This window comes from Manis javanica, chromosome 1, assembly GCF_040802235.1.
Source record: "Manis javanica isolate MJ-LG chromosome 1, MJ_LKY, whole genome shotgun sequence".
Taxonomy (NCBI): Eukaryota; Metazoa; Chordata; class Mammalia; order Pholidota; family Manidae; genus Manis; species Manis javanica.
The window spans coordinates 81,557,295-81,845,652 of record NC_133156.1 but is presented as its reverse complement, the minus strand read 5'-3'; the positions used below and the strand labels follow the sequence as shown (position 1 = coordinate 81,845,652).

The 288,358-nt window shown below is 37.4% G+C and overlaps 1 protein-coding gene and 2 long non-coding RNA genes across 26 annotated transcripts; all 3 read right to left on the bottom strand.

Annotated features, from left to right (window-relative positions):
• Positions 1 to 57,507: 57,507 nt before the first annotated feature.
• On the bottom strand, positions 57,508 to 78,088 carry LOC108393032 (uncharacterized). Of its 3 annotated transcripts, none has more exons than XR_001852174.3 (4): positions 77,614 to 78,088; positions 66,057 to 66,180; positions 64,153 to 64,202; positions 57,508 to 60,651 (listed from the first exon to the last, which is right to left on the bottom strand). It is a non-coding gene; the product is annotated as an uncharacterized lncRNA (long non-coding RNA). The 3 variants fall into 3 exon arrangements; XR_012130239.1 differs by lacking the exon at positions 77,614 to 78,088 and adding an exon at positions 68,251 to 68,354; XR_001852173.3 differs by lacking the exon at positions 77,614 to 78,088 and having other exon boundaries at positions 66,057 to 67,136.
• A 503-nt stretch (positions 78,089 to 78,591) lies between these two features.
• LOC108393031 (uncharacterized) lies at positions 78,592 to 85,422 on the bottom strand. 2 transcript variants are annotated; one of them, XR_001852171.3, is made up of 4 exons: positions 84,755 to 85,422; positions 84,353 to 84,539; positions 82,670 to 82,821; positions 78,592 to 82,222 (listed from the first exon to the last, which is right to left on the bottom strand). It is a non-coding gene; the product is annotated as an uncharacterized lncRNA (long non-coding RNA). The 2 variants fall into 2 exon arrangements; XR_001852172.3 differs by having other exon boundaries at positions 84,833 to 85,422.
• A 21,556-nt stretch (positions 85,423 to 106,978) lies between these two features.
• On the bottom strand, positions 106,979 to 267,946 carry MEF2C (myocyte enhancer factor 2C). 21 transcript variants are annotated; one of them, XM_037012031.2, is made up of 13 exons: positions 267,749 to 267,943; positions 251,911 to 251,997; positions 222,204 to 222,293; positions 196,831 to 197,026; positions 179,045 to 179,248; positions 147,774 to 147,917; positions 138,282 to 138,468; positions 136,347 to 136,394; positions 120,333 to 120,505; positions 118,786 to 118,809; positions 117,782 to 117,911; positions 117,044 to 117,179; positions 106,979 to 111,681 (listed from the first exon to the last, which is right to left on the bottom strand). In XM_037012031.2, the coding sequence occupies exons 4-13, from the start codon at positions 196,882 to 196,884 to the stop codon at positions 111,360 to 111,362; spliced, it is 1,422 nt and encodes a 473-aa protein (XP_036867926.1). In that variant the 5' UTR covers positions 196,885 to 197,026; positions 222,204 to 222,293; positions 251,911 to 251,997; positions 267,749 to 267,943; the 3' UTR covers positions 106,979 to 111,359. The 21 variants fall into 21 exon arrangements, with proteins under 21 accessions (XP_036867926.1, XP_036867927.1, XP_036867932.1 ...); XM_037012032.2 differs by having other exon boundaries at positions 196,831 to 197,023; XM_037012037.2 differs by lacking the exons at positions 147,774 to 147,917; positions 222,204 to 222,293 and adding an exon at positions 147,577 to 147,714 and having other exon boundaries at positions 267,749 to 267,946.
• Between the last annotated feature and the right edge of the window lie 20,412 nt (positions 267,947 to 288,358).

The window sequence follows — 288,358 nt, the reverse complement described above, 5'->3', positions numbered from 1 at the left end:
CACTTTTTCTAATCATTCAAGCTCAAATTCTCCATCTGTTAATTTTTCTTCTTCACACCCCATGTACAGTCAGGATCTCCAAGTGCTCTGGATGGTGGCCCCCAGTGAGCCAGGTATTTATTAGCTGCCCAGTATTCACCACCTCCCACAATGGCTTGCTTTGGCCAGTGGGACATTTGCAAGTGGAAAGCAACCAAAGTCATGAAGTACTTGCACTTGGGTCTTACACCCTTGAGATGCTCTCTCTCTTGGACCCTTGAGCCACCATGCAAAGAGGTACAGCTACTCTACCAGGGAGAGCTTGTAAAGAAAGATGTCCACCTGCTCTGGCCATCCAAATGAGGTGTGCTGGATATACAAGTGAGAAAGCCACCTTGCACACTCCAACACCAGCAGACACCAGGTGAAACAGAAGACAGTGAAGCCCAGCCCAGATAGTACAATTAAGACAAATAAAAACTTGTGATTATTTAAAGCAACCACAATTTTGGGTAGTTATTAAGTGGCAATAGATTAAAAGAAATGTTTTTTTTTATGAAGCCATCCTCAAAAACAACAGTTCCATAGGGTTTTCTATTCCTATTGAAAGCTTATTGCATCTCATATGTAGTTTTCTTGCTTCTTCATTATACAATGCATCACCTTGAACCATGGGATGTTTTTATATTTGTATGTTTTTTATTTTCTCCAACATGACTATAAGTATCTTACTTTGCAGATCTAGAACATCATAGTCCCAGTAATTACTTGCTAAAAGAAGAGAGGGAGGGAAGAAAGGTGGGGGTAAGGAGGCAAAAGAAGGAAGGAAAGCAATGAGTCAAGTCACACAACAAAAATGAACACGAGGCCATAGGCTGCTAGGGAGGAAGTGTACTGACATTTTTGCACACTGGGCAAAAACAAAAGGGAAATTCTGCATAGGTAACTCTGACTATGAAATATAGGTCAAGGCAAATGCTTGGAACATTTTCTATTTTGCTTATAAGATGATGGGCAATAAAACAGAAATAACTGTCTTATAGAAACCTTGTTATTATGTGCTGACATTACTTCTTTTTCAGTGCAAGCTTTTATAAGTGAAGAGAATGCCATCAATGTAAGCACTATCAATATATTTCCATATATATTTCACATACGTACTGGATTAAAGGAGACTGAGTTTGTGTGGAAGAGAAGTTACCACCAAAGTCTCACGTTAGGGATGTGGTGAGTGATTATAATTGATGACAGTTTTAGCACTGTAGTAATGAGAACAAGGTAGATTTTTACCATTTCCCACTCCCATCTTTATCACTAAAATAGATCCAGGGTATGCCATTTTCTCTTCTTATTAGTCTTTGTCATAAGAATATGGCATTGGAATGTTAATGCCTGAAAGAACCTGAAGAAAACAAAGTTTTACAGCATCAAGTCTCTGGTGTGTACTAGGGTTACTAAGAAAAAAAACATTCAAGCACTTCAGAAATTTGAGTGAAAACTGTCATGTATAATATTTTTAAAAACATTTTTAGAACAAGTCTTATTTGTAAAAAGGATTAAATGATAAATATTAAAATGATACCATTTTCAGTAACTCTTGGATTTCTCCTTTTGTTTTTCAAGAAAGGTTCTTTAATAGTAACATGAGTCAGATAACCCTCCCTTACAACGCTTTCTTAGGCTTCTGATCCTGTTAAACAAAAAGAGAAGTGGTTTGATCCTTTTTACTGCCTGTCTAAATTAGAATGGAAATAAATTTCAATCAAGTGGCTTGTCTAGAAACCATCTTGGTTACTCAGATTAATTAAGCTGAAACAGAGTAGATAAGATGTTCCCATGGGTTTCCTTTGTTTATCTGCTAAATTCATGAAGTCTTTATAAGTTATCTACTGGAGCAGCATTTTTAAAAATACAATACCATATAGAAGTTCCTTAGAGCAATGCCAAAGTACTGATTTAGACCCAGACTTGAAACCAAGCAGTCTTCCCACTCACTCCTCAGTACTAGTGGGAAGGCCAAATAACTTCCTTGAGCCTCAGTTTCCACATCTACAAAATAGGCATAATAATTGATTTTGGGAATGTGGGTATTAAAATAGGTAATGTGAGAACATGTTCCACAAAGTCTATTGCATTGATTCTCAAAGGCAGGGTCCTGAGCTGGCAGCATCAACATCTTCTGGGAATTTGTTGGAAATGACAGTTCTTAGGCCTCCCCCCAGATCTGCTGAATCAGAAACACTGAGGTGGGGGACTAGCAATCTCTGCTTTAACAAGCCCCACCCCACCCCCAAGTGATTCTGATGGGTGCTGACATTTGAGAAGAGCTGCTCTAAAGCATTTCCATTTACTGGTTTAGGCAAGGGGCTTAGGGACCAACTCAGGCCATCCGCGTCCTCACCTCTAAGTGGACTATTTAATTGTGCTTACCCCATAGAATTAATGTGACTATTAAATAAGATAGTATTTGCAAAGTGTTGAGAACAGTGCCAGGCAAATGCATACCTAAGAGTTAGCTATTATCCCATAATCCAAGCACTTAGGCCCTGGAAATACTGAGGGAATAGGATAGGCAAGATTCCTGTTCTCACTGACAAGATAGATTATATGAATAAACAAATAAACAAGCAATGTCATTTCAAACATTTCTGAAAGTGCTAAGAAGTGCTATAGATTTGGTAATAACAGAGACTGAATTGCAGGGGGGCTGATTAGGGAGATTCCTTTAGTTAGGATGAGAAGGAAAACCTTCCTAAGAAAATGACTTTCGAGCTGAGACCTGAATGAGGAGAAAGAGCCAGCCACACGGAAACCCAGGGGAAGAGCATCCAGGACATAGACATGCAAAGGCTGACAGGCATGAATGTGCTGCCCTGTTTAAGGAACAGAAAGGAAGACAACATCCAGAACAATAATGAGGCAGAAAGTGGAGGGTGACATGGCCCAAAACATGGGCAACGATTATGGCACCTGGTACCTTGCTGGAGATTTAAAGAGTGTGGGTTTCATTCTCAGGGTTATGGGAAACCTTTTGGAATGTTTTAAGTAAGAGAGTAACATAATTTGATTTTTAAAGACAATTTTGGCTTCTCTGTTGAAGATGAACTATGGAGTGGGCATAAGTTGGAGCATCAAGACAAGTTAAAAGGCTACTGCAAGTAACAGGCAAGAGATGATGGCGGCTGGACTGAGTTGTGGTGACAGAAGTGGACAGAGTTAGCTGTTGACTCTTGCTCATTTTGGAGGAAGAGTCGACAGGATTTACTGATGCATTGGATTTGGTCAGAGGAGGAAAAGGAAAAGCGTGGATGGGTCCATTACTAAATTACTAAATTTGCTGGGCCTGGCTCATGGGGACCTTTCAAATATCTAAAAATTTAGTCCTAAAACAAAAAAACAAACAAGCAATGCAAGGAGTATGTCAGCTCAAGTCCACCACTAGTTAATTGTGTGATCCTGAGCAAATCACTGGGTTCCTCAGTCCCCAGCTCAGGCATGAGGCAGGCTTTAAGGACTTCTTTACACTTGGGTAAGTAAAAAAGCCCACAAACTGCTCTTCCTAAAGTACCCAGTGAACTCCTACAAGTCAAATCCAGTGGCTGCTTTCCCAACTCTTGACCTCCATGCAGAATTTGCTGTGTTGAACCCTACATACTCTCCTGTCATGGCTTTCACCAATCCATTCTCCATGGTTTCCTTAATCTTAGACTGTGTCTTCTCTTTTTCTAGCCAGATTTATCTTTTCTCTTCCCAATCCCAACATGTTGTGATTTTGCAGGGCTCCTTGTTCTGCCCACTTCTCATCCTACATCCATAGCTCCACCTTCCTCGTAGGCTGATGATTCCCCAGATCTACAGACCCAGAACCATGCTTCCAAGGACTTGTTGGCTGTTCACTTACAGGAATTTCAAAGCCACTTCAACTCATTCATTTGTCTTCTTCCTGTTTACCTATTTTGGTAAATTGAACCAAGATTCATGCAGCCACTAAGATAATAATGATAAGAAAAAACTTCAAAATTAAAACAAACATCTACTTTGAATCCTCTAGAGTCTTCACCACAGTTAGTATGTTACTTCATTCTCTCTAAATTGTCATTGTTTTTGCCTTAGTTTAAACTGTCATCATTTCCCACCTGGACTATTGCAACAGTCTTTTACCTGCTCTGTCTCTGCAGTCTTTACATTGTCCCAGCCCTGCAATGTATTGTCACCCAGCTGGTACTATATCTTTTTCTTCAAAAAACTGTCCCACCATTCCATCAAACCAGCTGCTTCAGGAACATGGTAAGACCAGTGAATTTCCGGAGCAGGGGCTCATTGCTGCACTTCTTTTCATGTAAAATGAGTTTCTTGTTCTAAAATAGTGCTGTGTGGGATATCATGAGGTATAGGTGAATAAGGCATTCTGTAAGCCCACAGATGGTAGTTTTGGCAGAAGCATTGCATCTAGGGAAGGCAAATCTGTATCCAAAGTGTCTATCCCAGGAAGGACAAAATGCTGTCCCTTCCACAACAGAAGAAGTCTAATGTAATCAACCCACCACAGGTACCTGACTGATCACACCAGGAGGGAATGCTACCATGCTGGGGGTTCAGTACTGTTTCCTGCTGAAGAGAGCTGGGTGCTCAGTGGTGGGGGTAGCCAGCTCATTCTTGGTGAGTGAGAGTCCACGCTGCTGAAACCATGTATGACCTCCACTCTTGCCACCGTGATCACTTTGTTTACGAACCTACTGGAAGAAATGGGGTGGCTTGGAGAAAAGGACTGGCTGGTGTCCATAGAATGAGACATCCCATCCACTTAATTATTAAAATCCTCCTCTACGAAGCCGCTTGTTCATGAGCATTCACATGGGACACAAATATTTTCACTTTTTTAGCCCAGAAGGGTCTCTCCACATATTTCTTCCCCAAATTTCTTTCTCTCACCAATTTTCCATTGGTACACCTTCCAAGTCCCTGACCAACCAGCCAAACTTTTGACCATAGCCCTTGAATCAGTACATAATCACACGTCTGGCCTCCTTCTGAACAAATTCTACAGCCAGGTGCACTCCCTGAAGTTCCGCCTACTGGGAGGATTCCCTTCTCCTGTCCTCCAGGGCTGTCCCAGGAAGGGCCAGTAGTGCTGTAGCTGTCCCCTTTCAGGCAGAGCCCACTTATGCAGAGCTTTCTGCAAACCAGGCCTGAGTCTTTTCTTCCTCTTCCTATGGGTCATAGGGAACTCCCATGAGGCCATAGGTGTGTGCTGGAAGAGACCATGGGCTTTGGGCCACTTCTTCATGTAACACACTTGTGCCTTCAGGGACTGCCTGGGGCCTGATCCAATATACAGCATTCCATTTGATGATGGAGTGCTGTTGTGCATGCTCAACTTCATGGCTTGGTGGGTGAGATAACACACAGTTCATGATGTGCAGCTAGGGCCACATGGCAAGTTGGTAGCCCATGGTCAAGCATTCGGTCTCTAATAAGGCCCAGTAGCAGGCCAGGAGATGTGTCCCAAAAAGGGAGTAATTATATCTATGGAAGATGGTAGGGCTTTGCTCCACAAAATCTTAAAGCTCTGTGCTGCAATTCATCTATAGAGGCCTGCCCAAGACTCCAAACAGCAGCCCTTCTCCGCTGGTGCTTCAAGGTCCATTGCACTGGCCCAGTCATATGGCCCTGGAGGCAGAGCAGACTGCCCAGCAGCCTGGACCTGTTGGAAAGCCTTCCCTATTTTGGACTCCATTTAAAACCAGCAGTTTGTCAAGTCACTTAGTAAATGGGCTAGAGTAACATGCCCCAAATGAGGAAAAAGTTGCCTCTAAAATAAGGCCCAAAGAGGAAAAAAAGGAGTGCACTAGGATGGGGTGGAGAATAGGTTGCAGTACTGAATAAAGTAGGTAAGTGTATCATTCATGACAAGCTAGGTTATGCTAGAGTAACAAACAACCACCAAATCTCAGCACCTTTAAAAAAAGGTTTATTTCTGGCTCATGCAACATATACATTATAGGTTAGTGGGAACTCTGCCCACACCATCCTCACTCAGGGACCCAGACTTTAGAGACCCCATCATCTGAAAGGCTGGCAGTTGCAGGGATGTAGAGAAGGGAGCATTGTACACAGGAAAATCGTACATGGGCTCTTAAAAACATCCACCTGGAAGTAACAAATGTCACTTCTGCTCATGTTTCTTTGGCCAGAGAGAAGAATGCTCTGTCATATGCTCATGCCTAACTTCAAGAGAGAAAGGAAGTGTGATCTGCCTGGTGATAGAGGGGAACTTGATGTTGGTGAATGGTAGTGTTGTCTACCAGAGTGTTAGGTTGAGGAGATGAGAGATGGAAGAGCTAGAACAAGCAGAAATCTATGTGAAGAATATTCCAGGCAGGAGATAAAGCTAGTGAGAAAGCCCTGATGCTGAGCACACCTGGAGTATCTCAGAAACAGTGAAGAGGATCCCACAGCTGGAGTGGAGTGAGAGAGGGATAGTAGTAGGAGATGAGATCAGAGAGGTAGTGGGGCACAGGGGCCAGATCACAAGGAGGGAAGGAGGAGGGAGGCCAAGATAGTTACCAACAGATGGGTCTGTTTCCTCCGAGACTAAACAACCATCTACGTTGGTTTTAGTTTGAACCGATTTTAGTCTGAGCTCTCATCTCAGACCAGCATACCTGGAAGAAACACAAAATTAGTTTTACCATTTCAAAAGTGAGATGATAATCACACATACAGAATGATGTAAGACAAACTGACAATGTGTATGAAATTGCTTCAAAGATATAAAATATTATTGTGTATTCATTCATTTAAATCCATTTATGGAGCACCTTCTATGCATCAAGCAAACTGCTCAGGATAAAAAAATGAATAATAAACCGATGAATAATTACTGACCATTCATCATTTGAGAGAGTTTAGAGCAAAACGATTTCACAAGGCAATGAGCTACAACGCAATAAAACTAAAGAATGACAACATTGAAATAATCGAATTTTCCCAGATCTCACCTAAGAGGTAGGAAATATATTTAAGGGATAGTTTTCTACTTCCTCTTAATTTTTCCAAACCATACTCTTTACATAACACCCATTTTTGAGGAAGGTAAAGCTAAAATTAGTGTGCTGGAAAACATAATGCTCATAGAATTCATGGACTAGCTGGAGAGACATTTCTACAGATAAAGAAACTGTTTCTTGAGAAAATAATAAAGACTGAGGATCAGGGTTCTCTGATTCTCTATTTGCATTTATCACTCATAACATCTTGCTATTTTTCACTTCTCTGGAACTGGCCAGTGTACTGAGGTTTAATTAATGTCATTTCCATGATATTCTGTAATCTCCCAAATTAGCTATTTCCCAAATATTTGTTTTAAAATTATTATTAGAAGTATTATGAACTTCAAAGTGCATAAACAATTATGATCATCTGGGAGACAAAAAAAGACAAACTGGATTAATACACAATTCCATTCATTTTCACATCCTCCACCAATTACCTCATGTGTGTGTGCATCATGGGTCTCTTTAATATCTTTCTTTAATCATGTAGTTTCCCCTAAAAGTGAAGACAGCACAATGTACACTCTAGTAGACAAATCGCAGTATATTAGATTTCACCCTTGGCTTTCCATGAACAGTCTTAAAAGGTAACCTACAGTAACATCTTTCTTCAAATGTACTGGTTTGGAATACTATTAACAAAGGTAGGTAGAGGTAAAAGCACCCTTCTGTTAACTGGGGATGTTTTCCTAGTCTTATTGTTCATACTTTTAAATGGCTCAGTTTATAACATAAATGTCCCTGTTAATCTGTATATATTAATTTTTTAAAAAGAAAAACTGTCTAATTGCTCTCTTGGTCTGTTGATCATAGGACCATCTCTGGATGGAGATGTATTCTTGGCTTCCTGTGGTATCTCCCTGGGCCCTCACTGACAGTCTTTCCCTGCCCCAGAGTCAGTCCCTTCCCCCTGTCCTCCCAGCCCTACCTGTGAGCATGGATCTTAAGGGTTAGATAACAGAGGCATAGATATCCTTCCTCTTCAGAGGGCTGTGGCTAAAATGCTCCAAGGTCATGTCCTAAGGCACATTCTGATTATAACAAAACTATACAGTGCATTACCTAACTGTCATCTTAAGGGACACAGAGACACAAGTAGAAGTGCTAAATTGTACTACAGGTGATGCCTCTCAAGATTAAAACTAGTAATCTTTTAGATTTACATGATTTCTTAAAATTGACAGAGATTTTCCTGTGATTGTATATATGCTTCATAAGCACCTTGATCTATTATACCTTTTTAAAGATAAGGAACTGTAACTCATATAATTGAGGAGAGAGACCTCCTAATCCATGCTATCCACTAAGCTAAAACCCTTTAAAGTGGGAGGGAGGGAAATAGGAGGGCTAGGGAAGCAAAGCCAGGGCAGTTGGGAGGGAGAAAAGGGCAAAGTTGAGGTTGGCAAAATACATGTATCACCACTTCGCTCCAGATTTCCCTCCTATGAAGTTGTTGAAAAACACTTTCATATTTATCTTACTTAGAGGATTACTGTTTTCCTGCTGATTACCAATGTAAGATGGTAGAAAAGCTATTGTAAGTAAATTAGAAATCAAATGCCAATGCTGACAGGACTAATAAAACAAAGCAAATGATTTGGTCATTCTCTTGACCAACCCTAATTTTTGCCTTTTTGTAGAAATTCAGATGGGACTTTCCAGCATAGACAAACTTAACATGAAGTTCCCACAGTACTTTACTAATGCATGAATTATTCAAGCTGAATTTAAGGGGAAATTAAGAATTAGGGCTGCTTATTTAGATTGAAGACCACATTTCCACTTAATAAATGTAAAAAGCACAGTGACCGTGAAAACAAACAAAAATGCTGCAAGCCAAGGAAGAAACTGGCAGAGAGACCGCAAAAGTACACAAGATCCTTCATTTGTTTATCTATTCATTATTTTATTCTTTCAACAAAAGTTTATTGAATATTTACCAATGGCTAAGAACTGTGCTAGAGAAAAAGATAAGTAAGTCATGGCCTCTGAATGAAAAGCTCTCATCTGGTGAGATCTACACCATTTGGTGAATAAGTGAGTAGAGAACACAGCAAATGCTACACCAGAGTTATAAACCAAGTTTCACGCCTGCACAAGAGAATGGAGCCATGAACTCAATCTGAAGAGTATGAGGAAGACTTCTTGACGACAGGAAGATTTCAGCTGCATTCGGAAGTTTGCAGCAGGGACTATTTTAAGTGAATTTGCTTGGGGAATGTGAATGAATGGGTCTACAGCCAAGGATGGGGGAAAGGTAGGGTAGGAGTTTGTCTTTTCCTTGTAGAAGAAGAGGTGTGCCCTGGAAGAAGCTTGTCAAAGAATTCCTGTTGAGATCAGATCCAAACCCAGAAAGGGGAACAATAAGATGGAGGTACAGGCAGCTGAATGGATTAGGGAAGGGAAGTGTTCTGGAATAGAATTCACCACAAAGTGGAGATGATCTTGAGGCAGAAGGTGCCAACATCACACATGTACAAAAGTAAAAATTACAGAGCAATTACCTGGAATTGTAGGGCCCTAAACTACTAATTTAAGGTCTCCAGAGTTGTTATAAACTCAAGCTGAAATGCATAGCCCTATAAGAAGCTAAGCAATTCTTAAGATTTTTTTAAAGATGGCACCAAGCTTCCAGGAAGCTTCTCCCTGAAGGCCATTAGGGAATCTAGGGAGTACTGGCAGAAAACACCAGTGAAATATTCACTCTCCCATTTTTGGCCCTCCCTTTTTAATCCTGCATAAGCATTTAAAGAAAAATCATTTCATCCTTTCATTTAAAAATAGCATCACTAATTTTTTTACTGAAGTATATCACTGAAAAGAATATTACCTAATAAGTCCCTAAATGTTCCAAAATTGATCTTATAAAGCCCTGGAACCCCAGCATAGGTGATACTACAATTGTGGCAGATATAAAATGAATCTGGAATGTTAAGGAGGGAGGAAAGGGAAGTTTCTAAATATTTGGTGGAAAAAAAAGGTATTTTTAAACTTCTGAGTTTTAAGAAATAGATGTTTCTTTTTCAATTCTGTACTTTATCAGTTTTCGGAATAATGATTTGCATGAAGTTAAAAATATCATTATTAATGTCAGAGATTATAACATAGTTGATATTTTTAATTGGTTGTACTAATTTGCATATATATGTATAAAAGTATGTATTCGTTACTGTTGACATAACAATATCAAAGAATATTCTGGAAATAGTCATCAATCATCCACTACCCTAACAGAGTTTGGTGTTTTTTACAATTTTTTCTGACTTCCTTTTATAAGCATACTTGCAAAAATAGAATTTCTAAATATTTTAATGATCTTAACATCCGAAATAGTAAGATGGATGCTGAAAGAATCCCTTGAAAGAGAAAGTTGGGTAACCACTGACATGAAGTGAACCGAAAAACACTAGGTAATCTCAAAGCTAAAGAACAAGGCCTGAATAATCAGAAATAGCCAAAGGCCATGTTGGTGATTATGCTATTATAAAGGCTAGTTCTTTATAGTAGTTATATTTTAATACTTTGGAAACAGATCAAAAGCAGAGATCATAGTTGAAAGATCAGAGGTGAAGTAACAGGGAAAACATAATAATGAACTTTTACTTTAATCACTTAATACACAAGTTTAAGTCTGATTTTCTTTAAACAAAGGACTATTATTTGAAGAACACCAAAGACCTTGACAAAGAGATTATTTGAAGTTTAAGTTCTAAACTCTTTTAAAAGTTTAAAGTAATGTCAGAGACTCTGTAAAATATACCACCACTGTTGGGTACTCTGCAAAACTGAAATGAGGAGGACCCTTATTTTCAATACCTTTGAAAAGGAGATTCTACCTTTAGAAGAGTTCTCCAGAGTTCATAGGTTGGAAAACTGGCCTATTATAACTAGTTTTGCACCTGAAATTTTAATAATCCTGAGGATGACATGATGAACTTGATGAACCCTTACGGGCACCTCCACACCTGCATGCCTATGATGTCCTTTCCGAAATAAACCCTTGATGTACCACAAAGATCAGTTTGAAGTATCTGAGAATATCTTTTGGCATGTACTTGGCTAAAATAAATTTCTATTATAGGCTTTATAAATGGGATGATAATCTGTGCAATTGAATTTGGGGTCACTTGAGAGAGAAATATATATTAATTAATCTATTATGCAAAATATTTCTTAGGTAGTATCTTACTGTTCCAAAGCTGTACATAATGGTTAGAAGTTCATTTCCACTTAAATAATTTGAAAATATCACTGATCTAGGAACTTCTCTTTGGATTATTTAAAATCTCTTGCTTTTCTTAACAGAATATTGAAAAATATTTGATCTCCCAAAAAAGTCCTCAGTTGGATCATTTTCAGACATAAGGCTAAGCTGTATTTCAGGTGGAGGTAGCTATACTTTCTCAAAGAGGTATGTAACATGTTTACGCAAATATTCCTAGAAAAATCAAACACTTCACACAAGATTGAATGAGGAAAAGGAAATGTTTTATGCTAGTATGTATAGTGTAATCTCACTGAAAAGTTTGTATTCAACTTTATTATTGTCACGTTGTTTAGAGCAACTCTTAAGAGTTGCTTTAAAGATCTCTTACAGCTACTCATAGACAGATACGGCCTTGAGTGTGGTAGTGTGTGTGTATTGTAATTGGAAGCTGTAGCTATATCAGTAAATGGATAAAACATATGCTTCAGACACAGACATTTTTCAGAAGTATTATTAGTGAAAAGATATACTATCTAGCATTTACTTTAAAATCATATAATAAAAATGAATGTCATTAAACGCACTAACATTTAACTGATCCAATTATTTCTCTTACCATTAACAACTGTACATTAAAAAATTTTCTTCTTGGCACTCTGGGTAAAAAAGATGACCTATATTTGCATAAAGTACAATTTCTCAATTAAAACATAAATACTAAAATTATTAAGAAATGTTTACCAAATCCTTTGTTACATTTTCTAAATCAAAAAATAAGTTTCTGATGAGTGTTTTGGCTCAAATTAATAGGAAGTTAATTTATCTCAAGTCCCTAAAGCTGTTGACCTTTCATACAGCTACACATACAACAAATCTGAAGTCATAATACAGAAAAATAACAATTAACCATTCTCAAAACTTAACTTCTTGTCTTCCACCTCCCCAAACTACTCCTCCCAGTGCCCCCCATCTCAGAAAATGGCAAGTCCAAACTTACAATTATTTAATGCAAAATCTTAGAGTCATCCTAGGATCCTTTATTTTTCTCAGTTCTCCCAACTAGGCCATTAACAAAACAGCTCACCTCTAATTACACAATAGTTCCAGATCTCTGACCACTTATCACAACCTCAGTTGCTACCAGTTTGCTTCAAGTCATGGCCACCCCTTACTAGCAGCTTCCTAACTGGTCTCCCATCTCTGCTATTTGAGTCTCACTTACCTCTGCTGGTGAGCTGTACTTGGATCCCCAACTGATCAAAGTAGCTTCTGGTGTGTCCGTCCAAAAGAGGTTGCTTTGGGTCAAAAGGAGCTGCCTTTCCCAGGTTATGCCCCCTCCCTGATGATAGCTTGCACACAAAGACAGTAGACAGCGAAAACCTTGGCCCTTTGCCACAATTTGGGATAATTCTGAAAAGATCCAACTCAGCTCTCAGTCTTATAACGGGATTCCTTCTTCTCAGTCCTGCTCTGTCAATCCCATACAGATGTTCTTACCAAGATTATCTCCAATAAACATTCTTCATGCAAATCTTCATTTCAGGATCCTATTCTAGAGAACCCAACCCAATTTTAAAATTGAAGCCAATCCTCTGAAATTCTGTCACTGCTTTATCAACTAAGTTTATGTAATATTCTAAATCATTTATTATTTCAACAATCTTCTTGGCATCTTCACCAGGAGTAGATTCCATTTCAAGAAACCACTTCCTTTGCTCTTCCATAAGTGGCTCCTCCTCTGTTAGCATCTTCTTATGAGATTGCAGCAAGTTAGTACATCTTCAGGCTCCCCTTATAATTCTAGTCCTCTTGCTATTTCTGTCACTTCTGCAATAACTTCCTCCACTGAAGTCTTGAATCCCTCAAAGTCATCCACAAAGGCTGGAATCAATTTTTTCCTAACTCCTGTTGATGTTGAGATTTTTATCTTTTGCCATGAATCACCAATATTCTGAATGGCATCTAGGATGTTGAAGGTTTTCAATTTACTTTGCCCAGATTCATCAGGAGGAATCACTGTCTATGGCAGCTATAGCTTTACAAGATGTATTTCTTAAATAATAAGACTTGAAAGTTGAAATTACTTCTTTATGCATAGGCTTCAGAATGGATATTGTGTTCATAGGCATGAAAACAACATTAATCTTATTGTACATCTCCATCACTCTTGGGTGACCAAGTGCATTGTCAATATTTTGAAAGAAGTCTTTTTTCCTGAGCAGTAGGTCTCAACAATGGGCTTTGAAGATTCAGTAAATCATATTGTAGACATGCTTTGTTGTTCCATTTATAGAGCATAGGTAGAGTAGATTTAGCATAGCTCTGAAGGGCCCTAGCATTTTCAGAATGGTAAGTGAACAATTAAAGTTACCAGCTCCCTTAGCCCCTAACAAGAGTCAGCCTGATCTTTGAAACTTTAAAGCCAGGCATTGACTTCTCCTCTCTACCTATGAAAGTCCTAAAGGGCATTTTCTCCCAATAGAAGGCTGTTTCATCCACACTGATAATCTATTGTTTAGTGTAGCCACCTTCATGAATCATCATAGCTACATCTTCTGAATAACTTGTTTCACCTTGTACTTTTAGTTATGGAGACTTCTTTTCTTAAACCTCATGAACTAACCTCTGCTAGCTTCAAACTTTTCTCCTGCAACTTCCTCACTGCTCTCAGCCTTTACAAAATTAGAGTTTGGACCTTCTCTGTATTGAACTTTGGCTTAAGAGAATGTAGTGAATGTGTTTGATCTTCTATCCAGACCACTAAAACTTTCTCCATATCAGCAAGAATGCTATTTTGCTTTATCATTTGTGTGTTCAGTGGAATAGAACTTCTTATTTCCTATAAGAACTTTTCCTTCACATTCACAACTTGGCTGTTTGGCATAAGAGGCCTAACTTTTGACCTACCTCAGCTTCCAACAAGCCTTTCTCACTAAGTTTAATCACTTGCAACTTTTGATTTAACGTGAGAGATATGCAACTCTTCCTTTCTTGAACACCTAGAGGCCATTGCAGGGTTATTAATTGGCCTAACTTCAATATTGTTTGTTCAGGGAATAGGGGAGCCTAAGAAGAGAGAGAGACTTGTCAAAACCCATAGAACTTTAAAGCACAAAGAGTGAACCTTATTATATGCAAACTTTAAAAAATCATTTAAAAAGAATGCAGACTGTGGAAGAATAATCTAACTGGATTGCAAATGTACGAAATAACTTCACTGAAGAGGATAGATGTAAACGGTGCTGACCTAAGTAACTTTGGAAATGAGTGGAGTCTATAAGACTAAAGGCAAAAGAAATTGTATGTAAGAACTGTGCTCTAGCTGATAAAGTTATTGAAACCATTACACATGCAAAACTGGAATTGTAAAATTAACCAAATGGATGTCAAATCATAGAGGCCAGGTTTTTCACTGTCGGAATAGGAGATTACAGATAAACAGAGCAAGTAAGAATGATCCATGTACAAAATGGCTTAAAGACATCAATATGAATAAGAAGTATCTATGGACGTGTGCACATACATGGGTTAGCATATACACATATATATTCTTGCTTTTTCAGCTGAAAGGGCCTAGAGCAAAGACATCCCAATAGCAACAAGCATACCTAGTGCCCAGAACTTAGTTTCTAATATCATATCCCCAAAAAAGGAAGAATTCCTTGGAGAAATGACTGACTCTAGAACCCAGGTAGGAAATAAATGAGATGAGCCTGGGACATCTCTCAGTGCCAGAAAGTAAGAAAAGGTTACATGCACACACACACACACTGATGGGGATATGCAAAAGAGGCAAAGAGCCAAAGAACAGAGCCCAATGGCCAAAGCTGGAATAGTTTGAGCAAGAAAATAAAGTACTATTGAATTATATTTCATATAGGAATTGAGTAAATAAATAAATGAGGGATAATAGGCAAATCTCCCATGCAGAAAAATTCCAAATAGTTCATGTAGACATTCTGCCCTCAAAGAGGTAGGGCATAATTCCCCACTCCTTAAGCCTGGCATGTCCCCAGGCCCTACGATGCTGCTTCTCATGTAGTAAACATTGAGTTAGTATTTGTGCAGTGAAGAATGAATGTTTATTTCATTCCTCGAACTAAAGAGGAAACAGACAAGTACAACTCCCCAAAGAAAGACACTCAAAAGGGAAGAGCCAAGACGGTACGCAGAACCAGAGAAGCCTCATAATAGTGACTATCACCCACTTAAATATTCCAATCATTTAGAAAACCAGCTCTTCATAAAGCAGGGTTATTAATAAGGTTACTAATACCTCATCAGTTTCTTACAAATACAGAAAAATTAAGAGAGAAGATACACGGACGCAAAACAATCTGCAAAGCCCCAGCTCAGATCATAAAGACTACCAGTTGTGTCTGTACAGACCTTTCTGGAGGAACATAAAATGAAGAAAGTAATATTTTCCGTGGGAAAAACACAGGCTTTAGGAAGTGACCAGATTTATTGCTTAACTGTGGATTTGAGGGCAAACAGATTGATGGGAGAACTTGTACATGGAGTTTGTACTGAAGAGAACAGTAATGACAATATTTATGTTTTACTCCAAATATTTCAATAAATCTATTTCAGATTTTGGCCTCTAGCAGGCTTCTTAAAGTTTAAGGCTTAGTTCAACATCTTGCATCAGAATTGAAAAGGGTGGCTGAGAAAAACAGATTCCTGAACTTCACCCCTGACCTACTTAATCAGAATCACAGATGAAGAGGCGTGGCAATCTGATTTTTAACAAGTTCCCTAGGTGATTTTTATGTAAAATACTGGAGAACTACTGGCTGTAGTGAGCTGTGGTCAGCTGTCTAGCAGAAAACAAAATGCCTGTTTACATCAGACATATAAACTATATCATACGATCAGGATGTAATTCATGTCCTGGAAGAGATAAATAGCCAAACACCTTCTATAATTTTATGAGCATAGAAAAATAACTTAAAATAATAATAAAGGTTAACTTGAGGTTAATTTCAACTCCCAGATATAACAAAGGGCATTTTGCTTTAAATTTACATTGGAACTGAACCACTTTGATAAAAAGCAATTTTTACTAGATCTGACACATAAACCTTAAAATATTTAATTCTAGTTTCAAGTACTTTGAAATTCAACTACAAACTTGAATTAATCCATTCTTTCTTTGTGACCACATGTTTATTCCTTGACAAGTTTAATTCTAATAGCTTAATGGTTTAATTTTAGGGCATAGAGTCAGGTTGAGAAGGAAGTATGAATGAGATGTCTGTGTGCGTTATGATTGAGAACAGCACTCAGGGGACATACGGAAAACTGTTTCTAGAAAAAGTTCTAGTTACTCTTGGACATAGTTTCACTTTATGTTTTATATGCTTTTAGCAAGTAATGATATTACAAACAGTACTTGGGACATTAAAGTCATAAATGAAGTTTTTCATTCATTTAGGAATCAAAATATGTTTAATTCAGCTTGTAAGAATTATTAAATATATTTAATTCATAAAAGCTTATTCGCTGACCATGAAATCATTGAGTCTATTTACAATCAGGGTAGTTGAAGATTCAAGTTTATCTGAAGAGCACAAATTTTGGAGACCTGATTTTTGTTTCTGTTTTTATTTTGAAAACCAATCCCCACACAATTTCTGTAAGTAGGTGAGGATGAATATACCTTTCTTAACAAAGACACACTATAAATCATAAAAGCCCCCAAATCTCAGAGCAATTCATTCAATCATCTATCTGATATTTCAACAGAACATATACATAATCTCCATTTCCATGCTTTTTCTCAGCATTGAACATACTTTTCTCACAGTCAAAAGTATTGAAGTCCATAAAGAAGTTGTTCAGTGAACAATTTCTCTTAGTCTGGACCTCTGGCTACCCTGGAAGAAAAGCTTCCTGCTTCTTATCAACTCAGTAGAAGGTTTCCACTGGAAAGAAAGCACAGCTGAGAGCCATACAAAATTTTTTTTTAGCTAGCATTAAGCATTGATTCAATCAGCTTTATAACTTTTTTTGCTAATTAGAAAATTGCAGAGAACATGTAACTATTATCCACCCAGGATAGAGACCAAAGTCTATCTTTAGACTGAAGTGTAAGCTCTTTGAACTGTGGGGGACATGTCTTATTTATTGTTGAATTCAACAATACCTAACATAGCGCTACACAAGCAGCAGAGCTCAATAAATGTTTGTTGATTTTGGGTCATATAGTCCTTTAATAAATCATTATCCTTTCTATCTTCCTTGAAAATAATTTAAAAAGACACTGAAATTCTTTATAAGTAGCCCCCCCCCCACTAACTTTAAAAGACTCTTAGGGACCTTATATAAAATTTGCAAATAAAAAGTTATTCTTGTTTTATGTATTTGTTAACATGACATAAGAGTGATAAGTATTTAATTTCAGAACATTCTTCACTGAGCAAAATTTATTTTAAAGTTAGTCATAATTTGAGTCTAATTTGCTGAGATTGAAATATAGATTTGTAACTTTGATTAAATTCAACATTTCTAAGTGATTAGGTAAATAAAGTAGAAACTGCAATTTTTGCAAAAGGAATTATGACAAAGGAAAAGATTTTTGACCCAGTTCCTGGAGGCTAAAAGCAATATTGGAATTATTCCAAATATAATATCATGAAGGGATCCTGATTAGTATCTCTTAAATTAGTTGGCAATACTACATAAAAATGCTTCAGACAGTGGAAATGCAATAGTAGGTGCAAGCAGAGTATGCAAATATGAACTATAGGTAGCAAACATCTGGAATCAAGTTTATTTGCTCTTTGCAGAAACACTTCTATCTTTACAAAAATAAAATCTGAACATACAAGCAAGCAGACACCTATCTGAGGCACTAAGAGATAATGAAATTAATAAAAGGAGAACAGTTTAATAGTTCAGAGTTTGATAATAAAATTTTAGAAGTTTAATTTGATTTTTCTAAAAACTTGTTCTTTCATGTTAAAATCCTATTGCTTTTTCATTCTTCATTGTGTAAATGTAGCATATTCATATATAGGACTTTGCAGGCATCCATTGTAGATGCAAGCATAAACACCACCATTTTGTAGGACAATTTTGCTGGGCCTCTCAAATTTTCAAGTATACATTCCCTTTGTTCCACTTTAAGGCATTCATTAGTTTGCATGTGTGCATAATTATAGATGTGCCAAGAAGTTATCCATTGCAACATAGTTTATAACACTGAAGATCTAGAAATAACATATGCTATATATCCATCTATAGAGATACTATTAAATATCTGATGGGATGGACACAGGTATTTATTTTTATTATTTTATTCTCTACTCTTATCTGGATGTTGAATACTTTGAAATACAATCTTAAAAGGCATAAAGTAATACTATGTTATGTTATATTGACTCTCTGGAATTCCATGGTATCCTAAGAGAATGGTGTAAATCTATGTATATTAACTTGAAAACATATTAATGATAGACTGCTAAGCAAATCACAGAACATGTAGAGTATTATTTATTCACATGAATAGAAAGTTAAGCAAACTTTGTGCATAAAGGAGAAAATAAGGGGCTCTGGTAATGTGTCAATCCACATTTGTTCTAAAACTAATTCATTTGAGAAATTCACATGAAAATTTAGAATAAAATAATTGCAGTCAGATTTAGAAAATAAAATATATACTATTGCAACTTCTAAGATATGTGGAAATAGTATGAAGATGTGAATTAAAAATTCCATGTTATTACCAAATTGTGTTAAAATTACAACACAGATATAGTAATTGTTGATATAAATTGCACACAATGTATCTTTAAGGTGTTATTTATAAAACTAATAAATGAACCAATAGTTAATAAGCAACCATTAGATATAACTTATTTTGCTTAAGTTTAAAACTTTATTTCAATCAAACATAGTGGACACTGGACAAGAAAGTCCATTTGTAACTGAGAAGGTGTTAAAGTGCAATTTCAGACATGAGGATAACTTTCAAGCTTGGTTGATTTTTCATACATCTGATTGATAGGTGACAGTTTTAACCTACATTTTACTTCTCAGGGACCTCCTTAATGGCAGGATCATGTCCTCATCATACACCTGCCTCCACCTGGCTCAGAGTCTGATACACAGAAGCACTCAATACTTCAGTGAATGGATATTTTCCTGTTTTTAGTTGAAATTTGTATCTTCTCATACAAATCCATTTAAAAGGATATTGATCCAAAATCTTATAATATTCCCTTGTAAGTGAACACTGATCTTAACCTGAAAGTTTTAAATTCTGAGTCTGAAGTTACATCTCCTTTGGCTAATCCAGGATAAAGGACCTCATCTCATACTAACGATGCTGCCATCCTGTGCTCTATTCTCTGGCCACACTCGCCTTCTTCCCTGTCCCTTGCACATACCAAGCTCCTTACCACAGTAGGGCCATTTCACTTGTTTTCCCTGCTCTCAGATGGCTATTATTTATTCAGGCCTGAACACAAAGTTCACATCCTCAAAGAAATTACCAGCCAATTTAAAGTAGCTCTCTTTATTCCCAGCTCAGCGCTGTCCTTTCCACTCCTCCTTTCTACATCACCCTGTCTTACTATCTTCAAAGCCATTATCCATTACCTGAAACTACCTTGTTCATTTGTTTCCTTTTGTATTGACTCCTTCACCTTGTCCCTGATTCTCCGTGGAGGTAAGTTCTGTAGAAGCAGGGCCGTCCCTGTATACTTTGCCCTTGAATCCTCCATGACCAGAAATAGTACTGTACTCATAGAAGGCATTCAAATTTGAATTTGAATTCAAAGTTGAAGATGCACACAGTAAATATGAAAGAGCAAGGGCATGTCTCCACTAAGCCCCTTCTTGGTTCCTGAATTGTTCCTGGCATCGTAGATGCCTGACATTTCCAAAGGAGGTACCTCAGTTCCTCTAGAATCACTGAACCAACAATCGGACCATAGCATACAATTTCATCAGTTTCCTCATTCGCAAAACAGTAAACTAATATGCACCTACTTCAGAAGGTTGTCGTGAAAATTAAATAAAAGCCACAAGTCCATGCTGATATGTGGATTCAGAGGATTCAGTTTTCTCACTCACTGGCAAACTGCCTGATTTCAGTGTATACCACGAGAAGGAACCAACAGTACTCCCAACTACAAACCTCTGGATGTGGCTAGTAGAGCCAAACCTGTGCTGCCTGTCGAGAAGTATCCGACAAAACAGGCAGTAAGTTTTCTTTAACACATGATCTCTTGTATACACACCTGGCCTGGTGAACAGTGTTGGCTTTGATTTAAGGAAAGCTGGGGAATCTCCTCAATCAGGAAAATAGAGGTGGTTCATAAGGATGAGACTGGAAAGCACACAAAACTACTTGAGTAATTCTACTTCCAACTGCAAAAATCGCTCTACCCATGCCACAGACTGAGTTTCTACCACCAAATGAAACAACGCATATTGAGCAGTCGATATGATTTTGCCTTTTAAAATAACTAACTGTCCAAGATCATTCAAATGAAAGAATGATCAGATAAGATCTTTTATATTTGCACTATGTAGGCACATCTGTAACTTTATAGCTAAAAACTATGTCGGAAAAACATTTTGATCTTGGCGATGTCAAATGTGCCATCAAAATGAAGTAGCAAATAGGAAATGGTATTTATAGGAAAATGGTAGACCAGGTTAAAGAGGTGATTTGGTATCGTATGGCCTAGACAAAATGAATGTCAAGATAGTGTATCCTGATAGTGTCTAATAGAAAAAATTGATGCTTGTGCTCTGAAATTCCACAGCCAAAATTGAGTAGTTCATTTTAATTTTCAGAGGAATTTGGTGAACAAATGACTAGATATCCACCAAACCTTGGTACTAATGAAAAATACAGTGCATTCTGAGAATATCAATATATAGTTTGCCTGAAGGTATCCCAAAGGAAACATTCAGTTATTGAGGTTTAAACTACGTTAGCCCCAGAATAATAAAATTCTTGAATTGCAGGCATTTGCAAGAACAGCAAAGGGGTTAAAGACATTTTATATTTTATCAAAGCTCTAAAACTGCTGTGCAGAGTTTTTATGCATTTCATATTTTTTCCTTGCTGCTTCTGCATGCAAAAGCTTTCACCAGTTCCTCAGAGCATTGCTTCACTGTTTGGACCTTCTTAATTTGCTCTTCAAATAAAATATCCTCAGTCCCACTTCTACCTAGATTCCACAGGTTCACACGGTCACTGAAGGTTGGGTTGTGGGAACTGGGAGCATATCTAGAAGAACAGATAAATTTGTCACAATGTTTCAGTATTGTAGTTAGATGCCAAACTGTTGGAGTTGTTTGTTTCTGTTTTGTTTTGGAAAAATAAGTACTTTTTTTAGTCAAGCCACATGTGGCTTTAATTTTCATCATGAATCTTATTTTGTATAATGACTTAAGAAATGGAAAATTCTTTATTTTTTAAAATGCAGAAAATGTCAAGATACAAATATAAAGGCTAAGACTGGATCTGCAGGAAGAGAAAACTGAACTGAAGACTGGAAAATCAGCAACTCAATTTGGACTAAATCTGGAGGTCAATTCAGAGAATTATTTAATTTGACCCTAGCAGTCCACATTTATTAGTTAATTCTTCAGCATTTGTATTTTTTTCTTTTTATTGAGGCATAGATGACATACAATATTTATTAGTTTCAGGTGTACAACATAGTGATTGAACAATTACATATATTACCAAATGCTTACCACAATAAATATTTACCACCTGTCCCCATACAAAGTGATTACAATATGATTGACTATATTCCCTATGTTGTGCTTTTCATCCCCCTGGATTATTATTTTTTATAACTTGAAGTCTGTACCTCTTAATCACATTCTCCTATTTCTCCAGTTTCCCCAACCCTCACCCTTCTGACAATTACCAGTTTGTTCTCTGTATTTATGATTCTATTTCTGCTTTGTTTATTCATTTGTTTTGTTTTCTTAGATTCCACATATATGGCTAGTATAAAAAAGACACGAATAACTAGTGTTGGGGAGGATATGGAGAAAAGGGAACCCCCCTACACTGTTGGTGGGAATGTAAAATGGTGCAGCTACTATGGAAAACAGTTGGAGGTTCCTTAAAAAATTAAAAACAGAAATACCATACAACTCAGTAATTCCACTTCTCAGTATTTACCCAAAGAAAACAGAAACACTAATTTGAAAAGATACATGCACCGCTATGTTTATTGCAGCTTTATTTATAATAGCCAAGATAGGGAAGCAATCCAAGTGTCCATTGATAGACAAATGGATAAAGGATACACACACACACAGGAGTATTACTCAGCCATAAAAAACAAGAATGAAATCTTGCCATTCATGATGATATAGATGGACCTAGAGGGTATTATGCTAAGTGAAATAAGCCAGACAAAGACAAACAGCATATTTCACTTACATGCAGAATCAATATTTGTTTAATAACCATGAACTAAAGTCTTTCCTAGGGAAGTAAACAAATATTTTGGAAATAAATCTGACAAGGTGGTTTAGTATATGCAACATGCTACATTTCCCTTCTTTTACCAAGTTATAAAACTATCTATAGTCAAAGGGATAACAGAAGTCAAGCATTTGTCAAAAAACTAATTACACAAGCAATGCTAAATTCAGCACAGTAGTATTCAGAAACAGTATCAATTTAAGAAAATTAATTTTCTTCTAATTAAAAAGTATTTGAGGATACTAACAAATAAATTTTTGTCATCTGCAAATATTTGTTGTAGCATTGGTTATGAGAAAGACCATTTCAAAAGATGTTTACAAAGTTAGCTTCATAATCATCTTCTAGTAATCACTTACACTCTTATGATCTATCAAGTCACAAACAGAAACAGGATTGCTACATTCAGAATTTATCACTAAGAAACAATTTGTTGTAATTTTTGTTGGTGGTGTAGTTCTAAGCCATTTATCCCAATCTCTTACTTTTTCATTCTTATAAAATGTTCCAGTTAGATTGTATTATCAAAATTCTTGACACTTTCAAAACAAAATTTTAATTCATTTTTAAGCAAAGAAAAAAAATAGCATATGGCACATTTAGCTATGGACTCTGACCACACACAAAAAAAAGAATGTTTTAATTCCAGAGATTGAGTTCAACTATTCCAAGTATCGTTTGCAGTATACTGAACTGGACAGACGATGAGTTGAATGTCAGTCCTTTGTGTTAGTCATTTAGCTTTGACCCAGAGTTGAATACATGTAATGATCTGTTCATCAAACATCACTGAAAATGAAAATGCCTCTCCACCTTAATCCCTTCATGAGACAAAAGGTAGACTAATCTATACTCCAAGATGTTCATTGCAGGAATGTTCTCAGAAAGATTACAGAAGCTTTTTTTTATGGACCACAAATTCTTAGAACAATGTCCTCCTACTGCTGGGTTGAAATAGTGAATCTTGGCAAGTGCTCTAAACCTAAGTAGCAGAAAAATATTTGCTATCCTCTGGTATATTTCATCAATAACTCATGATCAGTAAATAGATATGAAGAGTGAACTTCTAAGATAGACATCCCTCATGTGAACATGGTGCTGTACTTTATAACCTATAATAATGAAAAATAGCACAAAATTCCCAGTCCTAACAACTACTACAGTTCATGTGAAAATCTTACTTGACTTTGATTCCATCCACTCTAACTTAGTAATTATTATTAATGAAACAAAATATGACAATTTCTTTGACATTTTCAAAAAGAAATGCACTAAATATGAAAGAAAATTAAAAATTAATTGACAAGATACTGTAATTACCATCCAAACATGCAAGCTTTAACAGACTATCCAGTTTCTGAATGATTTCTTTATTGTGTAATAACTTGTTATTTTACTTGGTCCTTTGGGCTACATCAATCCATTTTTCTCCCAGGAAAATATATGATAAATTGAAGTTCATCAGTATTATAAGACATCAAGAATGAAAAAATATAAAAATGAAGCCAAAGTAAACTTTAAGATATAAATTTGAATTTGTAAGACAATGTCTACTATTGACATATTTAAAGACAAAGTATTAAATCTACATTTTTATAGAATATGTAAAACTTAATACTAAAGATATATAACATTTCATGAGTATTTACTGCATTTCATAGTACTAGATGGAATACTATTTGTTTATGAAGTTGTTGCTTCCCACCAAATTCATGAATGTTACCTAGTATATATTGATGGGGAGGCTGTGTGTGGTGGACAGAACCCGCCTTTGGGAGCAAGCCCATCAGTGCTGGATGTGACGCTTTCTAGCTGTGATAATGGGGAAGCTGCTTTGTTCCTAGGAGGTTATTGTGTGGATTAAATAAGACTACATGTGCAAAACACTTGGTTCAGAATTGGCTTTTAGTAATCAAGAATGGCTCTCTTTTCTGTAATTCTTTCCTTATGATGTATAGATATTTGTTCTATATTTTAGATATTCATAACTGATAACAGAATTGGTGATTTAGAAGGAGACCTAGTTATTTGAACACTGCCTTGCATGCCTCAGAGAGTGCCACAATCCGTGCATGTACCTGGCCATGTCTATCAAAGATAAATATGTTTTTCAGAGCATGTATGTTTACTCACTGGAGAAATAAGAAGATATGAAGACCAACAGCTACATGTAAGAGAATGAAACTGGATCATTGTCTAACCCCATACACAAAAGTAAATTCAAAATGGATCAAAGACCTGAATGTAAGTCAGGAAACCATAAAACTCTTAGAAAAAAACATAGGTAAAAATCTCTTGGACATAAACATGAGTGACTTCTTCATGAACATATCTCCCCAGGCAAGGGAAACAAAGGCAAAAATGAACAAGTGGGACTATATCAAGCTGAAAAGCTTCTGTACAGCAAAGGACACCATCAATAGAACAAAAAGGTACCCTACAGTATGGGAGAATACACTCATAAATGAAAGATCCAATAAAGGGTTGACATCCAAAATATATGAAGAGCTCACACACCTCAACAAACAAAAAGCAAATAATCCAATTAAAAAATGGGCAGAGGAGCTGAACAGACAGTTCTCCAAAGAAGAGATTCAGATAGCTGACACATGAAAACATGTTCCACATCGCTTGTCATCAGAGAAATGCAAATTAAAAGCACAATGAGATATCACCTCACACCAGTAAGGATCACCACCATCCAAAAGACAAACAACAAATGTTGGTGAGGTTGTAGAGAAAGGGGAACCCTCCTACACTGCTCGTGGGAATGTAAATTAGTTCAGCCATTGTGGAAATCAATTTGGAGGTTCCTCAAAAAGCTCAAAATAGAACTACCATTTGACCCAGGAATTCCACTTCTAGGAATTTACCCTAAGAATACAGCAGCCCAGTTTGAAAAAGACATATGCTCCCCTATGTTTATCACAGCACTATTTACAATAGCCAAGAAATGGAAGCAATCTAAGTGTCCCTTAGTAGATGAATGGATAAAGAAGATGTGGTACATATACACAATGGAATATTATTCAGCCATAAGAAAACAAATCCTACCATTTGCAACAACATGGATGGAACTAGAGGGTATTATGCTCAGTGAAATAAGCCAGGCAGAGAAAGACAAGTACCAAATGATTTCACTCATATGTGGAGTATAAGAACAAAGAAAAACTGAAGGAACAAAACAGCAGCAGAATCACAGAATCCAAGAATGGACTAACAGTTACCAAAGGGAAAGGGACTGGGGAGGATGGGTGGAAAGGGGGGGATAAGGGGGTGGGGAAGAAAGGGGGCATTATGATTAGCATGTATAATATGGGGGGAGGCACGGGGAGGGATGTGCAACACAGAGAAGACAAGTAGTGACTCTACAGCATCTTACTATGCTGATGGACAGTATTTGTTGGGGGGACTTGGTGAAGGAGGGAGCCTAGTAAACATAATGTTCCTCATGTAATTGTAGATTAATGACACCAAAATTTAAAAAATTTTTAAATTTTAAAAATTAAAAAATTGAAAAATCCATGCAAAGCACCTGTACAATATACAATTGCTGACCAATAAATTATGACTCTTAACAACAACTAAAAAAGATATTAAGACCAACTTGCTAGTAATTTTAGAATTGATGCTTTCGTTTCTATCATTTTAAGTTTTTCTAAATGGTTAACTCATTTATTTTTAAAAACCCTATAAAAATTCAATGAGAAAACAAAGTATTATGATTTCAATAATATCTAGAAAACATTTTCATCTAATTTAATACTATTTTAAGCTGTTATGATAGTTAAGTAAAATGTATTGAACAATTCAGTTGTCTAAACCAAAATCATTTTAGAATTCAATATTTGACATAAAACTCAAATATAAGTAATACTCTTAACAGAAATGTAGGTAGTGTTTCAACTAAACCAATCTAAAAGCAAGTAACACTCAGATCCAAAAATTTAGTGAACTCTAGATCAGTCTTATTTATTTACTACAAAAGTTCCTGGCTAGAACACTAAATTCAGAATAACTTTGTGGATGAAGTTCTCAGTGTTTGCTTATTTTAAAAAGAAATAATGATAGATTTCTTCTTAACTTTCAGAGCCCCAACTGTTTTTGCCCCAGCAATATTTTTCTAGTCTTTAAAATGCTCTGTGGAATATAGAACAAGGTTAAAGGCAGCACTGTGTCTTTGAGGCCTTCCTTGGGCAAAAGAAGAAATATAAAAATTTTAGTTTTATATATTATGGCCTGAAGAAAAGCTACCAGCTAAAACACCACCTTTAACATGGTTTCTATTTCTGAGTAGTTTATCAACCAACCCCGCCTTTGTTCTTTGGTCTAAAAACTGGTATGGGATTCTCTCTCAGTTATTTTAAATGTTTTCTGGCTCTTTGGGCCTCATTAGAAAGTCTCTCAATACGACTAACCTTTTCTCCCTCTCATTGTAAAACAGCAAATGAATGCTTAGTCAAGTTGTGGAAGGAACAGCACAACTGGCTATTTTATATATGTTTGAAATACAAGCACAACTTTTAGGGTATGTGTATTTTCAAACCATTAGCTTAAAAACAGCAGTCTTTCTCATTAAATAATAGGCTTGGTCATAATGATAGAGATACTCATTATTCACAATGTGCCCTAAGCCTGGACTGTGGTTAGAGAGAATGCACAGGCTGCAGTTGGTTTAAAAGTACAAACTTTATGCTTTATGATCTTAACATTCTGCTTCCTACCAGGATCCAAAACAAAATCTGGTTCAAGGGTCAAGATTCTAATGACTAGGAACTTCAGACCCTCAAGGGAGTTCCAAGTTGTTATGCCTTCACTTTTATCACTATTCTATCTATATTATAGGCTAAAAATAGTTAAAAAGAAAAACAATAGAATGACTGATTAAGTTTCCATGAAGTTACAGAACTTTTCATTTTAGACATGATTTATTTCACTGATTCCATTGTTCTGATTTTGGATTTCTTTGTTTATTTGTTGGTTGGTTGATTTCATCCAATCCAAATTACCCATCCATTCAGCCCAAATACCCAGAAAGATTTCTAAGAAAAACAAATTGGTATTCATTCATTTTCAATATTTGACCTAAGTATTATATTAGCACTTAATACCCTTCACCAATCCAAACCCTTGGATGTGTTCAGAATCTAATGTTAATGTGTTGGTGCACTATCTGAGAAACCACTCATTTTCTCCTAAAATATTCTGTCACTACATACTGGTAACCAGAACTATTTAATTTACTTACAACTAAATGAGTATTAATACCTATGTGTTTGTCTTGAGCATTTCATTTGGACACTATTATTTACGCATTGGCCTGTAACAATTTGGACAAAAATATTAGTTAATATTTTAGAAACCAAGATCACAATCCAAGAGATACCCAGGCTGTGTCAGTTGGATTCCAGTCAGGAAACAGAAACTATACCAGTTACTATATGAGAAGAGAAAATTTAATATGAAGACCTGTTAAGGATCAACAAATGTCCTGGAATTATTAGATATCCATAGATAAAAAAAAAACTTTGATTGATGCCTGACACTACATACAAACATTAAAACAACATGGATCATAGACCTAAATATAAAATCTAAAACTGTAAAAATTCTAGAGGAAAATGTTTATGACAAGGTAAGGCAAAGATTTCTTAGGTAAAAAACATGATCCCTACAAGAAAAAACTGATAAACTGGGCTTCATCAAAGTTAGACTTCTACTCTTCAAAAGATACATTAAGAGAACGCAAATAAAAGCCACAAACTAGGAGAAAAATATTTTCAAAGTATGTATCTGATAAAGCACTTGGATCCAGAATATACAAGTGAAAAATCAAAACTCATTAATAATAAAAATCAACAATCCAATTTTTAAGAATTGGTAAAAGGTCTGAATAGTCACCTTTATCAAAGAAGATATATGAATGGCAAACAAGTACATGCAAAGGGAAATCTCTAAGATGATGGATCTGTTCATTATCTTGATTGTGATGAGAGTTTAGCTAATCATTAGGAAACTGCAAAGGAAAACCACAGTGATACTACTACCCTCCTATTACAATGACTAAAATTTAAAAGACTGCTCATACTAAGTGTTCTAAGGATGTGGAGCAAAACTCTCATACACCTATGGTGAGAATAAATAATAGTACAACTTTTTAGAAAGTGCTGTAAATCTCTTAAAAATTTAAACACACAATTAACCATATAATCCAGTCATTCTGCTCAGAGATTTACCCAAGAGAAATGAAAGCATACGTCCATACAAAGAACTGATACAAATAGTCATGGCAGCTTCATTACAGTTGTCAAAAACTGGAAATAATCCATCAATAAGTGAATGGATGAACAAATTCTGGCATATTCATATACTGCATTACTACTTAGGAATAAAAAGAACTGAACTATCTATGAATTCAACAACATAGATGAATTGCAAGATAATTCTGATGAGTCAAAAAAGCCAGGACAAAAAAATCATATATTGTGTGATCAAATTTATGTAAAATTCAGAGAGTACCTGGGTATATAGGCAATGGGGGAGACAGAGCCAAAAGGGAGAAAGGGTACATTCATTTTCTTGAATGCGATTGTGTCAACACTGCCCAAAGGGGCAAGAAAAGCATGTCTGGAATTTGGGGGATTCTCTGGGCACTTCTTAGGACTTCCAATTCCAGTAGTAAAAGTGAAAAACTATGACTAGAAAAGGGCAGGGTTCAGACCCATCACAAATGAATGTTTGGTTTATCCTGGCAGGTAAAGGACTTGGACCAGCTGAGGCCTGGTTGAGGGAAGGCAAAGGAAACAGAAATGTGTAATGGAAGACGGAATTTATAAGTATCAGTTATGATCTCATGACCAGTTATAGAAATTAAGACAGTATCAGCTCTGCACATTTTTTTCCCTGCTTGTTCTGTACAAAACACACACACACACAGCTCCAAGGGGTAATTGTACCCTTTAGTAATTTGGGATTAATCAGTCTAACCTCTTGCATCAGTGGAAGAAGACCAAAATATCCAGGTGACATGCTAATTCAATGGAACCATGTGGCTGTGGCTTCCCAGGTGGAAATATTCTTTCCTTGGGAAACAAGAATGACTGTTGTCCTTATAAGAATTGATTAGGACACAGACATACACAGAAGAAAGACCATGGGAAGGCACAGGGGGAAGACAGTTATTTACAAGCCAAGCAGAAAGACTTCAAAATAAACCAAACCTGGTGATGTCTTGATTTTGGACTCTAGCCTTCAGGACTGTAAGGAAATAAATTTCTGCTAGGTAAGCCCCCCCAGTCTGTGTTAATTTGTTATGACAGCCCTAGCAAACTAATACAATGAACTTCTACCTATATCTCAACTCAGACAAATGAACAGCTTGAAATTCTGCCCACTGGGAGGATTATCCTTCATTAAATACCTCTGTACGTCAAAACAATCTAATTACTACTATGTCTCTGCTAACTATTACAGTAAATGTGCCCAACTTAGTTTTGGAAATTGAGTGCTGCCATTTAACTTGCAGAGCTATTCAAGGCTGCAGATGCTCCCCTCATACTGTACTCCTCTAAGCCTCTGTAAAGTGAGTGTTCTCCGGGCTGCCTCAGATGCAATTAGGAATGGTCATGTACGACACATATGATAAATCTACTCTAAAATTCTTACCTCCCAAGCCTTTGGCTTCTACTATTTCAAAGAATTTCTAGTTGCCTCCTTATCATAAATAGGCCACCACTGAGTCTAACTTTCAGTCAACCAAACAACTGCTAGAGTCACTCCAAGCTGCACACACTAATGCATTAAATTTAGAATATTTAGTAAGTACACCCATATCTGTAAATGTGGTCCAACCCAATGTTCTATTACATCTTCCTTGGTCCAACACCCTTAGAATTCACTCCCTCATGTATTTGCCAGATTTCTGCCAATATAAATTAGCAAACTTTTGCAATTCTTTTGGCCTATAAGCTATTTCTTCCTGGGTGAGACTGTACCTTGGAGCATACTGGGTACTGTAGACCCAGTAATGGGTCTATGAAGAATGGATGGGCTAAGTCTTGATGAGAATGGGCATTCGTTTACAAGGTAGCTGCTCTGGCTAAGACAATTACAGGGCTTCCAAGCAAGGGAGAGCCAGTCTTCTCCCAGACAAGCTGTTTCCATGGGCAATGCCTCCATTCCAACTTTCAGAGTCTCATTCCTTCCCAAATGCCCTAACTTTCATGATTTGGTGAGTCTGTAAATTCATGTTATAACTTGGTAATCTTCACAATTAAGTTTCATATTTAATTTTCAATTATATTGGTATTGTTGCTACAAGAAATAAGAGATTGCTTTAAGGCTGTCATACAAGCTCTCAGGTTCTCTGACCATGCTATGAACTAAGAGTAAAAAACTTCTCAATTTTCTTTCTTTAAATATTCCAATTCATTCAAAAGAATCCATCCTACATTAAGGTTCTTTTATTGATTAATACAGCCATAATGGTCAAGGGTGGTAACCACTTAGTCTCCCAAGGTACTTCTTTCCGAAGGTACTTTATCACAACTAATTAGATGTGATAATTTGATTAATTGTGAAGCTACAAACATCCCATGGATTACTTGTATTTCATAATCTATCGGCACAGAGCTCAGCATTTCATTCACATCCAAGGACATGCCCCAAAGCCCATCTTTGTAAACCAATCCCCAAGTCCCATTTTTGTAAAATGTCTTGATAATTATCTACTTTATTTTTACTTTACTTAATATTTATCCAAATTATTTTCTAATCTGTAAAATGTGATTGAAACCAATGATTTTATTGGAAAGGGTGACCAATAATGAGTTTTGAAAGTATTTTCAAATATGATAAACTCTCACATAATCACTAAAAAAGTATCTTCCTTCATGAGTAAATCTATTCAAGTGATTGGGAACATTTAGATAATAAATCTAATGCTTATTTGAGACCAACAATTGTATGATGCATCTCAAGGAATTTGTAGGTAGCTAAGCCACAGACTGACTCATTTCTGATTTCATATGTATTAAAGGCACATTATAGATACTGAACTAAATTCCTTAGCAAAAAGAGAATGTTTTCCTTTCAGCTGTGATTTTGCATGAATTCTTTTTGAATGCCCTAAATGTATATCTGTTTCAGAGAAAACAGAAGCACCTATAATCCTTTCCCTAGTTATTACATTACATTACACCAACAAGTTTTTTTTTTTCCTTCTCCATAATTTCTTATGGAACTTGGGGAGGAGAAAGGGAATTATCTAGAATTCCATTTTTATTAAATAGTAAGTTGGCATAGATCAATACAGGAAAATTTAGTTCTAGAACTACATTTCTTGAGCACAAAGTGAGGTTGCAAGACAGGTGAATGCTTTTTTAATTTCAACAATGTTCATTAGGAAGACAACTCTAATCAATATGTAAATTTTGTCATCAGAGCTATATATTGGGTAGGTCCACTTGCCTAAGGGTTACAGATGTCATAGCATCAACAAAATATTTCATAGAATATGACTCAAGCATGTAAATAAGTAATGATAAATTGAGTTGCACAGTTTTTTTGGTCTGACTTAATTTCACCATCACTATAGCATAGGTTTAGAATTACTGGTATAGGGCCTGTCTATATTGACTTTAATCAAAAGTTGTACTATTTCTTCAAGGATTTCTTTGAGAAATTATGAGCTGAGAAATCAAATCACAACAGGAATTACTGTATAATAATAATCTTCAGAAGTGGACAGTTTTCTATGAACTGATTCATCATGTGAGATTTGAGAAATTTAATTGAACAATGATTGCAATTAAAATTGAAGTATAATTCTTAGTTAAAATCAATCTCCATTTGTAATACTTTTTTCTTTGTAGCATTCACTGCTTAAATAATTTTTCTTTGTGATTTGTACATATACTCTAAAATGTTATGTAAAAATTTAATTAAAGTAGGTATTTTGTGAATTATAAGCCTTTCATATATTTAGAAGTGATTTTTAGAGATTCTTGATGGAGTATTATTATTCAGTAGTTAAAATGACAATATATTTCACATTTAAATACTGTCACACATTAAAAAGGGTTAAATAACTAAAATAAAAAACAATCTGTGATATCCTTGAAACATATTTTACCTCTATAAGTACTGTTAAAACAATACAAATCAGTCTCATTCTTACAAAGAAATGCTTCTCTAAGAAAATGTTATTTTAAAAACAGAAGACAACTATTGTTTATAGGTAACTAACTTTAAAGTTGAGTTAGGATACTCTGAAAATCAAAAAATAAACTTTCTGACATACTAAAATATTATATATAAAAGGTTTGTGACATTACGACAAAAATTAACTTACTTTTCAATTATAACAACAGCAAAAATTCAAGAATTAGCAAATGTCTGTAAAACTTTTTAAACTTAGATGTGAACATTTCTACTTGTGGCATTGTTAGTTCATAAAACTTCTATCATTAGGGTTTAATTGAATCTTATCATTGGCTCTACCATCACTGTCCCACAGTGAACCAGACCCACCATAAGATAATGTGCTTCCCAAGCTTTCCCCTACTGATTACCTGGAATTCCAGTTAAAAACCTTCCTAGAGGGGTCTAAAAGATGGTGGTGTGAGAGGAGAGACAGAGGCTTCCTCCTAAAACTGGATACAATTACAAAATTTAATTGGCACAACTAATCCTGAGAGAGCAACAGGAAAGAGGACTGCGGCAGACTGCACACACCTGGAGAAAAGAGCAGACCTCAGCGAACGGGGTAACGTACCAGAGCTGTAGCTCCGTGGGACCCAAACCCCTCCCCCACCCCAGCTCACTGGCGGGAGGAAGACAAACAGAGCAGGGAGGGAGTGGAAGGCTTGGGACTGCTGAATACCTAGCTCCAGAGATCTGCTCTGGGAGCACAAACCTACATTTCATGGTGCTTTCATGAGACTCACATGACTACCGGGTTGGAAAGTTAATACAGGCAGAGTTCCTGGGGACACTGGAATTCTGGCTGCTTGTGGAAAGCAGGTATCCATATCCAGCTGCTCTGGGACAAAAACAGACCTGTGTGACTGGCCCACTAGTTCAGGCAGTGGAGACAGGCACAGCAGCCAGGAGGCGGGGAACAGCTCTTTCCTCCCCTCAGGCACCAGTACCGTTTCCCTGCGACCCCCAACATTGCTTCAGGGGCTGAGCAGTTCCAGAAACTACAGCTTTTGGACACTAGAGGGCACCATATACAAACATGAAACGCCAAAGGAACCTTGTCCAGAGTAAAATTATTAATACAACTCCTGAAAAAGATTTAAATGATATGGACCTCATGACTCTTCCTGAAAGGAAGTTCAAAATAAAAATCATCAACATTCTAATGGAGGTATAGAACAACATCCAAGAACTCAGGAATGAATTCAGGCCATAGACCCAATTGTTGAAGAGCACGATGGAGGGTATAAAAAGCAGGGTGGATATGGTGGAGGAGACAATAAATGAAATAGAAACTAGAGAAGAGGAATACAAAGCAGCTGAGGCACAGAGAGAAAAAAGGATCTCTAAAAATGAAAGAATATTGAGAGAACTGTGTGACCAATCCAAGCGGAACAATACTTACATTATAGGGATACCAGAAGAAGAAGAGAGAGAGAAAGGGATAGAAAGTGTCTTTGAGGAGGTAGTTGCTGAAAATTTCACCAGTCTGGGGAAGGAGATAGTCTGTCAGGCCATGGAGATCCACAGATCTCCCAACACAAGGGACCCAAAGAAGACAACACCAAGACACATAGTAATTAAAATGGGAAAGATCAAGGATAAGGACAGACTGTTAAAAGCAGCCAGAGGCAGAAATAAGATCATATACAAAGGAAAGCCCATCAGGCTAACATCAGACTTCTCAGCAGAAACCTTACAGGCCACAAGGGAGTGGCATGATGTATTTAATGCCATGAAGCAGAAGGGCCTGGAACCAAGATTACTTTATCCAGCAAGATTATCATTTAAGTTTGAAGGAGGGATTAAACAATTTCCAGATAAGCAAAAGCTGAGAGAGTTTACCTCCCACAAACCACCTCTGCAGTCTGCTTTAGAGGGACTGCTATAGATGGAAGTGTTCCTAGGGTTGGATAGCTGTCACCAGAGGTAGTAAAACCACAGTAGGGAGGGTGGAGCAGCTGATTGTGAGGCAAATGCAAAATTAAATTGACTATCCCCAAAGTCAATCAAGGGATAGACAAAAAGTACAGAATTTGATACCTAATATATAAAGAATGAAGGAGGAAGAAAAAGGAGGAGAAATAGAAAAGAACCTTTAGATTGTGTTTGTAACAGCATACTAAGTGAGTTAAGTTAGACTCTTAGATAGTAAGGAAAGTAACCTGGAACCTTTGGTAACCACCAATCTAAAGCCTGAAATGGTAATAAATACATACCTATCGATAATCACCCTAAATGTAAATGGACTGAATGCACCAATCAAAAGACATAGAGTCACTGAATGGATAAAAAAACAAGACCCATCTATATGCTGCTTACAAGAGACTCACTTCAAACCCAAAGACATGCACAGACTAAAAGTCAAGGGATGGAAAAAGATATTTCATGCAAGCAATAGGGAGAAAAAGGCAGGTGTTGCAGTACTAGTATCAGACAAAATAGACTTCAAAACAAAGAACGTAACAAGAGATAAAGAACGACATTACATAATGATAAAGGGCTCAGTCCAACAAGAGGATATAACCATTATAAATATATATGCACCCAACACAAGAGCACCAGCATATGTGAAACAAATGCTAACAGAACTAAAGGAGGAAATAGAATGCAATGCCTTCATTTTAGGAGACTTCACCACACCACTCACTCCAAAGGACAGATCCACCAGACAGAAAATAAGTAAGGACACAGAGGCACTGAACAACACACTAGAACAGATGGACCTAATAGACATCTACAGAACTCTACACCCCAAAGCAACAGGATACACATTCTTCTCAAGTGCACATGAAACATTCTCCAGAATAGACCACATACTAGGCCACAAAAAGAGCCTCAGTAAATTCAGAAAGATTGAAATTCGACCAACCAGCTTTTCAGACCATAAAGGTATAAAACTAGAAATAAATTGTACAAAGAAAGCAAAAAGGCTCACAAACACATGGAGGCTTAACAACACGCTCATAAATAGTCAATGGATCAATGACCAAATTAAAATGGAGATCCAGCAACATATGGAAATAAATGACAACAACAACACAAAGCCCCAACTTCGGTGGGACGCAGCGAAAGCAGTCTTAAGAGGAATGTATACAGCGATCCAGGCATATTTAAAGAAGGAAGACAAACCCAAATGAATAGTCTAAAGTCACAATTATCAAAATTGGAAAAAGAAGAACAAATGAGGCCTAATGTCAGCAGATGGAGGGACATAATAAAAGAAGAGAAGAAATAAACAAAATTGAAAAGAATAAAACCATAGAAAAAAGCAATGAAACCAAGAGCTGGTTCTTTGAGAAAATAAACAAAATAGATAAGCCTCTAGCCAGACTTATTAAGAGAAAAAGAGAATCAACACATATCAACAGAATCAGAAATGAGAAAGGTAACATCACGACAGACCCAACAGAAATACAAAGAATTATTAGAGACTCCTATGAAAACCTATATGCTAAGAAGCTGGAAACCTGGAAGAAATGAACAACTTCCTAGAAAAATACAACCTTCCAAGACTGACCAAGGAAGTAACACAAAATCTAAACAAACCAATTACCAGCAGAGAAATTGAAGTGGTAATTAAAAAACTACCCAAGAAAAAAAACCCAGCCCAGATGGATTTACCTCAGAATTTTATCAGACATACAGAGAAGATATAATGCCCATTCTCCTTAAAGTTTTCCAAAAAGTAGAAGAGGAGGGAATACTCCCAAACTCATTCTATGAAGCCAAAATCACCCTAATACCAAAACCAGGCAAAAACCCCACCAAAAAAGAAAGTTACAGACCAATATACCTGATGAACGTTGATGCAAAAATACTCAATAAAATATTAGCAAACCAAATTCAAAAATATATCAAAAGGATCACACACCATGACCAAGTGGGATTCATCCCAGGGATGCAAGGATGGTACAACATTCGAAAATCCATCAACATCATCCACCACACAAACAAAAGGAAAGACAAAAACCACATGATCATCTCCATAGATGCTGAAAGAGCATTCAACAAAATTCAACATCCATTCATGATAAAAACTCTCAGCAAAATGGGTATAGAGGGCAAGTACTTCAACATAATAAAGGCCATATATGAAAAACCCACAGCCAACATCATAGTTAACAGCAAGAAGCTGAAAGCTTTTCCTCTCAGATCAGGAACAAAACAGGGATGCCTACTCTCCCCACTGTTATTTAACATAGTGCTGGAGGTTCTAGCCATGGCAATTAGACAAAACAAAGAAATACAAGGAATCCAGATTGATAAAGAAGAAGTTAAACTGTCACTATTTGCAGATGACATGATATTGCACATAAAAAAACCCTAAAGACTCTACTCCAAAACTACTAGAACTGATATTGGAATACAGCAAAGTTGCAGGATACAAAATTAACACACAGAAATCTGTGGCTTTCCTATACACTAAGAATGAGCCAATAGAAAGAGAAATCAGGAAAACAATTCCATTCACAATTGCATCAAAAAGAATAAAATACCTAGGAATAAACCTAATCAAAGAAGTGAAAGACCTATACCCTGAAAACTACAAGACAGTCTTAAGAGAAATTAAAGAGGACACTAACAAATGGAAACTCATCCCATGCTCTTGGCTAGGAAGAATTAATATAGTCAAAATGGCCATCCTGCCCAAATTAATATACAGATTTGATGCAATCCCTATCAAATTACCAGCAACATTCTTCAACAAACTGGAACAAATAGTTCAAAAATTCATATGGAAACACCAAAGACCCTGAATAGCCAAAGCAATCCTGAGAAAAAAGAATAAAGTGGGGGGGATCTCCTTCCCCAACTTCAAGCTCTACTACAAAGCCATAGTAATCAAGACAATTTGGTACTGGCACAAGAACAGAGCCACAGAACAGTGGAACAGATTAGAGACTCCAGACATTAACCCAAACTTATATGGTCAATTAATATTCAATAAAGGAGCCATGGACATACAATGGGGAAATGACAGTCTCTTCAACAGATGGTGCTGGCAAAACTGGACAGCTACATGTAAGAGAATGAAACTGGATCACTGTCTAACCCCGTACACAAAAGTAAATTCAAAATGGATCAAAGACCTGAATGTAAGTCAGGAAACCATAAAACTCTTAGAAAAAAACATAAGCAAAAATCTCTTGGACATAAACATGAGCGACTTCTTCATGAACATATTTCCCCAGGCAAGGAAAACAAAAGCAAAAATGAACAGGTGGGACTATATCAAGCTGAAAAGCTTCTGTACAGCAAAGGACACCATCAAAAGAACAAAAAGTTACCTACAGTATGGGAGAATATATTCATAAATGTCAGATCCGATAAAGGCTTGACATCCAAAATATATAAAGAGCTAATGCACCTTAACAAACAAAAAGCAAATAATCCAATTAAAAAGTGAGCAGAGGAGCTGAACAGACAGTTCTCCAATGAAGAAATTCAGATGGCCAACAGACACATGAAAAGATGCTTCACATCACTAGTTATCAGAGAAATGCAAATTAAAACCACAATGAGATATCACCTCACACCAGTAAGGATATCTACCATCCGAAAGGCAAACAACAACAAATGTTGGTGAGGTTGTACGAAAGGAGAACCCTCCTACACTACTGGTGGGAATGTAAATTAGTTCAACCATTGTGGAAAGCAGTATGGAGGTTCCTCAAAAAGCTCAAAATAGACTTACCATTTGACCCAGGAATTCCACTTCTAGGAATTTACCCTAAGAATGAAGCAGCCCAGTTTGTAAAAGACAGATGTACCCCTATGTTTATTGCAGTACTATTTACAATAGCCAAGAAATGGAAGCAACCTAAGTGTCCCTCAGTAGATGAATGGATAAAGAAGATGTGGTACATATACACAATGGAATATTATTCAGCCATAAGAAGAAAACAAATCCTACAATTTGCAACAACATGGATGGAGCTAGAGGGTATTATGCTCAATGAAATAAGCCAAGTGGAAAAAGACAAATACCAAATGATTTCACTCATATGTGGAGAATAAGAACAAAGGAAAAACTGAAGGAACAAGACAGCAGCAGAATCACAGAACCCAAGAATGGACTAGCAGTTACCAAAGGGAAAGAGACTGGGGAGAATGGGAGGGTGGGGAAGGATAAGGGCGGGGAAGAAGAAGGGGGATATTATGATTAGCATGTATAATGTGGGGGTTGGGGGAAAGGGGAGGGCTGTGCAACACAGAGAAGACAAGTAGTGATTCTACAACATCTTGCTATGATGATGGACAGTGACTGTGATGGGGTTTGTGGGGGGGGACTTGGGGTAGGGGAGAGCCTAGTAAACATAATGTTCTTCATGTAATTGTAGATTAATGATAACAAAAAAACTGAAGGAAAAAGAAAATTCAGGGGTCTATGACCTTTGATGAGAAATAAAAATTTTTATGTAAAAATTTTAAAAAATAAAAAAATAAACCTCCCTAATAGGTTACTATAAGAATTTAATGAGTTAGCATTTATAAAACACATAGAACAATGAGTGAATGCTTGTTAAATGAAACAATTTTCCTTCCTTTGACCCTCATTGGTTTTTAAAAAATGAGACACTAAACCCTATCAGTCACTTTCACTTCAGGAATTAGTTTCTTCCAATTCTGTCCCAGAGCAAAAATTAATAGGGTAAAATCAGAGATGACAACAAAGAATTGAGTATCTTCAAGGAGGACTAAGAATGTGGGAAGAGATAACAACTGTGAAGGTAACTGGCTCAGAACAAAGGGGATCTGTTACTAAAATATAAGTTCTGTCCCTTAGTTCACAGTTTTTCCCACTATCAATTTGCCTTCCATGCAGTTAGGCAATGTCACACTGAAGCAACACAACCTGTTCAATTCTTCTGCAGAGCATGCAGAACCACAAATTTATCTGTGCTTAAATGCAGAGGCTTAAAGGAAAAAAATGTTAGCATATATTTGATTAAAGCAACACTTGAGTGCCAAGTGTGGGTTATGTTCATTTTAACTTTCTTTTGATCATCAAAGACACCCCTCCTCACACATTTAGGCATAAGACATAGTAAAATTGTCACTCATTTAACATTAGAGTTAATGTGTTTGTATGGTGATAATATTATATATGGTAGACGTAATCCCAGTGCATAATTTTGTTCCATGAAATTAAAGATAAAATTTGACAAATTTATAGGCAACAAAAGTAAAAATAAACATGTGGGACTATATCAAACTAAAAAGGTGTACAGGAAAGGTAACAATCAACAAAATTAAAGGCAACCTACAGAATAGGAGAAAATATTTAAAACCATATAGCTGATAAGGGGTTAAAATAACCAGACTACATAAGGAACTCATATAAATCAAAGGCAAAAAATTTAATAAACCAGTTTAAAGTGGGCCAAGAACCTGAATAGGCATCCTTCCAAAGAAGACATACAAATGGCCAACAGGTACATAAAGAGGTGCTCACTATCACTAGTCATCAGTGAAATGTAAATCAAAACCACCAGGAGGTATCATGTCCCACCCGTATGGGTGGCTATTAGAAAGATAAGAGATAACAAGTGTTGGTGAGGATTTGGAGAAAAGTGAACCTTTATGCACTGTTGGTGGGGATGTAATTGGTGCAGCCATTATGGAAAACAGCATGGAGATTCCACAAAAAGTTAAAAAAAGAAATATCATATGATCCAGCAATCCCGCTTCTAGGTATCAATCCAAAAGAAATGAAATCAGGATCTCAGAAGAGTTATCTGCACCCCTGTGTTCACTGCAGCATCATTCAGAACAGTCAAGGTGTGGAAACAATCCAAGCATCTGTCGACAGATGAATGGATAGAGAAAATGTGGTATATATATGCAATGGAATATTATCAATATAAGAAGGAAATCCTGCCAATACAACAAACATGGATGAATCTTGAGGGCATTTTTCTAAAGGAAATAAGCCAGACACAAATACTGTATGATCTCACCTATGTGTGGAATCTAAAAAAGTCAAACTCATAGAACCAGAGAGCAGAACAGTGGTTGTCAGGGCTTGGGGGTGGGAAAAATCAGGGAATATTGGTCAAAAAGGACAAACTTTTGGCTTTACGATGAATAAGTTCTGGGAATCTAATATATACCCTGGTGACTACAGTTAATAACACCGTATTACATACTTGAAGTTTGCTAAGAGAATGGATCTTAAGTGTTCTCACCACACACACACACACACACACACACACACACACACAGACAGACACACACACACACGGTAACTATGTGAGGATATAAATACAGTAATTAACTTGATTATGGTAATTATTTCATGGTATATGTATATATTAAATCATCACATTGTATACCTTAAATATATACAATTTTCATTTGTCCATTATATCTCAAAAAGCTGGAATAAAATTTCACACATAAAAACGAGTAGTGTTTGTTAAGAAATTCAAATACCAAAATAATCATAAATGTAGATTTAATTTCTGAACACATAAAATTTGAAGCAGCAAGTGTCTATTTATAAATTATACCTACATAATACCGTAGTAACTGAACCCAAGATGAAATATTCTATTCAGTTTTAAATAATTAGGTTTTTCTCCCCCATCAAGTGGCCTCTGGTTTTCTCCTGTAAATGACCCGATATTTTGGTAATTAATGAATTCAAAGTGCTGAGGTTTTACTGACTTGAGTCTTTTCTTAATTATTGTGATAGATAAATCATAATATTCTCTAACAAGTTTTTGTTTGTTTAAATATAAGTATGTCCTGACCCTGATTTTCTATCTGTTCACTTTTCCTTTTATCCCTTCTTTCCTTTACTTGCTTTAAGTAACCTCCCACCCCCTTCTCTGAAAGATGAGACTAACATAAATTATAAACTTTCCAGAAGGTTTAAGTGAGAAAATGTATGTAAAGCATCACCACCCTGTCAAACAAAAGAGGATTTCTTTTCTCCACCACCTGTCTTTCCTTGTCAGTTCTAGAACAGTGAAAGTAATCGTAATGGATGAAAAACAAATGTTTGCTCACATCCTTGGTTTGCTCCTCAATTAGGCACTGGTTAACAATGTATTTTCTCTTCAAAGTTTTCTTTACAATATGCTATTGAGAAAACCAAACACATTTGTTTACTCACTTACCTAACTGCATAATGCTCCATCTCCACTCCATCCCGGGATGCTTCATGGAGGCACTGTTCTGAGATTTCCCCTTGGCAGCCACCGCTTCTCCAGGATGACAACCAGAAGGACTAGCTTTAGAGCTAGAGAGAAGACTTGACAGTTTCACAGAATGTCTAAGTGTAACTTAAACTCTGATGGAAGGACAAACAATAAGAATTCAGGGGATTTGGGCAGAATAGACACATCAGTTACTCATCTGTCTGCTGATGGAAGGACTGACTGGCCTACAAGGCCTCAGCTGCGCTGTGCTTGCCGGAGTCTGGCGTCCGCTGCATAGAGGTTAGGGATGGGGCAGCGTCTTCTGATTCCAACAGAACATTCTGTCCTGAAGCTTTTAACTGATGCGTTAAGTGTTTAAAAGTTGACAAGAAGGTTATTAATGATGGTTTAAGCTAAAATTTAGAGATTATCTAATTTGAAGGGAGTAGAGAACCACTAATTATCTTGGCACTTTGAAAGTGGGTCAAGTAAACGTGGTTGCAAGGAAAAATAGTTTACAACTAAACCATAATTGTGAACTCCCTGTATTCGCAACAATGTTTGTGAAATCCCTCAAAGGATAAACAACTTCTGGAGGGACACTGCCCATGACTTCCCCTTAAGTCTCTGAAACATGAGTTTCAGAAAGAACAAACAATATGCTGTTTTCACCAAAGATGATATCAGTAATTCCTTGATACTTGATGATTTAGGGTTAAATCCAATCTTTGCATACATTTGACACTGTATTTTAGAGAAAGTAGTGAAGTAATAGAAAAATGCCCCCAAGTCCAATATAATTTGAGGAACTTCCACATAAACAAAATAAGCACAATTTTAATTTTAAAAGTTTTCAAACCTCAAGAAATTGCTAGTGACCTCTGGGAAGTGAAACTCAGGGGACTGGGAGCCTACTTTTTACCATATATCTCTGTGCAACTTCTTACTTTTTTAAAGCTTGTGTATATGAGTTCCTATTTTAAAGAATTAGTTAAAATTGTTAAACAACAGATTTAAGTCTGAATGTGAATTCCCCAAATTATATTGAGCAAACATCATTACAAAACATCAATATTTCTCAAAACTATGATGTAGGCAATTAAGAAATGCCTTGAAAATAAAAATTTTACTTTATAACTTCAACAAGTTACCACTTTTAGAACTCTATAATACACTGAAATAGAAACATCACTAGATCACTAGATGTGGAAAAGAATTGTCAATCTTTGTTGTCAATCTCTATAAAAATGAATTGTAGTTACTAATAAGAAATTAAAATAATGAATTAAAATGGCTCAAGCCCTCATTTTTTTGCTTATTACTATGCTAATGGTCAGCCTAAAATTTCTTAGCCCCAGTTACAATCACTACTCTTAAATAACTCTATTGCCCGGTTAATACATATGATGGCACTTCAAAAATATAAATTTCTACACACATGCCTCATGTTATTGTTTTATTGAACATTTAATCACAAAGCATCTCAAAAATTTTCACAAAAATATCATTTTCATTTTTAAAAACCCTTTTAAAAAGTGGACTCTAAAGTTCATAGGCACAATATACAGGAAAGAGACTATTTCCTTTAGCTTTTCCTTTGAATTTGGATGCATAACTATTCAAGTGAAGTATGCAGTCAAAGAGTCATCTTCATGTATAATGTTTTGCTCTCTACCTTTCTGTCTTATGGCACTGAATGGAGAATCAAGTAGGTCAAGATTTATATTGCTATTAAACCCAAATAGGTTTGTTAATATTATGTAAACTGACAAACAAGTATGTATACCCCTTTATAGACTTAAATAATATAATCATTATGCTTTCATGTATTAAGGTGTCATTTTGAACATTGCCTCTTCAAGTAAGGCTTGACTGACAGCCCAGTCTAAAGTAGGCCCCGTTACCCTGTTTTATTTATCTTAGCCCTTCTAGCTATCTGGTATTTTCTTTTATTTACTTGTTTATTGACTATGCCACCTCTTTAAAAGGTAGATTCCATAATCAGAACCAAAATCAACAGGACCAAGAGCAGTGTCAGACATGTAAGCCCTCAGTAAATATTTACTGAAAGAAAGAGTAAGATTACATTGTTCTAAAAGATATCTCTATGAACTTGAGCATATATTGGATAACTTGGTAATCATTTTTAATTAAATATTTATGAAGCATTAGTTAAATTCCAATTACTCCTAGAATTATAAGAACACTCTTGAATTCCCTTTCTTCTCCCTTTCTTTCTTTCTTTCCATATTTCAATGTAACATATTCTTAAATGCAGCAAACTGTAGACATTTTGGAGAGCACTCTACTTATTTCAATAACTGAACAAGTGAGAAACAAGTAAAATCTAAGTTGCCTTGAAAAGGGAATTATTGAGGGTGACACTGTTCCCAGATATGGACTAATCCATGGGTGACACCTGTTTACTCCTTCTAACAATTTCAGAAGGGTACCTAGGCTTGCTGTTCTCCACTCTCTGGATTCTTTCTTTGGCAAACTACATATTTCATGACTTTAATCCAATTACAAATCTCTGTTGATGCCCTTCCAAATAGAATCACATGGCTTTATCTGTCTATACAGCTATCTAAGATGCAAACTCAACACTTTTTAAATGAGGCAGTCATTTTTCTTTCCCATACTGCTTTCTCATTCTAGTCACAAAGACCACTGAAGTCACTAAGACTTTTGAGTCAAGAAATCTATGTTCTTTTAAAATGTCTCTAAATACTTCTCCTCTTCCCCATTTCCCATTTCCCATTTCATCATCTTCTTGGATTGTCACAACAACCTCCAACTGGTTTCTTCCCTATTTCCGTACCAGGACCATTTGGCCTACTTGAGTATTGATGACGGTGAGCTATTCTTTACACTTCTTTCCTCATTTTGTTCATCTGGTCAGTTTTACCTCATAAATGCCTCCCTGTTTTGCCCCTTGCCAGTCTCACTAAGCCACCCGAGGCCCAACATTCATCATCTCTTAACTATCATCTCGGCTTCATGACTGGTTTCCCTCACCTACTCTTGTCTTCCTCCAATCGTTAATGCAGTCAGAATCACCTTTGAAAAATGTAAATCCCAACATGCCTCTCCCCTGCTTAAAATCATTCAGTGGCTTTTCATCACACTTAGGTCAAAGACCAAAACCGTATAGAATCTGCATGATCTGATCCTCCTGCCTCTCCAACTGCATCTCAGACCATCCTGTTTGTGTACTTCTATAGTCAAGTCACACTGATCTTGAAGTTCCTCAAACCTGGCAGACTTCCCCCTGCCCAAGAGCTTGGACATGTGTTGTCTCCTGTGACCAAAAAGTACTGCCTACCTTCCCTCCCCGCCACCATCCCTTTTCTTAGTCACATCCACACCTCCTTATGTTCATGTCAAACATTACTTATTCAGTGAAGGTTCTCTAACAGCCCCCACTCCCAGAGACTAGTTACACTTTCTCATGATAACCTGTACTTCCCCTTTTGAGAACTAATTGTACCCATAATTAAATAGCCACTTGTGTAATTAGTTATTTAAAGTCTGGCATTCCTGGTAGAATACAATTTCATGAGGTTGGGCCAGAATTGAATTTGGTTCACTACTCTTCTCCCAGTGCTTGGCACAGAACTTTGCACATAGTAGATGCTCAATAAATATTTGTTGAAAATATCAAAGAAGAAACCCAGAGTGACTATCTGTAAGTTCCATCATCATGTCTGTCTCTAATGGCCAATTTTCAAGAGTATAAATAATCTGGGCTTATCCCACCTGTCCACACATATTAATCACCATTACTGGATATGAAGCTCTTCTCCCTTCTCACTCTCAAAAACATGCTTTGTTCACTCATGCATCCAGGTCATCATCAATCATTTGGTTTTCCTGGCCAAGAATGTTCCTCCTTCTGTCTTAATTCTATAACCCTTTCAAAGCTCAAATTCAAAGCTGCAAATATTACTTTCTTTACTAATCCTCCCTCAGCTGTTCACTGATTTATCTTTACTTCATATTCCTGTAATATTAATAGGTATCCTACAATTAAATATTATCTTATATTATTTACTAGTTTTTCATATTTATTAATGTAGTCTCCTCAACCAGATCTTAGGTTTCTTAAAGTCAGCATCATTTCTTATACTTTTCTTTAGTGTCATTTCTTACTTTTTCTAAGTCCTCTTCCAAAGCTTTCCATCTCTATATTTCTCAAGCCTATATTCTCAAACATATAAAGAGCCCCTGGCACTGTATACTCTTATAAGGTATTCGATAAGTACTTTCTGGCTAATAGATTTTCTATTGGCCTCATATGTAGCTTTACCTTTAATGTAGTGAAGAGTATAGCCACTTATATAGCAGAGGCTACTTTTCTGATTAAAAAACCAGAAGCATAAAAGTAACCCAGATAAAACACGTAAAATGAATTCACTGTTTTGCTTTATGATGAAGTATGTTGACATCAGTTTGGATCCAGATTTTAACAGATTTCAGAATCAGTCAGGATATTCAAGTCAGATGATTTAAGACTATGATATCTCCCAGAATATCTTTATGATTTAAGACTATGATATCTCCCAGAATATCTTTTGGAGCCTTTTTGCACCAACACAGAATTCACTTTAGCTTCCAAAAATGTATCCATAGAATAAATAGTACCTTAATAATCTGAAAGAGTTAATGGAGTTAATCAAATGTTAACCCAACTCCCAAATCAAGAATATATTCCACAGTGGCACACAAATAGGAAAGGGCTGCCCCTTCTTTGATGATGCTTTTCTGGCTATCTGCTCTTGTGAATATGTTTGTTGTTTATGAACTCAATAATCTGCTGTTGGTTATTTTCTAAGAAATTTAGAATCATATTGGGGGGAACATAATAAGGCCCCAATAATCATTTCATTGATTTGAACTTCCCACCTTACATTTATTTTGAACCCACTTTACGTAAAGGTGTGAAAAGCAAATTTTCCCTGTTTATACCAAAATATATATTCCAATCTCTGCTTAAAAATATAATCAATGATTAAATTCTTGGATTTACAACTCTTGGATTACAAATAAGACACTGAGATAGGTTAATTTTTAAGACACAGGAGCACTGTTTAGGAACATTAACTATATCTTTATTCATAATTCCCTAATATAAGAAAACTAATAGACCTTTCAACAATGGTCCTCACTTAGTCAAGAAGAAGGTTAGGTCCCAGGGAGACACTGATCCATATATTTCTTCAACCATTTAATTAAAATTGTAAGCATTTCAGGCCACTTATAAGCAGCATGCTTTTATGAATTAGGTATTTTAATCAAGGTGAAATAAAAATATTAAAATTACTTGGAAAATATTTGTTTGGAATATGTTGTTAAAATTTAGTATTCTAGGATTCAATTCCCATTTGTCCAGTTAACTTGTCTGTTCTAAAAACCACTGATTATTCCCTATATCAAGGATAGGATCTCAAATGTATATGCAATTCTCCCACAAATGGACTTCAAAATCTAGGTTAGAACATTGCTTGAAGTCATCACTCACCCCCAAATCAAACAATGGTCTTACTCTACCTAGGAAGGATATTTTAACAAAGCTGGGCAGCTGCAGGAGGTCTCCCATGTAGGGGAAACTAGTCTATCTATCTGAAACAATTTCTTAGATCCATAGGGCAACAGCCATCTCAGAACGATCAAGCTCACATTTAAATTTATTCATTCTTTACCAACTAATAATCAGTGAACATCTACTACATGTCCAACACTGTTCTAGGAGCAGGATATTCAGCAGTGAACAAGACAGGAAAGTTCCCTACTCTACAAACCTTTTATTCTGAGTGTTTATGCAGAGAGAAAGGGCAGTGAGCATAATAAACAAATAAAAAACAATACTGATTACAAAGAGGATAAGAAGTTGAAGTAAAAAAATTTTCAAATTAAAGAACAAGCCATACAAAGGCACATCAGAAGCACCCTTTTCCTTCACATGGACTGCATACATACATAGGTATTATTTAACTAGATAGATAGGCAACACAGATATAGATTCATATGTACATACTTACTCTACACAATCTAAGACCAAACAGTCCATGGTATTCCCTGACCCACAGTGAACAAAGGAAGCAGCATCACATTTTCAAAATAATAGATTACTCATAAAAGTAAAATTTTATATGTTTAATAAGTAGGTAATATTTTATTATAAGTGCCTTATAAGCCAATTACTAAAGATGTTTAAAAGAACCAGTAAAATGTTCTAAACAAACTTTAAAAATATTTGTTCACCAGTTTCACTTGAGAATATATATATATAACTATTCACTCATCTGCCCTGAATTTTAATTATCCCAACTAAATTTCCTGTATAAATACATATAAAGCAAAACATTCCAGTGAGTATAATTACTTATAATAAACAGCAAATTTTACGTAAATGGCCTATTCATGTTTTCTATATGGTTTATATACCTTCTAACATGTATTTAGAATTACCTATTTTTTTTTTACCAATTGTCTACTCACACAAATGTAGTGGATAAATATAAACTTCTAAAAAGTAATTTATTACTGTTAGATTAAATATCACTTTGCATTCCAAAAAAGAATGTTATATTTCAAAATGCACAAGGAAAGCCCACTTTTATTGTCAGTGCATCCATACACATTTGTGTATATTGGTTCATAAACACACCACTGTATTAAAAAAATACACTCTCTTAAAGACATTTAATTGGCAGGAACGCTTTTTAAGAAGCATACAATTAATTTGTAATCATGGCATGTGTGTAGACTAGAGAATTAATGAAAAGCAACGCATCTTAAACTAACAGGTTTTTAAAGTTATCAGTTTGATTTTTCAAGAAATCATGTCATTTATTTTCAAAATGTAATGATAGCAACACTTTCTAGAGTCTATCAATTGTATTTAGAATAAGATACTCATAACTTTCAAATACTGCTTCTACTAGTCATCACTTGTCATTAAATGTAACTGTATATTAGAGAGCTTTCTAATAATAGCCTTTAATTAAACCAAGGACTGTTAGAGGGTTTCCATTGCCCTTTGAAGTTCTTAATTATTACTTGTATCCAGCCTTTTATGGTACACTTAAGGTTAAATTAAATAATTTAAATATACCTTGAAGAGAAATATGAAGACTTTTGCCGGTTTTAATTAAATCTCTGAATTTCAGGATTTGAAAATAGTAACACATGTTCTGATTTTTTTCGTGGCCGATGGTAAAATGCTCGCTATATTAAACAACAACAAAAAAAAGGTAGCTTTTTATGGGACTAATCGCTAAGCAGATGCATGTAAATGAGCTATTTTCTATGCATGGCTTCCAAAAGTGCTAATTAAATAGTTGGTATTCAAGGCTATGCTCGCTCATTGTTTAGTGACACACAAATCCAGCGATGTGTGCCAGCAGACATTTTAAGTTGAATGTTTTCTCCTCTACGGCCTTTGTCATGAAATGGTGGCACCATGATGAGAACACTAGTGTAAGCAAAACATTGAAATATGCTTTAATAATGTTTTAACCATGTAGTGACACTAGTCTAGTTTTCTAATGAATTTTTAATTTCTTTTTTCTTATAAGGGTGGTATGACTTATCGCTGATGCATATTAAATCATATACATGAGTCATTTTCTCTAAATTTGCATAAAATGGCTAAATGCTAATGCACCAAATGGAGCTTACTATATGTGGTACAGCAAATATTCCCTTGAAGATTTTCTGCAATCAATCTCCTGTATTTCATTAGCAACCAGATAAGGTGTGGTCTGCAGAATAAAAAAGAAAAGTGGGTAGCTCATGAACTTAGGAGGCTTCAGTTGATTTCTACATTGATGATTCTGCAATTAGAATTTATGTAGGTAAAACACACACGTGCTTCTTTTAAAGGCACAGTGCAACAAGAGTTCTGAATATAGCCTTGCAATATTAAACAATGAAAAGGAACCATTTGATCACTGTGATTTTCTATAGCTATAAATAAACGAAGGAGAACCATACTTTAAATTTAGTATCACTTGAGTATATAACACTTACTGGAATTTTATAACTGAAGATTACAATTTCCTTAAAATGTTTATAAAAGAAGTTTAAAAAATACCCATGGGTGCAATGTTTTTATTTACTACCTTTTCCTTTTTTCCTTGTCAAGTAATGGTGAAGAATTTTCTACACTGACGTTTAACATTTAACCATGGTTTCCTGTCACCAAAATACCCTTACTGAACTGAGATTAAGATCACATGCCATGAAAACTGCATCAGAGTGATAGTATTATTGGGCAAACCAAAGATGTTTCCTTGCTAGATGAACTTACTGCTTACTCACTCTACTTGTCAATCTTTTTCTCTTCTCTCCATATTTTCACCATCTGGAATATTTTTTAATCTGGTACAGAAAAAATTGGGGAAGGGGATGGCTATTTAAAAATAAATGTATGCTTTACCCTACAGTTATTTTGAATTAGTCTTGGTAAATAATTAAGGAATGCATAATATATTATTTAGATGCCATGGTCTTAAGAATTTGAGTGGTATTTCAAGTACAATTATAGTCATTTATTTATCAGTAGAAAATTTACATAATCACACTTCAAAATCCAGTGGACTGGAGAGATAGCAGAAAGACACCCATGCCTCTGGTAATGACTCTGAGCATTAGATTAAGTTAATAATGTATTGATGCACATGATATTCTAATATCTAGCACTACAGTATTTGATCACTTAAAATGAAAAAAGCATAAATATTTTTGTCTTTTCAAACTGCATTTTATACAGAAAGGCCCTTTATAGTATAAAATCCACTTTGAAAAATCAAAACTGAATTAGACAATCTCTAATAAAATACAGCTAGTTAAGATTAACTTAAATAAAGGCAAATTTCTATTTCTATTGGCTGAGAAAATAATTTTGTTTTAATAACAAATATTAGTTAACCAAAAATATTGGTCACTTCATATATTTTAAATTGACAATATAGACCTTAAGCCTGAAGTCCAGAAAAATGACAGAAATTCAAGGCCTCTCTGTAATCAGTGTACGAAGCATACAAATGGAGGGATAACCTATTGGAAGGTAACACACTTTCTGTAATTCAGTCATGCTATGGATTCTGCCTAAGCAGAGTCCATATGAGACAAATTTGGAAGAAATACATGCAGTATTTGTACTATGCTGTTTGAATCACTGGAGTTCCATGTCATATCTGCAAACTCAGATTTTAGACTATAACTGAGCATGAGTCTTCAGTTTGAAAAATCTAAGCTACCCAGCAATTTCTAGCTTTATATGGGGACAGCTAAACTTTTTATTTTTTATATTAATCTAAGTGCCTGCAAATTGTCACAGGAGTTACTTTATAAACAGTGAAATATAAATCCATCAATTAATTCCTGTTTCCTTGCTGTCTAGGTATTTTCATTGCTAGAATCACTCAAGAGGCATATTCTACAAACTCTAAAGATGAAGACCTACCATATTATTTTTATTCCATTCTTTTCAAACCCACTTGCCATGAATTAGTCATGGTGATAAATTCATATTTAAAGTTCCTAAACAGTTTTTAAGCTATCCCAGACTGTTCAATATCATCAACTTCATATTCCTATCAGCCAAAACTGACTTAACCTTGTACGTAGATGATATATTTCAAGAATAATTCAACACATTAAAGTAATACACATTGAGCAGCTACTATGGACAAACTATTAGCTTTCTAAAAATAAGGGCTGAAATCCATTACCTGAGGTCCTCTCAAGACTTGATGCAACAGTTTCAGGTAACTTCATAATTCCCACTGAATTAAAAATAAGAACTAAGTACATTTCTATTATTATTATATAAGAAATATATCCCTGACAGGAAGGAAGTCCATGGATTCTGAATTTCAATGATATTTAATCTATTATTGTCTGCATGAAGGCAGTACCGCCAAATAAATGATAGGACCATTTTTTTCATTAGACCAGGGTTGATAAATATGTAAATTACTTATGTTTGAGATATTAATTCAGTGAAATTATTTCTTAATCATACGTGCTAGAAATTCTCCCACTCCAGTAAATTTCACTCATCTATATATGTATATGTATAGTTATAATATTTTTTCCTTTTGTTTCCCAAAAAGACAAAGAGTTAAGAGACATCCTAGGTAATATTCTGTAAATCATTTTTTGTTGACTGACTCAGAGAAAGTGTTTATTATTTGTTTTTGCACACATCCTCTTTCCCAAGTGGTCCATTTACAGGTTTTCACCAATTATTAAAGAGATTAGCATCTATAGTTATTTCCAATCTTTCTCTACCAATTAATGGTACAAGGAATAAACACATGCACCTTGTCAAGTTTGAATTTAAACTATGAAAAAAATATCCGAGAGCCAATTTGCTGTTAAAATTCTCCCGATAGCTTGTTTTACCAGGGCCAGTGACTATTAAAAAAACTCAGAGAATACAAGAAATCCGTCAGGCAGATACTCAGTGACAGAACCAAATGAATACTGTTCGGTAAGTATTTTAATAACGCAGCGTTTTCGAAGCATTTTCCCAAGATTATTTCTAACCGGCCTTGTCTTATAGTCGCAAACTCCCTTAAAACAGTAATCAGCTTGAAACCAGTTGAGCAAGCCTACGACAGGAAGTTGTTAATAATATGCTTCCAAGTTCTCCTGTAATACTGATATTAATTACTTTTGTAAAAGAAGAACTTGAATGTCCTTTGTCATGCAAATTGATCAGTAGCAAAAATCCATCACCTTTGGAATTCCACCACCTCACTTGAACTTGCAGCAGACTTTGGTACACCCTTTGATTAATGGAACCAAGCTTGTTTGAACAAGTCTCCGAGTGCCTTTCAGTGTCACCAAAGCACAGCCCGTGGGCTGTGGCGCGTCAGTGTACACTAGGAAGCCTGGGCCCTCGTCCTGGTGCTCGTGGCCACTCAGTAGCTCGTGGCCACTCAGCCCGCAACCTCTCAAGACAGGTGACCATCTCCTGAAGGGAGGGCCAGGGCTGTGCCCCCTGTTTCCTCCCTCCTAGAGCTCCTCCTCCTTCCCTGACTCACCCGAGGGCCGCAGAGCTGGACCTTTGCCGGGCCATGTGGATTTAGCCGGGTTAGAATTAAGATGGTATCATTAGCTGCGCACAGCGTGACTTCCCACTAATCCTTTCTGCAACTTACAACAAGTTTAAATGTCCATGCATGATGTTATTAACTGGCTTTAGTAAGTGCTTAAGACCCAGATTTCTTTTTAAAGTAATCTCTGAACAAGTTCTACTGTATCCACCCAACAAGGAGATTACTATTTCCAGCAAATTTGATAGGGGAAGATGCTCTCTGAGTCCCTAATGGGCAATAGGGTTAGAGATGGAAGTCGATCCAGGGGAGAGCCCAGAGCGGACTGGGTTCACCAGCCCCGGCTCGGATTCACGAAACTTCTTCCTCCCTTAAGACCTTCCCCGTCGTAGGGGGTGCGGAGGCAACAGGGCCTCTCCGTTAGCAGCTTTTCACTAAGTGAAAAAAATGGGGCCGGCCGGGGTGGGGGTGCACAATATCTTTATCAATAACACTGATCATACCAAGGGAAGAATTCTGGGCAGAACTAGAGTGTCAGCAAAAGAAAACACCTTAATCACAAATTTCCTGCTCGCTTGCAGAAGGGGCCCTGGGAAAGGGCGGCGGCCGCGAGATGCCTGCCTCCAAGAGACGTCCTGGCGTGACTGAACCCCGAAGCCACCCCTATCCACAAACCCAAATTAGGGATTCCTAAGCAATCGTAGTCCCGACCTGGCGCAAAGGCAGGACCGAGGTCTCTGGTGAGGGAACGAAGGGTGATAAATCAAAAAACATAGAGCAGCCCTTGTGCACGAAGGTACAGGAAGGCCGGCGGCCCCACTCAGAGGGGTCCCGGGCAGCCCGAGCCCAAGCAGTCTCCAAGTGGTGTAGGGCGGGTTCCTGAATTCGAGCTCGCGCGAACTTGGGAGGCAGTCCACCCCGCTGGCCCGACCGCTGCGCGCTCCCGGCAGCTCCAACGCACGCCAGCGCCGGGAGCGCGCGCGCCGGCGCACCAGCTCGGGCAGTCCGGGCAGCCCGTCTCCCAGGAAACACCAATCAGACGCCCTCTTTCAGGAAAGGGCCGCGAGCAGCCGCAGCTGCTGTAGGGCTAGGGCTGTTGGCGGTCACCGGGAGGCGTCGTACTGCCCCGCGGCGGGTCGGCCGCCTTCGCCGCTGCCACTGCCTACCCTAGCCACTTCCGCAGCCAGTCACAAAGTCGTGTGTCTCCTCGGTGCACCGCCCACGCCCAGCACCTTGCAATGCGGCTGCTAAACCTGGCTATTTTTAGATCTCAAGAATAGGTTGTGCGGGAGCTCAGTTGAAACCCAGTCAATCCACCAAACACAATGATGTGCTTCTCTTTGAACAAATATGGCTCAGAACTCCGTATTTCCCTGCATAAAGTCGATTATCTTCACTTTTTAAAGTCCTACACCCCTGTGGTCTGGCAGTTGGCTCCAAAGCAGAAAGCCACATGCTACCACCTCAACGATGGTCATCACCTTTCTAAGGAAGTGAACTCACTCTTATGGCCCTGATTGAGGGCAGGCAGATATTCCTTAGCAGTAATCATAATCATACACTTTTCATTTCCATTCATCATCTTTAGAATTCCACAGTAAAGCCAGCAATTCCCAGAAGGGGTGAAATGGGTTCTCTAAAGAGATCAGAATGAAGGTTTCTGCTGATTTCTGTACTAGGTTAACTTGTGCTAAGAAACCAATGAACAACAAAATAAGATAACGAAGCCATCCATTAAAATCTGGAGACACTGAAAAACTACCTTACATGCTCCATCTCTGTAGGACTTGTTTAACTGTCTCCAAGTACTAGTGTTAAAACAACTGACCCAGTATTAAAGGTGACTTTTTACTCAGTAACTTCTAAAGGACACCTTGTCTCATTTGCTCATCTCACAACGTCCACCCCCAGCACCCATCCAAATGCAGCAGCATATTATGGTGTGTTTTACTTATTCTAATTAAGAAAAAGCTAAGTCACAGTTTGACAAAGTGGGAAAAGGATATGAATATTCTTAAGCCACAAAGGCATTTTCAGAGGTGCAGATACATAGGAAAAAACTAAGTATACAGATAGTCATACACTCTCTTTCATACATTTTCCAATCACACTGGAAAATAATACCTTTGACTTCATCTCTACATTTTTTAAAAGTCGAAATTCTTGAAATGCTCAACTGTCTTGAACTGTTTATATGTGTAGTCTATGAATAGAACATTTACAAACTTGATGTGTACTCATCCTTGTCTCCTTTTAAGTGGTTTCTTAATTTTCATCAGACTATACAAAATCAAATTAGAATTTCATGTTTTTCCAACTAAGAAAATCATCTTAATTTTAAAAATAAACACAGAGCACTAGTAGTAGAAATTTAGTGTTTAAGAAGACTTAAAGAAAAGCCACTTCGGAGAAATAACTCACTTTGAATGTAAATAATGCATTATCACATTACTATGCGTATTAGTGGTAACTTCACTAAGGGGCTGGTGAACATATCCATTTCATATCCTGCAAGGAAATTGTGGAAATATTCATATCTTTTTTATTTTTTTACCTCTACCCAATTTTCATTTCTGTTGTTTTGAATTTTCTGTATGACTTTTTAGGTCATATCCTTTATAATTCTATTATTGATGACTTTTCATTGTTAATTTTCTGGCATAAAGTAGGGCAAGGAAAATAAGTTGGTTATAGCTTTATATTTATTTTTACATGTGTCATTTTATCGGCCTATTTCTAAGTATTTCATGAAAAGATTCTAGATGTCAAAATCTGCAGTTAACGTTCCTGTTCAGAAATACACAAAATAATACCTTTGAGGTTGGCAACTCAGATGTATTATTCAGCAAAACAGCAATTACTCATTGTTTTGCACTTCCATGTTAAGAACTATGCGACACTTGGTGACACAACAACAAAATTGCAAAGTCAATTATATTTAAAGTAGACATCCTAATAAAACATACACAACCAACTCCTTTTTCTCTTTTTGAGCTGTTTTGTTTCCTTTCTCTGTTTACAGTCAAATAGATTATGTGAACATGAAACCTAAGTATAGTAACTTGATTCATACACATCATGAAAAAAGTTAGAAAATGGGGATGGGGACAATATAAAGGGAGGGGTACTCCTGAGGGCACCAGAATCCACCTAGGAAGGTACCAGAACATTGCATATTTTTGGAAAAGTACATCAACGATGTTCTTTTGCAATGTCAATCATAGTGGCAACTTTGAAAGGGCAGTGTCTGCCAAAATTTAAAGCAACAGTTAACCCAGATTCATACTAATAATTCTAAGCAGAACTAAAGCAATAAAACCCAAGTAGTGTCTCTTTGTATTTAAAAAGGGAGGGTTTCAGGTGGAACTAGTTGTTTGTCTATTCTATTTTAATTGCACAAGAAGCACTTTTGTAACTTGAACTTCCCAGTAATGAATTCCACTTCTCAACCCAGCCTGCAGCCTGAATTGAAGTTCCCATCAGAAAATTAAAATGTTGGTCTGGATAAAATAACTTCTAAATGAACTATTTCTTTTCGTTTCTTTTTGTGTTTTCTGCAATGTAGCCCCTCGCAATGATATTAGTTCTAGTGTGGGAAAATATTATAATTGAGATCTGGTAAGTTATTTGCAGACTTCAAGTTTTTCTTTACACTGTGCTGACATTTAGTACAGCCCTGGTGAGGAAAACAATACTACCATTCATAGCTCTAGACGTAGATTTCAATCGACTTAAGCGGGCACAATGAAACTTGGTCATTCACTGGTTACCCATATTGTGTTCTCAAATTTTCTCTCAGCAAAAGTATAATGACTCAGTATTGTATGGTTGCATAGACAAGGGCTCGGAACAAGAGACACTAGTTTTGTCTGACGGTGTGAGAAAGTCGTGAAGGGATCTTTTCTTCCAGATGGTGTTAAATTCAGCTGCCTTTTTAACATTGGCCTTGCACAGCAATCTGCTGCTCCCATTTCACAAAGACTGCACTTGGTTCCCACTAGTTAACATGCATGCTCACGCAACCTGCAACTTCACTCCAACTGTTTTACAATGCACTGGTATGCTAAATAAACTTGATCCGGTTTCTGCCAATGTTAAAACTAGCTTTCAAAGAACTACTTAACTGATATTTACACTTTTGACTTAAATGTACATTCCTTCAGAATATTTCGGATTTCAAGAAATATCACCTTTTTATAAGGTCATTGTAGAGATTACCCCAGGACACCCATCAGACCCATGCTCTGACACAATACCTCTCTTTAACATACACAAATAAAACAAAATGTCAGAAGTTTGATGTGTAATAGAAAAAAGAAAAATTAGGACATGTTGCAGCAAGAGCAGTGAAGAGCAAAAAATAAAATGAAAATAATAACATTGAAATGTATTTTTATTGATCGATAAGTCATGTAACATTAGTATGATACAAAGCAAGTTTGATATGACAATGGCAAACAGAGAATTATAATATTGTTTATTTTCCTTAGATGTTGTATTTAACACATTTACATAAAAGACCAAGATGTAGGCAAAAGCTTCAGTAATTTGACTCCATTGAGTGCTTTCAGTAAACAATAGGTTTCCCCAGCAAACATCTTATTGCCTTAATTGAACCTCCTTGAGAAAGAAAACCACACACTTTGTAATGTAAATGTAATTGTAGTAGACAATGATCTAGGTAAATAGCACCCCTGGACATGAAGTAAATGAAAGGAATACAGGCACTTAACAATGAAAGGTTGTTTGCACAAACAGTGCTTCAAATGTAAATAAACAAGGGTCTTCTCAACGGTCACTACCGTAGTAAAACTTTGGCACGTGTTCAGCAGCCATATTGAGAATTTACGTTAATAAAGTCTCTCAGAGATTCTAACGGAAGTTAACAGTGGTTTTACAGGCTTCTCCAGGATGAAGTATTACAAGGACTTAGAGCAACAAAGGAAAATGTAATGCTTTTGAAGAAAAACTGTGTATTTGGGATCTGGGATTGTCAGTAATCTAAGCCACATGGAAGTAACAGGCCACTTGGGACATTTCCTATTGCAATATTTGTATTTATGTTTAAATGGTTATACATATTTTTGCTTGGTGACACATGGAAAATATAAGAACTTTTACAAAAAGAGTACAATAGGATCACCAAAATGCCAAAGTTTCTGTTAAGCAGAGTCATTTTTAGGTTAAATAGAAATGACTGTTTAGACTGCATCTCGCTGGGACAGTACCAAAACAACCTTTTACCATGTTGTTATTGCAATAAACTTTCTATAGGTTGATGATTTTATAGCTTTACTTTCCAGTGTTTGTCCACTAGCATAACTAGGCTAAATTCTTAGATCTATCATGTTAAGAGGTAAACAGCCTAATGAAGCGATAACAATGTCTATTATATAGAAATATGTATTTTTAAATATAACGCACCTAAAACAAAAGCCAAAAGGTGGTCTCAAGGCCAAAAGTACAGACTGAGAATTTGACAGGAGGAGCAGGCAGGAATGGGATTTCCTTAGAACTGCTCTTGACTAGCTTTCCTTAAATATTGAAAATCTCAACCAAAGAAGAAAGCCAAACTTAATTACGGCCAGATTAAACATTAGTTATAAAATTAACAGAAACAGACAGTATGCAGCAGCTACAGACCATTTGGTGCTGCCATTTGGGAGCCTGCAGATGGCTGTGGGTGGGAAATGCCTCTACTTTCTTAAGCGATGGAGATGAGTATGGTGTGTGCACTTCATGTTTTTTTTCATACCCCCACCCCCCAAACAGGGCTGTCTGTCATAGGCTGCCGGCCCGCTTTACCACTTGCCCCCGAGCGTGGGAATCGGAGCGTCCTGCCGTTCACATCTCCTGCATTCCGTTTATCGGAATCAATTAGGCAAGACAGACCCTCAGATTCCCCACCCCCTTTCCATTTTTGTCAGGTCTATATACGTCCTAATTATTTCAGTTTGGGATGCCAGAGCTGTTTCCTGGATAGACCTGATCATCCTTAAACAAAAAGAGAGGAGGCGCACACGTGGGTTGTTGCGTAAATGTCACTTTCATTTCCAATGCTAGGCGCAGAGTAAGACAGAACATTTTTTTAACACTTTGACAAGAGGGGAGGCGATCTCGTCTCCATCATGTCTTTCTGCTTCAGTAGCTTCCTCAAGGAAACCCTCTTGGAACAGAGAAGCATCTGTCCTTCTATTTTGAATAGAAGAATAAAAATCAGCCTTTGCTTTTATTTATTTTTTTAAATTTTTATTTGTTGGCGTTTTTCCCTGCTAGCTCTATGTCCTCATAGGTCTATTGACCTTCCAGTATAAACTTTTCTCAAAATCTAATTTCGTATACTTTGACGTACAACCCACTTGCAGTTCCCACGCATTATCTTCTAATTTTTCAAGGGAAGTGCCTCAGAAGGGAACAGCCTAAGTCTATGTACTATGGAATCATTTTTGAGCTAGCATCAAACACATCTATCTGCACAACAGCTCTCTAAGAAGAAGAAGAAACCAACTCATATATAAACTTCTGCATTAAAGTAGGACAAACTGCACATGCATCTTTACTCATTAGCACAATGCAATAATCCTTTGCAGCTGTAATAAGCCCTCACAAAGTATCTGGCATCTTTATGTTTTGGCATAAATGTATTACTTAACTTCCTCTAATCCCACCTTCAATCATAAGGAAAAACAAAAACAAAAGCAAAGTTAGATTCAGTAAGTATTCCTGACCTTTCTGGTTTTTAGTGTCTCTTGGTTGAAGTCTTTCACTCACACGCTCTCCGGCGATCTTGAAGGAGTTTTTACTTTCGGTTATCTAGCTTTATGAAGACCAATACACTCATACAGCTAGATAACCAAAGATAACAACTCACTTCCCTCATACGCCTCTGTCTTCCTCAGGCCAGACTCCACATCCCGATCTTTTCTGGCAGTACGTTAGAGTAGTCCTCCAGGGTACTTGCCGTGCATAAGATGCATCCTTGTATATAAATATGACCTGGTTTCTGTTTGTGTGTGCGGCTAAAACATCCAAACGAGATCTGTTGCTTTCAAAGTTTATTCCGAACTTTTTTTTTCTTTCAGCAAGTAATCTCCGGCAGCGTTAGCCAACAATTCATCTATTAATATCAGAAAATAAAACCAGCTATTATGGTGCAGCAAGCGGTAAAGAGTGAGCAGCAGCGTCCGTCCCTTCACAGGCCTCTATTTGCATTGTAAATTGCTTCATTCTCACGCAAGACTCTTTAGCCTCCCTCTATAGAGATGTATAAAGCCAACGGCAATTTCCAACGCAGGTTAAGGAGGAAGGAAAAAAATCCCATTCTATAGAAGAAGTGACAGCTGATTCAAGGATCTCTCCCGATCCTTTGGGGTTAGGCACCATGAGCTTTTCACCGAGCGGTGGCAGCTTGATTGCACATATCTTGTGTGTGTGTGTTTTTGGGGGAAGATCCTCGATTTCCCAGGGCGTCTAGGCTGGGAAGGAGAAGATGCCTTCTTGCTGGCGTGCTGCCCCCGGTCTGAAAGAAGGAGAAAAGGGCCATCATTGGAGGGGCTTTCACTGCCAAAATGTGGACCAGCCCGGCAAGGTCAAAGGTTCGGGACCGCGGGAGACCAAGGTAATGATGATGTCATGAGAAATCTCAAGTACACCGTTATTGATATGCATCAGTGATCAGCCAACTGCCCCACGCCTGCTGCCTGGGCAGCGGCGGCGGCGGCACTGCAACAAGCCCTATTTTCTCAATCAACATCTCTTCTGCTAGTACTACCGACTGCTCCTGGAAAAGCAACCTGCGGCCTTTTACCTCCTCGGTGCTAGTGTAGATCGCTCTAATATCCAAAGACTGGAAGAAATCTCTCTCTAAGGACAGATAAAAGCATTTCAGATCTGGGGAATGTCTGGCTGCATTTCTCTTCTGGCAGATTGCATGGGCAGACAGATGGAAGGCACTTTGCTACTGCTTAAAGCAGGGCCTTGCTTTCTGGGGCTGGGAATCAGATCTGTATTAGGCAGTGAGTCCATGTGTGATTACATTGACAATTTGCTCTGGTGGTGTGTTTTTAATGGCTTCACAACTCAGGCATACTTTGTATCTATGTGCCATGGCGATAGGGCATTGTATTATGTTCTATAAGTTCAAACCGAATGCTCTAAACATGTCGACTTCACTCCGGTTTTTAAAAAAATTAACCTATTGAGGGTGTGCTCCTTAGAATGTAGCACAGGTAAACACTGAAGCAATAGTTTCTAATGTTGAACACAACTCTGCTGTAATAAAAATGCAGAGACTTTGTTTATAGTTTCATACACAAGGACAAAATGTACTACTCTTCCTTATGAAATTGTTTAGAAAGTATTGTTACTTATTGTATTATGAAAAAGAGAGCTACAACACCTGGATGTTAAGAGCTTAACTATCCCCACCTTCCTCTTACCTACCCCCACCTTTCTTCTATCTAGAAGGGAATATTGTTTTATTAAATTATTAGTCTCATTCCTTTTCTTAGGACTTTTCAAAGTGAATATGATCACTTAAAAGAGGTCTTTTCTTCTTCTCCTTTGTAACGGGTAATCTATGTCTAATACATCTACAGTATGTACAGTTCAAATGCTCAGATGCTCCTCAGCAGAACATCTACAGGTAGAGTCCACAAAAGTTGCATATTCATCATGGGTGAACTTCACAGACTGTTTCCCAAAATTATAAGCTATGTTTGGTGGTGTTACTATTCTTCTAAATATATGCTACAAGCAAATGTCATAAATCTTTGTATTTATTTCACACATCACTAGCTTATCCCAACATTATCATTTCTATAGGTGACTATTTTCCCCAATAACAAAGAACACTTTCAGAATTAACATGCACTCTTTCATTAATTCAGTTTATTCATTTAAGACATGAGTATATGTTTACCAAGTTATATGTAGAGCACACATGTAAATCATATAGAAAGACTGACAAGAAAACCAGAATTGCTCAGAAAAGCCCTCAATTAAGAGTTCAAACATCAATATTACACCAATTAAAGATAAAGTTTAGTAGAGATGCCAATGCTTCCCTAGATTATTTTATTAATTTCCTTTTTTGGTGACCATTCTTGTCCTGATTATTTATAAAAGACTAAGATACAGAAATCACTCATCTATATTTCTTATCAACTTCTGGCACAAGAAGTATGATCAGAAATGGCTGCATTGGATTATACATAAAATATATATGCAAACTACAAAGTAATTCAGAGAACACACTCTTCCTTCTTGAACTATAAGGTCACAACATAAAGTATTGGATAAGAAGAGAACACATCACTGAGACATATGCCACTTTTGACATCATGTAAAACCCTAATGAGCTTTGCTGCCTTGGAAGATTGAGAGTATTTTGGCCTTGCTTTCCAAGACCTAGAAGCAGAATCATTAGTGATTTGGCATGTACTACATAAAGCAAGCATATGATCAGATGAAATCAATTCCTTAAGTCAAAACCCCAAGAAATACCAGATATTTTTAGATTTCCCTTTTTGCTTTATATATATCTGGGTGAGGGTTGGTAAAAATAGAGCAGTATGATGCATGTAAGTCTTATGTGTATCACTCCTATATTTGTGTGAATTTGCAAATTAATGTGGCTATATTTCCACACTCAACAATTAAATGCATTTTCAGAACCCAAGTAACTATCAGGAAAGCCAAGACACAGAACATTTGAGATGCTTCTATAGTTAGAACCTCCAGAAGATACTGTCTTAAAATAGCATCTTCTAAGGCAATGCCACATACTCATATCAGCTGACTCCTGGACTGGCTCCCATGCCTGTCACATATACCACAGATTCACTATGAGAGCTCCCAAGAGTGAAAATAACCAACATAATGATTATGAGTAGTCTATTTGTTATGTAGTAGTCTATTTAATAGAACCAATTAAATATTTTACCTCTCCATCATTTTTCAACGTAGAGACATAAAAAATACATACCAAGGCTTAATACTGAGTATCTGATTATTCTGAATATTGCCAAGGTCTGTGGTTTAGCAATACAACCAATATATTGTGGTTTCTTACATACATTTCAAGAACTGCATTATTGTGTCGAATATGAGACAAGAACAAGTTGAAACAATCGTATTACTCTAAAGATTCCTAGCATTGTCTGCCATATATTGTTATGAGCAACTATTGACACTTACATGTTTTTAGTTCAGATATTTTTGTTTTTCAAGAAGTATTTAGCCAAGTTAGAGAATATTCTTTTTGAAATCTACATATTAAAGAACATATTGAATTCAGAAGGCTTGCCTGCTCATTCTCTAATAAATTCCTATTAATGACCAATAGATTAAGACGTGATTGTCATGCTTGTTTTCTAATCTTTTTATAGGTCTCCAGATGGCTGAAACATGAATTGAAACATCCTGATTTTCTTAGGAATAAACAATCTGTTTAAATTAAAAAAGGAAAAGTTATGATTTTCCACATTTTTGGATGAGAATTTGTCTGTTCCATAAATGCAAAAAACATTTTGCCACTACTATTCACCTCTCTGAATTTTATTCACACTACTGCAAAATATATAAAGAACTGACCTAACACTAAAATCCCTCTTTAATATTGAGCTTGTATGATTCTCGGGCATGTAAACCACAGTCTACTAATACAGGCAAGACTACCATTTTCTACATAAAAGCCATTTAATTGACAGCGATGTGTATAGTTCAGGCAAGGTACTTGACTGGCTTACTTTCTAGTCAAAGTATCCTATTATTTCCTTTGTATCCAAGTTTCACTTTTATAGGCAGTTACAGATTGTTTGCATTATCCTTGATGTGTAATATACAAAGACTACCTGCAGGAAAAAAATTGCACATGTGAAAACAGATTTTTCTGGAATTGCATCTATTGCCATGAACTGGGATATATGCAATACACTGCAGGCCTTCCACCTAGTAAAAATACTCTATTTTGATTTTTTAACATCATTTTGATTTTATCAAATGTAAATTTTAAAATTACCTTTGGTTGGTTGGATTGTCTATTCATTTTATGCTTCTTTGTAGTCTCTTCTGAAAAACAGTCAAGAAAACAAATGATTAGAGGGTTAATATACTGCAAATATATATGTGATCATGCCTAGAATTGGCTTTATTTAAGATACAGCAATTACTATGAGTCTTCAAAATGCCAAGAGATTCCAGAAAACCCAGTACCATGTATCCTGGGCCTCAGCACCCACAGGGTTAAATATGCTAATTTGCATTTAAATAGAGACATGCATGATAATAGGAATGCAAAATATGAAGAATCTGGAGGGGTTTGGGAAATTAATTTTTCTTTCTTCTTTTCTTTTATTTTTAGCTTGCAAGGAAGAGAGACTTTTAAGAAACATTAAGGATTTGAACATTGTAACCTGCCATATAAAAGAGAAGAGAGTTCTTACGTGTAAGAATTTTAAGACTGGAACAGTCATCTTTTCTAAATGTTTAAGGGACTGAATTTCCAGGCCTTTCAAACAATGGGAATCCCTGAATAAATATCTAATCCATTAAAAAGATGCAAATAGTTTACTGTAAGGCCACAGCACGGTGAGATGTGCTTTCATATCTATGGCTCCTGATTGGCTATTTCCTTCAGTAAATCAATGAATAATGTAAAACCTGATTGCTGTAAAGTGGTGGATTTTTTTATTCTCTTCCCCCATCCCCCACGACTCAATATTCAAGAATTCTTACACTCCCAAAAATAGCTTTTCTTTTATCGTTTTTTTTTTTTAATGCTTATCGTTATTTTGGAGTGGCGGGGTGGGGCTATTGGTTTTGCAAAATGAAAGTACTGCTCTGGTTTTATTATGCTGATTATGGGAGCTTGTTTCTGAAGACAGCGTCCTAATTAGTGGTGTCAAGGTGGGGAGGGAGGGTGGCGGGCAGAGGTAGGCACCAGGAGAGGGAGGAAACTGGAAGCCACCCAGCCATTCTGGGCCCAAGGCAGCCACAGCTCCAAAAGAGCTCCGGCCGTGGCCGTGACTTGACAGGGCCTCCTGTCTAACTTCCATCAATTCCACTGCTTACCTGACCCCACAAGACTGTCCCCATTCAAGCACGGCGGGTACACATTTGCAAGAGAAAACGCGCAGACTCTAATGCAAATCTACTGCCTGGTTCCCACTGCCCAGGGTTCCCTCAGAAAATTCCAGGCCACGGAACGAAGGTCTCGCCTCCCTCAGCGGGGTCGGGGCTCCAAGCAAACAGCAGATACTTGGCTCTGCTCGGATGCCAGAAGCTTCTGAAGCTAAAACGTACCAGATCCCACAATGAACCACTATGGTTGCACTTGATGAATCCGAACTTGGGATAACCTTGTGAAACGGCCTCTCGCCTCCCAAAATCCAAACGGAAAAAATAAAAAGGAAGTGGAAATCCAAGTCTAGTTAGCTACTGCACATAACTTTGTACCGGCATCCAATCAGCCCCTCACTTCATTGCCAGGTAATTGCAACTTTGAGATGGTTAAAAGATTTAAAATGCGAATCCTGAATTCAGGAACGCAAAATACAATTGTATTTGGCTCCAGATTTAGGTGAGAAAAGTCTCAACACGAACAACACAAAATTACATTCATCATTCCCCGATACAACGCGAAATTTTCCTGGCATCTCTGCAATTGGGGGTGAGGCCACTGGATAATTAACAGTCCTGGCTCAGGCAACTCACGAGATCAACAGGTTTAGCATCCGAGCCACACAGTCAATTAGCTGAAGCAAAGCCCGGCCTGGCTCTCGGAGCGGCCGGCAACGGGGCTCTGTGGGTAACGGAGCACCGGCTCGCGGGCGAGGTGACGAGCGCCGGCGCGGGGCCGCAGCAGGCACTGCTGGCCCCTCGCCGCCGGCCGAGGTGCCGCCTGCGGGCCGCCAAGATACTCACTTGTTCTCCCTGCGTCAGGCAGTGTTGCCCCCAAATCCAGCTGGTCGGGAATCGAGGCACCGGCCAGAAGACAAGATCCACAGTAACAGGGCGGCTGCAGTACACAAACAGCTTCTTTCGGCGTCTCAAAAAAAGAAAAAAAAATTCAGCTCATCCCTCTCTTTAGCACATTTAAAACTGCCGCTCAATTCCACACAGTGATTCTTGCTTGATTGCGTCTAAAATAGTTTAAACGGGTCTTCCCTTCTGGGGTGAGAAATAAGGGGGCAAAAGCCCAAGGAGGAAAAAAAGCCAACTTTTACCCCCCGCGCCAGGCACTTGCTCTCTTAGCCTCGGAGTGGAGAGTGAAGTGGTGTGTGCGAGGCTCGGCAAGTTTTTGGGGGGGCTGTCCAAGGTCTAGTCCAGCCCCCTCTGCCGAGGAGGACGTGCTTAGAAACTCAACCAATTTCCCCACTGCTTTTGTTGCTGATGAACTGAAGCCCTATTGTTCATCCATTGCCACGGTCTTTTTCAGTCCCCACACTACGTTCTGCGTTGCCAGAGATAATGAATTTGCACCCAAACCTCTCATAGTCCCTTCCTGACAGACGGAACAAATTAGAAATGTCTCGTCTGAAGGAGGGCAGTGGCTACATTTTCCTATTGTAGGATGCAAAACACACATTTCTTTGGAAACTTCTTTTGCCTTTTCTACCTTTTATTTTATTCTCCCTCTTTTTCTTTTTTCTTTCAGGATTTTTTCCCTCTTGATTCTTTAGACTTTTTTTTCCCCAAAGAACCCGTCTTGTTTGTCCAATGCACCATTTTATGTAACTTGTGTATCTTTTTTACCTTCCTTCCTTCTTCCCTCTCCTTTCTTTTTTAAGGACTCCTTTCGCAATTTTATTTACAAACTTGGAGAATGACCTTTTGACTTGCATACTTTTTTTTTTATTTAAGAAAGGTCTTTTGGTTCAAGTCCCCTTACCTCACTACTCCCCCTTTTTGTTGTGGTCGTTAACTGTGTTTGGCTAAAGAGAAGCAATATATTATAAGGATTTTTATTCTTTAAACTTAACAGCTATTCAAAGGGCACCAGGGACGCGCCATAGGGGTTATCTATTTGATGGAGAAGAGAAAGCGAGTGTATGTGCGCGCGCTTGTGTGTGTTAAACAGGGAGAGGCAGAGCGATGGGGGGGGAGTGTGCAGAAAGAGAAGGGTGGGGGCTTTGAGAGGAAGGTGGGCTTCCTGTAGCGCGAGCGGGGAGGCTGTCAGCGGTGTAGGCGCGAAAGGGAGGGTGCAAGAATCCTTCTCTCTCAGACGGCTTGCACCCCCAGGCCTATTCGCGCGCCCTGCCCGCCGCAGCTTGGGCGCGGGTGTCTGCGCGCGCGGGAGCTTGTACCGAGCGTGCGCGCGTGCGACCGGTGGCGGGAGGGAGGGGGGCGTAAAAATTCAGGCGAGGGGCCCGTATGTAAATGTAACCCGGGGGGAGCTGGGAGGAGGTAATGAGAGCCGCGGGCGCTCAGCCCCGCTGGCGGCCCCCAGCTTTCCCGCCAAGTGCAGCCGGAGGACAGACAGCCATGCGTGTCCTTGTCGGGAGGTCCCTAGCCCGCCGCGCGCGCCCGCCCCCACGCACACGCACACACTCCCCTCGCAGGCGTGGGGCCCTGTGGCCACGAGCATGTCAGGAAAACAAAGCTAGCGCTGCGAGGTGGAACGAAGAAACGTCAGCGTTGGCGGCCGAGGGCAGGACAGGGAAGCCGACACTGCGGCCTCCAGCGCCCCTTCCCTGCCAGCCTGCGGCTCTGCCCTCCGCCCCCGGCTCCGCTCGGCTTCGGCCCAGAAGAGGCCGCGGATCATTTCTTAGCTGCCTAGGAGAACCAGGAGAGCAGAGACGGGGGCGGATGTGCACAGGGAGGTGCCAGCGGCCCCCCGCCCGGTGCGCAGGCACGCACACGCTGGCGCGCTGGGCCGTGGAGGGAGGGAATCTGAAGGCCGCCCTGCTGAATAGCCGAGAGCCGTTACCTCCTCGCTGAGGCGGCTGAGCTCCTAGTGAAACCCACACCAGGCTCAATCCCGCAAGGCACCGCCCCGGGCTGCGGCCGCGGAATGGCTCGCACCTCAAGCTTTCTCCCCAGACAATGTAATCGGAAGGGCCTGGCTGTTCAGAGAGCCTTTTCTGCCTCCCCCCCGCCACCAGACGCCCCCCTCAACCTTCAAACGGGTGAAACTCGAACTCCAGCCTAGGAGCTCTGGCCTAGATGTTCCCGCAGATAAGTCCCAGAGGTAGCCGTGGAGAGACACCGATCTCTGTTTCATCTCGCTCGCAGCGCCTGCCTCGGTGCTCAGCAGCCCAAGCACCTCCCCAGCGCGCGCACACACACACACACACACACACACACACACACGACACGACACTCCCATCACACCAAAACGCACGCTAAGGGCTCGGCTGTTAATGAAGCCGACGCACATAATGAGTGCACAGGTAAATAGGTAACGAAACGAGAAGCCCCCACCAGCCGGCTGGGCGATTTACCTCTCCCTACTGGAAACACGTGTAGCCTATGTTTTAGGAGTGATTTGCTGTTGTCTGAGGTCTCCTCCTCTTCTGGTGGAGACAAGCAAAAAAAAAAAAAAAAAAAAAAAAATGTTCCATTGTCATAGTCTTCTCTTTGAAAGCTACCCAAGCATTGGTCTCAAACATTTGGGGATTTGGTTTGGTTTGTTATCTGTTGTTTTTGGTTTGTTGTTGTTTTTGAGTGTGTTGCTTTTCTGAGGGAAGCAAAAGAACATGTAGTTGGTGGGGTAGGAGGTGCAGGACAGGAGCCTGCATGTGCGGCCGAAGGCTGGCGAGGCTGGAAGTCGGGCGATGGAGATTGGAAGCGGCCGCTCTTCCTCCCCCAGGGTCGACAGGGCCCCCTTTTGCCCCCTCGGGCCTAGGCTTGGCCACTGTCGCTGCCGCCGCCCGCACTAGCGAGCTCCGCCGGCTGCCGCTCCGTGTTTTCCCCCATCCCGGCTTCACGTTCAAGGTTTAGCTGCGAGGTCACGTCCATTGACGTCAGCTCCCTGTCTCCCTCTACGTCCGGCTACATTTACATACATCAAGGAAATTAGGGCATTAAAAAAATATGCAAATCCTGCACGAAGAGGAGCCGGTGCATTCCTGGCGCGATCGCCTTTTATTGAAGCTTTTAATTAAAGGGGCCAGTTGGCGAGCCCCTGAAACAACCGACAAAACCCCCAAAAGAGAAAAATAAACGCTGTAGCCTTCTGGAACGGTTGTTTCGGCTCCTGTTCTCTGGGCGGCTGAGGACCGCCGGCTGCCCGGCTCGGAGAAGAACAGGTTAGAGGAGGCAGCTCCAGCCCATGCATAATCAGGGCTCCGCGGCGCCTCCATTCTTTCCTCCTCCTCTCCTCCTCCTCCTCCTCCACCTCTCATCCTCCTTCTCCTCCTCCTCCTCCTGCTCCCGCTCCTGTTGGTTCCAGCGTGTATTATTTTTAATACCGATGCATATGTAAAGCTATATTTGCATTTTTTAATTCGCGAAAAGTTCAGGTTGTATCGTTTTATTGATTCTCCCCTCCCCCTCTTTTTTTGTTTTTTGTTATCTTATTATGTCTGTCTGTCTTATCCCTTTCTGTCTGTTTTTATTTTTTGGCGAGTGTCTGCTGCTGTCTCTTGCTATATAATATGCACAATTGCCTCCTTGCATCTGTTTATTTAAGAATCCAAATATGCACCTCTGTCATGTATGTAATACCAGCTGTATAACCTCCTGGTTTGGTCATAAAAGAAAAGACACATTAAAATTTTTTTTCCTGACATAACCCCTTCATCAGCTGTAATGCCATCGCTCAAGGCTCAAAGTTTGATTGTCTAATTAACTTATTAGCAAACACAGTTCGGGCCATTGCATTTGAAACAATGTCTGTATAAAGGGAAGTGACTCCAAAGAATTATAAAGAATTTGTGTGCTGATTAAGTGAGAGGTGTGGCATTTACCTCACTATTGCTTTCTAGCATTTCTTACTGCAAAAAAAAAAAAAACTATTTTAAAATGTGTAGACACAGCAACGGACAGCCTTCTGCAAGGAAGACATTTTCAACCATGTTGTATGTTGTACCTTATCTACTGCATTCAAAATTAACTGAGTTTCATTTTTATCTTAACATGGCTGGAAACAAGGCACATTATCTTGATTGAAAAGCATCCTTAATTCCTGACTTTGTAATGAAAACAAATAAACAAAACGGTTGACTATATTAAGCCAGTTGATTTGCCCTAAAATAGACAGGCCTTGAGTTAGATTTCAAGCAATAGTTACCTGGTTTATGGGGTCGGTTTTCCTTCCTGGCAGTATATCTATTCAGCACAATGGCTTTTGAAAAATCTATATATATGAAGTCCACTTTTTAAATTCCCCCCAAGCTATCACTTTTAAAAGGCTGAATTTATAATTGCATAGCCACAAAGAACAGCAAGTGATGCACACATGCAGCTTATTCAATTAAACAAGTTCAAGTACATGCATAGGTAATTAGTTTTCTTATGAATGACTTACCTGCACAGATACTCAGGGCAAGACTCGGCCCTCCCCAGTGGCTTTCATGTATAAATATTAATATGTATTTTCCCCCATTTTAAACCTACAGCTGCATGCCATCTTTCATGTTGGACTATCCAGCATCCATTTTTAGCACCCTTAATTCTTACGGTATTTCTAGCCTTACCTCTGGCTGTAGTTTTTCCAAGCCCACATCAAAGTGCTCATATGATGTGTCACCCAATAAAAAGTGGTCAGATGGCTACACGAAAAATATTAAAAAACGGAAAACACTCATCCTTTAGGTTTGCCCTATACAGCAAGATTATGTTTCCTAAAGTACATTTTCAGAACGTTCTATGAATCAAAGGATTCCACAGTTGGTTGCAAAATTGAGGGTTTCTGGGAGGGCACCTGGATGAGTGAAACAATTCAGCAGGTTAAACATCTCTTCGAGTTTGGCAGCAATTCAATCGTGCGTGGCGGTTTGTTCTGCCTGGACTCTTGCACACACCTGCCCGCCTGTATGCAGGGATCAGAACAAACACACCGGCCACGTTGCAGGGCATATAGAGTGGCGATGCATGTATTTAGATGGTAGTAGCAAGGAATGTGTTCATGTACGGATGTCTCTGCATGCATGTGTGTACAGAGGCGTGTGTGTATGTGTGAGTGTGTGTGCGCGCGCGCGCGCACTGTGACAAGGGACATAGAGAGGTACACCTCTTATCTCTGATCTCTCTGTAATCTCCTTTTCTCTTTCTAATCTCCCTTATTGGTGCCTGGTGGTAACCTGAAGCATCTGAACCGTCACCGTCACTGCCGTGTGCACGCTGTAGCTTACCCCGGGGACCGGTGGCTTGGTGGCTCGCTGGTTCGGTGGGTGTTGTGGCGGAGGGTGGGTAGCGGCTTTGCTGCCGACGCCGCCGCGGGTCCCGGTGGTCTGTCCCAGCCTGGCAGCAGAGCGCGCGGTGCCAGAGCCCCCTCCCACCCCGCCCTCACCCCCATCCTCCCCTCCCCTCTCCTCTGCGCCTCCCCCCGTCTCCCCCCCACCCCGGCCCAGCATTACCATACCGAGGCCGAGTTTCTGCGAATCACAGCAGCAGCGGGCAACGTTTGAATAAGCCCCGCAACCTCGCGCAGACCCCAACTCCTGCACAGCAGCGTGCCCTGAACGAAAGGCCACCACTCCGGCCCGTCATCTGGCCGCGGCCGACACCTCCCCAAAGTGCCCTGGGCGCGTCCAGGAGAGAGGTGCTGGGCCTCCCATTTACTACTTTTATATTAACTTGACTGATGGGATCAGACAATAAATAGGGGGAGGCAGACGGAGAAATGACGGGTAGGGAGAGAAGAAGAGGGGAAAAGGAGAAAGGAGAGGAAAGAAGAGAGGCACTGTCGGTGGGGCTGCGAGGGGTGAGAGGAAGGCAGAGGCCGAGGAGGGGGAGAAAGTGGGAGAAAGAGTCCACAGGGTGTGTGAAAGAGGGGGTGAAGCAGGGAGGGTTTAGGGGAACGAGGGGAGGGGGAGAGAGACCCAAGTATCTGAATTTGGACTTTTCAAGCTAAAAATACCTTCTCACTGAACTTCACAACCTCCAATTAGACACGTGTTTCTCCCCCTCCCACGTCACCGAATGATTAATTTGCCTTCTCAATCAGAAATATAATTATTTAGAATTGTATAACAGACATAAGATTTAACGGAAAGGAGCCAATTTTGTGAAACATAGCGAAAGGCATGACATTTAATGATGCTGCCACTTCGCGTTAAAAAAAATTAAGGCTTGCTTTGAAGACTCAGGCACTTGCCAGCCTTGTCCTCCGAAATAGTGAGACCGAGGCCCAGAGTCAGAAACAAAATGTGTTCCGAAATATTCTGGACTTTAAGTGAGAATTTTTCTTTTCTTCCTGATATTTGACTGTCACGTTTTTCTTCTTCACGAATTGATTACGTTTACCAAAAAAGACAGATAAAGTGTAGGTCTTTTACAAAATTTACTGCAAAATGTCCCCACGTTTTAACTGAAGGTATGATTTTAAAACGTTAGTTTAAAAGCATAGCCAGTTCTGTTTTGCATACCAGCTCTTTCAATAACCTGAGGTTCTGAATTCAGCATTTTCAATGCCGGTCCCCCCACTCCTCACCCCCACCTTCAAATAGGAGCAGTGATTTCCTGCACAAAATAATCAGAATCATGATAAAATCTCCAATCACCTATAGGATGTACCCATTGTAAATGTCTCTCTCGTAATTTATAAGCCAAACCCCTTCCTTTTGAGAAACACACAAAAAGAACGCTTCTGATTAATAATCTCTTATGCAGCACACTGAGGCCGAAGGCAGGGAGCCGCAGGACCCCAGAGAAGGGCGCAGAATACTCAATACCTAGAATTTCAATACAAATTCCAAAGATATGCTAACTGCTAGGTTTCCGAAGGGGAAAAATACTTGGCAAGGAATGCTTTGGGGAAGACAAATACATCCAAATACTGACTCTTTCCTGGGCCGTGGGTGGGGGGCGGTCGCGATTACCCGGTATTTCTGCGTGCACACGTGTGTACAAGATGGTATGTAACTAGCCAAGCGGCCAGGCCCAGGTTTCTTTCTATTCTTTATCACATTTTCTTTTTATTTGGAGGCCAGAAATTGAAACCAGTTCACTCTCTGTGACTAGCTCCCACGAAGCGGGGCTTCAACCTCTTGTTTATTTTTAAAGCCAGTGTGGAACCCCGGTTGAATTTCCTGGCGCGGGATTTTACCAGGATACTCCCAGTGCCCGGGCGCTGCCCACAGCACGTGAAAAGAGACTGGAAGGGAAGCTCGTGACTTTGAGCCGCTCCGTCGGGGCCTCGCGTTTCGCCCCAACAGAGCCCTCTCTTCTTTGCCCAAAGGCGCTCCCTTAGGCCGGTCCGCGTCATTGCGATCGTGGCCATGTGAGCGAAGGGATGGTCTCGGGGGTGTGGGGGGTCCGCGGAAGCTCGCGTGGATCTGTGAACCCGCTCGGCGCGGAAGGCTGAACGGCGCCAGGGGCCAGCGCGGGGCTCCTGGCTCCAGCCAGTAGGGAAACAGCGACACCTACTGGCTGCATGGCACCGCGTTGGGGCCGTCGGGGCGGCCCCGGGTTGGGGCTGACAAGCTGTGTGGACTTGGGAGGCCTTAGCAACCGAGGCTGGGCCCGCCCCTCTAGGCCTCTCTTGCCCGGAGGAAGGCAAAGCCTCCCCTTCCAGAGACCCCTAGGGGTACTGTAGGATAGGACTGAACACTCTTGCGGGCACACTGCCCTCCAGCCAAAGGCTCGCTCTTCTGGGGGAACCACAGGGACCCTCAGATGCAGTTGGCCGCTGTCTCCTGGTTTTATGATACCCAGGAGGTTGGAGCCCTGACCTCTTCGGGGTTATGACCCAGGCCTCTTCTCCACCACCTCTATTTTAGTGCCGACTAAAGATGATATCTTTACAAATTAGGAACCGAGGAGAGTTCATTATCCTCCCTTAAGAGGGGAAACATGCGAACCAAAGACACAGATTCACAAGAAGTGGCCGGCGGCAGGCACACTGAGCGGCGAGTTCTCCTGCTAGCCAGCCCCGGGCATTTGAGCGCACCCCCACTGCCGCCGGGGATTGAGATTTGATAGCTTTTCTTAAGAATTATGATTTTCTTAATTACACCTTAAGTAAAGGCAAATTTGGAGTAGTGATGATATTTTCGAGACAGGTATCTATCTATATAGAGAGATCCTGCTAAATGTAAGTGTAAATGTTTCTCTTGTTGGCTTCTTGGGAAAGGTGGGAGAGGGTGCCAAGGGATGGCGAGGCACAAGGAAAACCTAGCACAATAAGGATGAAAAGAAACCAGTTTATGTATTCCAGATTTACTTTCTCTTATCAGTTTTTCTGTTCAAATAACCATGCCATTTGAAAAGAACATGTAGGTGGTTCCAGCAGTGGGTGAGGAATGAGGGATTTTAGTTTCCTCTTCTCCCCCAGATGCCTTCATTTTCTGTTAAGTTCTGAGGCTCACCTGGGCCAGAAAACCTGACTGAATGTGACTGGGGTGTTAACTTGCTTGAGTATTAAAATATATTCCTTCTTCTAGAAAGACAGGGATATTGAATTAATTTGATTCCTTGAGATTTTCCATTTAAAATACCACTCAACAAAAATTCCAAAATAAAAAAAACCCACTTTTTATTGTGAGTTCAAAATCATCTTAGAAATTACTTCCTTAGCTTGAGATACTGGTTAGAACTAGGATCTGAAGTGTTTTGAAGAAAAATGGGAGGGGTCTTTTTAGGGCTAAATTTTTGTTTGCATTCTCCACAATTGCAAAAGTGTTGCTAATTCTATTTTGTTTAAATAAAATTGGAATCTCTTAGTGCTCCTAAGACCAAGAGTTTTAGATCAAGTCTCCTCCTCTTTTTTTATTAAAAAAAATATATATATCTAAAAATGCTCAAGAAGCCTGCTCCTTAACTCAGTTTTGCAAGTAGTTCTTGGGTTTTTATTTTCTTGCAAGTGTATCTGAATGTGTTCTGATAATACATGTATTCTCAGGCCCTTAACAGTTTGTATGATGTACAAATCAACCTATATTACTAATAATGAATAAAACAGAGCTCTATACAAATGACATTTTCTCGATGAATCCTGCACCTCACTGCATATCAAAGTCAACTTTCTCTTTATAAAATGGAAATATTCATAGGAAAGGAAAATGATTTCAGAAAATTAAATTACACTAAGCACACAACAAGCACCTATCAACCAAACCCAGTTCAGAGATGTCTTTGGTTATTGAAAGAACCTTAAAAAATGCAGGAGTTGACATTTTCCCCTTTCTTAGGAAACATTAGATTTCTAGAATGTATATTTGTGATTAGAAAACCTTAGCTAGAATAAGTTCCACTGTTGATTGATATTCTGTGGTTTTATTGACTATGAAAATTGTTGACTTAATATTAAAGAAAATAGAAAAAAGAATTTAAATGTCAAAAATGATGGAATTTCTCTGTACACCTAGTCAACTCTAAAGCACAAGCATATTAAACACTAATTAAAGGACAGTTTCTTGAGTTAGAACAGAAAATTAGGCCAATGAAATTGTTTCTTATTCCACAAAAAATATGAATATATACATATTATTATATTATAGGTAATGTAATATAGACCCATGGTTGTTACTGTAATGTGTGTGAAGGGTGCAGACAAGCCTGCTTGTTTTGTTCAGGTCTTCCTGAATATATTTCTCTTTTAATTCCTCTTCTTTAGCAAGAAAATTAAGGAATGAGGAAAGGCTAAATTATCATTAGACTGTGTCTGTGTTCCTTTTGTCACACCTGCCCTTCCTCTGGCCTTGCCTTGGAGGCTGTGAATACTTCCTTTCCTGCTTGTTGAGGAGCATGAAGGATGGAAGGAATGGATGCAAGGACAAGAATATTGATCAGACAGGCGCATCATTGCATATGAAAACAAGATGGATACATTGAAATACCGTTAAATCCCAGCTAGGTGGTTATCTGGGGAGGGAAGACTTGTGTGTGGTAGCTGGCAGGCTAATGACATAAATCTCTTGGGGAGAGTGGAGAAGCTTCCTGCTTTTGGAGTGGCCTCCCTTTCAGCTGCAGTGAAATCCACAGGGCTTGATGACGTTTGGCTTCAGTGAGTAGAGCTGCAAGGACACCTGTGTGCATCTGGTTGGAGGCAGGTGTGTGTGTGTGTGTGTGTGTGTGTGTGTGTGTGTGTGTATGTGTGTGTGTGAATTTGTGTAGCTAAGGTCTAGGTGCTTAATCAAAAATTCATTTGCAAAAATACTGCTCCTAAAATTCTGCCATGTCATCAATTGGGGTCAGTCACCAAGGTCACTAACTTGCCCCAGGTTCACTTATGAACTGTGGCAACACTATTGCTTTTGATGGTAAGAATATGGCTTGTGTCATGTCTTTGGTTTTTTATGGTACTTCCTTAGAGGGTGGCAAGGCTCTAACCACCCACTCCTCCCTTCCTGATCCCCGCAAACAAAACCATTCTATCACTTGAGCCATCTGCCGCAGGTGTAATGGATGGCAGGGGGCCGACCTAACCACACTTCAGTCTCTTCTAGGTCGTCACCGCTCTGCACCAAACAAATGAGTCCTGTTTCGCCACTAGGGTGCCGAGGTCCCTGGCAGCATTCAGTGCTTAGAAACCAGAGCCAGCTGACAACACACGAAATACACAGGCACAGAGAAAACGCCAAGCCAACCCGCAACTCCCTTTGCTCCCTCCCTCTGCTCTCTGTACACATGGAGGACACGTACATAGCCTTTACGCGTTTTAAAGCCCTCGCGACTCTGAATTCTTGGTTACTTGTGTCGGCCTTCCGCATTGCACATAGCCCCTGGTGTGTGCATGTGTGTGTGCGTGTGTGCGCGCGCGCGTGTACGCGTGTGTTTAAAACGCTTATTGGTAGGTCAGCAGCAGCTGATCAGACATAGCAATCCAATAACCTTTTTGACTACTTAAATTTTTCGTTAAAGGTTTTTCTTTTTTTAAGGAAAATAGGAGAACTGTAAATTTTCTCAACTCTCGGGTTCCCAGTTTAGGTTCCAGGGAACGGCAGAGCAGGGCAATCCTCGCCAAGCCAAACTTTCCCTTTGGAAGGTTTGAGCTAGGCGCAAATTGTCACTTCACCACACAGCAGCTCATTTGCACGCGATTGTGTAAAAGGGGGGCAGTGGGAACGCGCAGCATAGGATGGAAAATCGAGTGGCTCTAAGCCCCCCATAATAGTTTGGAATCCTGGCAGGATACACAGGGTGTCCCAGGGCTAGAGTCCAGGGTTCAACCTTCCAGGCGCACAGCATCCTCTGGTGCCAGCCGTCAGGCTGAAGCCTTGCCGGCCGCCTCCCACCTCCGCCAGTCCGCTCGCACCCCACCCCATTTTCATCATTTGAACAGCCCTAGGTGATGGTACCCATTTCTCAGGCCTGGGTTTTGGGCAGAGGCTGGTTCCTGCCAGGAATCGAACTCTGCTGCCCCCAGAGTACTTACCCCAAGCGAGGACCTGGCAAATGGTGGCCCAGAAGCGTCAAGTTTCCATTCCCAGCCGTTGTGCCAGATTCCCCTCCTGCCTGCCGCTCCTCTCGGTAGGCTCGCGCCTCTCTCTCTCTCTCTCTCTCTCTCTCTCTCTCTCTCTCTCTCTCTCTCTCTCTCTCTCTCTTTCTCTGATTTCTTGTGACTTTTAGAGGCAAAAGCTTGCTTATTCAGAGAAGAGAGGGAGGGGAGAGGAAAGGAGAGAAAGGGAGGGGGAGGGGAGGGGAGAGAGAAGTAGAAGGGGGATGGAGGACGAAGAGGAGGTGGAGAATCAGAGGTAGTGAAGGCTTAGGTGGAGGAGGAGGAAGAGGAGGTGGAGGGATGGGAGGGGTAGGGTGGAGTAACCGAAGATGGGCTGGGACGGGACTGCGAGGAATAAATTGCTCCCCACCCAGCTGCAGTGCGACGCCCCCAGCGTCCCGGGGGAGCCGGTGCGTCAGATCGCGGCTGGCCTAGGCGGGGCAGTACAAAAGCGCCGCGGGACCCCCTTCGCGGGCTTCTGCCCAGGCAGACCGAGCGCTGGAGGCCGCCCCACTCTTGAGCTCGGACCGCGGAGAGCTCTCCTCCTCCCGGACAGTGGTAACTGTCTAGGGGCTCCAAGCTCCACGCAACTTTGATTTCATTCCCAGGCGCCTGTCCATCCTCGCCTGCGTCTCAGACAAGAGCTGGAAGCCCGCGCAGCCCCGCGCGTTCTCACCCGGCCGCCGGCGCCCACCTTAGCCATAGCCAGTGGTGCTAGTGCCGCTTACCCGGCAGTTTTCTCACCGCCCGCGCTCAGCCTTAGCCGCGCGTCTCAGTTCATTTAGGGCACTCCTTCAGCTTGTTTTTATGGAGGTGTGTGCGTGTGCGTGTGCATGTGCGTGTGCGTGTGCGTGTGCGTGTGTGTGTGTGTGTGTGTGTGTACCGCGCACACTCCAAGGTGAAATGTCGGCACGAAAAAGTAGCTTCGGTCTCCTGTAGCTTGGAGCCGATGACCAAGTCCGATCATATACAGTATTTGAGATTGTTACATTACGCAGCAAGGACCGAGGCGAGAGGTCACCCGGATCGTTTCAACTGAGTCTCTATACAGCAAGGGCCGTTTATTCTTATTATTAAATACGAAAATAAGCTCTACAAATAAAGAATAGTTTCAGAGAAAGGAGGTACATAGTAGTAATGGTCAGGAACCAAAAGTGATTGAAATGGTTTTCTTGAACAAGGGCATCCACGATGGGTAAAGGTGGAAGCCTCAGACCGGTAAAAAACAATTCATTACATGATGGGATTAAAAAATAGGAGCATGCTTTTCGGCATAGACGACCCATTAGTTCTCTATAAATGCGTTAGGCCAGCCCCATGGACAGATTACATGGCAGCTTTTAATGTACAAACACGGGGATACTACTACAGAGGGTGTGCACAAGAATTTATAGAACTCTGTGTACACATACATACTCATTTATAAAAAGTTTGAACTCCAGCACCCTAAAGTAATAAAAAAGTATGTTTTTCTCAAACAACTATCCTTATATATAATTTTCCTCTGCATTTCCTTGCTGACCTGTAGGTGCAACATTATACACAGTAGGTACCAGGATCGACATAATTCTGCTTACATTTACTGTGGATGGCATGTCAAAAAATGCCAGAGGGGGAAGGGAAATCTTGAGGGGTGGGGAGGTTTTATTAACAAGTATATTCTTTCACAACAGTTTAATTTAAATAATAGCAACGATGTCACAATAACCATCTTCCTTCTCCCACTCCAGTGAAACCACTGGATGGTTTGGTGAATAATGCATTTGTGTATTTACTTAAGGGATTATTATTGCTAAAGACTGACAGTCCTATCCTGTGGTATTAAAAAGCCTGTGAATATGAAATTGTTAAATATTTGGCTTGTTTTAGAACCTATACTTGCCAAGTCTTGTTCTAGAATAAGGATGCTAAAATGTTGTTAGGTTGTGCCCACCATAGTTTTGAAGGTAAATGGAACAAATCAGTTGTTATTTAAAAATTGTTAATTGTAGGCAAATAAAAGTATTTCTTTTCAGCAAAACAAGTCGGTGTGCAATCTATTAAATAAGAAACATCTTTTACCAATCCAAAGTGGAGTTTTAAACATTCTTGTGGAAGAGTGGTGATAGGAGAGGACAGAAGAAGCACGCAGAGCCCAGCCTGGCCTGCCCTGGGGGCTGCATGTGCCAGGAGTGCACACTACATGCATAACCACACCTCAGTCCTTGAGGTTGAGGCTCGGTTTCTGAGGATGATGACATGTTTAGAAGTGGTATTTGTATAAGGGCAATGTTCAGACTATAGTACAAAGGCATGAAGAAGACAGAACTCATTTTTCATTATTTAACAATTGCTTAATAATTAAACTTCTCTACTTATTGAATGCCATTTTAGAGGATTTGTTTTTCCTTTGGGCTATTAGGCAGTTTATTTCTAATGGGGCTTCAGAGCTGGGTTCTCTGGAGGAGAGGGAGGGAGCTCAATAAGGCACAGCTTTGAGGTACAGAACAATTCACATAAAATTAAGTATTTGACTATCTGATGGATAGAGGAGAACAAAAAAACTTTGGGTTATATTTAAGTATGGCTTAGCAGTTTGCAAAACTTTTTTATATTTTAAGCAGTCAACTTTATAAATTACATTCCTTTTTTCTTTCCTTTTAAATCATTTACAACCTCAGAGATTTTTTTTCTTCCTTACTAGCAAAATGCCCTCAAAGGCTTGAATTAGACAGCAAGAAACCACTGATGCTCCAATGATGTACCTTTCAAAGATTTGGGACCTTTTATGAGACTCAAGAAAAACCTCCAAATAGAAACTGGTTCAGTGGTGAATGAACTCAGGAGTTTGCTTTATCAATCCTTTAAGTACCACGTGATTAGACAGGAAAGGCCACTTGAACACACAGCCTGATTCTGGGCAAAATCATTTTTTGTCTTTTTAGCTAAAAATATAGTTACATTTCCAAGTTCCTCCCAGGAACAGATGGCTGCATGTCAGGTCTGGTTCCTACCCAGATCACCACAGGATCTTCAGCTGACACATGAGATCCAGAAAGTGGAATTCTTGAAGAAACTCCAGTGGGTTTCAAAAGGGGGGTGGGTGGGAAGGTGCTGCTTCCTGATACACATTTTTTTGTTTTTTTTGTTTTTGCTGAGATCTCCTGTGATGATAAGCAATGGTTTCCACAGCACCAAGGCAAGTAGGAGTTCACTAGTAAAGTTTTGGCCATGACATTTTAAGGGGGGCTAGTTTAAACTTTGTTAAATAATTTCCCCTGCATCTCCTACTCTTCTCCCTGCTTATCTTATCTTTTACCAGATTAAAAAAAAAACTTATTTGTAAGAACTCACTGCTGGGGTTGTGCTACAATTAACAGAGAGGTACACGGGCACTTCTGGTCATGTAAATAACCGTGTAAAGGGTCTGCCAGCTTCACCTGGAAGTTTTATGTCTGTAAATGAAAGCTGCTTCAGAGAGAGACACGTTTTTATTTGTGTAGCTGCAACTGGAGTCTTTATTAACTGTGAGTTTTCAGCTGAATTCGTCAGTCTGAATTAAGGAGTTGGGAGATATGCCCAGATCTTCTGGAAATAACCACTTGAACACCTAGCCTCTGGCCATGACGTCACAGTTACTGTCATGACTCTCTGAGCCTTTGCTTTTAACTTTTATATCATCTTTGATGACATGAATTAGTCCTTTCTCGACTAAACGGGGAGATGCAAATAGCCTTCGAGTTGGTCGCTTAGACCTTATTCCCTATTTTATTATTCAAAATTAAGCCCATTACCCACAATGGAGGATTTGGTTCTTTAAGGTTCAAACCCATCCTTAGGTCTGTAACGGTTCAAACCCAGCCCTTAGCGCGGAATTCCTTGAAGGCAACTAGTTGGTCTCCACAAGTATAGGCTGAAGGTTTAGAGACAGAGATGCTACTATTCCTAAATTTTCTTTCGTTTCTCCCAAATAAAATGGAGGGAGACAATACATGAAATCCTCCTCTACGGCTTACCAAAACTGGCAAAAGTTAAACATTTTAACTGGGCAAAAGTCCCCGTGGTCTTGTATCTTAGAAAGGGTCATGAACCGACCGTCTCTGGCTGATTTTGAGACTTTGAGACCTGTGCCAGCCCAGAGGGCTCTCAGGTAAAGCTACCAAGATGAAGGCGGGGTTCCATGTCGCCTGCAGAGGTCTTTTACCTAGAATCTCTGGCTATTGAGTCTTAATTCACACTTAGCCACATTAGCAGGGGGATTGGTAGGTTAATAAAAGGCAAATAATCATGGGGTGGGACCTTGTAGTTTCTACCAGAGGGACTCTGGCCAGAAAAGAGAGCGAATGTGGTCGGCCCCCTCCACGCCCCTGGCGCCTGGACTTTAGGCCACCCGCGGCCGCGGCGGAAGACCTCAGGTGAGCGACTCGGGGGTGGGGTGGGACTCTGGAGGTTTGTCCCAGGGCCCGCAGGCCTGTTCAAGTACCTCTCCACGATCTCTTTGACCTGGGCGGCCATCTCGCTTGGTATTTTCCTGCAAAACACACCTGCTGCCGCGGATCAGGTACACCTGACACCAGATGTAGTGAACAGAAAAAGAAAAGAGAAAACCCCACCCTCCTTAATTCCCTTTGGTAAGAGCCCGGGTTGCCAAATCGATTACATAATGCCAGCTCAAGCTGACACCTGTGCGGGCGCTAGAGCTGGGTCGGATTCTGGCAGCGGCTCAGGCCTGGAGCGCTGGCTCCGCGGCGCCAGGGCCAAAGGCCAAGGGGAAGAGGAACGAATTTCGGACTGGAGGGCAGCGCCTCGGACCGGGGACAAGGTGGGAGGGATGGATCCAGGAGGGGAGGCTTCAAGGGTGGTTCCCCAATACCTTGGGGACGGAAAAAATCAAAGCCTCGATTTCGAGATTTGAGAGTCCTCTCAGGGGACATCCGACACCCTTCGCCGCCCCAGGCTGGGGTGGGCTCCCTGGGGCGCCCCTTTCCGGCTTCTTTAAGGGCGGGCTACTCACCTGCTGCGCGGCCTCAGGGAGCTCTCGCTCTGGCCTTGGCCCTCCTCCTGGGTGCTATTGACTTCAACCTTGGAGGTACCCACGGCGTGCCCTGATATGATGCCCTTTGCCCCGAAGGTGGACAGTGGCTTCATTCACGATCATTGAACCACCTAAGAGAAGCCCAATCCTGCAATAAGGTCCCGGCAGGTATCTTTTGCCTGCAACTGAGCAGGTCGGGCAAATGGTGGGTTATTAACGCACTGAAGCCCGCCCAAAAGACTTGAATGTCTAGATCTTTGGGGTCTTCAAAATAATCCGTGAAAAAAGGCCAGTCCCCAAACTGCTAGGATATCCACCATCTCCAGCTTCCCGGCTAAGGCGAAGGACCTCGGACCGGGTACACTGCTCTTTCAGAACCCATATTAATGTTTCCAAGATTTTTCTCCAAAAGAGTTACGAGCTCCTCCGGTGACCTTTCCACCCGCCAAGACATCGTATCACTTGTCAGGTGGCTTACAAAGAACATGAACTTGGGACAGCACTGTTGGAACAAACCCAGGCTTCGTTTCATGCAGTTACTAGGGGTTTAATGGAGGCCCTGGAGAAATGACTCAGTCTCCCCAGTCCGTAGTGGAAAATACTTTTTAGACTTTGGTTGAAAAAAAAAAATAAAGCTAGATCTCAAGCTCAGTGTGGATCTTTAAAACAAAACAAAACAAAACAAAACAAAACAAAACAAAACAAACCACGCGCACTCAGCAAAAGGCAGGGACCTTCAGGGGACATTGCAGGCGCCCCCTTCCTCGCGTGTTAAGACCACCAGAGTCAATTTCTTGGCGTCCTTCTCCACCCCAGCCCCTTTTCCCCCTTGCCCAGACCAAATCCACAGGCACGAGAAACGTCGTCGTTTCTATTACTGTCCCGTACTAATTTCAAAGGCATCTGGGCATTTTTTTTTGTACTTCGCACCTTAATAAATATTCTCTCACATTCGTGTGCGCCTAGGAAGGTGTGGACCTGACCCCCTTTTCCCCGTGGCTACAGAGTTGGAGAAATCCGCCCCGAGGAGCAGTGTGCTGGAGGGACCAGAACGCGCTCCGTCCAGCCTCAGAAAGCTGGAGCTCAGAGCCGGGCCCCACCGAACCTGCGCTCGCAGAAAAAAAATGCTATCTTCACAGCAATTAGCAAGCCCCACAAACAGAAGTTAAAGCGCGATGGCACTATACCTTGCCCCGGGTTACTCAGGCGCCTGTCTCCCATTTTGGACATGCTGGAAGTGTTGTGTTTGGGGAGGTTTGCTTTGGCTGGGTTTGGGTTCCCTATATAAGCCCTGCTGGAGTACTGTTCGGAGGAACGCGCCTTGATGGACTCGGGAGTTAATTAACGCGCGGCTAATTTGAGCTCAGCGAGTGGGGGGCTGCCGGCCGTGCGGCAAGCCGCGAGGGGCCAGTGACCTCTAGTGGACACTAGGGGATATGCAGCTCTGGCGAGTCTGCACTCGGGGCTTCGTAGCCGAGAAATCATGCCTGCGCGGAAAACTGGTGTCTCCTCTGAAACCCGCAACAGAGAAGGACACGAGTCCCTAATCCAAGCGGGAAAGGGCCCTCAGCAAGTGATGTCGAGCAAGGGCATTAGCTCTTCTGATATATCTGAAATCTGAACCCAATGCGCTTTGAAAACACACACACAAATTCTTTTTACCGTTCTTTTTGGCGAGGGAGGGAGATGTTATGGAAAGGGTTGGCGAAGCGAGTTTCCAGACCTTCGGTTTCTGAACCTAGAGGAAAGCAGGGCCTTCAAAGTTCCGGGGGCCTTCAGCCAGTCAGGAAAAGGAGTCGAAATTTGCTTCTGTAAATGAAGTTCCTCGGTGCTGCTATGACCTGTTTTTCTTTAAAGAAAAAAGAAATAGAAGACAGCTTAGTTGGCTAACAAGAGGAAAGCAAGAGAACAAATGTGTGCAACAGCGCAGATGCCTCTGAGTTCACACCCCTCAGGCAAATAAAAAGACAACACTTCATAAATACTAATAACAAATACAAAAGATCCTTTTCACAAATAAAAATAAAGTCCAGGAGGATAAAACGACCTGCCCTCTTCCTTTACCAGTTAGCTGAACTAGTGCAGAAGTTGTTTTGAAAAAGATTGTCCCGGCACTGCGTGCGTCAAAAGCAAAACATGTACCATGGCAATTCAGACCGAAAACCCCTTTTTTGAATATATAGAATCCTGCATTTTATCTTCCCCCGTTTCGCACACCGCAGCAGAACGCCGAAGCTGGCGAGGCCCCAAAAAAATCCCACCGCCCGGCTCAGGGTTCCGCCGTCTGGCAGTGGCTGAGCTAAACTCCGCCGACCACAGGTCCGCCTGGGCGCTTCCTCCCGGGTCCTCCTGAGGGCATCTGAAGGTTTCGTAAGTCTCCTTTCCTCACAGGCACTCTTCCCCCGAGGACCGAAGCCCGAATTACGAGCAGCTCCGAGCGGGAACCCGGAGGTGATCCCCGCCCTGGGGGTGGCCTCTAGCCGGTCGCGGGCCCTCCCCCCTTTGTAACAGGCTGTTAGCCGGTGCTGGACTCTGTCCTTAAGGGCTGGGGAACCCAAGGCGTTTCTTCTCCCAAATCTCGAGCACAACCGGCGTGGTTCTGGTTTCACACCCGGACTGAGGATCCTCGCCTGCAGCGCAGTTGTAGGGTTGCGCCGATACGTATCACAGGAAGCGCAACTGGGGCCCTGTGTCTGGGGACCTCAGGGTCCTGGGGAGTCAGCGGGCCAGAGGGACAGAATAAAGTTTGGATCGCGGGGGTGAGAAGGGCTGAACTGGGCGCGGGGCGCAGGAGGAAGGCAATGTAATTTCGCCGAACTTTCCGCTCTCCTTTTTGCGCCTTCGGACATGTGCTGTAAAGTAAGTCGCAGAGGCCGGGAGGCTACATAGGGAGCAAGGCCTCGCGCCGCAGGGCTGTAGGCTGATTTCCGAGTGGACTGTGGGCACGTGTGTGTGTATGTGTGTGTGCGCGGGCGCGCGGGCGCGCGCGCGCGCGTGTGTGTAGGGGGCTTAGCTCCGCCGAGAGAGGGAGCTCCCTTTCCCTCCTTCCTCGGCCAGAGACGTTGAGGGGCCCCTGTGAATGGGACCGTCCGGAGTTGGAAGTCAGCCCCGGGATGTAGCAGTAGTTACCCGCCCCCTGTTCCCCGCCCCAGCAAGGCTGTCAAACCACTGGGCGGGGTGGAAGTTGGGGGGAAACTGCCCTCAGCAGGGCAAGGAATGAACGAGGAAAATGAACCCATGGGGACAGAAGATTTCAAAGAGCTCTATTTCATTGCAGACCAAAGAGGAAGAATTGAGAGCTGCTTAAGTGAAATAGGAGCATTTTAAGTTCCAAATATAAAATATGTTACAACAAAATACAACAATAAAATAATTTTAATAGGTAAGAGTGAATTGTAATAAAGATAATAGATTTTCATAGATATGAGCAAATTGTAATAGTTTAAGATATGATTTCATCGGTAAAATAACCAGGAAAGTAAACAATTTTCAATTTTAAAACACCAGACGTGACTCGCACAGCAATAGTGCACAGGGTAGTAGACGTTTTCCTTGACCTCCCCTCCACCGCGCCGCAGGAGTCCCCTATAACCCGAGGTGGAAAAACCCATCCACTTCGAAATCAAATAGAAGAAAACTTGGAGCTTCCCAGCAAGGATCGACTCGCGTTCCTGACCCTCTTGCTTGCTTGACTCTGTGCCTCCAGGAAATGGCGCGAAACACTCTTGACACCGCTTGGGTGTGCCGCGTACGTGGGGCCAGAGGCGGGGAGCTTACCTAGGTTCAAGTAGTCTTCAAAATCAGAGTCCTGCGTACAGACCCTTTTAAACTTGGTTACTTACCTTTGGCCACGTAGCAGCCCTTTTTGCCCTGTCGTCAGAGGCAAAGGGTGCGCTCGCCTCCCTGTAAGCTAGGACTTGCCCAGGGTAAACCCGAACCCACCAAGCCCCAGGGATCCCGTCTCAGGCCTGAGCGTGCCAGTTTCAGCTTTGTTGGTGGCGCTCATAGCAGCCTTCCTCAGCCAGCTTCTAAGTCGGCGCCGAGGAATACCGGCCCCACACTTGTCCTGGAGAATCAAAATAATGAGGTTCGGGAGTTCGGCGTGGTCCTAGCACCCAAGGTCACTCACTATCTCAGACCCTGGCATATCTCCCCTAGAGTAGGAGAGGCAGTGCACATTTCCTGGTTTACAATATCTAGCAACACGGCACTGCTGTTAAAGGGGTCACCCTCTTCTCACATGATTCATGTTCAGGTGTCCCGGGTAAGGTCTAGAAGAGACTGGATTTGAATAATGGGCCCTTAGAACCTCTGAGAACCTGGCTAGCCAGTGGCCACCATCTCCCTCCTCAACCCTCAATTCCCTCAGCCACTGGTGGGGGTGGAAAGACTCAAAAGTAGGGCAACTAACTCTCTGCTCCCCCACTATCGGGCGTCCTCCTCCTGGCCCGCTAGGAATCGGAGAGACTGTCTTTTGTAGTCTATCTGGGAAATTTGTAAAATAAATACATAAATAAATCTGTAGTCTGGGATAACAGGTAACCTGCGGCCCTTGAGAAGTTGTCGCAAGCTCTGGCGACCAAGGCCTGGCGAGCCCCGGGGCCAGGGAGCGAGTGGGCAGCCAGGGACCCGAGCCGCAGCAGCGCGGGAGCTCTGCGCAAGGGTGGTGGCTGGATCTTTCTGTCGGATGCCAGCTATTACATTTACTTCTTGGTTTTAGATTTTATGTGTGGAGCGATTTAGAAAATAAATTTGGACTATTTAAGCTGTCTTACATAAAAAGGGAACCTGAAAAGCCTAGCGCTCTGTGTTTTCTTTTCCCTATTTTTCTCTTTCTCAATTTGCCAACTTTTAGCGTCTGGGTGGAGGGTAGGGTAGTGGACCGACCAGAAGAAGGCGTGGGACCGGAAGTCTGAAAGTGAATTTTTCTCTACCTATTTTACCCTCACTGTGTGATTCCGTGTTAAACGAAGACCACGGCGATGATGAAAATCTGAGCAGTAATGTAAATCCATTTTGCTTATCCTCCGTGCACTTTGGGAAAACCTTGGGAATCAAATCGCATGAACTTAGATTTCTGTCCTGAAACTTTTGAATGAGAGATGAGGATTCCTCTTACCTCCTCCGCACTTCAGGAACGGCACCTTCTGAACCCCCGCGAGCCACGTAAGAATCGTCCTGAGAGCATTTCACCCCCATCCAGGCGCTGCCACCCGCACCAACCCTTCAACTTGGTCCTGTTCCATTCCCTCTACGTGCTTATTTCGAGCCCACCCCTGGAGTTGCTCTGGCAGAAGAATTTCGCTGTGAGGTTCAAAAACACATTTAGGAAGTCCCAGGGGAGGCTGCACTTTGGGCTGAACCTGGGGTAGAGGCGGACTTTGAAACTTGGGCGGGGCGCCGAGGACTCCGCAGTCCTGGGAACTGGGCACCTGGTTGAAGGGCACAGTGGGGCGGTTTCCCCGCGGAGGCGAGAGCCTGAAGGGCGCCGATCTGCCATCACCTTGAGCGTGCGAATCTCCTCTTGGCTTCAACCTTCCCATCTGCTATAGATGAACATTAAGGAGACTTACTCATTTTAAATAGATTTCCCCCCTACCCCATATATCTCTTGTCCCCACGCCCTGGCCAAAACATTGTTAATCTCCCCCCTCCCCCGCGCCGAGTTAATCTAAAAGAACCACAAAGCTATGCATAAGACATAATTTACCTGCCCATGTATTTCTGTTAATGGAAAAACTTTTTTTTAAACTTGATTTTTAGTTCTGTTGATCTAAAAATACAAGTATCTGGAAAAACTTAGGAGCTGAGTAATGCAGTTACCACTTACGTAATTTTAAAGCACTAGGACTTGAGCCGAATGCTTCATACAGTTTTCTTATGCTGTTTCACAACAACCATATAGAATAGTTTTTCCTTCTCTTTTCTTCCTCCCTTCCTCCTTTACTCCCAATTTGAAAATTGCAGGGTAGAGACATTAAATGGTTTTCACAAAGGTGCAGAACTGATGAGTGGCAGAGGCAGAGTTTAAGCACATCTACTGGTCCCCTAAGTGGAAGCTCTTATCTGAGGTCAGCAGGGTTTCCGGTCAGGCCACATCCCTGCAGTCCTCGCCAGTACCTTCCAGCCCTGGTTCCGGCTTGCCATTAAAAGGGAAAGCTGTGGGGAGCTAAGACGGAGTTAACTTCCAGTACAGGAAGCTTGAGCCCCTCTCACATTCCCACTCTAGTCAATGCTCCTGGTAAGGGGCAGTGCCAAACCCTGTGTGGTGTTAATTCTGGCTCTATCTCTTGGTCTTTTCCTCAGACCTCTGCCAGAAACTTAAACATTTTTCTCTCCTTGGTGGTGTATTTATAAAATTTGAGGTTAGAAGTGTGGATGTAACCGAATGATAAAAAGCGGGTAGTCAAGTACCAGGAATAAAGGTGAGAAAAATAGTAGTCCCTCAAAGGTTGTTGTAATAATGCCAATATACAGAGAAAATTGATATCTTCTGATATGCCAATTGGAGTACCGTTTCTGACTGTTGCAGATACTCAGCACTGTACATATAATCCCAAAGAAGGTCTTCTATGGTAGGTATTTTTAAAGATGTTGCTTTACAGTAGATTTACTATTAGGTTAACACTAAATTAAAACAGAGGATACCATAATATTAAAAATTAACATTTTAAAGCTAACATTGTGATGTATTTAGCACTGCAGCCACTTTTAAAATTCAGGAAAGCACAAAGTCGTTTAGGACACAATCATCAGTGGACACAAAGGACAAAAAATGTTCTTTTTTTATAGTTTCTTTTTTTTTGCAGCAAGGAAACACTTATAATTTTATGTAAAAAATACTCTAGAATCACTATTTAGGATGGCTGAAATTTTGAGTGCAAAACTTTGTCTCCATCAACCAAACTTAGCTTTGCTTTCTTTTTGTCTTTTAGGGTCTTGCTCTTTACCTTCCAAGTCAATGATTAGATCAAGTGATAAGATGAAACCATGATTTTTACCTAGACTCCAAATCCTAGGCCCGCAGTCCCTTCAAGCTTCCCAGTTCAGATGAAAATTCTAATCAAAATGTTTGGAGTGAATACCCTTGTTTTTGTTTTTGTTGTCTAACTTCAAGTGATGGCTTCATAGTTTTCCTACAAAGGCTCATTTTTCTAAGGCTGGCCTGTCTTTATGCTTAAACTCATCAGTGCAATTATGGAGAATGACCATTAGAGAAAAAACTGGACTTGCATCTCTGGACCATAAGACTGTTGAGCAAAAAAAAATGCCAAAGACAGAATTAGAATTTAGAGAGTCTAGAAGACCAATTTCTAACTCTTAGACATTAACTGTAAAAGAACATTCAATAACAATTTAAATTATTGGGCTTGTGTTGGAAATAAGACTATGTTAAAACCATATTCACCTTTTTCTCCCTATTACACTTTCTTCATAGCCTTTACAATTGCTGTTCCCTATGCCTGGAACCCTTCCCCGAGAAATTAACATGACTGCATCCTTCTCATTGCTTGTTCAGAGAGCATTCCCAGGCAAAACCCTCCACCCCATTAGTCTTTCTCTGCCACATTCATATTTTTTACCTAGACTCCATAATATTCTGAAAGAGCTTTGTTTCTATATTTGCCTACCTTTTTTTTCTTTGTCTACCTCTCTTAGAATATAAACTCCAGCAGTCATCACCCTTATTCTCCACATGACAGGTACTTAGTAAATATTGAATAAATGACTAAAGATGTTTATCTATAATGTGGATCATCTTTTGGGTGTCTCTATCATTAGCTACTCTTCATTCTGATGTCCACAAAAAGATGCCTGTTCTGATTTACTTTTTGCATAATACTGTAAATTCCTCACCAAAAACTAAGATGAGGGATGGGGTGGGAGACAGAACCTAGTTTAGAAATGAATGCAGAGGAGTAGCTAATTGGAAAGAATAGTTGCAATATATGTGCCCTGTCTCCAGAAGTCAGTTTTCTAAAGGGAAGAGACCATGTTGCATATAGATTATAGAAAATAGAATATACTAACCATTAGATACTTGCATTCATTTATTCATTAATTCAGCAAACCTCCATAGCATGGCTACTCCATGACATTTTTTGCTATGCATACAAAGATAGTGGATATGATTCCGTTTCAAAAGGTTAGAGCAGTACCAGGATAGTTGCCATCCTTCTGGGCAAAACCACAAAGTGAGGGGAAACTAAATGTAGTGCACCCTGTCCTTTCTCCATTTGCCTTACTTTTCCTCCCCTTCTTTTTAGCACCCTCTGATTTTGGTTTCCCTGTTCTGCAATCTTTTGTAGAAAAGTACATAACATTTCATTGTAAAGTGTGAAAGATTTACACTGGCTATCTCCTAGAGATACTTACATCAAATCTAACTAGAAAGTAAAGGAAAATATCTGTAATCATGGAATTTCCAAACCAGAAAGGAGAAGGTTGGATTATTTTTAAAGCCAGTGTCCTTGAAATCAAGCAACCTAGGATGCTGCTTACTTTGTGTATTCACAAACTTTGAGAATTTGATATTAAACAGCAAAAGGATTTTTCTGTGAGATCTAACATGTAAGAACTCCATGGATAGTTCTAAAACCTAGTAGAAGTTTCTTCAATGATTTTAACCTTAGTATGTCCTCTTCTTTTCCTTCCCTTTCTCCCTGTTCTTCCTCCCTCTTTTCTTGCTTCTCACCATCCTCTTCCTGACCATCCTCTTCCTCCTCCTTCATTCTTGCTCTCTCTTTCCTGGATATTCTGAAAATACAGGAAATGTTGTAAAAAAAATTTTTTTTTGACTTCTTTAGAAATGTTTAGCTTCCACTAAAACAAACAACCACAAAACAGCTAAACAAAGGGAAATAGTTGGCTACATATTTCTGTAACTTACCTTGAAGAAAGATATAGAGATTGAATAGCTGATTTTTACCAAGTTAATTTGTGCTCATTTAATTAAAACTGTCATATAGACTCTCCATTAAGGACAGTAATAGGTGTGGAAACTTGCCACTCAAATATATTTAAAATAATAACTTTGAGCCTTGTCTTGGTCCCTTTGGACCACTGTAATAAAATACCATAGACCAGGTGGCATAGAAACAACAGGAATTTATTCTCCCAGTTCTGGAGGCTGGAAATCCAAGATGAAGCCAGATTCTGTGAGGTGAGAGCCCACTTTCTGGTTCATGGACTGCTGTCTTGTCCCTATAACTTCACCAGGCAGAAGGCGCAAGGGATCTATCTCCCTGGAGTCTCTTTTATAAGGGCCCTAATCTAACTCATTAAAGTTCCATACTCATGACCTAATCACCTCCGGAAGACCCCACCTTCAGATTCCATCACATTGCAGATTTGGTCTCAACATATGAATTTTGGATGGACACACTTAGTTTATATCAGGCCTTTTCTCCTTGTCCTTAAGTAATAGCTCTTTTCTTTTGAGGATGATATCATAACACCTCTCATTGGAGAGTAACTTCTCTGTTCCATCCATGCCTTTGTTGATCTTAAAAAAAAAGATCTGGCAGCCTTGCCTCCTTGGCCTGTAGTTAGAAACAACAGCAGGGGCTGTCCTAAGCCTAAGGACTTGAATTATTCATTAGTCAAATGTAAATTACCATTTAGAGGCAGGTGACACACATGTTTTCTTGAACAATTATTATCACTAATCATCATTTTCCACAGTAATTTGTATGCTCTCATTATTAGCCCTTGATTTCTATGTAAATCCTTTTCATAAAACTGCCACAAATTGAAAGTTTTTTTATTGGCTCTCTTTACCTCTTGATATGTTTCTTGGCATTTTTGCACTCCTCATCTGGCACTTGATGGTTGGGTTTTCAGATTAGGCTGACTGTTGACATGCCCAGATAAAACATTCTTTCACAGAGCATATTGCATTTGTAGGGGAGACTACCTTCTTTCACCTTCTGCCATATTGTACCCATATTTTTTATGTCAATTGTCCAAACATTGACTCTCACGTTTTCCCCTTTCTGATTTTCATTGTGCACCATATTTGACACTTTAACTACTTTTACCAGTTGTCCATGCCTTGTCACAAAGACTGAAACTGACACAGGCTTTGCCTAAACAGTTGCCTTGAATAAGTGTATTTGCCATCCAGATTTCCCCTTCAGATCCTGTAGAACATCTTGGCTATTTTCCTATTTCTCTTTTATTACAGTTAATATGGGTCCCAGGATTCAACTACTTGAAAAAAACTATCATTCTTTGTCACATTTATTTCATATCTCCTAGTTTCAATTTTTAAATGGACATCAGAAAGAGTTCTTGAAATTAGCCAGTTCATGGCATCATGGGTCCCGTCTGGCTCATGAGGGAATAATGGAGATTTTCTTATAATTCCACTGGCTTGTAAAGCTCCACACTGATCTAACATACCTAAAATTCTTACCTTTGGAATGAACCTCATTACACTGGTTGGGGGAGGGGTAGGCACCTTGGAAAGGTCAACACATTATTTCCCAGCATTTACAAGTTAAGGGTTAATAGACTCAGGCCTTATCATTCAAGTCCTGGTTTCCTGGTTTACCAGCTGGGTGACTTTGTGACAAGTTGCTTAACCCACCTATGCCTCAATTTTTCCCACCTGTAAAAATGTTTAATGACTGTGCCTACCTCACAAGGTTGTTGTGAGGATTCAGTGAGTTAATAAATGTAAAGTACTTAGTGTCTGGCATATGGAAAGCTCTTGGGTAGGGCCAATTATTTATTATCATTATTATTATGGCATGAATCTGTTTCTTGAAACACAAGAGGATAGAGTCTTGGTAAAGTGGACACAGATATGTAGGTTTTTATCCTATGAGTCAGTATGAATGGCCTGAAGCACAGGCCTACGTAAGGATCTCCAAGAAAAAGTGTTGTGTGGCACCCTGACATCTTGGCTGCCAAGTGCTTTGTGCCTGGCCCTTCACAAGTGTTCAGGACAAGTATTCTGACTAAGTTGTCCCTTGATGCATTGCTTATTAAAGACTCAGAGGAGAGGAAGGTTTAATGAAGGGTTTAGTGACTTTTACCTAAAGGTACTTTGTGGCCTTATGAGAGCTATAGTTTTTCTTACTGCTTTCTGGAACCAATGCTATGATTACATATTACATATGGACACCTTCAGTTGATTTCCTATTATGAAAAATACTGTCCCAGTCTTGAGTTTTACCTCAAGGATGGTTACACCAAGCTCTTGCCTGTCAAATATTTTGTTCACTAAGCTTGTATTCTGGCTCATTGTTGAGTCTTGTCATTTTGGTCAGAAAATGTAACTACATTGTTACTACAGGGTCTTGCTGGTGTCTTTACACAAAATACTATTTTCTTAAACAAGGAAGAGAAGCAGCTGTAAGATAAGTGATAACAAGAGTATAACATGAGGGTTTTAACTTCAAGACTACCCAAACAGTGATTTGTGAGCACACACACACGCTTCAGAAATATAGGCAGAAGGAAAACACGGGATAATATTCCATATCGTTAAGGAACTTCCAGAAACACAAAACCTAGGGACTCACTATTACATCAACATAGAATAGTGTCACAATATCCAGCCTACCCCTCCTCCTTGTGACATTTCTGAGAAAGAAAAAGCAGCTCCTGCTGTTCACCCAGCACTGACAGAGAGACTCGGTGTGCCCAAAGCGAAGCACGTGTTAGCTGGGCTCAAATAACTTCTCTGCCTCCATTTGGCAAATTAATTTTTTTCTACATAAAATAAATACAACAGAAAAATGTGTCATTCCAGGAATGCAGTGTTTCACCAACCTGAAATCATTACCATCACAATTTAAAATTAAATTCTAGCATGCTGAATTTAAAAAAAAACCAGAAGAGGTATATAAACACATAATCAAAACAAGAAACGGCAACAACACAGACACTAATATACAGCAGCTTGTATTAGCTTTCATTAATTTACAGCTGGTAATCGGATACCTTTGTTTCTGGGAAGATGCTACTCACTTAACTGAAGTAGAAGAAAATCACTTGCATTTTGCACAGTGAAAAGCCTTAATTTTTGTGGCTATCATGTTTCCTTCCTTGCTTACCTCTATAGCATATATTTTATCTTTACCTAGAGATCTACTTATGCTGTAACTGATGTGTTACTACCACTGTCCCATACAAACTACTTGGTTCAGCTGGCAGAGGATGAGAGTAACCCAGCCAAGACATGTGGTTGGATTTCTGTCCAGTAGGGGCTGGTTGGCTGGCTTGGCTCTATGCCACAGCAGCAGATGATATTTTTAACTCTTCCTGACATTCTAGTTTCAAAATGCCTTGACAACAGGAGCTACCCTTTAAAAAAAGCATCCTATTTTCCAAAGCACTAAAATATGGTGTTGTGTACCTAGGATTTAAGAACTATTTGCTTAGCAAAGGGAAAACCAAAACAGCATCACAGCCCTCTCTCAGTCACGCCCTCTGGTCTCGAATGACTGAAGAGGTCATCTTGTCCATCCACATCCTCTCAATAAAGAAACAATAAGTCTAAGCAAGTTTGCATCCTCACTCACCTGAAACCTTTGTAAAGTTATCGCAAACTTTCCATCATGTTGGCCCTATTTCCTAAATATATGCGTTTTGTAATGGAAGGCAAAGAAGTGCATCAGCCCACTCTTCAAAAATTCTTAAAATTCACCATTCAAGGATGCTGATCTGTGGGAAAAAAATCTAAATGAACACATGACACCATGTAATTGCTTCTTCCTCTTATTCTTATTTAGGGTTCATATTTATGTGTAATAATCAGGTACAAAATGATGAGTTATAGTATCTGGTCTTTCAATTTAAGATTATTAAATATTCTAATTTGGTTTAAAGATTCTAACTTGCTTTGACTAGACTTATTTTAACCAACTTAAAGAACTCTGGCTTCTTTCTGCTTGTAGATGCCAGTTCTTGCTGGCATAATGGACTTCCATTATTAGGTAGAATTTTCTCAGACAAGTCCCCTGAGGGGTCTAGGTAAAATTAGATGTGACATACAGGGGACTAGGTTTGTAAATAGAATACCACCCTTGATATCTACATGATTTTGCTTAAGCACAAAGTGTTAGTAAGGAGGAACACTGTTTCTATGGATTTATTATTATGAGTGGAAGGATAATGTCTCACAAAACTATGTAACCCTTAAATACCTGTGTATAATTAAGCTTACTTGGAAATTCTGCATAAATTAACTAGGAATGGGGCATTTCTAGCCACTTAAATAATAGATATGAGAAATGATACTAACATAATATATCTGTAAGATTACAGGACTACAAATAAAATGGAAAAAACTGATAGTATTACAATTTTCAACTTAATTTCCTTTTATTTCTATGCATATAAAAATAAACACTATTATATTAGAAATTATTTGTTTTGAGCATCAGTGAAAATATTATGTTAGTGCACTCTTATTTAGTTGAATTTAAGTCCTTATATTCTGAGGCACTGTTAAAGCCAGAAAACATTATCATGTTTTAAAAATTATTTTTAAGTTTTGAGTATAAAATATTTCAAGTGTACAGAAAACATAGAAACAAAATAACAGAAATTCTTATAATCACCACCCACATTTGAAAGAGCTTACATTTTTGCTTAATCTTCCTTTTTTTAAAGGAGAGAAATAAGTTTTACATTAGCTATGCTTCCATCTTCTAATCCCCTTTCATCACCTTGCTTTCCAGAGGAAGCCACTCTCCCAAGGTTAGGTGTATTTTCCTGTGCATTTAAAAAAGTTTTTACTATATATTTATATATCCAGAAACTTGCCCTTTCTCCAAAATTTATGTTTTTAAGATTTTTCCCTGTTGATACATGCAAACTAACTGCCCATCAATAAAGAGAATGAAAAATTATTATTTATTCTTAGAGGAAATATTATCAGGAGTTAAAAAAATAAGCTAGATTTGAATGTATTGACATGTTAAGCTTATTTTTAACCAATGAAAAAAATCTCAAGTTATGGAATAATTTATATTACTCATACCATTCATTCCTTAATTCAATAAATACTTGTTGAGAGTTGATGCTATGTCAGGTACCATTTCTATCAGCTTAGGATGCTACAGTGAACAAAACAGATGCAGCCCCATTTTGGCTAGGATATCACCAGCAGGATACCAGTTGGGCCAGCCTATAGGTGCTGTTAAGAGAAAGAAAGATGTATCATACCTTGTAATGGTCAGAGTGGACTCCTACATTTTCAAATAGGTATATATAACCTCTCAGCTTTTTTTGATCATTATCCAAGAGTCAGCCAAAAGGAGAGGAAATCTTTCTGTGGGCAGCTACATTCAGAGACCAGAGTGTCTTAGTAACGTGAGGAGGTGAAGGTGAAGGTGGTGGAGTTAGAAATCTTTGATTTTTTAAAAGACTCTCCAATACCAAGTGTCTGTGAATGGTTGGGTGCAATATCCATTACATCCCTGACCTGTGGCCCATTGTTGAGTGACCTTTGAGACCCAGGGAATATATTTCTAGTAGGTAGTCTCGAAAGCTGAAAACATAACATAGCTTGATTTCATGGACTGCAGTAGTATGACCAAAGTCAGATGATTAGCCTGGAACAGCAACATCATAACCTGGAAAAGTGTCAGTAGTGGTAAGGCATCAGTGGGGGTCTCAAGAGGGTCTAAGATGTATCAGAGTCCATTTTCCAGGAACAGGAAGGACAATGCCTGTTGAAGTATAGTGGTTCTCCTCATTGGAAGAAAAATGGGCCAAATTTATCAGCAGTCACAGGTCTGGCATGCAGTGGTGGCATCTGTACCACAAATGTGTCATTCTTTAATTTGTGCCCTTTCCATGATGGAAGGCACGTTGCCATGTGTGATATGATGATAGATCCAGGTGACACTGGTGGCTGTTTGGAGAGTTCCAGCTTGATTCCAATTAGTCTGATTAGAAAATGAATCCTTACAAAGTCATCTACTTGAATGGACCAGATTATCTGATTGGCAGCCACAATTTGTTTCCACAGTTTGCTGCCCCAAAGTCTCTAGTCTCCCAAGTGCCAGACCAGATGCCAATAGATCAAGAGTCAGTAAAAGCATATCATATCTCATCTTTAGAACTATTGTCCAAGGCCAGGAAATAGTTTTCAGCTCAGCTCATTGCAGTGTCAGGTCCTTACCGTAGTCTCCCAGAGTTGTCACTGCAGCTGGATGGTACAGCCTCCCAGGGGATACCATCAGCTTTCAACTTCACCAAATCATCATTGGTCTAGGCCCAAAGGTGTTGGGAGAACTTTATGAAGATGGCCTCATTTTGCTATTGGTTTTGCTTCATGTGGTGGAGTGGCAGGTAAGAAGGTCTTCAAAGGGTAGCTGCCACTTTTCCGTGGAGAGCTGAAATGCTGCTAGGGCCTGTCTGGCTGCACTCTTAAATATGCCATTTCTATTTGACTAGTGAGGCCTGTTGGGCGTTCCTGCCTTGTTAGTCAATAAGTTAGAGCTGATCCACCCCAAAATGGGAAAGGCAGGCTGGAGGGTCACAAGGGTGCATTAGCTGACAGCGTCAGGCAGGAGGAGGTGGTGTCCTGGGATATGACCTCTCTGAGTACCTGGAGCCTTAAGTCTTGAATGCTGTAATTTCTTTCCTCTTCCTGGGATTTGATTGTTCTTGACCACCTTAAGGGGATGGTGCATGCAGAGATCACTGTATGGGTCTGCTCTGTCATCGATGGGACAGGGAAGTACAGGCAAATAAGATATCAACTCTAACTTAGACGCAGACATGGAGGCCACAGCAGGACATAGTATCAGCCTAAATACTCCATCATAAAATCACTTTTAGCTGAACTGTAAACCTTGCCCAAACCGTGCTTGTTCAATTCAGAAATGATTTTCCCTTATGGAACACAGGCCAAAGAGTCTGACACGTGTGTGTCAGAGGGCATAGAGACAGTCATGGGAGTTGCAGGCTGCTACTCCACTGGGGGTGCAGTTTAGGGGGCACAGAGGGCCTGTCCCATTCTCACTGGTGGAGCTGGTGAGATGAAACAGAACTGTCAGCCTTTTTATTCCTTGCCCTGGCTCTAGGGTTGATGTCTTAGTGCTGTTGCTGCTTCTTTCCCTGTGTGCCTTCAGCATCTGGAAAGTGCCTGCACCCAGAGGCCCCTTTCTTCCCCTGTGTATGCCACCTCATTTGGTCCTGTTACCTTTCAGTCACCTGCATCCGGTGCCTCATTATTATTGCCGGCCCAGTCTGGCTGTGGCAAAGACCAAGTTCATAAACATGTCTGGCTTTGCACAATCTGGCAAAGCTTTACATTTATTTTGCTTCTGAGAGACTTCTTGCTTAGGGCTTAAACAAACTTTTAATGTTTTCAGTTCACCCAAAGATCTACATCTCATAGCAAAGTTTCCTTGTTTGATGTCATTTATTTCAGCGTTAGGGGCTCCTGCACTCAGTAGCCACAACCACATTGCCTTTCATCAGCAGTTCTGGAGCTTGCTGCTCCACTGCTATCCCTTCTTCCACCCATTTGGAGCAGAGTGAGCATGCAACTAAGACACCATTTCTGGCTTGTTTCAATCCTGCCTTTCACTGCTTGGCTTCACTAGCCTCATTACTGGGTACAACAGTGGCCATCCTTATATCCTCCCCCATTTACCACTTGGACAAGTACAATAGCTACTGGATTCCAGGAGCCTTTTCATTGTCAAATGGAAACTGGGGGGCCCTTGTCTCCCTCTTTAAGTAGTATGTTTCTGTGCCATTCCATTCCCCTTGCCAAAACTTACAAGCTAGCAAATTAGCCTGTTACTGTTTCATGGATGCTGGCAGAAGACCTGAGATTCTTGGGTCTGAAGCAAAAGACTTCATTATGCATGGTACAGCAAGCAGCATGAGAATCAACATATTTGCACCAGTTACCCTGGTCCATGGTCATATGGCAGTGGTGTGCTGGGAGTAGGGGTGATGTGACCTACATGGATGGTTTGTGGGTTTGTGTTGTACCTAAGGAACACTGAGCTTGGAGAGTCCACCACATTTACAGCAGGTAGTAAAGAAGCCCACTCTTTGTCTCACAGAGAGTACCTCATTTCTCAGAGTTTCTTGCTGCAAACACAACCCTGGGAAATGGTCTGGGTAAAGAATAACCTGGTTTTACATTCCTGGCAAACCTAGCAAGATGTGTATCAATGGAGACATCCATGGAAGACTATATCCCAACAATTATTCTTCATAACAGTTTCATTTTCCAATATTTCTGAAAACATTTTAAATTAATTAAAAATGCATGATTAGTTTATATTTAGGAATGCTTTAATATTTAGTTTACTAGCCTAGTCATTAGTTCCAGGTAAGGAAAACATTCATTTACTATGCTCAGTTACTTCCTGACAACTTTTGGCTCCATTGGAATATATTTCTTTTTCCCTAAGATGTTGTGAATATGTATTTTATATAGTGTACTAAAACAGTCAAGTAAACACTGAGTGCCTCATTGATACACATATATACACATACACATATGTAATATATACAAATATAACTACATATAAAAACTACATATATACACAGTTATATGTATGTATGTATGTATGTATGTATATATATACACATATATATATAATTTTTCAAATCCTTCTATCTCTAAATGTAGATATTATTATTTCCATTTACAGATGAGGAAACCAAGCCAGAGAGGTTAAACAATTTTCCATACAACTCGTAATTGGCCAAGGGGAATCTCAAACACAGATTTGTTTGCTTCAAAGTCTGTAATCTTTGGAACATGCCATGCTGCTGCTTTACCAATGTTCGCAACACCATAAATGAGACCATGAAGATTATATTTCTTAACACATAATAAATGGCATCATATTCCTGTGACTTAAGATATTACTTATTACATAACAAAAATAGCACAAGACCAAGACTAGGGACTCTTTAAATCTATATGATAGTTTGTAATAAAATGCATATCGGTGGTTTTGTATTTCTGTGGGACCCTTGCTTGCTTACCTTTTTTACACATGTGCAATTTTATATCCTCTTCTTTAGTATGAAGAAACACTGCAAGGTAATACAAGAATCACTCTTTGATGCTACCAGGAAAACTAGAGCAGCAAACCAGGGGCCTTATAATTTAGGCCGATATACCTACATCACAGAATGAAGATCTTTAATGCTGTCCTGCTTGCTTTCCAACACTGACTAGCTGCATGGCTATGCATGGCTTTGTGATGGTGACAAAGGGGAATGAACAAAAGTCAAGGTGGGAAATATTTTGCTGTCATAGAATTTATATTCTGAGACAGATATCTGTGTAAACAAAATAGCCTATTTTCTGCTATTTTATTGTATCAATCTGATTCATGTTCATTAACTACATATAAATTATTTGTGTATGTATGTGTAGGTATGTGTGTGTAAATACTGAATTTTAAACAGTTATATACATGTATTTAGTTAAATGCATAAAAAGAAATAGTCCCTAATACTTTATGCAAATATTTAATATTTTGGGATCTTTTCTTAAAAATTAAGGAAAATATTCAATATCCCTAAAGCTTCATGGTACTTAAGCAGATAGGCCTTGCATCTAATTTCACTAAGTGCACCTCAAAATGCACCTGGGCCTCTTATTTTCATTTGTGTTGTCTTTTATTTAACCCTCAAGGGATTGGCAGAAGGTTGATCAATTTTTTTAGGAAAGTTGTTCAATATTACTGGTTGCATTGACTATCACTTTTGGTTCTGCACATATTGCAACTTTAAATAGTTTTCCCAAGAGGAAAACAAATGTTTTTTTTGGACAGTCTAGAGTCAGAAGTAAACATTTTACCTTTCTTACTCTCTTTTTCTTGTGAAGTTAAATGTTATATTGAGAAAGACTTGGTAAGAATATTGTATAAGACCCTCAATAGCAAAATAGCCATTTAATATTCTGGAATACATAACACCTTCAGCCTTGAAATAGTCCATTTATTTGATGTGCATTGTTACACTACACCACCAGTCTCAGTGTAATCATACTAATTTACCTCTCCACTTTAGCATTTGTGGTCATTGGTCAGGATTGAACTGAAGCTCACCTCCCTTTATGAACATCGTGAATATTTGTCCATGATATTGTGGGGGAGTATGTTTAGGGTAGTTAAAAGAATAAGTAATTTTGAGCAGCTTATCGTGATTTGAGTTGAGGCTAGATGGAAGTGTGAGGGTCATCTGTACTGATGAAGCAGGTCCTACTACATCTCAACAGGAAGCGCTGTGGAGTACCACCTCCTACAATTCTTATACAATATTCTGAATTTGAGATTTCTCCTCACACAAGCAATTTTTTAATCAGGGTAAAATTTATACAGAATGAAGTGTACAGCTTAAGCATAAAGTCAGATGAATTTGACAATGTATCCCAATCATGATATAGAACATTTCTATCACCCCAGAAAGTCCCTTTGTGCCCTTTCCAGTGTGTCCCCAACCCCCACAACCACTGTTTTGATGTTTATTACCATAGATGAATTCTGCCTGGTCTTAGGCTACATATAAATGGAATTATGCAGTGTGTTTTCGCTAAACAAAATCCTCACACACATTTTAATGTGTGGTGTAATAATAATTATCATCACAATTAGTATCAACATTGGTTACATTCTGGTTTATCTAATAACTAGTTGTATATAATTTTCTAAGTGCAGTAGTTCAGTGAATCCTGTCTTATATTTCCTGATTGTATATTTTACAGTAATTTTCTCTTCTATTCTCAGATTTTACAAAATGCATTATTAAAGGCAGGAAGAAAACTGGGCTTTACCAAGGCAGGTGAACACTGAAAGGTTATTTTATATGTTCTTACATTTTTGTCAGTATCTTTAAAGAGGATTTTGGAGAGGATGAACTGTTTAGAACAAGTACACCATTTTTCTGAGTTATTTCTTAATAATTGAACTCAAAGGAAAAAAATACCATCACTAACTCAGAGTTTGAGGAGAAATGAGGTAGAAAGTATTATCCTTTATTGTCAAGAGTGAAGTAGGGAATATGTTTTTTGATTTGGCCAAATAATTTCTTTGACATGTTTTAATGGTAGAATTTTGTGCATGCAAAGAACATAAACCAGGATAGTAAATGCAGAGGACAGGAAGCTAGGGAATCATGAACACATTACATTACTTTGAGTCTTCTATATCTTATTTAGAAATATAGCTGGTAAGCTAGAAACTAGCAGAAAATGACATACTGTCCATGCTATTCCAGATGACTGGTATGGACACAGAAGTTGGAGAGGAGGACATGTTTTCTGTATTCTAATACTATAGCTGGGTTGGTCACATGTGGGAACAGCGCACCATGGCAATGAGCAAGGTGGCTGTAAGTTCAAAAGAAATCCAGCCAAGATCCTAGATTTTGCAGTCTTAAAATTAGATAGTGCTATAGGATAAATAGATTCTTGATTCAACAGAGTAAATGAAATCTTACGGAATGAATTCTTAATTTCATTAAAAAAAAGAAGTTAAGTGGCTGGGAAAGTGGCAAAGAAAACCCAAACATTCTTAGAAAAGAATATTTGTGACTTAACTATGGGAAAGTGCTTGCTTTAGGAAGAGTTTTTGGCCAGCTAGTATAGTCAAAAGAGAAGCAAACTCATTATCTTAAAATTTTGCTCCTGCCATCCAGCTGAAGGCTTCTGTACCTGGACAATCCCAAAGGTAAGCCCACCAGTCCTGAGGTTTGCTCTCCGCACTGGTGTTTTGCAAAGGCGTCTTCAGTCATAAGAGAGCTTTCTATAAATCCTCTCTATGTGGCATTTACATTGGTTTAGAAAGCTTTTAAGTAATGCCTTTTCTTTTTTGAATAAGTAGCAGATTCATATAGTTCAATAATCAAAACAACATTAAAAAGCATGTGGCTTCCACCCTGCTCACCCCTTTTTCCAACCCTCATCACTTCCGTAACTGTTTTGTTCGTTTCTTCACGCCTCCCACATTCTTCCCTGACAGCACAGTACACACACTGGTACTGGATCCAAAGGGTGGCTCACCTCCCTGCGGCCTGGAGCTAAGCTGGCTGCTACAGATGGGACTGGAGGCTCTTCCTCAATCCTGAGTGGATCAACAGTGGAGGTGTGGTGAAGTTTGTGACCTGGCAAGGCTGCTGCTGAAACCAGAAACTACTCTGGGCCAGAAACTATGGATGTTTTCCTCCATGTTTTTCTAGCTTTTACTCAGGCAGAAGTTCCCCAGGAAAGAGACTGTGCCAGCAAGAGGAGAGGTTAAAGGAATAGCCTCACTTTTGGGGAAAGAGACATTTGTTCTCAGGAAATAAGGACAGTGGGGACTCAAGGGAACCATGGAGTGGGAAGTGAAAGTGGCTTTCCTCTTTCGTCACCATATCTTGCTGAGAAGTCAATCTGCAAAGCTAACATACAGGGAAAATGCCATAGCAATATGCAAACAAAATGGATAAAAGACTTTCTCGATTCAGGAAATGAAAACTCAGATGCTCTTTTCAGATAGTTTTTCTTTATCAAATTCAACGACTGTTTCATCCAGACTTTCAAACATCATTAAAATAAAAGAATCACATCCAAATTGGCCCTATGGGGCATCAATATAATCCCCTGGGCTTTAGTTCGGAAGGTTCCTATCTGTGGTTTGCTCCCTGAGGCCCTGAGCGGCCGTACACAGATTCAGGTATCACCAGCTTTTGAACAGCCTTTCCTTTGTCCTTGGCTCTGCTACTGCCTCATATCAGCTCACTTTTAATCACAAACATTGTCAAAGATTAGTTCACACTTGCTGCCTGAAATCTCACAGCATCTGCTAGCTAACCCCTGTGGTCCCCCCTTTCCCCCATCCCACACCGTTTCATGGGAATGAGTCTCAGGTATCGCCCAAGGCCTGCCCTTCCTCCCTCTGCTTCTTCTGTGATCCCCAGGAAAGCATTCGACACTGTTGACCACTTCCTTTTTCTGCCCTTGAACTCTCTCCCCTTGCTGGACAGCACTGATTCCTTCCAGCTCGGTGTGCCTTCTAGACTCCAAAGGGGACCTTCCTCCTCTGCCCAGCTGTCCTCCTTGGTGTTCCCTCCAGGCCTGCTTCCCTCTCCCTTCCCCGTCCCCTTGATGAACTCAGTCACCAGCATGGCTTCCATATCACCTCCTTGTTAGTAACATCCAAAACTTTATCTTTAGCATTAACTGGTATCCTGAGTTCAAGTCTATATTTACATTCTCTTATTCTGCTTGGATATAAGTCAAATTCAACATGCTGAAAACGGAATTAATTACTTTTCTCACAAAGCAGTAACCTCTTCATTTCTAATTTAGACATTCTTATGATCTTATTTAAAATTGCAAACTTCAACAATTCTTTATCCTATCTCTACCATTAACCTGATCATTGGCTGAATTTTGACAATTTTTACTCTTCTTAATCTTTCACTTGGTTGCTTAAACCCTAGACTTTTTAACTTGCAATTATATTGCCAGACTCCATTCAACTCTTCTAGTCTTGCCTCTTACTGCTCCTAAACTGTTGGTTCAAAACCTTGAGAGCTTCCCGGGTGAAATTTGAACCTGGCCTCCATACATGGAAGGAGGGAGAGACTGAAGAGGCAGACGGCTCCAGATTGGTAGGTGGCAGGTTTAATAATCAAGGGAACTTACACGAGGCTTGTCTTGGGTGGCTGCAAAAGGAGATCATCTCTGCACCCACCCACCAGAATCTTAAGTGCACATAGAGGCCTTAATGGGTTCAGTCATGTATACCATCCAGATGGTTTCAAGAACACGTTGCTCTCTTAAGGCTGCCTTGAAAGAGACTGTTGTGGGAATGGTGGGAAGACTGTACATTGCAAGGACGAAGGAGAGGTTGAGGAGCCTCCGATTGCCCAGATCCAACCAGTGGTTGTGTCCTCCCAATGACCTCCTCCAACACCTGCACATGGCTGTACAGCAAGTTGGTCCACCATTCCTGCAAATCTTTCCTCTCATTTTCCCATCTCTGTGCCTTTGTACCTACTATTTCCTCTTTGTAGCCCTTCATCCAGGACTGGAGTCAGAATTTGTGGGGCCTAGTCAAAATTGATAATGTCCTTTCTTAAAAAGCAGGAAAAATGTGCCATTAAAGGTACTAAAATTAAATCTTTTTTTTATCTCCCCCATTCATACATATATGCTATTGTCCTATCAAACTTCACTTACAAAGCACAAGCTCAAAAATAAAATGAAGACTATCAAGACAGTGACAGCGCAGCATGAAACTAAGTGTGGGGCCATGGGTAACTGCAGAGGTTGTATGCCCACTAATCAGCCCTGTCTTCATCCATTTGGGTCTTTCTGCATCTAACCCACCCTTCCAAAGATAAATCAAACGTTGCCTCCGCTGGACAGATTATGAAGTGTTCATGCTCAGGGGCCTCTGCCCTGTTTCAGAGATTGCCAAATGGGTCCCCTCCTGACACTTTGCAGAAGTTTCTGAGAACACTTTCTGTTTTAGTTAGTCTTTTCATCTCCTTTTAGTTTCTAAGTTTCTTAAGGGCAAGGGCTACATCTTCATTCACCCAAGAACCCACTGTATGAGTTAGACATAATAATTGCTTAATAAATGTTTGCTAAGCATGGTAAAGAGAACAAAGAGGAAAGTAGGGCTTATTTGAAGCTCCTGGCAGTGTGTCCCCAGGCTGCAGGAATCACTGCTAAGACAAAAGCCAAGTTCCCCAGACGCCTGGCCAGTGCCTTGTTTTCCTTTCCAGTCCCTAAATTAGTATTCACACTGGTCTTTTTTAAGACATTTCTTTTAGAAATTGTAAGTAAATTTTGGTAATTGGTATGTTTTATAGTTTCTAAAAATGTTTGAATTCACTAATTTTCTCAGATAGAAGCCTATATTTTCAACCCTTTTTTTGGTTAAGTAAACTGTTTTGATGAAGAAAAAAAAAAAGAAAGAAATCTGGAAATGCTTTCTACACCTTTCAGTTCAAAAAATAATTTAATTTACTGTATGGTAGTATCTTTTACGAGGACTTTTGTAAAATTCTGTGTATTTGAGCAAGTTGTCAAAGATCTTTATGGAGCTGTTTTGGTAAAGAAATAGAACCAGTGGACCTTGAACTTCCCACACTGGTTGAATACAAATATCACCCCCAAAAAGTGATCCAGTGCACACATCCCTGTCCCAAATATAAATATCCCTCTTTTTGAGTTGAAAACTGAGAAAGCTTTCTCATGCTTGTGTGAAAAGCTGCTTTTAAAAAACACAATAAAGTGGAATAAATTTAAACAGCAAAACATCATTAAAAAAATGCACCACAGACACTGCATCACTAAGAAAGCCAGTAACTTTACTGAATTGTCTGCAAAATACAAATTATACCTTATTTCCAGCAGGAGAAACTTTTGAAAATTCCCCACTTTTATTCACTACAGACAGCTGAATTAAGTCCCTTGAGATACACAGATGTGGTTTAACTTAGTTGTAACATCTTGTCATCTAGTGGCGACAAAGTCCAGCTTATGCCGCTGTGAGCCTCTATTTGAATATTTGTTGCAAATGCTTGTATGCCCTCATTTACAAGCTTTTTTAATGACTGTCTTTTAATGGAAACAACTCCCAGAAAAAAGAAAAAGAAAAAAAATGATACAGCAAACCATCTGAAGCAATCCAAGTCTCTGCTTACAGTGCCCCAGATCTACTTGCTCCTAGAGAACACCGGTTCTACCTTCAAACCACAACAGAATGTGCCACTTAGCTGACCTCTCTGAATTCAGCTGAGGTATGAATCAATTTGAGGTATGAATAGGGAAGGCAAAATACAATACCCGATCATGAAAGGTAACCAAAATGGACAAATTTAATGTAGAAGATATGTGGCTTGGATTGCTCCACATCTTTGGTAAAAACATATTAAGAAAAGCCTTTAATTACATCTGTAGTCTGAAGCACTCTAACAGACACCAGTATTCCATCAGTCTTCAAAAGATCTGTAGTGGCAGGAAATTAACGCCATAGAAGGGACGACACCACAGCAGATGGCACAAATGGGAGCAGATGAAGGATGCCGTGCTTAGGCAACAGCCTTTATTGGGGGTTCCAGTGGCTGCTCTTCTTTAAAAGGAAAAAAATTTTAAAAGATGTACAAAGCAATTACCCTCTGGAAAAACAAACAAAAGGATAAGAGGGCAAAAAAAATGCTCCAAGTAAAAGATGGGTACGTAAGAAAAAAAAATATGTAGAAGTGTGGAGAGGGCAGACATTCTTTTTAAGAGTGTATTGGAATTTCTTCTTTTAAATCTCATTTTAGTTAGCCTTAAAATGATCTGAGGATGACAGGTATTTTCATATTCATCATTACAAAATGCTAAATTCCACCTTTGGGAAAAAAATAAGCCATTTGACTAAAAAACACAATTTTCAAAAAGTTGAAATGAACAGCCTTCCACACACCAATGCAGACCACATACAGGTTGGGCAGCTTGCATATATTGCATCAGTGTTACCAGTATTTAAGCTTAATATTACCAAAAATCTTTTAAAATACGATTCGACATAACAATACTTGTAGCTGTGTAAAATGCTACTATGGTTCTTTTGCTTTCAATGAAGAATGTTGCCTACAGTGTTACTCTAGGATGGGTTATGTGAAATAATACTTCCTCAGGGCTCTGCCCTAAACTCCTGAATACAAAGGATTTACTGTGATAAAAACCCAAAACCATACTAGCTTTGCAAATACATAAATGGTAAATTACAGATAAGGTATAAGGGTTAAGATAGACATCGGTTGTTTACAGAAAGTGGCTCATCACAATCAAAATTGTGCTTCTCATTGAATCATCTTTAAAAAAATTCTCAAGATTATCCCTTCGCTATCTTGCCACCACTTTATAGGAGTTCAGCAGTGGGAACAAGAGATGACTGGCATCCATTTTCAAGTGATTCTGTTCTTTTCATGTTCTTATAAAACTATTGTCAGAACTGCTATAAATAGCCAAGGCTTCTGCTGGTACAATAGCTTACTTTATCTTCAGCATTAGAAATTTGCTTTTTCTTTGTTGCTGAGGCAAAGTGCAGGTAAAAAATTAATATGGCTATTTTTTCATATTTTCACATAATGACCCTTTCCCACCCACTGGTTTCTATTGATATTGATAAAATGTTTTGAAATGACAAAGAACATTTGTGATATGTTTGCATATTTCATACACATCAAGTTACAAGGATGGGTTGTAAGGATGGGATCAAGTCTATGGTGAGGAAAATTATTTTTTTTAGTATTTTTCCTCTAAGAATGTATGTGTGTATATTTTCAAGGATGATTTTCTGATTTTCCTTTGCATAAATGTTTCCTTTCATGTTCTATGGATACCTTGAGTAGTACTGGGATATATGAAATGGATGATACATATTTTTGTTTTGTTTTTAGTATATAAAATGTTAGTACAAGGCAGGCTAGCATCCTATATGGATACAATCAAAGGTGCATTATGGTCTAATTGTGGATTTCAGATCAAGTTAAGAAAAATATAGCCTAGTTAGTAAGGTCTCTTGGCTTTTGCCACCCAGCGGCAGCCTTCTACAATGAGAAACACATAGCAACTATGCAAGTAAAGGAAAAAAATGGATAAGAATGTCCTACACATGATATAGCAGTGTTGGTTTTACTGTCTATATCTTCTTTGCTGTGTATATCAATGCATATCATGGGAAATGAATCGACAGATCTTCACATTCCAAGAGAAGAAAAATCATTCCTAGACTGAAATTTCTTTTAAACAATATAGATTAACTTTTTTTTAAATGGCACTCACTTTTTAAAGGGTCTGAAAATTAATCCGTTATAGACGAATATTAGACAAGAGTCATTTCTTGAAAAAATTTAAAAAAAAGGGACATAGAGAGGTTCTTTAATGGGATTTCTTGAAATGGCTATTAAATCTCTTTATTGAAGAAAAAAATAGATGACATACATGCTTTATGCAGAAGTGACATTTGGGGGTCCTGACACACCGGGATTGTTCAACAGTCCTATATTGCTGACAAGATTGTTGAGGGTCAGTTAAAGTAATTAAAAACGGATGACGAAGCAACTATCCCTTTACCTGCTTCCTTCTTGGCTAGCACCCAGTCTTCCACATTTTTCTTCTGTGGGAATTCTGACCTTATGCATTGAGTAAACTACATATCACTTTATAGGGCCATATTTGCAGGACATGTGCCCCAATACAGCTTCTGTATTCTGGGTGTATTTCTAAATAGCTTATCGAATTCTAGGCCAAAAGTCAACCAGATAATTTAGGATACACACTTATTGTGTATTAGGGTTATGCAGTTACTGAATTCCATGGGGCATGGTAAAATGGTGAGGTCAGAAAGAGGCCCTGCATTTGGTAATAATGCAAAAACAAGCAAAAAAGAATAGCATGAAAGAAACTAATTAGTATATACAATGGATGTCAGTTGACCCAACAGATAGCAAATGTATTAAAAACAATTTAGGGTGTTGCAACGTGATATGTTCTAGTCCCACAGGTTTATCCTTTTGACAGCTGACCTTGAACTTATAAAATGTATGCAGAGTAAAAGAAAACAGAAAGAAAATAGTTACTCAAATGTGCAACTGCACAAATATACCCCCCTCCCGCTATTAAGATAACAAAACTTCTGCTATTACCATAATATTATATATATTAGAAAGCTATACACAAGCATGTTAATTTCACAGATTTTTTAAAAGATTCTTAATATTTTATATAATTAGAAATACACATTTCAAAAACAAAACTTCTACAAAGAGAAAACAGTTATCTTGGTTAGCAAAGCATGGAGTTCTTCATGGCTTAGGGTAGTGCTTTCTATACAAAAAGTCCTTTTTGGTTTTTTACAGGACTGTTTCAAACATTAGCGAAGCTATCAAGGGGGGAAAAAAACACATTTTGGCTTAAGTAAACTACAAAAAGCCACAAATGCTTTGCAAACTCTGTCTTACCTTTTATATGAAAATAAGCAAAATGTAATGTACATATTTTTATATTTTTATTTAATAAGAGATGCAGACCCAGATTTATTTATTTATTTAATTAAATACGTTAGCCCTCAAACTCCACATTTTAAAAAATAGGTATGGTCCTCTTTTAATGGTTTTTGATCCTTTTTAATGAGTGCCATACGCCAATGATATGCCTGCAGGTTTGTGAGCGCGTTCGTGGGATGTTAGGTGACCTGGCGTGTGCCTAACATTTAATACCAATGGCCACCCTTTTTGCCGGGTCTGTCCAAAACATCTATACATTTTTCTATATGTTGCATAACAGCTGCTCTCTCTTTCAGTAAAGATCTGCCGCTTTTGGCAAATGTTTCCTTTTGTCTATTTACATGTAAATAACGTTGAACCTGCAACATGACACTATCTATTGTAACATACATTTTGCAAAGGAGCACAACAGTGAAAAGAAGTTAGCCTTAAAATCTATTTTGTACAAGTGTTCTGTTGTACAACTCAAGTGCTAAGCTTATCTCAGCATTTCTGTTTATCTTTATACTGTATCACTGAGGCAATTTAAAAGTACTTTTACAAAACAGAGTACCTGACTTTTTTTTTTTCCACACACAGCACATATAATGCATATCGACCCCCCTTCCCCATTAAGGTATAGCACACACACACACTGCAAGAAAAAAAAAACTATTAAGTAATAATCTGATCATGTAGCCCATCCTTCAGAGAGTCGCATGCGCTTGACTGAGGGACTTTCCCTTTCGTCCGGCGAAGGTCTGGTGAGTCCAATGGGGGAGTGGAATTCGTTCCGGTGATCCTCTCGGTCGCTCCCGTCATACGAACTGCTACAGCTGCTCAAGCTGTCAACAGGAGATCTCCCCGCCTCGTGGCGCGTGTGTTGTGGGTATCTCGAAGGGGTGGTGGTACGGTCTCTAGGAGGAGAAACAGGTTCTGACTTGATGTTGAGGCTTTGAGTAGAAGGCAGGGAGAGATTTGGACTCTGAGATAAATGAGTGCTAGTGCAAGCTCTGTAGGAGGAAAGGAGACCCAGTTACAGATGGAGGAGGCCCGGAGCCCCCAGGAACTCACAATTATAGAAAACATCAGCTTAAAGACTTGCATAGACACCAGAGCATGCCAGAGGGGGGAAAACGTGCTTTGAAGCACTTAGGGACATCGCCTTCTTTACAGCGATTTAGGATGCCTTTGTAGAATTGCCCGGTATTAATTACAGTATTCAGCTGGTCTGGGCCTCAGGAATCATACCGCTAGTCTCTGACAGGCTCTCTAAACATCCAGGTTACTGGTTCAGAAAGATTTAACAAGACACGCCATTTAAAGCATTTTCTATGTCCAAGGACTTTCTCACTAGACTATTTCCAAAGTATGATCTAAGACTTATGATACTGTGTTTAGCTTTTGATATAGACTTCTTTGATTTACTAATGCTTGTATTTGAAAACTATTGTAAGAAGCTTGTTATGGATATAAATGTTTTCCTCAGTTTAATAAACACATACACATTAAGTCTTCAGAACAAGTGAAGAGAGCTCAAATTGCAAATGAATGGGATCCATAAAATGCTACATAGAACACTATCTGGTGGAAAGCTTGGGAGGGGGAAAAAAGGGGAGGTGGAAGGAGGTTGCAAATTGTCTGCAGAAATTTTAAGTAGCATCTTAAAAGCACTTAGACTCCCTACCCCACTGAAATTGGTAATTTGATTTTCTTCATTCTTTCTCAGTTACACAGGATGAATATACTATCTATTTTCCACATTTACCTCAACTTAATATTCCTAGTCTCTCCCTGCTGGGGCATTTAGCATACCACTTCTCTTATATTTACAATTGGCATTAGTTGAGGTTGCTCTAAAGAAGAATCTAGTGTGATTTAATTGTGTTTCTAACCCTTAATATTCATTTGTTCCGGGAGAGCAGCACTTGCCCTTCTTCCAAAGTGTGAGAGAATTTAGATACTTGAATTCTGGAGGGAAGAACACTAAGCCCTCAGGTGTCAACTTTGGATCGGGATAAACTAGGGTAACATTGCTGACATCACTTTAAAGATGTTTGTACTATTCTTACATCTGGCTGCACTGATATCCATGGCTAGAGTAAGCATTACTCACTCGTATTGTCAGGAGACTATATAAATCTCTTTTAGAGAGTAAGAGTCACCGTGAAGAATAATGTGCACAGACACACCCATTTTAAACAAAGGGAGGCAAGCCGACCTACTCCTCTAGGGAATTATGTTACTTTCTAATGGAGAGGATTAGTGGCATTAAAAATGTCATTATGAGCAGTGAGAAAATGAGTATTTATTTCAGAGGAGAAAGTGGAGTAACTTGCGGCTGGCTTTTTGGGAGATGCAATTCAGGCTCAAGATGTATAGAGAAATAAAATTAGTCAGAAATGAGTTTATCTTTGAGTGATGTTTTATACAAAAGCACCACCTACTGGCAAAAAATTACTTTCCGTCTCTTATTAATAGATGAACTAATGTCAAGAATAACATAAAGGAGAATTATTTGTTTCCCTAATAAGCCTTTTTTTCTCTGGCTTTTATGATCTTATAGAATCAAAGCAGTCTTAACATATATATCAAGATATCACATTGAGTGTGTATGATTTTTTAATCACCTGTCTATACTTGTAGTTATTTATCTGTAGTTATTATATAGTCTGTATTAGTATGCTAATTTTCTAAGAATTTTAATTAAATAATCTTTAAGTCAAGAAGATATTAAAATGGTGGGGAGACATGTGTATTTCAAAAGGATCCATAATGTAGACTATTTTATCTTGGTTCAGAGTTACTTAATGATTCATTTTGATGTCAGAGGAAATCATCTTTTGATTTCTGGAAGAAAGAATTTTCCTGGCTCTGGATAAGAAAGACTATTTCACTAAAATTTAATTAAATGCTTCTACTATGAATCACACAACTGTTTAATAATGAATGTCAATTAAGAGTCTGAAAATAAAGTGGCATATCAATAAATACTTTTGTCTGTCCTTAGACATTTAAATTGTGTTTTCACAGGCAGGGTGACATGGAAAATCAGAAAAATATTTGGTGAGTTGGGTGAGTATAAATCAGTTAATCTAGATAAATTAAGCAAAAAAAATTAAAATTCCATTTCTCTAATACTGCTTTTAGAAGCTGCATTATCTACTTATTTATTGTATCTGCCAGTGTCAACTGGCTTATATAGGTTTTGTTGCATCTCTTCCCCATCAACGATGTAACACTTCATATCATCCTGTGAATAAATAGCCTAGTCCCTAATTTTATCTTTTGGTGGCATTTCTTTTGACACTGAAAGCATATATGAAGAATTGAATAGTTATGGGGTCACTAAATGTACAGGAATGAAATGTGAGTAATATCTTGGATTCAGCTTCATTTTATGATAGTTATACATAGGATTCAAAACAGAATGAAATTTAATTGGCTAATCTGTTATTAAAGAAGTATTGCCTGTAAAAGCATTAAAAATCACTTCTCTGTATATATACTAGATTCAGATATAAGCATGTTGAGAAGGAAGTGTTTATAGACCCAGATAACTGTGAAATACTTCAGACTTGTGAGTGATAAAGATCTGGCTGGCAAGTTAGAAACCAGATATGCAATTTGCATATTATTAAGTCCTACTGCGAGTTTTCATCTACTACAGACACTTTCCAACGGGGACAACACCTACCCTTCCCATAATTGTTTAGAAATGAAACATAACTGGAGAGTTTTATTCAAATTTCCTTACTGTCTCTGCCTGAAAATTAGACTATCAAACTATATTTAGCCTAACCTTTTAAAAGTCATCTTCACTCAAAGTTTTCTCTTTTAGTATGTATTGTACACCCACATCAACAAAGATGATGTAGAGAAATGCTTCCAGAGAACGGGCTGCCTCTTTTTTAGGGGGTAGGAGAAAAACACCTAAAAATGTGAGGTCATTTTCTCAAATATTAGTATTCAAATGACTTCAACTAAACCTTGGTGACAAGTTCCTTCTGCTATCATCTCTGCTCCGTACATCAAATCAGTTTATGTCATCTATCTAACTTAGTTAAATATACTCAGATACTAGATAGTGTTAAAAGTATATTATTTCCCTGAACAAAATATGAAGAGCTTTTTAATTTTGAAAAAGAATTGTGGTGACCATTTGGCTGCTGGGAATATCCACTATGGTGGAGCTGAAATATAATTTACAGTATTTTGAACATCATTATCTATCCAAAAGAATGTGCACCCACCACACAAGAATATAAGACTACTTTGGCCTGGAAAAATATTGATGGATTAATTTACACTGTAAGGAATTAAGGAAGCTTGTATCATTTATTTTACATAAATATTACAACTTGGAATATTTTTTTCACAGGTTAACATTTAATTGTGTAGCCATCCATTTGAAAGAATGTCCTTTTGAAAAGCTACTCTGTGTGTGTGTGTGTGTGTGTGTGTGTGAGAGAGAGAGAGAGAGAGAGAAATAGGAAGGAAGGAAAGAATGAAGGTAGGTAGTTAGGTCCAAATTAGAAGGACTGGAAGGGGTGTCTTATCTATTTGAGGGATAAGGGAAGTGATTAAGTGCAATACAAACTCACAGAATAAATTCAGAGTCAAATTATGCACCATGAGAATCAGTGTTGAAAGAAACTGGAACTAAACAAAATGCTTCATACTTGGCTGTTGTAACACAGTTTCCCTTTAGTTTATCCTTTTCCTTTCTCATTTAATGAAGCCTCTATTAAGGGCAGCAGAAAATCAGTCTTCCCATGTAATACAGGAGAATTTAAAAATTATAGTATGGTTAAAAAATAAGTAAATGTCTTATATGTAAAATGCAAATTGTTAGGTGTGACTCAAAACAAAAGAAAGCTACGTTCAGAAAAAATAATATGGCTTTTGACAGTGATAATTTCTAAGGAAATTTAGTCCTCTAATGGATGAATTTTGTGAAAAATGAGAAGTAAATAGCTACCTTTATTTTTGCCAAGAAGCATGTCCAGTGGAGCTACAGCAGTGCTATGCCATGTGGTATATATTTTAGGACTGCTGGGATGGTAGATGTACTTAGTGATAATTACCTGAAAAAGTTATGGCAAGATATCTACTTGGATAGGTAAACATTTGTGAGAAAATTTAATGTCCTGAAAAGAGAAACTCTGTTGCTGATCAATACTTAATACCTCTTCAAGAAAGCAGAACGTCATGTGAATTTTACTATTTATATGATACATTTTTCAGCAATAGCAATTAGTAAATAGGATACATATAAGCAAATGGTGAATGGGTGAAGCTTCCACTACTGGAGCACTAATGTGTGTGAAATCATTTCCCCATGAATAGCTAATAGGGCAGGGGAGGGGCAAGAGAGAAGTTGTGGTATCAAACTGTGATTTTTATTCTAATCAGTGGGTAAGTCTTATTATCTCCCTAGAAATAAGAATACAGACCTCATTAACTATTCTAACCAAGTGGTTCAGCAGAAAAGTAAAAGCGCGACAGGCATATAGAATGTTTCTAAAATAGAAAACTCGTTTTCTTTAAATATTTTATGTCCTCCTAGTACTTTCTTCTTTTGAAGATTAATTAAAGTTTTGGAATTACTTGTTGAACTTAAAGGCAGGTCTTTGATTCATGTTTTAAACTTAAAAAAAAAAACCTATTTGTTTTACAGGTAGTGTGAATCATGAATTCAGGGCTTTTAAAAGGTTTGAACATTTCCATAGATAAATGATAGGAGTCATAAGGACATATCTCAAAACTACCACAAGGGGGCAGAAATACATATCTTCTGACTTTAGAAAACAGCAAAAATTATTTTTATACCCAAATTTAGGTAATTAGTACATGTATTTGCATACATATATATTTATTTTCATAGAATATCTATAAACACACAGTTATACTATGAGTATACTATAAATACATGAAATCTGTGTATTGATGGACTAATTGATCTTGTATTAGGTTAACATTAGTGTGAACTACATGGTTTATGCTAAGTGAGAAGGGTTCTCCAATATCTCAAAAACTTAAAGAACTTGAAACTATAAATGTCTCATTATGTCCTACACGAGCTATGTGAAAACTTAAACATTTACCACTGATAGAAGTGAAAACAAATGTAGTCCTTCCCAAAATAGGTTAATAATTCACCTGATTGTCACAGAGCTTCCCTCCACTTCAAGAATTAAGAAAGTAATATTTAAGCTACTTGAATGGTATTGATCTGACAATTACTTGCATATTTTGATAAAGTAGAATTTTACATCCCCTAATGGGACATTAGAGCACATTGTTTAGAGACTGCCATTTGTCATTTGAAAACGCATGCTCAAGGTTCATTGTGAGAGAAATAAAACTGCTTACCCCAGCTGACTGAGGGCAGACGGCGGCATGTTATGTAAATGCTGCTGTTGCCAGCCAGTTACTGACCCCAGGTGAAGGGCGCTGGCGGTGTTAAACCCAGACAGGGATGACAGGTCCGCGCTACTCAGAGAGTACTCTAGATCAAAGAGTGAAACAGTAAGGGAAAACAGTTAATTTGGAAACTGTAAAGTAGTGATTAAAATAAACATTTTCAAGTTTTAAAATAGTCCATTTGTATTATTTAATGATTGTCATAAAATGTTTATTTTTTTGGGGGAGGAGTTAAAACATCAGGGACAATTTTAAGAGAGAGAGATATACTATATATCAAAAAAATAAGTTTTCCATGAAAGCTTCAAAGTAGTATTGCTTGCAATTCTAGTTTATTAGAACTATTATTTTGGTATTATAAGATATACATATTTGATGATCTAGAAATGGTGTTGAAACAATCTTGAGAAAGTGAACTTTCCATTACATCAAAGAAATAACAGCTAGTGTTCCTTCAAATTGTTCTATTTTGAATTCAGGTTGGGTTAATAAAACTTCCAGTCACTTATGAAAGAAAAATGTGGCTATTCAGTGTCTTAGTGATCAATCGGTAATGGTATAGTCTCTGGATAACACAGGTACCAAATAAAGCTTCCTAACAGACTAAATAAAATGTAATATCTTTTTCATCTTGTTTTTTAATAAAAAGTATTTAATGTACTATTTGAACATGGCAAGGTTACTCACCGGTACCATATGTTGTTGAAATGGCTGATGGATATCCTCCCATCCCTTGTCCTGGTAAAGTAGGAGTTGCTACGGAAACCACTGGGGTAGCCAATGACTGAGCAGACTGGGAGTTATTTATCCTTTGATTCTTTTAAAGTAAGTAAAAAGACATTGATAGAATTTTTTAAAAAGTTAAAAATATTAAGATTTCAGTATTAGCTTTGCACATAAAGAGATAACTTGGTGCAAATCTCATGAAATTAATCATTTAACATGTGTCTCTATGAACTCTGCCAACCCTATCATTTACAATCCTTCAGGAGACCAGTTGTTGCCATAGCAACCCATTACATCAGTATCTCCTAGGCAACTGAACTAGTAACAAGTAGCATAGCTTTATTATGGGTAAAAACAGACTATGTTGAAAACTGATGAAATATGTATACTGTACTTCCATTGTTTCAGCTTTTATTCAAATGCAAATTTAAAAAAATTAAAATCAACCATGGTGGTTTTTCTGCTCAGTTTTATGTACAGCAGAACAGATGGGTAGAGTTTCATGCGATATTCTGACCAGCAGGTGGTGCTCTCATCACTTTTTTCAGATTCTTCCAAACTTGCCTCAAACTAGCAAAGCAGCTAAAGTGAATATTTAACTCCTTATAGCAAGGAAATTAAAGACTCAGATAAATTTAAAGATCATGAGACCTTAACTCTTAGAAAAATAAGTATATTCATGGTTTTAAATTTTGTGTGTGTATTAGAATGTTATTATAAAGTAAGTCCTAAATAAATGGTAAACAGCATTCACTTAAGAGGGGTTGAGACAGAAAAGTAAATAACCTGACATTCTTTTCACTTGCGAGTGATACTTGAAATTAATGGTATTTAAATATAATCAATGTTGACATACTATGTTAACTTTTGAAATCCTCCCTTTTGACTGGTGCTACCACTCCACCTAAAAGTCACTTTGGATTTCTCTTGCTGACCCGTTTCAGAGAAGCACTCGCAACACTTACCAAAAGCAGGTCGACATCCTCAGACTGAGAGCATGGGGAAGGAGTTTTATTAATTAGTGTCTGTAAATATTTATAATTGTGCAAAATCTTTTCAACAAAGGGAAAAGCATCTTCTGACAGACACAACCGTTTAAACAGTTTTAAAACCCAGACTCTAAAGATAACTCCTTACAAAGACATTCTTTGTTTCTCTTAATGAGCTGTTTGTCTCAACTGTGAAGACAATCTATCCAGTTTTCAGCACAGGTCAGTGTCTCAACATTCATTATTTCACCACCACATTTTGAAGAAAAAAGAAAAGAAGAAAAAAAGATTGTACTTTGAAACCCCACTTTCTGGAGGAGGGGAGAACTGCACCCAGCGGCCAATGAGAGACTTTACGACCCCTCACAGAATCCTGAGGAAGGTATCAGTTTTAAGGGACTTGGGATAAATCTGCTTTTAAAGACAGCCTGTCACGCATGGCCCACACTGGTTGGCTATGGCCCTGTGGGAGGTTTTATTTATTAGACCCAGTCTTTTCCGAAGGGAATGTTGCACATTACATGAATTTTTTTTGGTTGATATTCAAAATTAATCTGCACTGTGCCATAATAAACTAATCATCTTGCAGGACTGTTTTACCCTGAAGCTTGCTACCGAGCACAGAAAAAAAAAAATGAAATGTGTCTTCAGAATGATTTAAATTTGTCTACTAAATCTTGGTTTGAAATGTTCTCACTCTTAACCAAAGCTAATTTGGAGAACAGGGATGCACATCTCTTTGTGGTTGAATTTGGTCCCACAATATTATCTTCATCTTAGCCCTGCAGACCCAGGAGAAAAGGGAAAATGATAGAGTCTGGGGATATTATTTCTATTTCTATTTCTATTTCATATTCATTTATTTAGTTTTTTCTTACAAATGCTACAACTTTTTAAAAATGTAAAATATAACCTTTGTTCTCAATATGGATATGATTTTAAAACAATCTGCCTGCTTCTGAGGAAGCTATTGGCATGAAGCACATGTATGGAAAGATGAAGTAAGACAGTGCACAGGCATGCGATGCATCAGACATTATCACTTCGATATACCTAAGGAAAGAGGTGCCAATTAACAGGAGAATATTCCTTTAAAAATTACGGGACAGACTTTTCTTTGTCAGCACCTTGAGGACATAGATAGTTCAATACTGTAAAATATCTGTTATGAAATACCTCCTTCTGTGAGCTTGATTCTTCATGGGTCAAATCATATATCCCGTAAGTAGAGTAATAGATAATTTTCATCTAATTATGGATTGGAGGCCTTAAAGCAGAATGTTTTCTCTGTCTCAGAACACAAAACCTATAGTGGAGTTTACTGGATGTTTGTTTCTTTTTTCATGGAAGATGGAAGTGCGAACCAGTTACCAGAAATAATAATTAAAAACAAACAAGGCTACTGCAATAGTTTTGATGTGTTAATTTTCTGGGAGCATTTAAGTAATTCACCAAGTCAGACAAATACAAAAACAGCAAAACATATACAAAACATGATCAACATTTATTTAAAATGTAGTTACCACTGATGGCATCGTATTCTTGCTGCCTGGTGGAATAAGAACTCGGAGATCTGGTTTACGGTTATTCATCCCTAAATTCATGGGGGGAGGAGATTTTGCTTGCATATTCTTGTTCAAGTTACCAGGTGAGACCAGCAGACCTGGTGAGTTTCGGGGATTGCCATACCCGTTCCCTGTAAACAGAAGACAATGAAAGCACTCAGGAAGAAATTGGATTCAAGTATGTTTCTAGTGAATACACTACCTGGGATTAAGAACAAAAGCGTTGCAGGATAAGACACACTCTAACACACTGAGAGGTCACAGGATGCCTGGCCTAACCACAACATGAACAGTAACGCAGTCACTTACTTACTTAATATTCCTCTACAAGAAGGTTTAAAACTTTTAATGAAGAGAGCTAATGCACATCAACTTGCTCAAAAATCAGCATGTACTTTTCTTTTTCTGGTAGTGAACTTCGGGAAGAAAGTCAGACAGTTGTTCAGGGTCTAAGAAAGGCACAGAGTTGGTCCTGCACTTTAATTGATGAGCTTGGTGGTGGCAGAGGCCTAGCTGGCGTAACTCACTTTCAGTTACATGGTTGTGGTTTTATTTTGTGTGTCTGTGTGCCCTTAAATGAAGAAAGGGCATACCAGCAAGACTATGACTCCTAGGACGTGCAGGAGGAGTGGCCTCTTACCCCGATCACTGCTCAGTCCCCCTTTTCTTGAGTGATCTCTCCCTCTGGCTTTCCTCTGTCTGGTTTGCCCTCCTCACTAAGTTCATGCAGCACTCTGATGATTGGCTTTCCTACTCATGCCCAAATTTAAAAGGCAGGCCCTGTCCCAGGGACTGAAAGGAAGGCATTGAGGCCCAGGCCAAGTGCTGACTCACCCAGGCACAGGACTGGCCACCTACAGTGAACCCAAAAGGGCTTTCTTGGGTCTGTGCTGGTGAGCCCCCACTAACAGAAAATGGATGTCTGAAGATGACCATTTCTCATCATTCAAGATACACTGCTCCACGACAGAACTGCAGGCGGAGCTGAGGCAGCTGGAGCCGAGGCCCCGTCACCTGCTGTCCTCCACTGCCTCTGCTTGGAGAGCAAGAGAAGCCAACAACCTGATTCAACACCCTTGCTGGAAAACTAGACAGCCGTTTCCTGAAGCTCTCTACAGAGGAGAGCCAAACTTTGCTGTCATTATCACTACCACAAACAGTATTCATTCCCCCAGGAGGAACAATACCGTGTGCTATGCAATGAGGTACAGAGAAGACCCCAACCCTCAAAGGCCCTGCATTCCTTCATGGCATCCAATATACACACATGTAACATGTAGAATGTACAGACCCAGACAAGGCAGCCAGGGTAGGTGCCCACAGCGTCATTCAGGCACTGTTCCTGACTTCCCAGGAGGGAAGAGGTTATCCAATACAGTGATCTAAGAGGCATGAACTGCGAGTAAGAGATGCTGGGCTTGTGCAGGCCCTAGAAAAGGGTGGCGGTGGGAATTCAGAGAGCAGTTAGGGACACTGTGAGGAGCTGGCTGAAGGGGGCCCCTGAAGAGAAGAGTGCCAGAGATGTGCTGGGACACGGAGGCAGGGCTGAGGAGACCTCGGTCCAGGCTGACACATCTTGGGTTTAATGGTGGAGATGCGGGCCCGTGAGGGTCTCAGAGAAGAAGTGTAACCCCGCTTCTCAGTGGACAGAGACATCTGCTTGCATTGGGGTGGCCCGTTAGGAAGGCCTGGCGCCCTGGGAACCACTGCAATGGCCTGAGCCACTGCCACTGCTGTGGTGAGGAACTGGGAACACAAAGCATAGGCGTACTGCAGGAGATATTTATGGGAACATCTTTTCAATTAGAATATATTTGAGGCACACTGCATAGAGCACATTTGTTCTTCATATCCCATTCATTTACCTGTCTCATTTTATGCATGAATAAAAGACTGAATATATAACAAATAACTACAAGATTAAATCTTTCAATTGGATTATACATAATAGTCTTCAACTTACTGGAGGAAAAAACCCAAAATAAAACAAACACCCTCAAACTGTGTCAAGTACAGAGTAGCTGCTTAAGAAGCATTGATCGAGTATGAATATAAACTACTCTTCCATAGTAAAAATTCAAGAAAATCAATGAAATTCCCTAAACTCAGCTAAATATGTCAAAAGCCAACATTTTCTTTTACAGTTCACTTGGGCAGTTTTCTGAGGTTAAAAGCTATTCAAAGAAACAAAAACATTTACCTTTTATCACCAGGAGAAATACAAAGAATATGTTCACTTAGAAAAATGGTTGATAAAATAGAACACTCAGAGGAGTTTTATATTTACTGTGTCTTAACTAAATCATTCTTGTAACTCTGTTAAGGCTTTAGTTTTAAGTAACAGATTCTATTGGATAAAAAGGGAATGAGAAGACCAAGACAAACATTTGCCTCCTACTTCCCTGTCAGCCGAAGTTCAGACTGACGCATTGAATACATATGTCCCTTATCTATTAAGCTTGTGTGAGATCTGGTTTAAATAAACAATCAAATGAAAATTAGCTGGGTAATTTCAAAAGAAGTGGGGGAAAAAAAAGTCAGTTAAGCAGTGCAATGAAGCTTGAACACATCAGAAGAAACTACAGCCCTGGTTTGGTAGAAGCCGGCACTGGTTTGCATGGAGGAGTTATTTTGCTAAAGGGAAGTAAAACCGCTTTGTGAAATCTGTTGTCTGTGATATGACAAGCGTTGGGCCAGTGTGCGAAAATGGAAATGCTTCACGGAGGCTCCGAGAAAAGGTTTTTTTCTTTAAAAAAAAAACACATTTTCTAAAGTGAACTCTGTGAGAAATTCCAACAGAGCTTACATCTTTCTGCTCGCATTTAAAACAATGATTTGGGGCAGCAGCAGGGAAAAAAAAAGGTAAACAATATATCATAGTTTTTCATCCAATAAATGCCTTAAAAAAATTGATTTTAAAAGCATTCTATTTTTCTCTTGGAATATTTCCTGTTATTTGGAAATGATGCTGTTTTAGAAGATTAGTCACATATTTGAAGGTGTTTTCATAGTAAATGTAAAACATTTTGAACCACAATGACATTTCTTAAATTCATATTTTTAGAGCAGAAAGTTATTTTTAAGAACAAATAAAATCTGCCTTTTACCGGTGAATTTCTGCTGTTTTTTTTAGCATATCATGCCAGTTAGCATTTTGGAGCTGTATAATAACCACTTCTGTTTCCAGTCACCAACTTGTTACTCTTTTGGCATATTATAGATTTAGGAATGCAAGACTGTGGGTCCTAAACCAGTGATACAGAAACCTATCATTTGAAAATCAATGACGAATACATGTGTGTGGTTTACTGCTAAGAAGAGCCTGCATTTAAATCGGCTTGGAAACCGTGGCCTCCTCCTCACTCAGAGCCCTGTGGCCTGCGATGAGGCTGTTGTCCTAACTCCAGATAGATTCACCAAAGAGAACGGTCTCATTCAAAGTTAAGGTTGGGGAGATGGGAAACACTGCCTCTCCAAAATCTTCTAATATACAAATTCCACCTTCCTTTATGCTACATTCTGAAATTACTGTCTGCCTGGACAATTATCAATTTAGAAGTGACTGCATGCAGATGTCACATTCCCCTGACCACTTAAAAGCACAAAAATTATAAAGCATGAGTGAATGGATTTCCTGATTATAGATTATAAGAAAATGAAGAACAGACCAACTTCAGAGTCAGTTTGTTTTATAGGTTCATTTGATTAAAAATATTGTTTCACATAAAATAAAACAATTTAAGCATTCATGATATAATTTGTATAAAGGATAACAGAATCTATCTCGATTGGTTACACATTTCTAAACACTCATATTAAAAGTCGTGTAAATACACAGAACTTGAAATGTGGTATTAGAAGAAAAAAGTTTTCTCTCTTCAGCTGACTTGAAAACACTTGCTGCTTTTTTTCCCCTTCTTTTTATTGACTCCTATTTTAAGAAGCTGTAAATTCAAAGAACATATTCCTGGCTTAAGATGATGTGAGGAGGACATTTTGCCTTGTCTCACAGAGTTCAACTGAGCATGTAGCTCTCTTTGAGCCCAAGGTTCTGAAACTTTCTTATTTGGATGTTTAGACATTATGAGTCTTTTCACCTCATTTCTTTTTTCTTTTCTGGGACTTTCAATGATAAATAAGCATATAAAACTAGTAAACACAAAACAGAACTAGTCTCTATGGACCAGGGTTAATTTTTTCATTAGCAAATCTTTTCTTTCTTGTCTCTGAAATCATCATCTTTGACTATTCCTGTTACCTCTTCCAACTCCAAATCCAATCAGACACCCAATCTTGTTAATATTTCTTCAGAAATGCCTCTCTCTATCTCCACTGCCACCATCCTAGTTTAGCTTTCATTACCAATGCTTTTCCATAATGTACCAGCTGGGTCTATGGTCTCCAACTGGATTCTTCACCAGAACTGAGATGGGCTTCAGGAAGGTTGTGAGTTCTTTAAGGTGAAAACAAATTTTTAGGCATATGTATGATAATAAATCTATGTACGGTCCCAAGATTTTCTCTAAAAATCTTTCTAAAGGCTGCTTCCATCATGTTCCTTTTTCAGATCATATTTAACATTGTTGGCTCAACATCCTGTTTGGCTCTCAGAGCTGTGCACAGTCTGACCCACCCTATCTACCCAACCTAATTTCCAATGACCACAGCCAAGCTCATCCTCTGAATACACCTGAGTCTTTGCTCTAGCAGCTCAATAACCTGCAGTGTTTCCTCTCCAATTTCAGTCAAAATCCATTCTTATGGATCAGCTAATGCCCCAGCTCTTTGAAGATGCCTTTCAGACAACTTTAGCCCACTTTAAACTGACTCTCCTGTAAACTCCTGCTGCAATTAGAGGTAAGTAACACCATGCAGAGTACTAGTTATCTAAGTGTTTCAGATCCTCTCAAAGAAGATATACAGACTCTGCTGGAAAAATCAGGAATCATTCAGGAAAGGCACTAAAAGTTAAGCTACTGAGGGAATGTGAGATGAGAATTGAACATATGTTTAACTTGCTAACTTCAAATATTGAGGCTCTCTCCTCCTCTGTGCTACTTGAGACCATTTTCTATTTTAGATAATGATTTCACACTGATTACCCAAGTACACCATTAAGACAAACTGATTATCAACTACGTACTATTATAGTCAATAAATCATGCAAGTGCCGACCTACTAAGTGTGTTTTTATGAAGTTAACTGAAGTTCCTTTTCCACCTGTTGAACCTGTATTCATTTCACAGCGCATTACTTTAGCTAACTGCAAGTGGTAGAATCATTAAAGTAGAAATTTTACCTGATAAAAAAAAAACTCTGAGACACAGTATCTTTTCTTCTATATGGACAAGTGTTTACTATTACTCTATGCCAAGATGAATCTCAACAATAATTTACTGATACAGAACTTTCCACCAAAAGATGGGCTGCATGATAGGAAGAATGATGGAAGGGTGGCAATTAAGAGTGGGTAGGATTTTTTGGATGGTTCTGAGAGGAACTTCCGGAAAAGAAGGAATGCATCTCCAAGTCACATCTGTATCTGAGAAGGATGAGCGTTCCTGTGCGAAGGAAGTATCGGTCACTTTAGAGTGTGCAGTTTTCAGAAGTTGGTAAGGTTAAGCTTGGCTAACAGAAGCCTCTTAGATCATGTAACTTTATCCTGTAGACTCTATATTAAACTTTATACTACAGAAAATGTGCAGCCAAAATTAGTTTGTAAGTGGAAGTGAATTGTTAACTGTGTTAGGAAAAAAATAATAGAGGCAGGGGAAAGAACAGGTTAGAGGGTTAGACTGCTAGAGGGAGGCCAGTTAGGACACATCTGCCATAGAACACATGAGGACTGAGCTCTGACTGAGGTGGCAGAGATGGAAAGACGTGAAGGCAGATGGGAGTCCAGGACAAAGGAGGATAAAGTACTAAATCCAGGTTCTAGGGATGAGGTCTCCATTGGGGCCCTTCACCCAAACTGAGCCTTAGTTTCCTCAGTGCTAGGTGATGGCTTCGTTAGTGGGGGTGAAGCATGAAAATAATCTGAATCAGAGACACCCACAGGCTTGCCTGAGGCAGCCACACCCACGACTGTACAATAATATTAACAAGAGCAAACCCTTTATATAGTATTCTTAACCACTAACACTAACGACACCAGGCATGCACATTAAGTACACGAAAGGTACCAGGCACCTAACAACTGCTAAACAATTGTTTGCACTTATGCATAGATAGAAACACCTTGAACCCTCACAATGACAACCCTGTGAGCGACTTATAGTGTCCCTGTGATACACAATGAGACACGTGAAAAAAAGAGAGGCCCACCGACTTGCCCGGCGCCAGTGGTCCACAAATGGGGCCACGACGCGAACGAGCCGGCTGAGACGGGAGACCGCGCTCCGAACGACGGCACTGCCTGCTCCGAGAACCGGCCCTCCGCTCCGGAATTCTGGGCGTGCAGAGCAGGAGAGGAGGCGAGTGTCGCGTGGGGGCAGGGACCTGGGGGTGGGGGTGGGGCTCGAGGGACACGACGACCTGGCAGGCATAAATAGCAGCTCTGGATCAGAAGATGCTGAACGTATACAAAGAGGCACAGAATGGTGATGTTTCAAACCATATTTATGGTCTCCTTCTAAAGAAATAAATATTTACAAATAGGAAAAATTACTGGGTTTAGCTACACTAAATGTCAGAGCAGCTGTTTAACTTTCAAGGCACTGTTTTGAATGGAGATTAAGTACGCTTTAAAGGTAGATTCTGTAACATTTTGGTCAATAACTCCCCTGTAACAGATGAAGATGTTTATCCACCTACTGTCAATTTAAGAGAACAGTTTTCATCAGAACCACTTAACATGATAGTGAAATGCCCAGTATTTTATAGTATTTATCAGTTGTTGTTATCTGGAAAATAATTTTTAACATATAGGTGTGTAAAATTTACTGTTTAGTGATTTATTAATGGGATCTTATTTTGGGGAATTTGGAGCAAACTGCCACAGGAAAACATTATGTTGAATATACAGCTGAACCTCTGATACACTGATTTTCTGCTTTTACTTCAAAAGGCTTTACAAACTTATGTTTTTTTTCACCTTCATTGGAACAATTTTAAAAACATTTACAGTATACTGTGTTGTTAAACTAGAGCTGTCACAAGCATAATAATGCGCTCTACCATCAATTCGTTTTACATTTGACATTTGCAAGACTTTAAGATAAGTTAGTTTCTATTACCAGGACATTGTTCTGTGTCCCAAATAAACATGTCTTTTCATAGAAAATTACTTTAAATTGTATACAACAGACTTGCTCATATACCTCACTACTCTACTGGAAGCAACACACTTAAAATAGATTTTAGTGGAAAAATATATTATGATCTTCTAGACATCAGACCTATACTCACTTTGTCCTGAATGCCTGAAACCCTGTTTTAAGTTCTAGGAGCTCCAAGTTATTCAGCTGTTGTGAATCACAATTTTTTTTTTTTTTTAGGGGAAAGGAGAGCTTTTTCACAGGATTGCTCTAAGGGAAACAGCAACCACAAAACATTTGGAGGTCAGAAATCTGGGAATGATGAAGATTTCAATATGCTTACTATAAAATGGGGGCAAATCAGATTTCTGATTCTTATCCTGGTTAAGACTCCTGATTACATGTTTTTAAACATAAAATCAAGTCTCTATCTGGGGGTTTCTTAGGGAAATAATGTAATAATGCATAATGTTAGACTATGAAAAACTTCTGTGAAACCTCAGTGTCTTTCTGTGGTGTATTCTTAGAGAAATACCCCAAGAACACACCAAAGCCAAGACTATTCTCGGCTGTGCCAGTCAGAGGGCAGCAGACGCTCATGTCTACCTCGCTTGTCCTTGACGTTTCTTGGACTTGTTTTGCCTAGTATCTTTTGTGAAACTAACAGTCCATCTGCTAACTAGATAATGACCTTTAAACACTGAGTGCATGTAATAGGTTCTGGATTGTGAGATAGAAGAATTTTTACTTATTACTGTTTTTTTTTTACTTGTTTTTCCGAAGATTTAGAGTCCTTGTCAAAAAATAGGTTTGTGTTGGCAAACCACTATCTCATATGTCCTAACAGTCATGTGGGGCAGGTGTCATCATCCCAGTTTTTAACAGATGAGGAAACTGAGGTTCAGGGAGCTTCTGGAACTTGTAAGTGGGAGAGCTTTGATTTGAATCCAAAACACAAGCTGCTTCCACTACATTATTACAAAGGCCAGATGTTTCATATTTAGAATGCATCCTTGTATTTCTCTAAATAAAGGCACCATTTGCAAATAAGGAAGAAATTGACAATCTGATGTTTCCTGTGCACAAAGGCACTCAAAATATCATTCTACTTTGAGTTTTGATTTCTGAAGGGACAGTTTTTAATTGCACCATAAAAATGATATTGAGCTTTGCTATCTTAAAAAAGAAAATCCACTTAACAATGAATGATAGATTGATGACTCACTTAATTGTTCAGTTCTTGTGATTTTGGGGCTGTCTCTTTGTTAAAAATGAGGGGGTGTCTTCATTATTGACACAATCGCTCATTCTTTCAGTCATTTTTATAAACAAAAATATTGAGACAGTACAAATTAGAACGTGACAGAAGAGAAAGAATAATTACTTGCGGTTTTAACATTTACACAACTGCTGCAAATGCAGCAGAAGATGATAACATTCAAAGTGGAATAAGTGTGCTGCACTGCATGGTGCTACACTCCCATTCTGTCTCGGGTTTAGTAATTTATCCTCTTTATTCCCACCCCTGGGGTAGGGACTCTGGCAGACATCTCTGTGAAGCCTACTAGTGCACTGCTCAGTCACTGCACATTTTATACTGATTACTGTGACTATATTACACTGAACTGTACTTTTTGCTTAGGAAATCTAGAAGATAGACATTTATTAAGAAGCTAACATTTATTAATAGCTAACATTTATTAATAAGCACTTACTCTGGGGCAGAAACTGGGCTAGTGCTGCCTTGCATTCATTATCTTATTATTATTATTATTGCATTTAATTTTGACAACAATTCTGACAAATGAGAATTCACGGACTTTCTAAAGGCAATAATGTCACCCCCCAAATTACTTGTAAATCATGTATATTTTCCTTATTATCTGCAACTGGGATATTTTCCCAAATTACTGCTTGAGCAAAAATGTCACTCCATGATTTGATAGTTTTTTCTGAGTTACTTAATATTAAACTAAAGGTTCCTTTTTCATGATCATTATGTAAATTCATTTTATCATGTTTGAATATATAAATTGACTAGATTTAGATTTACTATTGCTACTATATTTTAATAACCGCTATGACTATAACTGGGCTTTTTACCTCCCTCACACCACAAATACAACATCATCAGCTTTTTACTGCAACTGGAGGTCATAACTGGAGTCTAAGGGTCAAGACAAAGGTTCAGTGAGATGATAAACAAGCTAATATTAAGTTCAGTTAAAACAACTGAAATGGAGTAATAATAAATAAACCTGGTGAGTACTTAGCACCTATCAACATATCTGTAGATAGAAACTGTTTATCCAGTTTTGGTATAAAAAGCTTCCTTTAGTTTAAAGAAAACTAAAAAATATCTTTGATTTGTTTTTCAAATATAAGACTATCATGACTATATACTCTTTGAATTGAAATTTAAGTGAAACACACTAAGTCTAACTATAGAATTTATGTGACTGGCAAAGGTTTGTCTAAAAACAGCAAATTATACTCTTGTCTGACAGCCTTGGAGCCCTGAAAAGTCCCCGATAGGTACAAAATTGATTTCCAAAAGAGGGTTTTTTTTAACCACATCCCTCCTTCAGCATCTGCTGTCTTTTGATGCACAATTTTGTATCACTGATGATTTTGAAAAGAGTTTTTCTTTTTGTATCATCTCCAAATAAAATCTTTGGTGATGCCAAAAACAAGGAAGAGAGAAACCAACAGCATATGAGGAAAAAAACTGCTAAGAGAAAAAGACAAATTTTGAGTAAAACTAGTGTTAAAGGAAGAAATATTAATTAACTGCTTAAATTCATATTTAAAATGATCAAATTTTATTATCAGACATACTCTTAGGTAGAATCAATGGGATATGAATGAAGAGACCAATTTTATATTGTCTTTAATAGGATATATAAATATATCTGATTTACTTACTGAATCGGATATATAAATATATTATAAATATATAAGTTATATATAACTATAATAGGGTATATAAAAGGATAGAGGTTAAAAAGGGTTTAATTTGTGAGGTCATAAATCAGGATATACAAAGGGCTCTTAAATCTGCTAAAACACTGTCCAGTAAGTTACTAACTTGAAATTTTGTTTTTCCCTCCAGAAATCAAACTCCTTAAAAAGTCAGTCTAACTAAAGGGATATAAAGTGGATTTTATGATATCCTGACTTAGCCTGTGCCATTCTTTTGCCTTCTCTTTGACCTGACTTTCCCACTTCAACATTGGTCCCTACAGAATGGTGTCAAGGTACTGTTTTATCTATAATTTTCTAAGCCCTGTATATGGGAAGTGGACAATGATTTTCTTGGCAGTGCCTTAGTATCACATGCTATAAATCATCCAACTAGAGAACTTGGTTTTTCTTTTTCCTTTAATAAATCTAGATAACCTTGGTTTGGGTTAAAAATATCACTGTTACTTAATTTCATAGATAATAACAAAAAAAAAGCTGTTGGATCATTATTTATGTTTTGGGTGAACTCCCAAGGTAAAACTGCAAATGAATTCAGTATTTTTATTCAGAACAATTCAAACTAACAGGATAATAAAGTCAATATCAAGAATCCAATTATTACCTTAGGTTTTTTTCACATGCTGCTTAATATTTTAAAAAGTAATATAAAATTATATTTTTATACTAATGAAAACAGCTTCTTTACCTGAGAGCAGCTAAATACTATCTTTCTCCCTTTCTGGAATATTGTAGTCTGAATTTGTGTTTTGTTTAGCAACAAAAATACAAACTTGTTAAAGCCAGTCCTTTTAAATAGAGTTTTTAGCACTTCACTAAAAACTCTATTGAGTAAGTATTGCAGAGAAGTCCTTTGGCTGATAGGAAATTCAGCCAAGAAATTTTTGCTAAGTATTCTCAAAAACAAATAAATGCAAAGCAGTGGTACTAGTAAAGAATAATTAAACATTATGTGACCTTTTTCTCTTCTCAGGTCATTTTATAATATGTTGAATTTTTCTTCTTCAATACTAAATGAACTACAAAAAAGTCATGTAAGTGAAGTGTTATGACTATATGATCATAAAACATTGTGTTGTGTTTTATTCCCACTGTGAGTACTAAGTTCAAAGGTTCAAAGTCAGAGCCCAAGGTCTTGCTGGATGAAGTCTTTTTGGAGTCTGGAAGCCAGGTCTCCTTATTCACTGCTCAGTGATTTATACACGGCAGTATATTGCCACCACCACGTCTCCATTCTTTAGCTGATATAAATTAAGCATTCCAGAAGTGACAATGCTTGACAACCACATGCATAAAGTAGTAAACAATTAACAATCAAAATAAGGAAACAGCTGTTAGTTTCTTTTTATATAAAATTATATCTAATTGACACAATAAATGCCAATTAAAATTATTAACCAATATACATAAATCTCGTTTGCCTTACTGTCAAATAGTTATGTAGATTATAAAATTCTCTTAAATTTTCAAAGATATATCTAAAGTTTTCTCTCTCTCTCTCTCTCAATTTTTTTTTCTTTCTTTTTTTTTTGTCTCAATCATGAATCAGTAAATCTTTGAGCACATTGGTAATTTCTACTCAATAAAAAGCAGCTATGTTATCAAAATGAAGACAAAAGATGCTAAAAGGATAGTGAATAATCCAACACAGGGCACTGCTATGCTGATGGTTATTTATATTAAATCTAATGACTATGAAAACTCAACTGAGTTTGATTTTACAATAATCAATAACTACTAAGATTAATGTGTTAAAAGCTAATGTGGAGATATGACAAAATGTATTCTAAAAGCAGTGACTTTTCAATTTTGGTTGTTGAGAAGAAAGGATTCTGTAGTGGCTGAATAACTGTCAACTGAAACCTAGAAATGTCACTATTACTAACGTATTATAATGACCTGCTGTACATTTCTCTTATACTGAGAATACAACCCCATCCTGATATTTCTTTTTTAACCACTTGTCTTCACATTTGAAATTACTTCAATTTAAATGATAAGAGGTTCCTTGCTGTGATGGTGTGAGATACCAATCCACATTTCATTTACTGCTTATATATATATATGAGTTCCTTAGGTTTTTCCTACTGTGTTAGAGAAATTAGCAAAACTTTATTGGTTATTGGCCAGTGATGCTCAGCCATTTAATTGACTGACTACTCAGTGTATACAGTGTATATACTGTATACAGATTAATTTATTCAGAAGAATACATTACTCTTGTGAATTATACATCAAGGATATATATTTTTGTATTTAAAATCACATTATTCTTTGAAGTATTTTTTCTTTTTTCTTTTTTCTACATCAACACTATTACAAATTTATGTCTAGAAGATCAAGTTTTCCTTTATGCAGCTAGCAAACATTTGCTGAGTAGCTGTCGTGTGCTGTCTCTTATGATTTGAGCTGGGAATACAAACTGATTAAGATACAGTTTGTCCACAGAGGGCTGAGTGTCCAGGAAAGAGATGAGTGCCCAGACATTGAAATTACAGTGCAATCAGGTAAGTGATGTGGGCACAGGCTGCCATGAGAGAACGCAGGAGAGGCACATAATTCCTCTTAGAAGAGTCAGGAAAGGATTTCCAGAATGGCTGAACTGAATTCTGAGAGGTAACAGGAATCCTCAGTCGCAGGACGCAGGAGAGGGGAAGGAGCCCTAGAAAAGCATACATGAAGGCAAGCAGCCTGGACACTGTGTGGCAGCACAGTGAAGTGCTTAGGAGCACAGCCTCTGGAGACAGACTGTGTGGGTTCCAACTTGGGCAGGTACTTTAATTCTCTGTGCCTCAGTCTCCTCATCTATACAAAGGGCATAAAATGAATATCATAAAATGAATATCCTTTAAAGGACTGTTATGAGAGTAAATGAGTTACTTTTTGTAAAGCACACACAGTAAGAACAATTTAAATGTTTGCTATTATTAGAGCCGGAGTGCAGGGTTCTTGATGGCAGTGGCAGAAGGTAAGAAGGTTTAAGACTGGAGAGTAGGGATGGACCAAAGATAAGAGGCTCATGGTTAATTCTGAAAGAGTTGGGAAGCCATTGTTGGATTTTAGGCACAATGAATGATGACCTACAAGCAGTTTAAGGCTGTGAGAAGGACTATCAGTCACGGGGAGACAAAAGTGCAACGTGAGCAGGGAGATGCATTAGGAGGGTCTGAAAACAGTCCTGGGGCGTTGTTATGAGCCCGAACTGGGGCAGTGGGATAGAAATGAAGACAGAGAGAGAGATTTAAGAAATGCCATGGAGGCAAAGTTGGTTAAAACTTGATAACTCAGTGGATGAGAGGAAGAAGGGGAGGTATGTACCTCAGAGACTGGATGGGGAAAATGCTATACTTTATGATCGAGCTGAGATGAAAAGGAGAATGCTTACCTCTTTGGTCTCTTGATATTTAAAAGCATACAATAAATGTTAATTCATTTCATTCCCTTATTACAAGTTGAGATGAGTTGATTTTGAAAAAAATTACTAAGACTAAAGAGTATTTAACTTAATTGCAGAGTCTTGCCACCTGGCCTCAGAGTTTCTAACTTTATCTAAGACCCTGAATTTCAATGACGATATTCAAAATTTGGAAGGTATCTTTTGGCCATTTTGCTTTAGTTTTCTTTTCTGAAAATGTAGAGACACTCTGGAGTGGCCTTTCCCCCTGGTGTTATGTGACTCTTTGGCATCAGCAGATATAGTCGGTTTCAACATATGTTCCCGGCCAGCAGGAGAAAGAAGAGGAAGATGTCTGGCCTGTGAGCAGGACATGACAGCCAAGCTCAAGACTAAGCAGCATCCGCAACAGGTGTTCTGTGGAACCAGAGTTAGAAAGGGCTCCTTCCTCTATTTTTAAAAAGTGGGAAAGTAACTCTGTCACAAGTGTATAGGAAACTATGAAAACTACATGCCAATGGCTACAAGTTGCAATGACCAAGATATGTTGTTCATTATCATCAGGGTAGAGCTATTGAATGTCTTTTTGTTTTCTTCTATTTTTGAAGTAGAAGATTCTCATGCCTCTGGCAGAGGTTCTGAAGTAGGGGGATGAATTTGCTAAGCTCTTAAGATTTTTTTTAGTTCAGTGACGGTACAGCCTATATGAGGCTCTATCTTGTATGCTTACAAGATTGAGTGTCTTCTCTGTCCCTGGAGGGCCATTAAGCTTAGTAGACTGTCAGGGGATTGACAATGACAGTATAAGTGAAAAACCAAACACTTATTTGCAATATGGAATTCTAAAACAGTCCAGCTACTAAGCAGTAACAAGAGGCCACTTCCATCAAAGTGAGTACCTCCTACCCCAACCCCACATTGTTTTTACTATTTCTGAGAACTTTGATCACCACTACTGGCAGATGCCATAAGAGCAAGCAAACTGGTGCACTGAGATAATGGATAAAATATTGTAACATCTAAGCAATTTTTCTTATATTACCTATTGCTTGGCCTTTGTGACAACACAATTCTTAGTCTCTACCATTCTCTCTAACCATAGTATTTGGCAGAGACTTGAATCCAAGAAATGCTGGTTTGGCTTTGATCTGGTTTTGTAATTTTAAGGTTATAAAGTCCAAAGTATTTTTTGAGGGAAAAAAATGAGCACTTCATTTCAATGTCCAGCAAAATAGTATATTGACTTTACTCATTAATCTCACTCTAACTTTTAAAAGATAGATAAAATAGAAAGCTAGTGCCATTGATTCTGTTTGTTAATTCACTGTATAGTTTCAAGACATTTTCTTCATCCCTCACTGAGTTAGTGAAGGGCCAACATGAGAAGTGAGAAATATTACCCCCAAATGGATATAGTCATAAAAATGTGTTTAAATACTAATTTTCTTTATCTTCTTTCCTATAATTAGCAGACTATTATATTTGACCCTGCAAAATAGTTTAATTAAGTTGTCCATGGATATTTCTATAAATTGGGATTTTTTTTGACATTTCAAACACAACCTTGTGTCATTCATGCCTGCCTCCTACTATTTTAAATGTATAGCATGTTTCACCTGCAGGAATTACCATGGTTACTTGTTATGCCAATAGCGAACTGCAGTCAGCATTAGAAGTATTGTATTGTCTTACCTCTGCATTGAAAATGATATCATTATGTCAGTAATCACAATCATGAGTTAATATGGAAACCTGGAGAAGTGTGACTATGAGACAATTGGCCACAGCAAGAGGTTCTTAAGAGCTAAAATGTTTTTAAGGGGATTTTTGGGGGTATACTATATTTATATTCTCTGAGCTCATTTTAATGCCAATTGTGGTTTGACTTTATTAACAATGTGTGGCATGGTTAATAGTCTCACTCCCTTTTTTTCTTTGTATTCTCCTGTACCAAGAAATGTACAGGAGTTCAGTACTTCTTTGAGTACAAAGTGATTCATGTTTAATGTAATATGATTAACAGAGAACTCAACTGGCAAGGCTTGCTAACGGTACTTCTGAGTTCACAGATGGTATCTAGGATTAAACTGACTTGATCACAGCCCTCAATTATGATTATGTTGATGAGTGAAAGTTTTACTAAGGGAAGTTCTAGTTAATAAACAATCTTCTAAGTTGCTATCTAATACTTAAACATGCTCTAGAATTTTGGGGGGCCATTTTTCCATGCCTCTCACAGACCTGTCAATTTTATTTGGTTCAAAAGATTTATTTCCTATAAATCACCCAGGAAAGAACCCTACAGGACATGTACACCACAGGACAGGAGGCTCCACTCACCCGCACTGGTGCCTGCACCGGATGTGAGGTCTCCACCCATCAGACCACCTATGGATTAAAGAGGAAGATCAACAGGAGAAAGGTGAAAAATGCCCACAGAATAACACACTTCACTTCCAGCAACCTCAAGATTTTGTCCCCTCCTAAGAGTCCTAGATTTGTAAAGATTGTTACCTAACATTATTACTAGATTATTACCTAAGTCACATGGCTGACATTTATTTTATTGTGATGTGCTGTGTTCAAACATGAAAATTACATTCAGTCACTGACATTTGGCTCAGTATTTTTTTCTAAGAAGGATTACATTTTAAAAAGCCAGAGTTTGAATGACCTCTGAATTTTTATTAGGAACATGTCCTTATTCATTGCTAACTTTAGAAAGTACATTAAAATTTGACAACATTTATATATGAGAGTTGGGATGTTTCAGTAAGATATTCAATATAGTAAGTACTTAGTTTTTAAGGAACAAGGTCTAGCCAAAAGAACAGAATTATCAGTAGATTATTTTCTAATTGTTTCTAAGTGATACTTCACGATTATTAGCTGGTTCTGGCTTTGGAATCAGAAGACAATGTTCATTGCATTTTAAGGGAATGTTTATTATTTCCAATCAAATAATATTTTGGAAATAAAGTATGAAATTTGTAAAAATAAATGAGCATAAGTTCATCAAATAAGAAATTCAACTGCATTTGAGTATGATCTGAAAGGAATACATATGACTGTTGAAAATTCTTATGAAAAATTTTAATTATATTCAAAAGTAGAGATAATGGCATAATGAAGTCCTTTATACACATCTCTAGACTCAAGATTCATCAAGTATTTTTTATTTGGCTGATTTTGATTGTATTTTGTGGATGAAGTTTCTGTACTAAACAGTAATATTAGTTTAGTTCTAATTGCAAGGCACATATCTTAACTATTCTAACAAAAATTCTTCTATGAATGAATTGATTTTAATAAAGTTATGTGTGCCTAAAAATTTCCTATGGAGGGCTTTTAAAAAATAAAATGTAAATATATAATGGTTTGCTGTATATAATTTAGAAACAACTATTTTTATGCTCCTTTTGGAAATATGCAGGAATCGTTTAGTTATATCAATACACATTTACTTAGTTCCTACTGTGAACTTGGCAAACCAAGACATTCTTCTCTTCAAGGTTCTTTAAATCCAGTGGGAAAAGAGACACATATTTAATTCAGTATATCACATTGTGTTTTGCTTGATCTGGGTATTAGGAATGGTTGAACTTTTCCCAATAAATAATTTCTTTCCTCTGGGAGGCTGAACTTTACAACAGTAAGGGTCTCCTAGAAGTGTACGACAAATTTATGGCAAGTGTTTATATTCTTATGCTGTACTGACTTTATTTCTGGCTCTTTGGTTTTTATTTCACATTTCTTATTAATTATGCTATCCTATCGCATTTCCTTTCTGCCTTAAGTCCTTTGTGGTATAAGTAAGTTACTGTATAAAATATATTTGTATAAATATAAAAAATTGGCCCCACCACCAAACAAACCTAAATGGGATAAATGCTATCAGAAAACACAAGGAAATATTTCACAGAAAAGGTAATATATGGCTAGGAGGAAAAAGGAGAATGGCATTTTAGGCAGGTAAAGAGCAGAAGTAAAAGGATGGAGACAGTATATTTGACGTTCTGAAAGTATATGGTAAAATATAGCCACATGAGGAGAGTGGTGACAGGCTGAACAGCTAAGCTGCAGATTATGAAAGATTTTGAAAGACAGGCTAATAGGGTTAGGCTTTATCATCTGGAAGACCTGACAAGGGGTGGGTACTAAACAATGAAGGAACATACAACACGTGGAGAACTGGAAAACTCAACACCTTGTAGATAAAATAGCCTTTTTGCCCAGAGTGATTCCTTCAATAATTTGTTAACATTGCATGCTTACCTGTGTTACCTGCACTTGGAGGTCGATGTGTTACACCAGGAGACATACTATTCCTCTGCAGAGAAGGGTGGGCCAGTGGCAAAAGGTTGGGGTTTCCCAGTGAGCTGACGGGGTTGCTATATACCAAACTGTTGTGGCTGGATACTGGGATGGAGACTGGCATCTCAAAGTTGGGAGGTGGAACAGCCTGTAGGAGCAGAAAAAAAAAGAAATTGGGTAAAAGGAAAATATAGAAACAGAGGCCCTTCAGTACAGAAAGCCTTTACTTTTCCAAGAAAAATGTCAAATTCCAAATTGCTTGGTGTCTAGAAGACCATTAAGAAGAGCTCTCAAGATGTTCAGATCATAAATTGGTTTCTTTAATGTTCTTAGAACTCTTTCTTTGCAACCAGAAAAAGTCTCACTTTTGTTTAAAACAAAGCCCCATTTCATTAGATTCCATTGTCTCTGAATTCCATTCTATTAAGTGATAATCGTTCATTTGTGATGTCTGAATCTGGTGGCAGAAATGACTGCAGGATCAAAGGTACATGAATATGATGACTTCACAGAGAAAAAGGAGGATTAAAATGCAAACCAGAGCCTTTCATTTAATTGCTTATTGAAGCATATTTATGCAGAAGTTTGGTGATATAAAATCTCCAGGCATGTGAATAGCACATATACTTTATTATTTTTAAAAGTCTGTCTTTTGAAAGTAACTCGAAAGGTAATAGACATTTTAAGATACAGGATTCAAGAGAGCACGTGTCATTCAATAATTCATATTTTAAAATGACAGTTCAGAATATATGTTACACTTCACACTTGAGGATATACTGACACCAGGAAATCCAAGACTTATATCTCAAATGAGAGAATTAGCAAATATTTTAGTGAACTGAAACTGTGGATATCTAATTAGAGTAATCAAGTCTCAATTATTGATTTTTTTGGTATTATTTTGGTAATGTAAGCAAAATCACACTGATTTTTCCATTTGCATTAACTAGATAATCATAGTTGTTAACTTTCTCTTTTTTCATTTTTAGTATTATAAATAAAAATACTATTTAATATATTGTCAGAGGACTCCTGGTATCAGAGCATACAGTATTCTTAAGAAATAATGGATATGGATGTCTGTGTGTATATCATATATATATATATATGATATACACACACATTATAGATGGTTTATATACAACATTGCCTCAGGGATTCTCAAATAAGCCATTGTGCAAATTTAAATGAATATGAGCATGTGGCTCAGGGTTATTTTTTTACTTTTTTTTCTGTACCCCTAACATCCGCTTTCTTTTACTGGTTGACTGGCTGGTCTGCATCATGTACGTGCTCTGTGAGCAGGTCTGTGTTTGTCCTGGTGATGATTGATCACAATACCATTCTCCATTTACGCTTTTGCTTCATTGTTCTTTATTTTTCCTATTTTTTTCTTTTCTTCCATGATCTGGCCATGCCAGTATTGATAAGAGCAAATGTTTCCTCTCTTTCCCATGTCTTTGATTCCTCATTGTTTTAGAGGGAAAAACAGTCATTCTTTATTAGGCTTTTGCTGTTGTAAGCAGGTAACAAAAAATAATTTTGGATAAACACATGATGTAACGAAATATAAATGTTTGATAAGACATCAAAGAATGAATATATCCTCAGATTTCCAGACCCTTTTTAAACAACAAAACATATTAGTGTATGCTATAAAATATCTGTTGAGTGAATGAAATATGGTATTCCTTTATTAAAAGCCCCCCCCCAAAAATGCTCTAGTATTTTCTAAGGAAACCAAAGAAATAACTGTGCTGGGTCTTTGCCATTTTGCCTTTGCCATTAGCCCTTGTAGAGCCCCTCTGCACCCCCTTCACTGCTCTGAGCCCGGGAGGCTGATCCTCCAGACTGCGCCGCCAGGCTCCCCTGCCCTCTGGCTTCAGCTGGGCCAGCGGAGGCACCACCGAAGTACAGAGCGTGGGAGAAGAGCCATTAGGGGATGTTTCTGCTGTAGCATCCTCCTGCTGGGCCGCGGGCTGGCAGAGGCTGCACTCCCCTCCTAGCGTGCCCCTCCCTGAGCCCTCTCTCCCACAGATGTTGATCTTGCTGGGCTCTGGGGGCTCTTCCCTCCTCTTGCTCCTTCAGCTCTTAGATGTGGTAACAGCTTCTAGGCTGTAAGCCCTGATGTACTTCACTGCTCGCGGGTTTCCCTCAACTCCACCCAGCTGTAAACAGTCCTTTTACTAAACTCTCTTCAGTGACCCTTTTGAGTTTGCCATGCTTCTCCCTGAAGCCATAACAACTCTCTAGATCTAGGATAGTGGTTCTCTACAGGGGTAGATGGTCTCCTTGGGGAGCATTTTGGAGATCTGTGGGACTATTTTTGGGTATCACCATGATTGGTGGGTAAGACTGGCATTTTCTGGATGGCTGGGCACTATGTTCTATATCCTATTATATATGGGACAATTCTATACAACCAAGAATTGTCTCTTACTCCATCTGACTTCCAAATGCCCCCACTGGATATTCTGATGTGTGAAAAAAAAGCCTGTTTATAATCTGTATTGGAACTAACTTTGTTTCTGCAAACACAAGGTATTTTTTATACACCAAAACCTAGATATTATTATACGCTAAATTGCCAGAAATGCAATTACTGTGTACTGTGTACATTAAGGGAATATTCTACTTTGTTTTGTATGGAACTATATTATAAATTGTTCACCATCTTGGAAAATCATGTCGTCAATGGCAGTTCTGCTCATGTGACTTGGGTGGTCAATACAGCACACTGGTTCTCTCTCACCTCCATTAAAATTTTTTCCTCCACTGCTTCACTAAAAATGTTCTTGTCAGAGTCATTAATAACTTTCAGGTTGCTAAATTCAATGGAAACCAGCCTCCACTTGGACACAGCTGACGACTCCTTCTTGATAAACTGCCCTTCCTCCCAAGGCCCTGAACTTGCTCTCCTATCTCACTGGTTGCTCGTTCTCAGCCTTTGCTGCTGACTCTTCTTCTCTTGTTCGCTGGCTCGCTGAGTGTAAGAGTACCACTGTCCCTTTCCTGCCTCCAGCTCAGACCTCTCTCCTGATTCCAGCCTTACAGATCCAATTACACCCTTAATATTTCTACTTGAATGTCTATTAGGCATCTCAAAACTATCTCCAATCTTTCACATTCATACCTTCTCTCATCTCCAGCTGATGATAGCTCAATGCTTTCAAATGCATACAATAAAATCCTTGGAGTCACCCACATCCAGTCTATCAGGAAATCCTACTGGCTTAATTTCCAAATATATTCAGTCTCCAACCACCTCTCACCTTCTAATGGCTACCACCCTGGCTTAGCATCATTGCCTCTTGCCTTGATCACTGCAGTAATCTCCTAACAGATTTAACTGCTTCGACCCCTGCCCTCTTTCTTTTTTTTTTTGCAACCTAGCAATCAGACCAATCTTTTAAAAGTACAAGTCAGATGCTGGCACTCTTCTACTCAAACCCTGCAAGAGCTCCACCTTACTCAGAATAAAGTAATCCCAACTGCTTCCGATGTTCCACGAAGCCCCAAAAGTTCCAGTCTTTGCCAGGCTCCATTATGTGATTTCCTATCGCCTTTGTCTGTTCCTCAGTTTCTCGTTTCCATGGTTAACTCCACCACTTCCTTGGAGCTTCTGCTCAAAATCTAGCCTTCTTAAGGAAGCCCAACCTAACCGCCCTATTCAGTCCTGCATCTTGCCCTGACCACCACCCAATCTCCTGAGCTCTTCCCCTTGCTTTTCTTTCTCTACTGTTAAAAAAAAATATTTCTTTTCCCCAGATACTCTTTTTTCATTAAGTATAGTTAATAATCAATATTATATTGGTTTCAGGTGTACAACATAGTGATTTGGCAATTATATACATTACAAAATGTTCACTATGACAAGTAACATCTGTCACTATTCAAGGATATTACAGTATTATTAACTATATCCCCTAAGCTGCACTTTTCTTCCCTTGACTTATTTATTTTATAATTGGAAGTTTGCACCTCTTAGTCCCTTTCACTATTTCATCCATCCCTCCCCTGTGAAAATCGCCAGTTGATTCTGTGTTTATGAGTCTATTTGTTTTGTTTGTTCATTTGTTTCTTAGATTCCACATGTAAGTGAAATCATATGATTTGTCTCTGACTTATCTCACACAGCTTATTACCATCTAGGTTCATGTATGTTGATGTGAATGGCAAGATTTCATTCTTTCTTACAGCTGAGTAAAATTCCATGGATTGAATATTTTTCTTCAAAAAGAACTTTTAGGAAAACACTGTACTAATACAAAAATAAAAACTTACAACTTACTGCATATTACTAACTGAGCAGGCACTGTACTATGTAACTTACATTCACATGATTACACTTTCACCATCCCTTAACTGCAAATATGATTCTTTAAAAATTTTTAAATTAATTTTTTTATTTTTTTGCTTTTTTATTGGACTATAATTGATATACAATACTATATTGGTTTCAGATATACCTAATAGTGATTTGATAATTATATACATTATTAAATGCTTGCCACAGTAAGCACAGTTACCCCGTTAACTATATCCAGATATGACAATATTATTGGTTATATTTTCTATGCTGTACTTCCATTCCTGGGAATTCTTCCCTTTTTACATTGGTGAGATAAGTAAGTGGCCCAAGGTCACCAAACTAGGAAGTGACTGAGCCTGTTGCTTTTGACACTAAATTACTATGTAACACAGTATAATTTTTTTGATAGAAGTAAAACATTGCTATCAAAAATCATATTGTGAAGTGAGTTTGGGCTGCATGTTAGTAGCTTATTATTTGAGAAACACAAAAACATAAACTGAATGGTTTGTCACAGAATGTGAGTGAGCATTCACGTTGGAGAGTGCTTTCTCTGATTGCTAACCGCCAGTTTGAGACTGAAGTGTTGGGAAAAAATAAACCTTAAAGACCCCACTCTTCCATATTTACTCAGATTTGGTATTTTAAAGCTATCTTTTGGTTACAAATGTTTTAATTTGTATTCACTATTAATACTTATAAATGCTTAACTATTATTAGGTACCTAAGGATCTGCTATTGAACTATTTCTTCCCTGAGTATTCTACAAAATAATGAGTGTGTCTCAGTAGAGAGCAAAAGCTATTTTCCCCCATGGGTGATTACAACACATCCAAAATAAAGAGGATTATTACTAATTATTTAATAAATCTGAACTGCCCTAATAATTCAGTGAAAATCTCTCTACTCTGCCCTTCCTCTGACCATCAGGCCCAAGAATTATTTGGTTTCCAGCATTTTGGACTGTGAACAACTTGATGATGATTATTAAAAAACTGTCTTGTGACTGGCTAAATGGCAGCCAGATGTAATGCTTCAGAGTATATTTCAAAAAATACACTAATATCCTTTGTACTCTGTCTTTTGCTTTGTTTCCTTATCTATATCAGGAACTGGCTAAATGATTTTGAAATCAAATAAGCTTAAAAATGACCACACGGAAAAGATATCTCAGAGAATCAGAAAGAACATCAGCCTTTCTATCAGAAACTTCAGCTGTAGTTCAGGTTGTATAATAAATTGCCATAACCAGGCAAGTCTATTTGGTGTCCCTTTACCTTACGTGGGACATGAAATGGTTGCATCTATAATAAAAACATTTTAGGGAATGCAAAGACTATATTAATGCATAAATGTTTACCAGAAATTGGCATTTTTTTTCTTGACTTTTCAAAATTAGGGAATGTAAAACATTTAAATTAAAAAACATTTTGTCTAAGAAATGAAAGCCAAGAAAATAGTTAAAAGCTCCAAACTTGTAAAGATGTCAGAGTCAGGCTTCAAATTTTAGAACATTCAAGACATGAAGGAAGAGGGAATTTCAGGTGAATAAATAAAATGCTGTAGGCAGGACTGGCTATACAATTTGCAGGGCCCAGGGCAAAATGAAAATGTGGGGCCCCTCATTAAAAAATTACTTAGAATGCCAAGATGGTGACAGCAGAACATTTAAGCAAGCATGGCTCTCTAAGAGCAGGGCTCTGTGGAACTGCACAGCTCACACACCCATGACACTGGGCCCGGCTTTAAGAGATAAAGGCATGATAGCTAAAGAGCATTTAGTTTCCGTTCCTGAACAAACTGATCATGGTTACTGACATGTGTCACCATGGTCAGAAAGGTACCTGAACTCTTATCCAACACCCTCTATTTTCCCAAACTTACCACACGGAAAAGTCCAATAAGGTAATTTTAATAGAACATTTTTAGTTAATAAGCTCTCTTTCATTTAAGGTGAATGAATGAACTGAATCTCTTTTTTTGGCCACTAATGACACCCTTCACTTTTGATCAACCATTATCACGCAGCTGAAAACTATCAGAGAAAAAGAAAAATCACACAGCTCCAAAGACTAGTGACTACCAATTGCTGATATCCAAATTTCCCAAGGCTGCTGGACACCTCTGGGCCATACTTGTTCATTCCCTCTCCATCTTCAATTTCTCACAAGGTCTGGCCTTTCATCATTCCCAGTCTCTTTCAAATACCTGCTCCCCTATGTCAGTATCCATAGAAGCTAAATCAATATGAAATACAGAGGTCATTAGGTGGTCACCCACTCAACTTCACTCTACTCACCTACCACCTTACCTACATATCCCTGGGTCCCTCTGCAACTCTATTCTGTTCAGTTGCCCCCCTCCTCCCCTTCCTGGAGGAGCTTTGCCATTTATCCCCACTGCACCTTTGTGCTGGAGCTTTTCTTGCAGTCAAGTATTCCTTGTGCATATAAATAGTCTCCAGGGCTTTCCTTTTAACTCCTTCCTGATCTTGGTTAACAGGATTATTTCTTTCTCTTCACAGTCCCTTGTCTGAAGAAAAGCTCTACTCGCTGTTTCCACTTCCCCCCTCCTGAACCAGTCTCGCCTCTGCCTCTCCTTCTTACAGCCCATTTCCTAATTCCCGGTTCCTCAAATGGAGGTGTTTTTTCTTGCTGGGAAGCCCAGCATGAACCATGGCAAACCCCGCATGAGGAAATGCTGGTCAACAAGATTCCAAACCATCCATGAATTATTTCATGTAATTGAGGAATATGGGCATAAATTAAATTGCACCAACAGGTGATTGCAGTATTAGATTTTCTATTTTAAAAGGGAAACTCTTCAAACTGGGTCTCTGAAATAGAAAAACAGTCTTGTAATGTTTTTTAAAGAGGTGGAGACACTCTCTACATACAAAGGGCAGAGTGTCCTTGCCCTGCTGTAAATGTTTTAGCAGCTGTGGAAACTTTCAACAAAATTTACTTTCAGCAACTGAGAGCGATGTGCGAAAACTGGGCTTTTCATCGTGGAGACGGAAGCACTTACTAAAGAGATGAAGACTGGGAGGCCCAGCTCGGAGCTGTGTAGCTCCCTCTCATAGCTCTGCCTATAAACTCTAATGTGGTTTTTCATCCCCTGCCACACACCACTGCGCCTCTTAAGAAATCATGTATCCTGATTTTGAACTCTTCACATGCCAGGATGAAATGCCGTGAAGGAATCCAGGTATGCATCACACCTCTTCCCACCAAGAGCATGTGGAAAATGATTCAGTGTGCAAACATGGGCATTCTCCCAGAACTGGGGGGTTAAAGCTCCTCACCCATTTGATGTGACTGCCGGAGAGCCATGAGCAGTATTACTTCCACTGCCCTTTTCCTAACTGTGCAAGAGACGCCTTCTATCTCAGACACTGAAGGGGCTTTACCTTAAAATCTCACATTCACAAACCTTCGTGCCCAGCAGCTCTAAACTCAAGCAGTAGATGGCAAGAGAAACTCAAGAAGAAAAATTGGCCCAGAGGAGCTGTTTTTTTCCCCTCCTTCTGGGCAAGATATAATCCAATGGGTATATCCTTTAAGAATTCTGAGGATAACAAGTATGCATGGCTGCATCTGACCGGAAGTATTTCACTTGAAGGCCCACTGTGGATGTGTGTGTAAGTACTTGGCATGTAGTATAAAACCTTTAAGAATTTCCAGCACTTAACTTTCCTTCATGATGCAGTATATTAATAAGTGACTGAACAAAAACTCTACTGCTGACATTCACTTAACAATGAGACTAGAAAGTTTCATATGCATACCTTTTATACATAAGTTTTATAGTATTTGGTTTAATCCAACATGGGCTCATTGTGCACCTACTATGTGTAAAAGCATTAATTTATCTTGTGAGGGCAGTGTTGCAGATTTGGCTGAGAGCTTTTGTTCCCAAATAACTGCACTTAAAATTGCTGAGGCACATTTTCAGTGGATCTCTCTCAATCTGGTTTAGGTTTAGGCTATTCTGCTAACTTTCAAAAAAAGGGACATTTTTGAGAAAGGAATGAATTACCTACCGAGGAGCTTATATACAATGAGGGTTCAGACACCAACATTAGTTATTCAGAAAGTATGTGAGCATTGAGATGCATCACTTTATGTCACAGAATTATCATCACTTGACTGATGACAGAATATAATAAAAGGCATGTGCTTTCCCCCTGTATATGTGGGTAAACAAAATAATACATGCAGAGTTATTTCTCTTAAATATCTGGCAAGGCATATGATTGATTGTTAGAAATTTTTTCAATTGGTTAAGACAGAATTTAGCCAAATGTTAAAGCATGGAAAATGTTGGTGTAGGCAAAGCAAATATTCTGATAAAGCTTTAAAATCACCCCAGCACACAAACATGTTGAAATCTTACCATTAGGTTTTCATGCAGTCTGTTTCCCTGCAGCGAGCATTAGCTTTAACCCTTCAGTGTGTTGCTGAGCTTCATGTTTAGGGAGAAAGGGCTGAGGCTTTATTCAGAAATAAGCTTTTATTTGGGTGATGGTCATCAGTGTGAGCGAGAGAACTGCAGTTCCACTTGTGTACCTGGTCTCAGTAAGAAGTTCATCTGTATTTGCTAGGAAAGACTCAAACCTGTTGAGGAGATTCTCATGTTTTACTGGTGCCTTGAGATTTGTGCGGACTGTGTTTAAGAGATTGTGTAAATTCAGGTTGTGTTGCACAGATCTTTCTCTTCCTCCTGTGAATGAACTTCTTGATGGCAACTCTTTCAGATTACATACTTTCAGCACCCCTTAGGGTTTGCTTTCTAAATGAACGGCTTGTGGGATGAGATGGCTATTTTATTGGTTTGACTTTTCCACTGCTTATGCTCGGTAGAGAAAGCCATCACTGCAAGGGTTAAGGTGTGTTACTGCAGCAGTTATCAGCAGACCAGCCATCTACCTTTGGTACTTACAGGAATTTTATGACTCTTGATCATATTATCAAATTCTTCATTAATTTTTTTGTATTTTTCTTCAGTGCGTGGGGTGAGTGCATAAGAGGAGTCGGGATCGGGGCTTTCACAGCCTTTGTTTTCTTTCTTGTTCAAGGCCTGCCAGGTTCAGAGAAATATCAAGAGTAAAAAAAATGAAGGGTGTTTCGAGTACTTACACACAATCTTTGCCTGCTGATCATTAGATCAATATCTTCGTTAATTTTCCTGTACTTGTCCTCAGACTCAGGGCTGTGACCTACTGAATCGTCTGCATCGGGGTCTGGGCTGTCACAGCCATTAAGGCCCTTCTTTCTCAACGTCTGAAATACATAATTTGGAGAGTTCAAACCTAGACAAAGGCTGCAAGAGACATTCAGGGGTGTTACAGAAGTTTAGGCTGTCCAAGATTTCAGGTGGTTATTACACATGCTATATTACATTAGGGTAAAAAAACCACTCAACCTGTAACTGGTTTCCATAGCACACTCATGACTTTACTTATTAAAAAATAAAAGGGAAATAGTCCTTTCACAATTAAATCCAGTCAATGAACAAACATGGTATGAGGGCTGAAGTTTCATGATACAGACACATACTTCAAATATCTAATGAGAGACAATTACAGAAGAATACAAATAAGGTGGCAAATTGCAACACTCTATCTTCCCACAGAAAAATCAGAGGTCAAGAACATTACACAACGATTTCAGATTCTGTGATCATGACAAAAGCAGAAATGATGGAAACAGATTCCTAGTTTGGGTCTAACATGATGGTCAGCACTAATGGTGTCCTGCCATCCCTTTGCATGCGCCCTTGACAGCAGAAGGCAGTAAGAGAAACCGGCTAACAGGCTCACGAAGCACCATTAAAAATGCTTAGACTATGTGATCATAAGGAGAATCACCTGTGTTTAGTCTAGTACGTTCTATATGTGTGAAAATTTGTATTGAAATTGATAATATGCAGAAGTTATCAGCCTAATCACAGGCTCAAAGAAAAGTCAAAATAGCTGAATTCAGGGCTTCGTGATCAGGAGCCGCGTGAGGAAACCAAGACACGGCAACCAGGCAGCCGCCTCAACAACTACGGGTTAACAGTAGCGCCTCCTGGTTCCAGGTGAGTGGGATCGCCCTGAGATTGTCTCCTGACACATGAAAGTGATAAGTTAATGCCTTATCTTGAACCTTCTGTCTCCTGAATGTGGGTTTGGTCTAGTCTCAGCTGTCACAGATGCGTAAATATCACGGTAACACTGTAATAGAAAAAGTATGAGTCAGGAGTCCTGAGTTTTACTTTCTTTCCTTTTTTTTTAACTGATGGTTATCAGTTTAATTGTACACATCTGATGTACAGAGATAATGTTATATTTTTTAGAGCTCATAAAACTTCTGATGAATCACAAGCTTGCCATGTTAATTTTTAAAGAGTAGTAACATTTCTGAATTTTCCAGGCACTACCAAAATTGTTTATAAAGAGCTGTGTACCTAAGTGTCTCTTATTCATTAGTGGAAAGTTAAGCAGAGCTCATCTTTATTAAAGACAGAATTCACATACAAATAAAGTGAAAGCTGTGACGTCAAGCTAAGGACTTCAAAGCTGAGATAACACTCCATCTTTAATTCATGCAATTGGGGAAAATAAATAAAACAACATGAGTTAAAAAGGGGGTGCCAGTCTTAAAAATTTTAACCTTTTGGCTCTTATCAATGTTTAACAAACAACATTATTCAAAATTAGTTTCTGAGGCACTGAGGATTTCCATTTAAAAATCTAACCAAGAAAGCTACCATTTTTAATACATCTAAGATACACTGTGGCTCTGTAAATATTTATTAATGTTATAGTGGTATAATATAACAAACATATGGTTACAGCTTATTACGTGGTAAAATGTTTGAATATTAAATGAATATTTTGACACAAGATGATAAAATATAAATTTACTATCTTGGGAAATTTATAATTGGTGGGGCCACCTGTCCCCCATTGTGGCTCTTCAGCCATCTTTTTCACCCAGAATAGTACTCCTAGAGGGTTCCTGCAGTAATACTACAAATGATACCACTGATGTTAGAATAATAATTTTAATTGCTCACTTAATTTCCTGTGTTTTAAATTATTTTGTTAGCATTATCTCCACACAGGACTCCAGGTGATAACTATTTATTGCATTATGATGTGTTTCTGCCTTGATCTTCACATCTTGAGCTTTTAAGAATAATTCGAGTATCTTGCATCATACTCTGCATATTTGCAGAAAAATTCACTTGTGTAGAGAAAAATATATAAGATCAAGAAAACATTACTGGAGATTTTTCAAAATTTATTCACCTATTATTTCTATAAGGCATATATATTTTCATTAGAATATTCTTATATAAACCTTTAATTTAAAGTCTTATTTAACATTAATTTATAATCTTATTAAACAGTAATTTTTCAATATGTACCTAAACCTTTTATCCAATAAATCTTGTTGTAAAAATTATAGTTGTTTTGACGTGTAGATTTTTGACAACAGAACGCAAGGGTTAGAAGAGGCCTATCAACTGTCATTACAATCCATCTGGCACATACATGTGTGCTAAATTTTCTTATAAAGCTTTCATGGGTAGATACCGTGTTTGGCTTATAAAATTCAAACATCAATTACACTTTCTTGAAAGATTGCCACAAATATTAACTCATTATCTCTCACAAGTCTTCCATGAATATTTTAGGGAAACCATAAGCCGGGTCTCAAACCAGAGTGGCCAAGCATGATGGCCCACACCTCCTGTCCCCTGGTGGGGGCAATATGGGGCCACCTTTCCTGTGCCCAGGCTTCCCTACACTGGGGAAGTGAGGGGTGCAGAACAGACCTGTCCCAGGCATATGCAACTATAGCAATGGAAACGTGGAAATAAATTAGGTAGAAATTTTACAAAGTCAGGCTGTGGGAAAATTTTGAGAATGAAAATATGGCTAACATATCAATACTTCTTAGACATCAAATTTTAGTCAGTGAGAATGCTTATTGGTCAATAAAACACATCAGTTTGTGGATTAAAAATCAATTAGATCAACAGCTCATTTTGAATCTGAAGAATTATAAAAACTATTGAGCAAACAAGGCAGGTGGCATGAAATCACAAAGGAAACGGCAGTGAGGTGGGTGGGAAACAGTGGTTCATTTTCTCCCAATAAATTCTTGTATCTGACTACATTATCCTACCACCAGTAAGATATTAATACCAGCAGCATTTAAGTAATGAAATATCTCTAACATTAAAAGGTACGGCACATTTTTGGTTTCAAGTTCAATTCTGTTATTTAAAAATGGAGCATTTTGGGATATATAAACATGAAACGCAAAAGCAAATTAATTCTGAGTTCCAAATTTCTATAATCACATAACTGGAACACTGAAAAAGTTCAAAAATATTATCTTTAGCTGAAAGCTTCAAGGACACATTTCTGCCAAGAACGAATGATTATGGTAAAATTATAAAGCTCTGAAAATCGAAGTGAAGGCACACACGTGAATACTATAGTGTCAAAGTGGAGCTGTAAAAGCAGTCTTATATTTATTATATTAAAAATCAACAGCTGTTTAATAACGACGAAAGAATTACTGTTAGATTCAGCCAAGTCTGTCTTTATCACAATAATAAATAGTCAGGATAAACTAAAGCAGTTACTAAATAGATAAGTAAGTATCATTCCTTCAGGGCTTTTTCTAATAAAATTAAAATCTCTGCCACTGGCCTTTGAAAGCTTCTCTAATCTTCTACAAATGTTACTGGTCAGGTAATGTAGGCACTTATATCATTCTTTTAAAGGGCTAGAAGTCCTGGATGTGTATATTCAATTTCTCTCAGCTGAGTATGTTTTGAAAAAGTTTATTCTGTATGTCAAGATGAGGCAAGAGATCTACCGAAACCACTAGCTTCTCTTGCTACATATCTAAAGCTACTCTTCCCTCAGAGAACTCTGAATCTTGAGTGAGTCTGTTCACTGAATTCAGCTTACCATGCAAGAGTGACACTTTTGGGGTAGCTCAATTGACTGCAGAGGCTTCTGGGATGTTTTCACAAGGCAGCAATTGTCAGGCAGTGAGCTGAGAACAGCCGTTTCTCAGAGAAGTAATGAGATTGACAGAAGGTGAAATACTCCAAGCAATAAATGGGAAAAAAGAGGCCAGACAGGTAATCCAAAACCACGTGGAATCTCCCCTCCCAGACATGTGGACATATGGACCCTGTGCTATTACATTTGTTCTTGGGAAAACTTGAAATACATATAAACTGACGATGATAGGTGACAGGTGCTTCAAAATTTCTGATGAAATAGATGTAGGGAACAGATCCTATTTCATTTTTGAAAGACATATAAGTGAAAAAAAATGCCACATGAACTCTCATTTCTTGTCTTAGGCATTATGTTATCAACTAGAAAATCCTATCTGTGTACAATGGTTAAAAACTGGTTTCCCCTTAATTATTTCTTGTTAGTGAAAAAGAAATAACTGAATATTGGCTTTTTCAATTAACTGAAAGCTATATATTTTATATTATTGTTATTTAAATAAAATTCAGCATTTCAGAGAGCCACCATCACAGATTAAAAGCTTCCAACCATCCAATTTCCTTCCATGTATGCAAGATTAGTCCTCAAAAATGTGTATTTGCATCATTTTTCTTTTTCTGTACCTACCTACTATACAGGAGAAATTTCAAATCCTCTTGTGAAAATCTCAAAATTCCTCATTAATTTTCCTTAAAATCCAAATAATCATTGTTTCTTGTACAGCTTGCATTACCTTTACTTTAGAGGATTGATGTGTCAAGAGCACACACAGGAATTATTTCTATTAGTTGGATGAATGCCGTGTTCACACAAAAGCCAAGAAAAAAAAAGACATTAACTTAGAAAAGGTAGTTTCCTTTTCTCGGATGCTAAATCATTTTTATGCTTGTCTCTCACAGCTTTATGAAGATAAGCGTCTGCTCTTAACAAGCTGAATGATCTTTAGAAAGTAGTAAATGCACATAGGAATAGGACGTGCAGTTGAAATGGATATTACCTCTACGTGAAGTTTCTCAGAGTATTTTGTAAATACCCTTCCATAGTGGTGTGTCCCTTCAGTCCTGGGAACTGGCGGCCCTATATAATTTACCCAATAACTGATTTCATTTAAAATATTTTCAGCAAACTATTATCAAAAGCCCATTACACACTAGAGACTGTTTTGTGCACTTCTTTTTTAGAGAAGCAGGCAATATACACTAAATATACAGTGAAACAACCTATAATACCATGGTTTTTTTTTTGTGTGTGTGTGATTTCTCGTATGGATTACTTAGGTTTGGGGGAAGATCAGGTGCTAAGAAATTTCTCCATAGGTTTTAGCAGTCAAATCTGTAAGCATTGTCTGCACTCTCTCTCCTTGTTCCACAGTTCTTCTTTGTTCTTAATATAGAAATGAAAAGACGCATTAAAATACTGCGAACTTAGTACAATCAGTAGGTAGACTTTAATTAGACAAGCAAATCATATCTAGTACAGAGTATAAAAAATTAAAATTTACCCCACATTATTCATTTGTGGTAAAAATTTAATAAAAAATGGAAAATATAAAACAACACTGTATTTCTCTAGGTTGTTAATGTTCATTCTAATCAGACATTAATTCCTACTGGGGAGAAGCTGGGAAGAGCTGGAGATTTTCATTCTGTTTGCTTTCATTCCTTTCCTCAAAAGATAATCTTAATATTGGAGTTCAAATTTTTTTCACTGAATAATTTTTCATCTTTAAATAATGGAAATAAAAGAGATTAAAGATTTGAAGACTTTTAATGTATAAAACATAAAGAAACATCCATCCACTGCCTCATAATAGCTACAAATAATTTCATATAAACATTCAGATGGTGACAGTTCCTAGAATTACTGGACGAGGCCACGAAGGATCATCCAGTCCACTCTCATCTATTCCAGAAAGGGAAGAATAATGGTGCCTAAGCCACTGGCCTCTCACACCTCATGTCCTTGCTCAGGCTGGGCTTCTGGAATGAGCCCACCAGTATCTGTTCCCGGATGTGGACAATCTTCCTCCAAGGCACATTCAACACACCGTTTCCTCTCCATAGGCTTCTTTGATTGCCAGGGACAGATGAACTTCTCCCTCATTCATGCACTCATTTATTGTGCACATTTTTCTATTAGATCCTTCATCACATTTATCATTTAGGTGTCTGTCTCCTTTACTAGCTCCTGAGGTAATTAACAAGAGACTTCCTTTATACATTTTTGAAGTTTCAATATAGAGCAGAGCCTGACACAGTGTAGGTGCTCAATAAACACTTGCTGAATGAACAGAACGCACATTTCCACTTCAATGTTAATATAAGCAAAGGTGCCATGACTGGATGGAAACAGTCTGCCTGGTTGGAGGCAGAAACTGTCTGTACGTTCCAGACTCCTGATCCATATGTACCAAGTGTTACTATGTGTCAGGTGTTGTCTGTGTCCTCTGGAGGCAAAGATGCATTTCTGAATATATGACTAAGATAATTTGTTTACATGTTTTTCTTTCAGATATGAACTCCTGGAGGTTAGGGAGTGGTCATTTTGTATCACCAGAGCTTAGCACAGGGCTTAGCACTCGGTAGAAACATAATCATTGTTTGTAGCATTAATGACAGACTGAATGGATGGACGAATGGAACAGGAAAGAACATTCAGATGCTACAGGGAGAAAGAGTTTCGGTGTATATTTTTGCAACCGTCATTTCTTATTTTGCCATTTCCTATTATGTTAAAACTCAGTTGCTATTTTAGTTTTTTTAAGTAACTTATAAATTGACTTTTTTGAAATGTACAGCTTTAAAGTTAAAAGCAGTGCATTACAAGCATAATTTGTACTATGTATGAGACTGATTACAACTCAGGAGATTTTTATCATTCAACATTTTAAAACTGGGTTACTGGTCTAAACATGGAGTGTCAGAAAACCTAAGCATTCATGAAATCTTTAAGAGAAAAAAGCCATAAGCATGCAATGTCAGTGAGAAACAGGAAGCAGGAAGGAGGGCATGGCATTCAGCATTAAGTTATAAAAAGGGGAATGGTGTTTTAAGCAGAATGCATAAGGTTAGAAGAGGAAAAACAAAACCTTAGAGGAAAGGGCATGGGGAACCTTGTGCGAGTGTGAGTCAGATGCTATTCATCTGAAATAAGCACATTTCAGAATGCTTGGGCAAGATTCATCTTTTTCCCCATTCTTGGAGGCTGGGATATGTTCTCCTGTCCTCCTGGGCTTTGACACTGGCCTTATTCTGAGCCAGCCTTAGCCTGGAGGATTCATGGAAAATCAGGGTAATTCTAGGGCCATTCAGACAACTCAAGCTTCCTGGGACAGGCTGAGGGTTTAGTGCTTTTATTAAGGTTCTTCCAGCGCACTTCTTCTGGAACCTGGCTTCAGCATGCATCATGGGGCTGGCCTAGAATGGGACTGAGATGGGGAAGTCTGGAACACTTAGCCATGAAATTCTCCCTGACATCCTGAACCCAGGAGAGATCGGAAGTAAAACACTAACAAGGGGCCATTTTAATGTCTCATGCCTGAAATGCATGCTAAAATAATGCAGTTCATTCTAATCTCTGTAAATCAAATTGAGAACACAAAGCTGGAATACAAAGGATTGAACTGTAGATGGGTTTGAGAAATAGATGATGTAGTGATTTCTTAAATAAGGAAGGGAAAGAAAAGACAACTGTAAATTGAACAAAGGTTGAGAAAGAGTGGAGAGGAGAAAAAATTAACAAAGATCTGGAAGCAGGATTTTTAAAAGTATAAAATATGAATGTTAAGTTCACCTACTAACCTTTATCGACTTTGGAATTTTACTTGTAAATAGGTTACAGGGATTAAAAAAATAGAACATCTGGGGCACTGATTCTTTAAAAATAACATACCGCAGCATCTTTTATAAACCACTAATGACTTACTTTAACAAAATAATTCATATTTTATCTTGAGTAATCAGATGTCAAATCATTATTTTTCTTTCCATGAAGGCTCTCATCTTGTTATAAATGCCTTTTTATTTAAGTTGGGTCAATGAATGATTAGGCATGTGATGTGGGAGTAGCCCACACTGCCTGTATTTATAAGTCAGCCCAGGACTACTGTTCCCAGTTACCACACTTCCTCACTTCTATAGGATTCCCATGGTTTCCACTAGTATGTCATTTATTTTCCCATTTGTTTTTTGATTCTCTTTCTTCATTCATCTTTCCTCTCCTAGCAAACGTCACAACTTAGTTCAAACTGGAAACCCAGAAATTACCCTTGACTCCATCATCTCCTGACTCAACTATCAACTATTTTTTATATTTGGTTTCCCATCCTTAGTTTATTTGTCTTCTGACCTCCACTTCCCAGTCAATTATCCTTCCTACCTTTGTCAGGGTCTCAATAAAAGGCAGATTTAATGGTAGCACTGTTCTCCGTACAAACCACGGCAGTTCATAAACTAACAGCCACACCCACCAGTGTTCACAGCAGGCTCTCCTGTCTCCTCAGTCTTATTTCCTCTCTTCTCCCCCAGAACTCAGCGTTTGTCAAGGGGGATCTTCTTACTGTTTCCCAAGTCAGGTGGGTCCTTGAATAACACTGGTTTGACATGTGTCATTCATTCCTTCCTGGAAGATCTTGTTACTCGTCCTCTCTGCTACACAGACCTCAGGCATCCTAGGACACCTATTGCCTTATGTCATCAGTGCCCCATGAAGCTTTTTCTTAACTCTCCTAGGCACTTAGGGATTCCTTTCTTTGTACTCCTACAGTCCTTGATTTTTTGTATTTTTTAAAATTACATGGGTTATACTATATTCTAATTCAGTTTTTAACATGTCTGTCTCACCGCTAGTGAGTTCTGCAAGGATCGGGTATCTCTGGTTCCTACCAGAAGGCCTGGTTAACATATGTAGTAGGCTCAATAAAGGTTCTCAGTAACTGTTCACTGGATAAAGGAATAGGCAAACAAACTTGACAGTCATACTGTCAAACAATGACAGACTAATTGAAGTGAGTTGGGTGGTCTCCTAAGATAACAGCATTATTCATTTGTTTTAATAAGATTATTAAGTCAAAATGCAAGGAACACCAGTTCTGGGAAGTTAAAGCAAGATCTATAATCATTTCATGACTGTGGCACAGGACATCCCTGTGGGAGCGGACTGAACAGTGGAGGTGACACAGACTGTTGTATATGATTTCTCTGTGTTTAGAACTGCTCAGAGTCCTGGACATGATGGTGTGTCCCTTTCCAGCCCCCGAGCCTCTTGTGGCTCCCGGTTCCCTAAGGGACCACCAGGAGGACACGCCAAGGACCCAAATTACTGCAGGAGATGCTTTTGTGCATCCCCTCCTCTATTTCGAGCCTTTCCCTCCAGAACAAGGGCATTGCCTTTGATGTAATTTAAAGGGTCTTTGTTAGCTGGAATCTGTAGTTTATTACTAGCTTATCTGAAAAGCAGAGCACTGGATAAGGCAACACAAAAGGATTTGAAGTTGGTCAACTCACTGACTTTGTGTACGACCACTCCATGCATACCTGAAAACTGTCTACAGGTACCCAAATCCTCATTTCTGTGACAGTCAGGGACCCTCACATGAAGGTTAAATTGCTTGCTTTCCTAACACCTGTCACCAACCCTGGGCCTTTGCCAGGTTGAAGAGAGGTATAGACCTCTAGCAGGCTTGACCTGGCCCCTTCTTTCCTGTGTTGGCTGCCGGCCTGATGGAGAAATGCTTTCTTTGCTGTCATTCTAGATAGTATCCTTTTCATGTCTTACATCACAGGACCAACATGCACCAAGGACAAATTTCAGCCTGGGTGTCACTGAAAATACTTTGCCAAGTTCTTTCCTATCCTTTAATTTATGAAATGGCAGAGAGAGAGAGAGAGAGAGAGAGAGAGAGAGAGAGAGAGAGAGAGAGAGAGAGAGAGAGCTTTCCAAAGACCAATTCTGGATGGGAACAGGTTTTATTTATGGAGTCAACTTCTTCCATGTAATAGCTGACATTCAGACCTTTTTTCCAATTGATTTACCTCTCCTCCCAATAAACCAGCCTACCTTCCAATGAGTGGCTATAAGCTATTCTATTTTGAAACTTTTCAATAGAAAATTTTTGATTTGCATTATTCTTTAGTGCTTGGACAGCCAGGATGGGAGAGGGGCTCTTGTACTCCACCTCCCAGACACTATAAACCTGTGAGCAGGCCCTGTGAAGAACACCAGCCCTGATGCTAATTCTTAGGGTTTTGCCTGAGCCTGTGACATGCCAGGCGCGAGACTGGTGTTAACAACTGTGTCAGCACGTGCTGCTCAGCACCCATGTAGTTTCAGCGTGTCTGAGTGGAAGGCAGGAGGACAGAGCAGTGCTGGGACTGCATGAGGACAACATGGGCACCAGAGCTACTGCAGCTGCCGAGAGAGGGAGGAGTCTTAATGTATTAGCACAGACTTCCCCAAGGGCAGAAACTCCATCTTCTCCTCCTCTGTCTACAGCAACTGGACTGTGCCCAGCACATGCATGATGCACAATAAAAACTGTTGTCAGTAAGAGACCACCGGGCTCCAAGGCTGCAGTGGCACAAGTTTTCTCAAGACAATCACAATGGGAGCTGAAGACACATGTGGAGCAACTGCCAGACTTGTACTCAGAGCACAGGCTGCTTCTGCCCCAACCAACCTCTCTCCCTCGCCCGCCATCTCCCAGCCTCATGCATGACCTTAAATTATAAAAGGAAAGAATCATGTGGGCTAGAGATTTACTGGAATCAGTGAGTCTCTCTTTTGTGCCTCTCCAGAACTTTGTGGTTTACATTTATTTCACAGTGTTGCTCTCTGTATTCTTGTTTTATCTTATTTTTTAAGACTATAGGATGCCTATAGACAAGAATGGATCTTTTGAGAGCTTTCTGTCCTTGGCAACTAGAGAAGTATCTGACAGTAGAATGCTGCCAAAAAATTGGTTGGCTTTTCTGCACAGGTCTCTGGAGGGGACTATATACTGCCAAGAAGAGTCTGATGACCTATAATAAGGAGGCTCAGAAAAATTAAGCAAAATCTAGTGTCGATCCAAGCTTTGCCTTTCCTTTAATGTGGAACCCTCTCTCTCTTCAGCTTTAGTAATGTTTATTAGGTCTGACAAAGGCTGGTGGCCTGGGTCTCTCTAGCTTTACCCTATAACTTGTCCCTTTCCATGTAAAAATCCCCTGGGACTTGGTAAATGCAGTACTAATTATTTTGATTTTGTTGCTTGATACATTAGAAACCTTCTGCTTAACAGAGAGTGCCCAAGATATAACAGGTTGGCTGGGCCAGATAAACCAGCAGAAGAAAGAACACTGTTATAGTAAGTGGTGGACTTTGTGTTCATTTGCCTTGGGTAGGCATCCAGTGGAAGAAAGTTTGTTACAACTGTACTTTCTTAGTAATCAAGGAGCTTCAGCTAAATAAGAGTTGCTTAAAAATAAAAGCGCTTCAAAATCCTCAGGCAGTGTGCTCAGTCTCAGCCTTCCTTCTGAGGCTTCTGCTGTATTTACAAAGCACACTGACATCACTTTACTTAAAAGAGCGCTCCCTGCAGTCCTCCACAGCTGTGCTCTCTGCAGGGCAGTTCCACACCAGCCTCAGTCTCCACACAACACTGAGCAACTTGAGGGCAGGGGCTGTACCTTTTATGTGGCTTTCCCTAGGACCAAGCAGAACACCTGGCCCTTAGAATTCCATAAATTAACGGGAATTCTAGCGTTCATTAATCAAAGGGCTTCTATGTACTTTCCTAACAATGTAATTATTTCCAGCTGGTACCAGAAACATACCCAAACAGAGTATCTATGGGACAGACATCAAAAGTGTCAGTAGCCTTTCGGAGTTAAGACCCTTTACTCAACTTTCCCTGGGGACTTGCCCTCTAGTTTCCTGGCTCATTTATTAATAGGGCTTGCTGTCTTCTGACTCACACTGTAGGTCCTGCTATTTTATACTATTAATACAAAGGGTCCTTTTTCATTAGTGTAGGCAATTATGAATTGAGTGTAATGCTTAGAAATAAATAGGACACAAGCCATCTACAAAGCAGATTCTGAAAATACCTAATATATATTCCATTATGTATGATCTTTCTTTCTAGATTAAACATTTTAAAATAAAATGCAATTTATAAGAAATATTTGGGAAAACCTAGTATTACAGCAAATGTTGATCAAGGCCCACTAAGACTAAGCAACCTTAGTATTTTATGTGCAGTTTAAATTTTCCTAGATTTGTTTCCAAATTAACTAATAATTAAAATCAAAATCATTTCAATTTATTTCCCTTATGCTATGAATGTTATACTTAGATGAATCCATGGTTCCAGAATCTTGGACCAATGCCTAGTTCACAAAATCACATTTGCCATGACTTCATATATTACACAGATGAGTAACATTATTAGATTTTGCATTCAGTTGCCTTGGGTTTCATACGATGCTACAAAAGCTAGAGAGCACTGACAGATGGAAAATGCAAAGGGATAGAGAGTAAATGTTTTATAAAAGGAACGACAAGAATGAGAAAGAGGATAGACAGATAGTGAGATGGATGATAGATAGATAGATATTGGGAAGGAAAGAAGGAGGGAGGGGAAAGGGAGCGAGATTTCCCTAGGACGGGAATGCAAATGAATGGGAGAGAGAAGCTGATGGTGTTGTGAAGGAGAGACGGAAATAATAATCCAGCGAGCCCATCAAGTTTTCCTTCAGTACACAAGCTGGCTGCTCTTTGCATGCGGGTTCAGCACTTTACGATCTAACTTAAAGCTTCACCACAGGCCGTTACAGGCCATTAGCAATCTTTCTCATCCTGACACCCATGCCTGGCAGTGGCTGGCACCTGTTACCTACCTCAGGGAGGTCAAGTGGCAGCTGCCAGCCCCGCAGACTGCTCTGGCCTCTATCTCAGATGGACTTCTCTGGGGAGTCTCTGTGGCCTTGGGCTTCCGGCCCCCATAGTGCTAGCTGCTTGCTTCTGTACTCGTGATGGCTTTAATCATTTCTGGCATTATCACTGAAAATGTACTACAACCTGGTTTTTAAGTTTGGCATTTCACTTTCCATAAATTAGGATTTCTCAGTGATTTTGTTATTTCAGTGAACTTACATTTTTCATTTGCACAATTTCTTCCATATTATTCATTAGGTAATTACAAAAACAACACATCTTCTATGGCACGAAAAGGAAATTAAACCAGTCTTCCTGCGCTATCAAAATATTAATTTTCCCCTTAGTAAATCTGTTCCTCAGCAGTAACACCTATCATTTATTGAGCATTTACTATGTGCCAGGGACTGAGACTATAGCTTTGCATGGATCTTTTAAAAAAATCCTCACAACCACTTTTCCCCTATGATCGACAATCTACAGATGAAGAAAAAGAGGTGTAAACTGTCCAATTACAAAAATTGCCTATGTCTATGTTTCCTTTGAACACTTACTCTCAGCTGAAATTGATGAAATGTTTGACAAATCCTATTTTTTCATAAAGGGCTATATTTGTAATAGAATTCATTTTCTGATGAGTAATCTTATCTAAAATGTTTTCCCTAATATTTTATTGTAATATCCACTCAATAGAGGGACAAGCAAGGCTCCTTCAATAATATTTAGGTTGTAGACACCTAGTTAAAATGAAGTGCAGGTTATTGAAAACCTGAGACAAAGAAAGGTTGCTTTATTTTTTTTGAATCCTACATTTTTAAGACTAACTGCACTAACGTTTAGGCTGTTTCTGTCTGGGTAAAATCAAGTGTAGGTTTGTTGCAATTATTAAAGTAATACTAGCAAGAACTTTTAAGTCTTTGTCAATGAGAAAAATAGTTTGCTTTTATATTTGCCAGTATCTATATTCTTTAGATTCACAAGCCAAGTACTCAGCTCTTCACTTTGAGTAGATAAGGGATGCCCAGGCTGGTAACTACGGGATGGCATTTTGCTGGGGCTGAGGGGTAGATTGGGGGGAAGAAGAGGCATGTATACTTTTAAGGAGAATCTGTTGTTTCTCTCTGGGTAAAGCCATGGGATCATGGAGAAATCTTGTACATAGGATAAAATTCTGCTTTTAAAACATGGGTACATAAGCTCTTCCCTTTCTTTTGTTTTCAAAATGATATAGATAATACTGTGTTGTTTTATAAGCCAGACGGGAGGAAAAGTAAAAGAAATGACTGTAAAAATTCCCAAGTTTTTTCAACAGTTACAAGGAAGAGAGGTGATCTTCTTAAGTGAAAATTTCCCTAAGTCCCAAGGAAAATGGGGAAACTGCAGGGCAGCTTCAAGAACCTCAGGACCTGGGTTTTTGCATCTTGTCAGAAAATCCATAGTATTAGAAAAAGCTGGGGGGAGGCCTGGCACAGACCTGACTCAGCAGAGAAATGCCACCCACAGTCACTCGGCTTCCGCAGTGGTTGAACTGCCCTGTTTTCTCTGGAGGTTTCCCAGCCAGGCCAATACACAAGACTCTCAGATGGGAAACTGGAGTTTTGTCATTGAAATTAAAGTTGAATAACATTTAAAAGAAGTTTACAGTTATGATACTTTGCTTTTCACATGGGTTTAAACTTTTTGTTGAATAAGTAATATTAACCACATATTAACTGCCTAATAGTTTAAAAGTGTCTCAAATAGCCATCACCATCATTCTGCACCCCACTTCTTTTTAAAGACCACGGTTAAAACATGAGGGGAAACAGCCCCATTAAGAGGGGAAGTAAAGCATGGTTCAAAGTTTGTTTCCATGAGTTAACGCACACTACTGACTAATGGTCAGAGGAATCCAATCTGTACTGAGGTGAAGTATGAAGTTACAGTAGGTGGCTGAGAGAAGTTAGAAACCTCCCCGCATCTCCCCATCTTACTGCATTACTTTACTGCTGAAACCAAAGGGACACACAGGAATCAATGAAAGTTTCATTGGTCTGTGCAGGATACGCCAGTCTCATGTTAACTACGTGTGTGTGTGCGTGTGTGTGTGGATGAGTGAGCACATGTGCAGAGCAGGCAGCTAAGAATTTTGAAAGGCTCTTCAGAATTATTTCTGGGTAGATGTATTTCTGCATAGCTATTTGTATCTTTTTTTTTTCTTCCAGAAGGAAATATTTCAATTTTTTAATTTAGACCCCAGAAACGTTAGGTTGTTTTATTGTAGCATGTCTGCAAACTGAATGATGGTGTGTAAAGGGAAACATATTCCTTTCTCTAATCATAATACAACACATAACTTGCTGTCATGTCATTTATTACATTTTTCTCTAATAAAATCTCTCATATTTGTAGGACCTCAATTGTGGAAAGCACTAAAATGCTTCCCTGTTCCTTCAAATGTTGATCAGCAAATGCTTTGGTTGCAGGAGCCAGACGTCAGGTGCAGAGTTCATAAGTATTAATTTGTTACACCACCTATCAGTAAAAGTAGAGCTCTGATGGTTGTCCTTCCTCAAATCATTTTTACCTCTTTGCCAAATCTTCAGAGTGTGAAATAGGTGTGGTTTAGACCAGAGTCTCAAACAAACATCAGTGGTTTGAAATGACATCCTTTACCCAGTGGCTATATACATTGTGGGTATGTGACAGGAATATCTGAAACACCTGTTCACTCGGAACTAAGCCAAATGTGTGATATGTTAGAGCGTGCCTGGCTCACTTCCAAGAGTATGTATCGTCATTGCTCTCAAAGTACTGAGGGGGCCAGGGCAAAGATACACGCTAGAAGCAACTTAAGATAGATACATTTTATTGTTAACATAGTCACACTAAAAAATGTTGGCTGGCTAGTATTTTAATGAAATCAATGATTTGTTTTGGCATCAGAACAGATACTGGCAGTATAGGGAAACTCTTGTCTTAGCTTTACTAATTACTTGGCTTGCCTTAGAATCTCAATCAACCTCCCGCCCCCCCTCCTCTCTCTGATCCCCCCTTTCACAGTCTAACTGTGCTCTTCCCTGGATACATAGTAGTTCAAAGGGAACACGGGGAAATAAATTATATCCTAACTCTAATCTACCAAAGTTCACCAAAAGAACTTGGGCAAGGCCCTCTAACTGACAGAGTTCTACCTATTTTTTTTCAATTCTGTTTTGACTTTATTTAATTTTACAATTTCCTTAGTTTTAAAATATGCAGAGTACAGATCTTATCTCTGAAGAATTTTAAAACTTCATTACAGAAGCAAGTCACACATTTATTATTTAAAACAATTTACAAAATGTGACATTTTGCTTTAATATAATCACAAAATATACTGAAGATTTTCAATGTCCAAGGTATGTGTATGTGTGACAGAAAAGTTAGAATTTTTGCCTAAATTTACACATGCAGGAAGGAGTAGCAGGAAAGGAAATAGCATATTTATGAGTATCATATGCCACCATGTCTTAATGACTATATATGTACATTATATAAGTTAATTTTTACAAAAAGACTATAAAAGTGAGATTTATTATCTTTATTTTACCACTTAGGAAGCTGAAATTCGGTGGAGACTTCAAAACTTGCCAAAGAACACCAAGTTTATTAAAGTGGTAAAACTTGTATGTGCCCTTTTTCTTATATCACACTGTCTTACAAAGAAAAGGCTGGGCTTTTACATTATAGATGGGAAAGTGTAAGGATGGAGTTTTTATATTTGGCAGGATTGTATCCAGAATCCTGACCTGTTTGTGTGGTCTCTGAACATGTACATACTTCATTAAGAGCTTTGAAATTTAGATTTAGATCTCTTTTTCACTTAATCTAGAGAAACTTACATACCTTAAACACACCTCCTGAGGTCTCTATAATGTACTCCTTTAAGAGACTATATATGGACAAATAGTCCCCAGTCAGAGAAATGCATGTACATATTAGCAGTGCCAACTGAAACTGTATGCATATTTCAGAAACAACTTGTTTTATATTATGATCGTAGATGTTTATGGGATGATGTAAATGGTTTGAGATATAGAAGTATAATGAAAGGTAATAGACTTTCAAGCATACACATACATATATATGCTATGTATTATAAAAATTAAAATATTCACCCTTTCACTTTTTATAACTAAATTGCTTTTGTCCAGAGGTAGTTACATTTTCCAGTAGAATCTTCTTCAATTGGCTGTCATTATGCGATTCTACTACTTGAGATCATACAGTATCTTTCTTATATCTAATGTACTACACCTAATACCACACCAAACATTTAGTTTTCCTAAACGTCTCCTCTTTCTGCTCCTGTTCCCCACTTATCTTGCCACTTTTTGTGTAGCTCCTTCTATATGTGAACATTCAATTTGTCTAAGCTAATTATTTTTCATGCCCTTGCTCATTTCTTCTTGTGGATCTTTGCATAATTGATCTTTTGAAAGGCTCACCCACATCCTCTTCATTGATTCATGTCCTTCTTTTTGAACTTTACTTGCTTGAGCCTAAAAATGACTACCTACCATGGCTACCTTTCCTAACTTTTAAAATATTCTACTTCCTTGAAGTTATTACTTGATTATAAGGTATCACCATCATCATCATCGCCATCATCACCAAAAAACAGACCCTGTTCTAAGCATTTTACAACTGAGGAAAGGAAGATGCAAAGAGCCTGAGTAACACCCTCAGGGACATATAACCAGCACAGCAGAGGTGGGATAAGAACTCAGGCAGTCTAATTCCAGAACCAACGCTCCCGAAATGATGCTGTGTTGTCTCCCCCAAATAGCTCGTAATGCCTCTTGTGCCATTTTATCCAGTTGATTCACCTGTATTTTCTACCTTAGCTGAGACTAAGTTTTGTGAGGTCACAGTTGGTATCTCCCAAGCTTATATATCTCTCCCAGCATCACTGTAAAGTTCTGTACATCCTAGGAGTCTAAAAATTATTGCCAGAAGAATAAAATATATAGATAAAAGTGGAAGTAAATTTCTGGAATACACATATTGGAAGGTCACTTTTAAATTTGAAGATAAAAATGGAGTTAAAATTTTACATGCTTTGATAAATAATATATAAAATAAGTCTAATGTCATTGGTTATACTAATGAAATGGCTATAGTTGTTTCTTTGTTATTGTATTAGTTTTTAACTGTTATTATAAGCATTTGATGCATAGAATCACATATTTCTCTTGCTTGAACCAACCTGCTTGTCTTATTTTGGCCCTTATTACAGATAAATAATACTTAAGACTTTTCAAATCCCCAGTGATCAGGAGATAGTCAAATCAATATTGGCTACATAATACATAAAGGATGGATGCAAATTTTATAGCATAGAAATTAATTATTAATTTAAATCTGTTTACTGTAACAAAAATTCTTCGTCAGCTTTTTCTGAAGTTTAACAATGCTTGAGCCAAGATCAATTAATTATATATGAAACTATTACTATTTAAGGTAAAAATGCTACTAAAAAATTTAGGATTTATGAATGCTATACAATGTCATATGCAGCGATTCATGCACTATTATCTCTATATGGTAGTCCAGCATAAAGCTCATATCACTATTATATCCAGCAATATTAAAAGGATTTTTAGCAAATAAAAATATCTTCCATATTACAAAGGTTTGGGCAAAGAGTCAAAAATGAATGTAATATTAAAGGTAATTATTTCCAAAACTGAAGTTATCCTGCATAGCAAAAATGATTCAACAATGAAAATTTTGTTCAAAAACTGTGCGTGTAAAAGGCTTTGTCCCTGGAATGTAGCTCTAAGCGGCTCACTATCTAGGTTGGAAATGGCTATGCAGGGTTCTATGTCCTATTTTCCATGCCTGCAGTAAAGATACAATATGGGAATTCAGCTTGGTAATTACTAATACACCACACAGACACAATTATACCCTGTATGCTGCATGAAGGAATCACTTGTGGTCTGCATCCATTACAAAGAGCAATAGGGGGCCACCATGCAAGATGACAAAATGCTTTATAAGACGGAAGGAGCCCAGAAGAGTCGATGTACACAGATACAAGGACCTTGATTCTTCTAGCAATGATTTAAGTCTCTTTCTATCAATTATCATGCTTTGTCTCAGGAGTCTTATCACCAGCATCATTACAGGAACTGAACACAACAATGTTCAGACTCGTACAACCCCATGAACTGTGCTGCCATTTCCACACCCTGTTGCTGTGTTTGACCTGGTTATTCAGATTACTTAAGCAAAACAAAATGAAAACAAAACAAAAAAAAGCATTACCATTGCGAAACTGGCCTATGTATTTTTTTAATGGCTTACTCAGAACTCCATTTCTCTAAACTGAAAGCTATCCTACTCTTGAAATGTTATTTTTTCCAATAATTTCTACTCCACTTAAAAATTAAAAGTGAAAATTTGCTTAGGTGAAAATTATAATTGTAAGAGAGAGAAGAAATATTGGTAAATCAAGGGGTATATACTTAAGGGATTTTGTGTCTGAGGGAGCTAAATGAAGTCAGCTGCTCTCTTTAGCTACAATGAGTCACAGGAATAATTTTCTTTCTGTGAAGCTCTTTAAAGGTTTGAGTTAATTGCAAGGAGTAAGCAGTTTTTATTCTAACAGTTTCCTTTAATTATTACATGATGTACATTATTTTATAATACTTACATTTAGGATGCTCTTTTAGACTACATCTAACAATTATGGATTTTTAAGACCTTAGGTAAGTTAGTTAGTTATGGCCGCTTGTCAGGTTCTGTGAAACAAAGCCTTGTCTTTCAGAAAATGTTTACAACGTATGAGAAAAAATGTATCCTGGGGCTAAAATGTTTATTGGCACCTAGAAGTCTGAAGAGAGAGTTAGGCCTGTGGTTTTTTGAGGGTACTTTATCATTGCCCGCATTCTCAAAGGTTTCTCTGAATGAACAGAACTGGATTACTCAGCCTTCTATTCCACGCCTATTCCTCTCCATTTTCCTTGGCACGACTGAGAGCCAGGCTATTTTTAGTTAGGCAGTTTTCTATTTTTAGACAACTACCAGTTAGAAGACATTTGCTAGGAAAAAATTTAAACACACACACACAAAGGGCGGAGGGAAAGAAGCTTCCCTTCACATATTGTAAAGCAGCCTTCAACCTGTAACTCCGGGCATTTCAGCTGTTTTCAATCTTGGGAAAATAAAGAAAAATTCAGAGTTCAGGGTTTTAAAAATAAACCTACCCTCTGGCAAACACACCAAAATACAACAAGCTGTTACTATGTGAAACAGTGACTACAAAACAAAGAACATTCTCCAGTAATTGAACTTTGAGAAAAGTTGTAGAACAATTAGGTTATAAGAATGTTACACAGGCATGTAACAATTTTCCAGCCTCTTGGCCAGATGTATCATTTTTTAGAATTGGGTGGGGGCAGGGGGTGTAAGAAAACCTCATCTGTGAAGTTAAACCAAAGCTGTGGGATGTAACTTTAGGGCCTCCATTCTCTGCACCAGAGAACTTTTTATCAAACTTAAAGGCAATTATATTCACTACATTTTTAAAAAGCATTTGTATTCTATAGCATTTCTCTAAAAATTATAACCACATGTTTACAGAGAAACCATGTACTAAAAAATCCAGTGCCAAAGGGTAACCAGAATAAAGGTTGCTGCACAGTATACGAACACACATAAATGTGTGTGTGTGTGTGTGTGTGTGTGTGTGTGTGTGTGTGTGTGTATGATTATATATCATTACCTTTTTAAGTCTCACCTTAAATGGGCATACTTGAAGACTGGTTTAGCATTATCAATTTATTCTACTTATCATTCAAAGTCATGCCTTCATCTATATTCTACCATGAGATGTTTTCAGGTGCTCACAGTTGTAAGTACTTTGTTTTGCCTCAGATAGTCCACTGCACTCTATGTCTCTTGTGTTTCAGCCCTTTGGGGAGGATAGTCTCAGATGCATCCCCAGTAACTAGCAGAACGTTTGGCATCTGGTCTTCCTGTTCATATAAGTGTCTGCTGAATCAGAGATGTTTGGTTTACTCTGGACTCTAGACCCTGGAGGGCAGTGGACGTGTTCTAATCACTGTTGCTTTTCCCACACACACAGCACAATGCCTCGTACACAGAGAGCTTGTGGAAAAGCAAGTCAATTCATCGGCCTTTGTTAGATCTCAATTTATATAAAGTGCTTTGTTTGTTTATGTAAGAACACTATATTTATTCATTAAATGATATATTTATTAACACAAAATGTTATATAATTATTCCCAAAGAATTTGCTTCTTTTCTCTCCTGTGGTTAAACAGCTTTTATTACCTGAACTTTCTCCTTGATGTTGAAAATAAAAACCCCGTATAAAATGTAACTGTTTACAATGGCTCTGACATCTTTCACAGCCTGTGATCACTGTGATAGCCCTGTACCGAAGGCTGGCCAGGGTGGAAAACACCAATGCAAGGGCGGGACCTGAGGCCCAAGGAGGTTAAATAACTTGCCCCAGGTTAGAGAACTAGGGTGGGAGGTTGCTGTAACTCCAATTTAATTTCTCTCCAAATACGTGGGGCTTTTAAAGTTCTATTGTCTAAACAGAAAACTTAAAAGGTGAATTCTCATGACAATACTTCAACATTCTTCAGGAAAATCAGCGTGGCTTTCTTTTCTTACACATGAAATTAATTCAGCACCGCCACATTTAAGGAAAACCTAGTCACGAAGCTTGGATGAAGGTAAAATTCCTTGCATACCTAATTAGGAAAAGTCAGAGGAAACCGGGTACATGTGTGCTCTTTTCCTTTCTGTTGGAGAAATCCCGAATTGACCCAGCTTCTTTCGGTTTCCCTACAACTCTTCTTTTAGTCCCCTCCTCCATTCTCTCTTCTTCCTCAGGCGAGTTCCACCTTCAGTGTTCTCTCCAGCCTCGCCTGGCTCTGCAAGACCACATTTACTTCAACGACTATTCATCCCCGGGAGGCATCGCTGACTGATTCAGCTTTCCTGGATGAGATTCCTGCTCTGGCATGGACCCTGACACACAGTGGGCACGCAGTTAATGCCTGCTGTAGGAAGGAGTGAGGACACAGCCATGCGTGTGCTCCTCCAGTTTATATGCCTTTATTAGGTTGTACCCATCAACGATCATGCTAGTTACCTCATGAACAAGGGCTCTAGACAAGCCAGATTCACCCCTTCCATCAGCACTGCCCAATAAAGGGTTTCTGGGGTGACCAGCATTTCTATTCCTGTCCTGACCAGTGTGGGTGTCACCAGTCACAAGTAGCCTAGTGAGCACTTGAAATGTGGCTAGTGAAACTGAGGAACTGAACTTTCAATTTTCTTAATTTTACTTAATTTTGATTTAAATGCCACAAATAGCTTGTGGCTACCTTATTGGTCTGTATCATTTCCTCTGAAATCTGGTTATATTATCCAAAGAGAATTCATGTGACAGAAATGATTTGGTTTGTAATTGCCAGGCCACAGGCACTAAATACATGACCTATTTACAAATGTGTATGCCAACTCTGAAAGGTTTCTGGAACTAAAAGGCACAGAAGTGGAGTTAGTTTTAGATCTGCAGCTCATTCTTAAGGGTAACTCTGACCTCAGTCTTTCTCTGTGGAGTGGTGTTCTTGAGGTCATAGTGATGGTATTTGTTTATGACCAAGTAGTAATGTGCATGCTGTTTTGAAACATAAAGCATCTAATTTTGAAATTCTGGAATGAGTTACTATTATGGATTCATATATCAGGATTTTTTTTGTTTATAATGTTGTCTTATATGTGGGGGAAAAAACCTTAATATACATTGTACAGTTTACTGTTTACAGTGTTTCTTACCCTAAAACAGGAGCTGTAAGTAGTTACTGAGTTTATTTACTAAAACATAAAGATAAGAGATTTAATTGATATGAAGAGGCTTTCAGAATCTAATTAACCTCCCAGCTAGTCATTAACTCTCTGACCTTTAGAAATAATTGACAGGGAATTTTTTTCCTTATTCAGAACTTCCATCAGGTGGCTAAATTTCAGGGTAACAGAGAATACACTAAATGCCATTGAGACATGACTGGATAATATGCCAACTAGCTATTAGTAAAGTGAGATGTATTTCCAATATTATAGTCTATCCACACAATGATGTACACATACGCAGCATTTGCCTACTTATAATCTTGTTAATAATCCAGTCTGAAGTCTTCTCCCAGAACGTTCTATGAATTATTCTGACCATAAGGCTAAGGAGGAAAGCAGAGCCACCGTTACTGTCTGTGCCCACGGCACACGCCTCCCCCTCGTCACATGGCACTGGCCTGCTGAGTCTGCTCTTCAGACTCGGACTGTCCTCAATGCATGCCCTGGGCAGCCACCACCCAGCGGTGGGCACTCACAGGGAAGGGACCAGCCAGGAGGCGCAGTGCACATGACAGTCACTCCTCCCCGAGTGATCACCGGCCTTTCATGTCACACTTTCAAACACCTAACACTCTTGCTTTTAAGAATTAGTTCCACCAACTCTCAGTTTAAAAAATCTATTTGGTGGTGTGATTCTAACTCTGAGGAAAGCTACAAAGAAGAAAGGTTCAAAAACCTGTACTTTCAAACTCCACACTGTAGATACAGGTGTTTGGAAAGGGATGTCTAGATCCCTGCTACTCCTAGTTTGGTTCCTGGACTAGAAGCATCAGTATCAGTGGGGAGCTTGCTGCAAACACAGACTCCTGGGCCCTGTCCCACGCCCGCTAAACCAGAATCAGCCTTCCTGCAAGACTCCCACTGACCCACACTGAACTCAAGAGACCCATGGCTCCCTCTTCCAGATCCTGGCCCAAAGTACCAACAACTTGCTTCTCTCCCCACAGGAAGGTCTTTCATGTCCCACCAACACTAAAAGCAGTGTTTCATTGTGATCTCCTGTGCCTATTTGTTTTTTTCCTTATATGACCACAACCTTTATTCATCTCTGGTTCACTTGAAAGATTCTTACTTTTATTATTATAAGAACATATCTAACTCCAGTGAAGAAAATTTGGCCAATTTTATTTTTATTTATACTCTAATGATTATCAGTAAGTTGTTTTATATATATGTATACATATAAGTATATATACGTATGTGTATATATACACAAAGATAGATGTATACACATATAAATATAGATATTTATTGAATGTCTACAATGTGCCATACAGTGAGCTGATAGTTGGAGTTACAGAGATAAGTAAAACATCATCATGTCCTTCAGGGAAAGGAAGTAGACTATAATAATAATTAAAAAAATCTAATGCAGTGAGGCAATTGAAATAATAAACATCACTTGACTAAAAGGATCATTTTCCTTTCCGACTCTAGGTAGGACTCTACTCTGGAATTATTCCTCCAACTTCAATTTTGAATATTTCATCATGGTATCTGTAGCCAGTCCTGAGGAAGTAAGGATGCTCTACTCTGTGATATCTTATTTGATACCTTTTAAAGCCAAACAATGTGACTTTTACTTTGTTTCTATCAGTGGCTAGAATGCAATCTTTGGTTCAAACATGCTGTCCAACACTAAGTTTCACATGCCACGAAACCTGTTAGTAACATTAAAAATTGACTATAGTCCAGGCTAAGTATTTTTCCCCTTCTTTTTCAGATATTAGGGGAAAAAAACAAGAGGACTTTGGTTTGTTCCAGTTCAAGAAGACTCATGTAAAATAACAATGATGATAAAATGGTGTAATTAATAATGAGAAGTTACATTACTGACAAAAAGGCTGTATTTTGAAATCTATTGTCTGTTCTGCTCCTATTATTATTAAATAATTTTCTGTTGACTGTATTAGTACTAATGCCTAGAAGCCATTAGAGCTGTGCAATAATAGAGATGAAAGGAAATTCAGTTTTACTGCCTTTTGCATATAACTTAAGTAATCTAACATGAACTTTTTTAGTTCAATAAAAATCTTAATAAATGAGATGTAAAGCAGCTTTTCATGTTTACAAAACACATGCAAATTAAGCAAGAGCATTATTTTAAAAAAGGAGCGGCTCTCCAAATTTCATATATAAAAATCCACTGTGGTAAAAAAAAATGCACTGTGGTAATTATGAGAAATATGAATACATTTTTAGTCCCATTTCTTCTTTTAGACTTTGGGAACAAATGTACATATGATGTACAGGGAATATTAAAAGTCTTTAAAGATATATAAACAAAAATAAATTTACCATTTAGGAGAAATATACAAAACTTTTTTTTTTTTTTACAAAAATCACTTTTTTCTCCTTTTCTTTGGAAGCCTCAACACTGATGGTTTAAATCTTTATGGACTGTACTAAATAATCCTTTCTTCATTTTTCAATACTATCAGTTGAAAAGAAATTATATACTTGGCTTAGCAGAGGACAGGGCAGAGTTACTGAGCTATTTGCAATAAGAACTATTTTAATTATATTTTACGTAACGTAAGAAGGATTTTTAATGTACCTCAAGAATATTATGTCTCTATGTCCTTTATAAAGAAAAAAAATGCTTTTCTGAGGAAATTAAATTACTAATTATAAAGTTAAATACTGGCCCACATTGCTTCAAGTAAACTTAAAATAATAACAAGAAAGATCTACCATCTTTCCATTCACAAGCTTCTCATTTTAGAAAAAAACAGCACACATTATCCAGCAGTGCTCTCTGCCAGCCTAGACAATTTGCAAGTGCTTTGTGACCAGGTAGCAAGTTGACTGATCAACTCTGTGGTTATTGGTTTTGGGGTGAAATGTGCTTTTAGTTTCATGGTGAATCCGAGTTGGTGTCTCTCAATATGAACATTTATGCTCTGGATTCCAAAATTGTAAGGCTACACAGTTCTTCACTTCTGAAATGCACTCCTCAAATTCTGGAGCTGATTTGAGAGTACAATTAGTTTAAATGCCTCCCTTTTCATACTGCTGTCCCATAGCACTTTTTGTGACGATCAGTGCAGTCTATGTTTTCCCTGTCATATTTGAAAGGTGGCTAGTGCTACTGAGAAACTGAACTGGACGTTTTATCTAATTTTAATTCATTTAAATGTGAATCACTACATGTAGCTAGTGGCTCCGATATTAGCACAGATATAGATTATTTTAGTTTTTGGATAGTGCTTGGATAAAATTTATCAGATGTTAATGAATGTTTCATTAGAGTTTTAAAGCCATTTTTCATTCTTTAAATGAATAACATTATGGTACATGGTAGTCACATAGATATATCCTGTTATAATGATCTCCCCGTTTGTTTATTCTACAAATATATTCTGAGGACATAACCCTCTCTAGACCTCACATTTAGCCCTAGAGGTACAATGGCAAACAGAATGTGCACAGTTTCTGGCTTCCAGGAGTTTAAGAATTTAGTGTGGAACAGGCAAACGGATAGCAGCTTCAATAGCGCTTTGATGGAGAAAATAGAACATATTGTAACTATGAAAAGGAAAAGCACCTAACAAAAATAGCAGGGCAGTTTAAGGATGACTTTCCAAAAGCATAAACTGGGATCTGATTTGAAAGAAGGATAAATAAAAGCCAAGTGAAGACCTAGTGAGGAATGTTGAAGATGAAACAAATAGGGTTTGGAGAAGTTGAAGAATATAAATATGCGGCTTGAGTCTAGGATGGGAGGGATGGTCAAAGTTTGATTGGAGAGAAATAGTGAAAGGTGAGGCTGGAGGGTTGTAGACGAAGGGAAATACAGGGGCTGGATCATGCATGGCCTCAATAACAACTTATGGACCAAAAGTCTTTGTGGAACCTTGTTTATGTTCCTATCTCCAGGTACTGGCTGGCACAGAGCGCATGGCAGATTTCTGCCAATTTTTGTTCAGTGAATCCATGAAGAATGAAAATTCAACAAATGACCAAATAAATGAATGTGCTTTTTCTTTTAAGAAAAGTATCTGTGTGTAATATACATCTACAAAGCATGCATAAAATGGTCTTATGTATCTATATTTTTATTAGTATAAAATTGGAACCTATTTAATTGGTTTAGAAATAATGAAAACTCAGCTAAAAAGACACATTTTCATATTTTACTTCTATCCCCAAATCTGGTAATATAGAGTTTGTAAAGAAGTCCAACTACATCATTTGCTGCATTTGCTTTTCAACAAAAATTGCACTTATCAATTTCTACCACATTATGTAAAGGTAGTTAGTCTTGATAACCTCCAGTAGCACTGTGAAACAATAAAGTTTATAAGCTATTTTAAGGCCCTTCCAGTCCCAATTCAGGCCTTAATTATTACTGTGCAAGGGAACATTTTGCTGAAACAATTGTTCTGGTAAGTCTTTAAATCCAAGCAGAATTTGGATGACAGGAAATAAAATTTAATGTAAATATCATCATATCATCTCTTAGTCTCCCCCTCCTCTCCTCCCTTATCCTCTCTTCTCCTCTCTCTCTCTCTCTCTCACACACACACACACACACACACACACACACACACACACACACACACACAAACACACACACACTCATCTTGCTCAGAATTGCAGCTGAAAAAAAGCTAATGATCCTCTACTAAGACAGTTGTGAAACAAAGGTTTCTTCTGCAGGAGTTACATCCATACTTTTGATTTCCTAGGGAGCAGCGCACAGGGCTGTGTGTTACACCCCCTTCCACACTGAGTCATCAGATTCCTGGCTGAGACTGGATGAGCAGTTCAGTAAAATTACCTCTGAGTGAGTCACTGAGGGGTGAGAGGTTCCCTCTTGGCCAGAGGGACACTCCCATATGGGTTTTGTGGTTAGAAAACATGGGCTGGATATGGCTGTAACCTGTCTGGAACTTCTGTCAACTCCAAGCATTGTCTGGAAATGATCTGGAGATCAGTGACCTGTTTGGATGCAAGTTGTGTTAAATTCTTTACCTTATGCCTTCTTTCAGTAGCTTGTACTGACGCTACTGAACCTCATTAATGAGGTTTTTGCTCCTTTGCCCTACAATTGCTCACAAGCTGATTTTGTATTTTTTACATCGTAACAAGAATGCTTCTCTTCTGCTGTTTTGGAATCCCTTGTACTGTGCTGAGCATTAGCCGGCCCTTGCTAAATCATTGCTAAATGATGGAATGGCCTGTAAGCATGTCTGGGACCTGCATTCTTCAGGTCATCCTGAAGTGCTCAACAACACATCTTTTTCCAGAAATAGAGCCCAACATCAACTGAGAGGGTAGGGTGGCAGCAGCTAAGAGAACTAGGAGTGGAGCTAGACAGTTGGAACAGACAAAGGAGAGAGTTCCTTAACACCATAAGAATCCCTACTGATTACAGCAGCCTCATAAGCTAGCATTTTGGATAAATATCTAGTGTACTGGTCACAGAGTTAAATAAAATGGACTTTGTCAAAGGAAGTGCTTTTAATACAATAACTGTTTTTGTTTTTTTTAAATCAATGGATTAAAAATTTAACACATTTACTAAATCTGGCATATTTGTGTATTGTATCTAAACAGATATTCAAGCTGCATTATAATATAATAATAAAAAAAACTATCTCAGTCTGTCTATTAAGTCTTTGTAAGTCTTTGTGCCATTGTAACAGTAGTGCTAATTATCAAGCAAAGACATGATAATTATGCAGAGCTTTTTTACTAAAAGAAGGAATCTTTTCAACACCCACGCTGCACAATTTCCTATGACCCTGTAACACTACTCTGGTATGGCCCAGAAATTTGTATTTCAGTCTCAGTGCTGGGAATCATATATTTCTCTCTCTGTGCAAATCTTTTTTCTTTTGAGTAAACTGTTTTCAGAGGGTTAAGGGAGAGGGGTAATGGTCCAAATGGGGACTATAAAACTAATGACCCTTCATGAAGCATATTATGCTCCTCATTAAACTTCCTCAGTTAAATGTATTCAGTTAAATTAAAATAAATAGGATTTAAAATTTTACCCAGGAGTAGTAAACTTCCTTAATTCTCAACTTTGTGTTAGATCCACCTTAAGAACAGATTCCTCAAGTCCCTTAGGTATCACAGGTTCTTAGCTTCCAACACAATTTATGTCTTAGTGCTGCAGAGGTTTCTGACTTACTGTGTATAAGAAGTACTTGGGAAACCTGTTACAAATACAGCTTCCTACCCAGGTTCCCTGTCCTCCCCCAGGTATCTCAAGCATACTGATTTTGATGAACTGCACTTTGAAAATACTCTATATGAGAGTGATGTAAATTTTATCAAGCTTAGGGATCCCACTTTCCTTCTGTGTCCATCATCTCTATTATTACTGAACTGTGGAAAAGTCAAATAGGTGAAGAATGTGTGGTTCAGGTGAGCAGGGCATCCTCACAACGTGTTAGACTTACAACATGTTCTTTTCATCCAAACAATCAAGCCATCTTTAATTTTGGTCTAGGAGCCCCAGAATGTCCTTTTGAGAAATTCAGAGCTTTAATCTATTGATGTTAAATGCAAGATAATGGAGTTGCTGCTTCACTCTTTTAAAAGTATTGCTTTCTAAAGGATGATGCTGTGAAGGACTTTCAAATTAAATGCCTTCCTTTTTGAAATGAGAACATTTCAGCCCAGAGAAGTAGCTAACTTGTCACATGGTTAGATTGTGCAAGACAAGGGTTCAAATGCAAGCCTTCTTACTTTCAACTCAGTGTCTTCTCATGGCCTTTAAAGAAGTCTGGCTCAGAAACCTGTCTATCCAAGAATATAAAAGTGTCCAGAGTATGTGACATTTGAAGTCACCTTTAAATCACATAGTATAATCCTGGGCAAAGCCTTCAGAAGATGAACTTTCCAGATTTTTAAACTCCTTTAACAAAGCAAAATTTAAAAGTCAACCAAATTTTTAACTAGTTTAATATGGTTCCACTGAATTTCACATCATGTTAAGGACAGGAGCAGTTCAAGTCTAATGACAAATTCCAACTCAAATTCTTTTGGTACCCTGAATCGTTTGTTGTAATAATTCTGGTGATAATTCAGAGCTTTGAGCATTGAGTTGTTGTGTGTTTGGAACTTACGTTAAATACATGTATGTGTGTGTAGATACACACACACACACACACACACACACACAAAAGCACCTATGAGATTTGACAACAAACTAGTTCTGTTTATATTCATGTTGTTTACGTATTTCCACATTTGTATGGATATCTGAATAAAGTACTATACAATTTTATAAATGATCTTAAAATTTTAAGATCAAGGAAAGCACACAGTTAAAATCACCAGTCAATGAAAAACTAAAGTGATGGTCAGTAAGGCAATTCTGAAAGTATTTTAAACACATATTACATTAGGTCTACTTATCATTCATTTTTGTTTCTCTGAAACTATTTGCTTGGCCTCATTAGCCAAAAATTTTTTTTTAGTTTAAAAAATCGATCAGCTCAATACTTTTTAAAAGCTTCTAAATAAAAGCAAAGGTAAGAGAATTTGTTTCAGACAATTACAATAGGTAAGGAGAAGATGGATGTGAGAAGCAGATTAATTTGATTAGAATTAATTCTAGATTTTTTCATAATATGGAATGACTTGTCCTTTGACAATTCCTACTTTTGAAAAACTTACTAATTTTCTAAATTCTGGGAAGGAACACAATTTAAGAAACCATGAATAGGTAGATAGGTGAGGGAAATAGACAGGGACAGTCCTCATACCTCTTCCTTCTTGGTTTAGTATTCATTGCTCATGAAGGGGTATTACAATGCCATAACATTTAAGTAGGAAACATGTAGGAAGGCTTCACAATTGTATGGCAATGTTAGCATCATTAACATTAGCATGAGAAACATTTTTGATTTTTAACATGTTGCTTATTTATTTTGGCACAAAAAAACAATGTTTTAAATCTGCCTTTGATAAAACACCAAGCTAACATTTAGACATTCATTTTCATCTGATTTCTGATTCCATGTATATTACCAGTGCTATATTAAATGATATATTCTGGGGAAAACATTTCTAGGAGAATATTTTTTCTCTTTCAGCAAGAATACATTATGAAGAATGAATTAGGAAGTAGAGACAGAAAGTGAAAAACTGAAGTGTAAGCCTGGGGTGGGCTAATTTTTAAATTTTTTTTCTTTTGACTACACAGGGCAACTAGTCTATACTTAAAAGAAATCTCCAAAGTAATCTCAAATATGGGTGACCTGTCTCCTGCCCACAGTTCCCAGTTCTGGTGTCCTGACAGAGAGGTGAGCAATGATGACTCACATAGGATGAGGTTAATAACTTGACAGTGGTGTCTGATTTCTAACTAGGGACCAGATTTACAATGTTCCTGTTATGTCACTCAGGACCAGATTTACAATGTTCCTGTTATGTCACTCCGACCTGAATTTTGAGTGGGCATATGGGAATATGGGCATCTTAGGAAAAGGAAGGTTGCAGTTGCAAGTGTGGGAGGGGGGAGGTCCAAACACCGCACGGTTCCATCTGTTTGGGGCTCGCCAACCACGCACACGCTCTCACCTCCACGATGTCTGAGTTTGTCCGGCTCTCGTGCGGCTCGTTGTACTCCGTGTACTTGAGCAGCACCTTGTCCATGTCGGTGCTGGCGTACTGGAACAGCTTGTTGGTGCTGTTGAAGATGATGAGTGCGATCTCACAGTCACACAGCACGCTCAGCTCATAGGCTTTCTTCATCAACCCAAATTTTCTCTTTGTAAATGTCACCTGGAAAGAAGAAAAGCAAGCATGTTTTTTAAAGAAAAAAAATTCACGCATGGAAAAAGAAAACTATTTCTTCTCCTTTGTAAAACAAAGTTTGTCATCAGAGCCTTTGGGCACTAACACATTTGGAAAGAAAGCAAATAAATCTAACCCAATTTCTGCTTAGAATTTGGAGAGTATGATTTCTAGCTCAGCGCTGAATGTGGAACTGCAAATGCCAGATTTTAATGAAGGTGACCAGAGAATTGTGCGTTTCTTTGAGCAATTAAAGATTTAAAAAAATTAATTTCAGCATGGTTAACATCTTTTCCAATTATAAGTTTGCAGCTTCATTTTTCTGTCCACTTGAAGACTGGACATGACATTATGAACATAGCATTTTAATCCGTGTTCAAAAATTCTTAGAACTGTTTAGTCTCTTGCCATTTCATTGAAAACGAACGGAGAGGGCTGCTCTTTCAGACACTGTTGTATTTTATTTTCTAGAAATTCAGGAGGGAGCTGGGAAGTACTTTAGCCATAATGCCATTAGGGTTCAGGCTTCATTCTTCTGTGTATTTTCCTTCCTCTCCTGGGCCAGAAACTGTATTGTTATCTTTTCTTTTTTCTTTTTTAATCTAATCTACTACCAAGTCCCATAATTCCTCCCTTCAAATGTTTCTCAGTTTCACACTTTCTTGTCTATTTCCCAGGCAGCTCTATCATTCACATCCTTATCAGCTTCCCGGCTGAAATCATTCTCTCAATTCATCCCAAGCTTCAAAACCTCACTCCTCCCTCTGCCTCTCTCCTGATGCGCCATCTACAACAGTTCCCTTCCTCTAGCTTCAAATACTTCCTACAGGCCAGTGCTGCCAAATGCAAGTAGGTATTTCCTTAGTCCCAATTTCAGGGCTCTGTTGATTACACTCCAGTCTGTCCACCAAATACCAGGAACATTCTTAATCGTTGGCCTTTATATGGTTCAGTGTTTCCCAGCAGGTCTCCTGTAGAGTATCATTTCTACAAAATACTACTTAAGATAAAAAGTTTAGTGCCCAACATATTTGGGAAATGAAGCGCATTAGTGTATTAAAGGCTGAAAAACCTTTTAAACTTTAACCCTCTTCCCAAGCCTATTACTGACAGAGCGTTTTGTTTCTTAGCATATTTATTTTGAAGAGCACTTACTAAAATTCTTCAGAACTAAGTTTTTCAGGAGTATATCCTGGGAAAGCTGACTAACTTAATTTAGCTTTTGCCCTCAAAGGGGACTACTTAAATTTTTTTGACCTTCAAATACAACCCATCTGGAAGAGATCAGCTCACTTTTATCTGTACTTATTTGTGTATAATCTGTAAGTATAGATTTGAACTCCTTATCTTTCTCTTTGTCTCCAGACATCCAATGTGTGTCCTCCAGTCGTACATCTATCTACTGAACGTCCTAGGAATCTCAAACCCTGAAAGCTCAAACTTTTACATCTTCACCCTTGAATCTGCTCACCCTCCTGGATTCCCCACCTTACCATAAAGTCAGTCACCCAAACTACAGGCCTCAGAGTAAACTTTGAATCCCAGTGCCAGACACCTAAATAGATACGCTGACAGGAACTGTGGACTAGTGGACAGAAATCTGATCTGGTCTCCTCATTCCTCCACACTTTTGTTAACACTTATTGTTTTACTGATCACTCTTTATTTTGCCTTGATAGCAGTTATTACATTTTATAGTGTGTGTAATTTTATGTGTGATCATTTGTTTAATGTCTGTGTCTTCCACTACAGTGTATGTTCCACAGGGGCATCTGCCATTTTTATTTCACTAACTGCTGGTCCCCAATGCCTAGAACAGCAGACACATATGGGCTTATGGTAAAGACCTATAGAATAAAAATCTAAATAGAGAAAACTGTTTTGGGAAGTGTTTAGAAATATCAAATTGATGTATGTTACCTAATATTTTGTGATAGCTTTTCCCATGAAATTTTTTTAGCAACTCATAAATAAGATTTTTAAAAGATAAATCTATATAACAATGATTGTATTGTACTGCTGCATTGAAGGCAGCATGACAGAAGGGGAAGAACATGGTGTTTGAATTTAGAAGACTGAGATTTGAACATTGATTCTACTATTTACTACTCTTGAGAAATTCACTTAATTTGTATTTGATTTTTCTCTGAGTTTGATCTCTCACCTGTAAAATGGAGAGGACACCTACACTTAAGGCTGCTTGAGGACTCATAAAACAATGTAGGTACAGTACCAAGCCCAATGCTTGAAATAGAAGCTCAATAAATCTTATTTCTCACTTCTCACTTAGTTGATTTACAGGAAAAGAAGAACTTACAAAATATATCGGCGTTGGTAGTTGGAAGAGTCTACTGATATGGCTATTTGAAGATTTTGCTATTTCTGATAAAGAAAGCTGAACTATGGAATCAACACTGATCATTCTTAGGAAAATACAGCATTTAGGGATTTACCAGCCCACATCAGCTTATCAAATACCTACTCAGACAAATTATTTACATTTCAACTTCAACAATTTTTCTTTGTGTTAATTACCAACATCTCACCTTCTATTTTATGTTGATTGTTTTACCAGAGTACGTCTAATAAAATATACCTAGCGTTTTATTTTCATATATGATTAACATACTATTTTAGAAACATGTTTATTCGGGTTCATTCAGATGAGTTATGATTGGTATTAAGGATGAGTTAAATAAAGGCTATCTTTTTGGAATGGATAAAGAAATATAAATATTAATTACATAGTTTCTACAAAACATCTTTTAAAGTTTATTTTAGACGCAATTTAGTTATGCAAATGTACCTGCATGTTGGTATTTCATTTAGTGAAAGAGGCTACACAATAGGTTCAATCCAGACAGCACTGGCCCAAAATACTTTCCTATATCTAAAGCCACTTTTAATCAGACTTTCATAACCACAAACAGTAGGTGGAATGTCTCAATACAGTACAGTTTCTGTTGTACTCAAACCTCAGAATTTAGCACATTACAACATTCACCATCAAAGTACATTTCAGCACAGAAATATCATTAAAGCCACTATTTGTGTTTACTTTTTGGTATTCCTCAACTTTTGTGCAGCCAAAAAGGCTGCTGCATAATGCATTCTTATTTAATTATACCTGTCTAACAAGTCAGTGCATATAGCTACTTTTCATTAAAACTGCAAAATGAAATGATGATGCTATAAAGCATTTAAGAAAATATCTTCAAAATCTACTCTTAATTGTTCTAAATATAATTCTGTATTATGTTCATATTCTTCCCAGCATACTCATTTCTCATTGTTCAGGTAGATAAAATTGTTTTTTAACCATTAAGTTTTTTAAACTTAACTTCTAAACGATACTATTCTTCATTTAAAATATGCCACTCACTGATGAAGACTACTCAGAGCTTTTATACTTAAATATGATTATGCATTTTAATTACATTTTTATAACTTGCCAATAGTTTGTAATGGAGACAAGTCCATTTCTATTTCAATAATGTATTGTTAGGTAAGATGGGGAACTGTATTTACAGTAGTCAGGCAAAGAGTTGCTCTTTTCCAGTGTTTACATCAATGAAGGAGCACCGGGAAGAGAACAAAGCCAGTATTATTTAAGTGGACACTACAGCTTGGCATTTAGTTTTCAAAATTAAAGAGACAATATGTAATATATGCATGGAAAGCAAATTACTCTGTAAACCCTGATCATTTTATGTTTTTCTTCTTTACCTCTTGAAACAGCTCCAAATGTGATAATAATGTTGTATTAAGATGTTTCAGTATAGTTTTATAGTAATCTCAAGTTTTAAATCCTACCATAATGGCAGGCATTACACATCTTACGTTGACAATTACTCTAGAACTTACTAGGTATGAATCAGGAGTTGAAATTAGAATTTGAAATTGAGAAAAGGTACAGTCAGTAAATACATCTCCATACAAGTCAGTTATAAAGAAATCAGGAAAATATATTCACAGAAACAAAAATAATTCAAGCAGTTTTTATTGAGAATTTTCTACATGCCAAACATTATGCTAAGCAATATTTATTGAGCATTCTCCATGCCAGACACTTGTGCTAGGTGCACGGACTTCTACTGTATATGTATCTCTCTCCCTTGTTCATGGCTCTTCGTCACGACTGGAGAAAAAAATAGTCATTTACTTCCTTAATGCGTAAATGGATTTTTCTTTCTTTTGTTTACTTGAAACAAGATGCATTACTTGGCTAATAGCATTGTATTTTCAGTCATGCATAATGATCTTTTATCTAGAGTTGGGTGAATTGTGTTTGTTTTTGAACCAACTTTTTCTCTAGACTGAGCAAGAAAACAGCAGTAGATGTTAACCCAATCAAGATGAATATGAAATGAAACTTACCATATTGGTTATTTCTTATCTGGTACTCAGTGAAAACCGACTGTGGTATTACCTCCCTCCCCCTTCCCATCTGGCCGCTGGCAGGCTCCCATTACGCTGCACAGCTTTAGTTTAAATGTCAACTTCTATGAAGCTTTCATTGTCACACGCAGATAAAACTCATTTCTCTCTCACTGTTGTACTTAGAACTTTTTACAAACTTTTACTGTAAGACTTATTCTAATATTACAGAGTTGGGAGTTTATGAGTCTGCCTCTCTGGCTGGCTTTTTAGTTCCCCAAAGACCCCACCTCTGGCCTCACACAGACTCTGACCAGTGGACAATGAACATTTGCTGAACTAGTGGATTATGGAATGGAAATACTCTATTTTAAAATCTGAATGTCTCAATGTAATTTTCAGCTAAAAGTAGATACTTTTTTTTTTACTTGAGTTTTGGACAATTTTATCTCTCAAAAATAGATTTTGGGTACATATACTTGTTTTACTAAAAAGTTTAACATGTTTGTGACAGGAACGAAATTACACCATTTTAGAATCTGTAACAGAGAAGCTGGAAAATGTCTGGGGAGAAAGATATACATACATATGTTCTGGACTTCAAGAAAAAAAGGATTTCAAAAACGTTCAGAGAAAAATGTTTTTTATTCCTTGTTTGAATGACTCATCATGAAGGATGGAAAAGTATGGAGATAAGAATTTAATTTTACAATCACAAGATACAGAGATAAAGGGGGAGGACCTACATGTTTGAGATGATTGTTCATTGAGCAAAAATTTATTGAATGTTGTAATGAGTTCTGATTTTAAAGGAAAATGTATTTGGCAAGGTATCTGATGAAATTTCCAACACCACATTACAGATTTGAGACTGGCTGGTAGTAATTTAGATGATTTGAAGAGGAATTAATTGCTCAGTGTTAAATTAAGGGGAAGTCTCTAGTAAAGGTCCACAGAGTTCACCAACTTTCTTGTCCCAGAGAACATCTTTAGCATTGGTTTAGATGAAGATGTACACGACATGCTTATCAGATCTGCATATAATGCAAATCTGGATGATAACCCATTAAATGGTAAAGTCCCTATCCATAAACTCTATAGACTAGAAAGCTAGTCACAAACAAAAAAATGAAACAGAGGTAATTTTAAAGTCTTCATTTGTATTTAAAAATAAAGATTACATAAGCTCACATTGGAGAAAAATCAAGGTGATGGCTGATTTGGGGAAAAGGATTCAAAGTTACAGTGTTTCATGGTGGGAATTAATTATCCTCAAGATCCTTTTATTAGTCAGCACTAATTAATCTTTGGTAGTGCATTCAGCTCTAAGAATTACACTTTGAGAAGACACTGACAAAATTAGAGCCTCTATAGGATTGCAAACAGGTTGACATGGGTATGAGAACAATTTTGTATGAGAAATCATTGAGGGAATATGGAATGTTCAACCCTGGAGAAGAGTTAAAAGTGAAATACTAAACACTTTCCAAGATCTAAAGACTTATGTTTATGTGAAGAGGCAGATGAGACCATTTGGTTCTGTAGAGTGGAATTAGAAAGCACTCCTGAAAATCGAAGAAGTTCAAAATAGAACTTAGTGAGGAAAACCATCCAAGAGTGGACCTAGTCTCATGATGAATGAAGCAGTTCATTCCTGAACATGCTCAAGCAGAGCTGCACATCAAGCTGTATAGGTGTTCCTGAATTAAGCATGAAGCCGGACTAGAGACCTTTAAAATGTTTATTTCAGATTTTAGATGTTTAGAATCTATGCTTAGGTAGCATAGACTATTGTGTCAAGGGTAAGATTACAGTGAATGATAATATGAATCAAAACAAGAATCTATTTCTGCAATTTCATTCTATAGAGTGACTTGTGTCTTGGTTACTTAATTTCATCAATATATTATTATAATCATCCTAATTTCCACATTCCAAGAAATAAAACGGGTTCACTTTATTTTTGTAGTTAGAAGAGATAAAAAAGACTACAAAGAATTTGAGTAGAGAATACTAAATTCTGTACAATGCTGAAAATGCACAGAAAAAGAATTGTCTAGGTTGATAAAATAGGAAGTTCACATTATTAAAATATTTGTAAACAAGCATTATATATGCGTCATTCCTGGGCAGTCTGGCATACAAACAAAAACATGTGAACTGAAAATCAAATCTGAGCTTTTCCATGTCTGACTTGTGTGCCCTTGGATAAAATTGTTTAACTTACCCGAATCTTTTTCCTCACCTGTAAGATGGGGGTACTAATAGGTATCTTATACAATTATGAGAATTAAACTAAGGGATGTCATGCAAGTGTGACTCACTGACCATGAAACACTACAAAAGGTAGGCAGTATTTTTTTTCTCTGATAAGTCAGGCTCATCACTTGTCACATACTTTAAAGACTGCTCCTGTAGGACCCAGCAACCTGTGCTGCCATTAGTATGTCTAGATTAGAGTTTCTCTCAACCGGACCTATGGATTTCCTTTGAAGCCTGGAACATCTCCTGTCTGATCTTGTAACCTGAAGTCCCAGAATAACACCTGACTAAATATTTGTTGAATGAATGAATGGATAGATTGATGGCAGAATTACACATTTCTTGCAACCCAAAATGAACGGCTAAAAATAAATTTCTATGCATGCTCAAACTATGCTAATAGGAAGTTTGCCACTGAGAGAGGAAAATTGTACATAGTCATTTTTCTTTTTTGTTGTATTAATTTAGAGTAAAAACATTCATTTGGTAATACTGAATAGGAGAAAAAGTGGACTGGGTCAAATTTTGTGATGGGTCTGTTGGTGAAACTGGAACATGTGATATTTTTCATAACTGTTTTTAGATAAGAGTGTTCACTTTATTTGGGGGGTTTTTCCTAAGAATTGCAAGGACTTTATAATAAGTTATCTCACTACATTTGACAGGATCTCTTTGAAGTTATTATTTGCCACAGTTTTATCATCCCCATTTCTCAGATGACACTGTAAACAAAGACATGCATTCCTTTACCCAAGGTCACAAAACTAGTCTCTGGATGATACAGAAATAGAACCCTCTTCACAGAAATTTCACTTATTTATCCATTAGTCAGTGTTCCTTCCCTCTTAACTGCATTTCAGGGGCTGAAGTTCAGCATAGCATGAATCCCATCAACTATTCACTGAGAGTGTACAGGTACATTAAGAACTGTCAGTAATTCTGATGAGCACAAGCAGAGTAGTGCACAGCGTATTAATTAATGTAAGGAAAGCTTTCCAGGTTAAAGTAAGAAAGTAATGCCAATAATACTAAAATTGAGAAGACATTGGATGCCTAGGTTCTGACAATAAACCAAAGCTCTTTTCATACTGACTCCGCCAGCTAACTCTTCTCAGACTTCCAGCCATTCCCACTAAAGCCTGTGAGAACCACATGCATGCACTAGTGAGCACTTGTTCTATATTTATGGATGTTTATTTAAATTAAACAAAATGAGATGCATTTTGGTTGGTCGCAAATACAGGTCTGTTTACAGCCAAAATAAAAAAAAAGTGGGCCTTGATTTACACGCAGGCAATGTAAATAACAAGTTCTAAAAACAGAGGACAAGTCCTGTATCATTTCCTACAGAGCAGGGAAATTAGTTTGACTGTGTAACAGAAAGGGCATTTAATAATGAGTCTCCATGCCATATGCATGCCTACTCCCTTCACCCTCCCGATCCCAGCTCCATTCATAAAGTCCCCTCAGGAGAACTTTCCTGCTAAATTTACTGTGGGAGTCCTTGCACCTTACAGGAAAGAGTTCTGAATAAATGAAGGAAAAAGACCTTTGGAAACAACAGCTATTCACATCTATGAGCATAATTGAGGCTGACCTCTAAATGACTTCAGATGCATTACTAAGGGAAGCAACAGTAGTTCTATCTAAGAGGCCCCCATGCTTCCTTCCACCGACCAGAATACTTTTGGCCTGATGGCAATTGAACTGCTCAGTGAGTCTGCTCAGTAAGTGCAGAACTTTTACTCATTTCTTTGACTCTTAAAGTAATATTCGTTTCTTTGTTTTAGAATGAATTTGGGACTAATATACCCAGCTAATTCTGTTTTCAAAGTTTTGAGGTTTTATTTTATTTTTTTGTCCAAACAGAGTCATGATTAATATAATTCTCATCCTAAGAAAACATATCAGATCCACTTCTCTCACCCCCAGCCTAGATAATCTCTATTTCCTCCTGGTTAATGAAATGGAGTGACTAATGACTGACAAGATGGACAAGTGATAGATAACAAGGCAGTCTCTAATCCAGAGCCATTAGGTCTCCCCATGTGTTTAAAGGATTAGGGATGGAGTTAAGAGTTTGGCTATGACAATCCCTAATTGGAAAAAAAGGGAAATGCCCTCTTAAATGCTCTTTTTCTTCCCCTGCCTTGGTCTGACAGTAAGTAATGGCACAACTGTTCTGAAGTATTCCTCTTCAATTTTATTTTGTTTAATTCAGTCTGTCATTAGAAAGGCCTGCGAGCTTTAGGCTTGATGATTACTCTCGGTGGGAGGAAGTAATGGCACTGCCGACTTGTGTTCTAGACAAGTGCTCCTTTATACAATGACGGGGCCTGCCATCGTAAATGAAAGGCTCTTTAAGGAGCAGTGAGGGACTCTTTTAAGCAGACTGCTACCATGTGCTTGTAACCCTCCAGCATAACTTGCGAGGATGAGACAGCAGTGTGTTCTGCTGCAAAGAGGACTATTGTCCTCGTTAGCCTCAAGCAAATTGAGCTGTGTTTTGCTGCAGCGTAGTAGGATTTCCAAAGGGTTTTCAAGTGGCAGTTCCTAAAAATCTGAACGTAGTAAAAGGATTAAAATAGGGGGCTTAGAGTGTGGAATTTTGAACTCTACCAATCCCTCACTCTAAGTCAACATCTCAAACCCCAAAATAAAACTTTAAATCTTCTGCATTGTACACTATTTTGAGGAAAAGTAATAAACAATGGGTTAGAGTACAATTAAAAAACTGAATGCATATTAATAAACTTAAGTGTTTATTAACAAACTCAGAGTCTGGGTTTTAAAATTTGTGATAGCTGATTTCTGGTGCATTTGTCTGCATGAAGAAAAGGATGAAGAATGATCTACAATTATTAATGGCAGATTATTATTACAATTGTTAAACTTGCCAGGATTTAAAAGATTTTATTGTGGTCCATTTTAAGCCTAAGAGTGTTTTGGATTCTACAAAGAGAAGACTACAACACAGAATGTTTTTAATTTTTTGTATGTGCTGTTCAGGTCTGCTGGGTTTGTTGTACATTCTAGAATCTTATTTGAGATGCATTCACAAAATAAATACCTCTGTTTCTCTGTACCTCATACACATAGAATATGTAATTTCAGTCTGAGAAGAATAAAATAAACCAGATTAATATTTTGGGGGGAAAACATGTTTACTAGTTTAACAAAGCCAAAATGTACCTAAGGTAAAGGTCAAAGACTACTTCATTCCCTGCTGAGCAAATGCTCAGGAAGCACATTTGTCTACGTTTCCTGTCATAACAGGAAGAGTGTAACTTCTTCCTTTCCACAATGGCTTCAGTTTTACCTCCTAACTCCAATATTTTCTCCCTTAGGGCCTTCCAAATCGATCCTTGCAAGACAGAAGGCAGGAGGCTGTCTCCGTTGTAGTTTCCAAACAGTTGCATTTGTTGAAATGTTATTTAAATGTTAGTGATTTCTTAAGCTAAACTGTTCCAATTTAAAATTAAAAGTCAAATTTCCAAACATTTATAGAGTGATTCTTTTATTCCTATTAGTGGTTCAACATATTTCAAAAGAAACACAAATACATATCCATATTATGTAATTTCATTTCCTTCAATCTAATTACGTTATTTATTTATTTTTAACCAAAGCCATTATTTTGGGTGGGGGGTGGGGGGTGGGGGGTGGCTGGCAGTGTTCTGAATTAGAGTATATGGGGATGTAAACTTTAAAAATACTTTCACCATAATCATTTTTTAAGGAGCGCATTTTAAATGAATAAAGTACAATGTTAAAGGAAGTCCAGACTGCAAGGGACATGGCTTTTGAGACAATTAGCAACATTTTTCTTAATCTATAATTTGGAAGAAACCTCTTGGTTTATGTAGTCTATTTATAATGTTAATATTTTTAGTGCTGGTTTCTCAGGAATACAATGTCACACAGTTTGTGCATTTGTAAAGCAAAAGGTAACTAGAAGCAAACAGAATGGTGTGTGCATGCATTCATAGGGGCAAAAGGTGCCATTCAACTGTCAACTCCACAAAATAAGATGCAGTAACTACAAGCATCAGAATATTTCTAAAATAGAGTTTTAAATGGAAATTACATGTGATACACAAATCAAAACTGAAATGACAAAAAATCTTGAAGCCCTCAAGCTCAGGAAGGAGCTTTTAAATCCAGAACTCTGGAGGAGATAATTATGCTTTTCCTTATGAAACTTTTGGCCTCTCTTGCATTTCCTACCAAAGGAAAGCTAATGAACAAGTTTGACAGCAGGTGAGACAATTCTTTTCTGGCAGTAAAGGAAAAGGTCTAGCTGATGTAAATATAAATCGTCCTATACTGTATGGGAAGCATAGTAAGTGTGTGGCGCACTATCGCTATGATTCAACTATAGAGAGGGGAGACCTTAAATTGTTTTCAAATTACTAGAAATAGAATAGAAATGAATGGCCTGATGTCATAGCTGTTAAACATATATCTGCGCACTCTGGCTACTGCTTTCTTTGATTTGGAAACTCACGAAAGTACACTGTTATTTTTCCCCCATTCTGGTTTTCTTTTCCATTCTCTTCAGTCACCAGTAACTCCAATTCTTTGAACAAATACTTTTCCTGTTGGTGATTTTTAGGATCAATGAAAGAATGATTTAACTTAAATGCAAGGGGAACCTTTAAGAAGGCACCCACAGGATGCACCAATATACCATATAATTCAATTCTGAAATGAACTACTAAGCCCTAATGTAGTACTACGGTACACTCTATTTGTTAATACAAATTTAGGTGAGGCAGTAAGCTGTTGAGTAATGACACTGAAGGAAAAAAGGCATAATAATCATCACTATGAAGTTTTATTATTGCAGGTTTATTGTGGATTTAGAGAAATCAACACTTCTGCCCTGATTGAACTTGCTCTTCACGTGATTTGAAACAAGGTTCCAGATACTCATTAACGTGGATAACTCTCCTCTAGTATTTAAAGTGTAACTTCTTCTCAAATAATATATACTTGCTTGGTATGTCTACAAGCAACTGACAAGTCTGGAAGTTCTGTTTGTACAGATGACAAAAGAAAACAGGGTGACTGTGTTCCTTTGTTCTTTAACTCATGGTTCAAAATTCATCACAAAGTTATTTTCTTGAAGCAACTTACTTGTATTTCTAAATTATCCAGTTCCTCATATTAAAGAGTAAGTTTTGTAGGTTTTAACTCTCAAGTTTAAAACTGTAGTTAGTCTTTTACTTACTGATATTCTGGATGTCACCTTGGAGAACATTACAGTAAAAAGTCCATAGAAATATTAGATAAATTCTAAGAAGTGAAAAGAGCAGAAAACAGGAGAAAGCAAGTAGTAAACATGTTTTTTCTTTTTCATTTGAGGAAAGTGCATCGCTTTTTCAGCTTACTTTACAAAATATCATATTTCATTTAAAAACATCAGTTATATAGAAACTGTAAGAGGCTGTATCTATCCTGAACATATTTCTCCAGTTTTTTTTTTCTGAGCCCATTTGAAATAATTTAGAAGTCATATAAAGAAACTGAGATAGTGACATAAGAAAAGAGAAAAGTCAGAAAATTTAACAGTTATGAACTCTGAATTCTTTTTAGTCATAAGGGGATTCTCCTGTTCTATTAACAGAAGAATGTTGCTAATTGTCTTTAATTTGTGCTCCAGTTATTGTACTGATAATTACATGAAATTTTGTTTGCTGGCAAAAACCATTAGTGTGCCAAATCTGACAGAAGAGAAGAACTTAAGACTTTTAAAACTCCTTTTCCCTTAACTTACTATATCAGGCACTAATAGTGTTATTTGGCAAATATTTTCCCCTTATAGTTATCCAAATATTTAGATGTCTTTTTATAATAACAAGCCACACAAATAAATTCAGGTTTACCTCTCCTATCCTTTCAGAGTGGGAAAGCTGAAAATTTTAAATACAAACATGCAAGGTTAAATAGATTCAGGTTAAGCATGCCTAATTTTTGTATACCTTTCTTCTTGATAAAACAGATACAGCAGATTTCTAAGTATATTCTGTTTGTAATAAAAATTATACAAGTGCAAAACTTATTTAGAAATATGGCTGTGTCAGGAGAACAGCAAATACTGGTACCATATGAAGAAGGGTAAGGTTATTGCCTGATTGATGAAGGCATTTAACAAGTAAAAACAAAAAATGCAAATGGAGAGATTGAAACTAGTGTTAGGATCAGCTGCAAGCTGGAAGTGATAGAAATGGTGATAAGTAGTTCAAAATAATTTGGTCAGTAGCATATCTGAAAAAAAGTCCCACAAGCATGGAACTTAGGAAACTACTTGTCTCCATCCTTGTCACAAGTCTTGCTCTGCAGATGTCTGTGAGATTCTCCTTCCTGTCCACCAGCCGTCCTCAGCCACCAGCCGGCTTTTGCTCTGAGATGATTCCCTCACCCATTGTTAGCTTCCAAGGGCTTCTTTGTGCTCCTGCTCTACCCTGTTCTGTTTCCTTCCATCCTCCTGATACCCTTTTAAGGTAAATCCTCTTGAAATGAAGGGTCAGGTACCTTCCATTCTTCAATGTGCCACACAGTATGGGGTTGTTTTGATGGAAATCACATAAACTATAAGAGTGAATGGTTCAAAGAGCATTAGTTTAATAGGAATAGTTAATAGATAAATTTACTGAGCACTTATTATAGGTTAGGCACATTTATCCACTAATTTAATTATCTCAATGACCTGAAGAGACAAGTACTATATTTTAATCCTCACTTTACTAGTGATGGAACCGAGAGGCTCCGAAGGTGTAAGTCACTTGCTGGAAGGTCACACAGCTATTAGATGGGCAGAACTAAAAGCCATGGTCCTTATCATTATATTATACTGGATGCAGCATGATACAATTCAGAAAATCATGTTTTGCTCTATTTTTCAATATCAAAGATTTGGGCTCAAATCTTGACCACCTCCTAGTATTAACCCTCTGGCTGCAAAGCTTCGCATGATCTGGGCCCTTCCTAGGGTCTAATCTCTCTCATTTCTCTAAAGTCATACACATCAGGATCAAGTTCAACAGGATTTCCTTTGGCTCTTAGCAAGCTCTTTCTTTTCTTGAAGGGTGTTGTAAATTTTGTTCCTGTGGAATGTTGTCACTTGCCTAATTGACTCATCTTTCAGCTCCCATCATTAACATCTCCACAGACACCCCCAACCTAAACAAAGCACCTCTGTTATTCTTTAGTAGCACTTGGAAAGTTTCATTCATAGCACATATGAACAAAATTGTTATATATTTGCGTATTTCATGTCTGATTCCTTCCACTAGACCAGGGGTCCATAAACTCTAGTGCTCCAGGCCGAATCCAGCCTGCCTCTGTTTTTGTCAGTAAAGTTTTATTCAAACACAGACACATTCATTTGTTTACATACTGTCCTGCTGCTTTCATGACCTGTGTTGAGCCAAGTAATTGAGATAGAAACTATGCTTCACAAGGCCAAAAATTTTGCTGCCTGGCCCTTTATAGAAAAGTTTGCTGACTCTGTGGCAGACAATAAACTGGATGAGATTCTTCTTGTTTACCACCAAATACTTAATGTTAGGCATGATGGAATTTAATAATATTTGTTGATTTAATAAATAAATGTATATTCAGCTATAAATAGGATTAATAAGGATTAAGTGGAATAATATATATATATGTGCTTCATGGTGCATGTAGCTACATTTATTATCTAAAAATTTCTGTTAAGACAAATTGACAATTTATGATTTCATTTATTTTTATATACTAGCTTAAGAAATCCATCTTGTTTAGGTTAGAAGTTGAGAAATAAGTAGTTTTCATAAAAGTGGAAACTGGAAAATTAAAAAAAAATACAACTAGCTGTTAAGTTTTTCCTTTCCTCAACTACTTTATGTCTATAATTGGAGCTTCTGAATTTCAGCCATTATGAAAGATAAAGTAAGGGCAAAACTGAGTTTAAACAGTTATCCAAATATTAGCTGCTCTGTTTTACAGCAGTTTTATTTCTTAATGATATATAACTTATCACATCTGCTCTGTAATATTTCATTTCACACTTTATAGTTCTCATTTTGTAAAAACGCAGCCTGTTCTCAGTGTAGCCAAATAACAGCGGCAATGGCAGAGCAGGCTTTTACTTCCTTTACTTCATTTTACTTCATTTAAGAAGATGACAGTGAACCATTGTGTGAAGTTTTATCAGGTGGTCTCCCAGTGAGGGAAGCTTCAAAAAGGGCTAAGCAGTTAACATTTTTCTGTTCAACATGTGAACAGGTATTTTAAAGGAAGCCCAGGTTAGGAGAGCCTCTGCACTTCCCACGATATGCTGCTACAGATTTGTTGGTGCCAGTTATTAGAAGTGACCTCCAGCTTTGACGATCCAAAGGGCTCTGAGGAGGGCTCTCGCAGCAGGTGGGAGGTGCGCATGACACACCTGGGTAAGTCAGATGGCTACTGAAGGTTGTCAACAGCCATCTAAAACAACCACTGAAATACATGTTAAAACATGGCAGTTTGTTAATTGTATTAATTCCATTAAGACTACTCAGTTAAAGGGCCTACTGTACCTAAAGACTGATGAAAATATTAAATAAATACTCAATTCTGTAGAATAAAATCAAAGGAATTCATCTTCATGATTAAAAAATACAAGATAAGTGAAGGTGAACCTCTCCTAAAGTTATGACTTCTAATATGGGTGAGAGTAACAGCAATTGTAGATGTCATCTATAATTTCGATTATTAGCTCAAAAGTATGATGTTAAAATTTATGTATCTGTGAGAATTTTATGTTCTTTTATAAAGCATAATGAACACTTGTGAATTCAATCTAAGAAGTACCTTATATTACTAATGAAGTGCAGGTGCTGATTCATATAATTTTTGACTACACCCAAAATAGATTGTAGTCCAAATAAGAGGGTCTAAACAGTTAATGGTACATGATGTTCAATATTTCAGCCTTAATTTCAATTTCAAGCAAAATGCTTTGGTTTCATATGGACAGAATTACTGCTTTTTGACTTGACCCATAGTAATAAACAACATAGAAGAAAACACTGAAGGAATCTGTCATAGAATAAAGATGGATTAGTTCTATTTTCAGCCAAAAAGAGTTCAAGTCACATGTACCTTAAATATAATGGTTGAAGGGAGTATAAACTTGAAAATATAAAAAGTTTCTTAACCTCTTAATGGCAAACTGGTTTTAATGGCATAAATAACAAGCTCCATTCATTATAATTTACACATGTAAATGTCCATTGGTGGATACATGGAAAAAAACTTATGGGGTATAGTTTACACACACACACACACACACACACACACACACACACACACACACAATGGACTATTTTTCAGCCTTAAAAATCAAGGAAATCCTACCTTGTGACAACATGGATGAACCTTGAAGGCATTATACTAAGTGAAATACAATAGGCAGAGAAAGACAAATACTGTGTGATGATTTCACTTTCAAGTGGAATAAAAAAAAACTCATAGAAAAGGAGAGCAGCCTTGTGTTAACAGAGGTACAGGGTGTGGCGGTGGGAAGGGGAACTGAAGGAACTGGAACTAGTCAAAAGACACAAACTTATGGTTATAAGATAAGTAAGTACCAGGGGTGCAATGTACAAATGAGGACTGGAGCCCACCCAGCTGTCTTATGATAAATAGGAGAGATAAAATGTTATTAAATAAATAAGAGAGTAAATCCCAAGAGTTCTCATTACAAGGAGAAAACTTTTTTTCCATTATTCTTTCTTTCCTTTTATCTGTATGAGAAGATGGATGTTAGCTAGACATATTGTGGTAATCATTTTGCAATATATGTAAATCAAACCATCACACTGTGTGCTTTAAAAATATAGTGATATGTGTCAATTACTTCTCAATAAAACTGGGAAAAAAATTAAAGAAATTATTTAAACCGTGAATCAGTTCTAGTGTTACTTGCACGTCCAAGAAGATAGGGATAATAGGAGAGATAGAATGTCTTTATTTGGGGGAAATTACAGTCTGGTGGGGAGCCTTCCTCTTAGCTTTCCCCAGCATAAATGGACAACAGGCAAAACATTAGTTTCTCCCATGGTCAAGGAATGCCTATTTTGTAGGTTCCATTAGCCATCTACAAGGGTTGGGATCTGCACTACTGTAATTTCTCCCAGGAACTGTTTTTTGATATTTAACACTAGAAATGCATACAAATCACCCAGCTATCCTTAACTCACCCACCTAAATCCACTCTCCCCAACTGTGATGAAAAGTAGAGTCAAATCACTAATATTCATGATATATATACAGAAGTCTTAAATTTGTATTAAAATAAAAAATTATAACATCATTTGCCTCTGTGTTTACAGGGTTTAAAGAAAAATGGTATGAATGCACTAACAGTTCTTGCCTATATACTTTAAGTTACTGATATTTTGTATGGGTGTCATTGTTGCTGTCAACACAATGTTAAATATTTTGGATTTATTTCAAAGTCTTTTATTGTGAGCAGAATGAAAGCTATTTTTATACAGGATATTTAGCTCAAATTATAAACCTTTAAATGGATGACCATAAAAGGCCCCGTTCCCTTGAATATAAGAGCATCTTTGACGATGCGTGCAATGTAGCAATGTTATGCGTATTAACTCTTAATTATTAACTATTTATGTTACACAAGGAGAGCTTCCACTTAAAATTCATGTGAAAAAAGTGAATAATCACGAAAGTGTAAACTATTTGTCTAATAGAAAAGGTGATTGCTTTCCCCTTTATATGTAAGACTATTAGCACTTAAACTGGCTACATTTAATTCACTAAAACTTCTCTTAATGGATGTTTATGAATTTAAAATGTGTTCAGTACCCTTAACTATCTCGGGAAAATGCAATAAATAGTTCATATAAATACTGATTAAAAAAATACTTTATTGCACTCACCTGTCTGTTACGTTCATCCATAATCCTCGTAATCTGAATCTTTTTTCTCCCCATAGTCCCCGTTTTTCTTCTCTCTCTCGTTCCTGAAATTATGTATTTTTTCCTTCCTTTTCTTTCTCTTTCCTGTTTCCTCCAAACTAATCTCCTTCTTCAGCACTTGCCCTGCTCAGTTCCTGAATTCCTGCATTCGTTCCTGCTGGAGGAAAAGAAAAATTAAATACCACTTTAACAGCAAGCCAGTTTCATAAAATCTATCGCATTTTAATTTAAAAAAAAGCTATGTAAAAGTAAGCCAATCAAATGAATAAGTATTTATTTAATGTATGTGGTATGTCACATGCGGGAGCATATCAAGTAGGAATGGTTTGTTTTTATGATTAAAATAACATTGTAAGTGATTTAACAAGTCATTTAAATGATGAAAACTATTGTTTTAAAACCAAACACTTGAAATGTATCTTCTGCAAAGAGTTTCTTAATATTTTTTAATGAAATTAGGTGACTATTTTCACCCTTCTGTTATGAAAAATTACCTAAATCAGAGAGTTAATGAACCCTTATGTACCTGTGTATGCTAAGTAGGGCAGCTAATTCATTTCTGAAGGGAAAACAATCTTGTGTTTTGACAGCAGAGGTGATAATGTCCCTCGTTATGCAAATAGGATGGACTATTATGAAAGTGCTATTTGATATATGTAAATGTCAACTAATTTAAATCTAAATCCTTTAATATTATTTTTAAAAAGTCACTGGTATGAGGACACAGTAAAAATAATATGGGATATTTAATCTTACATATCAAGCATCTATGAGCAGTGAGATCTCCTTTTCCTTTTGAAAGCCCTTAAGCTGTATCTTGAATATTAGAATCGAAAAGGGTGATCATTCATAGGAAACAAGGACATGGTGCAAAAATGAGAGTATTTTTTCACTTATAGCTATACTTTTTATAATAAGTCATTGATCCTCTAAAATATTTTACAAAGACATGTTCCATCTCTTTGGGGAGTAAGATATAAAACACAGAAGCTTTCTATCATGTATGGGATAGCTTTAGGTCATGAATTGGAATTAAAGAAATGATCATCAATAATGTAAGATAAACCAAAGAGATGATCATCATCAATGTAAAATAAGCCCAGAGAATGCAGAGGATTAAAAGTATGTATTTCATTTTATTTTAAATTACATCTGAAATATCTGAATGTAAGGAAAGTGAATTGCTATAAAATGTGGAAGTTAACAAGAAAGTATTCCACAATGGCTTCTTCATTTGCAAGCAACAGTTTCAATTATTCTTTCCCCTGTTATGTCAAAGAATGCAACTACTTTACACATTGCTCAGAATTTCCCTGTTTATTTTAGTTGGTGCTTAACAACCGACCTGATAAATTCCCACATGTATTATGGAATCCTGAGGTAATGTCCTGATATTTAATAGATTATTTGTCTCCAATTCAAAGTTATTGGAACAGGAAATCAGTTATACACTTGGTCTGATCATCTTTTGATTTCTTAAATTTCTAAATACTTTATCGGCATAAGTAAATTTTTTAAAAATTTAAGTTGTTTTGTGATTGATTGCAGAAGCTATTACAATATAATTAGTTCTGGTGGATTAAGTGCTGCTTAAAAACTAAGACCATCCATTCTCTTTGCCCAATGCCTTTCTATTGAACTGCAGCTCAGTTCTGCCTCTGAGAATACTATATACATTGAGTGCCATCATGATCACACAGTGCTCATCAAAAACTATTACTCCAGCAGTCATTTTAAATGTTGGAAGCAGTTCAAAAGTCTTAAAAAGTTATATAAGTAACACACATTTGACAAACACACATAAAAAATTAGTTATAAGATGCATTAAAATCACATTAAAATTTGAAAAATTCACAAAGCACAATTGCATCATATAATCATTGTTGCCAAACATTGTCCATCTATCTATTTTTAGAAACATTCTAAATATCAGTCAACTGGACAATTTTCCTGCGTTTCCTAGTCTTACCTTAGCAGCAAGCAGCACGTTAGAATGGTATTTCCCATGCATGCACAAGACCCCAAAGAGACAGACAGGCTTCCTCTATCCCAGAAAAGACAACCCATGAATCCACAGCAAACACATATGGGACAGTTTCCTTTCTCTTCATTTAGCAGAGGCTGTGGCACTACCGGCTTACAGGACTATGCCTGCCTAAGCGCTTATTCACTTTAAGGTGGAAGGTCAGGGTGAACAGATTAGAGTGTGGTGACAAGGCGGGGAAGATGAGAAGTTCTACAGATCCTGGTTTCAAAATACAAATAAAGCAAGTAGAGAAACACTCCTGGAGGAAAGTCTCCTCAGAAAGGCAGAGTTCCTGATGCACCATGCTTAGAAGAGTTTCTTCATGTCACCACCCCGTATTTCACAACTTTGAAATGAGGGACACTTTCTAAAAAGAGCAGAGCAAGGATTTAAAAAAAAATACTTAGAACATGATAGGAAATACTTTACCAGAAAGAATTTATATGTATAGACAAAATATATATCAAATAGTTAATAAAATGCCATTGAATATATTTTCCTTTATGAAATATGCAAGGTAATGTAGAAAGAAAGAAGGTTAAAGTTTAATAGAAAATATTTTCTCATTTTCCATAAAAATGAGTATTTCTCTAAGTGTTACCTTTTGAACATATCTAGGATGCAAAATTTGATATTACTAAATTCATATTTAGATTAATACATGCCGATGATAATTTTCATGAAATAAAGTGTGTCATGAAACATGTGGCTTAGAACATTTGATTATGGGTCACATTTCAAGGCTATCAATAAAAACTTAGAGTTAGGAAGGTCAACGTATAGCTCAGTGGTTGTTTGCTTAGCATGGGTATTTCTTTAACCTGATTTTTATGCAAAACTTACATTGTAAGGTCAGTTACAAGTATTAATTTTTAGGAAGCCTAGCAAGGCTGACAAAGAGGTTATATAACTTAGGTAATTTGTAAAATTGTTTTGTGTATAATATGAACAAAAGAATGTACCAGCTAAACTACACGTAGTAGAATTTCAAGTTACGCTGAGAACTTTCATTATGTACAATCAACCATAAGCTTAAAATAATTCCAGCAGCTTTGCGGCTACTTCTTTCCACATGAAAGAAACATTCTTGGAAAATGACAGAGTTACATAGAAGCAATCAGTAATTAAAAGGAAAAAGAAGAAAAAGAAATGCTCTACCATAGTTACACTCTATAGAGTTTTCTGCATGGTTTTTCATTTTGCCAACCTAAATATAAGAAGAATAAAATCAGGCTGCTTACTAAAAAGGGGAACTTCATTATGGCAGGCTTCTGTTCACTCTGAGTCTGGCATAAGCAGGACAGATGAAGGCAAAGTGGTTTGAGACCCAAGTTAAGAAGAGTGTCTTGTGGACAGATGCTACAGATCCTTGTCCCACCCCGGCTCTCTCATTTAGGAACAAGTTCCCTTGAGCGACACACACCTCCCCCTCCTCCGCTTCCCCCTTATCCTCCCTCACTCTTGCTCCCCTCCTCCCTCCCTCCCTCTTACAAATTCCTCCCAGTAACACAGAAGAATCTTGACAGAATGGCAGGAAACACGCACAGACTGGTCAGGGAAGGATATGATGTCAGCAACCACGAACAATAAAAGGTGTAAAGGTGCTTCCTTCCCTAAACTGTTCCAGAAGTGTAAAATGGGAACCAAAACTCTTCACTTCCTTCTCTGAGCAGAACTGTCTGAGTGTGCTGGGCTGTACCCCACACAGAGAGAGGCCTTTGAGAGGTTCAGATAAGGGACAATGAGAGAAATCCAGACATGGGGACATTTAAAATTTCTATTTTTAAAAGACCTGAGAAAAATCCATCTCAGCTCTAGCTTAGGATTTTGTATGACTGTTTAAAGAAATAAAAATAAGAAAACAAGTTCGCTTTCGTGAAGTAGAAGACACATCACAATTACCATTTACCATGCCTCACAAAAATCATCTGACACAGTTAATGCAGCCATATAATCTTGATTTACCCTTCGAGGCAAATGAGGAATTCCATGCAGGCAAAGAGCCAAATGGACAAATTGTATTTTTGGTAAAAAACAGAATTAAAAAAACTGTCCAGAATAATCACTGTTGGTAAAATACATTGATTAGTTCTTTGCCCCCACAGCTAAACGAGAGACATACTGGATTGGGGGAATAGATTCCTATGTTATTGAAGCTCTCAAAGTTATTTTAAAAAATCCAGACTTAGAACCAAAGTAAGTAACATAAACTTTCAGTGTAGAGTGTAACAATTTATCTCAGTCTCATCACTATTAGTTTCTTTTTAACATGGGAATGCCAGTCTATCATAAAGTTTATGTAGGAAGAAAACCACATATCAAGTGGATCTGAGTCATCTTCAGATTTCAATCATCTTCCCACAACACTTTGATTTAGAAATTAAACATAACCTTCAGTTATGTGTTTTGATTTTACAGTGAGACTGCCATGCCACATTAAAAGATGTGGGAAGAAATTAAGTCTCTTCTGCTAAACTTATCTTTGCAAGGCACGTATTTTGCCACAATAAGCACACTGCAGTCACTTAAATAAAAACCTATGAATAATGATAAAACATTAAAATATGTGATATCATTTTGCAAAGAAAGAATTCTTTTCTTCATATTAGCAAGTAACTTTTTCAATGATTCACATTCTCACTAATGCTAGCACCTACATATAATGCTTTGTAAAAACTCAAGGTTGAAAACCAAGCATTGTATATATCACACAATAAATTATACTGTTAAATACAAGCTGGATACTTAGTAAGGGACAAAATGATGGTAAGTGCAGTTGCTGCAAGCCTGGTGTTATTAATTTAAACAATGAAATGATTCAGTATCTTTGTTAACTGGAAAGCTTTGCTCATTATAGCACATCTAGTTATGTTTAATTTTATGATACCTTTGAAATACACATATGATGATTATATTTTAGTTAAGAACAAGTAGAATTTTTATTTTTTTTCCCTTAAGAGGTATACTGAACTTTAAAAGATATAATAATAATTATTCTCATCTTTACTTAACTACATGATGTCTTATGAGTTGGGAAATATTTCCTTGGCCCTGAAAGTCACTCCATTTTTTTCTAAGCTTAACCATGTATTATATAGAATGTTATATTACCCTAGCTATGAATGCAAGCTGAGTTCATTGTAATGAAGTAAGTCATTCTTTCCCATTGGATAAATACTATAGTGCTGAATACAGAAGTTATTTTTATTTATTTATTTCAAATTAGTGTCAGTGTGATGAATTTTGAGTTATCTTCAAGTCTCAGTAACAAATAATAAATAATGTCATTTGACTGCCTTTCAGTTCTTCATACCTGCCATGCTACTTCCTACCACAGGGCCTTTGCATACATAATTCCCTCTGCCTGGAATGTTTCTCCTTCCTCTCTGTGCCTCCTTCACTTTTTCCCTTCCTTTCTGTCTCAATTCGTTTCACCTCCTGAGGAAGCAACTCATTCTTTCCTGATCACATCAAATTCCCCCACAAGGACTCACAGCACCATGTCCTCCTTTGTAGCACTTGTTACAATCAATTACATGTCTGCCTGTCCTCCTCAATACTGGGGGCTAAGTCCGTTTTGTTTCACTTTTGTATTCTCAGTATCTACCCCAGTGCCAGGCATACAGTAGGAGCTAATAACTCTTAGATGGTAAATGAATTTATTAATATTTTTATCTCTCAGGTGAGTATTTTCTTCGGTTGCTATTTTTAATGACTACCACTAAGAAAGGTGTCATTTTTTCTTCATGCAGAAGCAGACTGATAACCTCACTTAATCCTTCATCAAATTCACATAACATTTCCTACATGGAATAAGAATAATTTATACTGAGAAATGGAACCTGAATGAATTTTGGAGTTGGGAAGCGAGGGTCTGATTTTCTAGCTTGGTACCTAGAGGCTGCGTCACTAACTATAGACTAATGACTAAATTCCTGGGAACTGCTGTTCCCTTGCCCTACAAAAAGCTGGGAACATACTTTCTCTTTGGCAGGATGGTTATGATCATTAAATGTAGTGCTGTATGTGCAGCACTGCCTCCTTGGTAGTACTGGGAACATGGTCTACTACTTGTACGAATGCCTCAGTTTTGAGGTATAAATTGAAAGTCACATTATACAGTAAAGCTATCAAGTGAATTGTAGTCCTTACATATGCCATGAAAACCTCACTTTGCAAAGCTAATGATGCACAACTTCTAACAGGTAATGCTCCACTTATTCCTTAACAATAATCATTATGTGAAGAAAAAATGTACAGTGTTAGAAAAATTAAGAAGTTTCTCTTAAGTATCAGTCATGGAAGAGCTTCAGGCTGCAAAAGTAGAAATAACTAGGGAAATATGTCAATTTTCCCAATGACCATGGCTGCTGAAAACTCTACATTAATGCCTCTAGTCCTACTTTAACATCTTTCCCCAAGGACAAAAGGAGATGAAATGTATGTCAGAAATATAATAAGGCTAAAAAGGAACTCGTTTTGAAAACCCCTGCAATTAATTTAGTAAGTGGGCCTAACCTGCCATTACCACTGACATAAATCATTTTATTTACACAGTTCTAGAATTTAGTAGACACATACCTTTAAACAACTGTACTGCATTATAAACAATTTAATAGACATGAGGGAAGCCCAGCTTCCCTGTCATGATTATCCACGGTATATTTTGTCTTGGACATTTTTTCACACTGCAGCTTAAAGTGTTCTCTATTCCCCATGCCAAAATAAACTCCAAATGGTCTAAATATGTCAAGAGTCTCCTGCTATTCAACCGCACCACAATTTTTAATCTTTCCACATCATATTAAGTAATTAATTCAGGACTCCATCATGTCTTTGTTTTCCTAATTTTTCCCAACTGTGCAGGCACCACATTTTCTTTGAAAGGCCACTTAGTGACGTGGCAGGTCTTACCACCACACAGGTAAACCTGCTCTGCCTCCTCACAAAGCAGGAGCCGCTATTTCGCATCACAGATTGTGTTCTGTTCCCCAGCTGTAACCTCTCAATAAGAACATGCAGCTGGACTTTTGCTGCTGTTACTGAACAAAGCAAGTTATAAGCACTACACAACACCAGGGGCAGTGAGACGGAGTGGGCAGCCTTCAAAGTGAGCAAGGCTTGAAGTAGGAGATGCTGCTATTACACATTCTCATCTTAGTATGGCAAAAAACTGAGTTCCCAGGCATCTCATGAGCCTGTCAGAAAAAAAAATCAAATCTTACGTTCATTATTTTCTTAACCTTTAATATCATATTTCATTATTGAAATGGCAATATTCTACACTTTTTTTTCTCAAAAGCTGATATGTACTGGACACAGTGTTCAGCCTTGCTGCTACACGTGTGTGTGTGTGTGTGAGCATGTGCAGGGTGAATACTTTCCTGAAAAACTGTAGCAAATGGAAACTACACATTTCAGTCTTCTTTCATTGTGTGTAGATGCATCAGTGAGGACATTTTGAGATACCTGAGTAGTCCTGAGTATCATGACCAGTAAAAATCACCTTTTATTAAGATTGTGATATGAATGATTAAAAGGACAATCTAAGTAAAGTCTCTGTTTTATTCTATATTCAAATAATATGTTAAATGATTGAAAATAATTTGCCTCTGTTGTTATTTACTTTCCCAATTTATTTAACATTTAAGAACGACTGCGAAATGGGAAGAAATACTACTGTCCTCCTGGCAATGTTTTTCTTATACACGAAGGAGAATATGCTTGATACATCATCTGCTATTTACACTGAATGTCATTTATTTTTGTCTCCAGTTAAAATTTAGAAATTTAGAAAGTGAATATAAAAATCTTCCATGTTAATATATGTAATATTTGAAATGCCATAATAAAATCTCTCAAAATACAGGTACTCTTCATCTCTTTTACAGCATCCTAATCAACCTAATTAAGGCTTTGTTCCTCTGAAACCTCTGATGACAGTTTGTTTGACTCTATCCCACTGTGGTCTTCTTGCAAGGAGAATTAAATCTGATCTTGTGACAGCAATCATTAAATGATCCCAACTGGCCCCAATTAAGCCACATGGCTCACAGGCTTCCATACAGTCAAGTGCCAAGTGCTCTGTTTCATTTGCACATCATTCTTTACCTTAGTTTATTTTCTTAAATCCAATTAAGTATGTATCTTATCAAGTGGAACTAAATTTCCTTGTGTATAGGAGCTCAAGATGCAGTGCATCGATGGACTTTGCAGTCACACTGAAGTATCATACAGGACTCCTGAAACCACTGTAATGCTGTTAATGAAAAAAATATCTCTATCTTTCTCTATAGTTATTCATGCTGAAATTGACCCACATGTACCTTCTTAAAATAATCTACATGTTTAAACAGTTCTGGCTAGCATAAATCAATACCTTTTTATTTGGCTTATTTACAATGATCTTTTAATAGAGAGTTATCTGCATTTAGTTGAATGATATTCCTCTTATTTAACACTTGAAATTATCTCTTTAAGACCCTCTTAAAAGAGCCTTAAAAGAACAATACCAAAGTACAACTTTTGAAGTTAACCTTTCTTACCCTTAATTTCTGCTCTAATTTTTTCACATAAGTTCTGTAATGATGTTCCCAGGCCTTCCCATGAACGCAGGTAGCCTCAGGATTTAGAGCTCACTGATTGTGCGCTACTCCAGGGACATGGCTGATTAAAAACAGCCTCATGAGGAACAGTAGCTCCTACTCACATCTGGCTCATCTTATTCTAAACTCTAATACCTGTATGGAAATTTGACCTCTAGCTTGGCTTTAGAGAACCAGAGTTTACAGTGTCCAATATCTTAGCTTTAAGGTAGAAACATAGTTAAATTAACCCCAATATGACTGGTGTTTCACAGTTTCTGAAGGCCTTAATCAATTACCCTGATGACTTTCCCGTGAATATAAACAAATGTACTATATTTTTGTACCTATCTAATTATAGTTATCACCGATCATCTGTTGGTATCTGATGCAGGCTATCTGTCACAGTTCTCAGAGCAGATGGATTAGAACGTATCTCTTTGTCCTAATCATACATTAAAAACTGACATTAGGATAGAGAACTGGAATGGATGCTATGTATCTTATAGGACATTAACCTTGATGGAACAGTAATTCTTTTCATTACTTGACCAATAGGTGTAGCTGCTATGAAAAAAAGAAAATACAGTGAAATCTTGAACATACTGATATTTTTTCAGCACCCAGAAAAAATAGTATGGACATTTTCTTCATGGGAGCTAAATACATTTTCAATCATCTACTCAATAAATAACAGTTCTCCTTAAAGAGCAATATCACAAATATTTATTACAAAATGCTTATGAGTTAGACACTACTTACCAATCTCACTACTAACTGACTTAAAAAGTGAACAATAAGTGTATTAAAATTTTAGTAAAGCAAAACGGATGCTAGGGTGTTGTATTATGAAATATTTCTCACTGTATTATAGTAATCTCCAATAAGATTTGATGTTAATTTTAGAGCATGCTTCTGCTAAAAAGGGCAAACCCTGCAACAGATTTAGTACAAAGAAGCTGAAAATATCCTGTGGAAAAAAAAAAATCTGTAGCGAAATCAGCCAGCCCAAATCCTGCCATTACTCAGCACTGCAGTGACGTGCGGATGTTTGCAGTGGTTTGAGGAGCCAGCAGGGGTGGAAACTCTACGTACTCGACTCCAACATGATTGCAATTGAACCTCATCAAAGTAAGAGCTCATAATTTGTCACAGAAAACAGCCAATTAACATATGTTAGAAAAAGGCTTCATAAAGATAATATATGATTAAAGACCCAGTGCAGCTGTTGAAAATCAAAACTATGCATTTAAAAAAGAAATCTCAGCCTGTGCTTCTGTATGGTTAAACTGATAATGGCTACTATGATTTTTTTTAAGCAGAAAAATATAATTACAGCTCTTCTTGTAAGTTTGGGGTTATGGCAAGGGAGAACTGGGTACTGTGGCACTATTTACTATGCCTTACTTAGTTCTATAAATAGTTGAAGCCCTTGCCAAAACTCTGTAGTTACTTTGTTATAGTGCTATTTTAAAACACAGACCTTCATTGTGAGCTAAATGGCCTTCAGGATGCACTTTGTAGTTATAGCATTCCTCTCAAAACTATATCCTCCCTTTATCTGTGCCAACCTCCAGGACAAGAAGACTCTACATGACTGCCACTCACTGTAAAACACACTGGGGCTGTGTAACACATGGTTTTAATACTTCAGAACTTTTGTCAGGGTTGGTGGTCAGGAAGGGAGACAGTTAGATGTCAGATGTGAGAGTACAGCGCAGGGATGTAGAGCGGATCCTCCACGGGAGGCCACGCCGGCTACCTGCTGCAGCTTTGGAGCAGCTGAGCTACATGTAAGTAGACGTACGTGGTGCATTCTCAGCATAGATTTTAAACTAAAGTTTAGTTTGGACCATGTGGACAATTAAATCCTGGCTACATTAATGTTGGAGACCATGAGTCAAAGCAGGATGCAATGAAAAGGTATGTATCAGTGAACAAGTTTGATCATTAGTCACAGGGACGTAAGTGTGTCAGCATGATGCTAGGCACCAGGGACACCACTGTGAACAAAATAAAAAAGGTCCTGGTCTTTCCAAAACGTCCACTTTACAGGGAGAAAAAAGCAATAAACAATTGCACTAATATGATGATTTTAGATAGAGAAATGTTATAAAGAAAACAGTACAGCAGCACATAGGCCAGCGGGGTGAGTGAACAGCAAAAGGCAGGGTGGAGAGTCTGTCGGGGAAGGTTATTTGAGAAGACGACATCCACAGAGAGACTGAAACAACGGTGGAGCCAGGCAGTGTTTGGAGGATGAATACTACAGCACTGTGCCTGCCCCTGGTGGCACAAACTTGGCTAAGTCATAGCTTTCTAAGCCTCAGTTTCCCCATATTAAAGAACGGCAATGATAACACACATTCTACATGAGGTTGTAAGGCTCAAACAATAAACAGAACCACATTCATATGTAAAGCTTTAGTTGGATGCAATTCCACTTCATAAATTCCCCGTGTAAACTTGTTTCCTTCACTTCAGTGTTATATTTTATAAAAATTATGAGAATATGGTATGGTATATGAGAATATGGTATGATACAAAAGGTTTCTAAATTGATATTAATTTAATCCAAAGCTATGTCTTCCCTTGAAATGTGGGTATTTCATTAAAGCAATGCCCACTGGCTGAAATAGTTCTTGGGGATATAAATTCATTTCACAATGCTCAATATGAATAGCACCATGAACAACATGATAGAAACAATGCACAATTTCTGATGATTTAAAAATCTCAAATGTAAGATACAGAACTATATTTTTAAAATCATACTTCTTTTATCTTTTAGAAATAAACTATCTTATGTTCCTAATGTAACTGAGTCATTGGGTTGATTTATTTCCTCTCTCATAGGGCCCAACTCCCAAGCAATCAGCACAGTTTTGATTAAGATCTCAGCGATTTTTGAAAATCCCAGTGTCTCCCTGTATGGGAAATACTCATGTGTCTTTGGACATACCATCTAATGAGAGTAAGCTATGTAGCCTCAAGCCAAACAGATTAATTTCCAACTTACAATGGATAGACATATTGAATCATCTAGTATTTTTTTAAATTAAAGGATTTTTAAGAGGAAGAATGCAAAATTTAAGGATCATGCATTTTAATAAATAGGAAATTAGAGTTAAGGGCAATAGACACACTTTAATCTTAAAAGTTGTAAAATATGAATGTCCAATGAACAGTATAGCATTTTAAGTAAGGGGAGAGGTCAAAATTTCCTATGCAATAAACTTTATTTAAGAAACAATGTGTATATGTTTCCAGTTCTCCCTCCCCTGACATTTTTTGGAGGAATGGTAGAAATTTGATTTTTTATTTCATCATTTTCTTCTTGTTTCCTATTTGGTGAACATAATTTATCAGTTTTAAAATAGGGTTAAGTTGTTTAATGCACCATGAAGCCTATATTAACACTAACCTATTTTCATTTATACTTGATCTAATGCCTTGCAAAAGAATTGTAAATCTGAAACTTTTTAAAGTTTTTTCATCCTTCCTCTCCTAAATGAATCATGGTCTAGATATTTACTCTAATAAGAGCCAGTCTGGTGTTTGGTTTTATTCTCAGCGTTGACCGGTATTCCACAGCGTATGCTGACCTTTGGAGGGCACTTCGCTCCCCTGCCCAAAACTCAGCCCTTCTGCACTTGGAGCAGCCAGGCCAACACAAGCGTCTCTCTATTTGTAGCATTCCGCACTCCATGTTTTCATTTCATCACCTTTCTTTATCTCTTTTTCCACATGTTTAGAGCCGAGGGGATATGGAAAGTGAAACTGTCAAAGAGCTAGGAATAGAGGTGTTCTCAGATGAACAGAATGTTTCCTGCAGGCAATCCAGGCAGGGTAGACTAAGCCCGCTGCTGAGGGCCGGCGCCTTGGGCCCAGGGTCAGCTGGGGGGGGTTTGCAGGCTGAAGGCCTGGCGGGAGGCTCCTTATCTCGGCATGTCCACACATTCTGCCCCAGGATATTTTCAAGGATAGCCCAAGTTATCCTTGGCAGATAGGAAAGAAAGTATTGCAGTACTTCCCCTGTATAAAAGACCACGCTACTATTGATCTGAAGTTACTAAAATGGCCAGTGTTTTATCCTGATTCTCTAAAACCTAGGATCTAAAAGAAAGCTCTGGTTGGAGGAAACAAGCTCATGACTGTAGAAATCCCAAAGTGGATTCCAAAGATCACTGGTTCCTAAGGATGCTAACAAGCTATCTCCCCTCGTCTCCCACCCCACAGACACAATCAAGTCAGGAAATAAAAAAAATGAGGAAACAGATTTTTTCGCTGCAGGACTTTTCACATTCTTCACTACGCTGGATGCCGGAATCTGGAGTATATCCAAATTTACCTAGAGTATCCCTTGGGAAATGCTAACTTTGAAAGGAACAAGCTTTTTTCCCTCTGTCTACTGAATACACCGCACTGCTGAAATGACCCAAACTGATGCTTAGTAGCTCAGTGCCTGTCTCTAGGAAAACGTTAACAGTACTGTTGAATAACTGGCAACAGAAGACTACCCTTTCAACTTTACAAAGAAATATAAACATGATATTAGGTACAGAAAACTGCATTCTTCTAAAGTAAACCTATCCATTTAATATTTAACAATTAATGTAATTTGTTTCCAAAGCTTAAAGCACCCAGAAGTGGTGGAGTATTGTGGACAGAAAGCTCTATTTGGAATCAAACTTCTGGTTGGGTTTTGCTACCCATGAGCTGCATGTCTTTGGGCTGGTCACCTCCTTCGTATTTCATTTTCCTCAGACATAATATGGAGGGAGCTGGGTTCAATCTCTAAAGACCCCTTTCCAGTTCCTAAATGGTATAATTCAACAGAGGTGTAAGGCAAAAGGAGGTCAGAAGGTTTTTGCAAGGGATATATTCTTAAAGAAACAGTAAGTTGACAAAGATATTTAACTGCCTAGGGAAATAAAGTTAAAATTTTTTTTTTCCATGGAAAAGTTGGTTCACCTCAGGCTGAAGCAAACAGTTAAGACAAAAGTTACATTAGACACTTTGGATCACTAATCATATTTTGATGTTTAATAAAAAATAGCTACAAACTATAAAACACTATGGCATTAAAAACTTTACATATATTAGCTCGAATCCTTAGACGCCTATGAGGAATGCACTATAATAATTTCCATTTCACAAAAAAGAAGGCTGGAAGTCAGAGAGGTTAAGTGACTTCCCACACAGCTAGTGCTAGAGTGACAATCTGAACTCCTGTGAGCCCCACCCAAGACTCAGTACTCAAACCACATACCCTGTTATGTCTCCATGCTGCAAGGTGATGTTCAGAAGGGTACTTTAAAGCTAAAATACTGCAGAAAATGGGATGTTCAGGGGATTCGGTAGAACCGAAGAAGGATTTTAAAATCAGTGTTCTTTAATTCTACTAACACCCTCTTATTCTTGATGGCAAAAAAATAGTTTACTCCACTGTAGGGGAATACATTGACGTGTGAGATAGGTATTTGTCATCAGAATATCAGAATTTCCTGGCTTATACGCACCAGCTGTTTTTTCACCCCTTTCTACAAATGAATGTGGTTGTGGATGAGAAAAGCTGAGTGCATGTATATAAGTTAGTACATATTCATTGTGGCTCCTGAGAAATCCCATCAGGACAGGCGTCTTCCTGAGGGTGGGTCAGGAGAACCAACTTCATCTTATGGTGAAGATGAATTACCCAGAGTAGTACAGAGACCACGGCTCCAGGCCTGAGGCTGTCATTGGGCTCTCTTTCCCCACACCTTGGGTAGGTGTCTAACCTGGACCTAGTCAACTCTGGCATTCCTCTGCTCATCCCCTGCTCCTTGCTTTCTGCTCCTCCTCTTATTCTTCCTTCTCCTTCATTGCCTCAAATTATGGCTACTACAATATTCTTCTACATGCAGTAGAGTTTTTTTTTAATGCTTTTACCTATTTCTTCAGAATTCTTTGTGTTTAATACCTCTAGGTATAACTGTACAATTCAAGCTTTTTAAATACCATTATTTAAGAAGTAATTTTATGGCTACGTCTTTATAAGACACACACCTAATAAAATATGCTAATTAACTATATAAAAACAGTTGACATGATTGGCAATATGTTTGTAACTGTTGAAGAAAAATCACACATTTCTTGTATTACAGAGGTTCACATCAGTTTTTCACAAGGTATCATACAGCCTTACTGTATCAGAAACTATAGAGTGTGAAGGAAGTAATAGTTTCTATATTTTCAGCATGTATCAGACTTTTCTCCTACTTTTATGGGTGGAATGTGGTACGATATAGGTACATATATATTCACTTACATATTTACATATGTTGTTTTACCAGTTGAAAAGAACAGTGGGTCAGAGCCATTCTAAAATTCCACAATCCACAATGGCACATTATATCCAGGCCTGAATTCAATTTAGGGTGCTGGGCAATTGACTGTGCAAAGTGAAAACTCAGAATGGCTGCTTCTACAGCCGATGCACTCTAAGAGGGCTTTTGGTAAACAGGAAATCTCTGAGATGTCTAACTTAGAAAGAAATGATCCATTGGCAAATAGTTTTTCACAGTGATGAAACTCCTGGAATAATTTTTATATCAGTGTCACACATACCTGAGGGTGAGTCCAGTAATAAAAGTGTGCTAAGTGTAGGGGGAGACATTACTTTTGGTTGTTAGAGAACTGGACATTACCCATCACATATTGTTATCTAATCATTATTTGGCCCCATTCCCAAAGATTCTAAAATTCAAAATTCTATAAAAATGTTCATCTTTTTTATTTTATGAACTGGAAAACAATGACTACAGCACAATTTCTGTTCAGTTCCTTTGAAAAAAATCAGTTAAAAAGAATATTTAATAAATGTTTCTTAACTTACTGTGGAGAATTTCAGGATGGGCTTGGAAATTTCACTTGCCTTCAACTGGGTCTTTATGAGATCTGTTTTAAAATTTACCTAAATTTTGCCATGTTAGAAAAGAGAAAAAAATTTTTTTTTGATTGAAATATGTTATCTATATTTCTATTCAGCCAAGGTAAGAGTAAAAATGCTGGATATAAATACAGGCGGGTCATATCATTTTTTTCCTCCTTCAGATAATACCATCCCCACACTATTTCACAAAGATACCACCTCTCCTATTTTTAAGGTCTTCCGGAAAAAGCAACATAATCTTCCTCACTAACCTATTTTAATATTTTACAACTCTCACTCTCAGGAAATTCTTACTTATAGCTAATCCCTCACATAATACTTCATGTCCACTCTTGTTCTAGCCTCTGTACAGAGAACAACATTTGGTGATCATGTCCTCATTTCATATCCTAGAAGCTTGAGTAGTGAATTACACCTATTCTTGTTAACTTTTCCTTGCTTTACTTTCTATTTTTTTCCCCCATTTTTGTGGTTCTTCAGGTCATATCTCCTTTTAGCTCTGGAGTCCAAAAATATACACAGTACTCAAAAAAGGTTCTTGTATTATAGTCTCATCAAATATATATATATTTCTAATTATCCATTGACTGCATGCATTTTTAAGTGAATGTTTACTTTTTCATTTATTCCAATTTTGCATTTTTTTCCTTCCTAGATTTCTAGGCAACTCTTCCACATTTTGAATTTAAACAGTTGGCTTCTCCTTGGCTTCATGATTTCTGACCACCTCTGCAGTTTACCAAGGTCGTGCTGAGTTCCTATCCTATCTTTCAAGGGCCAGAATTTACACTCTCTTCAGACAATACTCGTTAGTGTTTCATAAACTTAATGAATAAATTATTTATTTCACTATTCCTTCAGTTACCATTCAAATCTGTGTGGTTTGGAGGATATTTCCCCCAATTGATATGTAAAGATATCACATAGAACAAAAGCAAAAGCCCTGGAAAGCTGAGATTATACCTGTCCCTTGACCTACACAGAGGTTAAAGTATTCTCATAGGACCAGTTTTTTAAGATGCTGTGTTGGTTCATACTAACAACAAGGGTGTAGTCGGATGTACAACATATATAACAAATCATTGTGATCTTTCCTTGTATATTTTTAAGTCTGAAAATCAGAGAGTTACTAACTGTAGTTCCCTGTGTCATCCTTTCTTTTAAAAATGTTGTCACTGAGAGTTACCTTCTAGTCTTCCTAAAAAATTCTTAAGAATAGTAGTTTGTTGCCCTGTAATGGGATTATGTTACAAGAGTTTCTGCTACTAAAATTATCTTAGCTTTTAGATGGACCTGCTCAGGACATTTGCTTTGTTCCTTAGTATTGCTTGAGTCCCTAGGTCACACACACATTACACTTCATGTATGTGGCCACAAGCAGGAGTTCATTTCACTGCTTAATAAGGGTTAAAAATAAAACAAGCATTTCATTCATTCCTTCATTCAACAATTTTTTGTTGTTGTTGAGTAAGTACTATTATGTTCTAGGCACTATTCTAAGGGATCTATTAAGGAATAAAACAGAAAAGAATTCATGCCATTGTGGAACTTACAATATTTCTGGTATTATCTATATTTACTTTCCTTTCCACATGAAAAATGGACTACACTTTATTTTATCCTTTGCTGTTCTTGTTTTCTGGTTAAACTGAATAAATCTGTAAATACCATATCTTAATTTGGAGTCTCCTTATCAAACATGAAGCCTTCACTATTACTTAGAACTTACACTTCCATAGTACTTTTAATTTCTTTTTTTCTCAAGATACTTTCTTTCCACTCTTCATACAATTCTTTAGCCAACCAGATACTCTCCTGCCTTTGTAACGTTTATGATACAGGATACAGTGGTATTTGACCACTTGCGCAATCCTCCATCATACATACCAAATTTTCTAAGAATGCCTTTTAAATATTTCCAAGTCCTCTGAAATGTGCTCCATTAAAATTCATCTTTTTCTATCACTGAATTCTATAGATCCTTAATTTCTGACTGTGATTAGGCCCTAAAATATTGTGAATCCTAGGCCAATCACCAGGTTTGATAAAGAACTAAACTAATTATGAATAATATCATTTTAGCTTTATTGAAAGAGAAAAAATTTCTAATAAATCAAGAAAGCCCCAAATTTACTTTCATATTCCCTGACTGTATTGGTGAGTAATCTATGACTCTAACATTTAGCTGTTTCTGTTATACTAGGATGAGAGCAAGTGATCAGTGACTCCCTATTGTACAACAAAAGGTAACATTAGAAATGGAGTGCAATTACAGACATCAACCACATGGGAAAAAATAAAATATACACAGTGAGAATAATCTTTTCCTGAGAATTTATGAATATAGCATCAGCCATCAAAATCACAGTAATAAAGATTGGGACTTGATTTCTTGTCTTGATTTCTGTCACAATTTTAGTTTTCAATAATATGTTTAACAAATTCCCAGTAGGAGAAAACAGTGAGATAAAGAAGAACATAGCTCTGATGTGCAGCTAAATGTATGCCAATAGGCCAGCCTCCTAGGTAAATTCTTCACATATTTAAGAGAACCTAAATAATAATAATTTTTAAAAGTGATACTCAAATTAGGAACTTGATGGTTTTTGATGAAAAGCAACTTTCCTTTTCCAGAAGGCTTGCCTTGAAATTAACGACGGGCACCATCCTGCAGTGAAATGTCCGAGAGGCACCTCACCGACAACCGGCTGGGACATACAACAGACTAATTGATCTGGAAGATCCAGTATATGGGGTGGTAATGCCTTGTTCACCTTATCTTTTTCTTATCATTTCTTTCAGACACAGGGTGTTGTAATGTGTCTCTTCATAGTTTTTATGTTTTATTTAGATTTTTTAAAAATCATGGCATGAAAAGCATTTCTATCTGTGTCTGTTTGCTTTATTAGCCATTTGCCTTTTCCCAAAACTTTTGTATTCTAAGCTTAAACACCCGAACACAGACATGCTCCATCACTCAAAATATAGTGTGAGTGTTATTTAAATTTTACTTGAAAAATGAGTAGTGAACCAACAAATTGCTGGAGTTAAGTTTTAAGAAAACAAAGTCTATCTTTAGAATTCTGTTGAAACATTGTGTAAAAATGAGACAGACCAATTACTAGGTAGACCATGTCAGAGTCACATTTATATAATTCTTAATATTTCTGAAATTCCATTTTATATCTCATTCAATTTTTTCTAAGAGTTTCTCCATTACAAAGTGAGAGATATTAACTAAATAATATGTGGTTCTTCTATCCCTAATGAAAGATTTATGACCTGTTATCTATTGAAACTAATATCTGACTTTCTATAATCCAGAAAATTATAATGTTAGGAAATTCTATTTCAGATTAGAAACATGGAAAAAAAGATTTGAAGAATAAAATTGAAATTTTGGCAACAGATTCTTAATTTGTGTCTGATATTTCATTTCTCTGAGATAATTTTTAATCATCCTAGTGACAGTGGTAACACATCCCAGAAATATTATTTCTCTTATTTTAACTGGACCTTATACCTGGATAAGTTTGTACTATCATGATCATGTTCAATTATATTCCCATTCAGAAAAAATAGAGGCACAGAAAAAAAACACAGGACTTTCCCCAACCTTATACTGCAATATAAGCAGCAAAACTAGGTTTTGAGACAAGGGTGTCTGATCCCAGATTCCAAGCTCTTATTCCTCTGCTTTACTGTCACATGTGCTAGGAGGCCTTACAAAATTCTAAGGAAATATTTTAATTATCTAGTTTTTAAATTTTGTATGTTAAAGTCCTAAATCAGCTGCCAGTGAAATATATCAAATTCAATACATTCATGATCTGAGCTTTTATCTGAAAATAAACCTCCAAGTTTGATTCTCACTAGATTACAGAAGGGTGTTTCATTTTGTTTCTGCTTGGCTTTTCCACTTCATCCTTTGAAAACTGGCTTAAAATATATGGTTATTTGTAGCTTAAATATAACACACCAAAAATACTAAGTAACTTTTCCTCTGACTTAAATTATATTTCTTTACACACTTCTATTTACAGTTATTTCAAGAACAACTATTTTCTCCTTGTTAAGACTTAAAATAGGGTTATAGGCTACCAGCAGCCATTTACTTATGATTATAGTTATGGATAAGATACCTCTAGTTCTCCATTTGGTATATGCCTTAGTAATGTAAACATAATAAGGAATTCTTATTATATAGATCAAGTTGACAATTAATTGGAAATAGGCACTGCTAAAGGTTAAATTTATAGGTGAATGGATGACAAATGCAGTATGCTATAATTTCTGAATATGCCTTACTTAATCAATTTCTATGTCCTTATCAAATGATTCTTAAAGGTTCTGTATATGAAAATAATTCACTTTGTGCACTTAAAATGACCCATTAATTGGAAGCAGCTTTCCAATACTCTACATACATGTGATATTCAAAAATGTTAATGATGAGTGTATTTGCTTTAATTCCAGAAATTAACTAAACTGGACTGCTTGTAAAAGTTTAAACTAGAACGAACATTACAAATAATGAACACTGAAGTGAAAATAATATCCTCCAGTGTCGATAGCTCCTATAAATGCTGTGACTGACAGCTGGTTCAAATTGCCAAAAGACCCCAGAAACAATTCAGGAACGAATAGTTTTAAAAAATGGATTCACATTATGGGGAAAAAAAACGTTGCTTCATAGCCATTGCTCATTTCCTGTACTGAAATATAACGTAGATGCAGCTGTAAGGAATTATGACCTGCTTAGAGGCTTCATATTAAGCCCAAAGTTCATTATGTGGAACTTTGTTATTATAGGCATTTCAGTACAGATTATTACTAAATAGGAGATGACAGTGGCAATTGAATGTTTTCATAAGATTACAACTTTACTGTTTGTCATGATCTTTTCCATTCATTTACCTGGGGCTTCTATGCACCACTGTTCCCTTTCTGTGTGACAAACTCATCTGAACTAGGAAGTAAGCGATGATGCACTTGAATCTTCTATTAAAAATCCAAGGCATTGTGATGAAATGCATTTTATTTTACATAATCTAAAAGGAAGTAAGCGATGATGCACTTGAATCTTCTATTAAAAATCCAAGGCATTGTGATGAAATGCATTTTATTTTACATAATCTAAATAAATCCTAAATGGCAATAGTAATAAATGGTGCTGAGACTTTTTATAATATATACAATAAAGACTTTTCTGGAAAATTGAGTTTTCAACCTGTATCTTCTCTACATTTACTTTCTGCTTTTTAGAACTTTGGTTATGAGTGGTATGATAAATTGACTACACTTACGATAAAAATAAAATCAAACTCAACCCTGTAGGAAAGTGCTACTAAATATGTAGCAGCCCCTCATAATGACAGAAAAATGACAGCAACAATGCCTTGGAGCTGTGATTTGAGAGAGCAAAGGGAAAAAGAAAATCATTAAGGAATCATTTAAAAATATTTTTACTAGGATAAAAGAAAATTAAGTGGTAAAGTTCTAAGGAGAACTCTCTTTGTACTTAACATGGTAGAAATATTCAAATAGTTTATCCCTGCAAGGAGATTACCTGTAATACTGCCAAGGTCACTGCCAAGTTGTATTAATGGCCATGTCGTGTATATGTCAATCATGTGAGTTAGAGCCGCCGCCTTCTTTTTTACTGCATAATGACCTACCTCTTAATGCACACTGACAAATTGAGGTGAGTCAATATGTTTTTCCAAAATATTGATGGAAAAGTTCCATTCCACCACTCTCTATTTTAATTGTACCGAACATGTGGAATGTAAAGTCTGCCAAGAAAGAGGTTTTAAATATTCTATTTTGAATACCACTATTGAAAATGGCACTGAGTTTTAGAGGGAATTATTTGTGGCTGCATTGTGAATTTTCTTTCAAATGCACATTTGCTTACGCTGCTGCAAAAGCACAAGATATTTTTTAAATGTTAGGAATGGCAGTTTTTAAATCTAGAAAATGTCATTGGAACACAGAGTTAGTAACAGAATGATTTAGCATTCAATAGTTAAGCTCTATTGCAGATTTGTAATTTTCATTTATCAATATTATTCATCATTTACAGAAGATGTGAGAGTGTAGGCATATTGGCTTCTGAATACATCTACTGACTAGAATGTAGCAGACATATTTATGTACTTAGAGTAAAAATAGATTAACACATCTCCATTACAGGGCTTATATTTAAATAGAATAAATCATACCCTCAAAGAATAAATGATATTCTAGTATATTATAATAAGACTTGCTTGTAAGAGATATCTCTATTAAGAATTTACCATCTTAGTTCTGGAATACCAATTTGGTCCTGGTCTTGAGATTAACAATGTATTAAAAATATCTGGGGAATTGCTAATTCTCAATTTGATATTAGAACTTGGCACTGATTTCTTTGTATTTTTTACTTACATATCTTAATTCATCAAAGCATTATTGACATGATTGGGAAAGAAAGAACACATGGAGAGGCACTCCACTGCTTACATCAGCTGACCTGAACAATATTTAATAGCTATATTTAGAAAAAGATAGAAAGAGCTGAGGACAGTGACAATTCTCCATGCCAACTTCCTCTATTACCACTTTTCTTTTTTCATTTAGAAACTCATCTATAAAGCAATGACGTTAAAAAAAAGAGAAAGGATAATTCCAGGAATGCTGGATAGAATTTTAACAGGCTGATTAGACACATAATTAGTTAGGAGACTAGATCAGACACCAATCGATAGCTTTCACATAAGGTCTCTATTTCTATTTTGTTTATCCCATTTGTATTTACCCAAATGACTCAGATCACAATGCAGCAATGACTTGGATCACAAATGCATTACAAAGGAGTTTCTCAAATTTGAAATTCGGTACAAACAACTATTACCTAAATTATAAATATGAGATACAAATGTATTGCATTTATAAAGTACATGGGTAAATTGGCAATACACATTGTGCAATAATAATTTCATTCTGCAAACTTACAATTATAAATAGTAATTGTGCACAGGGTAATATAACTAAAATTCATATACAATATTGTAGCTGAGATTTATAAACTTACTGTTAAAATTTTACAAAGGTGATGTCAAATAATTTGCTATTTTAAAAAACTTCCCCAAAGGCAAGCAGCAGGACGAGGTGAAAAGAATCTGCATGATTTAAAAACCTAATAATGATCTGTATTTGAAAGTCCAAAGCTACAGTGGACAAAAACAATTTAGTAGAAAATAATAAACTTATTTCCAGTTTGGTTGAGTGAATACAACTTTCTAGTTATGTAAATATCTACTTTGTAGGATATTGGAAAACCTCATGTGCACAAAAACCACCTCCTTAACATAAAATGTACATTTTCACACAATTACATCTTTCTACATAGTAATAATAATAGGCAGCATACTACATGCTTGACATATATTATTTAATTGTTGTAATTATTTTAGTCACAATAAGATAGATAAACTCAGATATATTTTGGAGATTTAGGTAGTAAAACTTCTCACTCCATGCTGTTAACTAGTGATCTGTAACTTGGGGAAGCATATTAAAAATAAATGTCATGAATTCATCTCTATCTACACTGATGACTAGAGCACACTGATGAGAAAAAATAAAGTTCAGATTTTGATCTAAAATTGATATATATGGGGATAAAAATTCTGTTTACTAATATTCTCTGTGAAAGAGCGGGTTAAAAGATTCTGAGTGTCAATGGAGTCCTAGGTGGGCCATGTGGAAGTATTTTGTTTACTGATACAAAAATTCTTCAATATTGTAAAATATTTCTTGAAAGAATATGATTGTGTTAAGCACTGTAGAGGACTTTTAATATTTGTTTTTGAGTCAGTTAATTTAAAATAAATAGCATTCATAAATTCACATGCTCCAACTTCCTAATCCTTAAGATTCACGTATCTAATTCTATTGAATTAAATTGGGAATCTATCATACTCATTTGAGAGAGATTGTGAGGCTTATTAAAAAAAAAAAAGAGTCATAGCGATATGATAAAATACACCAAGAATAAGTGTGATATTTTGTAAGTGCAAAATATTACCTATGGCTTAATTTAAAAAATCTACAATAAAAGTTTGAAAAAAACTTCCAGAAATTGAAAAATCTGGTATTCCTTAGTTCTATTTTAATTTAATAATATGAACTGCAACCATTAAATTCCACTACAAGATTTTTTTTTTAAATATGAAAAGGTAAAATCAAATAGTAAATTGTCTTTAATCACTTTAGTTTGTAGGATAATGTAGGTAATCATAAAATTTATTTCCTCCCAAAAGGAAAAAACAATAACCTTTCAATGTAAAATTTCTTGATTATAAAAGTTAAAAAAGGATAATGAATTGCTAATCCGTGTTTTGTGTTATGCACTGTTCTATTTACATATATTAACTCATAATCCTCATAATAACCTTATTGTAGCATTATTATATCCATTATACAAAGGAGGAAATTTAGGCAAAGAGGACTTCTCTTTTTAAGTGGTAAGTGGTGGTTCTGGGCTTGGAAGCTATGATGCAATCTGACTGCAGTGTCTGCCCTTTACATAATGTTAAAAATAATCCAACATTTTAATGAAGAATGATAGCTACTTCGATTCCTTTAAGAACACATGAGTGGTAGTAACTGCCAAATGAGAGGATGGAGGAATATGGAGTTGAAGCAGACCTTGTAAGACCAGTGCTCTTCAGGGGCACCATGATGTCCAGAATGCGCTTTATCTCAACATGGAGAAGTGAGTTAAACTTCCTTCCAGGCTTCATGTGCTCACTCTGACTTTGATGACTCCGTTGACATACATACATATATGTATATATGTGTGTGTATATATGTATCTATAACTTACATATCATAACTTACCTATTATGTACTTTTAAATGAAGAATACAATTTTTCATCAAGAACTTCACTTTGTTTCATTATTACAATTATGCCAAGACTGCTTTGTCTTCCAGTGAACATTCATTTATTTTGATATCAACCAACTTTCTTAACAAGTACTGGATATAGATTAAGTGAATTCACTCAGTGTGAACATCTATCTGCTAAGATTTGGTTAATTTTTCTACTAACTTTGAGCTTCTACATGTTAACATTCTGTCAATCACCAACATTAATAATTTCACATTCTAGTTGACCAGCTAGCTAACTTAGGTTGTAAAAATTCAACATTTGGTAATATATACTTTTCTATCCTATATTTTAAAATTAAAGTAACAGCTTATGCATTTATAGTTTTGTGAATATACTATACTTATCTGAGGTACTTGAAATTATAAAAATCTATTTTCAGCATTTCAAAAAAGATTAAAGCATTCTAATTATACTAAAATGACCTGGGATGATTATTACTAGATGCTTTATAATGCAAACAATATAATCAATCCATAAGTACTTTAGATAGATGGACTATAAACAAACTATCAAACTGTATTTTTATTTTAGGTTGCAACATCACCATGATAACAAATGAAAATTGAAATAACTAAAAGTGATTTTTTATAGAGGTAATTTATGCAGAATTCTCTGTATTCTTTAGTACTACAGTTGCAAACAAAGGTTATTAGTATCTTCTTAGATATGATAACATGATTAAAGCAATTTTAGAGCTGTATATTGAAGTGTGTGTTTAATATTTGTTGGCAACAATCAAAATTTACATTAAAAACATCACACTCTTTTACCATGTATTTTATATCTCTTCTATATAATTAAGTAAAGCTAGTCCTATTTCTATTAATAAACACAAGGAAAAAATACATACTAAAAGTACCCGTGGTAGAGATGAAAGCTGAGATGAAATACATGAAACATAACGAGAGAGGCAGTCAGGATCATATTCTAAAGTCAGTTCCTGAAAAAGAACATTCAAGGCAATGTTCAATTTATTTAAACACTGACTTCCGGCTGTATTAACCATCATTTGAAATAAGTATACTATATGACAAGAAAAAAAATTTTAACAAAGATTTTTATCATAGTTATAATACATTCCAAGTGATAATTAAAATGCTATGTATGCTGCTATTAAGAATGTAGTGCTAAAATGCAGATCTAACTCAGGTGGGTACTAAATGATGAAGAGATTTTCTAGGCTGAATTTTGTACACTCTTGAACAAGAGTCTGTTATCAAACAGCTATGTACACGTGGTAGCCAAATATCTTCTATTAGGACCACTGAGAATTGTTCTGCTAAATACGTAATGCCTAGATGTTCAACAAATTGAAAACAGTAGTAAGTCACTAGACTTAAATGGATACAAGTAATTAGAACCTGCCTGAATAAATGAAATCCATGCAAAATAAAAATGGGTATCATTTTAGATAATACTATTAAGAGAAACATGAAGATTCTAGTGAAGAGTAAAACTTCATGATTTGACTATCATTTTGTTTTTCTTATTCTCACCAAATACTGATACTAACTAGCAGTGAAATAGATAAAAGGCTTGAGTTAGCTTTTGTTAGATGTCTACATAATGGATTTATAAAAGATAGAAACATTTTCCAGTGTATTTGATTCTTCACATATTAATAGAAATAAGAGATCAACCTAGTCACATGTTTAAAAATAAATGAAACAAACCCAACTTACATGAATGAATTATATAAAAATTAAACTCCAAAGAAGGCCATTAAGATACACTATGTCTTTTAATGAATCATAAGTTAAATGTCTTTCAACATTGTTTTATCAGTTACAACAGCATTATCTCGCATTATCTCACGACTTTCACTCACAAGATAAACAAGAACCACAAAAATTCATAAAGTTTACATTGGGCAAAATTTGAGAGAGAAATGTAATAATTTAAGAAAAATGGAGAATCATTATTCTTCTATTTCCTGCACACAAAATGAAACAAAGGCCATTGACAGCATCTTTCTGTAACTATGTAAGAAGCATGTTTTCTAATCAGAGACCAGTTTTCATGTATGTAGCTTTGAAACTTCAGTTTCCCCTGCTGTAAAATGTGTACTAATATACAATAAATAGATATCATTACCACAGGCGCATAAAGTAGTGAGAAATGGCATTTCAAACAGAACTGAATGCATACCCAAAGGAAGGATCTTTGTTTATGATCAACATTGTTTATGATCAGCATTACAGAGTATTAAGTGCAGAGTACTTAATCTCTGCCCTATCAAATAACTTAAATTTTACCAAATTGGGAAAGACGCTTTAAATGTTAACTTTAGTACAAGACAGAAATGAATAAATACTACAAAATAAGTACACATAAAGTCCTCCAAAAGTCAGATGTGGGAAAGATAACTCTAAGAGGAAAGGCCTCATGGTGGAAGTACTTAATTGTTTTTCCTTGGTCTCTCATTTGAATTAGGAAAAATTATTACCCTTCATTCACTTGCTTCAATTTAATTCAACAAACATTTATGGGCATCTATTAAGTGTAAAAGTCTCATTTAGATGAAAGAGAAAACAAAGATATTCAAATATAGTGCATTCCCCAAGCTCAAGTTTACAACCTAATGTGGGTAAAGAATAACTTAAATTTGTACAGTATCTCCATTTTACAATGGTATTGTACATACATGATTTCATTGAATCCTTGAGAATCATGGCTACTAAGGACCCAAAAGTTGACATTCTATTCTGATAAGGAGAGGACTGCAATGAATTGTAATTGTCTTCAGTAAATTCTTTAGGGTTTTACTTTAGTGTTTCTGAGAACACATTCTAATTTGAGAATTTATATGAATGGACTGACCCATTCTAAAACAGTTTAGGTGTGGTTTACTCTCCAGGGCACTCCATGTGCAGATAGGGAGAAAAGAAATGGTGGAAAGCACCATGGAAGGGTCTCAGCTATCCCTTCTCTAAAGAACAGACACAAATTCATGAAGGCGCTTTGGAATTCTTTCTCAGACTTATATTTTGGTTTTTAATTGACAGTATTAAATTCTGGGATTTTGAGTCTTGATAAATGCTATGTAAGTACTTTGAGAAGCATTTAAAAACATGTATACCATATTCAAGCTTATGTTCTTAATCCAAAAATACTTTTATCTCCAAAACAAATAATTTCAGAAAAGCAACATTGAAGTTTTAAGAACAGTACTGCACAGAGTAATAAGATGGTACAATTCTTTCTAATAACTTTGGATATTTTTTCCTTAACTCTTCACAGATTTTTTTTTCTAATAGAGAAGAAGAAAATACCTAGCTGAGTTGGTAAGTACAGTAATTTAAAAAGCAGGGAATAAAATAATGCACTTCCTTTTACATGAATTTTCATTCCCTTCCTTCATATTTCCTGTAGAGTAGTTGAATGTATGCACAAATTATGGTCTATATATGGTGCAGAGAAAAATCTCAGAGGAGGATTTTAAAAACAATGAAGTTAATAATGTACCACCAACAAAAATTCTTTAAGTCACATTCATGGAATATTGTTTTTTGACTTATAATACTATTCTGCAATGTACTCTCCTCCTAGTAACTCAGTCTCAACTAATTTAGGCATTCCCTGATAATGAAATCCATCTTGTCAATGTCTAATTCAAGTAAATTCAATGGATACGTCTCTGCTCCCTATATGCACAAATCACCTCATGACCAAGGTCTAGAAGAGTTTCTCAATTCAAGTATCACAAATTTTTTTCCCCTCAATTCAAGCCAATTCATGTGTAGGAGTAGTATCCACCTACACTATGTTTGAAGTACTTTCCTGTTCATATTAGGGGATGCTGAAATGCATGACTCCATAGAAATTATAATTCAGAAGGAAAGGGGTGGAAGAATTCATTTGCTCTTTCATTTAACAAATATCTATTAACCATGTGCATGGCAGAGTCTAGATTTGGGACACATGGGCAATAAAGCTCAATCAGCCTGGGACATTCCTGGAGGAGGAAGCCCAGGAAGTTTATTACTGACCACAGAAGACAGTGTAGTGTAGCTGATAAGGTAAGGAGTCTAGAAGCCAACTGCCTGGGTCCTAAGGCTAGTTTAGCCAAATCCTTCTCAGGCACTCTCATCCATGCACTCATCCTTGTTAATCCCCTTCTGTTTCTCTTCTATAGTTCTTGTTCAGTTCAGTTATTCCTCAGGGAAATTCTTTCTCATAGGATCCCCATGTTAGCTAACCATCATCAATAAACATTTAGAGAGATGCTTATTATGTATCTGCATTAAGAACAGAAAAAGCATTTTTTAAAAGAAAGTATAAATTAAGAATACTAGCAATCCTTAAGAAGTAATCCTCAAACTCCAATGAACATTCTAATCATCTAAATACAATGTTGAAGGGTCTCTCCAGGAAAGCAGAGGTGGGAAATCTGCACTTTGAAGGAACACTGCATATGAATCTCAGGTATGTGTGTGGTAGACTACATTTGGAAACTTAGAAATTGTTTTCACTATTTCCACAAAAATTTCCACCTGCCTCATCAAAGAGTGCTTGGTTTAGACATTACCGGTTAAGGAAAATTTTAACAATTTGTATTACATCTGTATGACTTCCTATTATTTTAAAAATGTAACTGTACAATGTTTTTTTGTGGGCTTATGTAAGAAGCTAAGAACCATTTAAAAAGTGGTTTCCATGAGACATAAATCCTGGGTTTTCCAATTTTAAAACAGACTTTGGGACACAAATTTTTTATAAGTTGGGGATGTGCCTGTATTATTACATAAAGAGTGGCATGTTGACTATATTCACAAGGCAAGGGATGTGATGACAAGACATGACACATTCAAGCTCTTCATTTAAGATCCAGTTTGTTTTTTTCCTCTGTGAAGTAGTTCTAGAACCCTCATGCAGTACAAATTGGGCCTTTGATTCCCTGTGTTATCAGAGAATGTAGAACCAGCATGCAAGAAAAATCAAGGAAAACATCATTAGTATATTAAGTAACTGAAGAATGCAGCATTCTGTAGTAGAAAGCAAGCATTTATTTTTTCACCCTCCTGCAAATTATCCCAGTTTGGTTCATAGCAGATAGAGTATTATCTTTCCACTGTTACCTCACCCTAAGAGATGCCAATAGTTTAAAAACTAGACTGATGCAATTAATTGTACTCATTGGAAAACATCTTTTTGCAGATATGACACAGATATAAAACTAATGGCTAAGAAGTCCTCAGCTGGAAATGTATTTGCTCATTTACAAAACAAATTGAAAATTTTGAGGTATGTGTGTGTGTGTGTGTGTGTGTGTGTGTAGGCAAATAAATCCTGTAGTGTTCAATAAAAGATACACTTTTTTCTTTATAAACATAATACACTGGATGCTAAACAGAAATTAACACTAAACACACAATTTGAGAAAGTTTTCTAGTGTGTTCCATGAAAAACTTTTTACAGGCCTTATCATTTTATTAAATACTTTCTGCTAGTAGGAAAGAGTATAAATTTCCTTTACGTAATGGAAATAAGTTACATTTTTACGGCCAGTTCAACATTCAAATAATGAATAGAAACACCAATGAAACATTATGTTCTGCAGATAGGAAAAAAACCAGCAGTTTCTTTTAAATAATGGAAATATATTGCATTTTACAGTAGCTCGACATTCTAATAATGATAACTGCCAAGGAAATGAATGAAGAACCTTCTACTTTTCTTCCACATCCCTCAAGGATCAAAAAGAACAATCCCCTCACTTCTAATGTCAGCAGTTTAATAAATGAATGAAATTATTACTTTGCAGATTTCTTTCTTTTTTTAGTAGTAAGGTAGTTTTTTGGCAACCTCCTCCTAATTGCCAGGAAGTTGTGCCTGTTGGCTACTAATGCTAGATTGGTCCGTTCCGTTTCCCTTAACATTTTCCCCCTTTAGGATCATAAAATGAACTGTTTTGTTGCTTTGCTTTTTTTTTTAGAAACTGTATTTTTTCACCTTAAAAAAATGCCATATTCCAGAGCGAACCTTTCAGATACAACCTTAGGTCTTGTCTGTGTGCCATCTGCAGCCGGACTGGGGCAGTTGGATTCCATCAGCAGAGATGGCCTGTGGAGCCCGCAGCCCTGATCTCAAAGTGTCGGCCCTACCACGAGCATGACATTAAGATGATCCACAGCAATCCTGCAAGACTGCACTGTAAGGAGAGCTTCCAATTTGCTGTGGTTGGCATGACCTAATTTTGGCTTACATTTTTTTCTCCCTCTGGGTTTTACTGACTACACGTTGGAGGAAGAAAAAAATTATGTTCCCAAAGCGATTCTTACTCCTCCCTTTCTTAAGAAAATGCAGGGAATTAAACAACTGGTGGCCTCTGGCTAATACACAAATTGAAATCTTTTTCCAGCTTCGCCTACATCTTGACCCCTCATGCCAAATATTTTAGGCAGTCTATTTATAAAGTTCATCACTTCCCCTGTTACTTCATCTTCAGAAATGCCAATAATTTACAAACTGGAATGATGCAGCTGGTCTCATAAGCTGGAAAAAGGAAGATTCTATGGAAGTGATAAGTTTCCCATTTTAATGTAAGAAATCAATTTTACTCTCAATTTTATAGTTAAGAGGGAAGTAATATTAATATTCCTTATTTACTTCACCTTAGTGTTCAAAGATCAATCAAAATTCTGAAGATTTTGAATATTAACAGTTCTTAACCCTGACTGCACATCCGAGTCCCTTGGGATACTTTAAAGAAATACTAATACATAGATCCATCTAGACCAATGAAATCAGAACTGTTGGAGCTGGTTCTTAAGCATTGTTGTTTTTTAAAAGCTCTCCAAGAATTGAAATGTGAAGCCATGTCTAAAATCCACTGTATTAAACTCCTTTAGAAATAGAACACCCCAATACAGGTACGTTGTAGAAATTTCTTATTTGGATATACTTATGTTCTTGAAATCTTGTAGTCTATCCATTTATGAGCTAACTGCCATAAAAGAGCTTCTCAGCTATTGCATTATGTGAGAGAAAAACTCATCCGGATAACCTCAGTGACTCTCAATAGGTGTGTACATTGCAATCATACAAAGCTCTATAAATACACCCCTTTCCTGAAAAACCAGCCCTGGGGGCTTCCATGGGCTTAAAAATTATTCATTTTCATCTAGATAATACTGACTCTTTGGAGGGTTTCCAGTTGTATTTACAAAAAATAAATCTCACCTTATGATATTTACTGACTTGTAAATCTCTAATAATACACTAATTGCATTCAATGCTGTATACTTAATTTACTCAAGGTGATAATTTTCTAATTGCACATGTGATGTTAACATACTATCTATTTGAGATCAAATTCAGTACATTTATGACTTCCAAAAAAGTCAACACCTCAGATCAAAGTTCTCAGTCTCTCATAACAAAGTCTCTACTCGAGTCAGTGGGAAGTGATACTACCAACCTGTGCAGTCTGTTACCCCTCCTCCCTCCCAATATGAAACTGGGCTCATTTCATGTAGAATCTGGTTTGTGGAGGTAAAATGGTCTAGAAGCTGGAATAAAAAGTTTACAGACTTGGAATAACCAAGACCACCATCTAAGCTCCTCCTCTCCCCTTGCATAAAACTGGATGTGGCTGATCTTCCCGAAAGCAACATTTTTCTATGTAACTCATGGAACTAGTATATTTATTTTCTCACCATGTCTTGCCTTTTCTGTCTTCTAAGCACAGAAAAGCTGGTGTTTGTGTGTGTGTGTGTGTGTGTGTGTGTGTGTGTGTGTGTGTGTGTGTGTGTGTGTGTTGTATGTTTGTCTGGCAGCATAGAAGGAACAAGTGAAGGTTTTTAGATTCTACATGTATTTTAAGGCCATGCTCTGCTTTATCTTACAGATTTATTCCCCTATACTAGAGTACATTTAATAGAGTACTTTTAAATTCCACAAGATTTTTTCCTAAGGGTATGACATCTCTAGAGTACTTTTATTTATTTGTTTTTGCTTTTTTTAGAATAAGAAAGCAAATAAAGAGAAATACTGCTTGAATTTTTTTTAAATTACTCTTTATAAGAGATAAAAGTTGAGTCACCATTACATCAAGTGTTCCTGCAGTGGTATCTCACTGCTGGTGCTCTTTTCCCTCATTCCACACCCCTTGTCAAAACAGTTAATTGCAGGGGAGGACCTGGGTCAGACCATCTTCCACTCAGCTGTGTCTGCGATACAGGGTATGGGTGGGAGTGGAGGAGGAGCAAGTCCTCCAAGTTACCTCGTGGGCCACCCCTGACTGAGGTCTTCTGTTACACCGCAGAATGGAAAGGGCAGATTAGCAAGGCTCTCCCTACTTCTGGTACCATACTCACAGCTTCATTAGCTGCTCCCAGTTTCAACAGAACCTAAAGTCCTGCACAAGTCCTGGTCAGCTTCTCCAAATGGGGATGGGAAGTTGAGAATCTGGCAGGCCATATAAGAAAACTCAGAGTAGTCTGTTATTCTTTCAGAAGGGAAAAAAATCCCCCAAATTCCCTTTTGCACAATACTGTCAGGATTTGATTCTTTTAAGACTCACCTTAGGTATCCTTGCTTCTACTGAAGACTGACCTGACCAGTCATCTTCTGAAAAAGTTGAACATTCCAACCCTTAAGCACCCACTTTACCTTCAGCATCACTGTAGTATAGCATTCGTCACATGACATTCATAACTGCCTCGGGCATGTTCATTCCCCTCAGCAGATGGAATTTCTTAGAGGCAGACCTCATCTTTCACTTTTGTATACCTGATACCTAGGCAAGCCACTTCCCATCAAACACTTGGTAAATAAACTGAGAGAGGAGTACATTTGGATCTGGTGTCCAGCGGAAGTGCTGGGCACACAGCGGCAGGCATTTCATGGGCAGAGCCTGAGTCCAAGTTTTCAAGTCATATGCTTGCTTGTTTTGTTAACTTTCAGAATGCAGTGTTGTATGACCAAGTTCAAGATTCACATTTATCTTCTACATAGTGGTTCTCACCAAGGCTTCATATTAAAATTACCCAGGCAGCATTCTGAAACAGCAATGCCCAAATGCCAGGTCACTTTAAGTCAAATCTGGAGGTTGGACTTGGGCACTGGTATTTTTAAAAAGCTCGTGTTATGACCAGAATCGAGAAACACTGCTCTGAACTACCTGCATGGACACTCAATGCTTTATACTTATGGTCCTATCACTTAACATAATACCTAAGATCAGTTACAGTTCACAGTTTTTAAATGAATTCTGTTTGTGAGAAATTGTTAGTTGATTTTAGTCCTTGGGTGGTTGAAATTTTCAAAAGGGCTTTCAAAATGCAGTATTAGCTGTTTCACAATCCTCTTTTGGAAATATTACTAATAACTTTATGTAATTATCTTTTATATTATTAGCCAACAGCTATGTCTTCGGAAATCCAGGTCTTTAGAGTGAATACTTGTTTCCTGTATATTAGAACTGAAATGGATACAAAATATAAATTTGGTGTTTTATGGAGTCTTATGGGAATGTTTACAGTTAGAAGTTTCCAAAGAGGGAATTCAAACAATTGTAGTCAAAGTCACATTAGGAAGTGGACATAACTAACCTCAGGAGTTCCATGAGAAAGAGAAGAATGAGCAGTAACATTACCAGTGGCACGGAATGCCATACAAAGTACACACGAGTCCCCCTACCATGGGTGCCGTCAAGTGACATGGAGGCCATTGATCACTGTAGCAATTAATTTCAAACTACACTCTAATTTCCAAATCTTCAAGTCACATTTCTAAAAAAAGCATTTTTAAACACAGAGAAAACAGATGAGCTTGATGTTTGCCCTGTAATCCAAATAAGCACTTGATTCTTTTCAACAGTGAAATAAAGTGGAACAGAATGCAGTTACTAAAATTCACTGCAGAAATTTGGCAAGGAATCCATGACTTTAAAGATATGGCAGCCATGAATTTTGAAGTCCAAAGCATATGCATTTTGTAATTCAGAAATATCTGAGTCCCGTTTGACCTCTGACCAGCCTCACTGACCTCATTTCTAGTCAAGAGCACGGTAATGCTTTTGTGAAAAAATAAGAAAACTGTTTCTCAGAGGAAAGAAAGTTCATATTATTTCTCATAAAAATTTCTAAAAGTGAGCCTTTTCCTTTTTCAAAAGGCCATTTACTAAACACAGAAATCTTCAGTTAAAAATTAAAAGTCATATATTTGGTGAAGGAACTTGATAGGACATTTCCTAGCTTTCAAAAATAATGCAAGTTGTTCCAACTTCTCGGTATTAATTTCACACCTATCACTGGTTTTAAGTTTTGTTGTTTTCTTTCTTAACTACAAAGAGAAAAATCATTGCCCAAATTCAAATTCTCCAAAATATCTATCTGCATTAATTAAATTAACTGGATAACTCCTGAAATCTGCTTAATATCCATTTATAAATTCTGTCATACAGTTCACATTCTTAAATTAATATTACACAAATTACTGATTCCTACAAGTAAAGGTTAAAAATTAAAACATTTCAAAAAATAAGAAGCAAACTGGAGGTTATTAGACAAGTGACGACATAAAACTCCCTGTTCTTATTTCAATTAAAGCTAATATTGTAACTGGAAAACATATTTTCATCAATAGTAATAAGACATCGCTTGTGAAAAGAAAATCTATCAAATAATTGATAATACATATTTTTTTCCCTCCAGGTTAGCAATGTGGAACTATAGCATACCCCAAGAATTAATTCACTTCTCAATAAAGCCCTACTAACATATCACACAAACACAGTAATATACATGTCATTCTGGGATCACTAAATACTTCTCCCCAAGATGCCATGCAAAATTAAGTTTCTGTAGTTGAGTCATTTCCTTTTTCTTTTCTAATAGCTGAGATAATGTATGTGAGATTTTGACTTAATGGATAAGAGGGTGGACTCTGGAGACCGACTGTCTCATTGAGGTTCTAGAGCTGCCATTAACAAAATGGATAACTTTAGGCAAGTTGCTTAACATTTCTGCCTCAGTTTCCTCATCTGTATATGTAATTTTATATCTGTATATGTATATGCATATGTATATGTATCTATATATTTATATGTATATCTGTATATGTACCTATCTCATTTGGTTTTGAGGAATAAATGAGTTAATGCATATAAAGTCTCAAGCCCTTAGAACAGTACCCAGATATAAAGCTCTCAAAAAATGTTAGCTGTGACTATTATTAAAAACAGTTATAATTAGTAATACTTGCTAATTAAAAATACAACCTTTTTACACATACTACAACGGTTATTAGCATTGTTAAGATATCTTGAGAACTGATGCTGGATAAAAGTAAAAGTGGAATTCCTAAGTCACAGTCAAAAGTATCAATTATATTTATAGAAGATCGGTCTTACTTCCAACCAACAAGCCAGCAAGAACTGAAAACCAAATGGTCAACATATGTTGATGCAGATGGAGAAAGGATACAACTGTCTTTAAATTCCCTAAAGAAAGCTGAGTGAAGAGCCTTCTGGTCACTGCAGTCCAACCTATCATTACCCATGCATTGAGACTCTTTGATGGGTTTCTTAGTCTATGAATAATACATATTTTTGGGACAGCTTCACAAAAATAATCTGTCTTTGCTAGAAAAAGACCTATGACTAAGTAGATGCAAAGAAAGAATCACCTTCTAACCACAAAGGAGGGTGTTACCCATGTCAGAAATTGAGGCAACTGGCAAAATTCAAAGGTAGTATTTTGGAGATAAATTGGCCGCATGGCTCACATCCTTGAGAAGCAGGGAAATCTTGAATTTCAAAATTACTCTTCCCTTAAGGTTTAAAAATAAAATTAGGAAAAAAATCTGATTATTTTTTATAAGACATTATTAAATAAAAGAGCCTACTTTTTGGAAGACCTTGTATTTAAAAGTGTTTCACAAGGCACACCATGGTTGCAAATATTCTTTAAGTTCTGTGAATGTCATTAAGAGGAGTAAGCTTTTCTTTTCCCAGTGACATTTAGGGTAGTGTTTACACTTTCAATAATAAATAGATGATTTTATCATCCAGGATATGCATAGTCAAGCATGCCCATGGAGGTAAGTCTTGAAATGATCTTATGTATATTCAAATTGTGGTAAAGAAGATTCTGGTCATTCTCCAGTCCCTGTGACTCCTCCCCCGAGAATGGCAGTAGTTAGTTAGCAAGGCTAAGTCTATAATCTTGTAAGGTATGACGGCAATCTCCCCTCCCTGCTGCTGATGGCCTTCAAGGGAAGAGTAAGAGGCTCCAACATCCCATGGGATATGACCGAACATTCTTTTTAGTTCAACGCCTGTGATCCTTGGTGTAGGGTAGCCTTTCTATCCCAAGAGCAAATATTCAGGATTACCAAAAACTAAATAATTCAATTATCTACAGACTAGTTAAAAAATAGTTATCTGACATGTAAAGTCACTGATAAATTAAAATGTGGACAGGAAAAAATGAACTATATGATGTGACAGCAGAGCAATGAGTTCCAACTATATTTTCTTGCTACGATGTGTAAAGTGCTTTCAGAAAGGTCTCTAAAAATAATTGCTAGAGTTGTCTATATGAGAAGATATCAGTTTCATAATCAGAACATTTTCTGACAAATTATGTCTTGAAATGTATTTTATAAGCTGTCTTTATGCAGAAATCTAATAACTAGTTTTCCTACATGTATATATATAAAACTAATGCTTAATATGTATGAGTGACCATTCACTATTTTCTGAATCTTCATTTTTATCTCATGTGAATTATAACTTTGATAACACTTAATTTTCCTGAACTTTGAGTCACTCTTCATATCAAAAATAGTTTAAAATATCTAAAAGTAGCATTTAAATGCATTTAGAAATCTTTAATTTTGGGAGATTAATACCATGATCTGTGTATGAAAGTAAATATGTCCATTATCTATCTGCATGTGTGTGTATACACACACACACACACACACACACACACACACACACAGTATGCACTTATTACACATATTTAAAACTTCATATTCTGTTAACTTACGAAGCTTATTTTTTCAGGAATGAATGCACATTTCCATTACTCAAAATTTTAAAATTTATATAAAACTGGAGAAATTGTTTTCTATGAAGACAGCAAAAACCAAATTTTTATTTACAGTAGTTGCTGGGAATACAGACACCTTTTAATAAATGCAATTTAAGTTAAAAAATATTTGGCCATTATGCTTTTACAATGTGAACATTTACAAAAGAAATATGTCATATTATTTTGAGAAAGTAATTTTTCAAGTGTCTCTATAGAGGATAAGGATGTATTTGATGGTTTAAACTGTTTTTGGTATAATTTAACAATGCCAAAGTCTGAAGGAAACCAATATTATCTATCAAGTCAAATAACTGGTATTTAGGACATATCCCTAATAGTATATCACAATATTTTTAAAGTAAAGCCTTGATTTGAGTAGGTAAGTAGATTTGTTTTTAGTATGAGGTATGTATTTAATGATGATGAAGCAAACTTTGTAATTGGATATTTGATTTTTTGTAAAAATCTTGGGTTTATTTTAAACATTCCTATAAAAAATCTACTTCTAAATTTAAATAGAATACATTTTGTTCATTAAAAATGTTTGTGAACTTTAAAAACAATTTTATTTTTAACAAAAAGTATTTGGTCAAAAATATGTTTGGAAAAAAGCTTCTGGTCTATGACTATTATAAAAGTTTCTTAGAAATCACTTAAAGGCTGAGTACAATAAAACTAGGGCAATGCATATATTCTCAGTTACTCTTAAAAAAAACCTGTAAAAGTGACTATAGTGGCATGTTCTGACACATTCTTTTCATAAACCGAACCCTGTTAGTGACAGCAGAACAGATTGTGTGCATCTGCTGGGAATGAGCCAGATGACAGTGGAAAAACGCACATGGGTACCTTGGCACAGCAAATAAAAAATGGAGAAAAAAAGACCTGGAAGAGAAAGTGCTCAACTTTAATTGAAACATTCTTTCCAAAATGATGAACTTTGTCCAACCACCTCTTGTAGTCTGTCAATTTTCATGTAAGAATGTGTTTTAAAAGGGTCCTTTGTAAATTAGAGCTGTTTTGTCCTCTCTTAGCACTAAATATTGACATAGGTTTTGGATTATTTCTTCAAATTATGGCAAATGTAATAAGCATTAGGGTAGAAAAAGAGGCCAAACCACTCTACCACAATCTGGTACAAGAATTCTTTAGACTTCTAAAAATCTTTCAGGTTCAAGTCAAATTTTAAATATCTGGGCTAAGTTTTGAATTATGTGGATATTATACTGCCAAGTGGCAGAGATGCCACAATTCAAATATACTGCAAACATGACCATTGTAAACGCTGCTTGCACTCAATAGTGCTACAATATTTTATTTTACTACAATTATTTATTATGCTGATCATACACAGTATTGTTTAAACAGTTGGCTCAATAGCACTAGAGAGGTCCATAGATAAAAACAAACGTGCTTTTCTAAATCATACCAGGAAGTTCTCTTGGATGTTCTGATTACAATGAAAATTTATTCTATACAGTGTACAATGCAAATTTTAAACTGGAGATGAAGTTGTTTAATAGATTACTAGTCTGACTGACGCAGCTGCAGTCAAAAAAAAAAAAATCTGGTGATTAACAGCCATTTTCCAGTAATCATAACCCTGGAAAGGGCTACTAAGCAGAGGGAGGGAGTTGCAGATGGGAATAATTCTCTAAACCCATGTGCCTTAGAGGGCTCCATCATCCTCATGCAGACTTATTATTATTATTATTATTTTTAAATTAAAGCTTTTAGAGGCATCCTTGATTGCAGTGCTGGGAGCTGTCCATGCTGTTTTACCATAGGGAAGTCCACTCGGCAAGTATTCCTTGCGCTGAGCACTCTTTAGCCAGGCATTAAAATGGGGCTAGAAAAGAAAGCTGAAATGCAAGGTGCACTCTAGAGGAGCATTATTCAAGAGCCTGAGAATAATTTTAAGGGGTTGCAACTCCACAGGCTTTCTAAACTGGGAAGGCCTCGTCTACATTACCTGTCATCCAAAATATGAATTTCTTTGAGAAATTAAGTGAATATAAAAGCTGAACAAAAAAATTGGTAAACAGACTCTGAGACCAGAAATATTTTCATTTTCTTCCACATCTTACTTAGATATTTTTTTCACTACCAAAGGGTGTAATCCTCAGGTATAAGTCTCCATTTTCTGTACTAGTTTACTTCTCACATGAAGAAAAAAAATACCCCCAAATTAAGATGTTCATTTGTTCACTATGTCAAAGTTGATAAGCTATAATTAAAATACAGCCCCTTAAATCTCACGGGAAAAGCAGGATGACAGGAGTACCATTTATTTATTTTTAACTTATTCAAGTAAAAAATGCATTTTATCTTCATAAATACAATTGATTAATTCAACAGCCATCTATAAAATGCAAGAGTGAGTGTAAAGGAATAGAAAGATAAGCAAAATACTCATTCTTCATAAATTCTATCTCCACATAAAATCAAAATAGGGTAACAAGAAAAATAAAGAATACTACTGTATCCTTCAAAAGTGGATAATATTAATGATAAGGGGGAAAAAAGCCTTTAGAATTCTTGGTGAGGCTAAGAACCCCAATTTTAACAGTGTAAAAGTATTACTGGAAAAAAAAAGTTCAAAATATTATCCTACCAAATATGTTAAGTGATTGTCATTGGCAGGAAGATAAAATGATTAAAATATAGTGCTAGTGCTATGACAATAATTTACTAATTAGTATCACTTACATTATACTTTTATATGTATTATCCTGTTTAATCTTACAATCCTAAGGTGTGGGTGGCATTATCATCCCCGTTTTACAGATGGTGAAACTGAGACTTTCTGGTGGTTTAGTCACCTGCCTAAAGCTGCTAACCAGTAAATGGGAGGTGGAATTTTGAGTCCCGTTCAGTCTTTGCTCTTAACCATTATTCTCTACTGCTCGTGAGCTTGTTCATCGAACAGCATACACTTGTATAATTAAAGAAATGCTATTATGTTTGACCGTGGGTCTTCAAACTCTATGCGAGCAAATCAGAGAACCGATTTTCTCTTTCTCTTGCATTCATCCTTATGTTCTCATGCTTTCTGTTTCTTACACTCTCTGCTCCTCTGCATCTACTCCCTCTACTCTACACACATACACTACCTTTGGAGTTTTGGCCAACACTCCACAAATCATCATGAAAGCCATAATCTGGTTCACCTAGTCAAGTAACTGCACCACCTCCTGAAACTTCATGCTGTACATTTTTGCTGCAGATGTACCATCCACTGACTCTAAAGCTGTCAGTGGTTCCGTACAAAGACACCATCCTGTCGCCTTTGTTGTTTCAAGATCAGTGTCTAGAACACTTTCATGGCATGGCATTGGGCTGTAATGAATCACATCAATCTCTGAAATGTAAGGAGATAAGGTAACACCTGAAACAACTCTATGATCTCACATGTGTAGTCAAAGCCAGTTAAAAATGCACCTGCCTTCTCACAATACCAAATATTCTGAAGCAAAAAGGAAACTCAGGAGAGAATCCAAAAACAATGAAAATCAAGGGAAAAAAGGATGACGTCAAGGATTCTTTTATTTTGAAGCTACAAAATGAGAAAAGGAAAAAAAGTCACATAGCACTCACCTGAACTTAAGGAAGCTCAAACAGTCCTAGAAGGGACACTGCCCATTAATTTCAACCAAAGGGTACAGGCAAACAAGCAATGGGACTGAGCCCTTTGCAAATCGGTTAATGTCATTGTGGGAATTTCTTTTTGGTTTGTGTAAGGGGAGAAAAACTCGAATGTGAAAGTAAAGAAAAATGTAGTCAAAATTATTTCCTTAACCTATAACCTATATAGACCTGAAGTGGTCTTTCAATAAAAACTAGAAATGAACTCTTGCATACACTTTTTTTTTTAGTAGCCAGGTCTGTTGGTCTTCAGTTAGCTAATGATGGAATTAGGCCTGGATTTCTACCTTTTCAACATACTAAAATTAACTCTTGCAGGGTGAAGAGATCTACTTTCCGGACCACAAAACATTTACTTGAAGACCACCCAACAACCATGAGGCTCCTCAAATGTTAATGGAAATCAGGCACCTGAAAAAGGTACTTGGTAATTTATTGGTTAACAGTTAAAATTCCTTAGAATTCTTGTCCAGAGAATTACTTACTGCGGGAACATCCAGGAGATTCATATTTTAACCAGGTGTAGTTTTATAATACTTAAATAGCAAGATGATCCATTTTCTATTAAAAAAATTTTAACCAGCACACATATTAAGCATCTGAAACTTTACCAGGTGTCTAGCAATATTTTTTGAGTGGTGATGATCCAAATTATCCTACAGCTAAGGAGAATTCCAGGAAGACAAAGAAGTCTCTTTTACTTATTCTGAATAAAAGCATAGTTTGAAAGGCTATGAGTTTTTAAGTAGAATGTCTAATTTAGTAAGAAATAAAATGTCAAAAAATCACGGTACATTGTACTTGTATATTGTACTTTGTACTATGTATATTAATTGATGCAAACAAAAGTTCAACATTTTTTCCCCATGTTAATGGGCCTTGAAAGTGTGCCAGGTAGGCACAGGGCCCTTGTTCATAACACCTATGGCAAGAACAGGCCGCTGTGATCCTACGAGCTACCCTTCACAGTTTAAGGTCTATGTTGTATTGATTTCTTGGTACTTTATTAGGAAACATTTGCATCTACAGAAAAATAGTTGCTTGATAGTTAAACATAGTTTAACTATGATAGTTAAAAATAGTTGCTTGATAATTATTAAAAGGATCTTTCTTATCTATTTTAGTTCAAAGAAAAATAAAATTAAATTATGCCTAACTGTTGGTCTGACCTGGTAAATTTTATAGGGGCAATTCATAATTGGTTTAGTGGGTTAATGACCAAAATAACATTTATATACTATCTGAGTAAATCAACAATTTAGCTTAAAAATAAAGTTGGAGCTAATAGTTATTATGTAGTAACATTTTCTACTTAAGACGTTCACTTAATACAAGAGAAGGCTCAGTTTCAGAGAGGTGTGCTGGCAATAATTTGACTACATTTCACACAAATGAGAGCTCTGCTGCTGACTGAAAGGAGCCATGGCAGGTAGAATTGTTTTTTAATAGGATTTTTAAAAATCGCATTGGTATCGGTTGAAAATGTACCTGGTAATTAGAGACTGGTTTTAACAATTTTTACTTGATTTTTACAAGGAAAAGTATAAGTTTTCAGACTACAGGTTCAAATGCAAAGAATATTAATGCAGATATCTAGAAGTTGATTTATTTTGCATGGTAATAAGCACATGACTTACATTGTACTTTTTTCAAATGAGAGCATAAACCAAGTCTGAAAACGAAAGCCCATATTTGCTCTCTGTACTCTGTTATTTTGACCTAGTAATCTCTAAAAGTGTAAGTATTTATCAATAAAAATTACTGCAGTGCCACATATTGTGCTGGAACATTGCTATTTCTCGAGGTAAGTACCAAAACCACTCAATGTTAATTTGCATCACAAAATGACTTAACATATCTGGAATATAAGGCACAGGTTTCATTGAAAACTAACCATTATATTTTTCTCTCCAAAACAAAAAAAACAGATTATCTGATTGGGCCTGCGTGTGCTGGAGGAGGTGGGTGGAGAAGAGGTCTCATTTTCTATCTTACACCTATTGTTTTCTGCATTCTAAACTGCTGTATGGGAAGAAAAAGGAAACATACTGAGCCCACTTGGCAGTTAATGTCTTAGTGATTTAAGAGGCAGAATGTTCAGGTTAAAGAAGGGAAACATTATGCTTTTCCTTTCCCAAAGCGATTGCCCAGGAAGAAGGCCCTTTGCTCCTTAGCCTACGCAAGGGGAAAAAAAGGACATGACTTAGGGCTGAAATCACTCCGAGACAGAAGAGGGGAAGTTTATGATGTGGCACTGAGCACTGTATCTGGTCTGCAGCCAGGAAGTTTTCATTTTGTACCTCTGCTGCCAGTACCTGCCCTGCATATTCCAAAAAAAAAATACACCAAAGCTCTACCTCAGAAACTGTGGATGTTACAAATAATTAAAAGAGTTTATTTTTCTTTCTTTATCCTGAGTGTAATTACTGTTTTTAAAAGAAAAAGCTGAAGCTATTAGTAACTGGGGCTTCTCTTTTTCCTTCTTAAACTCCTCAAACTACCTTCCCACAAAGCCATTTAAGTTAAATGGTATATTTACACTCACCTACATGAAGGATATAACTTAAAACATCTGCTAAGACATGTATGTTCTGTTCAGATACAAAGAATGTGGCACAAAAATTGAAAAATATAGGGCCATTATGTTCTTAAAATGTGTGTTCTTCTGTGTGTGTATGTGTGTGTTTGTTCATTAAAGAGTTTTTTGACTGCAATTAGGTAGTCGGTCCTATAAAGGCTTCCTTGTGTGACCATGATTTCTAAAAATAAAATGCTCCAGTGAATATTTCTACTAAATAATCACATCTTCAAAATTACTTTGAAGAAATCCCAATGCCTCATGTTATATTAAGCAATAATACCAGCTTTCCATAATAAGCTTTGGTTGTATACCTTATGCATGGTCAACAATTAATTAGGAGGTTAAAAAAAGTCATGTTTATTCTATTAAGTAGTAGACTAATTTTCTTGTCTGTCCTCACTTATTTACATTAGTAAATCTATTTTTTAATTTTGTAAATAAATAAGCATATCTAAGCGAAAGCTTCTCATCTTTGGGGTTCAGAGAAAGATACATTTTCTTGCTATCATTCTAACTTGCTGACAGGATCACAGATGCGTGAAAAAAGACAGGTAGTTGTTAGTTGTTTTAAATAACACTTCTCATTCTATCAAAGGACCATGTCCATCACTTTTCAAATTCGAGTATGCTAGAGATCCATAGTATCTGATAACAATTTATATGAATTCTTCATATGGATCTTATCTATGACAACAAGATACAAGAGGGAAACCATACCATGCTCAGGATGCTATTTGGAAAAAGCAAGTTCTCACTAGGGGCTGCTTCAGAGATCAGTTTCTGCAATCTCTAAACACATGTTTAAGGTACTTTATTTAAATCATTACTAGAAGACGTACACTGTCATTCTACATGAATCACAACCACTTGCAGGATGAACAACATTGCTCCATTCATTTCAAATTTACGGCATTAAGAATTAATAAAGTCTTGATAACATGCATTATTAAAGAGTAAATATTCCTAGAGAAATCTGCCTGTAATAGATTACTATTTTTATGCCTTGTAATATCACTAATTTCCTTTAGAACATCTTCAAAAGATTCTCTTCATGTGTACTTTGGACTTTGTTTATACTGGCTATATTTAAAAAATAAACACAGAGATTTAACTTGGGCAATACAATGCTGATGTACAACAAATGAATAAATGTTACTCATATCACCTGAAATCAAAACATGGATTCATATAACAGGTATCACATAATTTTCTTACTTAACAGGGATATGACTTTTCTTTTTGCAGTTACCGTTAAAATGGCATCAGAGAAATGTGAGATGATACTATATTGCATAAGTTTTCTTATAATCTCATTTTTTACAATGGTATTCTATTTTAGAATTTTCTTTACTTTTCTTGCACAGACAAAAACGAGAACATTGATGCTGTCTTTTTATTCTTAAAAGAGGTAGGGAATGTTTCTTTCTGCCTCAATATGTCTATAAAATGGTTACTGTTGACTTCTTGTTTTGAGTAAAATTAATTCTAGTGTACTTTATAGAAGCTAAATGTTAAAGTTAAAAAACTTCCATATACTTTCTTCAACCTTCAGTGTGAGAAAGGTTATCAGTAAGATCTGTTGAAAAAAAAAACCTGCCAGTTTCTCTGCTCACTAACTACGGCAGACCATTAGAAATTACTTTCTTTCTCATGCTGCATGATGTTATTCACTTACATACTGCATATTTGCTTCAATTCTCCAAGGGAAGAAATGTGGCTCTTGTGGGAAAGGTCCACCCCTTTCTACATGTTTTCTTCCTTGAACGAAAGGAATACACCCCCTTACATTCTTTGAAATGTGTCCAACATGCACAGAATTGTAATAGCGCTGTATTATTGACCAAATTAGAAAATCTTATATGAGGGTCAAATATTGTTAAAATGCTGCGTGTTTTGAATTAGGAGGACAAAACGATGCATACATAGGTAATAGAAATGAACGATGTTCAATCTAGTGCATTTGGATGCTCAGAATATTGTGTTAGTGGTAGAAATTTGTGAATGTTTGGAGACACATGTGTGTTTTGTATGACAGCCCAGGAAGAGTCCCACAAATGTTACAGGTTTTTGAGAGCATCCTTTGAATTTAAGACCCATTAGGGGAATGCCTCCTCCCTTTCATAAATATTTTAAAGAAAATCATTCACAAACTGAAGTATGCATCTTTGTAAGTAGAATCAGAAAGCTGTTTAAAATTACAGAAGTTCAAGAGTATCGAAAGTCTAAGCTCGTCATTCTAATGACAGAAAACTTACACCTAAGTTGGTATCCACTAATTTCCACCTCATTAAGATAATCTGTGGGTCATGAGAAGTTACGTTCTAAAAAGTCTTTCTTCCATAATGTAGAATAATGTACTCTACTCCTAAGGCAAGTATTTTTTTTTCTGATAAAGTGATATAATCCTTATTGTGAGAAATCTGTGCTTGTATTATTTCTTTCTGGACCCTCTTTTTCTTTACTCCATTTTTACATAGAAATTTGCAAGTGTAAGGAGAGAGTAGGCAAAATTTTATATCTCTTGTAAGATACCTTAGTGTTTAAATGAAACAGCTAGTTCTTTGCAATTTGTTCATCAGGCATTCCTGGACTGAACTCAGCTATATAATTTCCAGGCCCACAAAATGGAAGTTCTGCTATTCTGTCTACGTTTTCTACTTGAAATAAGAGTGAATATAAACAGTGAATATATAAATTGGAACCGAAAGTAATAAACTTGTTAAAACTTAGTAAGATATTGATATGGTCAAAGAAAACCTGCAAGTGTGTGCCACAGATTCACTCAGATGAAACATCTCATTAATTAGAATCTCCTATCTTATTATAATAATGCACAGAAAATTAAACACATAAATATTAATTTTATGTATCACAGAAGATGTAGGCAATGAAAATATAATGTTTACATTTATGAGTGACTCATTAGTGTTTTATTGTGTGAAACACTAGGAGGCATCAGTTGGGTAAAAAAGGACTTCAATTTTTAAAGAAGCAAGAAATTACTGTAGAGTTGGATATTTACGAAGTTGGGTTTTTCAAAATAGGATGATGTGAGCCAGAACTTTATCCTCCGAAATAAACTCTCCAAACATATTTTGTTGTAAAGAGTGATCTTTATATAACATTCATTACATTTATGTAATCTGACCAATAAACAACTATCAAGATATATTTCAAATGCATGGATTCGTAACTATGTGATTATACATATTTTGTGAAGACTATATTTGTAACGGAATAACATAATGGTTACTGACTACTATGCATTTTCTGCTCATTCAATACCATGAGTGTATGTTTTATTTCTGGCAAATTCTGTTTTGTGGTCTTTACAACGCCTCTGAAAATGTCTACTGCAATTAAGCTTTATAATAACTGCTTCACATAAGCAGCCAGAACTTGATGTCTGTTCATAAAGAAGTGATAGAACTTAGAATTTAAGCAACGAAGACACGCATAAAAAAGGACATGTTTTCTCTTACTTCACATTGGAAGCCTGTCACTTGAAAACTGAGTTTTCTACTGTGAATGGCTCTTCATAATGATGAAGCAACAGGGTTGTGGTATACTTATCGAGCAATCATTTGAAATTGGAGTGTCATGCCATTACTCAACAATGAGCTTTTATCTTTGACCTATCAAAATAACATGTGAACTGTGTAATCCACCTTTTGTAAGGTGCACAGACTCTGTTGTTGCTCCTGGTTTTGTGAATCACGTCAGTAATCTGATTTGATTTCCTAAGGATGACAGATATGGGTGAACAGTCAGTCTTTCCTGAAAGCAGGGCAGTCCACGCGCCCGTGAGATTACGGTACAGCAGTGAGGACGGGGATCTTACTCGCCTCTCCTTCACATGCAGCACACAGACTGAACCTCAGTGATTAAATCTTTTCATTGTGTCTAGGAAATCACTATATTCATAAAATGAATATGTGCATTTTTGTAAGTTTTAGATATTAATTTGTGTGGTGTTTTCTCAGAGGATGTGCTTTTGAAAACAAAGTAGAACTTTATTAATAACCTCCTTAAAGTCTACTCTGTGACCTTTAAATGCATATGAAATTCTCCCATGTTGTTCTGAATCATGTCCCTGAAGCCAGGGTTCTCTATTTAATAACTATTTTGTTATTGTTATGTAGCACAAGTGTTTCTGCACAGATATTTCCCCATTTTTGTCACTTTCTGAGATTTCATAGACTCAAAATACACCACATGTAGCGTTGGGAAATAAGACCACAAAATGTACTACAATAAACAGAAGAAAGTTTTGAAATACGATGTTAAAATATGCCAAGGAGTTATTTAGCTCAGGTTTTTAAAAAAGGTAATTTAAAAACAAAAAAGCCATTTACTAAAAACATATGGTTATAGTGTCATGCAATTTACTGATTCGGTAAAAGTGAGGGCAAAGGAAGAAATTCATAGAAATCTGAAAAATATAAAATATGAGGCTTTTTCAGGATTCAGTTTTGAATCATCAGATAGCACTTTTCCCTATTGGAATGAACCATTTTCCCTAAATTTTGAAAATTGAATATGTTCACAAGAAGAAAAGAGGCAAGATACAGTAAAGTTATTATTTAAATTTCATATATTTAATGTTAATGTGTTTCTAGTCTGAAAACAGAATATATGTGATTACATTCTTTTAAAGTATGAACAGCTCAGGAACAGTGGAAAACTGACTTCTTATTTGAAAGTGATCATTTGTTATTTAAACCTAAGAACAAATCAATATTTAATAAAAGTTACATTTTAATATTGCCTTTCACTATATTTCACATACACACCAATCAGAATGTAAATAGCGTAATGAAAGAATGAAGCAAAACACTGTGTATAGTAAAAAGTATGGAAAAAATGCCACAAATACTTCAAAGCTATGTGAATTACATTAGGAAAAAAACAGTAGATTTTTATAAAGTTAAGTAAAACCTGAAGTAAAGATAACTGCCAACTATTGTCTCCTTAACTTGACTGGGGGGCCATATTTTAAACATTGAGTTTAAAGTGTGTTTAGATGAAAACTTATACAATTGAGTTAGGAGTCTGATGTATAGCCAAAAATGGCCTTTCCTACAAATAGAACAAGATATCTGATTTTAGAGAATTTTTTTCCTCTTGAGATAGAATGTTAGATAGGTAGATCTCATTTTGCCTGTCAAGTTCTGAATCCACCTGCTTCAGAAGTGTTTTTAACTTAATACAATTCCATGCATACAATGTAACACAATAATATTGTTCATTAACTGTATTATGTTTAAATGAAACTGATGGAGAAACAATAATACTGCTTGTGCCATACTGATATATATTGAACGTTTGCAAAGACTAGCCAAAACTGACATTATTTTAAAAATTAAATACAATGTTTTAGTTTTCAACTGGAGATTGTTAATCTATTTAAAGGTAAGCTTAGTGTGCAATAGAGAGGTTAAACGGGGTTCACAGGTGGTCACAATTCCATGTCCTACCGAGTCTCTAGGGACTGGAGTTACTATACTCCACATAAACATCTTAACTCTGCAACCACAATCCACAATTCCATTGCAAGGTTCCAGTGAAAAAGAGGCTGGTCACTTTTTTTGACTAGTATAATGAGGTGGCTGGAGTGCCCTTTATAGCACTTTGAAAATATATGCAATCACTAACCATTTCATAAGACAGTTACTATTAGAGTTAGCATCAGATTCACGCTAGTAAAACACACTTTTATGTCAATGCGCTTCTCCACTAAGGACCCGTTAAAGAACTGGCAGACAGCCTGATTCTACTTATTATACTGTTAGCATTTACATATAAAGTATTTCATACAAGAGACACACATTCCTAAAATATGAAAAAAGAGCTTTTCTCAAAAACTGATAGCTGCTGGACCTGTGATAGTTAGAAATGTTTCTATATAAAATTTCCCTTAAGAATTAACAGCTATATTCTTGGAAGGAGACAACCATGGTATTAAATTTAAATACTTGAATAATATTTAGTAATACCATAAACAACGTGCAGGGTCTATATACACTTCCTTGGGCCAAACTTTATCACTGAGTTTGGTAACTTTCATCCAAAGTCGAAACGGAGGGCAATTAGAGTGACTTAACCTTGTTTGTTTTTTTAAACAGCTATGTATTTGACTTGACCTAAAGAGCAAGGCATATACTGAGATGGCAACACAAAGTGTTAAATGTACAGACTACCATGGCCAGGGTATTACTTCTTGTCCACACCAGTCAAGAAGCCCTCTAAAAAGGCAGCACTTTGGTAAACGAAGGATATGCACAAAGGTATATACTCTGACAGACAGCCATGCTTTAGCTCAAACTAATCCCAAGAATTAGTGGCTCATAAGCATAACCCAAAGCAAATCAGTCTTTGTGGGGGGAACTCACAGGAGCATCTTCCCACAGTGAACTAACGGCTAAATCTTCAGGCATGTACTTCAAGGTCACAGAACACTCTGTGAAATATTAAATTCACCAGGCTCCACATGCTCCACCATATCAAACATGCTAATGACGTGAACTAACTTCATGAAACTTTAAACACACTGGTGTAACAAGAACGAGTCAGGAGTGATTTCAGTAACTGATGGCAAACGGATAAGACTATCTAAAAAGTTACTTTTAGCCACAGACAGGGAAATCATGGAATCTAACGAAAAGAATGCACAACAAGCCTCAACTTCAGCCTTCAGAAAGGCACAGGGATAGACCCAGTGCCGAATATATGGATGCGGATTTCAGAGACAATACCCAGGCTATTTCTGTTTCCTAGAGAAATGTCAGAGGTACTTACATGAAGGAAGACCCGATCAGATTAGTCCTTGGGGGGTATTTTCCTTTCTTAAGAAAGAGAAAAATAAAACAACAAAAGAAAACAATAATCTTTACTTCTTCCAGCCTCGAAGTGCTTCTCCACCTGATTTAAACACGCAGCCACGGCGACCCACACGGAACCTTCAAAGTCAATCCAATAGCAGCCGGAAGATGTCTGGGTGTACGGGTGTGCTCAAGTGTCTGACTGCGAGCAGAGCGAGCCGAGAACTGGAGACCAAGTGTGTGTGCGCGCGCGCGGGCGAGGCGCGCGCGGGGCCGCGCATTCGCGCGCTCCCGGGCCCGCGAGGAGGACGAGGAGGAGGAGGAGGAGGAGGAGGAGGAGGAGGAGGTGTAGGAGGCAGAGGTGGAGGTGGAGGTGGAAGAGGAGGAGGAGGAGGACGAGGTGGTGGAGGAGGAGGAGGAAGAAGAAGAGAAGGAGGAGGAGAAAGTGGCTCTCAGCGGCCGGCGGGATTAAAAGTAACCAGACTCGTCCAGAAAACTGGGTCCAGGAAGGAAGTGACAGAAGACGAATGGGAAAAGGAGAGCCGCTCACAGCCTTTGAAACATCGCGTAAAAAAGGCGGGGGGCGGGGGCAGTGGTGGAAGGCTACTGGGAGGGGAGGCGGGGGTGGCAGGGAAAACGGGGCACGCGGGCTCGGGGTTCTGGGCAGCGCGTCCGAAGAAGTGTTTCTTCCTTCTTCTCTCCCTTTATTTTGCCCTTGCCTTTGCCTCGCGCTGCCTTTGCCTTTCCGTCTCTCGCTCCCTCTATCCTGAACGCGGACTCTCTCCTCGGGAGCTGGGGAAATCATCAGTTTCACTCTCGCAAAAGGGGGGCGGGACTAGACCTCGGAGCATTTTAATAAAACAAACATACAGCATTTCCCTCCTCACCCCTCCAGGCTCAACTAGATTGATAAATTACTCCACTACACTACTTTAATTATGTATATGGTATGCAGAATAAATCACTGAACATCAGTACCTCAATCAAGCACTTTTAAATGATAATTGCATCTTGGTGAATCAATCTCTCCATTCCTGACATTTTGCTAATTTTAGTTTTACGGTGGGGTAATGGCACATGCCACACGCAAACCTAATGACAATTCTTTATTGCACGAAAGAAGACAGCCCCGCGAGTGGCGGCTCCCTGCTCTCTCCCGGCGCCGCCGCAGAGGACGCTCGGAGAACCGTCTCCGGCTGCCGCACGCTCTCTCCCCGGGGACGCAGCGAGCCAGCCAGCAGGAAAGTCCTTCTAAAGTCGGGATCTTTCCTCTGACCAATAGGAGCGCGACCCTAATAGTTGCTCTGGTGACTTTTTCCCCGTTAAGAGACGCGTTAACCACTTCATTGTTTCATCCGTCCTAGCGCTCGTCTGCTACTCACGCGTAAAAGCCACCGTCCAGGATGTCTGCAACACTCGATTTCAGCGCGCTTTTCCTGCCCGCCCAGACTACCCGTTTTTCGGACCTGAAAGTTTGGAGGGTTAGAAAGCGTGCCCAAGAGCTTCTCAAGTGTTAGCAGTGTACAAAATAATAAAATAATTACCAGTATTGAAAGCTCGACTTAATCGCGGGGCCATGAACTTTCTAATCAGTTTGGGAATACTTCCCGAGGCGGCAGCTTCTTCGGAGATTTCCCTCTCCCTCCACCACTCTATCTCTTCCACACCTTACTGGATTTTATCCAGGGCCTTAACATGTAAACCAAACCAACTTCCCAAATGCATTAGGCTTCCCTATCCGATAGCTGATGACTTCACTTATCCTGAAGAGTTTCAGCTGCACAGGAAGCAGACTTAGGGACTGATAAGGAGGATAGTTGTGTTAAGGTTTAAGCATAGTGAACACTTTTTCCTTACAAAAAAAATAAAGTTAATATTCAAGATTTAGGAAAGGCTACTAGGGGTTGGGAATCTCCCCCCACCCCCCAACCAATTACACCACGCCTAATAAAGCCAAAGGTAAAATATCCCAACCAGGACACAAACCATGAAAGGGCAAAACTGCATACCAGTAGAACTATAGATTACATAAAATGTTTAAGCCAAATTAAAAAAATATATTGTGAAAGGAAGAAGGGAAAATACATTGGGGAAATAAAAACATTGTACAAGAGCAGACAATGGGAGCATACTGAAATATCTAGCTAATTAAAGATATTTCCTCACTTAAAATAATTCCTTTCAGCACTATGTGTTTAACCCAATGACTAGTTGCATTTCCTGTAAGTTCTGCACTATGACTGTAGACTATTTTAATGCGTGAGGACAATGTGATTCAAAAACCCTCCTGCTTCACTGCAGGGGCTATTTGATGAGAGTAGTTTTTCTCAGAAAAGAGGGCTCAACATTTAGGTATCTGCCCCAGTCTTCACTTGAAAGAGGAAGGTTGATTTTGCGGCAAGTACAACTAGATCTCTTGCTGTTAGTATAGGAAAGTATGGCAAACTGTCACAAAGCAAAAACCATCTGAAATAGTATTATATTTGGTAGATTAGTATTTATAATATATTTGTTTGCCTGTTTGTTTTTCTTCTGGTGAGTTTCTATTGCCATGAATTCACTTTAATAATACAACAGAGATAATCTTTATCAGGTTTTCATTTAAGGTACAACTTCTAAAAAAAAACCAGATCCAAACATTTAAAGGTGCATAGATGTTTTGAATACTAAGAAATGCCTACATATGGTAATGAAAATGAAATTAATATAACTTTTTCCAGATCCACAAACATTCTGAGATAGCAAACTATTTGCAGGAACATCTAAGTGTATTAGAATAATGCCTGAAATTAATGTAATGAATTAAAACAGCCAGTTTTACATGAGCAAATAGACACAGGCAATACATGACTTTTAACCATACTATTTTTGATGTATTATGGAGAGTATTTCTACTTATTACAGTACACCTCAGTTTTAGATGTTTTCTCTTCAAAAATAATTATTTTACCTTTTAATATTTTAAAGATGTAATAATAAACAATATAACAAACCTGTAATTATTACTGATAGCACAAGTATTCATAAATACATATAACCTCACACCGTAATTTTAAATAATTTGTATCTGTAATGTGTCACAGTTGGTCTTTTAAAATATATAATATTCCCATTAGCACATTTAGCATCTGAATTATGAGTGACCTAAGTTAACATTAGCATTAGTTTCCTTCCTATGAGCCTTCCTTTATAGTTGAAGTAGAAGAGAAGAGGTTGTGCAAAAATATACAATAGAAAATCGCTTGAGATTTAAAATTATTCATTGGTAATCCACAAAGTGGTTAATCCAAAATGTGCTTTGTATGCTTTAAATACTTCTGGACTGTTTTTCTTAACCCAAATCATCTTGATCCTTGCCACCTAATGGTACTTCGGTAGGATCAGAATACTTTCTGGTGTGGGGAGGAGCTTGTACTAGGTGTCAAGTAGGCCTGGATTCTCTGGTTCAAGATTTGCGCCTAACTAATGAGTCCTTTCTGGGCTTCAATTTGCTTATGCCTTAAATGAATTCTTCTATCTATTCCAGTTCTATGATTGGAAAATAGCAAATCCTTATAGTCTTTAAGCCAACTGGAAGCTAGCACCCTACCCTGTTAAATAAAATGTGACACTTCTAAGAGAAAATAATGACTAGGATTGATGTACTATTTAAACCAGTTTTTTTTTGCAATCACCAAACATTTCCTTTAAGTAACTATGGTAAGTGCTTTGTTTGACATGTAAATGTATATTAACTTGTTTTCTCCCCAAAAGAAATGTTTAGCAAAATATTTCATTAAAGTGCCCCAGGAGTTACAGAGCATGATCTTCAGGACTTTAGCTCTAGGGAAAGCTAATTTCTAAGTTCTGTTCAGGGTTACATACCCTGTTACCTCCTCCTCTCATTACTATTTTGCTACATTAAATTAGCAGTCAACGAAAACCCTGCGCACTGACTCTGCCTGCTTTTAAGCTTGACCCATGCTGGGTGTAGCTCTTGAAGTGAACTTTAAAAAATTATTTTAAAGGGTATGTTTGCCACAGCAACCCACCCTAAAGTGAAGAAAGATTATAGGTTAATCTACCCCACAAGATTATAGTATTTGTTCTTCAGCCAGAATACTTTCAACACAAACATGATAACTGAACATAGGAGTTCAGAGAATAGAAAAAGTAGTATATTACAAATCCCAATAGCATTAAAAATGTTGTATCTTTTTATAGTTATGGTAGAAATCATATACATGATTTCACCTGAAATGGATTAACTGTTAGACACTTGTAAATGTAGGCCCAACAAGGTGACATGAACTTTTTAAGTAAAGTGGTATGTTACTGCTTATAATATAAAACATATAATGGCTAAATAACTCTTTTATCACTTTTATCCACGTCCACATTATAGATACCTAATGACAAAGAGTTTGGCAGTTTTACATTTATGAATTCACTTTGCAGCAGATGGTATAACAAAAGTGAAGCACTTACCACATACACATACAGTCATTTGCCTTCCATTCTTTACTTCATCTCTTCATGAAAGTTACTTCACAGTTTGCAGCTCTTCTTTGGCACCTTAAAATGTGTAAGTACAACAAGGTATATGGTTAAAAATTTTTTTTTAAGAATGCTATTAAAGTACATTCAAATTTATTTCTAAAACTTCTAGTCTGAAGTAACATGAAAGTGAATTCTAATTTTAAACCAAACGATGTATATTGAATGTGAAAGAAAATGATCATTAATTTTGATAATACTTAAAACCTTTATTATAAATAGTGCCAAGCACATAAATTTCAAAAATTCTTTAGGTACAGCTTCAGCCTATGCACAGTATACACCATATGGACTGCTTGTGATTGAGAATCTGCAGTATGCAAAGGATCTGTTATTCCAAGCCAAGGTTTAATCATATTCTTTATCTTATTTCTAAAGATCCTATATTTATCTTTATTTTTGTACCTTTAATTTTATATCTGATAAAGAATTACAAGGAAGAAAGTCAAATCCATCATACGAAAAGCTAACAGAATTTGTTGAGATACTGAAGTTGCAACTAGTTGCTGAAAGGGCTTATTTTCTTTGTTGCCTAAAGGCCAATTTTAAAAACTCTTGTTTTTGTGATATGGATTCAGTACCCTTTATGAATCCTATCACCAATAATACCTTATTCTTCCAGCCATGTTTAACTGTACTGAACACAGATGAATGCTCTTGTGTCCTAATCTGTTTGAAACTGGGTTTCTATCACTTTGAGCTCACAAATGAATTTTCCTTGGTTTCTGAATGGGTCTAATCCTCCCAACCTGGAGACATATCAGACCATGATGGTCAATAGACCTTTTCCCATTTGTATGAGCAAGAAGAGTTTTCACAGTGAAGACCTATTAAGATTTATAAAGCCTCTCTATATTTGGATTGACATCCTTAGACCTATTTATATTTTTAAGTTGCTTCAGAGCCAAGGAGAAGTGAAGAATTTGGCCACTTTTTTTCAAGGGTGTTAGCTGAGTTTAGTCTTTTAAGCCCAGGCCCACAATGAGTTAGTCTAAACTTGGTGACTGCTAGGCAGTACTAGGTGACTTGGTGAATTCCCTTTCCTTAGCTCTGCTTGGTTTTATAGTCTACTAATTGAGAATCATAATACACATCTCCCAGGGCCTTCTCATCTTACAGAAATGCAATATTCATGAAATAATGTCTGAAAGATATGTTAAAGCTTTTAAAAATGCCACTACAAATTATGATACATTTCTTCCTTTTCTTTGATCTGTATACCCAAATAAGGCTTCGTCAGTAATTTACCTGTGAAAGTGTGGCATATTAAAAAGTATCCTTACGCATGGCTAAATTTAATGGACTTTACCTTTACTTACAAGTTTGTTAAATGTTCATCAGAATAATTCTATCCCATTTCTTGAAATTCATCACAGACACCTTCAATTCAAAGAATAGAGCTTACACTTGATTTTTAAAACTATTTCTACAAGATACCTATGTGTGTGCCCTTTAATTTTTAAAAGATCTTTACCCATGATCGGGGTGGGGGTTAGGGTTAAAAATCTCGTCTGTCGTTTTGGTGCCCACTTCTTTGTCTAGGAAGCAGAGAGCTAGGATTCAGTCCAGAAGGCCCCTTAAAGACCCAGACCCCGGACGCCTCTGGTTTCAGCAGCTCACTCCGCGGAGTTATTGATTGCAGGCGGCAACGATCCCCCGGCTGATTTGTGTGGAAAGTGGATCGCGCTGGCTCGGCGTTCAGCAGAGGCGCGAGAGCCCCAACGCCATCCAATTATTGCCGGTCCTCCCCTCCTACACTGCTCTCACCACCTATATACTCCTTTCTCGGCCGTCTCCACTTCCCCCCACCCACTTTTCTCCCGGCGGACGGAGCTGAGGGGGCGGGGGCTCCCTCCCGGGAGTGTTTCTAGAGCCCGGAGGCTGCTAGGAGGGGGTGAGTGCGCCACGTGCCCGCACCACGGGCGCGGAGGAGGCGGGCCGGCCGCCGGGGGGCCTGCTGGGCCTAGATGCGCCGGGGGGGGGGGGGGCGGGCTGGCGTGGGGGGTGTGCCCGGCTGTAGCCGGGGCTGGGGTGACGCGCTCCGTGGGGACGCGGCCGAAGGCTTGGCGAAGAGGCCGAGGGGTGGGCTCTGGGGAGCGGAGGAAGGCGCAGCGGTGGTGGGTGGGCCTTGGGAACGGGCAGTGTCGGTGTCGGGGAAGTTGCTTTAATGGTTTGGGAATTTGGGGGATATTTCCCCGAGATTGGGATGAGATCCGAGCGACGCGCGTAGTGAACCCACCCACGCACAGCGCACAAAGCGCTGGCACGCGGTCGGCCGCGGGCTGCCGCCAGTGCTCCGAGCGGTTTGCGAGCCCTGGGGAGCGCGAGTAGTCCGCGCACGTGGGGCCGCCGCCCCTGTCCCTTGCCCGCTAGCCAGGTTTTTCACCTGACAGACCAGTAAGAAAGGATGGGATCCCAGAGCTGGATTTTACAGTTTAAGCTCTCGAGGTATACAGGATTATTTAGAAAATTTAGGCAACAACCGCTGGTTCAGTAGTTAAGATACCTTGGTGGGTATGTGCGCGTCTTGGCTAGGGAAAGGCCACAAAACTATAAGAAAAAATGGGATACGAGGGAGAAAACACAGAAAAACGACAAACTTGTTTTCCTTCCTCCCAGCCCCCTTCATTTGTTAGCACGTGAGAACAGTGCCGGGAAATCTTGCAAAATGCCATCATGAAATGCAAATGCCTGTGCTGTTCTTTGATCTGTCTGTGGAGCTGTACTAAGAGTACCAGCCATTGTGGAAAGAACAGTGCTCCCAAGGCCTTGTAGAGTACTCGGCTGAATAAACCAAAGGTATAAAATGTTGTTTCTGAAAGTGGAAGCTACTACCAATATGGCAGGCAGCTGGCCACATGTGGCCCTTCAAGTTGAAGCAAATTTAAATTAAAGTTAAGATTCAGCTCCTCATTACACTAGCCACATTTCAAGCATTAAACAGCCACAAGGTGGCTAATGGCTACCTTATTTGACTGCGAGATGTTGAATGTTTCCATCATAGCAGAAAAGACTATTGAAATATGCTGCGATAGAATTTTAAATGAATGCTAATTATATTTTAAAAATAACGTGCTTCATGATATCAGCCAAACTTCAGGACACTCTTGGCATCTGCATTTCTTGGCACTAGTTTAAAAAGTTTTCAAGTCAGAATGTCAGTATCAGCCTGTTGAAAGATGTCTTTGGGGACACTTAACACAAGCACCTAATTTTGTACAGGAGGGGAAGTTGGGCCCAGAGAAGTTAAGAGGTGTGTCCCCAAATCATGCCATAAATTTGAAAGAAGGTGAGGTCACCTGATAGGTGCCTTTGTGCCAGACTAGAGCCCCTTGCCAGGAATTGGCTAGGCAAATCAACTCTACAGAAAGGTAACCTGATAGAAGATTTTAGACAGGAATACACTTTTACAAGAGAAAGTGCTGGTAAACATTCCTCCAGGAAGAAATTCAATTCAATATAGAATTAGGTGCATATCTACCAAACTAAAGGTTTATTATTGGTAGTGTCATAGATTCATATAGTGCCTTTTTCTTTAAAGTATCATTGATACACAATTGTTATCAAGGTTTCACATGAACAACATTGTGGTTTCAACATTCACCCATATTATCAAGTCCTCACCCCCCACCCCGTTTCAGTCACTGTCTGTGAGCGTAGTAAGATGCTATAGAGTCATCCATGTAGTGCCTTTTTAAAAAGACTAAATGGGGTAACATTGTGCTTGCTTATACTTAAGTATTCCTGAGGAAACGGGATTATCCATTTAAAGTAAGAGCTAAAAACCACACTGATGGTCAGGGTGGAAAGGTGTTGCATAAGGTGAAAATTGTTAGCAAAGCAAGGCAGAATCTTCCTCAAATTCCATGGAAGTATTGTTAGCTACACTGGTTATATCTAAGACTGATATTACTAGGGCAGAATTTGACCAGAAATGCTAATTACATGAACAAAACTTAATTCCAAATTATATTATCCAAGGCATGTAAGCTAACAGAACGATCAAAAGATTTAGAAACAAAGCATAAACTTTCTAGCTTTTACTTGCTTGCTTGCTTGGTTTTTGCCATGATTATCCTCTATATTATTATTATTTGGGGTGAAATGTTTGTGTTAATTCTGGCTGTTTATATAATTAGCTTTTAAGTTAACCTTTAGCAAAGGACCCCTAAGTGTTCAGATAAGAGTACTCACAAATGATAATTTTTAAACAATAACTGAAATGATTTTTAAAGCTTGGATTTCCCCCAGGTGGATGCATATTTGAATTGTTTTTATGTCATGTATTACTTTACCATTTGCATGTGGTTCATGGTAGGAAAGGTTCTTCCCATTCTCCCTGAAATCCTAATAAACTAGAAAAATCTTTTTAATTTGCAAGTGCATGCAAATGTGCCAGAAGGCCTCAACCTTTCCATGGCTGACTACTGTAAGGCTGGTCTGACTAGGAAGAGGCCATGTGGCCAAAAGCCAGTTGGCTCTATCACATGGTAACTGTATGATTATGCACGTTACTGACCCTTCCTTTGCCTCATTTTCCTTATCTATAGAATGTGGAACAAAGTGCTACCCTTAAAACTTTGTTATGAAGATGAAATGAGCTACTCAATGTAAAAAGCACAGGACTGGAGAAGTGGTAAACTATAGTAAATTTAACCTTTCTTATTCTGCTGCAAAGAATTTCTAGCTGTAAATCATTAAGTTGGACAATTTACCCCATACTGGGGCTGTCACAGCAGAAAAAGTTGAAGAAGTAGATTGTCAAAGGGGTTGGAATTGGTTTCAAGAAGAAAACTATTCGTGAGTTTTACTTTAAGAGGCAGAGACCTCTTCAGTTCTAAAATTTCCTGAGTTAAGGCATAGGTTGCCTTATTTCCCTTTCACAGGCATGGTGCCTTTAGGATACTTTGAGGCTTCCTTTGTCTTTTTTTTTTTTTTTTTAAGGATTCTTCCTTATACTTCTTAGCTGCTTGGTTGCTTGGTTGTTGAAAGGGCACTGGAGACTCCCAAGTCCATTCTCTTTTCACCCTGGTTGACCTTTGGAATGTTGTTGTCAGCCAGGAAGACATTGATATCTTCAGTCTCCTGCTAGCTTGAATTCTTTAGGGCAGAGCCTGCTCAGATTATCTCGTGATGTCATTCCAAATGTCTGATGGCCATCTATAGCAACAGGAATGGGCAGAGACCTGCTGGGAAGGGGGAGCCCATGGAATGCCTAATGGAGCATTATGCTCAAGAGGGACCTAGAGGTAGTTCTCTGTTGAACACATGATCAACAGTACATGTGTTCAGCTACATGTAGGTAACTGATAACTACTTCTTAAAAAACAGAAGCCATAAACATTTTGCATTTTAGGTTTTAATAAAGCCCCACTTGGGATGTGTATGATTCCTATTGATTTCATAATTTGTGTAAGTAGGTATTACAGGAAAAAAAAGCAGACTAAGAGATCATCAGTAAACAATTTGTATCTCATATTCATGCTGACTCTCCTCGTTAAGAACACCAAGTTATGACAAAGGAGTGGAGAACAATAGAAGAAAACCAACAATGCTACAAAATGTACCTTGTTTCCTTTAGCTTGTAGGTAATTTACCAAATGATAGTATTTTACTTAGCTGAGAACTTACAAAATTATTACTAAAATAGTTTATTTTTATAAATTTTAAATTTATAAAATTTAATTGGTGAAATTTTAAAACCAAGCAAATAATATCAAATTTAATTTTTTCAAGAAGACAAAGTCATTCATAGATTTATATGCTTCCAATACATACTAGATTTAACAACATCTGTTTATATCCATATTCTAACTTACTGGGAAGAGAGAGAATTACTTTTCATTGTCTAGGATGAAGTCTCTCTAAATTACTTTGGAATATGTTGAGAATTAAAAGTGAAATACAATAAACTTTTAAATTAAAGTCAATGATCAAAACTGGTTTGTTTTACCAGTGTATACTAGTTCACTGAATCAGAGACCCAAACCAAAGAAGTCTGATTTCCTGTAGATAATTTTTTTACCAAATTTGTGGTTTAATATTTCTAGATCAATAATACTCATATTTGCAATGCAGTGACATTTGTAGTAGAAAATGCAAAAAGAATACTGTCTTATTAGAATGTGGGTTGAAATAAGTTCAAAGTGCTTAGCTAACACCTTAATGCCATGCACCATTTGTCAGTGATGTATTAACTGCTTTAATTAATTTAATTGTATTTTATTAACTGCTTTATACACTTTACATCTTTTTATCCAAAAAACAACCTTTCAGATAGGTACTACTATTCTCCCCGTTTTACAGATTTTAAAAACTAACGCTTAGAGAGAGGACATTACTTGCCCAGGATCACATAGCCGAAGGACATGAAATCAGGCTTGTTGGTCTTCAGTAGATGCCCTTAGCTAAAATGCTATATTGCTTCCTTATACTCATAACCTTTGCATAGGGATGATGAGAGCTGAGATGATGTGATTGATATTTTTTTCCCCCTAGAAAATATTTCAGAAACACATGTCTAAACGTGTGTCATCCTTTTCAAGGTAGATACTTTAGGGGGTTATTTGCCTATTTCAGTAATGTTGTCTTTGTGCAAGTCCCTATAGGAATCTCCTTAGGAATTTACTACGCAGTCTTAAGAATAGTCTGATTGTTGGCAAATCATTATCATTAAGGATGAATTTGTTCCTGAAACTAAATCCAAACCAAATGTAGTGAACAGGGTGATTGATGAAAACTATGATGTGATTATAAAGCAGCAGATTATTTGATATCTAGCTCATAAATTGACACTAATCATAGATACAAAAGGGGAATTCCAAGGGTTTCCCTGATAGGAAGAGGTAGACTTTAAGGAGACAAGGAACACTTATAAAAGGTCCGATAATTTTTTAAGTCAGTTTCACCGATTAAAAGTTACACATCGTGTATGAACATTGTGGGGAATACCTTTTTAACAAATGTATAACAGGCAGGGAGCCATAAATCAAGACTCTGGATTAAAATCCAGGCTCAGACACTTAATAACCATTTGACCTTAATTTTCTAAATGTCCTTGTTGTAAAATGGGGAAAGTACAGGATCTACTCAGGATAATATTTTGCTGAGAGAAGGACATGAACTTGTACTTCTATAGCCACTTAGTGCCTGGCTGTAGAAAGTGCTCAATAAACGTTCACTACCATTATACTCTTTCACTTTCAACAACTAGCTCATATTCCTGAAAAACATCTCAATGATTTCGTTATCTAGCAATATTTTAGAAGATGTTTTCTTTTCTGTCAGCTTTCAGACTTTTTTTTTCATAATAAACAGTTTTTATTTCATAATAAACATTTTATTGGAAATAAGTATAAAACATATTTATGATAATATGTTGATTAAAGCAATATATAGTATACCAAGAAGTCTTACCTTTTGAGGTTGCCAATTTACGTTATCCTTGTCAGTGTTCCATATAATATTCTTTTCAGAGAAACTTTTTTCTGTATTCATATTAGATTTTATCAGACTTACGAAAATAATTATCTCTGTCCAGAATAAGGCTCCAAGATTATATTTCTTTTAGTTATATCAGACAACTTCTAAATCGCTTATTGACTACATAATCTTACACTTAAATTTAAGGAACCTTAGCATAAATATATGAAATTAGTGTCTTCCTATTCAACTTGAGTTTTTAAGTCTTTTGAAATCAATATTATCTGTGTGGTATGGGCAGAATTGTAAGGTTGCTGAAGCTTGTCTTTGTTTCACCAACTTTCCTATACTCACCTTCAACGTGCCCTTTCAGTCTGGCTCCACTCACCCAGCAGCAATTGTTAAAATCAATAATAGCTCTTTATTGGGTGCCTCTATCTCTTCATGGCCTTTCACTGATGTGATCTGACCCAGAAGGTCCCTTCATTCCTCAGCAGCCTCTTTATGTTCCAGAATTCTCTCGGACTGTGTTCTGTCAGAGGAGCCAACTGCTCCAACAACTTACTTCATGACACACTATCAGTGTGTCACTCCTTTAAATGCACTTCTCTTCAAGAGTTTTCTGAAAAGAGCTCAGAATCCAAAGGAGTCTCCAGGATCATACATAATTCTGTGTTGGTCAGGATATCAGCATGTCTTAGGTCCCTCCCTCTGCAGCCACTCAATTTGCCAACCTATAGATAAGCTCTGGGTGCAAGTCAATGAGAAACCTGGCTCTTACCTGAAGAGATCCTATTGTTTTCAGAAAGGTTGGGATTGGAAGACAAGCTCTCTATCAACAAAATATCATGATGCACCTTGGAAATTTGTCTACATATTATTTTTCCTTAAAACATAGTCCACATTAGTACCTGCTGTTCCAGTGGCTCTCTGTTCCCTCTTTGTATAGAGTTGCATAGCAACCTTCTTGTCACTTGGTCTCACTCTGTGTGCATTCCTTTCTGCCCTCCAAAACCACCAGAGGCATAACTAGTGATTATTTCTCCAGAAACCTCTTGAAGGGGATATAAGAACCTTGGGATGAGAATATGTCTTGCTTCCTGGATGAGGGGAAGAGTTTGGAAAGGTTGAAGAGAGGTTCAGGATTGGAGGGCAAAATACATTCTACTCTTTATCTCCCCTATGAAATCACTGTTAATTCATCTTCCTGTGTGCAGAGCTGGGGCATGTAAATTAAGTATTCCCAACTTTGTAAATATAGCATTAAACCTGTACAAATGGAGCATCCATGTCAAATGGAATGTACTTTATGTTAAAAATCATCATTCTGAAGAGATTCTGAAATGAAATATGATTTTAAGTAAAAGATTTTGAACATGTTTTAACGAGGCTAAGAAACATTCTAGTTTTCTTACTCCTCTTGACCACGTTAGTGATAGCTGAATAGTCAACAGATTAACTCCCAGCTTTTTCATTTCCTTCCTTTTTTCCTTCTTCATTTCCTTTCTTATTTCATCTTTCCTACCACATCACATTTACAGTTGTAAACTTTTTATTTTTTAGTTGTGAATTCAGTGAATACATGAACATGCACACACACCTAAACACACAAAACTAGTTATTCTTAATCCGATTTTTTTTCAGTGCTTTGGAAAGTTACATTTTGTGTTTCAGAACCAGAGGATATTATTAATATTTTTCTATGTATCTGAATCGCTTCAAATTAAAATACTGCTGATGAATGAGCTTATTTCTAAACAATCGATGACGTATACTATAGACAATATGGTCATAGAAGAGTTTGTATGATTATTTTTGTTATTAATAACTATAATTACTCTTTGATTACCATGATGATTAACTCACAACAAGTAAGGTATGTGCTTGTGTTGTTTATCTAGTATTTGCTAAGGATTTATGTTCAGCCATCTTCACATTCTCACCTCACCCTGATGCAGCAGTAAGATTCTGGTTTGTGTAGCCTGAGGCCACAAAAATAACTTGCACATAGGAGAATAAAGCCTATGGTTTCCTTCACATTATTGCTGGGCAGTAACCTCTTAAACACCCCAGGTCAGTGATAATTAACTGAGCATTCTAAAACTTGACCATACATGCATACATAATTCTCATAATAAGCCCTGTCTGTGTAGATTTTTCAGGACTTTCTTGAAGAGTCAGTTCAGGCAATTTTTCTATATTTCAAGCCATATTTAGTGCCTGAAACTCAAGTGGAAGTTGAGAATGATTTGTGGCTTATCACTAGTATTGGGTGGACCTTATCATTTGCCAGTCCACATAAAAAGAATTAAAGAAATGAACTCATTATGCACAATTATATCAGACAGTAAATAAAAATGGACATATAATATCTGTGGCTGTATCCATATATTCCCTTTGACCTTTCAGGACCTGAGATCGGTAGATGATAGTTTTCTTGCTACTATAGAGCAGGAGAACCCACTGTTTCAAGAAGAGAAGGCTCCTGTGAGGACTGAGCGCTGTAGCGCAGGGAGCAGTTTATCAGAGGGCCTCAGATTCCAGATTCCTCGGCTCCACCTCAGGTTTACTGAGCCACAGTCTCAGCAATCTGCACTTTAATTAGCTCCTAGGTGTTTCTTAGGTAAATTTTGTATGCAAGCGGCTGCCTTAGGGTAAGGGAAAGCATAAGATCTCCCAAGTCCTAATTCCACAACCTTACCTTTTCTCCATTATTTGTTCTCTTCTCTCAACTAATCTTAACAAGTTTTATGAAACTTTAAAATTAGTGAATGCCTTTCGGAGGAGTAAGACAGAGAGTTCAAAATGATATGAATCTTTCCAGTGCTTGTCTTGGTTCATAAACAGGCAAAAAAGACATACCACATATATTCTGCCCGTTGTACTTAGAAAATTGTTTAAGCAATATGGGGACCCATTTATCTCAAATTTCTATACACTTCTTCATCTTGGTTTATCTGAGGGATAATGCTTATCTCTTCTTGGTTGGAACATGTTCCATGGATCCTGGTATGCCAGGAAAATGTAAAATGGGCTTCAGATCCACAGACCTCTACCATTGGTGATACCTCACAAGCATGGTCATGCCTCAGTGACTGTCAGCGGTTGTGAGCCCAGATTCCCAGCAACCGGGACTAACCACTCTTCCTGATAACTTGAGAAATGTGACTTTTCACTGAAGAGACTTTCAATCAATACAAATGCTCCTTTTCACCTCAGTAATTACCTCTGTCTGCCAAACAATCATAAGGGGCCTTCACAACATTGCCATCTCAGGCAAAACGGTGATCCCAGTTCCCAACCTTTTAGCCTCTCTCCATACCCAGCTGCTGCCATGAACCTCTCGTGGATCCAGATATTTTTAACACTTCAAATTAGGGGTTCTCTGATGCACAGTTTCTTTTCCAGTGTATTTCTGACACCAACAAATATATTCTCATCCTGGCTTGCAGCAGTGAGTATGGTGAGCGTTTTTGCCCTTTTAAAAATTTTCTCCCATTTCGTAAAACTAAAAACATCAAATGACCATTAAGCCTTTGGGGTCAACTTGGCTTTATAGAGCATACTGGAAAGCTCAAAGCTATGCGCAATATAATTTTGAAGGTAAGACCTTTCATGTTTTGTAATCAGGGTACCTAACTGGGCAAAATACAGCCAGCTGGTCAGTAGTGTATTACATAGCAGTTTTGTTTTGCCCACTGATTTCACAGGCTAAATACTGGTGTTAATTATTTGAAATGCCAGCATGGTGGGCTACTTACAGCAAAAAGGGAGAGGCAGGACAAGCCGTTGCAGATAGGAACCCACCAGTATGGTCCTAAATCCTTTGGGGACTTCACACAAAGTGGAGGAAACACCTAGTGGATAACTAAAACTTCCTTTTCTATGATTTACACAGAGCCAGCACAAAAGTTTCATCCATTCAGTAGCCTGGCAGAGGTACGTGACTTGTTTCCAGTTGCAAAATTACTAAGCAGTGAAAGAGACTCCGACTTAGAGCTACCTACTGGTCTGGGACTCTTTGGACAGCACTCTTCAGCTCTAAGGAGAAACCTGTGATCTTTCAAAGCAGATGAGGGACAAGTCATTCACTACCACCACTTTGAGATGCAGGGAGATGATTGAATTTATTTGAAAGTCTTGTGATTTTGCATATTTTGCTTTGGCACCCCTGTCTTTCATGATTGTTAGAAATAGATATTATTTACTGATTATTTTGCTTGTGATTGATTTGCATACTGTTATGGCATATTGTTAAAAGGTTTGCTGATTAATGACTAATGTTGATTTGGACTAAATGTAATGGAATAAGCAAGTACATTTGTAAATTTAGATATACAATTTGGTTGCTAAATGGTATCCTAGAGCTGTTGGAAATTCTTTTTGACCAATCCCTTGCAGGGCAACCCTGTCCACACTTTCCTCCCATATCCTATATTAATGTTTTGAGCAGGCCCCCACTCACTTTTGTAAAACTACACTTGCAAGTCTTGGTTTTAAAGTAAACACTTTTCACAGGCCACTACTGCTCCAAAGCCCAGGGTTAAGATAAATTCTTTTAAATTCAGGACATGGTAGACACCTTGTAAACAATACCTTTTCTGGAAGGTCAGAAAAGAAATAAGTATCTAGTTTGACTATATTTTCATGACCTTGACTGAAGCAGTATGTTGTGCAGTATTATCAACAAAAAATACTGATCTTTTGATTTCTGTACTCATCTCCTAAGCATATATATTGCATTGATTATTTTTTATTTTTACTATGTCATACACCATCAACATTTTCAGTTTGAAAGTCAGTTTAAATGGTAAAAAGAATCTAAAAAAAATTATACCATAGATATTTTCATGTGTTTATGCTCTTTTTTAATACTATATTTTAATAATGCTCTGATAAGCTATGTGTATCTCTAATCAGATGTTAAGTTTGGTGACTGAAAATCATTCTCCAAAGGAATGTAACTTAGGTTAATTTTCCATATGCTCTTTTTTGCTTATAGTTTGAGAGTCCACATATTTAAAGTCTAACAGGGAAAAATCACTGGTATGAAGCTGGGAGACAAACCCAAGGGTGCATCTACAACCTCACATTGATGACGTTGGATGGATTTAGTTTTTGTGTTTCTTTCTTTATTTTCTTTAAAATGAGTCTTTGAAAGCATCAAAGACTGTTTTTCACAACTCAAAGATTCCATGAACTCGAGAGAAGATTTGATCGAAAGAAATACATGGCATTGTCATCTGGCTGCCCAGTGTTTTCACAGACACACACTTGTTATGTGCATCTGAAGTTCCTTTAAGGAAATTAACTCTTTGTAGGTAAGAGATATGGACATAGAAGGGGGATAAATAAGAAAAGGAAGGGGAAATAAGTTAACTGTGAAGGAGGCATGTTAAGAAGTCAAAATGATTCCCCTTTTACTTCTTTATAACTACAGTCTAGTTATTCCTATTTGAAAACCTACTGGCACCAGGTGTTATCAGCAGGGATGAGTAATGTGTAATTTTTATCTTTACTGGGTTGCATTTGGCCCACAGACAGTTGACAGCTGTCAGTCAGGTGGTTGGTCAATGAGGATATACATATAAAGCTGCCAAAATATTTTGTTTCTTTAAATACTTACAAGTAAACCATTTTAGCTAGAAACTTCATTGTCTTGAAATTAAAATGATTGATATTCACAATATATTTACTGAAGGTAGTTGCTGGGAGAATCAAGATTTTCCCTATGAATATGTAAGGTAAACAAAATGTTTTTCAAGTGTCTTTCTGAAACAGGAGAATACTTAATTTTTCTCCACTATAAACAAGCTGTCCTTAAGATATGAAGATGTATTACAAATATGCATAAAATGCATATGTTTTTAAAATTAAGCTTTTATGGCATGTATGAGTCATTGCAACTTTAAGCCACAATTCTGATTAAGACATATTAAAAGAAACCATCCTCATATATTGAAGGAGTTGGCATAGGTAGGTATTTGCATGACATGAAAGTTAAAGTTTTATCAGAAAGGACAAACATGCAACTGCTTGTAAAAATAGGAATTAAAGCTTTCTTCTCATAATTAAAAGAAAAAAAAATCATGGATTTTTAGATTAAGCCCACAATGCGAGACATGGTTAAAATGATACGTTTTGATTATTTAGAGATATTTGGGCTATACCTAAATTGCTTCTAACAATGAAACTAACATTGGTTTAGTCACACTTGAATAATTCACAGGAGTCATAAAAATGTTTGGAAGAAGCTTTTATATTGCTTATACTTAATGACAAACAATATAATAATTATAGCCAGCAGTAATGCACATAAAAACAAATATAATTCTGAAGTTGACTTAAGATTGTATATTCTATTTTGTAGTGGTAAGTTATCTTTAAAAGCGAGTACTCTGATATTTTAGGAATATAGTATTTAACAGAACAGAGAAATGAAAAAATGATCAAGTGCATGCAATACATACTCATTATTTAAGACACTAATGAAGTTATCTAATAAATTCAGTGACCAGAAGGTGATAAAGGGGCATAAAAATTCTCAGTCATAATCTAAGTTGGTCACCGAGATGACAGTATACAATATGGAGAATATAGCCAATGATTCTGTAACATCTTCCTATGTTGACAGTAACTGCACTAGTTGGGGTAAGGATTTAATAATGTGGGTAACTGGTCAACCACTGTGTTGTACACTTGAAACGAATACAAGGTTGTATATCAACTATACTTCAATAAAAACAAAAAGTTCAATGACCATGGTTACTCAGGTGCCAAAATCAATATAATGAAGAATGACAAAATACCACACAAAAAAAGCAGTTTGAAACCACAATATATTCCTTTTTAACAAATAAAATGTACCCATATTTCACATGTAATAATTTATAATGAAAATCAGATTTGGGTTTTAATTTTTTAAAATACAGGTTCCTTAAAATGTAGATAAGATTATGTTTTAAAAACATTAGATTTTTTTGTTTGGGTGGATCAGTTCTGGTAATTTTTAAAGTGCAAATATTTCATAATTTTAAAGAGCAATTAAGACAGTCTAAAAGAGTATAATACTAATAAATTTGTGGCATATCTGTGTCATCATGGATTTGAAAATCATTTTAGATACAGTGGACATTAAAAAAGTCAGAGCTTATTATTTTCCCACTATATAACTATGTATTAACTATGTCGGCTGAGAATTATGGGATCATCAGAATAAAACAATTGCATCATAGTAATTTATATTGGTAGGAACCTTTCTCTTCTTAAGCACCAATTCTACCCCCCACAGCCCCGAAAATTGATTTTATGCATAATAATTTATAGCATTCTTGATCAATGTATGCTGTGTGTCTTTTACATTCATTAGCCCATGTTGCTTGTGAATATGGAATTTGGTTATTAAAATGGTTTCATATGTTTACTATGTATAGTCCCTAGCTCTGAGCTCCTTACTTGCTTAAATAAATGTTTTCAATTTGTATAGTAAAACAATTTGTAGAGAAGTGCTGTGAAGCATAGTTAAAAGAATGAGTCCTTGAAATAGAATCACTTTTTAAAAATATGCCCTAACATGTGGTCTCATTTGTCCATGTTTTGTATTAATTAAAATCCTATTCTGAAGAAATATTTTTGCCTAAACGTTTGAATTCACAAAACAAAAATACCAAATACATACATGTACTAATTTTGGAAATCAGTGACACAAAAACATGCTTCAATACTGTCTCGGTTGTCTATTCCAAAGTTTTTTTCTCAAAAGAAACTCTTTGTAAAATAATGAGAAAATGTTGTCACTTTTAATTGTTAAATGTCCTGTGAAATATGTATATTTTTTAAATGTACTAAAATATAATTAATTTCATATTTTCTTCTAATCATATTCTTATCATTGTACACATAAAAAATACTAACACTTCAAACATTTGAAAAGAGCATGTACCATTTCACATTTTTATTTGGAGATTTATTAAAAATTAACATTTTACACAGAATAGATTATGACAGAATTAGATGAAGAGAGGAATGGTATTTATGTGTTTATTTAAATAGTCTAATATACATGTAATTCATTCTTCATCTTGCAGATATTGAAGATAATGAAAGAGATCAACATTAAAAATATCAAGTATTTCCTTTAAAAAACTTTTTGTTTTAATACCTAAAAAATTGTCAAATGGTAACAGCTCTACTCTCTATAGGAGGCAAACCCATATTGAGTTAGTTGGCTCTGATTCCCATGGTCTCATCAGCTTTCTGAATGTAGGTACCTCAGCAGTGGCTCTTCCGAGATAACAAAATCAACTTTTAGAGATTAAAAAAATATATTTTGGCAATTGAAACTCACCAGTGCCTTTCTGCTTCTCCAGGAAGTTGTACCCGTCAGCACCTGCTGAGGGCTTTGTTGTCCAAACTCTGACAGGTAAAAAAATTCCTGTAGAATAAAGCCAGACCAGCTGGCTTTGAAGAGAAACCCCCCAGTTTGGGCTGCGTTTGCCTCCTCTCCTTTTCTATGAAGACCCAGGCTTTCCCCCTTGATCGTCAGGCCGTAAGATGCGTGATCCCTGTGCACAAGTGTCTGGCAGGCCGAGGTGCACCTGTTGCTGTCACTCTGGAGTAAATTTAGCTGTAAAGGTATCATTGACAACCAGACCTTTGTCAGTGCTGGCGCGAGAACACAGAGCTGCGTCCCTCTCCTCCCCCTCCCAAGCCCCTACGCTGCGAGTTCAAATGGAAAATACCAAATCTGAGGTCTCTCCAAAAACCATTCCTAAAAATGAGATTGCTTTCATATGGTAAAAAAGTAAGTTTCCTCATTTCACACAGACTTTAAAATTACATTTCCAAGAATAATCTTGGAACAAGACAAGTTTTTGTTCAATTAATTGTGGCCGGAAACTTTTTAATGGAAACACAGCACATACTTACCCCATTTCAGGTTATTAAACTGTGTTAAACATTAAAGTTAGTTGCCATTTTGCTGTAGCTCAGTTGTTCTTTTCGATCCAGAGAAATAACTTATCACATAAGAGGGATTAATCATGCTACCAAAATTAGAAAGCGTGTAGTTCTGAGAGACTGAATGTCAAAATTGTGTGCTCATAGCACTTGAACTATTGGGAATCTAGGATCCCACGACGACACTGAAAATGGCAGCTAATGTCCGTGGAGACACTGGGTATTGAGGAGCTGGCCAAAGCTAGAGTCCTCTGCCTCTTTGACTAAGGTAAGGACAGGTATCATTTATGTGAATATTTTGGATTGATTTCCTTATTGGTGGTTTGAGAACAATTCCTTTTGAATGAAAATAGAGAGGCAGGCAGTGTTCATTGATATGTATGACATAAATGTAGTAGTGAAGATACATAAAGCAGCCCAAGGAGTAATGTGCTCAGCCAAAATCTTCTGAGCTTCTGCTTTAATAATGACGATTTCTTAAGTGGTGTTAAAACAGTCATTCAAAGTATCTGTTGTACCATATTATTGCGTTTTACAAGGGTTGGCTGTGATGAGAAAAAGAAATCTGGGTCAAAATAAAAAATGGTTTTTAAAATAAACAAAGTTCCTATTTACTTACTATGTATAAGCAGCCACTCACCGAGCCTTGTTTCTCCACAGGGCACCACTTTCAGATAAAAACATAGGCCTGGATGGCATCATCCAGTATCCAAGGAAACCATGTAAGTACCTCTCTCACTGTATACTTCTCTTATTCAGCGTTTAAAAGCTAGCTGAGTACTGAATAAATGAGTGTTTGTATTTAATAATTATATGGGAGGTACTTTTTCGGGGTGTGCTAAAAAGAAACAGGTTCTTGATTGTTAATGTACGTCATAACAAAACTGTTATGTTTTCATATTTCATAAAATTATGTGTTTAGTCCCAACCTCTCCATCAATTCTCATTCTTAGATACAAAACAGCTACTCAAAGTCATAATGAGTTGAGAGTCTCAAACTTTTCCAAGACCCATTAGTATCAGAGAGAACCATGTTTCAGAGGCCTTGGGCCTGGAGTAGTTATCTGACTGTGTAATAAAACTTCTTAAATTTTAAAAAATCAATAAAATATTGCTTGTAAAATAATATTTCATTGGTAAACATTTGTAGCCATTTATTTGGTTTTAGACTTGCTTGGGGAGTGAGCAAGTGAGCAAAGAGATAAGTTACCTATTTAAACAATGCAAAGAATTTTAAATGCAAGTGTAACTTCCAAGATGCAAAAATCTGTTTACAGAAAGGCTTGGGAGGTTGACATTTTTCTTTTCTTTTCTGGCTGCCAAACTACGTACACTTCTGTAGCTAATTTCAAGGTTCTAATTAATTTTCAGGAACTATGGAATCTACTGTGAAAATTTAGTTTCCAAACAACATGCTATTCTAGAGAAACATCCATTTCTAAAATATTTGGGGTATTCTGTTAAGGATCTCATTACCTGGACTTCATTTTTTATTTTTCATGTTTGAACTATCTACTTTTAAAATCAAGTTATTTTCAATACTGAATGATTACTCATTGTTGTTTACTTTTCCATGAATGTACTTTAAACTCTCTGTATACTCATGTAATTATAGATCTCTCTCTTTACCATCTGGATCAGCTATATGGTTGATCTAAGGTTTTAAATGCAGATGCATTACTTTCCATCAAGGTTTTTAGGGGTTGCATTTAAATGCAACTGGTGTAGTCCAGTGGTTTGTGAGTTTTTCCGTATTTCTTTCATTTACTTTTGTTACTCTTGTATTTCTGTCTGTTTTCTGCAGCATAGTTCGTTGATAAGTATAAATGGTCTCACTCACAGTTTCTCTGTTGAATTCTCTCCTTTCATTTTCAATGTCTCACTGCAGGCGTTTTCCCTTTCTTACATGGCTATATCAAGTTGTATTGTTTGTGCATTGCCATGTATCTGACTTTTTATATATGTTACAAAATGCACCTTTCTGAATTGACAGATGAGAAATTGTGTTAGACTAAGGAATTTGCTGGAATTTTGAATGAGTGTAAGAGCCTTCTCACCTAGTAGGTAGATCTGGCTACAAAGTGAGTTTTTTAATGCTAGTTGCAATCTTTGCAAGTGTGGAGTATGAGGCCTGAAGTATTGCCCTCTAAAATAGGAATTCCTTGCCACAAAATAAAGGTCAGTCCATTGCTGAGTAAAGTTGGAAGCCAAGCAGGGTTAGAGTAGATCTTTATGAAGAAAGAAAATGTGAATTGAAGGGGGAAGACTGGCTAATGTTATAATTCGCTGGCTTGAGGAAATGGAATCTTTTGAAATTTCACTGTCCTTGTAGCCTGAAGAAAAAGGAAATCTATACTGCAGTGCTGTGGCCCAATTTTAACTATTTACCTTAGAATGTAGATTTTCCGGAAAATTCATTTAAACTTGATAGGTTTAATTTGACCTCCCATACCAAAGGAGAAAAGTGACTTGATAGAAATGAGCTGAGATATGCACATCCATTCATCATTAGTGGTCTCTTTAACAAAGACCATCATTATTTGATAACTTTCTGTGGTGATGAACATGTTCTATATCTGCTCTGTCCAATATGGAAACCAGTAGCCATGTATACTAGGGAGCACTTGATAAGTGCCTAGTGCAATGGAGGAACTGGATTTTGAATTTTACTTAAATTCAACTGATTTACATTTATACAGGCCATGTGTATCTAGTATCTGCTGTACTAGTATTTTGCTTTCATCATATACACTCTTGCAAAGAATTTGTAATCCTTTTGCATTCTATCATACAATATCATTTTTTGCATTTATTTGAATTATTGCTGCAGTGGAATTTCTTTATAACATTTTCCCAGAGATGAATGGTTTTAATACTTGATAGGAAGACATTATAACATTGTTTTATAAGCTCGGGGTAGCAACTTTTAAACTGGCCATCATAAAGAAGACTGTGTCTAAAAAGAAAAACACTCTAATGAAAGTTCTAAGTATGGTGATAAGTATTTTGAAAAGTTCAGTTATGATTTCTGCAGTACATCCTTGCAAATAATTCTTAAAATGTAACTTGCCTATAAAAGTGCTCACTAGCCTTGATTCCCCAATGCTTATTCTGCTCCCAAACACATAGCAGGTTTTAGATCTGTTCCCAATCACCTTTTTAGGCATTTAGTAAAAATGAACATTAGGATGCATGATGGTGTTTTAATAATATTCTTAATGCAGTAATATTAGAGACAGAAGAATTACTTAAAAATATGGGTTTAAATTTTACATTGATTTTTTTGACATCAGTAAATTACATTTAAGTAAATTCTTACATAAGAAATGAGTTACAGGTAGGATATTAGTTATTTGTAAAACATTGAACTAGAGACCATGGAAATGGAATATATAACACTCATCTTAGGAACTCCATTTTTTTTAGGACTTAGGTATAATCTTTTGGATGGGCAAGATTCAGATAAGAAGAGAGGAGATTTCTTTTGGCATAACCTTGGACAAGTTACTCAGTGTGTCCTTCTTAGTGCAAAACAGCCAGATTCTAGATAAAACACAAGTTCTAGTGAATTACTTAACTTGAAAAAAATTTTGGACATCTCCAAATATTGTTCTCTCTCATCTCAAAATGAAAAACTGAAAAATGTGAGTGGGAAAGTGGAATTAAGAGCAGTAAGCAAATAGGGAATGTGAGAATGGAAAATTGCACTGGATGAGTTCTATTGCAAGGATGCTGTTTGAAGGACAGCAGTCATGTCTAGGAGGCTTCTCATAAACCTAGCCTTCTTAAAAGAAAAGGAAGGCGTAACAACCACATTTACAGACCCAGTTTTTCTGGTCTCTTTTGATGTCTTTTGGTGTCCTCAGTTAGTCAACCACTTGCATATTGCCAAACCTATGTTTAGAAAAAAAGTCTACTCTTGCTTAAAAGCCAGTGTTCTCCATGGAGAATATGGTTCTCCATTGTGAGTACCCTACAGATCAGTGTTCAGTATCCTCATAAAATATCATCTCTGCTATCTCTATGCCTGAGAAATTATTTTCATTCAGGAATATGGACTGTGACCTCTGAGTCTTTAACCACCATCTCAATTTATTATGTATTTATGCATTTATAAGTTTATTTATTATGAAAATTCCAAACATATTAAAAAGCAGAGAGGATGGTGTAGTGAACCTCCAGACAACTACACTTACCTTTGACAATTGTCATCTCAGGGGCAATTCTATTTCATCATATCCCCACTTCTTCCCATTCCCATCCCAAATTATTTTGAATTATTTTGAATCCCAGACATGAATCATTTCATCCTTTAATATTTCAATAGGTATCTTTAAAAGATTAGGAATTGTTTGTTAAAAATTGTAAAAAATGAACCACATCAAAAAAGCAAACCACACATTAAAAGTCAGTGTTTTTTTATTGCTATCAAATAATGTAGGGTCACTGTTCAAATTTCCCCAGTTGTCTCATAAATTTTTATAATTACTTTTTTACTGTTTGAAACAGAATACAAGTAAGATCCATACATTGCAATTGGTTGATATTTCTCCTGTCTTTTAATCTAGGTTTCCCTTCTGTCTAATATTTTTTTCTTTATTTGTTGAGGAAACTGGATTGTTTGTGCGGGAGAGCTTTCCACAGTTTGCATTTGCTAATGCATTCCTTTGGAGTTTTTAATTTTTTTATTCTTTATTTTTTTAGGAGAGCAAGGCAGAGATTTTTATTTAGAGATAAAGCGAGAGGACAGAGCTCCTGGCTCAGGCCAGGAGGGGACAAGAGATCCCTCCTTTGGAGTTTTTAAATAAGCTCCTATATCCTATGTCTTTCTATTAATTGGTGATTAAGACTAGGAAATTGACCAAATTCGTTTGGAGGAAGCCGGGCAAGACTACTCTTTCTCTCTTTTTGTGATGTTAACAGATATTGATCATTGTTTAGATCCTCTTAGTCCTCAGGTTTAAGGACTACCCAGCCTTACTCTAAGCTGGACATGTGATAAAGTTGCATACAGCTATTCACACATACACAAACACAAACAAGTACATGTATAACTGGTGAAATATGAAGGAGCTGTATGGATTGGATCAATGTCAATTACCTGGTTTTGATACTGTAATTGTGCAAGTTATTAACACGAGGCAGGAGATGGGTTGGGGAAAGGATACACAGTACATTTCTTTGCACTTGTGAATATTTAATTATTTCAAAATGAGATTTTTTTTTCTTAAAAATCTTGTAGTTTCAAGGAGGATGCAAAGAACTAAGTAGCCAATTAAGATACATTGTACTATTACTCTGTTAAGGGGAAGTACTATAGAGTGTACCTATGGAAGAATACCTTGTTCTCATTCCCAAGTTAAGAGACAGTGTCTCTACTACTCCCTTGTCCCCTAAAACTTCCCAGTCAGGTCCTGCCTCTATTTGCAGGGCATGCCTTAGCAGCAATGAACTTGCACAATGCTTGTTATCCACCCTCCGCCACCCCTATTACAGACAGGCCTACTCGTTAAGGCCTCAGTAAAATACCTTAACCATACAAGGGCAAACATTTTATCAGAATGAGCACATATAAAGTAAGAGGAGTCTGTGTTCTCACAACATGTTCAAATGTAAGCTCAAAGATACATTCCAAATTTAAGTATCAATGAGTTTGGATTACATGCAGCTTTGGCTCTTCGTCCCTATCCTGTAACCAACTGCCAGCAGGCGAAGCTTTACTCTGACTGGCTTAGAAAAAGCCTTTGTATGTGAAGACCAACACACAACTGCAATGGGTTTTGTGTATACATTGTCACTTGCTGTAACTTATTTTAATTCAGTGACAGATTGTCACATATTTTGAGTTTTCTAAAGTTATAAAGTTTCTTCTTCCCCTTTTGGAATTAGGTGGAAAATATATTATTTCTGATGTGTTGGAGACACAGTCTGGTTTTGCTGGTATTTAGTAGGAAGCACTAGAAAGGCCATGCAGTATGAATTTGTGCTCTTGTAACATTGTGACAACTCAGTTCTCTCAGAGTTTTTATAGGCTCTCTCTCAGTTTTACAAATTCATGAATAGGTGGGCTTACAACATATATGCTGGAAGTACTTCGATTTTATTTTTTGTCCCAGAAGCTCACCCCCTCTTCTCAGTGTCAGGAAGACCTCCTTGGTGCTTATTTTGGACTAAGGATGTCTGAGTCTATACCTGCATGTGACACTGGAATAGTCACTGGGTAGAACATTTATAGTTTTCATCTTATCTGAATGTCCCTGAACTAGAATATCCAGGTGTGGATACAGGCAGCTTTAGTTTCCTCATTTACCTTTACCAACAAAGTTGCCTGTTTGAAATGACCTGCGTCTATCTTTTGAACTCATTTTTCTTTTTAAAAAATTGTTGGATGGGGTCCTTGATCCATTTTTACCAAATTTTGCTGATACAGAAATAATGTATTTTAGATTTAACAGGTTACTTATCATTGATCAGATCCTAAGACTTTCCATCATTTTTTAGTTTTGTGGCCAATTGTGTATGACTTTTCATTTTAGCATTTTATTAATTCTGATTTTCTGAAATAAAAACTTGCTACTTGTGTGCTAAAGCCTTTAAAATCTTTTAAGAAAACATATAAGACTATGTCAATGGTGGAACTAACTTAGAATATTTCTCTCCTGTCTTCTGGTGATTTGTGGTTATTGTGTAGTCCTGACTTTTATATGGAGGTGATGTTTTTCTGTATCCTATCGTATCTCTGTATATGTGAGAAAATTATTACTTATTCTTATTTGTTAAAATGTGTTTATTGAAGGATTCTTAAGGTTACATAACAATCCACATATTCTAAACTTTTCCTACAGCCTTAAGATTGTATCATGTTAGTCTGGATCTATAAAACTATTAAATAATATTACAAACATTTTTTGAAGAGGAGTAGGGATTAACAGGATGCAGTGGCTTTTTTATAGATTTGAGAACCAACTAAAGTGTTTTTTTTTTTCCAAGTCACCTAAATATTTTTGAAACTTTAATTTTGGAATGAGAGTTGCACAGGAACCAATATAATTCCTCCAGTTTATAAAGAAAGGCACTGTCACAATCTCCCTTCCTTGCCCCTCATCTGCCCGAGCAAAACTGAGGTGAATGTACTGATGACGCTCCCACTGCCAGCCAAGCCCACCAGTCCTCTGGACCAAACCCAACAATAATAGGAAGCATATTTATAGCCTTTGACTTTCTCTTCCTCAGTACCAGTGCACATTGCTCTTGTGGCCCAGCTACAGCAGCTGGGCTCCCGTATTGCTGCTCACTCTGAACTCAAGTTAGTGAAGTCCACTAGACCTGGGAGGACGTGACTCTGAGCCTAGTCCCAGGGGCCTATGTGGCCCCACAGTCACAAAAATTACCCCTTTATGGTACCAGGCCTCTGCTAGGTTGTCTTGGATTCTTGGATGTTGTCTCTATGTCATCACTCCAGGCTGTGATGTCCCACAGAATATGATCAGATCTGATAATGACCACCACCTGCCTTCTAGGTATTTTCTAGGTGTTTGGAATATTCCCCTTTTCCTCCTCCTGATTTGATACCATATTACCTACTACTGCAGGCATGACTTCAGAGCTCACTATTCCCTTCGATTGTTGTGCTTTATCTCACTGACCCTTCAGTGCCAGCCATAGATGAGGCCAGCTCTGTATGTATGATCCCGAATGTGAGTGCTGGCCTGGTATTGCTAAGCATCCATCATGCCTTATCTGGAATGGTAAGAAGGCCTCAGATAACGTGAGTCTCCCCATGCTCTGGGGAGAGGTGTCCCACTGACGAGAGAGAACACGTGAGCAGCTCCCCCACTTTCTCATTTGCTATTTAGCTTTTACTTCCCCCAAGCTTGTTTTATAACTTAAAATAAGACCATTATGGTAAGAGGCAGAGAACCAAGGCAAGTAATAAAGAGGGGGATGGGATAAAGCTGAATGGGAAAACCAAGGCCCTCCCCAAAAAACCTGTAGTTGAGTAACTTGAATTTTAGAAGCGAGCATTCTGTCAGAGAAAAAGGGAACACATAAAAACTGATGCCACTTATTATCAGACCAGAGTGGGGCAGGATTCAGTTCATCAGGTGAGGCGCTCTTGTTTTCCTACTTGTGCGGTTTTTGGGAGAAATGTATTGAGTGGCTCACTTCATAAAGTTTTTATATCAGAGAATCCTATTACAATACCAGTGCATGTTGCTCAATGTTATCCTTCCTTTCTAGCATGAAACACTTCAAAAAACCATTCTTCTTCAAAATGCTTTTGAACTAGCACTGACCAACCTTTTTCTAGTATCCACTGTAAAAAGTTAAAAGATACACAGCGTAATTTTATATATATATTCCATTCAATACATCCAAAAATATCCCAACAGGTAATCGATAGAAAAAAATAACTGATACGTTTTACATTCTTTTTTCTTTTTTAACTAAGTCTTTGAAATCCAACATGTATTTTATACATACAATACAAATTTGGACTCATCACATTTCAAGGGCTCCATAGCCCCACGTGGGTGGGAAGGGTGAGGTGGCAGTGGGAGAGGCACCTCTCCTTTGTTCTAACATTCAGTTAGAACTTTCAGTTTTGAGACTTCTCAGCTTAAATTACCATCAGGAACCTTGAAAGGAAAATTCTTCAATGTTCTTTATACCAGGCAGTCATTTATCCAGAAGTTATCACTTTATGTCATCAAATACTAATTTGGTGAGAAGAACAAATAGGGTTAGTCATTATCAAGAAAGTGAGTAAGTTACTCTGAAAACTTTTGGACCCTTACCTTCAATTCCCTCATCACTAGTGAATGTGCTAATTTATATTATCTGGGAAATTATCTTGATCTGTTTTTTACCTGCTTCCTTAAGATTTCTATGATTTTACCAGTTTTCTCTCCTAGGGTTTTAGTGGGAATTAGCTTATAGCTTTTCAGTGATATTCGTAACTTTCTGCTTGACATACAGTTACTAGTTCATTGTTCTGTTAGCCCCTTGTTGAAAACAGACTTTCTGGGTGTCGTCCTAGTGTTGTCAGTAATGCTTGCTGAAGGAACATACGTGTGTCTTCTCCTCTGATTTAAGGTCTAGAACACAGGGGCATGCTTCTGACTCCTTTGGTGTATTTGTAGTTACAAGCAATATTGCAGGGTATGCAGTAGGTGTTTAATAACTTCTTGATGACTGGATCTAGGACTTATAATTGGCCTGCCTAGTCTTGGTCCAAAACTATATCCATCAAACTGTTAATCCTTGAAAAGAAAATCACTCTTTTCATTTGGGGGAAGAAATACACACACACACATATCCACCAACTTCCCTTGCTGGTTCCTGACTCTGAAAAAAGGGAGGGATTAATGAAGAGAGTACTGCTGCTGTTAGTTAAATACCAGTAAAGGATAATGTACAATTTTTACCAGAAGAAAAACTATGACTTTTATTCTCGTTCCTAAACATTATGAGGCAAGAATCTAGTTTGTGGATATTTGAATCATTCATTCTTTCATGCAGTAAACACTTTCTAAACACCTGTTATGATGAAGACGTATTGGGCACAGAGGATTTTAAAAAAATGGTTAAGTTTTGACCCTAAAGTTGCTCACATTTTAATGGAAAAGTCAGATGATGCCAAAGAGCTCTTTAAAAAACCTTTGTAAATTTAGAACAAGCTAGAGCTACTAATGGAAAAAAGATTCAGTAATTCTAGGTTTCACTCTGTTTTTCCTTCAATGGCGTTGGCTAGTAAGTATTTTTAGAATAAATGTGCAGTCATTTATTTTTAAAGAAGTTGCATTATTTGGCATTTATTTATTTCCTTGATTGATTAATTGCAGTTAAATTACCTTAGCATTCGAGAACAGATTTTACGGATTTTGACATATGATTAAACAGCATAAAGCATAACTAATGTGGTTTTAGTGGCATGCTATGTATTAAGGTATAAAATTTAAACACACACTTCATTGGAAATTTTTGCAGTTACAGTGAGCTACAGAGATTCAGATTTTGGAACTCCCTCCAACCCTCCTGTTAGGGAGGGGCAGGCCTTTTATAATTGAGATTATTATAGAAGAGTGTCCTGACATAACTGATTGACTTTAGTGATGTGCCTTGAAAGTTCAAATTCAAGGTGTGCGCTTATTTCAGTCAGCTTATTCTGAATGTTTAAAAAAGAAATACTATTTCTGGGTATTCTGAATAACTCGTTGTACATTTATACCTAATAGTGAGCATTTGTACTAATGATGGATTACTAATGAGCATGTAAATGTACCACCTGATTACATTAATATAGGATCTTTCATGACGAGGTCTGAAATGAACATTTGTAATATGTATTTCTTTTCCCCCAATGGCACCATGGTGTATACTGAGCAGGACTGAAACAAGGGTGTTTTTCTTAAGAGCCACTGATTTAGTCAATTATCAAAAATCAGATTATAATAAATGCTGTTCTAAGAATTTTGATTAACCTTTAAATAAATGTTACTTTGGAAAAAAAAACATGCCAAATGTGTTAATAATAAATTGTGAAGTGGTAGTAATTGCAAGTATGGCTTTATAGATAGTATAGTTAATTGATGCCACCCTCTCAAACATATATAGCACATCACCTGCTATGAGGCTGGATAATAGTAATGGTGTCTATGACATTTCTGATGCATCAAGGCTGATATGAGTAAAATGGAAACTTAGAGTGCTCATCAGGGTCATTCTCTCATGCACATCTGAGGCCCATGGTCAAGTAAATTTTTAATGACACATAGTCACTGCACACCTTTCAGCCTTCTGGAGAGGTAAGTGTACATTGATCTGTCCTAATTAGCCTTGCAGAGTACTTCAGACATCTCTGCATGAGCACTATTATTTAATAAAAAAAAGCCGTTTTTTCACAAGCTCAGCACTTGCTCTTTGGATGGCTGTATTGTTTTTTGTTTTTTTTTAAACTCAAGTCTCATGTTCATTCTTGTCTTTGTCTGGCAATCTAGTATTAATGCAGCTGCATAAAAAAAGTAAGCAAAATTAAGGAATGGGTCTGATTATGAAGGTTCATCGCTATTATAAGAAACCCATATATAGAGCATACATCCATTCCTTCCCTAATGTATAGGGTGCTGACTGCATAAAATTGCTTGGAAAGACATTAAGGATAGACAGGCAATTCTGTTTAGGTGTGCAATGGGATGCTTTTATGTTTGGCAATAAAGGTGGCTCTGGAGTACCTGATTTGCAAAATAAAAGGTAGCTAAAATAGTTTATAATTGCTCTAGACTGGAACATTATGTAGGGACATAACTTTGTTTAAAAGAGAGTTTAGTTTTCATCTGAGTTTGGGGTTTGTAACAAAGAATCCTGAGTTTGCTTATCATTGGAGTAAATCAAACATGGTTTATAATTAACTGCTGGGATTTGGATATAGGGGAATTTCTAATATAGATGCTTCTTATAATTGTGAAGTTTATCATTTCCAAATGGGATACTAACCAGATAGATGGTGTTGTACCCATTTGGATCCCAGGGATAAAGTCTATAGCCAGAACTTCTTTGAGGCACAAATATCACTTGGTGGACATGGTTCACCGATTACTGGATTTATTTGCTCTAAGAAAATGGAACAAGAGAAGATTCCTGTTGAGCTGTAGGGCTGGCCATTGATGACCGTGTCTGGAGTTGCTCTTGTGTGCAAGGAAATCAGGCATCTCATCCTACTGTTTCATGGCCACAGAAGTGGCTATCAGGCTCTACAAATGCCTCTTTTACCTGCTGTGAGTACCTGAAGTTGCATCATTAGAGATTAAAATATTTGGATTTTGCAAATATCCTTAAAAATGTTAATGCTTTGTTTAAATCAGATCCACAGAATGCTGTGTGAGTGAACTTACCCAACTCTTTCTGGAGAACAGGTTTTGAAAGTGGGTGGATAGAGAAATATGAGGATACTGGGTAGCCAGGGAGTTAGAAGTACTGCCTTGTGGGCATGAAGGGAACAGTAAGGGTAAGATGAAAGACTCTGAGTGAGGAGGCTTAGAAGAGCAGAGGACAAGATTTATTTTCTTGGCAATGTATGGAGACCTCTAAAGATGGCAGGCTTTCTAAATGCAGTTTTAAAACACCTTTTAAAAATCCTGAGTGAAACTGAATTTGTTTTCAGTTTCATTTATGTATAAAAATCCATAATTTCATTGCTATCAGACATTTTCTTTGGTTACTTAGTTCATTTATTTAAGAAACATTTATTGAACAATTACCATGGGCTAAATCTTGTGTTGGAAACTATAGAAGAAAGACGTGATTCCCACCCATAGTGTTTTATTGGTTACTCTGCTTTTTTTATATAGGTAATGGAAAACCCAGTTAGTTGTCACACCACTGAAAGTCAGAAGTAAGGTGACATTCAGGGACATTCTAATCCAGTAGTTTTGGCTCAGTTTTCCTTACCCTGTCGGTGGATCAGCTTCATCAGAGGCTAGTAGCAAAATGGTTCTCATGTGAAAGGGGCTATTTCAGAAGCTTCTAGAAGAGCTAGGAAAGCTTTTCCAGAAGCTTCAAAGAAACTTCTTGGATTTTTTTGGCTCAAGAGACTAAGATTATACAGGCAATTGTAGGAGGTGGATGAAGATGGGTATGGCTTCAGTGAGAGCATTGAGGGAACATCCACTTTAGACTGGTGGAGATGGGGGGAAGGAGTCCTTGTCCTTGAAGAGCTGCTGCCCGAACTAAACCCAACAGGATAAGAAGGAATGAGGAGGTGGGAAGGGTGTGTGGACCATGAGGAAAGTGGGTGCAGACACAGAAGTGAGAGTGTACATTGTACAAAAGCAGCTACTCTAGTGCATTTTTCAGGTCTCATCTTCACCCTGTCTTCCCTAGGAGGTTTAACGGAGCCTGTGTGGTCTCCCAATTCCCTGAACTTTCCCATCTTAACACTTGCCACACTTTATGGTTACTCATTCAACTGCCTGCTCCTTACCACTAGACTCTGTGAGGGCAGGGTCCGTGTCTGTCTAAATGCCCCCTCTACTCATGGTGCCCAGCACATCACAGACAGTTTGTAAATGTTCATTAATTGCATTAGCAAATGAGTGATTTATTATTCTGCTAAGTGACAGTATTTGGACCCATTCATTCCTACATTGACAAGAATGATAGTAACTTTCATGGCCCTGATTAAACTTCTATTTTGAATAGAATTTTCTTGACTGTAGTTATCTTTTTCTACACTGTATAATCCCAAAGCGAGATAAGACCTTAAAAGTCATCAAGACTCTTATTTGTTGCATGAATAAATTTTCATTTATTAGAAGACTGAGTCTTTGCTTACCACATTCAAAAGATTAATCTCACATATGTGTAATGCTCTAGCTTACATGACTTTTTGATGTTTCTTCTAGTTTTATGACTTTTGAAATTACTAATTAATTAATGCATGATTTTATTGACATTAGTCAGAAAATACCTTTCTATTTGTTCTGCTATATGTAATATACTAATCATAGAGCACTGGAGTTGGGAAAAGATTTTGCTAGATTCCACTATAATGCGTTTTCCTCTTCAAGTTTTAAATAAAACATCCTGTATTGAAATGACTTAATGAATAGATGTTTTTGGATACAGTTTCTTATAGTACCTGCTATTCATGATCATCAGTATTATAATTTGCAAATATAAAACATATCAAATTTTGAAGTCTGAAGTGTTTAACTTGAAAATGAATGTAAGAAAATATAATGATGTCTTATGATAAAATCCAACCCCAAATTCTATTTGATGTTAAGGACCTTTTGTGGAGCAGCACTGTTTCTAGTGGGCCACTAAAGATCTCTAAGGCCACTGAAGATCTCTAAGGCCACTAAAGAGCTCTAAGGCAAATCTAGATGTTTTCCCAGAGTGTGTCACAAGTCTGTTTTACGGTCTTTCTAAACGAATGTTTTAAATGTATATGTCTTACAAGTTTGAAATCTATTAATGTATTCTTTATAATGTCATTGAGACAGAATGGTTAAGATCTCATTTTTAAGATTATTTAGCTTTCTCTAGGTTATAAAAAACTATTTTAAGAAATACAAATAACTGTTTCATTAATTTAAATTCTATTTATTCATTTTTTTACTCTACCCGTAACATATTTGGGACACCTCCCATTGAAAGACATTTTTGAGAGGTCATGGAGCATCACAGTGATTATACACTGATTTCTGCTTCCCAGAAGAAATTATGGAGCAATGTAAATGTGATAGTAACAATATGAATTGCAAAAATGCTACTACTTTATTTTCAATTTAGTATTTAGTATAATCAAAGATCACACTTTCCTTCATATAAAGAAATGTATATTTCTGACATAAATTCTTTATTGATTAGGAATCAACTTTTTAAAGGTAAGTTGTGTTTATGCAGTTATATGTAAGAAATATAAAGGTTTTTATAATTAATCAACACTGCAAATAATTTTACAGATTTCCCATGTAATCATCTTACATGATAGGCAGAAGGTGTGTATCTCTGATTTAAGAGGACAAAGGAGAATAGTGACTTGAGTCATTACAAAGTATGGCAGATTGGGATATTCCCTACTTTCTGAGCCTGGGAAGGAGAAGGAAATAACCTTTACTGGGAAGCTTTATGGAGGTTCTGCTGTTTGGAGTGGACTCACGGGACTAGAAGAAATCTTTAGAAAGTACCTGGTCCATGTTTCTCCTTTTGCAGAGAAGGGGGCTCAAGCTTGGTGAGGTTAAGAGACTTGTCCTGAGCTGTACATCGTTAATGAGCCTGCAGAAGAGATGGGGTTAATGCTCATTTCTCCTGCTTCTTAGACTTATGAATGTGCTTTGTACAATGTCTTGCTGCTCTCTTGGACTTGTAAATCTTGAAGAAACTTAACCAAATGTGAGGAGCAAAATCCTTTTGCATGAATTTGTTAAGAAAAATATTACACAGGTTTTGCAGTTTATAGAGTGCAGATTAATTGACTTCTGAAAATTAAAGAGTCAAGTCCCCTATATACTAAATTAAATCTACTCATAATTAAAACACAAACACACACGCACACAAACTTACTTAGGAAACTTTTCCTAAGTTCGCCAGGAGCCTAGGCTCCTCTCAGAAAGAAAGCAGGTCGAGGCTGTTCAGTTAGGCTGTGCACTGTATTTTTCTTCTCCAAGAGCTCGGGAGATTGGCATTACTCTGCAGTACTGTCACAGCCCGCAGGCATTTAATGCCTCTTCTTGTGAGGCCAGGATTCCACGCCCAAGTGCATTTAGTAGGTCAGTACAGTAATTTTAAATGTCTTTCTTTCAATCTTTTGCCATCTTCAATTATACCTTTCCACCCTACTATTTGTGTAATTTTCTTCTGTCTGAAGTCTCTTTACTGTTGTTCTCTATTGCACAGCATGACAAATTACCCATCAAGCCATATCTTTTCAGCCCAGAAATGCGCAATAACACGGAGTCATGGCATTATCGCATGTTGTGCACTTTATTTCCTTACAGTTCATTCAAGTGTGTCACTTTATTTTCCTGGCTTCCTTTTGTCATCATGGAGATTAACCATTTTATCCTTCCTAAACTTTAGAAACAAGTAGAATTTCATTATAGTGGAAGCTGAGAGTGAATGCTTGCTCAGTACTATATGGAGTATACTTTTCATATTATCGGTGGCAAAATTAAAGCCATGAATCCTGAGACCTTTATAAAGGAGAGACTGTAGGGGTTATTATACAGCTGAGTAACCCTGGCTCTGGACAAGAGAATTATTTGAGCCTGTGGCCACCAAACACATTAACCGTAAGAAACCATTTACTCTGACATTGAATACCTGATTCTTCTGTTCTCCTGGGAATTATGAAACTCTCTGGGGCCCATGTGTTCTGTACACAAAATCTTTTTTCCTCTCTAAGCTTTGGCTAAATACCAATAGTGTACTGTGTGCAATGAGATACAATAGACATTGCAAGTATGTGTTAGAAAATCAATTGGTATTGATGCTCTAATCAGCAGGGCTGCAGCTGGTATGTAGACACATCACTGGAAATGGTGATTAAGATCGTATTCAGAGGCATTTAAAAAAACCTACAACATTTAGATCACTGTTTAGATGGATTGCTGTTTTTCCTGGGACAGTAGATGAGATGGGCAGCCAGTGATACTTCCAGATTCCACTAGATTAATTTATGTTTGATAGCTTCATATATTTTATATGGTAAATTTATAATTTTTTAAAAGAATATTTTTATAGAACATAGGACCGTGGTTGTTGGTAAACAAACGAACAAGCAGTTCCAAGTTCTTTTGCCATAACCAAATTACAGTTTGCCAGGTACTAAATACAAGCTGTCTCGAGAAAAGGTAGAGAAAGGAGAGGGGTAAGGTTACAGGTTAGCTTTAGTCTGAAAACACTCATGCAGGGAAGAGAAAGAAAACAGAGACAGAGACAGACAGGCAGGGAAAGAGAGAAGGAGGGAGAGGATGGTAATGCATGTGAAACAGTCTGGAGGAGAAGAGCCTGTAAGAATTTTGGTAAGGCAAAGGTCTTCAGAATTTAAAGTGGAACAGTAGGAATATGAGGCAGGGTTTCCTGCCCAGCCATTTCTTACCCATGAGCAAGTAATCAGCTAAAAATATGAGCTAAAAATTCTTTTAGGAAAACTTCAGGATGACAAGTGACTTGAGCTACTTTCAAAGGTGATTGCTTTCATCACACTCATTTTTCTCATCTAGGTCTGAGTTTTCCTATGAACACCTTTAGGTCGAACTAAAAATACAGTAGCTGAAAGTTCAACCATATGCATAGTTTTCAATTTGAAGTGTTTTTATAGAGAATAAGTTAGATGTTTAAAATAAATTTTGTATAGAGGTCCTGCCTTTTTATCTCTACATTATCTTTGACACTCAGCTAAGCTCGTTCTAGCCTAGAAAAATCAAAGCCCACCTAAAAGATGGAAGGAGGGTACCGAAACTAGGAAATGTGAGTGTCTTAGAAATAGTGACCGTCCCAGTAAAGGAAAGCTCTTGAAATCATCCTAATCCTGGGGTGTCATGAAGGCAAACTGCTATGGAGAGGACAAAAAGACTGGTACTTTAAGTATTTGACAGTTTTTTAACCCATAAAATACACTGAACCTTCTCACATGAGATTTTTAACTAGAAGCCAATAAGTAAAGGAAAAAAAAAAAGAAAAGGAAAGTAAGGGAATTCTGGGGAATAAAAGAGGCAACAGCAACAAAAAGTTAAAATTGTAGAGAACATCCTAATTTTCAAACTATTTTTAAATGGATTTTTCCGTGAATTCATTACCAACTATCTGCAGATAAAGCAGGACAGGAATTATTAAAGTTCTCTTAATAGATGGAAAAAATGAGACTCAATAAAAAAGGGACTTACCTGAAGTCACATAAGCAAGTGAACAGAGTAGTACTAGAACTGAGATCTCTAGAACTCTGCTGTCCAGTATATGGCAGCCACTAGCCACATGGGACTACTGAGCATTTGAAATGTGCCTACTCCTATTTGAGATGTGATGTAAGTTTAAAATACTCACCAGATTTCAAAACCTTACTACATAGGAAAAGGAACATTTCATATTACATTATGAATAATACAATATGTTATTAAAATTTTTGTTTCTATTTACTTTTTCATATGACTACTAGAAAAGTTTACTTATGTGGCTCACAGTTATGGCTTGCCTTATATTTCTGTTGCTACATTAGGCACCTCATCCAGTACTCTTCTAGAAAAATAAAGGAGGTGGGGTGAAGAAGGGAGAACTGGATATCATGGAGTTTGAAGCATTCACTCTTCAATGGTAGAGGGGTGGTTTTATCTGTCCTTTCAGTTCAATTCAATAGAAACTATTGAGTACATAATATTTATAAGGGTGGTTCTAGGTATTATGTTCAGCATATTTTCAGGAGAGGGGAAAAGGATCCTAACAAAGGAGGAGAATATCTGTTCTGGAATTCTCTAACCAGACCCACGTGAGAGGAAGCATACAAAAGGTTCTCCCCTGGGGCCTGCCACACCACTCCGAGGAAGACCTTGGCTGAGCACAGAAGAGGGAAGCACATGAAGGAAGAGCTAGCTGGAGGCAAAATGCAGCTTGCAGTAGGAATAAAGGAAATGTTGAAAATGAATGAACCATAGGATCTCTGTAATCATCTCTTAATAAGTATGTTGTTGAATAACACTGGTGTGCACTAGGTTACTTTTAACTTGTCACATCCGATTTCTTGAGCTATATGGCAGTGCACACCTAGTTCTTGAGGAAAGGACCGAGTCAACTGTGGGCACTTGAAGGCACCCTAATAAATGCTGTTACAGAATCCAGTATCAGAAAATATTAACATTTTTACAGTAATAGTTTTCAAAACCTGGATACAACAAAGGAAAATCGAGTGATTATTCCAATTTTTCAACTTGTGAGTGGAAGGGGGAAAATGCATTTATATGATATATGTATATATATAGCAAGAGGACAGATCTCCTGGGAGGGGACAAGAGAGCCCCCCATTTATATGATATTTTAAATGAAGTTCCATGTTTAAAATTCTAGATCTATTTGAAATCTGTCATTTTAAAATTAATAACTGTTTTCCTTTAACGCAGTCTGTAAAGAAACCCAATCTACTTCTGAACTGTTCTCCTGCCTTCCCAGATACATGGAAATTCACTACTGTTGCTGACAAACAAAATGCCACACGATTTGTCATAGAAATCACATTATAAGAGGTTCCAAAAACTTGACAACGTTGACAGTTGTTTTCAGCAAATGGCTGCTTTACTCTGTACTGTCAATGTTGATGTCCTTGTGCACATGTAAAAGAGCAATGTGATTAAGGCAAGCTTGTCCACGCTATATCTGAGCCAAGTTTTCCGTCTCCGCGTGGCACTGAAAGATTGCTCAGCTGTTGCAGATAAGGCAGGAATAGCTAGCAGATTTCTGCCATTTAAAAAAAAAAAATCTCTGGGCATGCATTTCTGTAGGAATTTACCAACATCTGCTGCTGACCTAAAGTTTTCTATAGAAGTGGCATATTTAATTTATATAAGTAATTTACAATGGTATTGGTCAAGCCTGATTTCCTTAGGAAATAATGAGTTGCATTTGCCAAAAAGAGATGAGCTGAAGCTTAATAACATTTATATTTTCTAAATTGTCATTGGGGCTTGAGGCCTCATAATTTTTTGGCCCATCTTACATTTATTTTCTGCATGTTCTCTAAATTATATTTCAGCAGAGCAACTTTTTAGAAAGAAGAATAAAGAGCTAAGAGATTTTGGTGATTCCACAGAAGGTCTACACTTCACACTTATCTTTTTTTTTATAGGCTCTCTGAAAATGTTTGATTTTTTAGAAGCTAATTTATTCTGGGAGAATTTTGTAGTTGAAGTTTAGTGTAATTTAAAATTGTCATATGTACTATCCTTAAAAGGACATACAGGATTTAGGTATTTCCTGTAGTCAAGGTAACTTTTGATAACTTCGAATTCCTTTGATTTTGGGCATTATTTATTTACCATTTTATTTACCACTGCTCAGCTCTGAAATCGGTTTTCTGTATGTTTATATTATTTTAATTCAGTTTCTTTTGAAGTATGAACGTTCTCCAGGTAAAAATACAAAACTTAAGTTAGTCCTGGCAATTCAGACCTGTCTTGTAATGCATTTGTTATGTGATTCATCTATTCTTATTCTTGGTCACCTTCTAGTACAGCTGCATGCTTGAACTGTCTGACTTGCCTTTGAAAATCTTAAGCCACATTCTTTGGAACAGTTGCTTCATGTTGCTTGAAATTCCCTGTGGCACTTTTTTCCATTCACAGGAGCCAACAGCCACCATAGCAGACACATAGTTTCCAAGAACTTAGGCATAGTTCATGATTCTTGAATCTCAATAATTTCTTGTAGGAATTAGAATACCATGTTCAGTGTCTGTAACCTTGTGATTAAGTATAATAGAAAAAGTATACATTTATACTGTAAAGTT

Excerpts from the sequence above, each read along its gene's own strand:
- MEF2C (XM_073234259.1), bottom strand. The coding sequence starts at position 196,884 with ATGGGGAGAAAAAAGATTCAGATTACGAGGATTATGGATGAACGTAAC. Across the intron at positions 147,918-179,044 it reads CAAACTCAGACATCGTGGAG|ACGTTGAGAAAGAAGGGCCT; the intron begins GTGAGAGCGTGT and ends TATGTATTTCAG. Across the intron at positions 117,180-117,781 it reads TTCAACAACATATGGTACCG|AGTACTCTCTGAGTAGCGCG; the intron begins GTGAGTAACCTT and ends TCTTTGATCTAG.